Source organism: Chiloscyllium punctatum, chromosome 1 (genome assembly GCF_047496795.1).
Source record: "Chiloscyllium punctatum isolate Juve2018m chromosome 1, sChiPun1.3, whole genome shotgun sequence".
In the NCBI taxonomy this organism is placed as follows: Eukaryota; Metazoa; Chordata; class Chondrichthyes; order Orectolobiformes; family Hemiscylliidae; genus Chiloscyllium; species Chiloscyllium punctatum.
In genome coordinates this window covers 2687585-2975942 of record NC_092739.1, presented here as the reverse complement: position 1 = coordinate 2975942, position 288358 = coordinate 2687585, and the positions used below count along the sequence as shown (strand labels likewise).

The window sequence follows — 288358 nt, the reverse complement described above, 5'->3', positions numbered from 1 at the left end:
CTCTAGATTATGAACCAATGATGTGACCACCATACACTGTCTTCCCATCTTTCAGATTCTGTGCAGAGAACAAGTTAAACATCCCAAGTGCAATTACTTTGCAATGGACTCGTGTTAAGAAGGGACTTGAAATAGCTGTATCCGGAATTAACAAAGGTACAAATGTTGGTTTATTTAGGAGTTGCACTGAGGCTGAGGAGGAGACTTGATGTCACAGTGGTTGTACTGGAAAGCATTGGTGAATGGGGAAGATATGGAGATATGAACTGTGCAGGAGGAAATGAATCAAAGAGGGTGAGAACCGTCTGTTTCATCCTCGCATATTGGTGAGCAACTTGTCCCGAGTAATTTGCTAGTTATAATTTCTAAGGAATGGATGCTTTGACTGGAAATGAAAACATTGACTTGCACCTTCCCAAAATCTACATCACATGATCATCAATTCAGTTCAGACCGTTTCACTAGACATCTCGAGTGACTTACCAATAACACCAACTATAGCAAGGATAGGATAGTAACCAGCTTGAATAACCAGCAGTACATCTTCAATCCGGGATGCTAATGATATCCAAGGCTGGGAAAGCCAATAAAGATCCCAAAATAAACTCCCGCCCATTGTTGGAACATTCCAGTCTAATGCTACCAGTTTCTGATCTCTCCTCACCCTCACTTCCAGGTGTCCGTCACGTTCAGAGTCCTTCAGAGTTCCCTACGCGCCCTCAAGGATGCCCTCACAAGAACGGGGTACGATGCTCAACTCATCGACCGCCAGTTCCGAGGTGCCACAGCAAGGAACCATAATGACCTCCTCAGGAGACAGACACATGCTGCAACTGACAGGTTACCCTTTGTGGTTCAGTACTTCCCAGGGCCTGAAAAGTTACACCATGTTCTTCGTGACCTGCACCACATTATCAATGAGGATGAGCAGGGCACCAAGGTCATCCCCACACCTCCACTACTTGCCTTTAAACAACCGCCAAACCTCAAACAGTTCATTGTTCGTAGCAAAATGCCCGGCTCTCAGGACAACTCCATACAACCCTGTCACGGTGAATGCTGCAACACGTGTCAGATTGTGGACATAGGTACCACTATTACGCGTGGGAAAACCTCCCACCTTGTACATGGCAAGTATTCATGTGACTCAGCCAACGCTTTCTATTATATACGTTAGAGGCAAGGATGCCCGGAGGCATGGTACATTGGGGAAACCGAACAAAGGCTACAACAACGGATGAATGGGCACCGCACAACGATCAACAGACAGGAGGGTTCCCTCCCAGTTGGGGAACACTTCAGTGGTCCAGGACATTCAGCCTCGGACTTTCGGGTGACCATCCTCCAAGGTGGACTTCGGGACAGGCAGCAGAGGAAAGTGGCCGAGCAGAGGCTGATAGCTAAGTTCGGTACCCATAGGGAGGGCCTCAACCGGGACCTTGGGTTCATGTCACATTACAGGTGATCACGATTGCACTACACACACACACAGATATTCCTACACGCACACACACTCTCACATACACATGGACACAGGTACACACAGACACGCACACAGACACCCACAAACACCCTTATAAACACACACACTCCCACACTCACACATGCACCCCATCACAGACTTGAGACAATCTGCACTCACTACACACACACACATACACACACTTTCTCACACTCACAACCCCCACCCCAGACAGACACACACACATAGACAGACAAAGACCCACATGTACATATATATTTTGTGGGGTGAATTTGTACTTGCAGAGTTACATTGTACTTAGCTCAAAACTGCATGAATTTATGTAAAACTCTGTTATCTCACTTTTTAGATTAGAATCAGTCTAAACATCAGATCATAGACAGAGAACACAGGGGGCTAACATCTTCAACATACTGTCTAGCTATCACCATTGTTAACAGCTAACCCGAGAATGCAACTTCTCAAAAAAGAAGTGAAACTATCACTGTATTCTAACAGATGACAGGCTTAACAGACAAACAATTTTTCAATGTATAATTTCAGTCACATCACACTAAATTTTTGCTGTAAATTCTGTGTTACGATCGAGCTGACAAAGCTACTGTGCTTCCAATTAAACCTGTTGGACTATAACTTGGCGTTGTGTGATTTTTAACTTTGTACACCGCAGTCAAACACTGGCATCTCCAAATCATGACAATTCAGATAGTTATTCCAGAATCAGAGAGGACAGGTGTGGGTCATGATGTTGATGTTATCGATGCTAAGGAACTGTTGTGAAGTATCTTTAACTGGACTTCATTTTCATTGTGATTATGACATTGGGGAAAAGAGAGAAGATAGAGAGGATTCGGGGACATGACTGTTCAGTCTGGGCGGAGGGACAGTGATGTTCCCCACTCACTAGTGTTGGAACGTTACTCTCTTTATAACTCATACGAAGAGCAGATTAAAGTGTATACCTACAATGAGGAATTAGCAGAGACGATATTAATGAAATGCATTTATGCAAATCAAAATACAGTGAAATAAATGATTTTCTGTACAAACCAAAATATGCAAACTACAAAGAGATAAGGTTGTTAAAATGCACTCCTGATATGGAGCTATATAAATTGAAATGTGGATTACAAAACTATGCAAGTGGTGTGTGATATTTATCAATCATTAGTTGATCCACAGCTGAGATCCTGATTTCCCCTCTGTCAGTGTAATAGAAAATTAACAAACTTAACATTTTCTGTGAAACCTGAAAGAGAATGCTCTGCTAATTCTAAAACTTTTCTGAACGTTGCAAACACTTTGCTGAATTCTGCAGTCGTGGAGACAGCTTGTCTTTGCTGAACTTTGTATACATTCAACCTGGCCTGGCGAGCAGGCGAATTCAGCAGAAAAGCTAAGGAAAACAGAAAGAGAGTTATGTCCACAGCAAGGGAGTGAGAAAACAAGAACTCAAATGTTTCCCAGCCCTTGTCCTTGAGCGTATGATAAGAAGAGTACAAAAGGAATACGTTAATTATATTCAGGGCCCTTACACAAGGCGTGTTTGTCAAGTGTAATGATTCCCTGCAGTGGTTAAAAATAAAGCTTTTTCTTTGCTCTTGCTAGCATCTGAGTCCAGTCAGTTTAATTTCCACGACAGTCAGTAATCCACCTGACAGAGATTCTCTGGACCAGTCTCTCACACAGTGGGGGTTATCATTTCCTGCTGGTCTTGGCATAGTCTATTTTTAAAAATCCACCTTCTCCATGTACTAATCTATTGGCCGAATGGATTTTGTTTAGCTGTCAGTAACCTAGCTCTGTGACATTATTGGAAATGATTGATCTGGGATGACAGCCAGTGTCAGCACACTGCTTACTGTGTATGACACCCAGACAAAGGGTTTGCAGTCCAGAGGAATTTCGAAATGAAACTTCTGAATTCTGTCTGTCCATATCTATCCACCTTCATGCTGTCTTCTGATCTATTTAACCTCACCCTCATATAACTCCTCTTCATCCCTCTCTCAGTTAGTCGCTCCCCTTTCTATTCTCTCTTACTTTATCTCTCTTCACTTTCTTTCTCTCTGTTTATTTCTCTCTCATATAATCTATCTCCACATATTCTCTCTATCTCCAGTTGTGCCGTTGGAGATCTTATGACCCCACGATGGGCTGACTGACCTCCATTTGTGCTATAATAATTCTGCGGTTCTCTGACCTACAATAAATACTTTCGGTGCCTAGACAGACACGCTGGTCCGGTGACAGGTACAGTGCACAATCACCCATTTTCTCTTCCTGTTCTCTGATGTGCAGTTGCCTTGAAATGTCCGTTCAAACAAAACAGACTGAATGAAATTCGAGCAGTGGGGATGACTTTCATCGCCGTGTATTTCAATCAGGATTTACTGAAGGATGAGGTTCCACAATAACATAACAATTATAGAAAAACAGGACAACACAATGAATAGCAGTCGAGTACAACATGTGATTCCAAGTAAGCTTCACCGTATTACCGCGAGATTATCAATCCAGAAAATCAGCTCCTGTTCTGTGGACTGAGGTTCGAATCCCGCCACTGTAGAGGGTGGCAATTCAATTCAATAATTTTAAAATATTCCTGCAATTAAGATTCCGCCTATGAGAATGATATCATTGCCGATTGTCATAAAAATCCATCTGGTTCACTCACATTCTTCAATGAAGGAATCTTCCATTTCTCATCTGGTTGGGCCGACCGTTGACTCCAGACCCAAAGCAATGTGATTGACTCTCAATCGCCCTCTGAAGTGGTTTAGCGAGTCAGTCAGATGTGCTACAAAATCTCAAAGAAATGAAACCAGATGTATTGACCTGGATACCGAAAAAGTGAACGTTCGAAACATCATTGTCGAACCTGTAAAGTCCTCCTTACTAACAATGAGGGCTCGTACCAAAATTGGGACAATTGTTTTACAGACCAGTCAAGCAACAGCTTGACATAGGCATACTCACTGAATTTTACCTTACGGATATAACCCAGACAGCACCATCACCGTCCCTGGATATGTCCTGTCCCAAAGGCAGGACCGATCCGGCACAGGAGGCAGCTCAGTGCGATAGAGTCGGGCGGTCGATGCTCTGGGAGCCCCTGTGACCTATAACCTCATATCTCCCACTCAACAATTGCCATCAAGCAATAGGATCAACCCTGGTTCAAAAGAGAGTGCAGGAGGGCAAGCCAGGAGCAGACCCAGGCATACATAAAGATAAAATGTTAATCTGCTGAAGCTTCCAAACAGAACTATTTGCATGCCCAATAGCATAAAATGCAAGGGACAGGCAGAGCTAAGCGATCCCAGAACAGACACATCAGATCTAAGCTCTGCAGTCCTGCGAAACTGATCGTGGATGGTGGTGGACGACTAAACAACTCACCGGAGTAGGAGGCTCCACAAATATCCCCAACCTCAATGATGGAGGAGCTCAGTACATTAGTGCAAAAGATAAGGCTGAAGATTTCACAGAATTCTTCACTCAGAAGTTTCGAGTAGATGATCCACTTCAGTCTCCTCCCTTGGTCCCCATCATTACAGATAGCAGTCTTCAGCAAATTCGATTGACTGATATCAAGAAACGGTTGAAGGCACTAGATACTGCAAAGGCATCACCTTCATCACCACACAAGACAACACCTTCAGTGACTCTCCGGATAAATCCTAGATCCAAGCATCTTCAGCTCCTTTATCAATGACCTTCCCTCCATCATAATGTCAGACCTGGGGATATTCGACAATGACTGCACAATGTTCAGCACCATTCACAAATGTTCAGATATGGAAGCAGTCCATGCCAAAATGCAACAAGATCTGTCCCTCTCCATCTTGGGCTGACAATTGGCAAGTAACATGTGCACTACACAGATACCAGACAATGACCATCACCAATAAGAAACAATATAACAACTTAGTATTTGCAGCATTATCATCACTCAGTTCCCCACTATCAATATCCTGGGGGTTATAATTGATTAGAAACTCAACTCGACTCACCATATAAATGTAAGAGCAGATCAGAGGTTAGGAATACTGCGTGAGTAACTTACCTCCTGACTTCCTAAAGCCTGTCAATCATCTAAAAGGCACAAGTCAGGAATGAGATGGATTTCTCCCACTTGCCTGAATGAGTGCTGGCCCAACAAGACTAAAGAAGCTTGAAACCATCCAGAACAAAATAGTCCATTTGAGTGGCATCACATTCACACGCATTCACTCCATCCACCACCGTCGCTCAGTAGCAGAAGTGTGTATTATCTACAAGACACAATGCAGAAATTCTCCAAAGATCCTCAGACAGCATTTTCCAATCCCACGAACACGTACATCTAGAATGACAAGGCCAGCATACTTATAGGAATGGCACCACCTATAAATTCCCTTCCAAACCAATCAACATCCTGATGTGGAAATATATCGCCGTTCCTTCACTGTTACTGGTAAAAACCCTGGAATTCCCTCCTTAATAGCATTGTGGGTCAACACACAGCAAGTGGACTGCAGCGGTTCAAGAAGGCAGCTCAGCACCACTTTCTCAGGGAGGCAACGAGGGATGGACAAGAAATGGTGGGCCCATCCAGCGATGCCCACATCCAAAAAAAAAGATTAAAAAAAATAGTTCCAAATTGAGCTTCTCTATGGGACAGGTTATCTGATTTGAACATGAACAGGAAAGCAGTGTTTCTGATACAGAACATTGTAGACATTTCTGTTAATCGAAGGGTGTTCAGTGTTCGATAACTTATTGTCGCTGTGTGCTGTGATAAGTTGCATCTGTTTTGTTAAATTCAACAATACTGGTGTAACAGGATCACTCCTTCGAAATGGTAATCAATTGAGAGACAGTGTATTCCCGCCAGATGAGACTCACATATAGCTGTTTATATTCAACGCTTAATGGAATACTGGCCGACACTGAATCCTCCCATTGTTCATATCACAGAGATTACCATTGAACAGAACGTGAAGTCAAATCAACATACAAATACAAGGGTTACAAGAGCTGCTCAGAGACAAACAATTCTGCACTGAAAAAATAGACCACATGACCATAACAGCATGAGATATTGCTATAGATTGCGCCCATTCAGCCCATTCCTTCGCTGTGAAACTGTGTCATTTTATCATAGTCTCTATGACTAGTGGACTTATCTTCTACACACTGACTGATTACTGCGAAGATTGATACAATCAGTTTCTATCAGATGCCTCGACTCCCATTCTTCTAAATTCCATCGAGTACACACACTGCCGCTTATGACAAGCCACCATCCCCAGGATGGATCACCTCCAACACCAGTTGATCTTTTCCCCAGAGATATTGCCCAAAATAGCTCCCAACATTCCAAATGCCGTCTGAACATTGCCCATTACATTCTCAGCGGTATGACTCCTCTCTTTAATTCTAGATCCCTTGAAATGAATGCGAACATTGCATTTGCTTTCCTAACTGCCAATTGAACCTGCACAGTAACCATAACAGAGGACGAGTGTTTCAAAATCCTTTTGTGCTTCAGGTTTAATGGATCCTATTAGAACATAGTGTCTGCCTCTAGTCCGCCTACCAAAGTGCATAATTTCACACGTGCCCATGTTATATTCCATCAGCAACATGTTTGCCCACAGTCCTAAACTGTCCAAGCTTTTCTGCAGTCTCCCTACTTCATTAATATTGCCTGCCCATCCAACCAACACTGTAACATCTCGAAACTTAGCAGAAATGCCCTCAGGTCTTTTGTTCAGGTGGTTCATGTAAATGGCACTTGTTGACTCCCTAAGGATTGTGAGAAAGTGAGGACAGCAGATGCTGGAGATCAGAGCTGAAAAATGTGTTGCTGGAAAAGCGCAGCAGATCAGGCAGCATCCAAGGAGCAGGAGAATCGATGTTTCGAGCATGATCCCTTCTTCAGGAATGAGGAAAGTGTGCCCAGAAGGCTAAGATAAAAAGTAGGGAGGAGGGACTTGGGGGAGGGGCGTTGGAAATGCGATAGTTGGAAGGAGGTTAAGGTGAGTGTGATAGGCCGGAGAGGGGGTGGGGGCGGAGAGGTCAGGAAGAAGATTGCAGGTTAGGAAGGTGGTGCTGAGTTCGAGGTTTAGGACTGAGACAAGGTGGGGGGAGGGGAAATGAGGAAGCTGGAGAAATCTGAATTCATCCCTTGTGGTTAAAGGATTCTGAGGCGGAAGATGAGGCGCTCTTCCTCCAGCCGTCGTGTTGCCATGGTCTTGCGATGGAGGAGGCCAAGAACCTGCATGTCCTTGGCGGAGTGGGTGGGGGAGTTGAAGTGTTGAGCCACGGGGTGGTTGGGTTGGTTGGTGCGGGTGTCCCAGAGGTGTGTTCTGAAATGTTCCACATGTAGGCAGCCTATCTCCCCAATATAGAGGAGGCCACATCGGGTGCAGTGGATGCAGTAAATAATGTGTGTGGAGGTGCAGGTGAATTTGTGACAAATATGGAAGGATCCTTTGGGGCCTTGGAGGGAACTAAGGGGGGAGGTGTGGGCGCAAGGTTTACATTTCTTGCAGTTGCAGGGGAAGGTGCCGGGAGTGGAGGTTGGGTTGGTGGGGGGTGTGGACCTGATAAGGGAATCACAGAGAGAGTGGTCTTTTCAGAACACTGATAGGGGAGGAGAGGGGAATATATCCTTGATGGTGGGGTCTGTTTGGAGGTGGCCGAAATGACGACGGATGATACGATGTATCTGGAGGTTGGTGGGGTGGTAGGTGAGGACCAATGGGGTTCTGTTGTGTTGGCAATTGGAGGAGTGGGGTTCAAGGGCGGAGGAGCGGGATGTGGAGGAGATGCGGTGAAGAGCATCGTCGACCATGTCTGAGGGGAAATTGCGGTCTTTGCAGATGGAGGCCATCTGGGTTGTTCACTATCGGAACTGGTCCTCCTGGGAGCAGATGCGGTGGAGGCGAAGGAATTGGGAATATGGGATGACGTTTTTACAGGGGGCAGGGTGGGAGGAGGTGTAGTCTAGGTAGCTGTGGGAGTCGGTCGGTTTATATTAAATGTCCGTGTTGATTCGGTCACCCGAGATAGAAATTAAGAGCTCTAGGAAGGAGAGGGAGGAGTCTGAGAATTTACCTGGACTGCCTCAGACTTCTCCCTCCCCTTCCACCTATCGTATTTCCAACGCCCCTCCCCCAAGTCCCTCCTCCCTACCTTTTATCTTAGCCTGCTTACCACACTTTTCTCATTCCTGAAGAAGACCCCATGCCCGAAACGCCAATTCTCCTGCTCTTTGGATGCTGCCTGACCTGCTGCACTTTTCCAGCAACACATTTTTCAGCTCTGTGTTTTCTCACGTACAAGGATGATAGTGGTTTTCTTGAAGCAGGCTGGGATTTCGGCTTCAGGACAGAGAGGTTGAAGTTGTTTGTAAATACCTCTGTCAGTTGGTTCTCACAGGATCTGAGTGCTCAGCCAGGAACACTCTCCAGGCCTGTCGCTTTCATTGACTTGACCTGCAGGAAGACTGATCATGTCTGCCACGGTGACATCAGGCACAGGTACATCTGAGGCTCATTTCCGAAACGTCAATTCTCCTGCTCCTTGGATGCTGCCTGACCTGCTGCGCTTTTCCAGCAACACATTTTTCAGCTCTGATCTCCAGCATCTGCAGTCCTCACTTTCTCCTAGTGAGAAAATACCTGCAACATTCCTTAATGACTCCCCCACAGTGGCTCTGACCTCAATAAACATGAAGTGCTTTGAGACGCTGGTTATGGCCCACATCACCTCCAGTCTCCCAGCCTGGCCTGCTGTCCTATAATGTGCCGACTGATGTAACGGGTCCACAACGGATGCCATATACCTGCCCTGCCCTCATCCATGGAACATCTGGACAACAAGGATGCATACACCAGACTCCTGGTCATTGACTACAGCTCCACCTTCAACATCATTATCCCCTCCAGACTTATCTCAAAACTCCGTGACCTTGATCATGGCTCCACCCTCTGCAACTGGATACCCTGGTTTCTGACACACAGACCACAATCCGTGAAGATAGGTATCTGTACATTCTCCACAATAAAACTCAACATTGGAACTACTGGAGGATGTGTTCTCAGCCCCTTTTGTACTCTCCGTGCACCCACAGCAGTGTTCTCATCCCCTACTGTACTTCCTGTATATCCACAGCTGTGTCCTCCGCCCCCTACTGTACTCCTTGTACACACATGGCTGTGCCCTCAGCCTCCTACTGTACTCCTGTACTCCCATGGTTGTGTCCTCGGCCCCCTACTGTATTCCCTGTACACACGCGGCTGTGTTGTCAAATTCCAAACTACGCCAGCTACAAGTTCGCTGATGACATCACCAAATCAGGAGGGATATCAAACAACGATGAGTCAGAATACAGAAAGGCGATTGAGGGCTGAGTGGCATGTTGTAATGATAATAGCCTCTCTCTCAAATTTGGCAATAGTAAGGAACTGATCATTGAGTTCAGAAAGAAAGGAGAGGAACACACCGTCATCAACATCAATGGTTGAGGCAGTACAGAGCATCAACTCCCTCGGAGTGATGATAACTGACAACCTTCCCTCGTCTTCTTGCATAGGTGTGACAGTCAAGACGGTTCAATAACACCTCTTCTTCCTCAGGAGGCTCAGGAAATTCAGCATGTACTGCTTCGACAGGTATACCATTGAGAGCATACTGTCTGGGTGCATCACGGCTTCATACAGCAACGCTCTGCCCAGGACCCGCAAGAAACTACAGAAGGTTGGGTGCACAGCCAATCTCCCAACCATCGCCTCTACTTACATGGCTCGTTGCCGCAGAAAGGCTGCCAAAATCTAGAACAAAGAACATAGAAGCCCACGATGTTGTGCCGACCATTGATCCTCATGTATGGACCCTCAAATTTCTGTGACCATATGCATGTCCAGCAGTCTCTTAAATGTCCCCAATGACCTTGCTTCCACAACTGCTGCTGGCAACGCATTCCGTGCTCTCACAACTCTCTGTGTAAAGAACCCGCCTCTGACATCCCCTCTATAGTTTCCTCCTACCAGCTTAAAACTATGACCCCTCGTGTTAGTCATTTCTGCCCTGGGAAATAGTCTCTGGCTATCGACTCTATCCAAGCCTCTCATTATCTTGTATAATCAGTCGGGTCCCATCTCCTCCTCCTTTTCTGCAATGAAAAAAGTCCAAGCTCAGTCAACCTCTTTTCATAAGATAAGCCCTCCAGTCCAGGCAGCATCTTGGTAAACCTCCTCTGAACCCTCTCCAAAACACTAACATCTTTCCTATAATAGGGTGACTAGAACTGGACGCAGTATTCCAAGTGCGGTCTAACCAAAGTTTTATAGAGCTGCAACAAGATCTCAGGACTCTTAAACTCAATCTCCACGTTAATGAAAGCCAAAACACCATATGCTTTCTCAACAACCCTGTCCACTTGGGTGGCCATTTTAAGGGATCTATGTACCTGCACACCAAGATCCCTCTGTTCCTCCACACTGTCAAGAATCCTATCCTTAATCTTGTACTCAGTTTTCAAATTCGACCTTCCAAAATGCATCACCTCGCATTTATCCAGGTTGAATTCCATTTGTCACCTCTCAGGCCATCTCTGCATCCTGTCAATGTCCCACTGCAGCCTGCAACAGCCCTCTATACTGACACCTCCAACCTTTGTGTCATCTGCAAATTTGCTGACCCATCCTTCAATCCCCTCATCTAAGCCATGAAGAAAAATTACAAACAGTAGAGACCCAAGTAGAAAGCCCTGTGGAATACCAATCACCACTGACTTCCAGGCAGAATATTTTCCTTCTACTACCACTCACTGTCTTCTGTTCGCTACCTAATTCTGTATCCAGACAGCTAAGTTCCCCTTTATCCCATTCCTCCGGACCTTCTGAATGAGCCTACCATGGGGAACCTTATCAAATGCCTTGCTGAAGTCGATATACACCACATCCACACCTCGACCCTCATCAACGTTTCTAGTCACATGCTCAAAGAACTCGATAAGTTTTTTGAGGCATGACATGCCCCTCACAAAACCGTGTTGACTGCATTTAATCAAGCCATGCTCTTCCAGATGGTCATAAATCCTATCCCTCAGAATCCTTTCTAACACCTTGCAGATGACAGATGTGAGACTTACAGGTTCATAAATGCTGGGGATTTCCCTATTTCCTATCTTGAAGAGAAGAATTACATTTGCCTCTTTCCAGTCTTCAGGTACGACTCCAGTGGAGAGCGAGGATGCAAAGATCTTCGCAAGTGGTGAATCAATTGCATTTCTCGTTTCCCAAAGCAGCCGAGGACGAATCTGGTCCAGGCCTGGCGACTTTTCAATCTTAATCTTTGACAAAATTTTGAGCACATCAGCTTCCTCTATCTCTATCCAATCCAGCATGCACACCTGCTCTTCAAAGGTTTCATTCACTACAAAGTTCATTTCTTTCGTAAAGACAGAAGCAAAAAACACATTTCGGGCTTCCCCTACCTCCTCAGACTTCACACAGAAGTTCCTTATGCTATCCCTGATCGGTGCTGCTCTTTCTTTGACCATTCTCTTATTCCTCACATAAGTGTAAAATGCCTTTGTGTTCTCCCTAATCAGTTCTGCCAAGCCTTTCTCGTGCCCCCTCCTGGCTCTCCTCAGACCATTTTTGAGCTCCTTCCTCGCCTGCCTGTAATCCTCTAGAGCTGAGCTTGACCCTAGCTTCCTCCACCTTAGGTAAGCTACCTTCTTCCTTTTGACGAGAAGCTCCACCGCTATCGCAGATTACTGAGGGAAGGGAAACAGGAAATAGCTGGGGCATTAATAGATATCTTTGTAGCATCCTTGAACACAAATTAAGTCCCAGAGGAATGGAAAGTTGTTGCTTAAGAAGGGTAGCATGAATAATCCAGTTAATTATAGACCAGTGAGCCTGTCATCAGGGGTAGGGGAGCTGATAGAGAAGATACTGAGGGATAGGGTCTTTTCTCATTTGGATGAAAATGGTCTTATCAGTGATAGACAAGATGGTTATGTGCAGGGAAGGTCATGACTTACCAATTTAATAGAATTCTTTGAGGAAGTGACAAAGTTGATTGATAAGGGAAGGACTGTAGATGTCATATACATGGACTTCAGGAAGGCATTTCGTAAGTTTTTCCATGGTCGGGTTATGGAGAAAGTGAAGTCACATGGTGTCCAGGGTGTGCTAGCTACATGGATAAAGAACTGGCTGGGCAACAGGGGACAGAGCGTAGTAGAGGAAGGCAGATTCTCAAAATGGAGAACTGTGACCAGTTGTGCGCCATTTAAGATGTTTCCAGAAAGATACATGATTGTGCAGGGTGCAAAGGGATACAGACCCTCAGAAAATTGGCGACTGATTTAGATAGTGGATCTGGATCAGCGCAGGATTTGACCGACAAATGGCCTGTTGAACTGCAATGTTCTTAGTTCTAACAATACCAAAGACCCATCACATGCCTGTAAAGATCTCCCACAACCTGTTCCATCAGGCTAAAAGATACAGAAGCTTGAAAATACAGATCAGCTGGTTCAGTAACGGCTTCTTCCTAGCTGTTATTAGACTGATGAATGGACTCTAATCTCAGATAATGCTGATCTTGTTCAGGTTGATCTCACCTAGCGCATGCTCTGTGCAGCTTAACCGATATGCCTCTCAGACATGTTTTACAGCCATCGTTCTGTACATCCTTGCTTACTTTGATCTGCCTGGACATCTTGGTACAGGTCAAAATAAGTCCTCACCTCCACCCTCGCAGCTCCCTCCAGTGGACACTCCCAGGTCTCTCTGGTCCTCACCCCCAGTTTCTCCCATACCCCCCAGCTCCCTGTGACCCCATCCCCAGCTCCCCGTTTCCTTTGTCTCTCACTGTGTCACTCACACTGTCTGTTTCCCTCTGTTTTCCTTTTCCCTGCCTTCTGTTTCTTTCCCTCAACCTACTATCTTCCCTGCTCCCTGTCCATGTGACTGTTTGTTTCCTTGTTTTGTTTCCTTTCTCTCTTTGACTGACTGTCCATCTGTTTCTCTCGCTGTGTTCTCTTTCTCCTTCCCTTCGTATCTGTCTATTTCTCCCTCGTTGTGATGGTGATGGCTTCTCTATTCGTTTGAAGCGGGTGATAGCTCATTGGTTCGATGCTGGCAATGCAATAAACTCAACTGGGTTTTGGTATCAAAGACATAATTTAAAATTATCGGTTAAACTTCAATTGTTCACAAAACAACAACCAGAACATGTGTATCCATTTAACAGCCATTATTATATCTGCCTATTTTGGAACAACCCACCTCCCAATGTTCCTTACACTGGCAACTGGAAACATTCTATTCGGGTGCATAATGGTCTGACATGGTAACTGCTCTGCCCAGGACCATAAAAAAAAACTACAGACGGTTGTGTGCACAGCCCAGACCATCACGGAAGACCATCTTCCGTCATTTATACTTGTCATTGTCGCAGAAAGGCTGGCAACATCAAAGATCTCTCCCAAAACAATAATGATCTCCTACAACCTCTTCCAACAGGGAGGAGACACAAAGGTTTGAAAACATGGACGATGTATGCTCAGGGACACTTCCTTCCCTACCATTATTAGACTGACAAATTGATATCTCTCTCTTTTCAAATAATATTAATCTTGCTAATGTCGATTTTGCTTTGCTCACCTCCTGTGAAGCTGTAACCATGTTTGCCTCACTGTGTGTAAGTACCCCACGATCACTGTTTTCTCGTTTACTATCATGTGCCTGCACTCCTCGCAAATCAAACCTTTCCATTGTACATTTGATTAAAATTAACCAAATCAAATCAGATCAATCACGTGGACTGCAGTGGCTCAAGTTCTTCTCAAGGGCAAATGGGAAAATGAACTAATGCTGGCCCAGTCAGAGATACCCATATCCTGTTAACAAATATAAGAAGATGACCACACTCAGGGAATACTGACAGGGGGAATCAAATCGCTTAAAACATAACCTTAGACAAATACAGACTTCCCTCACTATCTGAAAGAAACCATTCGCAAGCTGATATGGTGTAAAGTGCAGTTGCACCAATTTATATGGGGAAAAAAATCGCCTTTCTTCGTAAAAGTGAAAATCCTCTTTAGATTTCTTTTGGTTAGCGAAACAAGGCCTAATGTAGGTCATTTGGGAAGGGAAGTGGCGAAAAGCGAACTTTTGAAAAGCGGGAAATACCTATATGTACATGTGCATCATATTCAGGAAGATGGGAATGGCAAAATATAAATGAGGTGAATCTCATATTTTATTTCCAGCCGAGCTAATCATCATTCTCTTTGTTTCCTCTTTTTCTTCTATATCCCTCTTTCTCTATTGATTCCTCCTTCCCTTCAAAGCACACATCCCTGTCAACGGTATTAAACACACACTTTTCCAAGTGCTTTCAGTTCAGGAAAGTTCCCCAGCACTTTCTGTTCGTTTCTTTGCATTGCCTTGTATCATTTCAGATTTTCAGCGTCATCCATTATTTGATTTCACCTTCAATTTTGTTCTTTCGTGGGATGTTGGCATCTCTGTCAGGGGCAGCATTTGGTGACCATCACTAATTGCCCTGATTCTAAGGCCATTCCACAAGCCAATATAAAGTTAAACACATTGTTATGGATCTGAAGTCTCACTTCACCCAGACCAGGTAATAACATTAGATTACCTTACCGATCAGTGAAACAGGAACGTTTTCAGACAAAATGTTGCTTTTATGGTTGTTTTTGTGAAATTCACTTTTATTCCAATTCTTATCAGTTTTATTGAAGTCCTGTCATCAGCTGTGATGGAATTGAAACAAATCACTTGAAACAATATCTTTCGTTTAATTAGCATTGCTTCTGAATTACATCCAGCGACATTCCTACGTTCATATATTGCCTTAATCATGAAGTAACGTCCAAGACAAGAACAATTTTATGATTGAAATGATTGTAATCGGAAAAGTGGTCAGAAGAGAGCTTGAAACATTAAGTCTGAATTTTACCAACGTGCAGCCAATGGTTTGTTCAGCAACAGCACTGACGCAGAGATGAAGATTGGGGATATGAGGAGCTGGGAGTGGACAGGTTTGGTGACAGAGAGAACAGAAGACATAAATCAGTTCAGGGCAAAAAGGGATCCCGAGGTTGTGCACAATTTTGTTCTCAGATGTTTGTGAGGGAGTGGTCTGCAATTCATAGATAATGAATGGAGACTGCAATTGAAACTGAAGACAAGAGTTTCTTTCTCTGACAAATATAGATAACAGAAATTGCAACGAAGTTCAAACTTGTTTGTGAGATTAATGAATGGACAGAGGTAGAGAATACCGACAAGAGGTTAGTAATAGGTTAGTAGCACACCCTCCACCCCGCCCAGAATAATAATCAGCACTGCTGATATCCGATATGGTAGAAATTCCCAACAGGGGGAAATTAGATTAGATTAGATTACTTACAGTGTGGAAACAGGCCCTTCAGCCCAACAAGTCCAGACCGCCCTGCTGAAGCGCAACCCACCCATACCCCTACATTTACATCTACCCCTTACCTAACACTACGGGCAATTTAGCATGGCCAATTCACCTGACCTGCACGTCTTTGGACTTTGGGAGGAAACCGGAGCACCCGGAGGAAACCCACGCAGACACGGGGAGAATGTGCAAACTCCACACAGAGAGTCGCCTGAGGCGGGAATTGAACCCGGGTCTCTGGCGCTGTGAGGCAGCAGTGCTAACCGCTGTGCCACCGTGCCGGCCAAAGATTCAAGGAAAACCTCCTCTCCATTGTTGTAATGTTCCAGTCCGCTATTCTCAGATTCAGATCTGTCCTCTCTGTGTCTACACAGCTGTTGATCTCTGTTACTGTTGAAATTGATGCATCTGCTACTACACTGGGATAGCACAGTGAATGAAGCCCCTCACCAATAGGAGAGGGAAACCCTCCAGTGACACAGTTACATTGCATGGAGACTGACATTAATCATAGTCACTGAGCAACCAGTCCCAGCTTTCAATACAGCACATTCAGTTCACAATATAACTGGACTGGACTACATGTTGACATTGCTTGCTATTGGTCAAATCTCCCATCACCAATTGCTCTAGTGAAGTCAGTTGTGAGGGAGAATGTCTTTTGTCTTTTGTCCGTTTACTATGCTGTTACCATCTCTCCCCAAATCCCTCCATCCACCAAAAGAAACACAATCAGGATGTTGTTACTGTGCTGATCTCTCCTCCACGGGAACAACCGTCAGCCAACACACTGTCACTGGGCACAGTCGCCCTGAACATAGACAGGAAGTGTGGACTTCTCTGAATGTTCCTCTCACTGCTCTAATAAGGCAACTAGGGAATATGCTTCAGTAATTTATTTATGCAAATTGACAAACTTCTAAATGCAGTTTTATTTGCTGTAAAACTGTACTTTTTTGCGCATTTTGGCCTCAGTCCAAACCAAAAGTGATAATTACAATGAACTTATTCATTAAGACTTATGAATTAATGAGTCAGGTTCGAATGAACATGCCATTCGCTGGGAGATAGGACAGAATGGGATAGTGGCTGTGGAGACTGCTTGGGGGTGGGGGGGGGGGGGGGGTGGGAGGGGCGGGGGTACAATGATATTCCCCTGTCATTATCCCTCTTTCTGACCGACAGAATTAAATCTAATGCATAACAAGGAAACAGCAACATTTGAGAGATGCAATGCTGAATGACAATATGAACTGAACAGGATCATTTTAAATGTGATAAAGTGAACTATATTTAATGTACACACCACTTAATCATTGGGAATACAGTTTGATTAGGATCACTGGACCAGAAACATTAACTTTGATTTCTCTTCACAGATACTGCCAGACCTGCTCAGCTTGCCCTCTAAGTTCTGCTTTTTTTTGTTTGAGCTTGATCATATGTTCAAATATGGCAGGATACTTAAAATTAAAATCACACACTAATAACAAAATGTGGAGGGCTATGGGGACAGTGCAGGAGACTAACAGTAGAGATATAGTCGTTCCAAACTGGAAGAGACAATGGGCTGAGTTTCCCCCACTTTTGCTGTAAATAATTCTGTGATATGTAATCAAAGCCTTTGGGAGGGGGTAGACAAGCTAGTTCAACGAAGGACACAGAGTGCTCCACCATCAATAATTTATTCCTGTTATCTCATGAAATTTCAGCTAAAAATGCCTCTAAAATGTCTTTTCAAACAAAGTGGAGTTCCTGAGATTTACAGGATATTCAGAAAAGTATTTTTTTTTCTTTGAATCTTAAAGAAGAAACAGATTTCGGCCGTAACACAGGTGTCACAGACACACCAACTATGACAGGAACAGGAAAGGACTACATTGTCCACATATAACCAAATTCAGCATGTAGCCCTGTCAAAAAACATGAAATATAGTGATACAGCAACATGAAAAACAAATAAAAAATGGTGAAGAAGTGCCACAGCTGAGGAAGTATCTGCAGAGATAAACAAAGTTAACATATCGAATATGATGTAACCCTGTTCTGAAAAAGTCATATTGGAATCAAAGGTTAATTCTGCGTATCACTGCTCAGAGGGTGCCAGACCTGCTGAGCTACCCTCTATTGGTTTTTTTCTTTTCTTTCTGAACCGTGACAAATTGACTGATCTGAATGATATAAGCAAAGCTGCTATCTGAGTTGAATCTCGAGTAAGTTGTAACCAAAAGAGAAAATGCTGGAAAATCTCAGCAGGTCTGGCAGCATCTGTAACGAGAGAAAAGAGCTGACGTTTCAAGTCTAACTGCCTCTGTGGTGGGCAGTGAATAACGAGCGGACTAGGGTGTCGCGGAGGAAATGGTCAGAAGGCGGAAAAGGGAGAGGAGACAAATATGTCTCTGGTGGTGGCATCTCGCTGGAGGAGAGAGGGTGAGAGTAGAAGTGCAGAAGGTGAGTCAGAACTGGTTGAGGGCCCTGTCGAGAACAGTGCTGGGGAATTCTCGGTTGAGGAAGAAGGTGGACATTTCAGAGGCCACAGTTTTGAACTTGACATCATCAGAAGCAATGCGGTGGAGACGGAGGATCTGGGGGAATGGAACGGAGCATTTGCAGGAAACAGCGTGTGAGGGTGTATGCCCAAAGAAATGGATACTGAGGAGAAGACGGTGGAAGAGGAGTTCAACATTAAGTCGTTCCCGAAATTCATTAAAGGGGGCGCAGAGGGATAACGCTGAGAACTTTGCAGAGTACAGAACATTCAGCATTACAGCGTGGCAGTTTAGGAGGAATGGTGAATACACGACAGGAGGTGGGCTTGGGGGAGGGGATGGGCTCAGAGCGCAGGGCATGGGTGGGGTGACAGGTTCCAGAGGCTCATAGGCATCTCTAAGTTATTCCACCTTGTCATCCTCGTATAGCTGGCGAGCACGGCGAATAAGCTGGAGAATGATGTAAAATTGGGGAATGGTGCAGCCTTGAGTCAATTTGATGAGATGCTATTGGACAGAGAAAATATTGATCTCAGTGGCACTGACATCGCACGATCAGTCCACAGAAAGTAACTGATTGAAAATTAGCGTTATCTTATTGTAATGCTCTGATTTCATTGGGGTGAAAGTCAACCAACAAGATCTTACTTTTCTGAGACTTTAGACCAAACCGTGAAAACAAATGATGTTATTAATAAGACAAATCCATCCATGATTTTGGAAGGCAGTAGCAAAGGCAGAGTTTATTTGTCATTCCTAATAGGTCTAGGGAAGGTGTCATTGTTCATTGAGGAAATTACCAGCACAGAATTTCCTCTGATTCCCGTTAACCACAGTTTTCTGAGGGTGAATGATGCTACATGAGTCAAATATTACTTTGATGCGAGGCAAGTTACTCTGATCTCACCTCTAATGACATTGGAAAATCAGTTAAAATGGTAACGAGCAAAATAATAGTACACGGCTTATTTGAACAATGTGGTCACTGTTCTCACAATGTTTAAGGAAAAACTGTTGGATGGTCGTCTGATTCTGAGGAGAGGTTTGTCCTATTTGTGATGAGGCTGCTTGGTTAAGCGTGTGACCCAGAGACAGAAATAAAGTTCCACTCTCTATAGGGAACAGAACCACCATGTTCACAGTGCATTGGATGGTGACAGACACACACTATTGTCTGTTCCTATTGGACATTGATCATCTCAATCTCATCATTCACTGATGAACAATAGCAGCACAGAAGCCAGCAGTTCCCATCACCCCTGTTGGAAAGCAAAAACGGAAAGGATTTGCCAGTGGAAGTGGGAACAACTAGGGAACTGGTGTAACTTACAGTGGGAGTGGGAGAAGAAAGATGTGAAGAGATATCATCAATGGAAGAGTATGTAGCTGCAGATGGGGCAGTGCAAGGGAAGTAGGAGTGTAAGAAAAGAGTAAGAAGGCCGAGGAAGAATGGCTAATGAAGTTTTAGTGACTGGGAAAAACTTGCTTTAGCAAATGTGAGGTTGGGTGAAAAATATCACTGTTCAGGAAAATTGGGATCTGGTTCCATTGAAAATTAAGATTTGATGTACTTCATTTTCTATACTTGATTCTTGTTCAGATTGCACATTCACTCTGTATTTTTGTATCTCCATCAATTGCGGATTACATGTTTTTTCCCCCTAGTATGGTATCTCATTTTTGAATTTTTTAACAATATGTATTTGCTTCCAATTCAAGGTAGACATGAGAACATGATTTGATCTCCTGCAGTTTGCCCATAACATGGAATTTAATTGAATAGTTATCCTCATCACATTCACTGATTCAAGCAATGAGTCAGTATCCACCCTGCAGATGAAAAACTTCTTCAGCTCTGACTATTGATAAAAGAACAGTGCCACACAAATGGCTAATGTTCCAGTGCAAGGTGCCAAACCCTAATTCATCTAATGAATAAGACATGCTGAGGGGCAGAGCGTAAAAGGTGAATTCAACTTTGTGTCGAAAATGCTATTCGCAGCTCCCTCATAATAGGTGTTAACTACATCACTTTGTAAATTCCCCAAAATAAGAATAGCAAGAGACTGGAATTCTTATTTCCTCTTCTGCGAATAACATCTCGACAACAGGAAGGAAATCAAGGTTTGTTTGTGATATTCATAAATTATGATGAGAATGTGGAAGATGGAAAACAAATGTTGGGGATAACACAAAGATTAGCTGGGTGGTTCACAGTGAAGAGGAAATGGTTAGGCTACAGGATGATATAAACAGATTAATCTTTATCCAGATTAATGACTGATGAAGTTTAACACTGATAAATGTGAGATGATGCACATCTGAATTAACAAGACAAATGAGTACTCAAACTGTGAAGTGTGAGGGCTAAATTTGCTCTTTGTTTCATTGCAGCAGGGGAAGGTTGAGGAGGAAACCTGGTACAGGTGTACAAGAGCATAAGGGAAATGGAGAGGATGAACAGACAGCAGCTGTTTCCCTTACTCGAAAGGTTAAAAACAAAGGGATACATGCTTAAAGTGAAAGGCAGGGGATTGAGAGAGGATTTGTGAGTCTATTTTGAACTGAGAGGGTGGCACAGACAGAGAATATAAAATTTCTACAGTGTGGAAATAGGCTCTTTGGCCCAACAAATCCACATTGACCCTCCAAAGAATAGCCCACACAAACACTTTCCTCCTATATTTACCCCTGATCGACACATCCCTGAACACAAAGGGCAATTATGCACGGCCAATTCATGTAACCTGCACATCTTTGGATTGTGGGAGGAAACCGGAGTACCTCGCGGAAACCACGCAGACACGGGGAGAATGTACAAAATCCATACATGCAGTCACCCAAGGCTGGAATCAATCCTGGGTCCCCGCGCTCTAAGGCAGGAGTTCTAACCACTGAGCCACCGTTCTGCCCCTGGTGACATGTGGCTGGAGTGTATTCCCTCGGCGGGTGATTGACAGATAATCTCACAAATTTTTCAAAAAGCCTTTGGATATACACTTGGTGGTGCAGGCTCGCATTTTCATTCAATGATTCTATGTGGTGGCAGCCATGAACACAGATATATTCTGAAGCAATAGCTAATGGCAATTCCTGGTTTGTTCCATTGACTGTACTCAGCGAGTGAGCCTCCAGTGAAGTGCTGGTGTTATCTGCCACTTTCTCTTTAAGGGTTTGGTTTCCTTGTGTTGGTCATGTAAATTCCTGTGTCGATGATGTCATTTCCGGACCTTTTCGTTTATTGATGGAGTTCCGATTGGAATGCCATGTTTCTCGGAATTCTTGTGCTTGTCTCCGTTTGGCCTATCCTAGAATGAACTTCATGACATGTCTGGCCTTGTTCTACCTGCCTATCTCCTTTTCCACCTGTTCACTCTACCCTCTTCTCCCTGACCTATCACCTTCATCCCCTCCCCCACTCACCCATTGTACTCTATGCTACTTTCTCCCCACCCCCACCCTCCTCTAGCTTATCTCTCCACGCTTCAGGCTCTCTGCCTTTATTCCTGATGATGGGCTTTTGCCCGAAACGTCGATTTCGCTGCTCCTCGGATGCTGCCTGAACTGCTGTGCTCTTCCAGCACCACTCATCCAGAATCTGGTTTCCAGCATCTGCAGTCATTGTTTTTACCTCATCTTATTGTTGCCCAATTCATGAACTATAGCAAATATCCGATTATTGTTTGCGGTCAGTAAACTCAACATCTTTCAGTGAGCTACACTGAAACTTGTTTCCAATTCATCTGAAATAATTTACAGTGTTATTGGACCTCACAGCTGCCTGTGATACAGAGAGACTCAGTGGCCTGTTCCAAAATTTGTGCATCGAGCTTCTAACCTGCTTCAGGGCAGTCAGGCAAGCATTACTTCAAAACAAATAAGTTGGAACCTTCCTTGGGCAGGTGGATAACCCGCCAACAGACTGTCACTGGTCTCAGTGTAGGTACAAATATTGCCCAGGTTAAATACTAATGGCTGACCAGCAACCAGGTTTTGAAATTCATTTTCAGTCAGAGCCTGGCCCAGAGAGCAGACGTGTTGACATTGAGAGCCAGAATCACACCATACGAGTTACCTATGGTGATGAAACCTGACCTGCCTCCCAGACTCCATATACCTGCACCCCAGACCAGGCATGGGTGAAGACGTAAACAAGTTGACAATCTATTGCAGTGCCTTGGTCTCTAAAGCCATATCTACTAAATGTCACCTTCACATTCTCCAGTATCAAAATAAAATTGTACATCTCTATGAATGGTCAGTGTTACTACATGGTTCACACAGTAGAACTGATATGAAGTAACCAGCAGCAAATGGCAATCCAAAATCACATTAATAACTGAACTTGGTGGATACTGTCTGGTCTAAGTAACCACACATATTATACTGGCTTTCAGGTGCCTGTAACAATGCACACCACAACTGGAGGCTTTGGCCTTACACCCCTCCAAAGCTTCCTGATCTCATGCATATCACTCCCTCACGCATTCAATAATTTAAGGGGAATCCACAAGCTGGCTGAAACTGGAAACATAGAATAGTGCAGCACTGTACAGGCCTTTTGGCCCTTGACGTTCTGTTCACATTTTTATCCAACACTAAGATCATACTAACCTACATACCTTTCATTATACTATCATTCATGTGCCTATCCAATTAAATATCCCTAATATAGCTGATTTTACTACAACTGTTGGCTGTTCATTGCACAGACCCACCATTCTCTGTGTAAAGAACCTACTTCTGACATCTCCCCTAAACCTTCCTCCAATTACCTTAAAATCATAACCCCTCGAGGTAGCCATTTCCACCCTGGGAGAGAGTCTCTGGCTATCCACTCTATCTATGCCTCTCATCATCTTGTACACCACTGTCAAGTCACGTTCCATTCTTCTTCGTTCCAATGAGGAAAACACCACAGCTCCCTCAAATTTTCTTTGCAAGACATGTCCTCCAGTCCAGGCAGCATCTTGATAAATTTCCTCAGCACTCTCATCAAAGCTTCCACATCTTTCCTACAATGAGGCAACCAGAACTGATCACAATATTCTACGTGTGGTCTCACCAGGGCTCCATATAGTTGATGCATAACCTTCCAGCTCTTAAACTGAATCCCTCGGCTAATGAACACATCAAACACCTTCTTAACCACCTTATGAACCTGTGTAGAAACATTGTGGGAGCTACGCCATGGCCCATTTGATCCCCCGTTCCTCCACAATGTAAGAATCCTGCCTCTAACCCTGTATTCTGCATTCAACTTCAACCTTCCAAAATGAATCGCATCCCACTTTTCCATATTGAACACCATATGCCACTAAGCGGTTGAGTCCTGCATCCTGTCAATGTCCTGTTGCAAACTACAACAGCCCTCTACACTATCCACGATTCCACCAACCTGTGTTACAGCATGAAACTTACTAACCTACCCTTCCACTTCATCATCCAAGTCATTTATTAAAATCACAAACAGCAGAGGTCCCAGAACCGATCCTTACATAACACCACTGCTCACCTAATTCCACACTGAATACTTCCCATTTACCACCACCCTCTGTCTTCTATGGGCTAACCAATTCTGTATCCAGACAGATAGGTCTCCCTGTATACCATGCCTCCTTACTTTCTCAATGAAACTACCACGGGGAAGCTTATCAAACACCTTGTTAAAATCCATGCACTCCGCATTCACTGCTCTACCTTCTTCAGTGCGTTTAATCCCCATCCTCAAAGAATCCAATAAGAGTTGTGAGTTATGACCTGTCCCTCACAAAGTCATGCTGACTGTTTCTAATCAAACTCTGATCTTTCAGAATCGTCTCCAATACTTTGCCCAACACTGATGTAAGACTGACTGGTCTGTCATTCTCAGGACAATCCCTGTTCCCTTGCCTGGACAAGGGACTAACATTTGCCACACTCCAATCAACCGACGCGACTCAAATGGAGAGTGAAGACGCAAAGACCATTGCCAAAAGCACAGCAATCTCTTTCCTCTCTTCCTGTAGTAACTTAGGGTGTTTCCCGTCTGGCCGAGGGATTTATCTATCCCTATGTTTGTACTTCAATCAGTCTGTATTTCACCTCAACTTGTTTACTCCCTGTCCAACCAACTGATTGACTGCTTTCCATTTCAGGGCTCTGTACAGTGCTGCCTTCCTGAGCAAGTATGGTTCCCAATATCCTGTGTATTATGGAATGGCAAACATAGGAAGGCACAAATGCCTTTCTCATGAAGGGGAGATGCCAAGACTTTGACTCTGCTGCTCCTCAGATGATGCCTGAATAGTTGTACATTGCCAGCGCCACACTTTTCGACTCTGATCACCAGGATCTGCAATCCTCACGTTCTCCATTACTAAGGGCTGTCCCCTCTACACACTGAGCAGGCAATTAATCAGCGGAAACCGTTGTAGTTAGAGCTGATTAGTTCAGTGCTGAAAAGCTGCATTTGATGAACACATTTATTAAAAACGAAATTACAATTCAACAAATATTCATTCAGTCCGAGAGTTACAGTTTTGGTTCATGAATTAGGCAGCTTGATAACCAACAGCGAATGACTGAAGAACTCCGAGATACAGAGTATTCCAGGTAATATATTCCAGGTTGGATGTGCTTTACCTTAATGCTGGGAATATTATCAGACAGACAGATATGACAAGGAAACAAGATGCTATGTGGAAGTGTGTCATATTTACCATTACAGAGATGTGTTTGAGGGAGGTCATGGCTGACAACTCAATATTCTGTGGTACCAGAACTATAGTCAGGGCAGGAGAGAGGGTAAAAGAGGAGGTGCTGTTGCCTTATAAATTATGGATTTAGTTACTGGCTTAAGAAGGGACGATATCTTGAAAGGATCATCTAATGAGGTTTGGTGGTTAAAGCCCAGTGTCAAAACCATAACAGAAACACTGGGATATATTGTAGACCCCCAGATAAAGGAAAGTACGGAGCAGGTATATAACCAAGTTATTGAGGTGTGTAAAAACAATAATAGGTTCATTATATTCAGGCATTTCAATTCCAAACATTCATTATGGTAGTGATAACTTCTTAAGAGTGAGCAAGTGCTTTGAAATTTATTCCAGAGAACTTGTTATATCAACATAGAGCAGATACAACAATGGGCAATGCAGCACTGGGCCTCACGTGGGGAACGAAGCCAGTCAGGTATTCCAGGCAGAAGTGGGAGAGCATTGTCGGACCAGTGACTGTGATATCACACATTTTGACTTTGCTAAGGAAAATACCCCAAAATGTTTGAATCATAAAAGTTTTTTGGATTGGGTAGACAGATTTTATGAAAAAAATGACAGAATCTGGCCAAAGTGCAGTTGCTTCTGGGTGAAACTGTAGCAGAACAAGTTGGGGCGGGGGTTGGGGGATCATTTGATTAAAATTGAATTGGTGACAGTGTCGGCCCAGCATGTTACAGCGAAGTTAAAATTTAGGAAAACAAGCCCAGAAAACCTCAGATGTCGACACAAATCCCGAACAGGATGAAAAAGGAAAGAGAAGCTTAAAGCAGGTTCCAAGTGAGCAGGTCAATGAATGCCCTAAAAGAATACAGAAAGTGGAGGGCTAAACTTAAAAAGTCAGCGGAAGAGCAGGAGGAGGGGTGATAAAACATTAGAGGGTAAGATTAGCAAGACTCTAAAGTCATATTTTTTGGTGTATTAAGGGGAAGACGCTAACGTGGGAAAGAATGGGAGTGTTAGGGACTAAGGAGACAGCCTGTCCACAGAGACAGAGAATATGTTAAATACATCCTCTGAATCGGTCTTGAGTTTGGAGAAGCTGTTTCTGGATTCAGGGAGAGTGACCGTTTGACCCTTGAGCAAATTGACACAGGAGCTGAGGAAGAATTGGAAGTTTATGCAAGATAGAGTGGGCAAATCACCAGATTAAAGACCACCAAGTCTCATATCAGTGAGTGGGAAACAATTGTAGAAAATTCAGAGGGCTGTTGAGGCTGGATCTTTAAATACCTTCAAGGCTGAGACAGACAGATTTTTATACAAGTGTTACGGGGAAATTGCAGAAAAGTGGAATCGTGATTAACAAAATAAAAATAACCTATTCGAAGGAAACGCAGACTGATTTAGAGGACAGACATATTGTTGTCCCTATGTCTAATGGTCTTCTTTTCCAATAGCCCTGTATTCACAAGAACATCACCTCTCTTGAGGGATTCAAGGAATTCATAAACGCAATACTAATAGACAGAAAGTATGAGAGGATTGCGACAGCACGGATTGCCTGTTGGGGTGAGGATTTGCATTGACACAGTCACCACTACCAGAAGGAAGTACTTAGCAAGACACCCTCCAAGGCCAAGCAGAGACCTGCACTGGGGACCTGGTAGTCAGTGGCCAGGTGTCAAGGAGTGCTGAAGGCCTAAACACTACATCACTGTCGTGTCTCCTTCCTTTGCTGACCAAAACTATATGTGGAGAGGTAGAGAGACATGCCATTGTAGCAGAGTAAGCAATAAGGCTTTGACATGAGAGGCTTCAGACAGCTCCAGCTCAGAAATATGTACAGGGAAACTGAAATAAAGTCCTTTTAACTTTATTGTTATAGCCGTCGAGATGGCAGTTAGGGCAGTTGCACGTTCCTCTTGTGGGATGTGGGAGCTCACGGAGATTTTCACCGTCCCTGATGACTATACGTGTGGACTGTGCACCAGCTTCAGCTCCTGGGAGACCATGTTAGGGAACTGGAGCTGGGCGGTACAGTGGCTCAGTGGTTAGCACTGCTGCCTCACAGCACAAGGGACCAGGGTTCAAATCCTGGCTCGGGCAACTGTCTGTGTGGAGTTTGCGCATTCTGCCCGTGTTTGCATGGGCTTCTTCTGGATGATGCGGTTTCTTCCCACAGTTCGAAGACGTGCAGGTTAGGTGAATTGGTCGTGCTAATTTGCCTGTAGTGTAAAGGTGTGGGTCTGGGTGGGCTGCTCTTTGGAGGATCGGTGCGGACTTGTTGGGCTAAAGATAATTTAGGATGCAGTGAGGGTCATCCAAGATACTGAGGACTTCATAGATAAGTGCTTTCGTGTGGTGGCCACACCCAAGACACACCCCTAGTTATGTTTCTTTAATGACTGTAATATTCCAGTCTAACGTTCATCGCCCTGAGTTTACCTGTCAGTCCTGTTGTATTTAAATAAACACAATTTAATCCAACAGGCGTTCCTTGCTTCCTGCCATATTCCAGGTAGAGAGTAGCTGTGCGACCACCAGGAATGGCAAAGGGAGTAGGCAGAGAGTGCAGAAATAGCCTGTGGCCATTCCTCTCCATAACATGTAGACCATATTGGATTGTTGGGGGAGATGTCTGTTCAGGGGAAAGCAGCAGTAGCCAGGTTGGTGGTACTACCACTGGATCTGGGGCACAGCGGGAAAGGGTAAAGGTAAACAGGACGTTAAAGATAGGAGGGTCGATTGTTAGAGGGACAGATCGGAGATTCTGTGGCCACAAACCGGAATCCAGGATGGTGGGTTACCTCCCGCTACTAGGGTCCAGGATGTCTCTAAGTGGCTGCTGAACATTCTCAAGGGGTTGGGTGAGCATCCAGAAATCATTATGCACATTGGCACAAATGATACCCGTTGAAATAGGACCAAGGTTCTGGAGTGAGATTACCTTGACAGTGGTAATCTCCTTAGACAGTGATTACCGTCCGAGACATGCACTGGAAAGGACACCAATATCTTGGCGGCTAGTTTGCTAGTGTTACAAGGGTGGGTTTAAACTCGATTGGCAGGTGGTGTTATCCTCAAGAGCAGGGAGGCAAGTGCGATGCTGGAAGGAGATAAAGTAATCAGAAATAGTAAATTTAGGCTGGAAAATGACAGAGAGAAATGCCTTTTGAATTAAAGGCCATCTAATTCAATGCAAGAAGGCCTACCGGTAAGGCCGATGAACTCAGGACGTAGTTAGGTAGGTGGGACTGGTATATTATAGCCATTACACAAACATGGCTAAGTGATGGATAGGACTGACAGCTTAATGTGCCAGGGTACAGGTACTTTAGGTGAGACAGAGATGTTGGAAGGAGGGGAGGGGAATTGCATTTCTGATTAAGGGGAGTACCACAGCAGTAATCTGAGATAAAATAACTGATGAATTACCCAGTGAGGCTTTGTGGATGGAGTTAAGAAATAGGAAGGGGTTGGTAGGTGATTGGGGATGTGCTATAGGCCCCCAAATAGTCAACAGGAATAAGAGTAATAAATATGCAGGGAGAGAGGGGAAACCTGCAAGAGCAATGGGGTTATCATAATAGGGGCTTTTAGTTTTTCTAATACAGACTGGAACGGCCAGAGCGTTAAGAGATTTGATGAGATAGAATCTGATAAAAGCTTCAGGAAAGTTTCCTCAAGCAGTGTACAGAGAGTTCTACTCGGGAAGGGGAAAAACACAAAATTTTCTTAGGAAATAGGGCAGGACAGGTGACTGAGTTAACAGTGGGGGAGCACTTTGTGACCAGTTACCGTAGTTCTATTAATTTTCAAATAGTTATGGAGAGGGACAAAACTGGTCCACAGGTTCATGTTTGAACTTGGGGCATGGCTCAGGTCCAGGCCGCTGGGATCAAGGGAATTCCTGGAGGTATATTAGAGATACAGGAGTTCTGAAAAAGGAAAGCAGTAGGGTGAAACGGGGACAAGAAAGAGCCATGGCTGAGAAGATTAGGATGAATCCAAAAAGTAACTTTAAATATATTAAAAGAAAAATCAAAAACTGGATAGAAAATACGACCCCTCGAAGACCAATGTGCACAAGTCTGTGTGGAACTATAAATGATGGGTGAAGTCCTCAATATTTCTACTCTATGTTTACCGTGGAAAAAGACATGTTGACTTGAGAACTTGAGGAAGTTAGTGGTGATATCTTAGACCCAATCTATATCATAGTTGAGGAGATATTGGATGTACTAGAATGTTTGAAAGTGGATAAATCTCACGGTCCTTACCCGATATATCAAAGAACACCTCAAGGGGCTTCAGAAGAATTTGCGGGGACCCTGGCTTATAATGTTTATCATCAGTAACCACAGGTAATGTCTCGGAAGGCTGGAGAATAGCAAATGTTGTGCCCTTATTCAAGAAGAACTGAACAAAAAAAGCCTTGGAACTATAGACCAGTAGGTTTAACATCCGTGGTCAGTAAGTTACTTGAGTAGGTTCTGAGGGATAAGATGTACATGGATTTAGAAAGACAGGCTTTGATTAGGAACAGTAAGTGTGGCTTTGTGCAAGGAAGTGTGTGCCTGACAATTCTCTTAAAGTAAGTGGATGATGTGACCAGGAAGATTGATTTGTGCGGGGCAGTAGATTTCAAAACATGTGGTGTTGGATAAGCACAGCAGGTCATGCATATTCGAGGGGCAGGAGAATCTATGTTTCAGACATAAACCCTTAATCAGGAACATCCAAAGCATCGATTCTCCTGTTCTTCTGATGCTGCCTGACCTGCCGTGATTTCCAGTGCCACACTTTTCGACACTGATCTCCAGCCGTGCTCAATTTTTCCATTGTCAGTAGATTCAGTCGATATGGATTTCAGTTACAGCAGAACAGAATGAGGCTTTTTAGCCCCTGGAGCCTGATATACAATTACAGGAGGAGGCCAATAAACCCTCGGATCTATAAAACTGTAACCAGATCATGCAGCACCAGTATCCAGTTACACTGCGACAGGATCAATCGATTCAGCTACTTGAATCAGTAACACAGGAAATGGAAGAGGCCACAAAGTGACTGGACTATCAGGTATATTGGAATAAAACCAGGCCACATAGCCCCTCAGACCTGCCCTTCCATTCAGTAAGTCAGGGCTGATTTGCACTCGGCCGCAATTTCTCTTTCATGCCCAATTTTTTGTAGCTGTTGACTCTCTGACGTGTCAAAACCCATTGACACCCATTCGCAACCCCCAAACATTTCAGTGATGTAGCCTCCCCTAACTGTCTGGCCCCGACCATCACTATTCCCTGAGAGAAGGAAACACTCCCTACACATATACCTTGGCCTATTGACATGGATAGAAGATATGAACACAGCGTAAAGTGACTGGCCCTGATATCACGGCAGTATTTGATTAAGATGTCAAGGAGACTGAACAAAATTGAACTTGATGAGAATCAGTTGTAAACTCCCCACTGGTTGAATCATTCAGAGCACAATGGGGCTGGTGGACATCAATCCTCCCAGTCCCTGGATATCTCTGTGGGTAATCCTCAGGGTAGTTTCTTCGGCACAAACATCTTCAGCTGCTTCATCAATGTCTTTCCCTCTTTCATGCAATCAGAGTTGGGGATATTCTTTGAAGATTATACAATGTTCAGAACAATGGGTCACCTCCTAAGGTACTAAAGTATCAAATCTGGGCAAAATTCAAGCTTGTGCTGATAATGTATAGGTAACATTAATCAAAAGCACTGCTGGACACTAAACATTTTCACGGTTAAAAGAAAGAGGAACCCCTTCAGCAACCCTAGCTAGTTTCACCGTAATATAAGAAAACCATTCAGCCCATGAGATCCATTGGATAACAAGAGGCGCAATGCGTTCACTTACTCCTGCCTGTTACACAAGAAGACAATTTAAAATAAAAGCAGGTTTTGGAATCCAAAAGACACACACGCAAGAAGCTGGAAGAACAGAATAAGCAAGGCAGCATCAAGACTTTGAGAAGTGAACGCCTTGGATATATCCCCTCGTCAGGACTGTGGATGGGAGTAAGGGGGTATATAGATAAAGTGTGGGTGAGGGAGGAGGAGGCAGAGTGGCGAAGTGTGGATAAGTGGACACAGATAAAGGTATCAGCGAGTTGTTGATGGAAGGGCTGAATCCAGTTAGTGGCTGGACAAAGGTTGCTCAGAGGAATGGAATGGAGGGGAGGGCTTGGGAAGGGAGTCGGGGGACTGGAAGGGAGGTAATTTGAAATTGAAGAATTCAATGTTGAATCTCTGGGGTGCAGGCTGCACAGGTAACAGATGAGATCTTGTTCCTCCAAATTATGGTTTGGTTCATTGTGGCAATGGAGGAGGCCAAGGATGGCTATGTCGGAAAGGCATTAGGAAAGAGAATTGAAATAGGAAGTGACTGGGAGGTCTTCCATTCCACCTAATGACCCTACCTTTCAGCTCCCAACCTGATTCATCCCTCCCATCGCCCAACCATTTTGCACAAACTACTTGTGTACACATAGCTGTAACTGACCATCCCCCTGATCTCCCCACCCCAACCACTCCCTTCCCTCTTTATCTGCAGCTCCCCCTACCCCCCACCCCAGTTCTGAAGAACGGTTATAACTGAAATGTTGACTTTCCCACCTCATGATGCTGCCTGGTTTGCTGTATTCTCCAGCCTTCTCTTTGTCTCCTATAACTCAGGAAGATAGAGTCTGGTCAACACAACGTGCTGGTAGGCAGGAACCACGGGTTGCCCACTGAAGTCCTTGAACCTCTGCCCTCAGGCCAGGAGGAAGACATTCAGTTCCTCCAGACACTGACACATGAACAGAAGAGGCCATTCAGCCCCTCCAAACTGTTAGACTGAAATAGGAGGATGTCATTGTTGCTGCAACACGACAAACCAATGAGGAAGAGACTGCACAGACAGACTGCTCCATGTTGTTCCTCCTGGCTCCAATGCTAATGGTGCACACGTGCTATTGTTAACGTGGTTTGCTGATCATGAGGAGGGAAAGTGAATGGTTTGTGCCAAGTTCCAAGGAGGCATCTTCCATCTCCGAGATGTTATGAACTAGGTTAGACACTTTTAAGCAGGCAACCCAGAGCATACCTTTGCAATTTGTTTCGGTACAATGTACAGTGTACAATGAAAATTACCGGAGGTAATTTAGCTAGGTTGACTACTGGATTTGGAACAGACAAAAACTTTGTTCATAAAATTACACGATGAAACACAAAGAACAGAATAAAAAATCACGACAGAATTCAACCGATTCAGCTAGACTTAATTATGCTATTCCGAATACACACAACTGTCCCAATAAGCAAACTCCCAATAATAAAAAAAACAGTATAAATGGAACACAAACTTCCAGGTTGAAGTCGAGGGTCAGAAAAGAGAGAGTTTTCACATAGCTCCCAGGTGAACTTCCCAGTTCAAGACTCAACTGAAAACTGGTCAGCTCAGCGAGTTCAGCTAAAATAGCTCCCCACTCTCCGTTCATTATACTGGTCACTTATAAAGCATGGCCACTTTGGGCTGAAGACTCATCTGTTTCCATATAAATAAAAGACCTCTGAACATACTTTTCATCTCTGTACCAAACCAGACTGATCGGAGCTTGGAGAAAGTGAAGAAGGGATAATGCCCGAAATGTCGATTCTCCTGATCCTTGGATGCTGCCTGACCTGCTGCGCTTTTCCAGTAACACATTTTTCAGCTCTAATCGGAGCTTGGCCCCGTTTTATTGTTCCTCTTTAAAAAAAAACAAGGACAGAGTCTCCTTGAGCCAAGGAACAGCTTTTAGACAAAAAGGGACTTGCTTTGTGCCACATCTCTTGCTACTTAAAAAAAAACATCAGTGCTAAAAGGTGGCTGCATTTTTAACCCTTCAAACCCAGTTAGTAGTCTCAAAACTGACAGCTATACTGTACTAATTGTAAACATTCAAACATGCACAAACCCATACAAAACTAGGCTGCTGTATACCCACCACCGAACACCTCCGTATCTCATTCTAGTCTCAGTAACTCATGAACTTTCACGTTTTCGCGATCTGCCACAAGCACAATTGTCTGATTGAATGGCTGCAACAACAAGTCCATCTAAACAGTCTGGCATTTTTGTCTTTAATTTTTTTCCACAAATGTCAATGTGTTGTGATCAGTTTATACGATTGTCTCTGATGCATTGCTGGTAATATAAACACAGTTATGGTATAATGCCAACACCAAGTTTAAAGTCTCTTTCTCCACTGTTGAACATTTCTGTTGATGAACATTCGACTTCCCAGAAAAACACCCGATAGGTCTTTCTATTCCCTCATCACCCTCCTACAGGAACACTGGACCAATACCGACATCACTGGCATTGATAGCCACCTTGAAAGACTTCGTGTAATCTAGTGTAGCTAATATTGGGGCAGTATCTAACACAGGTTTTAGGCTGGAAAATGTCCTTTGACAGTCCTCTGTCCACTGAGAGATCTTGCCCTTGACAATTCGGTGAGTGGAGCAGCCACACTGCTTAAAGTTTGGCACAAACTTTCAGTAAAATCCATTCAAGCCCAGAACTGTAGTATTACATATTTCTTTTTGTCGACGGTGTGGAACGTTCCCCAACTACTTTCGTTTTTGTATCTCATGGGGCCATTGGTCCATGTCCAATAACATGACCCAGGAATGTGGCTTGGCTTTCTCAAATTCACTTTTAGCTAGGTTTACCAGCAAGCCTGCCTTCTGAAGTCAATCAAACAAGTCTGATAAATGCTGTAAATGTTCCTTTCATGAGTGACTAAAAACTACCATGTGACCAATGTACACCACATAGTTGGGTAATCCGACAATGACCTCATTATCAGTCTCTGAAATGTGGCTGGATCGTTTTACATATCAAATGCCACAACTTTGAACTGATACAATCCATTTAGTGCTATGAAAGCCGAAATTGTCTTTGCTCTCTCTGACAGAGGTCCTTGCCAGTAGCCTCTGAGCAAGTCCAACTTAGAAATGTAAGTAGCTTCTCCCACTTTTTCGACAAAGTTCTCCAAACATGGAATTGGATATGCATCAGTCTTTGTAACGAAGTTGAGTTTGTGATAGTCCACACATGTCCACTGGGTAATATCTGTATTTGACTATACATGAGCTCCAAGCACAGTAACTCATTTCGATTATGCCATCTTGGAGCATGTGCTCTATTTCCTTCTGAACCTGTGCCAACTTTAGAGGATAATGCCTTTAAGGATGTTATTTAATCAGAACAGCATCTCCTGTGTCTACATCATGCACAATTATGTTCGTACTTCCCAGTTTATTTCCGTATATCTCTCCAAGATACTGTAACAACTCTTTCAGGTCACAATGCTTTTCTTGTGGAAGGTAACTCAATAATTTATCCCAATTTTTGACAACTTTCTCATTGTTCAATTTGATATTAGGAATGTCCAATTCAGAATCCTCTAAACATGGGTCTTCCTTCTGTGCTGTAATCATTAATACCTTCTCCTCTTGCTTTTCTTCCCTATCAAAATGCCTGTTGAACATATTCACATGACACACTCTGTGAGATTTCTTCCTGTCTGGAGTCTGTACCAAGTAGTTTACCTCATTCAATTTCTTCCCAATTTGATATGGTACACTAAAACGTGCTTCTAAAGACTCAGCTGTGACTGGAAGTAATACCAATACCTTATTCCCAATTGAAAAATTGCCAATTTGTGATTTCTGATCCACTTTCTGTTTCATTGTATGCTACGATACTTTTAAATGCTGTCTACACAACTCCCCAGCTCTATTTAATCGTTCCCTAAAATTTGACACATTGTCCAAATGAGTAGTCTCTGAATTCTGCCTTATAATTTCTCCTTAACCAATGTTAACAGTCTTTTTACTTCATGCTCAAAAATTAATTCAAATAGTCTGAATTTGGTCGATTCATTCTGTGCGTCTCTGATCACAAATAGTTCAAAAGTAATTTCCTTATCGCAATCATCTGGATTATCCTGACCATAAACCCTCAACATGGTCTTCACTGTTTGATGCCATCTCGCTCATGTTCACTGTGATTCCGAATACTATGTAGCAGATTTGAATTGCTTTATTCCCAAGTTATCGATCACCTGCTTGAATAGTTCGGATGTGAGGTTTGATCTATCTGGAGCTCTTGGTAGTCCGTACCTACGTAAAAAATAAGTATTTTTTTTCTACAACTCCTTTAGCTGTGATGCTGCATAATGGGTCTGCCTCTGGAAATCTAGTTGACACATCCATTATTGTTAAGAAATACTTATTCCCACTTAGTCTTTGCGATAGGGGACCTACACAATCTATCATGACTCTTGTGAAAGGTTCCTCAAATGCTGGAATAGATATTAAAGTTGCAGGTTTTATTACTGCGTATGTGACATATTTGAAACATTTGGCAATATTCACTACATCTTTGTGAAGTCCAGGCCAGTGAAAATATCTTTGTATTTCAGCCTGTAATGTCCTCACCCCGAAATGATCTCCAAGTTGTAGCTCACGTGCCACTCGCAGCACTCCCTTTCTATACCCAACAGACAAAACAATTTGATGAATTTCTGTGCACGTCTGATCTGCTTCAATGTGTGCTGATCTCCATATCTGCATTAAAACATCATTTGTTAAGTAATAACACACAGGAATGCATTCATTCTCTTTCTTGCTAAATATCTTTTGATATAACTTCTGTAACTCCACATCTTTCTGCTGTAATTCAATCAGCTTAGCAGAGCTAAAAATACGTTCATATTTTCCTACTCACTCCGTCTGTTTTCCACTTATCTGGTCAAAAAGAAACTTTTGGATAACTCTACATCAGCTTCGTTATCTGTGCCTTTATCCTGCTTAAACCTGTCCTTCTGTGATCTTCTGGTGATGCAATCAAGGGAAATTCCTGGAGACATATTTTCCAGGTCTTCAGTTGCCTGCATCTCCACTGATTTTTCAACTAGAGTAGGCAGCATGCCTAGCAGTGAAGCAGCTATATTATTTGCAAGGACAAATTTTATTCCTAGAGCTGAAAGCTAGGGGTCTAGTACACCTACCGCACATGCTCCAATCTTCTCTGGACACTCTAGCCTCACTTTACATAACTGAGCACTTTTTTCCTCACTATGATTCCTGTTACTAGCACATTTTCTGGAAATAGTCTCTCAAGAGTGCATAAAGCCTCACCCCTCAGCATTACAGACTGAAAAGATCCTGTATCAATTAATATTGAAACCTTCTTACCAATTAATCCTGGCCTATGTGAATAAACTTTACCCTTTCATGTAAGTTTTGTTTGCAGATTTGGCACGTCCACTGATCATCTTGGACACTCTGAGGCAGTTGCCTACTTTCCCTTATGCTTTTTGTTACGAGTCCAACAAAACTTCCAGGCTTGTTTGGTTATCCTACATCTGGTTTTCTCCCAGCCCATCAACACTGTGATTTTGTGTGGCCCTCTTTTTTGCAATGAAAACACGACAGGTTTTTAACTTCTTTCTCCCCCCTCAATGTTTTCTTTATTACTGTGGTAAATTATCCTTATGATCTCCACTGTGATCTACCTTTCCCTTTGCACGTGAGGATATCTGTTTGCTCCAATTTCTGTCCCTCAGAGACCAGAACTGGTTCTGGAGGCCAAACCAAGTTTATGGACCAGTTCATAATCAGCAGCCATTTCAATAGCTAACCTTGCTGCTTACACTCTCTGCTCTTCCACCTGAGTTTGCACTACTTCAGGCAGTTTGAATTCCTCCAAGTGTTAACCTCTTTAAGGGCATCATAGCTTTGCTTGAATTTTAAAGCTCTTATCCAACTATCGAAATTAGTCTGTTTGATCCTTACAAACTCAGTGTAGGTTTCACCAGGATCCCTCATTAAATTCCTGAAATGTTGCCGATGTAGACAAAATGTTTTTTCAACCTCCTTATACTCCCCAGATACCTCCTCTGATAGGGATGTGAATACCTCACCAGTCCTACCTACAAGTTTCGTTTGGATCAACAAAATCCACATAGTCTCTGGCCACTGCATTTGTTTAGCCAACTTTTCAAATGAGATGAAAAGGGCATCACATTCTTTTCATCAAATTGAGACGATGCTTGAACATATTCAAACAAATTCTCACTAGGCTTCTGGCTACCAGGGGCTTTCCCATCCTCACTCTCTTCCTTACTAAGCCCACCCTCAGCCGTTATCTCCAGCCTTTTACACTGACTTTTCTTTTTAATTGTCAGGTTTTGTTCTTCAAAAGTTCTCTCTTTCTCTCTCCCCTATTGCTCTCTCTTTTGCCATTCTTTATTTTTACTCTCTGTTCTGCTGCTTTCTTTTTTCCTTCTCTTCTGCATTTTATCGAAAGTCAAATGTTTCATTTTGGGAATTAGCTTGATTGGGTTGAGAAAACTTAGAATAATAATGGCTATTTCAATTGCCAAACGTTTTCTGGGTGTGCATGCAGTGACTTTGGAAATTTTACGAAAAATGAATAAGACCAAGTTGCCAGAATTAGCAGAGAAGCTGGAATTGGAACTGACTGCTTCTGTGAGGAAAGGAGAGATAATTACAGCGGTATCTCATCAATTAAACTTGCTGGAGAAACCATCAGAATGAGAGATGGCAAGAATTCAGTTGCAAATGAAACATCTTGAGCTAACGGCGAGAGGTAAGGAAAGGGCAGCCAAATTCCTTCACACTCTCCTCACGACACCATCACCGCAGGGATTAGTCTGGTGAGACTCCATTACACCGTCTCTCTGTACCAAGGAGATCATTGATTATAAATGAAAGAAAATACTGTCTGAAGTATACTCCACAACTGCAGGACGGTGTCTTCACTCTTATTCTTTAATCATTTTGTAATGAACGATACTACTCAGTTGTTGTGCTGATTACTTGCTGAGTCATAGAGTTATAGAGATGCACAGCATGGAAACAGATCCTTCGGTCGGACCTGTCCGTGCCGACCAGATATCCCAATCCAATGTAGTCCCACCTGCCAGTACCCGACTGCTCTGTATGATTTCTGTCAGTGCCTCATGATCAAGGACATCCAGCTTCTTTACACCAAGAGCACTTCCCATCATCTCGCCTTCTCATAAATACAAACTGAGAAGGATAGCATTTTTTGCCAATCATTTATTTGCCTTATGAAGCAAAGTCACACCAACAACAATATCACTGCTGCCATTTGAGTTGATTGGAGATTCTGAGGAGGTGATGATCTAGCTGTATTATCTCCGAATATTAATCCAGTGAATCAGGTAATGACCCAGACACCAAATCCGAATCCCACAACGCAAATGTTGGAAATTGAATTCAATAAAATATCAGGAATTAAGAATCAAATGAAACAATGAAACCATTGTCGATTGTCCTACCTTGCACCCTCATGCCCTTCAGGAAAGGAAATCTACCATCTTCAGCTGGTCGGGCTTACATGTAACTCCACAGTAATGTGGTTAACTCTCAGTTGCAGTTTGAAATAGCCAAGCCAGCCACTCAGTTATATCAGTCACTTCAAAGCCTCAAAGAAATGAAACGCATGGATCTCAGCACTGACTACTTACAGCCCACAGACTGCAGTGGGTCAGGAAGGCAGCTCACCAACACCTTCTCAAGGACAATGGGGAAAGGGAATTAAATACTGGGCCAGCATCCCATTACTGAATAAAGGAAGATGATCACACTCAGGGAAGAGAGAACAACAGACATAAATAACTTTAAGCAGGGACTTTGACATATACCTTACATGGTCATGATTATCAATAATATGGGAACAGGAAAAACATAAGTAATGTTTAATTTCAGTTTTTATTTCCATCACAGCTGACCATCAACAATCCCTTTGTTTGTTTCTTTCTCTCTATCTCTCTTTTTCCATCTATTCAACTCAATCTTTCTCCCCTTCATAACAGATGTCGGTGTCACCAACATCAATCACACTATTTCCCAACTGTGTTCAGTTCTGATGTATGAATCGAATTGCCAATTCTATTTTTCTCTCGACCCGAGGGGGCTGCCAAATCTGCTCAGTTTGTCTGGCACTTTCTCGTTCTTTATTGTTTCTGATCTGTTGCATCATTCTTTGCTTTATATAACCTTTAATTTTGTTATTATTTGGAATGTCTGCATCGCTGACAGGGGCAGCATTTGTTGACCTAACCAAGTGTCATTTACTGCGAGGTCATTCTTTCAGGCGTACAGAACCAAGCACATTGCTGTGGGTCTCACATCAAACTTAAGCCAGACCAGAGAGTAACTGAAGATCTATTTACCAAACGACATCAGTGAAATAGATAAACATATAGACAAAATTCTGGAGATGTAATGGTTGTTATTAGTAAAACTTGCTTTTTTCCCAATTCCTGTCTTGTGTATTTACTTTCTGACATCATCTGCGGTAGGATGTGGAACAGTGTCTTTCTGCGTAAGAACCTGTGCATCTGAATTACATTTCTTCCGACATTACTGCTCTGAAAGAGTGTTCCTGTCATTAAGTTATTTTAGAGACAAGAACAAAGATGTGATCGAAATATTTGCAACTGAAAGAGTGCTTAGAAGAGAGGTGAAACCATAACGTCTGAATTTTACCGAAGCACAGATAATGGATAATTAAGCGTCAGCATTGAAGCCAGGATGGTGACTGGGCATATAATCGAGCTGGTCAGAATACCGAGACATAAATGAATTCAGGGATGAAAGGTACTTTGGTATTGTGAACAGTCTTGTTCTCAGACGTTTGTGAGGGCGGTTCTGAAATTTGTGGGTAATTAATGGAATTTGCATTTGAAACTCAAGACAATAGTTTTCGTCTTTGTCAAATATAGATAACAGAAATAGCAAAGAAGTTCGCCATGGTTGAAGAGATTAATAAATGGATAGAGATGAAGAAACTTACCAGGAACACCAACAATAGCGAGGATAGGATAGTAACCCGCCTGGATAATCAGCAGTGCACCATATATCCAAAATGATAATGTTGACCGAGACCAGGAAAAAAAGAAAAGACCCTCAGATAAACTCCTGTCCTTTGTTGCAGCTTTCCAGTCTAATGTTCTCAGATTCTGATCCATTTCTGGATCATTCCAGACTATTGTCAGATGTTTCAATCTCCTTTTTGTGTCTCTGCAGCTGTGTCCCTTTGAGCGTTGGAGTTGATGCATCTGCTGCTACAATGGCATAAACCATTGCAAGAGGCCCCTTACTAATAGGAGACGGAAAACATCCAGTGACACAACCAGGATCCATGGAGACTGGCATCAATCACAGTCACTGAACAAACAGCTCCATTTAACCCCTTTCAGTATGGTTCCTTCAGTTCATAAAAACTACTGGATTGGATTGAATATTGGCACCGCTAGTTATTGATCACATCTCCCATCACCCATTGCTCTCGTGAATTTAGTAGTGAGGGAGAATGATGCATGTTTTCTTATCGCAGGCTAGATGATTCTGCTGCGTTGTCCGTTTGTAATACTGTTACCAGCTGATCCGCCCACCACCACCACCCTCAAAAACCACAATCTACATGCTGTTACCGTGCAGATTTCTCCTCGACTAGAACAGGCACGAGCAATATATTTACAGTTGATATATTTACACTCCAATACATAGGAAATGTGAATTTGCCTGGGTATTCCTTTAATTGATCTAATAAGGCAATTTTGTATCTTCAACACTCAATGTGCTTCAGCATTATTTTTAATATAAACTCACAAACACCTTAACATACTTTATTAAGCACAAAGTTCTTCACTTTCTCCTCATGGTAGCATCATGCCAGGGTTTAGTCTGGTGAAACCCCTTTGGACTGAATCGCTGACAAGATCATTATTTATAAAGCTGATTCAACCTGTACACAATACCCCTAACAGTCTCTCAACAAAACACTATCATTTGGAAAGATACATTTACTCTGGTACTTTAATTATTTTGCATGAAGAGCCACATATAATTTACTACCTGCTGTGTAAAAATTCTGTTTGTGACTTATGACCAAACACATCCAGGTCTGTTTCAACAACAGCACTTCCCAACCTCTCACTATTTAATGAACATAAATGTGAATGATGATATTTGTTGTTCATATCTGAAATATTTTATATCTTGCGAAGAGCTATTGCACAAACACTAATCCTTCACTCCTGATAATTATACTACTCTCTTCATTCTCTCGATTATCCAACTTTTAATACATTCGGTGTATTCCACCCCTACCTACCCATGGACTCCCCACTCATCTGTATTCAACCATGTCAAACGTCTGCGGAAAATTCAAATACTTCATTCCCACTGGTTCTCAATTGTCGATGTCACAACAGACAATCTCCACAATATCCAGCAGGTTTATCAAAGATCAAGATCATTTCCCCTTCCTGACTCTAGATTGACTCTACCAAATCATGTCATTATTTTCCAAGTGTCTAGTTGTCACATTCCTCACAAAAGGTTCCAATGTTTTTCTCACAGCTTATATCAAGCTAACCACTGTTTAGTTTGCTGTTTGCTCTCTCCGTCCTGTTTTAAATATTTAGGTTTACAAAGCTGCTTTCCAATCTGGAGGATCCTTTCCAGAATCTAACCAGCTTTGAAGAATAATCAGTAATTCTTTCACTCGCTCTACTGCCACCTCCTCAATACTCTGGGATATAGCTCATCGGATGCAGCAATATACCAACCTTAAATTCAATGAGATTTTGAAAGACATACCTTTTATTAATTCTAATTTCCTGCTGTTCCTCATTTTCACCAGTCACTCTGTTCCCTTATATTTTTGGAAGTTTCTTTCTGTATCTTCCTCAGGGAGATGGACACAATATATTACTCTCAGCGGACAGATGGGTCCTGTCAGCCAGTGAATATATCGGAGGACTGCACTCCGGTGATGATGGATATGTTATTCACCCCTGTCTTGAAAGTTCCAGAATTAATCCAGTTTAATTTATGGTGAGCATTAACACAGTCCTGTCACTGGTGTGAGGCTACACAGTATATTGAAGGAGGGGACACAGTTCCGTGACCACCTCAATTTTGAAACAAACTGGTTTCATACTTGACACCTGGTCCAGCTTAGACAAATGTCCCGGGAAATCCCAGTGAAGATAATGTACTGTCCTACACCTCCCTATTTATAGAGCTTTCCTTCCGTGGAGCCTCATCTCCATTTGTTTACCATGGACCCAGACACTCTGTAAATGCAGTGTATAGAGTGGGGTCACCAGACCCAGCAGCTGACAATACAAACCCGAGATAAGCATTCATAGTAACTCCACTGATTTTCCAATGACAGGAACAAGTCAATTCCCCACATGGAACGTGCACGCGCTCAGTGTTGAAAACTATTTCCACTCCTGAGTTTATCTTCGTGGCTGAGAAAGCCTTTGCATCTCTGCACACTCCCACACTAAGAGGTTCTCTCTCCAAAGAAACAGTTGACAATGTAGCATTAACTTCCTCTATATCTCAGCAACTATAAGGGCAGCACCAGTATTGCTAATGGATTCGATCATCACACTCAGAGAAGAGAGATAAGGGAACTTAATTCACTTTAAACAGGGACATAACTAAATGGACACGATATTCAGGAATATGGGAAATGGGGAAATGTGAGAACAACTTGCCTTTTTTTTCCTTTCAGTTCGTCATCAGCAATCTCTTTGCTCACTTTTCATTTCTTTTCCTCTCTTTTTCTGGCCATTTTACCATCCATTCAATTTAAACCCAGCTCCCACCTCTCTCTCCAACTGAACCATCCATGATACCTGTATAAATAATATTATTTCCCAGTTTGCTTTCAGTTATTAAGCAGGGTCAAAACATTACCTGCATTTCTCCTGACAGAGGCTGCCATACCTGTGAGATTCTCTCACACTTTCAGACTCTGGAGAATTTTATTTTCGATCTCTAGAACCCACCATTCTTTGATTTATTTCACCTTTATTGTTGTTTCACGGGATGCCCGCATCACGGGCAAGGGCAGCATTTGTTGTCCATCACTAATTGTCCTTGACCACGCGGCCATTTGTCAAGACAAAATGGAGCCAACAATGTTGCTGTGAGTCTGAAGTTACACTGAGCTCAGATTGGGTAATAATGTTAAGTTTCTTTAACAAAGACTGTCAGTAAAGTAATAAAAATAAATCTTAACGGCTTCTGGTTTCCATGAGTGAAATTAGGTTTTATTCCAATTTTTGTCATTCGAATTTAAGCTCTGACATCGGCTGTGGTAGGATGTTAAACACTGCCTTTGAGTCACAGCCCGTACCTCTGAATTACCCATCTAGTTACATGATCACTCTGATACAGAGTCCTTATTGCCTAGTCCGTATTCCCTCGTTCCTGCCAGAGAGAGATGGCGGAGAAATCAGTTTAACTACCAACGATAAAAAGGATTTTGGGGAAAAAAGCGAAAGGGAGATTGAGAGACAATTTCATGTAAGATCACAGGTTTCAGAATGCTGAAATGAAGGCATTTCAACAGCATCCTACAACATGAGCCAGTATTCCCAGGATGATAGGTGAAGGGGATATTGACGTCAATAAAGATGAGGGAGAGTTTTAGATGAACATTTGTTCTGTAACTTTGTAACTGGGTGTGGGGTCAGCAGAGTCTTCGACTCATTGGGCTGAATCTAACAATAGTTTGTCTCAGTGACATTTTTATTGAGTGTGACAAAGGGATTATCTGTATGAGACTGAACTAGATTCATGGCGCTATCTTATTGAACTTACCACATTAACTACCCACTCAATCTCATAGTGTTCCTCGCATTCAATGCCACCCCAATTCTCCAACCCAGCATGGCTGGAGGGACTCACCATCGCACTGATGCCCCTGGCTATTCTACGATCACTGACACTGGTGCCATCTTTCAATGGCCAATGGGCACACTGTTGTACTTCCTCAGTTTGAAACCACCCTGCACAGTTGACCCCGAGCATGGCAGGTAAGAGGAGCTAACACCACGGTTTTCCATCAGAGGCACAGAGGTCTTAGTGGATGGGCTAGTATGGGGGGGTCCATTCTCTTCCCAGAGGAGGCCTCACCACCAGCTCCACCGAGCATGGTCTGAGCTCACCACCCAGCTCAGTGCAGTATCTGCGGTCTCTCTCTCTCTCTCTCTCTCTCTCTCTCTCTCTCTCTCTCTCTCTCACACACACACACGCACACATTGAATATGAAATTTTCCAGATAGTGTTCCAAAGAATACCCATTTTCAGGTATCGGAACTTTCAGTCATTCAACCCCCTGGGTTCCTGTAAAAATATAAACTTATTTTATATCCAATCACAGTTAGTAATTCTGGCTATTTCACTTTGTCTCACTTTATTGTATTCTGCCAAACACTGCTTCTCTATACTTGTCGCGTTATGAAATACAATTTTGAACAGAGAACATTTTATCCACAGCTATAATCTTGACTGTTATCTGAATTGTACCTTTTTCCTTGTTATGAAAGTTTCTCTTGCCCTTTGTCTGTGCCTGTTTCTGTCTGTAACAGTTACACTGTCTCCCACTCAGTTGGCTGGATGGCTGGTTTGTGATGCAGAGGGAGGCCAGCAGCGCAGGTTAAGTTCCCCACACTGACAAGGGTACCATGAAGGGGACGCTCTCTCAACAATGGGCAATCGAGCATGGCAAATCCACTCTAAGCTGCACATCTTTGTACTCTGGGAGGAAACTGGAGCATTGGGAGGGAACCCACACAGATGCGTGGGGAATGTTCAAACTCACCTGAGGTTGGAATTGAAACTAGCTCCTTGGTGATGTGCAGCCACAGTGATAACCACATATCCATCATACACCTCAGTTAGCTCTGTTAATTACTTGTAGCTGACTAAAGAAATCCAACTGGCTTGTTCTGATAACTGAACTTGACCCTTATTAGACCTTTATCATCGGCCATATCGCCAAGCTGGTTACATTTAAAATTTGTTGTGAGCAGTGGAGGAGTGCGACTAGAAAAGGAAACAGTGACACCCTCCAACCTCAGTCAGAACCGGACTGAGGAGAAATTCACAAAGTGGGAATTCATTCAAGTGGGAATTCTCTCGCCCAGAAGATTGGGAGGGCTGAATCTTCATATTATATCGAGGCTGGCTTTGTCTGATTTTCCATAGACAGGTGAATCAGGAATCATTGTGAAATCAGAGAAAAGTGCAGCTGGGACACAATGAGATGAACCATGACCTTATTGACTGGTGGAATAGTGTCAAAGTGCCGAATGGCCCAGTCGTGTCCGTTCCATTCAGCCCTTCGGTCCTGCTGGGCAGGAGCAGATTGAGACCACTCTGATGGTTTGGTGTGGTTTGGCAAATGTATAGGAAAATCCAGGCTGGGTCAGGCATTGACCCCCCTCCCCCAATCCCTCTTTTCAGGCTTCTCCTCTCTGTAACTTCTGCTCCTGATGTAGGTCATGTTACAGGCTCAGATTCGCATTGAATACAGCCCCCATGCCCCACACAAAGTCAACTCAGACAAACCCTCTGCTGTCTCTGAATGCAACATTTTACATCATGACTTCCAGGAAAATGATCAAGTATTTTCCAAAAACATAAATAAGAACGTAAGAAATAGGAACCTGCGCTGTCATTCAATAAGAACATGGCTGATCTACCCACGGCTCAAATTCACTTTCCTGCTAACCCCTTGCATCCCTCAACTCGCTGAAATGTCACAAACCAATCCACCCGTCTGTAAATATAATCAGTGACGCAACCTCCATAACTCTCGGGGTTAGGAAATTCCAGCCATTCACTGCATTCTGAAAGAAGACATTTCTTTACATCTCAATTTGAAATCGATGTTCCTTATTCTGTATCGACATATCTCACTTCGAGACTCTGCTCTGGTGTGGAACCACATTCTCAACACCGACCTTGTCAAGCCCGCTCTGTATCTTGTCCGTTTCAGTAATGACACTCTCATTCATTTAAACCACAATGAATAATCACCTCAGCATTTTTGATGTATTCAATAATTCAATCCTTTCATCCCATGAACCAGTCTAATGAACCAACATTTCTGCATCAACATGCTGACGTAATGTTTCAGATAAATGAACAGCCCAATCCGTTGTACTGCTCGTTTTTTGGGAGTCCTCTCCATTTAATAACAGCCTGCCTTTTGGTTGTCAGTGTCATCCTCAAATTCGAATGTATATTGCACTCAGCTCCCGCCGTCAGGAGCTGAGTGCAGCTGTTGTAAGCAGCTCTTGCCGTCGGACTGATATTTGTGGTACTCCAGTAGATACATTTTTTTCATAAAGATCGATGAATCATGCCTCTCCGATTTGTAAGTGTTTACCAAGTGCCATCCCATGGTAATCTATCCCATGCCACCCGTCAGACTATGAGCTTCTGTCTTGTATAAGAACCTTTACTTTGTGATACCTTGTGGAAAATCTCCGGAAAGCCTCATGTCTTCCAGTCCCCCTTTATCAAGGCCACTTGTTACATTCTCATGGATTTCCAGAAAAGCTTTGCTTGATTTAACAGGCAAAATGTAGTTCTCCTTTAACAAGACCATGCTGACTCTGTGTGAAGCTTTTCTAAATGTTCTGCATTTCCTTCCTTAATAACAGACTCTTACAGATTCCCAGCAATAATGGTGAGGCTAAGTGTTTCCTGCTTTCAGTCTCGCTCGTTTCTTGAAGACAGGCGCCACATTGGAGGGTCTCCAGTTTCACTGGATCACTCCTTTAATCCAGAGAGCTATGGAGTATTTCACACAGAGCCACCAGCCACTCTGTGACCACTTCTTTTAAAACCAGCTATGAATTGCTGATGACCTGTTTACCTTTGGACTAATCTGTTTGAGAATTGTCTTGTTCCTTCTGTTAGAGACAGCTCAATATTTTCCCTGCTGTTACCATTTTGCTTATATCATTGAAATATTTACAGCTCCTTCACCTGTGAGGAACTATGTAAAATACAGGTGTAAATTATCTGTCTGTTCCCTGTATCCAGTTCCCCAGGCACACCCTCCAAATATCCTCAATATACTTTCCTGGCTTCCTTTTTATCAACGATCTCACACACAAACACACACACACACACACACACACACCTCCTTAACACTTCTTACATACATGGAAAAGCTTGTGCTGCTTGTTTTTATATTTCTTGCCAATTTACTTATATCACATCTTTTCTTCCCTTTTCTTCGCTTTCTATATTCATACAGCCTTATCACATACAAACACAATCTTTGGTCCAACTTGTCCATGCCGGCCAGGTTTTCCAAACTAAATTATTCCCATCTTCTTGCATTTGGCCCATATGCCTCTAAACGGTCCCCATTCACATGTTCGTCCAAATGTTTTTTAAATGTTGGAGGTGTACTTGCATCTGCCAGTCTTCCTCTGGCAGTTCATTCCATAAACACGTCACCCTCTGTGCAAATAACAGTTCCTTCTTCGTCCCTTTTAAATCTTCCCTCTTCCACCATAAACCTCTGGCTCTATGAGTTACTTTACCTATCCTGTGGAAAAGACCTCGGCTTTTCACCATGCCCAAGCCTCCCCTGATTTTGTAAATTACTATAATGTCACCCCTCAACCTCTCTTCTCCATCTGATACTAACTTCAAGAACAAGCATTTAAAGATCAGCACGGTAAATTTGAAACAATGTTAAAAGTGACAGGTAAACAAAGCTCAGCCCAAACTTCATACTGTTATTTGTTTTCTTCTTTATGTTACAATACTAAGGCAGCATGAAAATCTTACTAGTGCCTATAAGCCGTCAAGCACCTGAATTCCTTTGCCTGACGGCAGTGATCTCGACAGTGAAAATGTATCTCTGGACAGATCTATATAATACCACATGTTCAACATTCTCCCTCCTGGCCTCCGTATGACCTTATGTGATTGTGTCTTCTTTATCTTGCACTCAATAGAGAGAACCCCTTTCCCCCATTCACATCTTAATTTAATCTCATTTTATACCATCTTCTCTTTTCACCACTGCTAAAAGCCTGTTTATCTGTTGTCACACCCTCTTTTCCCTGTCACCTACCCCCCACCTCTGGCAAGGAACTAAAATGCCCAGTTTCCAATCCTTTTCAGTTCTGAAGAAGGATCACACTGGACTTGAAATGCTAACTCTGTTTCTCTGTCTCTGCAGATGCTGCCAGACCTGCTACGTTTCTCCAGAAATGAATAGGCACAGCACAAATTTTAAATTAAACAAATAACTATGAATACTAGAAATAAAAATGCACAAATTGCTGTAGGAAGTGGGAGCTTTGTTGAAGGGTCGCTGGACACGAAAGATGAACTCAGCTTTCGCCTCACAAGATGCAGCCAGACCTCCTTAGTTTCTACAGCAGTTTCTGTTTTTGAACATTTTCCAAAGACATGTGTTGAATCTGCTCCAACACCCTGTCCAGCAGAGAGCGCTGTACATTGGGAAGTGAACAAAAACGCAAAGTGCACAAGTTCATTGTCTCTTAAACGACATAAGGCTGGCATCACTGACACGACTGAGGTCTTAATCATGATCAGGGAGAAAAACAGAGGAAAAAACATTCACTTCAAACATAGAAGATGTTATGATGGGAAAGAAAATGATTCCGATTAAAATGTTAAAATAACATAACAAATTGGAGGCATGACATCAGGGAGAGACCCTCAGCAGAATGAGAATATGAAACTGGATGTGTTTGCACATCAGAAACCAGGTTAGGTTACTGAGTATAGGGCTGATGGACGAATGGGTATGGGTGTGAACTGGGGGAAAGTCAGTAAAATTGAGTTGTGCAAATATCACTGGATTACTGATCCAGACCAGGATAATTCTCTGGCAGCTGGTGGAAGTTGAAAACAATATACAAAATATCGAGGCATAAAATCTGGTGCCAGTAATATTGACCTTGAATCTAATGCCCATTGTTAACATCTGTCCCTTCCCCAATGTACTTTCAGCAAGTGAATCTCCCATGCTTCCTGGTCTGGTCTACAAGTGTCTCCAGACACACAGACATGTGCGAAACTCTATTCTGGTCTCTGAAACGGCCAAGCAACACACTCAATTTTATCAAATTGCTCAGAGTTCTTAAAGGATAAAACCAGACAGAACAACCGGCAACGATCTTTGGAAAAGGGAACAGGAAACACAATCCTTTCAACAAGACATATGCTGCCCTGCTAATGTTTAAGAGCTTGTGAAAACAATGACAGGGCTTTCCCACAGACTGCACAGAAACATCAGGAAGGGAGCAGGGCATTAGACACGTCTAGCTTCCCTGTTCTCGCACGTGGAGACAAGTTTACTTTTATAACCCTGGTTAATACATTCTTCAGAAACTCATCAATTCCTGTCTTATGCTGCTCAATGATTGACCATCCAACCCATACAATCACAGAAGCACTGGCTCTGTACTGTCAGAAATACAGCACGATCTATATTAGTCCCACTTTCCTATATGAGGCCCATAGCCATGTATGTTATGGCACTTCAAGAGCACGACCATGTATTTATTAATGGTTGTGAGGTTATCTGTGCCAACTGCCCTCTCAGGAAGTGCATTCCTGACCCCAACAGCCTCTGGATGAAAACCAATCCTCAAATCCTCACTAAACATCAAGCCCTTCACTTTAAAATGATACTCCCTTCTTCTTCGCTCTTTGACTGACAGGAGCAGCTGCTGTCTATCCATCCTGTCCATGGTCCTGATAATCTTATCCTTCTGAAGCACGTCCCTCTCAACCTTCTCTGCTTCAAAGTAAACAACCCGAGCTGATCTACTCCATCCAAGGGAACATCCTGGTGAATCTCCACTGCACCCTCTCCAGTGCAATCACATACTTCATGTAATGTGACTCCCAGAACTGTACATAGTATTCCATTTGGCCTAACCAAAGTTACACATAGCTCTTATAATCTGTGCCTCCATGAGGACAGTCTATGTTTATGGTCGCTATGATTTGTCAACTTGTGCATGAAGCTGTTTAATCACATTCACGGGTATTAGATTGGATTACTTACAATGTGGAAACAGGCCCTTCATGCCAACAAGTCCACACCGATCCACCGAAGTGTAACCCACCCATACCCCTACATTCACCCCTTTACCTAGCACTACGGGCAATTTAGCGTGGCCAATTCACCTGATCTGCACATCTTTGGACTGTGGGAGGAAACCAGCGCACCCGGAGGAAATCTCCTCAGACACGGGCGGAATGTGCAGGCTCCACACAATCAGTCGACTGAGTCGGGAATTGAACCTGGGTCTCTGACGCTGTGAGGTAGCAGTGCTAACCACTGTGCCACCGTGCCACCCATTATGTGGAGTAGCACCCTCTGAGCTTCCTAGTGTGCTGCTATTCTTTGAGTCCTCCCCTGTCTGGTTTCTTCTTCCAAAGTACATCATCTCATATTTATCAGGGCTACATTCCATCAGCCATTGATTCACCCATTTCATTATTCCATCTGTATCTTCCTGTAATATAAGGCCTTCCTCCTCACTGCCAACCAACCAGCCAAACTTTGTGTCAAACGCAAACTGATTTATCACACTCACACCAATCCCTTCCATAATCATAGCTGCATCATTTATGAACATGATAAATAATAAGGTTAAAAATCATAAAATATCTGTTTATAATCCAACAGTTTTATTCGGACGCACTAGCTTTCGCAGCGCTGCTTCTTCATCACGTGATTATGCTCTTCGAAAGATCGTGCCTTCAACTAAACTGTTGGAATATAATCTAGTGTTTGTAACTTTTTTAACTTTGCCCAAGCCAGTCCAACACTGGCATCTCCGAATCACAAATAATTTGGGACACAGCACTGATCCCTGTGGTACACGATTAGATACTGGTCTCCAGTCAAACAAACAGACTTCTACCATCAGACCTTCTGTCTCCTGCCACTAAGTTGATTTGGATGAAACTTGGCAAGTCACTTAAGAGTCCTACCTGTTCGCTGGTTATTCTGTTCCACTTGACGTACCTGTAGAATATCTGGGGATTCTCCTTAATCTTGCCCTGCCAGCAGGTTTCCATGTCCCTGTGTTAGTCAGTCCCCTTCGAGTGAAGAATTGCCTTCTTATTGCAGTCTGAAATGGTCCATCATTTACCTGCCATTATTTGCCTTAAATGTAGAGTAGACAGCCAGAGAAAAATCCTGTTTATTTCCACCTTGTCATATGTTTAGTAACTTTTCTAAATTTCACTATGATCACCTCTCATTGTTTGAAACCTAAAGAACACAGGCCGAGTTTCCACATCAGGTAATCTCACCATCTGAGGGATTAATCTGGAGACTGTCCATTGCACATCCTCCATGGTCAGTATATTCTTTCTCAGAGTGGGTCACCAACACTGGACTCAATACTTTATGTACAGTTTCATTAACAAGCTGTGAAACTGCTTCAACATGACCTTCCGACTATGTTCTGATTCATTTAAATGAAGGCGAACCTGACTTTAACTTTCCACTTTTATATATTTCTCCAATTACCATTTACATTACTTTATTTATGAATTCACTGCATGAGTTCTGATGAAAAATGCCTTCTGAAAATCGAAATATGCCATTTCTGTGTTGCAATCAACAAGTTCAAATCATTCTGAAATTTGTCAAATATGAACACTCTGTCAGACTCTGTCAGTGCATTCTGATTCTCTCCAATGTTGCTGTTAATTTAGGAATCTCCAATATCTGACCCTATATAATAAGTTCCATCAGTTTCCCTACAGATGCCAAGTTAATCGGTCTGCAGTTCTCCACACTATCTCTTCTTCCCTTTGCAGTTACTTGAATCCCTCCCATCCATCTACAATGCTCGGAACACATTTACTAACTTCCAGCCTCTGCAGAATGTACAGGGAAAAAAACAGTCATCGACAGCACCATTAATGCGTCTATTGCTGATTTATTTCAAATATTTTGATACGAAGTACAACTGGCTCATCAGACTTAGCAATGCTCAATCCAGCTACAATACTACTATGCTAGCCTTCAACTATTATCTTGTTACTGATATGAATTGAGTTTTTGTCTTTAGTTCCACAAGTTCCATGTGATCACTTAGTATTTCTCAGCGATTTTCCTCCGTGATGACAGATGCAAAGTAACTGGCTGCTTTCTTCGTCATTTCCCTGTTCTCCACAATAACCTCTCCTCTCCTGATTACAAAATTCCACATTTGGTCTTGCTTTTATTTTGTTTTCTTTGCAATACAGATTGTAGATTTATGTAGTCTTTGTGTTCTTCTTTCACAGAATCGTTAAAAGCCCACAGCATGGAAAAGGCCCTTGGGCCCAACAAGTCCATCCTGCCCCTCCGAAGAGTAACCACCCAGACCCATTCCCGTCTGATTCTACATTTTGCGACGGATGCAGCAAATCTACACATCGCTGAACACTTTGGGCAAATAAGCATGGCCAATTCACCTAACTTGTAAATCTTTGGACTGTGGGAGGAAACCGGAGTACCCGGAGGAAACCCACGCAGACACGGGGAGAATATGCAAACTCCACACAAACAAATTTCTGAGAATTTTCCGGTTTCCACCATGTCTGAAATTCTTCTGAAATCACTTCCTACGATTAATATAATCTTTAATTTATCACGTTAGCATTCATTAAGTCACTTGCCCTTTCCTTGGTGATTCTATCTTAAAGAAATGGACATTTTATTTCACACATTGCAGTATTTCTGCAGAGCTTCTGGTCTTGACCAGGTGTATCCAAGAACAGAGCAAAAGACGAGAGAAGATATTGCAAGGATCCTGGCTGATCCTTTTGCATCATCGCGGGCCACGGTGGAGGTCCTGGAAGACTAGAGGGTAGAGAATGCTGTGCCCTTGTTCAAGGAGGGCTGCGAAGAAGAACCTGTGAACTGTAGACCAGTTAGCTTAACAACTGTAACAACTTGAGAAGGTTCTGAGATAACATATACATGCATTTGAAACGACACGGATTCATAAGGAGCAGTCAGCACTGCTTTGTACATAAGATATCATGACTCACAATTCTTCAGCGTTCTTTTGAGCAAGTGACCTGGAATGTTGATGAGGTTAGGGTGGTAGACATAGTCTATCTAGATTTCAGAAAGGCCTTTGATAAGGTTCCACATGATAGGCTGCTCTGAATGGTTCGATAGCATGGAATCCAGGGGACTCTGGCAAATTGAATACACAATTGTCTTGATGGTAGAAAGCAGAGGCTAGTACTGGAAGGATGCTTGTTGGACTTGAAGCCTGTGACTAGTGGAGTGTCTCAGGGGTTGGTGCTGGGCCTATTACTGTTTGTTATCTATATCAATGATTTGGATGAGAATGTGCAAAGCATGATTAGTAATTAGGCTGGTGACAATAAAATAGGCAGGACTGTGAACAGTGAGGTTATCAGAAATTGCAGCAGGACCTTTATCAGCTGGGGAAGTGGGCCGAGAAATGGCAAATGGAGATTAATATGTGGGATGTTGCTTCTTGAAAAGTCAAATCCAGGTTGGAATTTCGTGGTGAATGTTAGACCCTCAAGAATTGTAGTGGAACAGGGGTACCTTGGTGCTCAGATCCGTGGTTCTCTGAAAGTAGTTGCACGTAGACAGGGCAGTGAAAAAGGCTTTTGGCACACTGGTCTTCATCAGTCAGGGCATTGAGTATGGACGTTCGGGAGTTATATTGCAGTTGGACAGGACGCTGGTGAGACATGCACTTGGAGTATTGTGTTCGGTTTTGTTCACTTGCCATAGGAAAGATGTGATTAAACTGGAAAGAGGACAGAAGAAATTTACAAGGATGTTACCAGTACTCAATGGTCTGAGTTGTAGGGAGAGTTTAGAGAGGCATTTTCCTTTAAGTGGAAGAAACTGAGGGGAAATCGTATAGAAATGTATAAGATCATGAGATGCGTCAATAAGGTGAATGCACTCATTCTTTTTCCCAGTTTTGAGAATCAAAGACTAGAGGACATCAAGTTAGAGGTGAAAGAATAAAAATGATCCTGAGCGCCAAGTTTTTTGCGCAGAGGTTAGTAGACATATGGAATTAGCAGACAGCAGTTTGATTGAGGCACGTACATTAACAACATTCAAAAGGCTTTTAGACAAATACGCAGATAGGAAAGATTTAGAAGAATAAGGGACAAAGGCAGGAAATGGAATTAGCATAGATGGACATTTTGGTCGGCACGGACCACTTTGGTCCAAGGGCCTGTATCCATGCTGCAGGACTCCATGATTCTAATATTCTAACAACCATTTCGTGTCTACCACTCTGTGTTCAAACATTCGAGATTGTATGCAGGCGCCGTGTAAAATGCAGTATATTAACCTCTCTAGTCCTCAGAGCAAGGTTATTGAGTCCTTCTGACCACACAACACCAAATCCAAAATAACCTGCTCTCTTGTTTGAATCACAACATACTCTTCAAACAACCTGTTATACGCTTATGGAATTTACTTTTCACAACATTGGCAGTCACTTAGTTAACGCAGTTTAGATGCAATTTGAGATCATGCAATAATACAATATTTGCATCTCTAATTTACAGAGCATATAATGCACAGAATTTGCCCGAGAGCAAATAATACACTAATACACCAATGCTTGCTTCTCCTTCCTATTTGTAAGATCCACCCAAACTGATTCTGTGGAATCTGAGGGACAGGGTCTGTGGCGTTATTAGTGATAGACGTGAACAAGCCATTCTGGGAGCATCACCTCGACGCTGACATGATCTGAAGAAATGACCAGCATCACAGGACAAGCATCAATATCATCCCCACTCTGCCAGGTTAACTTTCACCGTACTCTCACTGAGCCCTCACACTCACTACCTGTCATAGCACCTACCCCCTAACAAGGCTCATATCTTATCTCCAAATAAAGCTCAGGCACTACCACTCTCACGATTGAATTCAGCACCTACCATCCCCCTCCCCCCCCCCCCCCCGCCCCTCCGACCACGCGTACTCTCTCCCTCCACTATACTCCCAACACTAATCACACTGCATGGATACAACACTGTGGACTGACTCCCTCCGGACACCTCACTATTCCCCCTCCCCTCCACCTACACCAGCATTAACAGCAGGGACACACACTCCCACCACCACTCGGTCCCCCCCCTTTCTCCCATTCCCACAGAAACGGACTGTAATAGGAGAGAAAGGGCCAAGCCAGATGTTGGAGCACCCGATATCTGATCCGCCTCCACACCCCCCCCCCCAGCCATGTGGGGAGGACACTGGTATGAGCCTGAGAGGACCGGGAGGTGTGTGTGGAGATTCCGTGACATCCATGTCCCTCCAACTGAGTAAAAAAACAATGTTCAGTGAAGGGCAATTCGCACTTTAACCATTCAGTCTGTTCTCACAATTTTCTCCCTCCCAAAACAACAAACAACTCATTGCAGAGCGATACAGACACAAAAATATTCAGAGACATATGTAAACACGTTAATATACTGACACTCACAGTACATGCACGGAGATAGAACCACACACAAGTAGAGGCATATGGAGACATAGACAATCGCACACAAATAGACACAAGCACAAATAAAACGCACAGGCAAATAGACAGATGAACCGATGTCAGCACATAAATACACAAACACACAGACACATGAACAAACACACACAAGTGCACATACAGACGAACAGAGACACAGATACTAGTGCTTATAGGACAGAGATAGATAGGTTTTTGATGAATAAGCATGTCAAGAGTTACGGAGAGTAGTCAGGAGAATGATGTTGAGAAATCTCTAATCTCTCTGGCATTCAGAGTCGATGGGCCGAATGTCCTAATTCTGCATTTTTAATGCTCGTGTGGTGTCATGCTATCAGTTATCCTCTTCCTGAGACAGGAGCAGGGAATGAGTTTAATACATATTTGATTGAAAAGGGTCAGTGGTCCTATTGGACAGGTTTAGAGGGCTGAATGGTTTATATCTATGCCTAATTATTCTGTCGTTGTGTTTCAAAAAAGTTGGCGATTTCATGTTAGGTTAACACAGTTTAAAATAACAGGTTCCACACTGAAATAAGGTCGTTCCTTTCACTTTAGTGTTGTATTATCTGGAGGGTCCTCATCCTCAGGGAGCAGTGAAGACTCGTTTTTTGAAGATATTCAAGGCTGAGCTCGACTGATCTTTGCTGGACAGGAGAGTCAGTATTTTTTGGGAACAGACAGGAGCCGGATGGTCAGTCACAATCGGATCAGTCATGAACATTCTGACTGGTGGCGCTGAATGGACAACTGCTGCCCCTACCCCATGTGTTGTTCCTCAATCCACCCTCGAGGCTGTCACAGAGATATACTCCTGCCCCTACCCCATATGTTGTTCGCTCCATCCACCCCTCGAAGCTGTGACAAAGATAGGGGGCCATCTCATTTAGCCAGTCATTATCGTTACCATGAGACTGGAGGAGTATATTCTGCCTATTTAATAAGTTACAGAGGAAAATAGAACGATTCATTTTAGCTCATTGAGTACATTTTACTGCACAGGACGCCATGTAAACATCTCCGCTGTTACACAGGAAGCTGTTGCTAACAGGAAATAGAGAGTAGCGATAAATGCTTATTTTCACATTACAAAGCTGTAACTGGTGGAGTGCCTCAGAGATCACTATGGGATCATCAACAATCAGTACCTGGACCAAAGATCTGGAGGAAGGGTCTGAATATATCAAAGCCCAATTAGCTTAAACACCAAGCTGGTCATCTAGTGTGTCATCAAATGGAGGTCGTGTGTGATCAATGTGATATAGGCAAAGGGAGATTAGTGAGCAAACCTTCACCAGATATAGCATAATGTGAGTTGTCTATTTTGGATGGAAGGATAAAACAATGGTAAACAATTTAAGTGGAGAGAGATTGCAGAACTCTGTGATACAGACGGTATTCATGATCCTGGTACACGAATCATATGTAATTAGTCTGCACTTGCTGTAAGTGATTTGGAAGCTAAGTGGAATGATTGTGTTTCTGGCAAAAGGTACCAGGTTTAATCAGGAATGTTTTACTGCATCTGAACCGGTAAAAGTGAGGAGTGCAGATGCTGGAGATTAGAGTCGAACAGTGTGAGGCTGAAAAAGCACAGCCAATCAGGCAGCGTCCGAGGAGCAGGAGAATTGGTGTCACGGGTATAAGTCTTTCATCAGGAATATGCCCGAAACATCGAGTCTCCTGTTCGTTGGGAGTGCCTGACCTGTTGTGGTTTTCCAGCATCACATTTTTCACGTCTACATCTGTACAGGGCGTTGCTAAGACCACATCTGGCACATTATGTGCAGTTTTGATCCCTTAACCTAAAAAAAGCTCTTGAAGCTTATGAACAATGTTTTGTTCACACTTTTCTGGAATGAAGGCCTTTTGTTTTGAAACACGATCAATTTTGGTCTTAGATGAGAAATCCTTTAGAAGCATACACAATTTTGAGAAAAATCAGCGGGATGCACATTTTCTCTTCTCAGGGAGACAAAAACTATGGAATAAATTTTAAGAATAAAATGCATTGATTTTAGCACAGATATTATGAAAACATCAGCCGATTTTTAAAAATTAAGCATATACATACCAACAAATCATCAAATTATAAAGCAGGAATTTTCTCTTTTGCTAACGAAAGGCACTGTGTATAACAACAGCAATGATGCATTTGCATATCGTCCATTATGATCCATTCCAGAAATCGTTCACGATGAGCGCACACGGCCCAGTTTGGTGTTCAGTTGATATGATTGCATGTTTCAACACAGAGAGGGAGAACAATGTTCCCTGCCTGAGAAGCAGCAGCCGATTGATCCCTCTATCTTTTTTTGTTCCAACTGGCAACAGTCCACCTCTACCTGATGAGTCATGGAATATTCCTGATGAGAGGTTCATTGGAATCTCTCTCCCATCTGAAGCAAAGGGAATTCAGCTAAATCCAACTATTCTGGGGAGAAATCACATCACAAGTAGCTTGTCTGAGCAGAATGGGCGGCACGGCAGCTCATTGGTTAGCACCGCTACCTCCCAGCACTAGGGTCCTAGGTTTGATTCCAGCCTCGGGCGACTGTCTGTGTGGAGGTTGCGTATTCTCGCTGTGTCTGTGTGGATTTCCTCCAGGTGCTCCGGTTTATTCCCACTGGTCCAAAAGTGTGCAGGCCATGTGAATTGGCCGTGCTAAATTGCCCATAGTGTTCAGTGCGTTAGTCAGAGGGAAATGGGACTGGATCAGTTAATCTTGGGAGGGTCGGTGTGGGCCTGTTTCCACACTGTAGGGAATCTAAACTAATGACTTCAGAGGACCGAATAACATTTGGGACAGTCTATCATCTATCCATTTGTTATGAGTTCAACTATTATGAAACTCTAGAAAGCTTTCATTTTTCTGTTTGTCTTAAGATCTGTGTGTGTGTTTCACATTATTCTAGAAGATGAGCCAGGCTGACATTTATGTCATTAGCCATATCACTAAACTTTGAAATTTGTTGTAAAAAGTGGAGCAGTGTGACAGCAAAATGAAACACTGACCCTGCATATTGATTGGACCACGAATGACTATTTCTAAAAGGGCTGTTCAAGTGGGAGTTCCCTTCCCCAGAAGTTTGTGGTGCCTGGATGTTTACATTTATTCAAAGTTGTGTCTGTTAAATACTTGATAGACAAGTGAATGGAGGAAAATGGTGCACGTGCAGAAGAAGTCCTGCTGAGACCACAATCAGATCAGCTACGATCTTAGTGCGTGGCAGAGCAAAGACAAAGTGCCTAATGGCCCACTCCTACTCCTCAGTCCGATGTTACTATATTCCATTCAGCCCCTCACAGCTCCTGCACAGGAGTAGACAGAGGCCAATTGCTCGAAATACCTGGTCCACAGTAATACTGGATCTCCTTCTGTCCCTCACAATTGTCACACAAAGTTTGGTGTGGGTTGAAAAATGTTAATTCAAAACCCAGGCTGGGCTCAAAAGACACCTCTGGTCTATTAATAGAGTGTCTCCTCTCTGCAACTTGTGCTTCATTTGTTGGTCATGGTGCAGATCCAGATTCACTGTGATTACAGTCCCCATACCTCACCCTGAGATGACTCATAAAATACTTTGCTCTCTGTAACTGTAACATCGAATAATGGAATGTTCAGGAAAATTACAACCATTAACTTCCTAATTACAGAATTGGAGAGCATAAGGAACAGGATCGGATGGTAATTCGGATGGTCAGGCCTGCCATGCCATTGTATAAGATTATGGATGATCCAATGTTGTTATCAACTCTGCTTTATTTCCCAATTTTTCACATCCTTCAATTCCATGGCAGGTCAAAACCCCACCTACCTCATCTGTAAATACTTTCAGTGATATAGCTCCCCGAACTCTCTTTATCAGATAATTTATGACATTCACTATCCTCTGTGAGAAGGTTACACGCCCCAAACATACACAACAACCTATTTGTATATTCAAAAGAGTGAACACAGCAGCTCATGTAATAGTGACAGACCCTGATATCATAGCAGGAGTTGACTCAGGATGGGATCAAGAAACGTTGACTAAATTAAATTTAATAGGAATCAGCCACAATCTCTCCACTGGGGGTCAGCCATCGCACAGAGGAAGATGCTCATAGTTGTGGACATCAATCCTTTCAGTCCTGGGACATCCCTACACGAGATCCTCAGGGTAGCTTCCTCGACACAATCATCTTCAGCTGCGTCATAAATGTCCTTCCCCATCATTACATCAGAAATGGGGATGATCACTGAAGATCACACAATGTTCAGAATATTTTCCCCCCTCAGCTCCTGAAGCAGTCTGTGTCCATGTGCAGCAAGGCCCGGACAGCATTCCAGTTTGTGCTGTTAAAGTGTTGGTAAAATTTATGTAATAGTAGGGCCAGACATTGCACATTTCCATAGTTAAAAGAGGAGCTCATTCAGCATCTCAAGCTGGTTACACATGAATATGAGCTAGCATTCAGCCCATCAAATCTACTGAACAGGAAGAGTGGCAATACATTCAATATTTCTGCCTGTTACATAGGAAGAGGAGGGGTCTGGTCAGCACATCGAACTGTTAAACAGGAACAGGTGGAGCCAAAACAGTCTCTCGAAACTCTTCCATGGGACCAGGAAGAGGCCATTCAGCTTCGCAAAGGCTTATAGAGGAACAGGAGGATGTCACTGATGCTCCAACATGACAAATCACAGGAGTAGATCTTGATGTTTATCGTGGCTCCATTGTCTGTGGAACAATTGCTACTTTAACATGGTTTGCTGGCAGTGAGGAGGCAAGCGAGATGTTTTCTGTCAAGTCTCAAGGAGACATCTTCCATCTCTGAAAAGGCAGACCCATGTTCTCCGTGGGGATCAGAAGCTGGTGGGAATAGTTAACTGTTTTAGATTGAAGGTATTGTGGCTGATGTTGGGATTATGAATAACATGACATTCAGTGCAGGATCATTAAACAAATGCACTGCATTAATATGTGGAGTTCTTATTCAAAGTCTGGATTTTCTGCTCTCTCATTGATATGGGGAGTAGGGAGTGGGTGGTGGTTGGGGGGAATGTTTTCAGAGGTAACTAAAAGTATCTAGAATTTAATAAAGTTGCTAATAAAGTTAGTAAAAAAAAAAGAGGCTGTGGGATCTATCACCGTATTAATGTCTGTTTAGAACATCATGTGTGATTGTCCATCCCCCTGAACTTCCAACGCAATCCCATCTTATTCTCTCACAGTGCGACAGATTAATCTTCACTCACTCCTCATGGTACCATCATCCCAGGGATTAGTTTGGTGGAACTCCTTTGAACTCTCTCTGTGGTAAGGAGATCATTCCTTATAAAGGAGAGAAAATCTGTGGACAATGCCCCAAATACTGCCTCAACAAATCTCTCAGGGATGATCACATTAATTACTTTCCCTCACTTCGCCGTCTCCATTTCTTTCTCATGGTGTAAAAAGCATCATTCTCTATATATTGCCACTGATGCGAAATTTACATCTTCCTTACATCTGTATGTCAGTGTCAATAAACCCAGCATCAGAGGTGCCGATCGAGATGGACATCACTCTCGCGGACAGACTCAATGAGATGGAATACACCTAAAATAAGGAATAGTCGCCTACCTGATGGAAGTGAGCAGTAGCAATATGGGAAACAGGAAGTAGAAGGGAGTTATCTTTCATTTTCTTCTTTTTCACGAGGCATGTGAAGCCCTGGTCAGACCAGCATGTTATCCCTATCTTGAACTGAGTGGCTGGTTCAGCTGTTCCATTGGACAGTAAACAGCCAACCACATTGCTGTGGGTTTGCAGTTACACGGAGACCTGACCAAGGAAGGATAACCCATTGCCTTCTCAAAAGGACATGTCACAAGCAGATGGGCTTCTGTTTATAACAGATAATGATGGTTTCTTTTAAATTCCATCAACTTGCTTCATGAGACATCAACAGATCATTATTCTGTGCTTCTACATGAAGAGTCAATGACTTGAGCACCACGCACTATCTTCCTGTCTGACAGATTCTGTGGAGAGAACAAGTTAAACATCTCAAGTACAATCCTTTTCACATGGACATGTGGTTAGAAGGGACTTGAAACAGATGAATCCAGATTTCATAGTGGCACAAATAAAGAAGTTTATTCAGAAGTTGTACTGAGGCTGACGATTAGACCGGGATATCATAACGGTGGTACTGGGCAGGATTGGTGAGTGGGCAGGATATGGAAATGTAGATCTGTGCAGGGCTGGAAGGATTATGGAGTTTGAGAACAGTCTGATTCCTTCTCGCATATCAGTGAGCAATTTATAAATAGTAATTTGCTTTGTAGAATTTATCAGGAAAGGAATTTTTGATTGGAAGTGAAGACACTGATTTCCCCTTTTCCAAAATTTACCTAACATGAGCAGAAACACAGTTCAGCCCGGTTTTATAGACAAAGAGAATGACTTACGAGGAACACCAACGATACCATTACCTCTGATTCTATCTTCTCCCTCTCAAATTGCAGAATAAATTCAATCATATTGTGATTACTGCTTCCTTCGTGTTCCTTCACTTTAAGTTCACTTAAATAGTCTGCCTCATTGCACAACACTAAACCCAGTATTGCCTATTCCTGAACGGGCTCCACTACAAGCTGCTCCAAAAAGCCCTACCGAAGATACTCCACAAATTATTTTTCTTGAAAACCACTACCACCCTGATTTTCCCAGTTCCCCCCCCCCCCCCCCCAGTGTATTAAAAATCTCACATGACTACTGTACTTTGCCTTTTCTATGCATCTTTTCTATCTCCTGGTGCATATTGTGCCACGTTTTGGAATCCTGAACATAACTCCATCTATATGTCTTTATTCAACCTTTCGGGATACACTATTCGACCCACACTGATTTTGTGCCATCTGAACCTACTTTATGTCATTCAGTCAGAACATTATACAGTCAGAGAGATGTACAGCATGGAAACAGATCCTTCAGTCCAACTCGTCCATGCCGACCAGGTTACCCAACCTAATCTAGTCCCATTTGCCAGCACTTAGCATATATCTTTCGTACCCCTCCGATTTACATACCCATCCAGATGCCTTTTAAAGATTGGAATGGGACCAGTGTCCATCACTTCCTCCCACAGTTGTTTCCATACACACACCAGCCTGTGCATGAAAAAACTCATCCACAGATTCAATCAATAAACACATCGACCTGGACCCAATACACCGGCCATTGCAACGGACAGCTGGAACTGACAACTGGAAGCTGCAGATTCAAATCACTATAAATGCCGGAGGAAAGATCACAGAAGAGCTTCACAGGAGGATGAGGATGTCACCCAGACAGGGGACGAAACGTCTGCAACACAAATTCTCAGCTCGGCGAACAGAACCACAACAACGAACACACGAGCTACAAATCTTCTCACAAACTTTGAATATTCTCTGTAACCAGGATTGAGAGTCCTGAAGGTTGTGCTGCCTACCTGGTGCTTGCTTTTGGGATATGTCGTCTGAGGTGCAGACGAACTTGGAGTGGGAGCAGAATCAGTCAGTGGCTAGGGTTCGTGTAGGTACCAGTGGCTGGGCAAGCAAATGACAATGAGAAGAGGACGGTAAATACAGAACTGAACTGTTATATCGGAATGCAAGGAAGAAATAATATAAATAAGCTTGTGACATATACACAAATTAGCATATATGACATGGAGGGCATCACAGTGACATCACTGAAAGAGGATCAGGAGTGGGAGCTAAATATTCAAGGGTATTCATCCTGTCAAAATGATAGGAATATGGGAGAGAGACAGATTTGTCTCATTCGTAAGAAATAGAATTGAATCAATGAGAAGAAATGAAATAATCTCAGATGGTGTAGAATCTGTGTCGGTAGAACTGGGGAATCAAAAAGCTGAAAAAATGCTGTTGCAGTTATATACAGGCCGCCAAACAGTAGTCAGGAGCTGGGGTGCAAGATAAACAGGAGATAGAAAGATCTGTAGGAAAGGCAACGTTACAGTGATCATGTGGGATTTCATTATGCAGGTGGACTGGGAATTCAGTTTGATAGTGGTTTGTAGGAAAAGGCATTTGTGGAATGTCTATGAGATGGCCTTTTGTAGCAGCTTGAACAGGCAGACTAGATGAGGGGAGCTTTGGATAAAAGAAATCATCGGAGGCAGTGATCATAATATGATTGAACTTACTCTGCAATTTCCGGTGGAGAAGTTAGAATCAGAGGTAATGGTATTACAGCTGAATAAAGGCAATTAAAGAGGCATGAGAGAGGAGCTGGTAGAATTAACTGGGATACAGGCCCAGAAGGAAAGACCGTGGACAAGCAATGACAGGAGATTTTTGGAGTAATTCAGGATGCACCAGAGATTTATCTTGAGGAAAAAGGGGCATGATAGAGAGAGGATGAGGCAACCATAGCTGACTAGGGAAGTCAGGGACAGCATAGAAGCAAATGAGAACGCATATAATGTGGCGAGTGGCTGTTTGGGAAACCAGAGGATTGGAAAGCTTACAAAGACAAAACGGAGAGCAAACAAAATAAAATAAGGAGGAAGATTATTAATTATGGGGGTAAGCTAGCCACTAACATGAAGGAAGTCTGTACGAGCTTCTTTCAATATAATAGTACAAAAGAGAGGCAAAAGTAGACATTGAACTGCTGGAAAATGATACTGGAGAGGTAGTAGTGGTGAACAAGAATAGGCTGAGGAACTGAAAAATTTGGTCACGGTGGAAGATACGAGTAATACCTTAACATTCAAGATAATGAGGGGCCAGAGCTGAGTATGCTGGCCACCACCATGGAGAGCGTGCTAGAAAAAACTGAATGACCAGTAGATGGTTAATTATCCTGGACCGGATGGACTACATCCCAGAGATATCAGGAAGATAGCTGCAGAAGGTGTGGGGGGACAGTGGTGATCTTTCAGGAATCACTAGATTAAGGAACGATCCCAGAGCACTGGACACCCTCTATCGTGACACCCCATTGTAACAAGGGAGTAGGAAAAAGACAAAAAATATCCACAATTAATGGCTTATCTTCGATCTTGGGTATGATCCTGGAATCCATTGTGAAGGATGAGATTTCTGAATACTTGGAAGTGTTTGGTAAAATGGGACAAAATCTCTTCATCAAGGGAAGGTCATGACTGACAAATCTGTTGGAATTATTTGAAGAGGAAATGAGCAGGCTTGACCAAGCACAGCCAATGGATGTTATCCACCTGGATTTCAAGAAGGCCTTTGACAAGGTGTCACAAAGGAGATGACTGAGTGTGATAAGGGCCCGTGGTGTTAGAGGTAAGGTAGCAGCATGAAATACGTACGTGCCAAATAACATAAACAGCAAGGGACAGACAGAACTGAGCTATCCCACAATGAATGCATCAAATGTAAACAATGCAGTCCTCCTAATCCGATCGTGGATGGTGTTGAATGATTAAACAACTCACTGGAGTCTCCACAAATATTCCCATCCTCAATGATGGAACAGCCCAGCACATCAGTGCAAAAGGTAAGGCTGAAGCTTTCTCAGAAATCTTCAGTCAGAAGTTTCGAGTGAATTGTCCATTTCGGCCGTCTCCCGTGGTCCCCATCATTACAGATAGCAGTCTTCAGCAAATTCGATTGACTGATGTCAAGAAACGATTGAAGGTACTGGATACTGCAAAGGCTATAACCCCTGATAAGCTGCCGGCAATAGTCCTGAAGACTTGTACTCCAGAACTTCCTGCTTCCTTAGGCAAGCTGTTCCAGTACGGTTACAAACCGACAATGGGAAAAAAAACTGTTCAAGTATGTTCTGTACATAAAACGCAGGACAAATTCAACCCAACCCAATCCCGCCTCATCAGTCTACTCTCCATCATCAGTAAAGTAATGGAAGGTGTCATCAATCGTGTTATCAAGCAGCACCTGCTCAGCAATTGCCTGCTCAGTGACGCCCCTTTTGGGTTTTGCCAGAGATACTCAGCTCATGACCTAGTCACAGCCTTGGTTCAAACATAGAAAAAGGAACCTAATTCCAGCCCTTTACATTAAGGCTGCATTCTTTCAAATGTGGCATCAAGGAACCCCAGCAAAAAGGGTATCACGGGCCAACACTTGTTATTGGATTCATAACTGACAGATAGGAAAACGGTCATTGTTGTTGAAGGTCAGTCATCTTAGTTCCAGAACATCTCTGCAGTAGTCCCTCAGGATAATGTTGATGCAGGTTTGCTCCATGAACTGGAATGTTCATTTACAGACGTTCCATCACCATACTAGGTAACATCTTCAGTGGCCCTCCGGATGAAACCTAGGTCCAAACATCTTCAGTGGCTTCATCAATGACCTTCTTTCCATCATATGGTTAGAATGTGGATATTCGATGATGACTGCACAATGTTTAGCACCATTCACAAATGCTCAGATACTGAAGCAGTCCGTGCCTAAATGCAACAAGATCTGGACAATCTCCAGACATGAGCTGACAAGTGGCAAGTAACATTCACATCACACAAATGTCAGACAATGACCGTCACCAGTAAGAAACAATTTAAACACTTGGTATTCAGCAGCATATTTGTCACTACATTCCCCACTCCACACCCTATATCAATACACTTGGGGTTATCATTGACCAGAACTTCAACTGGACTCGCCACATAAATATAAGAGCTGATCAGAGGCTAGGAATACTGCGTGAGTAACTCACCTCCTGTCTTCCCAAAGCATTTTCACCATCTAAAAGGCACAAGTCAGGAGTGAGATGGAATTCTCCCACTTGCCTGAATGAGTGCAGCCACAACGACATGAAAGAAGCTTGACACCATCCAGGACAAAGCAGCCCATTTGATTGGCACCACAGCCACAAGCATTCACCGCCTCCACAACCAACGCTTAGTAGCAGCAGTGTGTACTATCTACAAGATGCACTGCAGAAATTCTTCAAAGATCCTCAGACAGTACCTTCCAATCCTACGAGCACTTCCATCTAGAATGACAAGAGCAGCAGGCTTTTGCGAACACCACCACATATAAAACTCCCCTCCAAACCAGTCAACATCCTGAGTTGGAAACATATCACAATTCTTTCACTGTTGCTGGGTCAAAACCCTGGAACTCCCTCCCTCATAGCATTGTGGGTCAATGCACAGCAGGTGGACAGCAGCGGTACAAGAAGGCAGCTCAGCACCACCTTCTCAAAGGGGCAACGAGGGACGGACAAGAAATGGTGGGCCCATCCAGCGATTCTCATATCCGAAAAAAATGTAAAAAGTTCCAAGTTCAGCATCTTGATGGGACAAGTAGTCTGATTTGAACATGAACAGGAAAGCAGTGTTTCTGATACTGAACATTTTAGTCCATTCTGTTATTAGAAAGGTGTTCAGTGTTCCATGACGTATTGTTGCTGAGCGCTGTGATAAATTGCACCTGTTTTGTTAAATTCAACAACATTAGCGTAACAGGATCGATCCTTCAAAAATACCAAACTGAAAATGACAATCATCATAGAGACTCACCGATAGCAGCTTATATTCAACATATTACTGCGCTACTGACTGGCACTGAATTCTCCCACCATCCATATTACAGGGGTTACCATTGACCAGAAGGTGAAGTCAAATCAACGTACATATACAAGGGTTACAAGAGCAGGTCTGAGACTTTCAACTCTGCACTGAATAATCGACTGTATGACCATAAGGGCATGAGATATAGCAATAGATTTAGGCTATTCAGCTCTTCACTCTGAAACTGTGCCATTTTGTCGTAGTCTCTAAGACGAATGGAAATGTCTTCTATACTCTAACTGTATCAATCTTTGCAGTAGTCGGTCAGCTTCAATCAGATGCGCCCCCCCTCCCCCATTTCTTCTAAATTCCATTGAGTACAGACACAGAGTCCTGAACTGCCGCTCATATGACAAGCCATCATTCCCAGGATAAATCATGTCCAACACCCGTAGATCCTTCCCCAGAACAGCTCCCAATAATCCAAATGCTGTCTGACCATAGTCCATTACATTCTCAGGGGTATGTCTCCGCTTTTCTATTCTCACTCTCTTGAAATGAATGTTAACATTGCATTTGCTTTCCTAACTGCCAATTGAACCTGCACATTAACCGTAAGAGAGGGCGAGGACTCAACTCCTTTTGTGCTTCAGATTTCATGAAGCCTTTTAGAACATAGTATCTGCCTGTATTCCGCCTACTGAAGTGCATAATCTCACATGTTCCCATATGGTGTTCCATCAGCCATGTGTTTTCCCAGTGTCCTAAACTGTCCAAGTCTTTCTGCAGCCTCCCCACTTCCTCAATATCACCTGCCCATCCAATCATCATTGTATCATCTGAAAACCTCGCAAAACTTCCGTCAGGTCAGATGGTTCACGTAAATGGCACTTTCTGACTACCTAAGGACTGTCCACCATTGAAAAGGCACAACACTCAAGATGCTTGACTCCATTTAGGTTTAAGCAGTGGCTTGACTGGAATTACACCTGCAAAGTCTTCACTCCTTGTACTACTGGCACTGACACCCTGCACACCATTTTATTATGAATTTACCCCATTATGGTGATGCAGAACTAGATGGCGCATGATCTCAGTCTATTAATGGCAATCTGTCTCAATGCTGACTGTGTGGTGCTCACACCAACGAATATCATTTTGTGTTGAAGATGACAGAGGGAGGTGTGGGGAGGAGATGTTGATCATAAATGACTGTGTGACTGTCACTGAGGGCTGACACATGCCGCGAAAGCCCCAGATGTACCTGTGTCTGTTGTCACCGCTGCAGGCAAGGTCAGTCTTTCAGTGAGTCAAATCAAAGAAACTGATGGGCTTGGAGAGTGTTCCTGGCTGAGCATTCAGATCCTGTTTGTACCAACTAGCAGAGGTATTCACATACAACTTCAGCCTCTCCCTCAAGAAGCCGAAGTCCCAACCTGATTCAAGAAACCATCATCAACCTCGTGAGTGAGAAAGCACATGTAACGTGCCCTTATAGACGATGAAGTGCTTTGAGAGGCTGGTTATGGCCTACACCAAATCCAGTCTCCCAGCCTGACCTGCTGCCCTATAATGTGCCAACTGATGTAACGGGTGCACAACAGATTCCATATCTGAGCCTGCACGCATCCCTGAAACATCTGGACCACAAGGACACTTACACCAGACTCCTGCTCATTGACTAAAGCTCCACCTTCAAAATCATTATCCCTTACAGACTAATCCCAAAATTCCACGACCTTGGTCTTGGTTCAATCCTCTGCAACTGGCTCCTAAGGCTTTTGACCCACAATCGTGAAGATCCGTAAAATCACCTCCTCCACAATAACAATCAACACTAAAGCTGCTGAAGGATGTGTTCTCAACACTCGACAATACTCCCTGTACACCCATGGCTGTGCCCTCAGCACCTTATTGTACGCCCTGTACACCCACGGCTGTGCCCTTAACTCCCCACTGTCCTCCATGCAAACCCACGTCTGTGCCCTCAGCCCCTTACGGTACTGCAGCTACACCCACGGCTGTGATCGCAGCCGCCTACTGTACTCCCTGTCCACACACAGCTGTGTCCCTCAGCCCCCTACTGTTCTCCCTGTACACCCACGGCTGTTTCCTCAGCCCCCTAATGGCCTCCCTATACACCCACGGCTGTGCCCTCAGCCCCCTACTTACTCCCTGTACACCCACGGCTGAGTTTCCAAATTCCAAACAATGCCAGCTACAAGTTCGCTGATGACATCACTACAGCAGTACAGATATTAAACAACAATGCGTCTGAATGTAGAAAGGCACTAGAGAGCTTGGTGGTTGATAATGACCTCTCTCTCTAATCCGGTAAACGTAAAGGACTGATCACTGACTTTATGAAGAAAGGAGGGGAACACACCCCATCTACATCAACCGTTTGAGGGAGTGCAGAGCATCAAGTCCCTCGGAGTGATGATAACTGACAATCTGTCCTGAACTTCTCACATAGGTCCGACGGTCGGGAAGGTTCAACAATGCCTCTCCTTCCTCAGGTGATAGAGGAAAATCAGCATGCACTACTTCTACAGATGCACCATTGAGAGCGTATTGTCCCGGTGCATAACAGCCTGGTATGGCAACTGCTCTACTCAGGTCCGTGAGAAACGACAGAAGGTTGGGTGCACAGCTCTGACCAACACGGACTCTAACATCCCAACCATTGATTCCATTTACATGGCTCGTTGCCGCAGAAAGGCTGCCAACATCTACCCCAGATTACTGAGGGAAGCGAGACAGGAAATAGCTGAGGCATTAACAGATATCCTTGAACACGACTGATGTCCCGGAAGATTGGACAATTGTTAATCCCCTTGTTTAAGAAAGGTAGTAGCGATAATCCAGTCAATTATAGGCCAGTGAGACTGATGTGAGCGGTAGGGAACCTGCTAGAGAAGATACTGGGGGATAGGATCTGCTCTCATTTGGAAGAAAATAGTCTTATCAGTGATAGGCAACAAGTTTTTGTGCAGGGAAGGTCATGTCTTACCAACTCAGTAGAATTCTTTGAGGAAATGACAAAGTTGACTGATGAGGGAGAGAAAGTGAGGACTGCAGATGCTGGAGATCAGAGCTGAAAATGTGCTGCTGGAAAAGCGCAGCAGGTCAGGCAGCATCCAAGGAACAGGAGAATCGATGTTTCGGGCATAAGCCCTGAAGAAGCCCTTCCTGAAGAAGGGCTAATGCCCGAAACGTCGATTCTCCTGTTCTTTGGATGCTGCCTGACCTGCTGCGCTTTTCCAGCAACACATTTTTTGCTCTGATGAGGGAGAGACTGTAGGTGTCAAGTACATGGACTTCAGGAAGGCGTTTGGTATGTTTTCCCCAAGGTCAGGTTATGGAGAAAGTGTAGTCACATGGTGCGCTAGCTATGTGGATAAAGAATTGGCTGGTCAACAGGAGGCAGAGAATAGTAGGGGAAGGGAGTTTCGCAAAATGGTGAACTATGACCAATGGTTCCATTTGAGATGTTTATGGAAAGATACATGAATGGGAAGAGAGCAAATGGATACAGATCCTTAGAAAATAGGCGACAGGTTTAGATAGAGGATTTGGATCGGCGCAGGCTTGGACCATCGAATGGTCTGTTTCTGTGCTGGAATGTTTTGTTCTAAAATTATCAAAGACCAATCACACCCCAGTAATGGTCTCCCACAACCCCTTCCATCAGGCTAAAAGATCTGGAACCTTGAAAACACTGAGCAGCTGGTTCATTAAAAGTTTCTTCCTGACTGTTATTAGACTGATGAATGTACTCTCTAATCTCAGATAATCCTGATCTTGTTCATGTTGACCTCGCCTCGTGCATGCGCTGTGCAGCGTAACCTATATGCCTCTCAGACATGTTTTACAGCCATCGTTCTGCACATCCTTGCTTACTATGATCTGCCTGTACACCTTGTTACAGGTCAGAGTAAATGCTCATCTTCCTCCCCCCAGCTCACTCCGAACTCTCTCTGGTCCTCACCCCCAGCACCTCCCATTCCCATCCTCAGCTCACTCTGACCCTATCCTCAGCTCCCTGTGTGCTTTGTCTCTCACTATTTCTCTCACACTATCTGTTTCCCTGTCTTTTCCTTTTCTCTGTCTTTTGTTTCTTTCCCTGAACTTACTATCTCCCCTTCTCCCTGTCCATGTGACTGTTTGTTTCTTGTTTTGTTCCCTTTCTCTGTTTTACTGACTATCATTCTGTTTCCCTCGCTGTGTTCTCTCTCTCCTTATATGTGTCTGTCTATTTCTCCCTCGTTGTGATGGTGATGGCGTCTCTATTCTTTTGAAGCATGTGATGGCTCTTTGGTTGGATGTTGGCAATAAAATAAACTCATTGTATTTTGGTATCTTAAACATAATTTAAATTTATTGGTTAAATTTCAATTGTTGTCAAAACAGCAACCAGAACTTGGATCTCCATTTAACAACCAATTGTTACATCTCAATATTTTGGAAGGGCCTTCTCCCACGCTCTGCATACTGGCAACTGAAAGCATTCTATTCATGTGCATAATAGTGTGACGGTAACAGCTCTTCCCAGGACCAGAAGAAACTACAGACGGTTGTGTGCACAGCCCAGACTATCATGGAGGACAATCTTCCATCCATTTATACTTCTCATTGTCAGCGAAAGGCTGGCAACATCAAATATCTCTCCAAAACCGGTAGTGGTCTCCTGCAACCTCTTCCAAAAGGGAGGAGATACAGAGGCTTAAAAACATGGACTAGTATGCTCAGGAACACCTTCTTCCCCACCCTAATTACACTGGCGAATTGAAATCTCGAACTTTTCAAATAATATTAATCTTGCGAAAGTCGCTCTTGCTTTGAGTACCTCCTGTGCAACTGTCACCTTGTGTGCCTCACTCTGTCTAAGTGCCATTGAGGCTCAAGGTCTTCTCAAGGGCAATCAAATAAGTGAATTAATGCTGGCCCAGCCAGCGATACCTATATCCCATTAATAAATATAAGAAGTTGACGACACTCATGGAAGACAGACAGTTGGGATCAAATCACTTTAAACATCATCTTAGATATACATAGTTTCCCTGAGTGTCTGAAAGTAGAGTGTTCCTACAAAACCTTTCATAAGCTGATATGGAGTAAAGTGAAATAGCATTAATTTATGTGGGAAAATAAATCATCTTTCTTGGTATAAGTGAAAATCCTCTTCGGATTTCTTTTGGTTCGCGAAAACAGGACGGAATGGAGGTTTTTCGTAAAGGGAAATGGCAAAAAGCGAATATTTGAAAAGCGGGGTATACATGTACCAGCATGGGCAAGATATTCAGGAAGATGGGAAAAGTCAAAAATAAATGAGGTGAATTTCACATTTTATTTCCATCCCAGCTGATCGTCATTCCTGTTGTTTGCTCTTTTTCTTCTGTCTCTCTTTCTCTATCGATTTAGCTCACTCCTCCCTTTCACAGCAGACTTCCCTGTCCCCAGCATTATTCACACTATTTTCCAACTGTTTTCAGGTCAGGAAAGCTCCCAGCACTTTCTGTTCTTTGCTTTGTATTATTTATGCAATTTCAGATATCCAGCATCTTCTTTTATTTGGTTTAATCTTCAAATTTGTTATTCCATGGGAAGTCGGCATCTCTGCCAGGGCAGCATTTGTTAATCATCACTAATTGTCCTGATTGTGAGGCCATTCCACAAGCCAATATAAAATCAAGCACATTGATATGGGTCTGAAGTCACACTTAACCCAGACCGGGTAGTAACATTAAATTTCTTTAAAGTCATCAGTGAAACAGCAAGATTTTCAGACAAAATCTGGGTTTTATGGTTGTTTTTCCAATTCTTATCATTTTTATTGAAGTTCTGCCATCAGCTGTGGTAAGACTTGAAACAAATCGCTTGAAACAATGTCTTTCATTTAATAAGCTTTGCTCCTGAATTACATCCAGCGACATTCCTACTCTGATACATTGTCCTAATCATGAAATAACGTCCGAGACAAGAACAATTTTGTGATTGAAATACATGTAACTGGAAACGTGGCCAGAAGAGAGCTTGAAATATAAAGTCTGAATTTTACCAACGTGCAGACAACCAAAGCAGCAGATCAGGAACTGAGCAGAAGGTCGAGGTGAATAGGACATCAGGCAGGGCCGGTCCAATGACCATGCTGAGAGAAAGAATCAAATCAGTCCACAATGTGAGTTGGGAGTTGGAATAAATTATCGAGATTAGGCGCAAGTTTTTCAGGGATTAATAAATAAAGATGGAGAGTGTGGGGGATGTGAGGGAGTGAGGTGTGTGAGAGCAGAGAGACAGTGCACAAGAAAATGATAAAGTGGAAAGAGGGTGAGTTGGGGAATTCTGTGAGAAACAACTGGCAGAAAAAAAAGAGGAAAACTTGCTGTTTGTCAAAGTGAATACCTGGGAAATAATTTATTATGCTTCAGCGAAGCAACATCCTTATTGCTAGAGGTGTTTATTATAATGGAGGAAAAGCTGTGTTCAAATTATGGCTGTAACTATAATAATGGTGGCAAACAGCTAGAATAGTGTCAGTGCTGTTGTTGGCCAATGCTTGCACAGAGCATGTGAATTACCCTGGATGTTCCCAGAGATGGCTGGGCTGACTTTGGTTGAGTAAGTGCTGAAGCTGCATGAGATGCTGCTGCTTTGTAATACAGAAATTTACTGAGTACCATCAAAGGAACAAAGCAGCAAATGCCATTGCTTATTGTTTCAGAATATACCAGAGTGTTCATGGCTGCCACTGCAAAGAATCATGCAATGAACAACAGGCTCATCACGCCTGCGCCAGCAAGTGCACATCCAAAGGCTTTTTAAACGTTTGTGAGGTTACCTGCCTCAACCACCTTCCTAGACAACGCATTCCAGATTCAGGTTACCCTCTCGGTTCGAAACACATTCCACAAATTCTCTCTCAAACCCCTCCCTTTCTCTTTAAAAGTGTGTCCATTATTTTTTGATCCTTTGACTCAGGAAAACAGCTGTTGTCTGTTCATCCTCTCCATACCCCTTATGCTCTTGAACACCTGTACCAGATTTCCTCCTCAACCTTTCCTGCTGCAAAGAAAAAACAAGCAAATTTAGCGCTCCTCTTTCATACTCACTTTTGAGTGCTTATTTGTCTTGTTACCTCTGACTTGCATCTTCCCAATTTATCGGTGTTAAATTTCATCAGGCCATTGATCTGGCTATCTGAATAATTTGTTTATATCCTCCTGTAGCCTAACTCTTCCCTCCTGACTGTGACCCACCCAGCCCATCTTTGTGTCATCCACAACATTGCTCATCATTTCACTGTTCCCCACCTCCACATTCTCACAATCGTCATTTCTGAATATCACAAACAAGCCGTGATTTCCTTTCTGTTCTCCAGATGTTATTCAAAGGATTATTTGACAATTCCAGTTTCTTGCTTTCCCCATTTTGGTGAATTTATGACTGAAGTAATTCACACATTTTATGAGGGAGCCACAAATAGCATTTTCGACACAGAGTTGAATTCACTTTTTACACTCCGCCCCTCTGCATGTTTTATTTATAAATTAGGATAAACTGGATTTGGAATCTTGCGCTGGAACATCAGCATTTTGCGTGGCACTGTTCTTTGTAACATTCCCTGCAATTTGTGGAATGTGTTTCGAACCGAGAGGGTAACCTGAATCTGGAATGCGTTGTCTAGGAAGGTGGTTGAGGCAGGTAACCTCACAAACGTTTAAAAAGCCTTTGGATGTGCACTTGCTGGCGCAGGCGTGATGAGCCTGTTGTTCATTGCATGATTCTTTGCAGTGGCAGCCATGAACACTCTGGTATATTCTGAAACAATAAGCAATGGCATTTGCTGCTTTGTTCCTTTGATGGTACTCAGTAAATTTCTGTATTACAAAGCAGCAGCATCTCATGCAGCTTCAGCACTTACTCAACCAAAGTCAGCCCAGCCATCTCTGGGAACATCCAGGGTAATTCACATGCTCTGTGCAAGCATTGGCCAACAACAGCACTGACACTATTCTAGCTGTTTGCCACCATTATTATAGTTACAGCCATAATTTGATAATTCCCTGCAATAGCCAGAGCTGACGAAATGTTTCATCTGCAGGATGGACGTGGACTCATGCATTGTTTGTTTAATTCAACGGGTGTGATGGGGATAAATATTCAATTAAATTCTATATTATGGGCAAACTGCAGAAAGTCAAGCCATATTCTCATATCCATCTTGAATTGGAAGCAAATACATACTGGAAAGTAATCAAAAATATTGGAAAACCACAGTAGGGGAGAAAAAAACATGTCGTCTGCACTTGATGGAGATTTAGAAATATATAGTACAACCTGAACAAGGACCAAGCGACAGAAGAGAGAGTACAAGAAATCCTTTCTTAATTTTGAATGAATTCCAGGTCCCGATTTTCTTGAATAGTGATGGTTTCTCATCCAATCTCACCATTCAGTCTTTTCTGCATTTAAACCAACATTTTCAGGCACTGGACCTGAAACGTTAACTCTGATTTCTCTGCACAGATGCTGCCAGACCTACTGAGCAGTTGCAGTAACTTCTGTTTTGTTTCAACATTTTCATCGCAAGTTCTCACAACACAATACGTCATCGATAGTTAGAGCCCTGTCAAACAGAGGAACTTTGTAATCTCTCATTTAATGTCCATAACAAATTTCTCAAGATTCAACTGAGATAACAACTTTGTTGTTATCATTCAGACCAGACACTTTGTCACAGTTCAGAAAGAAGAAAGAAATCAAAAGAGCTGGAGCGAAACTCAGTAATCTGGCAACATCTGAGCAGAGATGCAAAAAAATTGACTTTTGATTCTAATATGAGTTTTCAGGACAGTGTCACATCATATGACATCTGTTAATTCTGTTGCTCTCTGCAAATACTTCCTCATCTTTTTCGTTTCTCTAGCAATTTCTGTTTATATTTCATGTTTCCATTATCTCTATATTTCATGTTTCTTGACAGGTCTACACGTTGAACTTGGTAATATTTGGACAATGTGGTCATTTATCGTTCTCTTACAGTTGGTATTCCTGTGACACCTGAATTACAACCGAAATCTGCTTCTTCTTTAAGATAGAAAGTAAAAACAATTCTGAACATCCTATAAATCTCAGGAGATCTTTTAAAAAATATATTTTAGAGGCAGCTGAACTTCATGAAATAATAGGGATAAACTATTGATGATGGAACATTCTGTGTCCTTCATTGAACAAGCTTGTCTTCCCACTCTACAAATGCTTTCAATGCATAACATAGAATTATTACAACAAAGGTGGTGAAAGCTTAGCCCATTGTCTCTTCTAGTTTGGAATGAGCGATATCTCTAATATTATTCTCCTGTATTGTCCCATAGCCCTGCACAGTTTGTTATTAGTATCTGTTTTTAATTGTAAGCATCCTGCAAGATATGAACAATATGATCAACCTCAAACAAAAACAGACGTTGGAGGGAAAGCTCAGCAGGTCTGGCAGTAGCTATGAAGAGAAATCAATGTTAATGCTTCAGGTGCGGTGACCCTACTCAATCTGTATTCCCACTGATAAAATGGTGTGTATATAAAATATAAAATATCCTTGTTGTGAACTATATTTAATTCTATCTGACGTTAAGAGGGATGATGACATGTGGAATATCATCGTACTCCCCATGCAGTCTCCCCAGCCACTGCCCCCATTCCGCCCTATCTCCCAGCCAAACCTGACTCATTAATTCGAAAGTCTTAATGAATAAGTTCACTTTTGGTTTGGGACTGAGGAGAAGAAGTGTAAAAATTACTGCTTTCTAGCAAATAAAGCTGCATTAAAATGTTTGTCCATTTGTATAAATTAATTACTCAAGCATATTATGAACGGAAGGTCCAACGTTTCTTTATTAGTCCAGGGAGAGGAACATTCAGAGAAGTCCACACTTCCTGTCTATGTGCAGAGCAACTGCACCCAGTGACAGTGTGTTGGCTGGCGTTTCTTCCCGTGGAGGAGAGATCAGCACAGTAACAACGTCCTGATTGTGTTTTTCTTCGTGGAGGGGTGAAAATTCGAGGTAAGATGGTTACAGCATTGCAAACGTACAGCCGAGCAGAATCATCTAGCCTGCGAAAAGAAAACATCCATCATTCTCCCTCACAACTGACTTCACTAGAGCAATTAGTGATAGGAGATGTGACCAATAGCCAGCGATGTCAGCATCCAGTCCAGTCCAGTTATATTGCGAACTGAATGTGCTGTATTGAAAGCTGGAACTGTTTGCTCAGTGACTGTGATTGATGTCAGTCTTCATGCATTGTAACTGTGTCACTGGAGGGTTTCCCTCTCCTATTGGTGAGGGGCTTCACTCAGTGCGCTATCCCAGTGTAGGAGCAAATGTATCAGCTCCAACAGTAACAAAGATCAGCAGCTGTACAGTCGTGGAGAGGACAGATCTGAATCTGAGAATAATGGACTGGATAATTAAACCAATGGAGAGGAGGCTTTCCTTGGGACTTTTCAAAATTTTTCTCTGTTGGCAATTTCTACCATATCGGATATTAGCGGTACTGATCATTATTTTGGGCGGGGTGGAGGGTGTGTTACTAACCTATTCTCGCTATGGTTGGTGTTTTCTACCTCTGTCCATTCATTAATCCCATAAACAATTTTGAACTTCATTGCAATTGCTGTTACCTATATTTGTCAAAGAATGAAACTATTATCTTCAATTCAAATTGCAGTCTCCATTCATCTGAAATGCAGACCACTTCCTTACAAACATCTGAGAACAAAACTGTGGACAACCTCAAGATCCCTTTTGGCCCTGAATTGATTTATGTCTTGTGTTCTCTCTGTCACGAACTCTGTCCACGACCAGCTCATAATATCCCCAGTCTCCATCTCTGCGTAAGTGCTGTGGTTGAACGTTAACAACGTGTTAAGCTATACTGCCTTCCTCCTCCATCCCTCTTTTCCACATGGCATGGGGAGTAATCCAGAGATTATAGAGGATTGTTTTCTCACTCTGTCTCTGCCTCTCTCTCCGTCTCTCTCTCTTGCTCTCTCTCTCTCTCTCTCTCTCTCGCACCCACCCCCCCAAAAAAACACACACACACATTCAGAAGACAGACAGACACCAAATTACTTTGCAGAAGAATACAAATAACCTTAAAATAATGGGAATGATAACTGGAATGAAGGATTTAGTTAAAGGGAGGATGAGAGAAATTGCGCTTTTTCTGGATGTCAGTTTGCTCGCTGAGCTGGAGAGTTCATTTTCAGATGGTTCATCACTGTACCAGGGAACATTATCAGTGAGCCTCTGGTGAAGTGCTGGTGTTATTGTCCCACTTGCTATTTATGTGTTAAGGTTTCCTTGAGTCAGTGATATAAGTTCCAGTATTGGTGATTTTATGTCTGGTTCTTTTTCTCAGAGAGTGTTCGATGGAATCAAAATCGATCTGTTTGTTGACAGAGTTCTGGTTGGAATGCTCTACTTCTAGGAATTCTCATGCGTGTCTCTGTTTGATTTGTCCGAGATGGACCCAGTCTAAATGGTGTACTTCCTCATCTTTATGTAAGGATACTAGTGATAGTGGGTCATGTATTTTTTTCTGGATAGCTGATGTTCATGTATCCAGGTGGCTAGTTTTCTGCCTGTTTTTCCGATGTAGTGCTTGTTACAGTTCTTGCAAGGCTTATTCTTCCTGGAGGAGAACAGACAAATATGTGAACTTATTGCGGTGCACAAAAGTATGAAGAAAGTTGTAGAGTAAAACAGGAATTCTCTGTTTCCGTTAGTTGGCATTACAGCATCACGGAGTTCTAATTCCAAGATTGTTAACAAAAGAACCAGGTCTGAGATAAGGAAAAACTTCTTTATTGAGAGAGTTGTTAGGATTTGGAATGGACTGCCTGGGAGAGTTGTGGATGAAGATCAAAAAGAGATCTGGATATGTATTTGGAAATATGAATTTAACAGGCTGCAGAGATAAGGCTAGCAAATGGGAGGGGCTTTGGAGACATTCCTGGAGCTGATGCACACACTCTATCATGTGTCTGATGTGAATAAAAGTCAGTATACGATTATTTCCCATTGTAAATGCTCGCGCATATCTGATTATTTAGTGCAGCATAAGCATTTAAGATGCAAGTATTGCAAGACCATCTTCATTATATCGTCTAATTATTGCTCAGAACATGAATATTTTTAATGTTGAATTCCAATTACAAAAACAAATCTGTCATTGCTTTGGCACAAGTCTCTTTGAAAAGGTCTGACTTTTCACTCACACGAAAATATGTTTATTGTTTTTGTTCACTGTCTGCATTTCAAATTAAATAACATTTTTTCTAAAAGTTAGACATTTTCAAATTATTGTTCACTAAAATTTGATAACACAAATCCTTTTTTAATTGAATATTCACAGTGCATGTTGAATTATAGCCATTTCTAATTCGCTGGCAAATAGTTGAAGCTTGTACGTTTCAGTGAGAAATTAAACCGATTGATTATATATAAATATATAAGAACGCTAATTCTATTTGATTATTCAATCATTTGCTCACCCTGAACATGTAATCATTCAGAAGCCAACCGCTTTCAAAATGTTGGAGTGACAATGCATTATTTTGAATCTTGACATTGTGTGTGTAATTCTGATCACCAAAAGAATTACATCCATGTTGTTTGTTCGATACAAAATAAAATGTACATTATTTATTTCTGTGTTAGAAAATCTTAACAGTAGTTTATATTTTTGATCCATAAATTTGGAATCAACCTAATTCTTTTCAGAGATTATAGTTCAGTTGAATAATCATAGTTGATGTCTTATTTTTGCCTAATTCACTCAACTTAGCAAACATCTGATTAATACATGGGTCACCCAACAGATTGTATCTGAAGAAAAGAGCAGCAAATGACAAGTCAAGAATCACGTTAATAACTGAACTTGGCGGAGCCTGCCTGATGTAGGACACCACACATACTGGCATTCAGGTGAATGGAACAATGAACAACATAACTGGAAGTTTTGGGCTAACGCCCTTCCCCAGCTTCCTGATCTTACACATATCACTCCCTCACGCATTCAACAATTGATAAGAATCCACAGGCTGGGTGAAACGTAAAACACAGAACAGTACAGCACATTGCAGACACTTCGACCCTTGACGTCCTGCCAATCTTTTATCCTACTCGAAGATCAGACTAACTGACGTACCCAGACATGCTGGTCTGGTGACAGGTACAGTGCACAGTCAGCCATTCTTACTTCCTGTTCTTTTCTGATGTGCAGCTGCCTTGAAATGTCTGTTCAAACCAAACAGATTGAATGAAATTCAAGCAGTCGAGACGACGTTCATGACTGTGTATTTCAATCAGGATTTAATGATGGATGAAATTCCAGAATAACATTATCAATGAATGAAAAACAGGGCAACACAAGAAATAGCAGTTGAGTGCAACATGTGGTTCCAAATAGGCGTCATGGTGTTACCGATAGATTATCAATCTAGACAATAAGCTCCTGTTCTTTGGACCCAGGTTCGAATCCCGCCACTGCAGATGGTGGAAATTCCATTCAATAATTTTAAAATATCCCTGGATTTATGAATCTACCTATGAAAATAAAATCATTGCCGATTTTTAGAAAAGTCCATCTGGATCATTAATATCCTTCAATGAAGGAATCTTCTATCCTCACCTGGTCTGGCTGACATGCAAATCCAGACCCAAAGCAACGTCATTGACTCCCAATCGCTCCCTGAAATGGTCCAGTGAGTCATTCACTTGTACCAATGGTTACAAAGTTTCAAAGAAATGAAACCGACTGGACCACCTGGCATCAAACTGTGCACTGGAATGGTCAACATTAGAAACATCACTATAGAACCTCCAAAATCTTCCTTACTATCATCTAAGGGGTAGTGCCAAAACTGGGACAACTGCCTTACAGGTTATTCAAGCAACAGCCTGACATAGCCATACTCATGGAATCATACCTTACAAAAATAACCCAGCCACCACCATCACCATCCCTGGATATGTCCTGCCCCAAAGGCAGGACCGATCCAACAGAGGGGGCAGCTCAGTGAGATATAGTCGGTAGGTAGTTGCTCTGGGAGTCTCCAGAATTGACTCCAGACCTAATGAAATCCCATGGCTTCAGATTAAACATGGACAAAGAATTCTCTTACTGATTACCACGTAACGTCATTCCTCATCTGAATCAGTGCTCCTCTATGTTAAACAACACTTGGAGAAAGCACTGACTGAGGCAAGGGCACAAAGCGTATTCTGGCTGGGAGATTTCAAAGTCGACCACCAAGAATGGATTGGCAGCAGTACTATTGATCACGCTAGTCGGGTCCTAAAGGACATAGCTACTAGATTGGGTCTGCAGCAGGTGGTGAGGGAAACAACAGGAGGGGAAAAAATCATACATTACCTCATCCTTACCAATCTATCAACTGCAAGACATATCTGTCCATGACAGTATCGGTAAAAGTCTCGTGGTCAGGTTCAGAATAAATTCTATTGTGTTGTGTGGTACTATCACCATGCTAAATGGCACAGATTTCGAAGAGATCTTGCAACATAACACTAGCATCCATAAGACACTGTGGATCATTAATAGCAGCAGCACTGTACTCCAGCACAAACTGTAATGTCATGACCCATCATATCCCCCCACTCAACCATTACCATCAAGGCAGAGGATCAACTCTGGTTCAATGGAGAGTGCAGGAGGGCATGCCACGAGCAGAACCAGGAATATACAAAGATAAAATGTTAATCTGCTGAAGCTTCCAAACAGAAATACTTGCGTGCCAAATAACGTGAACAGCAAGGGACAGACAGAACTGAGCTATCCCACAATGAATGCATCAGATTTAAGCTCTGCAGTCCTCCTAATCCGATCATGGATGGTGGTGGATGATCAAGCAACTCACTGGAGTAGGAGTCTCCACAAATATCCCCATCCTCAACGATGGAAGATCCCAGAACATCAGTGCAAAAGTTAAGGATGAAGCTTTCGCAGCAATCTTCAGTCAGAAGTTTTGAGTGGATGATCCATTTCGGCCTCCGCCCGTGGTCCCCATCATTACAGACAGTAGTCTTCAGCAAATTCGATTCACTGATATCAAGATATGGTTAAAGGTACTGAATACTGCAAAGGCTATAACCCTGATAACATGCCGACAATAGTCCTGAAGACTTGTACTCCAGAACTTCCCGCTTCCCTAGACAAGCTGTTCCAGTACGGTTACAAACAGACAATGGGGAAAACTGCTCAAGTATGTTCTGTACATAAAACGCAGGACAAGTTCAACCCGACCCAGTAAAGTGATGGAAGGTGTCATCAACAGTGTTATCAAGCAGCACCTGCTCAGGGACGCCCATTTTGTGTTCCACCAGGGTCACTCAGCTCCTGACCTCATCACAGCCTTGGTTCAAACATAGAAAAAGGAACTGAATTCCAGCCCTTGATATCAAGGCTGCATTCTGCCAAATGTGACATCAAGGACCCCAAGCAAAAACGGTATCGCAGGCCAACACTGCATTATTGGAGTCAGACCTGACAGATAGGAAGATGGTCATTGTTGTTGGAGGTCAGTCATCTCAGCTCCAGAACATCTCTGCAGTAGTCCCTTAGGATAATGTTCTAGGTCCAAACATCTTCAGCAGCTTCAGCAATGACCTTCCTTATATCATAAGGTCGGGAGTGGGGATTATCCAGGCTTGGGCTGACAAGTTGCAAGTAACATTCGTGCCACACAAATCCAGACAATGACCATCATGAATAAGAAACAACATAACCACTTGTTTTTCAGCAGCACTATCCCCACTAAATTTCCCCACTATCAAAATCCTGGGGGGTATTATTGATCATAAACTCAACTGGACTCGTCACAGATAAGAGCAGATCAGAGGCTAGGAATACTGCATGATTAACTCACCTTCTGACTTCCCAAAGCCTGTCCAACATTTCCAAGGCACAAGTCAGGAATGAGATGTAATAATCCTCACTTGCCTGACTGAGTGCAGCCCCAACAGCACTAAAGAAGCTTGACACCATCCAGGATAAAGCAGCTCATTTGATTTGCAGCACATCCACAAGTATTCACTCCCTTCACCACGGTCACTCAGGAACAGCAGTGCGTACTATCTACTAGACACATCGCAGAAATTCCACAAATATCCTCAGAGAGCTCCTTCCAATTTCACGAACACTTCCATGTAGACTGACAAGGGCAGTAGACTTTTGGGAACACCACCAACTTCAAATTCCCCTCCAAACCAGTCAACATCCAGATTTGGAAATATATTGCAGTTCCTTCCCTGTTGCTGGTTCAAAACACTAGAATTCCCTCCTTAATCACTAGTGGGTCAACGCACAGCATGTAGATTGCACCAGTTCGAGAAGGTAGCTCACCACCACCTTCTCAAGGGCAACTCGGGACGGGCAAGAAATGCTGGGCCCGTCCAGTGTTGTCCACATCCAAAAAATATTTTTTTAAATAAATATTTCCAAGTTGAGCATCTCGATGGAACAGATTATCTGATTTGAACACGAACAGGAAAACCATGTTTCTAACAGTGAATATTTTAGACTTTTTCTGTTATTGGAAAGGTGTTCCGTATTCGATGACATATTGTTGCTGAGTGCAGTGATAAATTGCACCTTTTTAGTTAAAATCAACAATACTGGTGTAACAGGCTCAATCCTTCAAAATGACCAGATTACAAATGACAATCATAATAGAGACAATGTACTCCCGCCAGGTGAGACTCACAGATAGTAGCTTACATTCAACAGATTAATGGACTACTGGCTACACTGAATCCTCCCACCGTCTATATCACAGGGGTTACCACTGACCAGAACGTGAAGTCAAATCAATTTATAGTTACAAGAGCAGATCAGAGACTTACAATTCTGCACTGTGCTGGTTTAGCAGTCTCTCTGTCTAGTGGAAATATGTTCTACACACTGACTGTATCAATCTTTGCAGTAATCGATCAGTTTCAATCAGATGATCCCCCACCCCGCCATTCTTCTGAGTTCCATCGAGTACACATACTGCCGCTCATATGACAAGCCGTCATCCCTGAGCAGCTCATAATATACCAAATGCCGTCTGACCATTGCCCATTACATTCTCAACAGTACGTGTCCTCTCTTGTATTCTTGTTCTCTTGAAATGAACGTGAACATTGCATTTGCTTTCGTAACTGCCAACTGAACCTGCACATTAACCATAAGGGAGGACGAGTGATTCAAAATCCTTTTGTGCTTCAGATTTAATGGATCCTATTAGAACATAGTGTCTGCCTCTATTCCGCCTATCAAAGTGCATAATCTCACACGATTCCATAGTGTGTTCCATCAGCTACATGTTTTCCCACAGTCTTAAACTGTCCAAGTCTTTCTGCAGCCTCCCCACTTCCTCAATATCATCTTCCCAGCAAACCATCACTGCATCATCTTCAAACTTAGCAAAACTGCCCTCAGCTCCTTTGTCCAATTTGTCCAGATATAATACATTTCCTGGCTCCCCAAGGACTGTCCTCCATCTACAAGGCACAACACTCAAGGTGCTTGACTCCATTCATGTTGAAGCAATGGCTTGAGTGGAATTACACCTGCAAAGTCTTCACTCCCTGCTCCACTGACTCTCAGTAGAAGCACACCCTGCCCCTTTTTGTAGTGAGTTTACTTCATTATTGTGCACAATCCCAGTCTATTGATGTCATTCTGTCTGGACAAACTGTGTGTTGATGATGATGGAGGGAGGTGGGGGAAGGAATGTCTATGATGAATGACTGTGTGACTGCCAGGCTGAAAACTGCCCCGACAGCCTCGGATATATCTGTGCCCGCTGTCACTACTGCAGACATAATCAGTCTTCCTGAGATTCAAGGCAAGGGAAGCAACAGACCTGGACGATGTTCCCGCCTGTGTACTCAGAGCCTATGAGGACCAACTGGTAGAGGTATTCATATACAACTACAGCTTCTCCCTCTTACAAGCTGAAATCCCAACCTGCTTCGAGAAGACCACCATCATCCTCGTAAGTGAGAAAGCACATGTAACGTGCCTTAATGACTACTGCCCAGTGGCTCTGACCTCAATAAACATGGAGTGATTTGAAAGGCTGGTTATGGTCCACATCAGCTCCAGTCTCCCAGCCTGACCTGATCCCTTATAATTTGCCTACTGATGTAACAGGTCCAGAACGGATGCCATACCCCGATCCCTGCACTCATCCCTGGGACATCGAGACAACAAGGACACTTACACAAGACTCCTGCTCACTGACTACAGCTTCACCTTAAACATCATTATCCCCTCCAGACTAATCTCAAAATTCCGTGACCTTAGTCGCGGTTCCACCCTCTGCAACTTGATCCCCCGGTTTCAGACCCACAGATCGCAATCTGTGAAGATAGGCATCTGCACCTTGATCACAATCACACTCAACACTGGATACCCCCATGATGCGTCCTCAGCCCCCTACTGTACTCCCTGTCCACACACGGCTGTGTCCTCAGCCCCCTACTGTACTCCCTGTCCACACACGGCTGTGTTGCCAAATTCTAAACAACGCCAGCTGCAAGTTCGCTGATCACATGCCCATGTAAATACAGGTATCCCTTGCTTTTCAAAAGTTCGCTTTTCCCCGCTTCCCTTTCCAAATGACCTACATTAGGACTTGTTTTCGCTAATCAAAAGAAATCCAAAGAGGATTTTCACTTTTACAAAGATTGCCGAAATTTTTCCCATACAAATGAATGCTTCTTCACTTTACGCCATATCGGCTTATGAAAGGAACACTGTACTTAAAATCGCAGAGCAGTTACCATGTCACACGAATAGAATGCTTTCAGTTGCCAGTATACAGAATAACAGTAAGAGATACAGCTCATTCTAAGCTGGAAGAGACAATGGGTTGAGTTTCCGCAACCTTTGCTGTAATAATTCTGTGATATGTATTGAAAGCATATGGGGGGGCGGGAGTGGCGGACACAAGTTGTTCAACAAAGGACACAGACTGTTCCATCAACAAAAATCGATTCTTATTATGTCATGAAGTTCAGTTGTAATGAAAAGTGTTTTAAAACAAAGTGGTTTGCTGAGATTTACATGATATTCAGAAACATGTTCTTTTTTTCTCTTTGAATCTTATAGAAGAAACAGATTTCGGCCTTAATACACGTGTCACAGACACACCAACTGTAATAGGACCACAGTGTCCAAATATAACCAAGGTCAGCAAATGGACCTGTCAAGAAACATGAGATAGAATGATATGCAAACATGAGATACAAACTGAAAATGGTGGAAAAACGAAATAAAAACATGAAGAAGCATCTGCAGAGAGAAACAGAGTTAACATATTGATTATGATGTGAAATTTCTGAAAAGTCAAAGGTTAATTCTATGCATCTCTGCTCAAATTCTGCCAGATTTGTTGAGTTTTGCTCCAGCTCTTTCGATTTCTTTTTCTTTCTGAACTGTGACAAATTGTCTGATCTGAACGTTAACAGCAAAGCCCCTGTCTCACTTGGATCTCGAGTAATTTGTTATGGACATTAAATGAGAAATTACAAAGTTCCTATGTTTGACAAGGCTCTAAATATTGATGACGTATTGGATTGTGAGAACTTGTCATGAAAATGTTGAAACAAAAACAGAAGTTGCTTCTAAAACTCAGTAGGTCAGGCAGCATCTGTGAAGAGAAATCACAGTTAACGTTTCGGGTTCAGTGACCCTTCCTCAGAACTGATGGTAGCTAGGAAAATGTTGGTTGATATGCAGAAGGGGCTGGACAGCTGTTAATGGAGATTGTTAGTGGCTAAACATAGAGGGTGTGTAATGGAAGGCGATGTGAGAACTAGGCCTGGTGTATTATTGGTCGGGGGCGAGGGCATTGGGGAGTTCAGGGCCGGAAATGATTGAACTTGATTTTGAGTCTGAAGGGCTGTAGGGTCCTCACACAGTAAATGAGGCGTTGTTCTTCCAGTTTGCATAGATTTTTCCTGGAACACTGCAGCAAGCCTGACACAGAGATATTGGCCAGGGAACAGGATGCGGTATTAAACTGGCAGGCAACTGGAAGCTCAGGGTCATTTGTATAGATACACTTTGGATGTTCAGAGAAGCGGTCACCCAGGCTACCCGTTAGTTTCCCCAATGTAGAGAAGACCACATTGTGAGAAGCGAATCGAGTAGACTAATTGTGGGAAATGTCGGTAAGGTGCTGCTTCATCGGTACGGTGTGGTTGGGTCCTTGGATAGTGAGAAAGGAGGACAGAAGTGCGAACATGTTACACTTTCGGCAGGGGCAAGTGAAGTGGGCCTGTGGTGGGGGTGAGGGTCGGGTAATGGGAGTGAATAAAGAGTGAACCAGGGTGTCCTGGTCCCTCCAGGAAGGTGGACAATTTTGAGGAGGAAAATATGTATCTGGTGATGGCACCTTGCTGGTGTTGGGGGAAATGGCGGCTGATGATCCACTTCATGTGAATGCTGGTGGGATGGTAGGCCAGGACAAGAGGAATTGTCACGCTGTTGCAGGAGGGTAGAGAGACGGTGAAAATAGAAATGCAAGAGGTGGGTCAGACCTGGTTGAGGGCCCTCTCGAGAACAGTGCTGGGAAATTCTCAGTTGAGGAAGAAGGTGGACATTTTGGAAATTGACATCATCAGAAGCAATGCGGTGGAGACAGAAAAATTGGGGGAATGGAATGGAGTATTAGCAAGAAACAGGTTGTGAGGGTGTATACTCCAGGTAGCAGTGGCAGTCGGTTGGTTAATACTAGATATTAGTGGCCAGTCGATCCCCAGAAATGGAAACAGAGATGCCGAGGAAAGGAAGTGATGAGTCTGAGAAAGACTAGGTGAAAGTGAGGGAGGAATGTAAATTGGAGGTGAAATCGATGTTTTTTTTCAAATTCAGGACAAGAAAGAGAAGCAGAATCGATGATATAATCTATGCATTGGAGAAGAGTTGTGGATGGGTCTGGAATAGAAGTGGAACAGGGAATTGTCTATGTACCCCTTGAAGAAACAGGTATGACTGGAGCCCACGTGTGTATCCATCCACTCCCTCTGTGTGGCAGGAGTAGGCTGAAGCAATGGGTCTGCCAGGGCAGTTCTGTTTGTGGATTTTCAGGAGGAGATCGAAGTGAGCTCTGCTATCAGAGGACCATCAGCTTGGGGACCGTTAGGTGGGGGCAAGTAGGGGGCAAGTAGGGTGTGAATGACCAGATGAAATGTGGTCAATTATCATAGTTGATACAATGGCCTGATGTGCCATGGTCGGGTCATGGTCCAGCAGGTGATATGAGGAGATAACTGAGAGCTGGCCCTCAGTCTTTGAAATGTAGAGGTCAGTCCACCAGACTACAGCAGCATTACCCTTACCAGCACAGGCTGAATAACAAAGTCAGGGTTGGAGCAAAGCACACGGCGTACAGCCTGTTCAGAGGGTGATTTGTTGGATTGGGTGAGGGGATGCAGATAACTTAAGACAATCAATGTCACATCGAACATTCTCAATGAACAGATTGAGTTCAAGCAAACAGCAGAGGGAGAGGTCCAGGTGGAGGAAGAGTATTGGAGCTAGGCGAAGAGTCTGTGGAACAGGGAACAGAATCTTTGCCCAAAGAAATGGGCACCGAGGAGAAGATGGTGGGAGAAGAGTTCAACGTCATGCCGTACCCGAAATTCATTAAAGTCGGGGCACAGCGGGATAACGCTGAGACCATTGTTAAGTACAGAACATTCAACATCAGAGTGTAGAAGGGTAGGAGGGAGGGTGAAGGTACGACAGGAGGTGCATTTGGGGGAGGGGATGCAGTCAGAGTGTAGGGCACGGCTGGGGAGGCAGGTTCCAAGGGGTCATAGACATCTCTGTGTTATTGCATCTTGTGTGCCTCATATATCTGATGAGCATGGCCAATGAGCAGAGAAAGAAATAGAATTGGGGAGTGGTGCAGCCTTGAGCCAATGAGATGTGATGCTGTTGCACAGATAAAATGTTGATATCACTGGCACTGCAATCACATGATCAGTCCTCAGGAAGTAACTGAATGAAAATGAACGTAATCTTATTGTAATGCCCTGATTTCATTGGAGTGACACTCAATCAGCAAAGTCTTACTTTTCTGAGATTTTAGACAAAACTGTGAAAACATAATAAATGTTGATGTTATCAACAGGACAAAGTCATCCATGCTTTTGGCAGTATTAGCAAGGGCAGAGTTTATTTGTCATTCTCAAAAGCTCTGGGGAAGGTGTCATCGTTCAATGAGGAAATTACCAGGACAGAATTTCCTCCGATTCCCATTGACCCCTGTTTACTCAGGGTCCGTGATGCCACATGAATCAAATACTATGATGCGAGGGAAGTTACTCTGATCTCACCTCAAAAGAGGTAAACCGTTAAAATAATAAAAAGCAAAAGTGTAAAACACGGCTTGTTTGAACAATGTGCTCACTGTACTCACAATGTTTAAGGGAAAACTGATGCATGGACTTCTGATTTTGAGGAAAGGTTCATCCTATTTGTGATGAGGCTGCTTGGTTGTGCACTGTGACACAGAGACAGAAAGATACTTCACTCTGGACCATGGGGAACAAAACCATCCTGTTCACGGTGCATCAGACAGTGACAGACACACACTACTGTCTGATCCGATTGGACATTGATCATCCCAATCTCAACATTCACTGATGATCAATAGCAGAACAGGGGCTCCCATCATCCCAGTTGGAAAGCAAAAAGGGAATGCGATGGTCAGATGAAGTGGGAGTAATTGGGGAATTGGTGTAACTTACGGTGGGAGTGACAGAAGGAGGGTGTAAAGGGAAATCATCAGTGGAAGAGCATGTAGCAGCAGAAGGGGTAGTGCAAGGGAAGTAGGAGTGTGAGGAAAGAGTAGGACGAAGGAGGAAGAATGACGGATGAAGTTTTAGTGACAGGGAAAATCTTGTTTTTGGGGAAGCGGGATTGGGTGCGAAAACATCACTGTTCAGGAAAATCGAGATCAGGTTTCAATTCAAAATTAAGAAAAGATTTCATGTTCTTTCTTTTCGATCACTTGATTCTTGTTAAGATGATACATGTACTCTATCTTTCTGTATCAAGTGCAGAGGATTTTTTTTTCTTGTCTTGTATGGTGTTTCAACATTTTTGATTTTTCTTTACAGTATGTATTTGCTTCCAATTCAAGGTAGACATGAGAATATGATTTGATCTCCTTCAGTTTGTCCATAACATAGAATTTAATTGAGTATTTATCCTCATCACACTAGCTGATTTAAACAAACAATGAATTAGTCTGTGTCCATCCTGCAGATGAAAAATGTCTCCAGCTCTGGCTATTGCAGTGCCTCCAAAAGGTTAATGTTCCAGCGCAAGATGTCAAACCCTAGTTCATCCTAAATTATTTACAAGCTTTATGAATAAAACATGGAAACTGTAAAAGGTGAATTCAACTCTGGATCAGAAATGTTATTTATGGATTCCTCATAAAAGATGTCAACCAAATCACTCTGTAAATTGATCAAAATAAGAAAAAACAGAGACTGGAATTCTCAAATCTTCCTCTGAATAACATCTGGGAAACAGGAAGGAAATCACCGTTTGTTTGTGATATTCATAGATGACAATGGTGAGCATGTGGAAAATGGGGGGGTGGAGGGTGGGTGCAGTGGAATGCTGACCAATGCTCTAGATGACACAAAGCTGAGCTGAGTGGCTCACAATCAGGAGAATATAAATAGATTATTCAGATAGCCAGATCAATGGCCGATGAAATTTAACACTAATAAATGTGGGGTGATGCACGTCAGAAGTAATAAGACAAGTGAGTACTCAAACTATGAATGGGGAGGGCTAAATTTGCTCGTTTGTTCTTTGGAGCAGGGAAGGTTGAGGAGGGAACCTGCTACAGGTATACTGGAGTATAGGGGTATGGAGAGGCTGAACAAACAGAAGCTGTTTCCCTTCATCAAAGGGTCAAAAACAAAGGAACGCATTTTCAAAATGAAAGGCAGGGATTTGAGAGAGGATTTGTGGAATGTGTTTCGCACTGAGAGGGTGGTATGAATCTGGAATGCATTGTCTAGGAGGGTCGTTGAGGGAGGTAACCTCACAAACGTTTAAAAAGCCTTTGGATGTGCACTTGCTGGTGCAGACATAACAGACCTTTACTTCGTTTCATGATTCTATGCGTTGGCAGCCATGAATGCTCTGATATATTCTGAAGCAATAAGCAATGGCAGTTGCTGGTTTGTTCCTTTGACTGAACTCAGTAAGTGTTGAGATTACAAACCAGAATCATCTCATGGAGTTTCAGCCCTTTCTCCACCTACAGCATCCAAGCCATCTCTGGGAAAATCCAGAGTAATTCACATGCTCAGTGCAAGCATTGTCTAACAACAGCACGAGCATTTTTCCAGCTGTTTACCACCATTATTATAGCTACAGCAGTGTCATGGACACAGATTTTCCTTCAATAGGGTGCTATTTCTCTGAAGCATAATAAATTACTTTCCAGATATTCACTTTGACAAACAGCAAGGTTTCCTGTGTTTTGCTGCCAGTTATTTATCACAGAATTCCCCACCCCACTCCACCCCTTCAAAATTTACCCTTTAATATTTTCTTGTGCACTGTCTTCCTGATCTCCCACACCTCAATCCCTCACATCCCCCACACTCTCCATCCTAATTTATTAATCGCTGATAAACCTGAGCCTCATCTCTATCATTTATTCCAACTTCCATCTCACAATGTGAACTGATATGATTCCTTCCCTCAGCATGGTCATTAGACTGACCATGCCTGATGTGCTATTCATCTCAACCTTCTACTCAGTTTCTGACCTGCTGCTTTGGTTACCAAACTCCTGGTTTATTAATTTAAATCCATTCGACTTGCACTAGCAATACTTCACAAAAGGATGTTGCTGCTCCTCCAGTTAAGATGCAATCTGTCTTTTTTGTACAGGTCCCACATGTCCTGGAAGAAATCCCAATAATCCAAAAATCTGAAACCAGCAACCCTGAAGTAGATTTTTCACAACATGTTAAGCTATACCGCCGTCCTAATCCTTGCCTCTTTTCCATCTGGCACGGGGAGTAATTCAGAGATTACAGAGGATTGTTCTGTCTCTCTCTCTCATTCTCACACACACACACACATTCACATACACAATCAGACAGACACCACATTGCTTTGCAGAAGAATACCAATGACCTTATAAATAGTCAGAATGTTAACTGGAATGAAGGATTTAGTTAAAGAAAGGATGAGAGAAATTGTATTTCTTCTGGATGTCAGTTTGCTCGATGAGTTGGAGACTTCATTTTCAGATGGTTCATCACTATCCTAGTGAACATTATCAGTGAGCCTCCGGTGAAATGCTAGTTTTATGTCCCACTTGCTATTTATGTGTTTAGGTTTCCTTGAGTCAGTGATGTAATTTCCAGTATTGGTGATTTCATGCCTGGTCCGTTTCCTCAGAGAGTGCTAGATGGAATCAAAACCGATGTGTTTGTTGATAGAGTTCCGGTTGGATTGCTATGCTTCTAGAAATTCTCGTGCGTGTCTCTGTTTGGCTTGTCCGAGATGGATGTGCAGACCCAGTCCAAATGATATATCTCCTCATCCGTATGTAAGGATCTAGTGAGAGTGGGTCATGTCTTTTTTCTGGCTAGTTGTTGTTCATGCATCCAGGTGGCTAGTTTTCTGCCTGTTTTTCCGATGTAGTGTTTGTTACAGTACTTGCAAGGCTTATTCTTCCTGGAGCAGAACAGACAAAGAAGTGAACTTATTGCAGTGCTCAAAAGTATAAAGAAAGATGCAGAGTAAAACAGGAAAACTCTGTTTCCGTTAGTTGGCATTACAGCATCAAGGAGTTCTAATTTCAAAATGGTCAGCAAAAGAGCTGGGACTGAGATACATAAATACTTCTTTATTGAGAGAGTTGTTCGGATTTGGATTAGACTGCCTGGGAGAGTTGTAGATGACAATTCAATAAAGAATTGGACATACATATTCGGAAATTATGAATTTAATGGGCTACAGAGAAAAGGCTGGCAAATGGAAGGTGCTTGGGAAACATTACTGCAGCTGGTGCACACACAGTGGCCAATGGCCTCCTCCTGTACTTTAAAGGCTTGTACTCTATCATGTGTCTGATGCAAATAAAAATCAATCGGATTATTTCCCGTTTTCAGTGCTCACAAATATCTGATTATTTGGTGCAGGATAAACATTTAAAATGCAAATATTGCAAGGTCAGTCTCACTATGTAGTCTATTTATTACTCAGAACATGAATATTTTAAATGTTATGTTCTGATAACGAAAACAAATATATCATTGCTTTGGCACAAATCTCTTTGAAAAGCTCTGACTTTTCCCTCACATCATAATGTGTCCTTTTTTTCACTGTCCACATTTCATATTAAGTATCATTCTTCTTAAAAGTCGGCAGTTTTCAAATTATTCTTCGCTAAAATGTGAGAACATAAATCATTCACGGTGCATGTTGAATTATTGCCATTTCTCAATTGCTGGCTATTAGCTGAAGCTCGAACATTTCACTGAGAAATGTAACTGATTGATTATATATAAATGTATAAGAGGGCTAATTCTATTTGATTGTTCAATCGTTTTCTCACTCCGAACATGTAATCATTCAGAAGCCGACCATTTTCAAAATGTTGGAGTGGCAATGCATTGTTTTGAATCCTGACATTGAATATATAATTCTGATCACAACAGTTAGGTACCACGTTCTTTATTCGACATAAAATAATATGTGCATTCTTTATTTTTGTGTTACAAAAAATTGATAGGAGTTTATACTTTAGTCCCATAAATATAGAATCGACCTAATTGTTTTCAGAGATGATAGTTCAGTTGAATAATCATACTTCATATCTCATTTTTGCCCAATTCATGAAACATAGCTAACAGCTGATTATTGTTCGGGTCAGTAAACTCAACACCTTGCAATGAGCTACGCTAAAAATGGCTTCCAAAAGATTTGGAATCAGCTACAGTGTTACTGGAATTCACAGTTGCCTGTGATGCTGAGTGACACACTGACCTGCTCCTAAATCTGTGCAAAGAGTTTCTAACCTGGGTCAGGGCAGTCAGTCAAACACTTCTTCACAACAAATAATTTGGAATCCACCCTGGGAAAGGTGGGAGCTCGCGAACAGACTAATCCTTGTCTCAGTGTAGCTACAAATAATGTCCAAATTAGATTGCAATGGCTGACCAGCCATCTTCAGTCAGACCCTGCCCAGTGGGCAGATGTGTCGACATGCAGTGCCAGAATCATACTGATGGTGCTGACACCTGGCCTGCCTCCCAGACTCCATACATCTGCACCCTGGACCGGATGCTGGGAAAAGACGTTAAAAAGTTGACAGTCTGATGCACTATCTTGAGTCTCACAAAGAAACCTCTGAAACCATACCCAATAAATGTCATCTTCATTATCACCAGTATCAAAATGAAATTTTACATCTCTGTGGATGACCAGAGATTAATACATGGTTCACCAAACAGAATGTATCTGAAGAAAACAGCAGCAAACGGCAGGCCAAGAAGCACGTTAATAACTGAACTTGGCGGATTCTGTTTGGTGTGTGGTGACATGCACATATTGTATTAGCACTCAGGTGACTGTAACAATGCACAACGTAAATGTAAGTTTTGACCTAACACCTCGTCAAAGCTTCCTGATCTCACACACATCACTCCCTCACACACTCAAGAATTGATGAGAATCTACAAGCTTGGTGAAATAGGAATCATAGTACAGGCCCTTCAGCCCTTGTCGTCCTGCCGACATTTTATCCTGTTCTCAGATCAGACTAACCTACATACCTTTCATTATACGATCATTCATGTGCCTATCCACACACCCACACTCTCTGTGTAAAGAACCTACCTCGGACATCTCCCATAAATATTCCTCCAATTATCTTAAAATCGTGCCCCCTCATCATAGCCATTTCCGTCCTGGGTGAAAGTTTCAGGCTATCCACTCTATCTATGCCTCTAATCACCTTGTCCACCTCTATCAAGTCAAGTTCCATTCTTTTTCGTTCCAATGAGGAAAAAAACCAAGTTCCCTGAATTTTCTTTGCAAGACCTGCCCTCCAGTCCAAGCAGCATCCTGATAAATCTCCTTAGTACACTCACCAATGCTTCCACATCTTTCATATAATGAGGCGACCAGTACGGAACACAACATTCTAAGTGTGATCTCACCAGGGTTCCACAGAGTTGCAGCATAACCTCACAACTTAAACTCAACCCCCTGTTAATGAAAACATCATCCGGCTTCTTAAGAACCTTATCAACCTAGGTGGGAGCTATGACATGGATCATCAGATCCCACTGTTACTCCACAATGTATGAATCCTACATTTAACCGTGTATTATGCATTCAAATTTGACCTTCCAAACTGAATCACTTCACAATTTTCCAGGTTGAACTCCAACTGTTCCTTATCAGCCCAGTTTAGCATCCTGTCAATGTCCTGTGCAAACTGCAATAGCCCTCCACACTACCCACAATTCCACCATGCTTTGATAAATTGAAAAACTTACTAATCCACCTACCCTCTTCCTCACCGATGTCATTTATAAATATCACAAACAGCAGAGGTCCCAGAACCGATCCCAATGGAACACCAATGGTCACCGAGCACCAGACAGAATGCTTGCCATTTACCACCGCCCTCTGTCTTATATGGGCCAGTCAATTCTGCGTCCAGACAGTCTGGTTTCCCTGTATCTGATGCGTCCTTACATTCTGAATGAATCTACCGTGGGGAAATTTACCAAACGCCTGGTTAAAAACCATGTACTCCACATCCACTACTTTCGCTTCTTCAATGTGTTTGATCCCATACTCAAAGAATTCAGTATGGTCTGTGAGGCATGACCTGCCCTTCAAAAAGCCATGCTGATTATTTCTAACCAAACTATGATTTGCAAGTAATCATAGTAATCAAGAGGGCGGCACGGTGGCACAGTGGTTAGCACTGCTTCCTCACAGCGCCAGAGACCCGGGTTCAATTCCCACCTCAGGCGACTGACTGTGTGAAGTTTGCACGTTCTCCCCGTGTCTGTGTCCACAGTCCAAAGATGTGCAGGTTAGGTGAATTGGCCATGCTAAATTGCCCGTAGTGTTAGGTAAGGGGTAGATGTAGGGGTAGGGGTATGGGTGGGTTGCGCTTCGGCGGGGCGGTGTGGACTGGTTGGGCCGAAGGGCCTATTTCCACACTGTAAGTAATCTAATAAATTCTGTCTCTCAGAATCCTCTCCAAAACTTTGCCCAATGCTGATGTAAACTGACTGGTCTGTAATTCTCAAGATTATCCCTACTCCCTGAAGAAGGGAGTAACATTTGCCTCCCTCCAATCATCTGGCACGACACCCCTGGAGAGTGAGGACGCAAAGATCATCTCCAAAGGTACAGTAATCTCTTCGCTCTCTTCCTGTAGTAAGCCAGGGTAGATCCCGTCTCACCTAGGAGATTTTTCTATCCCTGTGTTTGTATTTCAATCAGTCTGTACTTCACCGCACCATGTCTACTCACTGTCCAACTATCTGAGTGACTGATTTCCATTTCAGGGCTCTATACAGTGCTGCTTTCCTGAACACATATGGTTCCCTATAACCTGTTAATCATGGAATGGAAAACATGGGAAGGCACCAATGCCTTCCTGATGAAAGGCTGATGCCCAAAGCTGTGACTCTCCTTCTCTTGAAATGTCGCCTGATATGTTGTGCTTTTCCAGCGCCACAGTTTTCGACTCTGATCACCAGCATCTCCAGGTCCCACTTTCTCCATTACAAAGGGCTGTCCCCTCTGCACACTCAGCAGGCAATTAATCAGCAGAAACTCGCTGTATTTAGAGCTGACCATTCAGTTCTGGAAAGTTGCATTTGATGAATACATTTACTGAAAACGAAATTACTATTCAACAAATATCCATTTAGTCCCAGCGTTACAGTTTTGGTTCATGATTTAGGCAGCTTGATAATGAGCAGTCAATGACTGAAGAACTCCGAGGTACAGACTATTCCAGGTAATATTTTCTAGGGTGGATGTGCTTTCCCTTAATGTTGGGAATATTATCGAACAGACAGATGTGATAAGGGAACGCGGTGACACGTGGAATTGTGACATTTTTGCCATTACAGAGATGTGCTTGAGGGAGGTCAGGGCTGACAACTCAATATTCTGCGGTGCAAGAACTGTAGGCAGCACAGCAGAGGGGTAAAGGAGGAGGTGGTGATGCATTATTAGTCATTATAGAGTCAGTTGCTGCAGTAATAAGGGAATTAAATCGGAAAGAGAAGCTTAAAGCAGGTACAAATTGAGCAGGTCAATGGAGGCAACTACCATATGCGTAAGGCTAAACTTAAAACGGAAGTAGAAGCGTAAATATGAGGCTTGATAAAACATTAGCGGGTAGTATGAGCGGGTTGAGAGAGATAGGGAGTAGTATATGACTTGGGAGGGGCTTGGAGATATAGGGAGGGGTGTAGGGTTTGGAGTAGATTAGAGGGATAGGGAGGTGTGCAGGGTTTCAGAGATTTATGGAGTAGTATAGGGTTTGAAGGAGGTTGGAGAGATAGAGAAGGGTTACGGATTGGAGGGGGTGAGACAGATAGGGAAATGTGTAGGTTTGGAGGGGTTAGAGAGATAGGGAGGCGTGCTGGGTTTGAGAGAGATACGGAATAGCATAGGGTTTGGAACAGGTTAGTGATGTAGGGAAGGGTGTAGGGATTTGAGGGGATTAGATAGATAGGGAAAGGGTTTGGTGGGGTTGAGTAAGTCGGGAGAAGTATAGGGTTTGGAGGGTTCAGAAAGATAGGGAGGGGAGCAGGGTTTAGAATGGGTTAAGGAGATAGAGGGTGGTGCAGGGTCTAGAGTAGGTTGAAGAGATAGGGAAGAGAGTAGTGTTTGGAGGGGTTTAGAGAGCTAGGGAGGGGTGCAGTATTTGGAAAGGGTTAAGGAGATAGGGAGGGGTGTTGGGTTTGGAGGAAGTTAGAGAGATATAAAAGGGGTACAGTGCATGGAGGGTGTTATAGAGTTAGCAAAGGCAGTAGGGGCTGGAGGAAGTTATATAGATGGGATGGGTGGAAGGTTTGGAGGGTGTTATAGAGATAGAGAGGAATGCAGGGTTTGGGGAAGGAGAGAGAGATAGCGAAGGGGGTAGGTTTGGAGGAGATTTGAAGCTCATTGTGGCAGATCAAACACTGACACAGAAACCTCCTGCTGACCCCCCTCTCTCAGCCTCACGGTGTCAGATTAAACACTGACACGGAAACCTCCTGCTGACTCCCCTCCCTCAGCCTCACGGGGTCAGATCAAACACTGACACGGAAACCTCCTGCTGACTCCCCTCCCTGAGCTGGTGGATCAGTGTCCCTCTACATTGAATAACACTTGGAGGAAGCACAGAAACTGACAGAGCTGACGGATGTATACTGGGTGGGCCATTTCAAAACCACCGCCAAGAGGAGCTCAGCAGCAGCGTTGCTGATCGAGGTGGTCGCGTTCAAAAGGACACAACTGCTTCACTGCGTCTGCACCGTGTCAGGGGGAACGACTGATAGGGAGAAACATCCTTGACCTCACCATCACCAACCTACCGGCTGCAGACACATTGTTCAATGACCGTATTGGGAACGGTGACTACCGCACACAGTATTTATGGAGACATTTTCCACTTTTACATCGTGAAGACCCCTGTGTATATGTGACACCATCACTGTGCTCAACAGGGCAGATTTCCAATAGATTTTGGAATTTTGCACTGGCCTGTGTGAGGTGGTTCGGGTCATTACCAATAGCAGCAGAATTGTACTCCAGTATAACTGTCACTATCACTGCCTGGTGTACACTCCACTTTATCCTGACCATCAAGCCAGGGATACGGCCTTGTTAAATGGAGAATACATGAGGGCCTGCCTATAGTAGCACTAAATACACCTCAGAATGAGATGAAGTTACTAAATTGGGCCACTTACTCACCACATGGTATAAATGGCAAATGATACACAGATCTATCCAATAAATCAGACCTAATCTTTGCAATCCGTGTGAGTGGTGGTGGACAATCACACAACTCACTGGAGGAAAAGAATCCACAAATACCACCTTCCTCAAAGATTGAAGAGCCCAGCACAATAATAGAAAAGCTAAGGCTGAAACTTGTGCAACAATGTTCAGACATAAATATCGATGGGATGATCTATTTTAGTCTCCTCCAGATGGCAGTCTTCAGCTAATCCGATTCACTTTGTGTGGTATTGACATTCAGCTGAAAGGATTGGAGAATGCAAAGGCTGTGGGCCTTGATAACATTCCATTCAGGCTATTCCTGCTGGGATACAGCACTGGGACCTACCTGACAATGTGGGAAACTATCGGGTGTGTTCTGTAGACACACAGACAAAACATCAGACAATCAATGACTGCCCCATTGCTCTGATCCATGTCATTAATAAAGGGATGGCAGATGTCATCTAAAGTGGGCTCAAGCAGCACTTCCTCACTACTAACCTGCTCGCTCAAGCTCAGTTTGGGCTCTCATCCCTTGGGCTAATTTAAGCCTTGGTTTAATGATGTACATAAAGAGAACAGAGCTAAATTCAAGAGGTGAGGTGACAGTTACTGCAGTTTTTACATGATCATAACTGCATTTGACCAAATGTCATATCCAGGATTAACGACAAACATGGAGCAAATAGAAATTGTCTGCACTGGCAGAAGTTACACCTGGTACAAAGGAAGGTGGCTGGGGTTGGTGGAGAGCAGCCATCTCAGCTTCACCGCAGTTCCCCAGGGGCGGGGTTTCTGGGTAAGCGTGTAGATCAGAAATGTAAAGGTAGGGCACCATACTCCTACACGATGATAGAGGCAACTAGCAGTAGCTTAACTGGACAGTCATCATACCTCAAGTAAGGGAGAGATTGAGTAGGACAGTCCTTTAGTCACCCCAGGAATTGAACCCACGCTGTTGGAATCAATCTGCATCATAAACCAGCCAACCAACTGATTGAGCCAACCAAATCCTCACGCAGCTCTGTGTGGTTGATATTGAAATATTATTCCATTCAGATATCTTGTTAGATACCTCTGGAGCAGGTGGAACTAGAAGCAAGCTTCCTAACTCAGAGAGAGGGACAGCATCAGTGAGCTATAAGAGTGCTCTCTGCCCTAGGCCCTATAATTTCGAGCTGCTTCATAAATGACTGTAAAATCACAAGTGAGGATGTTTGCCAATGATTGGACAGTATTCAACACCATTCGTGATTTACTCAGATACTGAAGCAGTCCTTGTCCAAATGTAATAGGACCTGGAAATATGCAGGCGTGTGCTTAACAGTGACATTACCATTGCTAAGACACATGTTGAATGTGTGTGTGATTAAATACTTCCATTTGCCTGTGTGAGTGCAACTTCACCCCTCATCCACTGATGCTCAGTAGCAGCAATACCTGCCATCTACAGGGTGTTCTGCAGAAATTTACCAAGGCTGCTTACAACGTACCTCTGAACACCTGACCATCGAGAAGGACTAGGGAAGCAGATACACGGGACCCCCACCATGTTCGCATTCTGTTCCAAGCCATCTACCATCCTGACTGGGAAGTATATTGCCGTTCCTTCAGTGTCACTGGTTCAAGTTCACTATCTATCAATAAATGCCGTCCAAATCACATTTCATGAATAAATTAACATAAAAGTATAGTCTGGACCTGTTCAATGCTGGACACGGTTTTGGGTTTTGTGAGCTCAGGCTGCTTGGTCCAAGCAGTACATTGCTTGTTGTGAATAGCTGAAGGGATATGATGTTTGAAACAATCTGTCAGTCTCTCAGAGGCATGGCCTACATACCAAGCACCACAAACACTGGCATTCTCATTCCACATTACTGAGCTCTGAGAGAAATAGAAGCAACTGAAAACGTACTCTTATCTGACTGGAACATGTTTAAACACACAGTGACATTGTTGTCACGAAAATGATTATGATGAATATTAACAGGGAGAAATTGAGGACTGCAGATCCTGGAGATCAGAGTCAAAAAGTGTGGTTGTGAAAAAAAAACTGGGACGTTCAGGCAGCATCTGAGGAGCAGGAGAATTGACTATTTGTTAACAATATTTATAAAAGGGAAAGTAATTGTGTATTTTTAAAGTCCTTGTACTTAATAATAATTTGGTCTTGGGTGTGGCAATGAGACTCATCATTTCAATGCTGCTTACTGTGAGTTTTCATCATATTGTTATTATAACAGTGTACTGAATATATGGGTGAATTTTGTGCTTATAGAACAATCTAAAAGTTGGTATTATGAAAGGATATCGGATCTTCAGTAAAGAGACTTTACATAATGGCTGTTAATGGTTAGAACAATGCTGCAACCATTTACACAGAGATTTCCAGCTCAAGTCACACACAAGGACATTGGGCTGGCATCACGCTGGCCATCAATGGAGCTGCAAAATTCTGTTTGGATACTGACATTGTGGGGCTAACATGCACTAGATATGGTTAATGAGGGATTCAATGTAAGATGCCATGTGCTGCAGGAGCCCATCACCTTTATAACACCTTCATTCAGGATCAGGTCCAAGGTTCAGAATTACAGAGTTTAGGTGGAACACAAGAAGAGATATACTTGCAAGACATGGCTGTTTACAGGTCGTTGTTATAAATATTAAACTGCATCTGGGCCAGCGCCATGTGCTAGTCCATTGACCAGTCTGCCCCACACACATCTCCCCGTTGTTCAGGTATGTCTGTAACCAGTCTATTGTGAGGGATTGTGTGAGTAACTGCCCAGCTCCAGTTTGGGAGTTCTCTGGACATATTTTGGAGATGGCCCGTATTTTGGAGGTCGTGGTGAGGGCCAGTAACACTGTGTCTGAATTCAGGCTTTTCCTCAAAGTCATTTTCAACAGCTTTGCTGCCTGCGAGATGGTGTGTTCACTGATCTGAACATGAATCGGCTGTTTACTGCAGTCACTGAATTGTGTAATAGTTAGCTGTGCGCTCTGGTATTTCAATTATTGTTCACTTCAATTGTTTTCAACTGAAAAACAATGATCTTTGGTTTATTTTAAAATATGTAAGAAATAAAGTGATATTAGCTCTTCATTAAAGAAAATGTGAACATGACCTGGTATCTATTTCCCTTGGACTAATCAAGCAACAGTCAGATATTGTCTGTCAAGCAGGATTCTGTGAACAGGACTATGTCCCAGGCAACATCACCACCCTCTCTGGTAGGTTCTGTCCCACTTACAGGACACAGCCAGGCAGAGGGGGACAGCTCCTTGGTATATAGCCAATGCATGGTGGCATGGTGGCTCAGTGGTTAGCACTGCTGCCTTATAGCACCAGGGTCTCAGGTTCGATTCCAGCCGTGGGCAACTACCGGTTGGGCGTTTGCACATTCTCCCTGCGCTTGCGTGGGTTTCCTCCCACTGTCTAAAGTTTGCAGTTCGAGTGAATTGGCCATGGTAAACTGCCCATAGTGTTCATGCTTTAGTCAGGAGTGTGTGTTGCTCGTCGGTGTGGACTGGTTGGGCCGAAGGGACAGTTCCCATTCTGTAGGGAATCCAATCTAATGATAGTGCTCAGCATTGATGCTGGATCCTGTAGCTGCTGGATTGCTCTGTGGGAGGTAATGGTGGAATCAATAAAAGCAAAACATATAATTGACCACATCGTCACTGATCTGTCTGTTGCAGATACACCTCTCCATTTCATATATCAGTAAGAATGGTCACTCCACAATGGGGAGCAAGGGCTACCTTCACATTTTGCAGACCCTCCTCACTATGATATGTAGCCCCTTGAGTACTGAATGGGACAGACTGTAAACAGATTGGATAATTAATGATGATGCAGCCTTGAGGTGCAGAGGGCCATCGGCAGCAGCAGAATCATACTCTGTACAGCTCAAGCAGTCTGCAACTTCACAGCCAGACATAACTCCCACCGTACAGAAATCATCACGGCCCGACATACCTCCCACTGTACAGTAACCGTCACAGTCTGACATACCTCCGACTGTACAGTAACCATCACAGCCTGGACATACCCCCCCACCGCACATTAACCATCACGACCCGACTTTCCTCCACTGTACAGTAACCATAACGGCCTAACATACCTCCTACTGTACAGTAACCATCACAGCCCAACATACCTCCCCTATTGCGAGGGGCATGGTAGCTCAGTTTTTAGGACTGCTACCTTACAGTGCCAAGGTCCTGGGTTCAATTCTGGCCTTGGGTGACTAACTGTGTGGAGTTTGCACATTCACCCCGTGTCTGCATTGATTTCCTCCCACAGTCCAAAGATGTGCAGGCCAGGGGAATTGGCCATACTAAATTGTTAAGTGTTTTAGTCAGAAGGAAATGGGTGTGAGTGGCTTACTCTTCGGAGGGTTGACGTGGACTGGTTAGGCCGAAGGGCCTGTTTCCACACTGTAAGGAATCTAATCTACTCTCCAAGTTTCATGTGAGGAAAATGATGGAATAATCACTTGTCTGAATGAGTGCAGCTCTAATCGTACTCTAATCTGGATTTACTAGCAACAGGTAATACAGTTGTGTGGGGAATATCCTGTCTCGCAAACTTGATTGACTATTTTGAGGAAGTGACAAAATTGATTGATGAGAGCATGGGCCTGGATGTTGGCCGTTTGGACCTTAGCAAGGCCTTTGATATGGTTCCTTATGCAGGCTCATATAGAAGATGAAGTGAAAGGAGATCAGCAGTCAGTTAGTAAGATGGATAGAGAACTGCTTGGTCATTGAAGACAGAGTAGCGGTGGAACAGTGTTTTTGTGACTGGAGATCTGTAAATAGATTGGCACAGTTGCAGATTGTGAGGATGATTTCCAGAGAATACAGCAGGATGCAGGTCAGCTGCAGACTTGGACAGAGAAAACACAGATGTAACTTTATCTGGACAATTGCGACATGATGCGTTTTAGAAGGTCTAGTGCAGCAGAGAAGAATAGAGTGGATGGAAAAACTACTGATTGCATCAACATCCAAAGGGATCTTGGTGTACAGCTCCACAGTTCCCTGAAAGTGGTAACACGGGTGGAGAGGGTGATCAAAAAGATTGATGGCAAACTTGCAGACAGGCATTGAAGTATGCAGTATGAACATTAGCAGGTCATATTGCAGCTGTAGAGAAACATAGTTCGAGGTACATTTAAAGTATTGGGTACAGTACTGTTGGTCACATGAAGTTGAAGTGTTGGTGAGGGTATGGAAAAGTTTTATCAGGATGTTGTCTGGTTTGGAGGGAATGAAGTCAGAAGGAGAAATTGAACACACATGGCTAGTTTCCACCAAGGCATCATTGGCTATGGGGTTATCTGATAGATATTTACAAAATTATCAGAGGCATAGATAGAAGGACAGTTAGAGGCTTTTTCCACCAGAGTAGGAATATCAATTACTCCGGACCGTAGGTTTTAGGTAAAAGGGAGAAAGTTCAGGAGATGTGATAGGTAAGGTTTTTTTTTGCTGTTCCAGACAGAATGTGAAAGCGCCTAGAATGCACTGATAGAGGGGAAGAAGCCAATATAGCACGGTTTAAGAGGGATCTTGGCACAAGTATGAGTAAGTAGGGAACAGAATGACATAGAGGGTATTGGAGCAAAAACTTTTGTTTTAACTTTGGAAGGGCATCGTGTGTCATTGCGGGCTTGCTGGGCTGAAGGGCCTGTTCCTGTACTGGGCTGTTCTTTAAGACAGGATTTGAGCGCGGAAGAGGCGAGATGCTGACTGAATGATTACTAATGATCAACAACCACATTATTGTGGATCCCTCCCCCCCACTCATCAACTTGCAGCTTCATATCCTCCCCCACTGTGGGGAAACTCAATATGGAGAATTTGACATGAATGTCAGAGCTGGTACCTGGTGACTCCATCTCGTGGCTCTCTTCTGCAGACTTCTAGCCTGGACACCAACGAATTGGGGGACGCCGCATGAACTGAAGCTGCATGCACTCCACACCCACCAATGCTGGCATCTGTCACATGCCAGCCTCACCATGCCATCCCAGCACATCTCCGACCCACTGACAGTACGCTTCTGTCCTTCAATGCTGCAGCTCAGGGTGCACTGACAACTCGCATTGCAATGTTGCTGCAAGGACAGTGCTCAGGGACACACACCCAGCTCATGGGCTGCTCATTCCGTGTTTGTACACACTCACTTTGAACTGACTTGAATGCTCACAGAATTATTGCCTTGTCTAACTCGGCCCTCAACAGTGTTTCCCCTCAGCGAGAGCGACCAGGCTCACCCGCCTGCTGTATTATCTTGGTGTTTAGCACAGACACAAACTCAGAAATCTGAATATCATTGTCAACAGTCAGTCACGGTGCCCAGCACAGTGAGTCAACGGGAGTCTCAGATCCCAGTGCGGGAGTTTGGACACTGCCAGTCAGCGACTCGTGGTTGTTAGGGTCAGGATCCTTCCCCTGTGAGGGAGTGAGGAGCTGAATGTTGGGTTGTCTCATACCCCTCTTGGCTCTTTGTGTCCTATTGTGGGATAGTTCCTTCTGGAAGGAGAGAATTATCAAGAGATATTAGGGAGCTGGAAGTGGTTTGTACAGCTGTTAGTGCTGGGACAGCTGAGAGAAAGGTGGGGAGGTGTCCTGAGTGAGTGAGTGGGCAGCACAGACACCAGGCAGAGCTGACGAGCGGGACAGCGAAGAGGTCAGATAGAAATGGAGGCAAGGTGCTGCATTCAGTGAGAGTAGGAGAACATGGGTCTTGGTGGGAGGTGGGTGCAGTAACAGAGAGAGAGAGAGACACACACACACACACAGACAGGGGGGCAAGGTCACAAACTACAGATGGGGTGGCACTTACCCTGGTCACTGACGTCCTTCCTACACTGTTGGGCACTCACCCAGAAGGCTGGCATCTCACTGGCCCACGGATCAATCTCAGACAAGCTAGCAGGTCTGGTGCCATGGCTTCCCCCGTCAGACATAGAGTCATAGAGATGTACAGCATGGAAACAGATGCTTCGGTCCAACCCGTCCAAGCCGACCAGATATCCCAGCCCAATCCAGTCCCACCTGCCAGCACCTGGCCAATATCCCTCCAAACCCATCCTATTCATATACCCATCCAAATGCCTCTTAAATGTTGCAATTGTACCAGCCTCCACCACATCCTCTTGCAGCTCATTCCATACAAGCACCACCCTCTGCGTGAAAAAGTTGCCCCTTAGGTCTCTTTAATATCTTTCCCCTCTCACCCTAAACCTATGCCCTCTAGTTCTGGACTCCCCGACCCCAGGGAAAAGATTTTGTGTATTTATCCTGGAGGAAGATAATGTCCCTGTCTGCACCATGCCATCCACCAGAACCTCAGCGGTTCAGCCAGAAAGTGGGGCCGTCAGTTTACTACCTTTCCCAATCTACCCATCTCCCCCCCACCCCCCCAACCCCCTCCACAACCCCGCCGTCATGTCCAGGGCAGTTTCGGACTGACAATCCAAGAGTGTAATGACTTTTTTAAAATGGCATCTGTAGCAGTGAATCCGGTGCATTCTGTGATATCTGGGCAGTGGGCAGTTTTTATACCGATAACAAAGCGGAAAATAATCATTGGGCTAGTATCAGATGTAAGAAGGGACATAGAGGCAGGGAAGGTAGTTAAGGAGGCAGATTCAGGATGTTGTTATTATGAGAACATTCACTTAGACTTACATAGAACAATACAGCACAGACCAGGCCCTTCAGCCCACAATGTTATGCCGAACATTTGTCCTAGCTTAAGCACCCATCCATGTACCTATCCAATTGCCACTTAAAGGTCACCAATGATTCTGACTCTGCCACTCCCACAGGCAGCGCATTCCATGCCCCCACCACTCTCTGGTTAAAAAACCTACCCCTGACATTCCCCCTGTACCTTCAACCTTTCACCTTAAATTTATGTCCCCTTGTAACACTCTGTTGTACCCGGGGAAAATGTCTCTGACTATCTACTCTAAATATTCCACTGATCATCTTACACATCTCTATCAAGTCACCCCTCATCCTTCGCCGTTCCAATGAGAAAAAGGCCTAGCACTCTCAACCTATCCTCGTACGACCTATTCTCCATTCCAGGCAACATCCTGGTAAATCTCCTCTGCACCCTCTCCAAAGCTTCCACATCTTTCCTAAAGTGAGGCGACCAGAACTGCACACAGTACTCCAAATGTTGCCTTACCAAGGTCCTGTTAAGCTGCAACATCACCTCACGACTCTTGAATTCAATCCCTCTGCCAATGAACGCTAATACACTATAGACCTTCTTACAAGCTCTATCCACTTGTGGAGACAAACCCTCCATGAAACTGACAGAAATGAGTTTGGCCAAGTCAAAAGATTCAGGCCCTTGTCTGGTGCAGATTTTGTGGTGCAAACTATTGTAAGTTATAGACTTAAAGAGAGAGAGGACCTATAAAGGAGATTCACATCCTTAAAAGAAGCTCGGGAGAAAAATCCTCTGCCATGTTTTCTCATTGTCCATCATTTTCGGTTCCTCACTGAATAGCGGCAAAGTGTCAGAGACCTGCTGATATTGTAGCTTAGTTTAGTATGAAGCAAGGGGGTGACTGAATACTTACAGATCGGAATTCTGCGAGGCAGGAAGAATGGTCCCTTAGAAAATCCCAGAGGAATCCAGGACTGTCAGCCTGAATTTCTGCAGGGAAAACTGTGTGTAATAAATCTGGCTGTTTGGTTTTCATGCAGAGACTTGTACAGTTGACGTGACTTGCTCGATTTGATGAGCAAACACATAGCAGATGGAAGCTAGGAGGTCCAGTTGAATGTACCAGCAAACTGGAGAAGTGCAAGTCAAGTCATTTAGGGACAGCAATCAATAGAAAGAATACACAATAAATGAGCATACTGTCAGTGTGGGCAGATCCTAGTAGAAATAACTCCTTATTTCTCACTTTTGTTTTGCTTTAATAAAGGGTCAGTTAGACTCGAAATACCAGCCCTTTCTCTCCTTACAGATGCTGCCAGACCTGCAGAGATTTTCCAGCATTTTCTCTTTTGGTTTCAGATTCCATCATCCGTAGTAATTTGTTTTTACCCTGAAGGTAGCCGGGCTGGTCAATAATCTAGATAAGGCAGCAAATGGCACCATTTCCTCTCTCAGATCAAGTGCAGAATGTAACAGCAGGAAACGTATACTAGAACTGTATAAATAATTAGTTCAGTCACAGCCTGTGTGCTGCCTGTAGTTCTGGTCACTATATCACATGGAAGGATGGAATTAGAATGGTGACTGTACAGGAAGAATGTGAGGATTGCAGATGCTGGAAATTAGAGTCAAAGAGTGTGATGTAGGAAAAGCACAGCAGGTCAGATAGCAGAGTGCCGGGAGAATTGACATTTCGAGTATGTTTCACTCTTGGAAATGGTACAGAAGAGATTTGTTATCCTGGAAAAGTGATAATGCAGTTATGAGGAAAGGTTGAAGTGGAGGATGCTGAGAGGAGATTTGATTAACCTGCAAATGTTGTCAAGGGCCTGGATAGAGAGGTAGAGACTGTCTTATTCTTCTTGCAGAGCTGAGTTACCAGCAGCAAATATTTAATGTAATTGGTTGAAATATTAGAGAAGTGGTGAGGAAAGTTGTTATTTCACCCAGAGTAAGGAAGGGATCTGGGAGTCATGCATGGATGCGGAGTCGAGGCTGAAACTCTGGAAAATTTTTAAAATGTGCCTAGATCTGAACCTGAAGTCATACAGTCTCTGTGGAATCATAACAATGATTGTTTTTTAAAGGATGATGCTGGGCGGTACCTTCTTTTTAGTCAGTGCAGACAATTTCGAGAGTAATCTTCTCTGTGCTGTAGAAATTTCTGATATTTAGACAATATCTAGAGAATCAATACAAAGGGATTGGGGAGAGGACAGAGAGGAGTAGTGTATAAATTGATTAGCATCACAAAAATACCGAAATACAGCCTTTATATACAACGCTGCTTCACTGTGGTGGCCTTTTTATCCTTCTTGTATAAATGCTGAAAGCCTTTGATTATTCGGTTCTCAGTCTTGGTTACATTGCTGCCATATCTGTCTTGATTCATTCTATTTGTTCGACTGTTTCATTGGCCTTGTTGAAAAAGCAGAAATGAATTTGGGGATGACAGCAAGTGCCAGAAATCATGATGAATGTAAATTTGGGAAAAGTTTACAGAGAAAGAAAGGTGTGTGAAGACAGTGAGATATTACAGAGATATGGATTGTTCTAGGGGCTGAAGGACAATACAAGGACAAAGATAGTTTTAGGTTTTGGTTGAAGTGAAAAGTGAGCTGGATCAGCCAGATCAATATTTTGTCTACCGTAAACTTGCAAAAAGAAACTCTCCACAAAACCTGATGACAATGATTTCCGTGTCTGTCTGTGTCAGAAAAAGAATACAACGGATGTGGGAGATGGTGGGAGGGCTGAGTAGTGTTGTGAGGAGTGGTTAAGGCACACAATGCCTACAGATAGAGTCCACACTGTGACAGGTGAACTGATCTGTCCTACCATAGAGATTCGGGTCAATGATGCAGACTGAATTCACACCAGATGAAACAAGATTTGTTCTCATAAAATAATTTTCAATTGTAACATTTCAGGAAGTGAGAATTTAATCTTATCTGAGGCTCTGTTGAGTTGACCCTGGTCAAGTATTCCTACCTGGGAATTACTGTTTTTAAACAGTCACTTCTGTTGTAGCAATGTCAGTTCAGAGTCACATGCACATATGGATACAGAATAGTTAAGTACATTCAGAACTGAACAAGCCCAGCGCATTAGATATTTATAGATACTCGCATCCATTCTGGAAATGAGTCCCACAAACAGATCAGGGAAATCCAATGCTTCTTGACTTGCCTGAATATTGTCAGCTGCTCTCACCTATCCTAGAACTGATCTCCCAAATACGATTTGGAAGATTACAGACTCTGCCCAGTTTTGTACGGTCAGCTTCTCACACCTATTCTAGTATGGGGTCCCACAGTTAGAACAGGCAGATCCCATACTCAATTATAGGCCCATACATTTGAGGTTTAATAGCATGTTTTCCTCTTCAAACTATAGCTAAATAGGCAAACCACAGATTATTTTCTCTGTGCCAACAAGTATCAGTCTCTGCAACATCCCTCATGTTCTGTCACCCTTCCCATCTCTGTAAATCCTCTACTTTCTACAAACAGTCATACATTTATGACATCCTCCAAACAAACACAAAATCTACCCCCACTCCCGAAAAGCCATTCCTCCTCCTGGAGAAGGTCACAGACATACAGGCCAATCAAGGTTGTGAATGAGATTAGAGATAATAAGGACGTTATAGGTGAAGGGGTTTGAGATAGAGAGCTTGCAGAAGACAAAAGAAAACCTTGTATTGGCACTGCAGGAGATCAGTAAAATGAGGTTCTCTGAAAAGAATGGGACTTTTCTTGGAAGATTTCATAGCGAGTATTGTTGTAGCGGGAGGAGTTTCAGAGACAGTGATAGTTGAAGGGGATAATGAAGATTCAAGTTACATAGGGGGTTCTTTTGATCTGGTGGCGATTACAGAAATAAAGAGAGCTGGAGGTGTTTCCACAGGTAGGGTGGGATTTAGAATGTGGAGGCTGCAGAGATTGGGAGCTGTGTAGGGACAGAAGGTGGTTACAGAATCGGCAGAGCTGTAGGGACACGAGGATTTTGCACAGAAGGTCACACATTGGTGCACGTTAGACAACAGGGAAAATTGTAGGGACTTGAGGAAGTTTAAGAGATGGGCAGATTTGTAAAAGATGGAGAAAGATGCACTGAATAATGAACAGTGTAATGGCTGGAGGATGTTATGGAGATCATGTTATTTGTCAGGGCGGGACGGAGTTAGTGACATTGATATACTGATGATTGCGTGAGCTGGAGGAGATTGTAAAGATTGGGATCTTTCTATGTGTTGGAGTAATTACAGACAAAGGAGAGCTGTCAGGCCTTGAGATTTGTTACAGAGAGAGAGTATTTAGAGGAGATTGCAGAGAAAGAAGGTTTATAAAATGGCCTGTATGAGTTACAGAGATAAGGAGGGGTGCTTTGACTGATGGATGTTTCAGAGGTAAGAATGGATCGCACCGGTCAGTGAGGTTATGGAGACACAGTAATATTAGAGTTGGAGAACTCTTGAGACCGCTTCAAACCACTCAGACGTCTTAAGGCACAGAAGTGTGTCATTTGACCCAAGATGTTTGCACCAGCTCTTCATCTGAGCTCGTTACAGAGTATTGATCTCCTACTTTCCCCCATACCGTTACACATTTCTTTTAGTCGCAGTAATCATCCAATCCCCTCTTGAACATGTCCATTGAACATCCATTTACAACACATCCAAGTGTATCCTGACTACTTCAGTCAGATTTCTCCTGTTGTACATAATGTGAAATCTGTGCCCTCTCGTTTTTCCCTCCTTTTGGGAATGGGCACAGTTTTATCCAATGTAATCTATTCAATCTGCCTATGAGTTTGGAAAACTGCATCCAATCTCTTCTTAGCCACCTTCACTTCAGTGAGAACAGTTGCAACATTTTCAGTCTGACTTCATAACTGATCTTACTTATTCCTGGAAATACTCTTTTAGATCAGTTCTTCATCCTTTCCGATGTGTTCATATCAGTCCTTTCATGTGACACCCAGGAATGTATGCAATACTCCAGTTGAGGTCGAATGTGTTTGATGCAAATTCAACATCACCTCCTTATTCTTGCACTATCAATATTTATTCAGACAGGAACACTGTAGGCTTTGCCTATGTTTAATATTCTACAAACTTCATTGATCTTTGCACATCCTCTGCTCCTGCATTCCTGCCTATTTTATATTGTCTTTTAAAGTTCTTGTTGGAAATTTGCATTGTCTCATATTTCAATATGCCAAACTTCATCAATCACCTCTCTCATCTTTCGAAGAAGTTGGCAATGTAAGTTTAGAGCTCTATAATGTTTTCCTCACAGTTTACAATTTCTTTAAGTGCTGCGTCAACTGTAAACTTTGAATGGGTCCCTGCACACCAGATGTACATAGTTCATACATATCAAAATGAATGAGGTACCCAAAACTGAATCCTGCGGAACTTCACTGAAAACCTTTCTCTAGTCTGAATTAAAAATCCAGTGACCATTCCTCTCGATTTCCTACCCATCAGTCAATTTTGTTTCCAAGTTGATACAGTCCCTTTTATTCCATGAATGAATGGATGAATGAATGATTTAATGTCACACATATTGAGGGAAAAAACCATGAAACACGTTTGTTGCCTGTGCCACAAAGGTATTAGTCATCAATTTTGTACTTTTCTAGTGACAGAGTTTCCTCCTCTGTCACCATGGCCTGGGTGGGTTCGGCCACTTTGGTAAAGACAGAGATGAAGTATTCAGCTCATACTCAGCCATTCCCCTTCTTCTCAGTATAAATCCTCAAAGTTTGTGAGAAGATTTGTAATCCTCTCTCAAGTGTGGAATAGGCCTTACTTCACCTTTTCACACTCTCCCTTAGAGGTGTGACAACTTTATGTTGGCTCTCCGTTCCCTTATAAATCCCTCCGCTCTACCATCTCTACCCTAAACCTTCAGCATTTCTCCTGGTTCACAATATTGTTCTCTATCTGGCAGCTATTCAATTGTTCTTCTTCACCTTAACCTTTTGCTCCATTGTCATCGATGGAGCATTGGGTTTGTTTACCCTGCCTTTCCAGTGTGAGGAATTATTCCGCGAACTGACCCAAGCCATTGATGGAGCCCATTGTTCAATTTTTATTTTTCTGACCAACTTGGTGTTCCGGCCATACTTTCCCAGATTCATTCTTACCACAGTGAAGGCAGCTCCCAGTCGATTAATTTTTCTCAAACTTAGTCAATGCACAGCATTCTCTGCCATCATCCTAAGCGTTACAATAAAATGATCATCATAGCAGAAAATATTCCCACCTGATACTGGATCCACTTTCCACACCACCTTTCCAAGGTTCAACAGAACATGGTTCCTTTGAGATGGGCACATACTCCTGCAGTAAGCTCTCCTCCATGCAATCCGTCACTGCCCAGACACGGTCAGTATCCCAGCCTGTATCTGGATAATGCAAGTTTCTCAACACTATCACGTTGCCAGTTCTGTATCCTTTTCACTAGTTGGCAGCCCACAGACAGTCCCTCACAGCGTAACCTTATAGGTTTTTTAACTAAAGCTCCAGCCAAATTCATTCTGAACTTGAAGGTATCAACTTAATCTCAGACTCATTAACTAACACTATCCTGAACCAATACTTCTACACTTCATCCTTTGCTTTCCTTTATATCATTTTTGAATACGTTATACTTTGGGCTCCACACATCAGGAAGGATGCATTGGACCTGGAGCAGGTCCAGAGGAAGTTCACAAGAAAAATCCAAGGAATGAAAGGCTTAACAGATGAGGAATGTTTGAGGACTCTGGGACTATACGTGATGGAGTTTAGAAGGACAAGGGGAGATCTGATTGAAACGTACAGAATACTGAATGGCTTGGACAGAGTGGACGTTGGGAAGATGTTTCTATTGACAGAAGAGATGAGTAACCAAGGGCACAGCCTTCGAGTAAAGGGAAAACCTTTTAGATCAGAGATAAGGGGAAACTTCTTCAGCCCGAGAGTGGGGAATCTGTGGAAGTCATTCCCACAGAAGGCTATGGATGAAAGGTCATTGAGTAGATTTAAAACACAGATAGAAAAGTTCTTGATTGCCATGAGATCAAAGGGGGAAAGAAGGAAAATGGGCTTGAAAAACCGATCAGTCAAATGTGAATGGTGGAGCAGACTTGATGGACACAGTGACATTCTTGATACCACGATCCTGGAATTACATGGACAGTCACAGAAACACTGACACCTTCTTCAATTTCCTGACTGCTCTGTGAATATTGCCCCTCCTTCCTTCTCCCTCCCCTCCTGTACAGTCAGGCTGCTTGTGGTGCCACAGACATGGCTCTGACTGCATTCCTCTGAGCGGCCCACATCTTCATCAGCTTCCAAACTGGGAAAATGAACGAGGAGGGAGCCTCACCTCCCCTCCCCACCAGGGTAATCCTGTATTCCCTGACCGTATCTCTTAACTGATCACCCATTCCCTTCCTTCTTACAGGCCGTTATGACAGCAGTGTGATCCCCTCCCTTTAAGTGTTATCCACCTAACTCTCAGCGTCATAGATGTCTCACAGAGTCTCCAGTCATTAACTGAGCTGCAGGACCCAGTGTTCATCTCGAATAGCAGCAGGGGCTATGACTTCCCAATGTAACAGAAAACATCTCCCATTTGACCAACCTGCACTACCAGAACATAAGCTGAAACGTGTTTAGTCTTACTCAATGAATTACGTTGGATAAAGTTAACATCAGAGGTATATGTTTCACATGCATTCCCTTATCCGTCTGTAGCTGACTGAGATTCTTTATTTTACTGATTCAGACTTTCACTAATTACTGATATTTCAGCCTTCAGCCCTAATTCCATGAAAGAAAATGTCATTTTGCAGCAAGTTACAGCAAGTAACGGTTTATTATCAGCAAATGAACTTTCATTTTCTTCTGTGAAGACCTCACAGGTCACCGTCTCTGTGCCTCCCAGGGACATGTAATCCACCAGCTCCCACTCCACTCTGCCCCCTCAGAGTGTCATCGTCTCTGTGACTCCCAGTATGACTAGGCCTCGATCCTCAGTGCTGATTTATTTCCTCACACTTTGGTGCCTCTAACTCCCAGGTATGAGTAAGCCTCAAGCTCCTGCTCAAAATTTCTCCATCACACGGTCACTCCCTCTGTGACTCAGGGCTGATTTTCAGCCTCCTGCTCTGCTGTTTCTCCAACTCCAAGTCGCAGTCGGCCTCAATCCTCACTGCTGATTTATATTCTCCCGCTCTGTGCTGCTCTCTCTCAGGTCCTCTCCCTTTGTGACTCCCAGGTAATTGTATTCCTCAAGCCTGAGCTGAGATTTATAATATCCCATTCCGCACTGCTCCCTCACAGGATGGCCGTTGTGCCTGGAAAACAGTGAAAAAGAGGAGGATGAGAAGGGTCAGAGAGTGTTACAGTAATTGAGCGAGCTGTAGGGGATGGAACAGGCGATCTGGAGAAGTTGACAGACGTGCAATGCCTAAAGCAGGTTACCTGAAGATACAGGGAGATTTGCAGGAACTGAATAAGGCAAAAGAAATAGAGTTTGTGGTTCGTTTTTGACGGAGCTTTGTCGAGTCTAAAGGGCTTTTTTTGTGAAGTGCTTAGAGAGATAGAAAGACTTCAACGAATGCAAATTGACAGCCAGGAATCGTTGTAAGGTACTGGACACTGCTGGATGTTACAGAGTTAGAAGACTTATAATAACTGGGGGGATATAGATCATTGGTGGTATTCAAGGACCCTCCGGATATGAGGAGGTGCAGAGAATGGGAGCATTCCGAAATGGTGGGATTGTAGGGGCTGGATGAGGTGAGGTGGATAAGGAGGGTGAAAAGTGTGGATTAAACACATCGAGCCACTGTAATTCATAGAGATTTAAGGAGGGGAACCTGTGTTGTAATATGTAACAGTGATATAGAGGGATACAGATACTGAGAGTTTACAAATTTAAAAAGGAAGAGTTGAAATCTGGTCAGAAGTTTAAACAGGAATAAAAACAATTTGCAAGATCAACAGCGCAGGCGGGAATGGAGGAGGTGAGATATTGTGAGGAACTATAAGAGTTGTACGTAGAGGAGTATGTCACCCATAAAGGGAGAGCTGCATTGTCTGTACGCAGTTACAGTGACACATGTGGGATATGTTACAGACATGAGGAGTGTTGGAGCGCCTGCTGGAGGGGACACAGATAACAACAGTTCCAACGGCTGGAGCAGTCACTCAAGAAGGCAGCTCACCACCATCTTCTCAGGGACAACTCCAAATCAATAAGAAAATGCTGACTCAGCCAACAATGCACATGTCCATGAATGAATGAAGGAAGGAATTTGTAGAAAAATCAACAATCAGCACTGAGGTCACTCAGGAAGGCGCTTTCAGCAGCCCTTCACAAACCCAGAACCACTATTCCCTGGAAGGAGAGGAGCTGCAGGTGCACGGGAACACCAGAATTTACAAGGTGCCCTCCCCAAGTCACGTTCCATCCTCCCAGCAATGAGTCTGTCCCTACACCCAAAGGACTGCAATGCGTCAGGAACACAGTTGACCACCACCTTCTCCAGGGAATTACTGTTGGGAAGGTTATGATGGCCGAGCAAGTGATGACCACAGTACATCATTGAATTTTAAAAAAGGGAAACTCACAGACTGTTCATGTTCTCTTTGCTTCCTCCATACAACCCACATTCCCAGCTAATTTTGTGTCACAAACAAATGTGGAACATTAGATTTTGTCCGACCATCAAATCCATTTGAATTTAGTTGTATGTCAAGCACTAATCCATTTTCTTCCACTTAATTTTCTGTCTATTAAAGAATTCCCAATCTATGCCAGAACATTCCCTCCAATCCCACATGTGCCAATTTTGCTTATCTACCTCTTCAGTGGAACCTTGTTAAAAGGTTTCTGAAAATCCCAATAAACCATTCCTCCCTTTTATCTACTCTGCTGTATACAGCCAGACAGGAAAACAAAGCCAGCAGTGTTTATGAAATGACATCTCGCTTTCAGAACAACATACTGGCACTGTCAGAAGACAGAGAGTGAAGATAAAGGAGTCAGCCAGTGACAAGTGGAGTTCCACAGGGGTAAGCATTGGGACCACACTGAACATGCTGGACATTAACAGTCTGGACAAAAGATGTGAGGGGGTACAGGAAACAGATTTCCCAGAAAGATCCCAGAGATGAAATGCTTGTCACATGAGGAGCATTTGGAGATTCTGGGTCTACACTCGATGAAGTTTAGGCAGCGGTGGCAGAATCTGATTCAAACATACAGAATACTGAGGGACCTGGATAGAGTGGACGTGGGGAAGATGGTTCCATGATTCGGAGAGACTCGGGCCCAAAGAGAGAGCTTCAGAGAGAAGTGGGACGCCCCTTTCGAATGGAGATGTGGACAATTTATTCAGCCAGAGGGCGATAATCTGGGGAGCTCACTGCGTACGGGGTGGGGGGGGGGGATTATGGATCAGAAGGAATTCAGTGTATTAACTCAGAGATAGATAGGTCCTTGTCAGGGGTGTTGTGCTGGAAAAGAACAGCAGGTCAGGCAGCACCCGAGGAGCAGGAGAATCGACATTTCTGACAAAAGCCCATCGTCAGGAAAGGATTGATGAAGGGATTTTGCCCGAAACGTTGATTCTCCTTCTCCTTGGATGCTGCCTGATCTGCTGTCCTTTTCCAGCACCACACTCTGAACTCTAACCTCCAGCATCTGCAGCCCTCACTTTCGCCTGATAGATAGGTTCTTAATGAGTAAGGGGATGAAGAGTTACAGGGACTAAGTAAGAGAAACAATTCCACCAACATCGAATAGAGGAATAGACTCGATGGTCCAAGTGGCCTCCTTCTATATCTGATCACAGAAACCCGACAGTGTGGACAACGTTCCATGGCCACCTCTCCTAACCTGCACATCTTTGGACTGTGGGAGGAAACAGGGATACCTGGAGGAAATTCACACAGACACAGGGAGATCTCCAAACTGCCAATCGCCCGAGGCTGGAATCGAAGCCTGATTCCTGTTGCTGTGAGGCAGCAGTCTAACCACTGAGCCACCGCGCTGCCTCTGTGCCATTGGGATGGGCTTACGGGCCATGCTTATTCATCTGCTTTCGAATTGTGCAGTTATCATTTTCCATACATTCCAACACTTTCCTGATTCTTACCGTAACCTCTTGGTTTCAGATAAACTGCAGAAAGCTACATCACAAAGTAACTTGGGAATTCTTGTGTATAAATCTCAGGACGGTGGTATACAGGATCAGCAGGTCATAGAAAGGGCAAATGGAACGTTGGGGTTGACTGCAAAGTGAATGGAGAAGAACAATAGGGAAGGCTTGTAATAACTATAGAGGGTTCCAGTCAGCTCACAATGAAAATACTGTGAACAGGTTTGCTCCCTGATCTAGAGGGAAATGTTCTTGCATTGGAGGCAGTCCAGAGAAGGTTTGATAGACTGTCCCTCAAAATGGAGGAATGTTGATGAGAAAAGGTGGAGAAGGCTGAAATTGAACTCATGAGAATTTAGAAAATGAGGCACATTTACTGATACATCGAAGATTCTTTGGTCTTCTTACAGGATCTGTACTGAGACATTGTTTCCCTGAGCAAGGATCTGTAACCGGAGATAAAGGTGAATGTAGGCAATCGGGAAGCTTACAGAGAAAAGCAGGGTTGTAGAGACTGGAGGATGTTACAGAGTTGGGGTGGTTTGAGGTCACTGTTGGTGGTTAGAGATCAGACAGATTGTTGGGATGAAAAATGTCACAGAGAGGTACAGGGTTATCAGTCCTGAAGGAGTTAGAGAGGGTGGTATTTGGCGTTGTAGGGAGGGTTGTTGGGCCTCGGCAATACACTGATAAGGATATTCATTGGCTGTGCAGGCGTTTACTGCGTTAGGAAGGTTCGAAGGGGCTGGATCAGTTCAGAGCCAGAAAAATAGTAAGGATTGGAGGAGCCACAGATACTAAGGGTTGTAAAGCTGCAGGAGTTCAGAGAGTTGGTGAGAGCTGTGAAAACAGGTTTGCAGCATTCCCATCCATTACACACAGATGTGGAATGCTGTTATGGAGGAGGTTACAGAAATCTAGAGGATTGTAGATGTTGGAAGATAGTACAAAGACAGTTGCCAAGCTGTAGTATTTGAGGAGGTTACAGGGACAGGATGCATTGAGGAATTGGAAGCGGCTTCAGGTATAAAACATGCTGCAAGAGATCAATAACCTTCTATCGATCAGGGAGATTGGAAGGTCTGGAGAAAAAGAACGAGAATTGCAGGGATCGTAGAATCTCGCAGAGATGGGAAGTAACATATGAGCGAGAAGACTTATAACATGAGATGAGCTGTAGGTCATGGAATAGGGAAGACACAGGGAGATCTGAAGGGACTACAGGTGATCAAAAGGACGGTGACACTTCTCTGTGCAGGCTGGGGGTAGTTTACGCAGACAGGGAGTATTTTATGGAATGTTGCTATTTACAGAGACTGAGAGATTTGTATAGAATTGAGGCACTAACAGGGGTACGGAAGGCTGCAGTGAATGATATCAGATGATGAGGTTCGGGAGGTTACATCAGTGGGAAGGCTGGAGAGTGTGGCAGAGCTTACAGACACAGGAACAGCAATAAGGCCTGGAGACACTTACACAGATAGAGAGCATTGCACAAACTGGAGGAGGTTCCTGCTGTAGGGAGGGTTGTAGGGGAGGGTGATGTTTATACAGACGGGGGAGTAAGAACTGGAGAAAGTGATGGAGATGAGCAGATGGATGGAGATATTGGAGGACAGGGTGGGTTATATATATCACAAAGAGTTACAGATACAGGGAGATTTTTGGGACAGAAAAAGGGAATGCAAAGGGAGAGTTGCCAAGTCAGATAAAGAGAAAGTGTTTGAGGTGCTGGAGGGAGAGGAGGAGCAAACAGAGATGTGGATTGTTGCTGTACCTGGAGAAGTACCCTGAGTACAGAGAGACTTTCAGGGCCTGGAGCAGGTTATTGAGATAATGGCCTCCACAGTCTGTGAGGATTGGACTACGCCTGACAGTTAGGGAGTGTTATAAATACTGTAGCAGTCACACGGTAGGCCTGATAGATGGGGAGTGTTATAGCTGCCGGAGCAGTTACAGAGCAGGTCTGACATATAGGGAGAGATATAGCTGCTGGAGTACTTACAGAGTAGGCTTGCTAGATGGGGAGTAATATCACTGGTGCAGTTACAAAGTTGGGGAGACAGGGAGTGATATCGCTATTGAAGCGGTTACAGAGTAGCCTTGGCAGATAGGGAGTGATAGAGCTGCTGGAGCAGTTGCAGAGTGAGCCTGACAGATGGCTAGTGATATAGCGGCCAGAGCAGTTACATAGTAGACCTGACAGATGGCGAGTGACATAGCTGCTGGAGAAGATACAGAGTAGGGTTGACAGATGGGGAGTGATAAAGCTGCAGGAGCAGCTACAGAGTAGCCCTGAGAGATGGGGAATGATATAATTACTGGAGCAGTTACAGAGTTGGCCTGACAGATGGGGAGTGATATAGCTGCTGGAGCAGGTGACAGATGTAAGGAGGGCTCTGGAGGCTGGTGTACATTGCAGAGACATGGAGGACTGATGAATGTCAGAAGTTCATACGGACAGGGAGGTCTGTAGGTGCATGAGAAGGTAACAGAGACAGTGAAGGTTTCAGTGTTTGAAGTGGATTCAGTGTGCGGGCTAATGTCACAGAGGCAGGCAACGCCATATTGATTGGAGGAATACACAAACGGAGGGATGCTATAGGATATGATGTTCCAGAGATAGGGAGTGGTCCAGCGGCTAACGGAAGTTACAAAGATAGGTGTGGTTATCGGGCTGCAGGAGAAATCAGATTTGGAGGGTTGGAGAGGCTCAAAGAGATTGGACAGTTGGGGAGTATTCCATGGTCTGAGAAAGTTCCAGTGATTGATGATAGTGTAGTTTAGGAGAAAGTGAGGATTGCAGATGCTGGAGATCAGAGCTGAAAATGTGCTGCTGGAAAAGCGCAGCCGGTCAGGCAGCATCCAAGGAACAGGAGAATCGACATTTCGGGCAGGAGCCCTTCTTAAGGAATAATGTAGTTTACACAGTTAGTGGGGATAGTGGGGACTGACAGTGATACAGAGCCAGAGAGTGCTACACAGAAATTAGGAAATCAGAATCAAGAGTGTGTTGCTGCCTGACACACTGTGTGCTTTTCCAGCATCTGAGGATCAGGAACATTTTGGCTGGAGCCCTTCATCAGGAATGAGTAGTAGGGAAAGGATGGTGCACTGAGATATGGAGGAACTGGAAGAAGTTACTGCGATAGTGAGGTTTGTGGTGATGGTTTGTGCGATTGGATGAAGTAAGTCATATAGAGGGGTGTAGACACTGGATGGTTCTTCAGTCTGAAGGAGGTTACAGAAAGTGAGAGCTGTAGGGACTGGGCTTGGATACAGCCACAAAGAGGATGTTTCATGTACATGGATGTAGCTTTAGTGACCACATGTGGTTACAGATATAGGAAGGCTGGTAGTGACGGCAGGGGGTATAGTGATGGAGCAGTGTCATGACGAGAGAAGGTCACAGCGATAGAGGAGATTGCAGACATTGGGAGGGTTATTCTGGCTTCAGGACACTGTACACAGGGAGGGCTGCCGGGATAGGAGCAGGTTACACAGGCAGGAAAGACTGCAGGGACTGGAGGAGTTTATAGAGATAGGGAGGTCTATAAGGATGATGGATGAATTAGAGGTCCTGTGGTGGTGTAGGATGGGAGGCAGGAATGTTATAGTGATTGAAGATTACAGTGATATCATGTGCTCTAGGAGCTGGAGGAGGTTCAAATGGTCGAGGCTGGAGGATGTTACAGAGACAGGGTGGGCTGGAGGTATTGTGCAAGATGACAGAAAGAGAGATTATTGTAATGATGGGAGGAGGAGATTCCTGAGATTTGGCATGTCATCCAGCCTGGAGCATTTTACAGTCACCGGGAGATAGTCAGCATTGAAGTATGTTTTAAATTTGCAGAGGGATTGTAGGGAGGGGGTGAGGTTACAGAGATAGGAACTGTTCTCAGAGTTAGAAGCATTCAAGGCACTAGCTCAGATGAGTTTTACTGAAGGGTCTGTTTCCTTGACATATGACTCTATGGTGTGACAATAGAAAATGTTGGAGTGTAAAGGAGAACATAAAGATCCCAGGCTTCAATAGCACCTTCTCGTGGTCGGCCTGCTTTCCCCTCCATTGTCCTGATGCTCAGTATGACAGCATAGGCCTGGATTGATAACTGTGACACTCCCGATGCTATCTCAGACAGTCTCAGTGCAGCAGAGCTAAAAGTAATCCTCTCATAAAGGGTGGGGACTGAGCCTGGGAGCTTCATGCTCTGTGTTCACCCTTCAGCACTGTATCTACGTCATGTCTTGAGGGCTGATGTTTTGAGCTATTTAAATGCTCTCTGCTCTGTTCCCTGTGAATGATCTTATCTCACTGCAGGATTTATTGAGGACTCCAGATCACCCTTACCTTTGTCTCTCTGGCCGACCAACCATCTTCAATGTGGTGATTGATGAGACACCCAGCAGTTGGGAAGTCTATTAAGTCAGGAACTTCCTGAGTACCTAGAGAAGACAGAGAAATAAAGAGAATGGGAAATTAGACTGATGCAGTGAGGGTTACACAGGGAGAATGGTACCGAGTGCCACAGAGATCTGGAAAATCCCAGTATCCATCCCTGGCCTGTGCTGCTGCGTCTCTCTGGAATGGGGAATTCTGTTGGCTCAGGATCTGGAGTAGCTGCAAGAGTGAGAGACATTGACAGAGGCAGCAACAGTGAGGGATACCAAATGGAGAGATACTGAGTGATATCACCAGAGTGCAAGAATGATTTCAGGATCAAGCAATGGGCATGATGAAAGGTTTTTGGTTCATAGTGCAGTAGGATCAGTGCTCAGTGATGGTTGAGCTACGAGTGGGAGAGGTGATGGCCTCGTGCTATTCTCACCAGACTGTTCATCCAGAATTTAATGCCAGTATCAGCTATAACCATCTAACTGCTTAATATCCTTTAAAGAAGGACGTCAGCTGTTATCGACAGCAGGTCTGACCGACATGTGACTCCAGACGCAGAGCAAGGAGGTTGACTCTCAACTGCCCCCTGAAATGATCCAGCAAGCCACCCAGCTCAAGGGCAGCTCGGGGTGGGAAATACACGCTGGCCAGCCATAGAGAGTAACATCCCCCATGTGAATTAAAAAAAAACAACGCTGCTGGGAGCAATGTCCTGGCTAATCATGTCGGTAGGTTTATGGACAGGGCTTTAAACTGACATGAAGGATGCAGGGACAGGGTTCAGGTGGAAGGAACTTTCCAAATCCAAATAGAAAAGGGGTGAAGCATCGCAACAGCATGGAATGTAGCTGAAGCCAACCAGAAAGGAACAGGATAGGGCAGAGTTTAACTAAAACTGTACATCAGTGAATTAGGCTGTGACAGGAAATTCGTGGAAAAAGTCAATAACAATGTTCTTTCTTTGGAATGGACAAAGTATATTCAATAAGGTGGATGGACTTGTGACACACAGATAAATAAGATTTGGTCACCAAAATATTTGGAGAAACAAAAGGTGGAACCTAAATATTCAATTCCACACATCCTTGAGGGGTCTCAGGCAGAATGGGAGTGCAGGATGGGTAACCCTGACAGTAATGGGTAACAAAGGGATTACAGAGAAAGCATTTGGTCTTAGATTATGCAGCTAAATCGGCCTGAATGGAAATTCTGGGCAACACGTGTCAAAAACACAAGCAGGAGAATGTTTTTTTAGGATGCCTAGCAGCATTTCATTGCTCAACACTGTTACAAGTTCGAATGAATTCCTGTGTAATGCAAAGGCACTGTGATAATTTTGGGAAACTTCAATCTCTGGAATGTTTTTGTCAGTGTTTCTTTGAATAACATATTGTGCAAACGGCCAGGGAGGTGACTATCTCAGATCGTCCGTTGGGTGATGACGCTGAGTGAAGGAGCATTATTACAATGAGATATCCTCTGGGAAATTGTAGTGTAGTGGAAGTCAGCAAGATGATGGATTTTTAAAGTGACCATAAAGCACACCCTACAACCACAACCAAAACCATTTATGTGTGTTTGAGAGGGGAACTGACCAAGGTAAACAGGGGAAACAGTGAAATGTGTGGCTGTAAATGGACAGTGAAAAACACTTACAGTCATAGAGATGTACAGCACAGAAACAGAGCCTTCGGTCCAATTCATCCACGCCACCCACATATCCTAACATAATCTCGTCTTATTTGCCAGCACTTGGCCCAAATCTCTCTCAATTCTTCCTCTTCGCACACCCATCCAGATGCCTTCCAAATGTAGTAATTGCACCAACCTCCACCACTTCCTCTAGCAGTTCATTCCATACACACATCACCCTCTGCCTGTAAAAGTTGTCCCTTAGGTTCTTTTCATATTTTTCCCTTCTCACCATGAACAGGTTGCCCGGTTCTGGACTCCACTATCTCAGGGAAATGACCGTGGCTGTTAAACCTATCCATACCTCTCTTATAAACCTCCATATGGTCTCCCCTCAGGCTCAAATATCTCCAAATATTTTAACCTCTCCCTGTAGCTCAAATCCTCCAATCCTGGCAACATCCCTGTAAATCTTTTCTGAAACGTTTCAATTTACACAACATCCTTCCGATCAGGAGGAGACAGGAACTGCATGCAATATTCCACAAGTGGCTCATCCAATGTCCAGTACAGCCAGAACATGACCTCCCAACTCCTCCACTTAATGCTCTGATCAGTAAACGCAACCATACCAAACACCTTCTTCATTATCCTATCTACCTGCGAATCCACTTACAAGGAGCTATGAACCTGCATTCCAAAGTTTCTTTGTTGAGCAACACTCACCAGGAACATACCATTAAGTACATAAATCCTGCTGAGATTTGCTTTCCCAAAATGCCGCACCTCACATTTATCTAAATTAAACTCCATCTGCCACACCTCAGCCCATTGGCCCATTTGATCCGGATCCCGTTGTAATCTGAGGTAACATTCTTCGCTATCCACAACACCTCCAAATTTGATGTCTTCTGCAAACTTACACTTTCCACCGCCTATATTCACATCCAGATCATTTATATAAATGACAAAAATAGTGGATCCAGCACCGATCCTTGTGGCACTCCACTAGTCACAGGCCTCCAGTCTGAAAAACAACCATCCACCACCACCCTCTGTTTTCTACATTTGAGCCAGTTCTGTATCCAAATGGATGGTTTTCCATGTATTCCATGAAATTTAACCTTGCTCACCAATCTCCCATGTGGAAACTTTTCAAACACCTTATTGAACTTATATTGCTCACATCGACAGCTGTGCCCTCATCAATCCTTTTTGTTACTTCTTCAAACACTGCAATCAATTTCTTGGGACATGATTTCCCACCCACAAAGCAATGCTGACTATCCCAAATTAGAAACTCCCTTTTCAAATACATGCAAATTCTGTCCCTCATGATTCCCTCCTTCAACGTGCCCACCACTGACATCAGGCGAACCGGTCTGTAGTTCCTTGGCTTTTCCTTACCATCTTGCTTAAACAGTGGCACCACGTTAGCCAACCTCCAGTTTTCTGGCACCTCATCTGTGACTATCAATTATACAAATATTTTAGCACGGGGCACAGCAATCACTTCTCTAGCTTCTGACAGAGGCCTAGGGTACACCTGATCAGGTCCTGGTAAGGCCCTAGGGAGTGTTGCTGAACCAAGAACCTTGGAATGCAGGTTCATAGCTCCTTGAAAGTGGAGCCACAGGTAGATAGGATAGTGAAGAATGCGTTTGGTATGCTTTCCTTTATTGGTCAGAGTACTGAGTGCAGGAGATGGGAGGTCATGTTGCGGCTGTACTGGACATTGGTTAGGGAACTTTTGGAATATTGCATTTAATTCTGGTCTCCTTCCTATCAGAAAGATGTTGCGAAACTTGAAAGAGTTCAGAAAAGATTTACAAGGATGTTGCCAGGGTTGGAGGATTTGAGCTATAGGGAGAGACTGGAAAGGCTGGGGCTGTTTTCTCTGGAGAGTCGGAGGCTGAGGGGTGGCCTTATATAGGTTTACAAAATTATGAGGGGCATGGACAGGTTAGACAAAGTTTTTTCCCTGGGGTGGGGGAATCAAGAACGAGAGAGCGTAGGTTTAGGGTGAGAGGGGAAAGATATAAAAGAGACCTAAGGGGCAACGTTTTCACACAGAGCGTGGTATGTGTATGGAATGAACTGCCAGAGGAAGTAGTGGAGGTTGGTACAGTGAAACATTTAAGAGGCATTTGGATGTATATATGGATAGGAAGGGTTTGGATGAATATGGGCCAGGTGCTGGCAGGTGGGACTAGATTCGGTTGGGATATCTGGTCGGCATAGACGGGTTGGACTAAATGATCTTTTTCCATGCTGTACATCTCTATGATTCTAAGATTGATAAGGTCCTGCGGATTTATTCACCCTTCTGCGTTTCAAGACATCCAGCACCTCGTCCTCTGTAATATGGACATTTTGCAAGTTGACACCATCTATTTCCCTACATAGAACATAGAACATTATAGCGCAGTACAGGCCCATCGGCCCTGTCATACTAATCTGAAGCCCATCCCACCTGCACTATTCCATGTACGTCCATATGCCTGTCCAATGACGACTTAAATGCACATAAACTTGGTGAAACTACAATCTTTGCAGGCAATGCATTCCATACCCTTACTACTCTGAGTAAAGAAACTGCCTCTGACATCTGTCTTTTACCTATCTCTCCTCACTTTAAAGTTGTGTCCCCTTGTGTTTGCCGTTCCCATACTTGGAACAAGGCTTTCCCTGTCCACCCTATCTAACCCTCTGATTATCTAGTATGTCTCTATTGAGTCACCTCTCAACCTTCTTCTGTCTAATGAGAACAGTGTCAAGGCCCTCAGATTTTCCTCGTAAGACATTCCTTCCATTCCAGGCAACATCCTATTAAATCTCCTCTGCACACTTTCCAAAGCTTCCACATCTTTCTTATAGTGCGGTGACCAGAACTGTACAAAAAACTCCAAGTGTGGTCATACCAGAGCTTTGTACAGCTGTAGCATAACTTCCTGGTTCCAGAACTTAATCCCTCTATTAATAAAGGCCAAAACACTGTATGCCTTCTTAACAACCCTGTCAATCTGGGTGGCAACTCTCAGGGATCTGTGTACATGGACATCGAGATCTTTCTGCTCAGCTGCACTACCAAGAATCTTACCATTAGCTCAGTACTTTGAATTCCGATTACTCCGTCCAAAGTGTATCACCTCACACTTGTCCACATTAAACTCCATTTGCCAACTCTCAGCCCAGCTCTGCATCCTATCTATGTCTCTCTGCAACCTACTACATCCTTCATCACAATCCATAATTCTGCCGACCTTATTGTCATCCGCAAACTTACTAACCCTCCCTTCTAAACCCTCATCCAGGTAATTTATAAAAATGATGACGAGCAGTGGACCCAACACCGACCCTTGCGCTACGCCGCTAGTAACTGAACACCAAGATGAACATGCCCCATCAACTACAACCCTCTGTTTTCTTTCAGCTAACCAATAACTGCTATGTGTCCCACAATCCCATGCCTCCACATTTTGTATAATAGTCTACTGTGGGGAACCTTATCGAACGCCTTGCTGAAATCCATTTCCACCACATCAACCGGTTCACTCTCATCTACCTGTTTGGTCACTTTGTTAAAAAAGTCAATAAGATTCGTTAGGCATGACCTACCCTTCACTGTCCCTGATCAGATTATTCTTCTCTAGATGGTTATAAATCCTATCTCTTATAACATCTGCCAACACTTTACCAAGAACTGAAGTGAGGCTCACAGGTCTGTAATTACCAGGGTTGTCTCTACTACCCTTTTGGAACAAGGGAACCACATTTGCTATCCTCCAGTCCTCAAGCACTATTCCTGTAGATAATGATGATTTGAAGATCAATGCCAAAGGCTCGGCAATCTCTTCCCTTGCTTCCCAGATGATCTTAGGATAGATCCCATCCGGCCCAGGGAACTTGTCTATTTTCACACTCTGCAGTATTTCTAATACCTCTTCCTTGTGAACCTCAATCTCTTCAAGTCTAGATACAAGTATCTCTGTATCTTTCTCGCCAACATTTTAATTTTCTGTAGTGAACAATGTCGAAAAATATTTATTTAGTGTTTCCCCTAGCTCCTCTGACTCCACACACAACTTTCCACTATTATCCTTGATTGGCCCTAATTTAACTCTCATCATTCTTTTATTCCTGACACACCTGTGGAAAGCCTTATGGTTAACCATGATCCTATCCACCAACAACTTCTCATGTCGCCTCCTGGCTCATCTGAGCTCTCTTTTTAGGTCTTTCCTGACTTCCTTGGAACCCTCAAGAGCCCTGAATTTTCACATTTTGTCCTAATATAAGCCTTCTTTTTAGTCTTGACCAGGTATTCCACTTCCTTAGTAAACCACGGCTCACGTGTTCTATATCTTCCTCCCTGCCAGACAGGTACATACTTATCTAGGACACACAGGAGCTTTTCCTTGAATAAGCTCCACATTTTTAATGTGCTCATCCCCTGCAGTTTCCTTCCCCATTCTACGCTTCCGAAATCTTTCATAATTGCATCGTAATTTCCCTTCCCCCAGCTGTAACTCATTCTTGGTGGAGTACACCTATCCTTTCCATCACAAAAGTAAACCTGACAGAATTGTGATCGCTATCTGCATTGTGCTCATCTACTTCCAAATCAAACACCTGACCAGGATCGTTACCCAGTACTAAATCTAAAGTGGCTTTGCTCCTTGTAGACCTGTCTACATACTGTGTCAGGAAGCCCTCCTGCACACACTGGACAAAAACTGACCCATCTATCGTACTCGTACTATCGTGATCCCAGTCAATATTTGGATAGATGTAGTCCCCCATGACAACTACACTGCCTCTCTTACTCCTATCGAGAATCATCTTTGCTATCCTTTCCTCTACAGCTCTAGGACTATTCGGAGGCTTATAGAAAACTCCCAGCATGGTGACTTCTCCTTTCCTGTGTCTACCCTCAGCCCATACTACCTCAATTAACGAGTCCACAAACATCCTTTCTACAACTGCAATATTGTCCCTGATCAACAATGCCACACCTCCCCCATCTTTTACCATCTTCTCTGTTCTTACTGAAAGATCTGAATCCCGGAACCTGCAACAGCCATTCCTGTCCCTGCTCTATACATTTCTTTGTAATGGCCACAACATCGAAGTCCCTGGTACCAACCCATGCTACCAGTTCACCCACTTTATTTCGGATGCTCCTCACGTTGAAGTACATACACTTCAATCCAAGTTTTCGCTTGCCAGTGTCAGATACTTGATTTTGGAACTCCCGACTCTCATCCTCTTCTGTACCTGTCCTACAATTTTGGTTCCCATCCCCCTGCTGTATGAGTTTAAATCCACCTTAATAGCTTTAGTGAATCCCTCCCCTCCACCACCACCCGCCCCAGATGTTGGTACCCCTCTGGTTTAGATGATGACCATTCTGCTTGTATAGGTCCCATCCCAGAAATAGCTCCAATTATCCAAAAACCCGAAACCCTGCCTCCTGCACCATCCCTGTAGCCACATTCGATATCTTTCATGTCCTCCTCACAGTAAACACTGATGTAAAATACTTGTTTAGTATCTCCCCCATCTCCTGCAGCTCCACGTGCAGGCTGCCTTGCTGATCTTCAAGTGGCCCTATTCTCTCCCTAATTACCATTTTGTCCTTTATCTTATTATAAAAACCAGTTGGATTCTCCTTACCAATATTTGTCCAAGCTATCGCGTGCCCTCTTTTCTCCCTCACGATTTTTGCTTTAGTACACTCCTACTGCCTTTATACTATTCTCAGGATTCACACTCTCTCCTGAAATATGTTTCCTTCTTTTTCTTCACTGAAACCTCAATTTCTCTCTTCATCCAGTATTCTGTACATCTATCGGCCTTTACTTTCACTGTATACCGTCTGTGGACTTCCGTTTTCATTTTTAAAGGCTTCCCAATTTCCAGTGATAAAGGTTTCATTCTCTCAAAATGGAAACTCCCCAATTCCTGCATCGTGTGAAACTGCCGCTTGAAAATAATGACAAAATAAAGAACTTTCCAAAGGAAGGGTTCGATGAGGTGAGCTCTGCTCAGTAACGTAGATTTGGAGGTTACCACATGCATGAAGAGTGTTTTCTACCACAGCAGCACCAGGTCAATGTCAGGCACACAGACAGAATGGGCAAATAGATTCATATCTGAACACTCATCTCCCAGCCTGGGAACCTGAAGCTGTGCACAGCCATTCTGAGAGTTATGCAGATATCAGGAGTATTGCTGTGGCAAATAGAGGTTTCAGTAATTTTGAGGGAAGATACTAATAAAGGAGGTTAGAGAGGTAAGGAGGATTGTTGGGACTTGAAGAGTCCCAGTTTATGAGTGTTGGAGGGACTGGAACAAGTTACCAAGATAGGGAGGTTTTAAGATTGAAGGATTCCGCAGAAAGCCTTTACAGGGAGAAAGACAGGATTCGTGACAGTGTGGAGGAACAGAAGAATCTTGGGGTCCACGTCCATTGATCCCTCAAAGCTGCTACTCAAGTTAATATCCTTGTTCAGAAGGCATGTGGTTTGTTGGCTTTCATTAGCAGGGGGATTGAGTTTAAGAGCTACGAGGTTATGCTGCAGCTTTATCAAGCCCTGGTTGGGCAAAACTTGGTATGTTGTATTCAATTCTGATTGCCTCATTATCAGAAAGATGTGGAAGCTTTAGAGAGAGTGCAGAGGAGATTTATCAGGATGCTGTCTGGACTGGAGGGCAGGCCTTATGAAGAAAGTCTGAGGGAGTTAGGGCTTTTCTCATTGGAATGAAAAAGGATGACATGTGACTTGATCGAGGTGAACCAGATGATTTGAGACTTAGATAGACACGATAACCAGATACCTTTCCCATTGCAAAAATGGAAATAACGAGGTGGCATAAATTGATGGTGATTGGAGGAAGGTTTATAGGCGATGTCAGAGGTGGGTTCTTTACACATCGTGTAGCAGGTGCATGGAATGCACTTCCAACAGTAGTAGCAGAGTCCAATACATTAGGGACATGTAAGCAATTCTTAGATAGGCAAATTGGTGATAGTAAAATGTAGGGTCTGTAGGATAAAAGGTCAGCACAACATTAAGGCCGAAGGGTCTAGGCTGTGCTGTCCTGTTCTACATTCTAAATAGGGAGGGTTACAATGGCACAAAGAGGTTTCCGAAAGCTGGAGAGATGGGATCTGAATGAAGGGGCACAAATAGGAAGATGTGCTCGGATTGTCAGGAGGTAACAGAGACAGCAATGGTCTGATCTGGAGCAGACGTCCCAGACTGGGAGGGGTGTGGGCACTGGAGGTAGCTTCACAGGGAGGGAGGACCATAGAGCCACAGGAGGTTACAGAGCTATAGGGCCTGCAGATGTTCATGGAGATGGGGAGATTGGGAAGGATGAAGCAGTTTACAGGCACAAGGACGTTGGTAGGATGGGGTGTTTTACACAGACCGGAGTGTTTTCGGTGAATGGAGCAGTTTATGGAAATCTGGACGGTTTTATAGATTAGAAGAACACACAGATATATGGAGGGCAGTTGTGACTGAAGATGTTTATAGTTATAGAAAGGCTAAGGTTCTGCAGGTTATTTAGATATAGAGGGTGTGGAGTCGGACATTTTTTACCAGGAGGTAAAGACAGCCATTTTGGTTGGAGACAGTTTCACTGATAAGGGAGCATTAGTTTGGTGGGGAGGTTGATGTTTACACAGATAGGGGTGTAAGAGCTGGAGAAGGTTCTGGAGATGAGTAGATGGATGGAGAGATTGGGGGAGCTTGCACTAACAGGGTGGGAGATAGCCACGGGAGGATGTTACACAGATAGTGGGTCTTTTAGGAACTGGATCAGAAGAGTAACAGGCATTGGAGTGAGTTCTACAGATCCTGACTGCAGCAGGGACCTGAGAGGATTGAAGGATAGATACTACTACTCTATTATTTCTACAGATCCCCACAGATTGATCGTGTCTTTCGGACTGGAAGAAGATATGGATAGATTAAACCCAATGTATGCCGTTTTCTTGGGCATGAACAGAGCCTCAATAGCACTCAGCAGACAGGGAGCACTAAACCTGCCAGATTTTCCCTTCACCCTAACAGAGACATATTGGCCCTGGATTCTTGAGGTTACACTTTTAAAACCCTGCCGTTTGTCAGTCATTACTTTTCCTTCAAAAAGACTCACCCAATTGATGGTCATCATAGTGTGTAGGAGCCGGTGTTGGACTGGGGTGGACAATGTTAAAAATCACACAACACCAGTTTACAGTCCAACAGGTTTATTTGGAGGCACTAGGTTTCAGAGCGCTGCTTCTTCATCATGTGGTTGTGCAGCACAATCATAAGACACAGAATTTATAGCAACAGGATAGCAGCGTCATGGAATGTAATATCAAACACATTTAGTTTCTGTCTTTCATCTTTTAGGATGATCACCTGCACTCCGAAAGTTGGTGCTTTGAAATTAATCTGTTGGACTATAACCTCCTGTTCTGTGATTTTTAATTCACCTCTGCTCGATCCTGCCTAATGGCCCCAAACCTGGCCCTGCTCCAGTTTCATCTGTGGACCTGTCTGACCTTTTGCCATAACTATGTTAAAACGAAGACAGTTGTGGTCACTGGACCCAAAGTGCTCTTTAACTAAATATTCAGTCACTTGTCCGACCAAGTTTTCTGAGGGGAGGTCCAGTGTTGCACCCGTCTGTGTAGAGTTAGGCCTTGTTAGAGCTACATCTTGATGTAGGAAACTTTCTTGGACACATTTGACAAATTGCACTCTGCACAGGCCTTTTACTCTGTGAGTGGCCCAGTCCATCCAGGGGAAGTTAACATCTCCAACCAATACTACTCTATTATTTCTATAGGTAACTGCAGTCTCTCTACACATCTGCTCCTCTAGTATCCGCTGGCTCTTTGGGAATCTAGAACACTGTCCCAACATAGTGACCATCCCCTTTTTGTTTTTAACTTCTAAACATATGGCCTCATTTGATGACCCCTTAAGAGTATCCTTTCTAAACACTGTTGTCATCCCCTCCCTTATCAAAAGTGCTACTCCCCCTCCTCACTCACTTGTCTTTCTGTCACGCCTGTAGCTTCTGTATCCTGAAACACTGAGCTGCCAGTTCTGCCCTTCTCTCAGCCATGTTTCTGTTATGGCTGTAATATCCTAGACCCCAGAGCTAATCCATGCTCTGAGATCGTCTGACTTACCAGTCAGGCCTCGTGTGTTGAAATAAATGCGCGTTAAACCAGTAGTCTTTTCCCTACCTTGACTGTGCCCCTGGATATCCTGAATAGGAAATATGTTCTCGATGGCTGATGCATTTTTCCTATGACTGGTCGATGGGCCCTCTCTTACTCAGAGTCCGTGCCAAACTAGTTTAAACCCTCCCCGGGTAACACTAACAAATCTCCCCCAGGAATACTGTCCTACTTGTACAGGTCACCTCTAGCCCAGAAGAGATCTCAATGATCCAAACATTACTTCCTCCCCCAGTTCCTCAGCCACACATCTATCTGGCCTACCTTTCTATTTCAGTCCTCAACTGGGCAGGTGGCACTGGGAATAATCTGAAGACCACTTCCGTTGCAGTCCTGCTTTTTAACTTCTTACCTAACTCCTGACATTCATTTCATAGGACCCCATCCCATTGTCTACCACTATCATGTGGACTGATGTGATCTCTGGCTACTCACCCTCCCCTTCAGAATGTTCAGTAACCGCTCAGAGACATCCTTGACCCTAGCACCCGGAAAGCAGCACACCATCCTGGGATCTCTTCTGCAGCCAAAGAAACTCCAGTCTGTCCCCCTCACAGCGGAGTCTCCTATCAGTATCACTATCATTAGAGAGGATCTGGCAAACATAGACTGAGAGGACTACTTGCAGTTGGGTCTATATTTGGAAAGTGCGAGTATGTTAAAGTGATGCAGTGAGAATTCAGGGCCTGTGTGTTGAAGGAATAGCAAAGGCAGAAAGTCCAGCGAATACTGATCAAGTGATATCTTGAGTTTGATAAAGAAAATACAGTGCAATAAAAACAGGTGAAGCCATTCACAAGTATAGGGAGTGCAAGGGAGTCCTTAGAAATGAGGGACAAACAATGGCCATAAAATATCCTTGTCAAATACTATTAAGGAAAAGTCACAAGGTACTTTGTCAGTATAGTTAGAATAAAAGGGTAACTGAGGAAAGAGTGAGGCCTGTTAAAAACCAAAGGGATAATCTGTGCATGGAGCCAGAGGAAGTAGGTGAGGTCTTCAATGAATACTTCCCATCTGTATTCACACAGGAGAAAGGCATTGTAGCTGGGGATTTCAATTGGAATGGTGAAGTCCTCGAACATGTTAAGATCAATAAGGAGGAGGTATTAAATATTTTCACAGGCATAAAGGTGGAGAAATCCCCAGTGCCCACTGAAATATATCCCCGGCTACTATGGGAAGTAAGGGAGGAGATTGCTGGGGCTCTGGCGGATATATTTAATACTTTGCTGACCACAGGTGAAGTGCCGTATGACTGGAGGATCGCTAATGTGGTTCCTTTGTTCAAGAAGGGCAGCATGGATAGGCCAGGTAATTACAGAGCAGATAGTCTGACAGCAGGGGGGGATGGAAATTATTGAAACAATTCTGAGTTTAAATCAACACTTGCAAAGTAAGGATCATCTCGGCTCAATCATCAGGGATTTGATACAGGAAGATACTGTCTGAGAAATTCAGTGGACTTTTTTGAAATGGTGTCTATTAAGGAGGGCAGTGCAGATGATGTGGTTTACATGGAGTTGAAGACAAGGTCCTTTGACAAGATCCCAGATGGTAGGCTGGTCCAAAAGTAAAGAGCCATTGGGTTCCAAGGCAAGTTGACAAATTGGATACACAATTGGTGGATAGACTTCTTCGTGTTTGAAATTCTTTCACCAGTGGGTTTACCACAGGGATCTGTGCAGGAACCACTGCTGGTTATTCTGTGCGTTAGCAACTCTGATGTGAAACAGAAGGTATTATTAGTCGGTTTGCAGATGACATGAAAGGTGAGGGTGTTGTTCACAGTGAGGGGGATGGTCTCAATCTACAGTCCGATGCCGATCAGATGATATTCTGAGCAGGATTTAGGAGTGATCGAAGTGAGGTAATACTCTGTGGGAGAAATGATAAGCGAAGGACAGACATAATGAATGGTAGGTCCTTGTAAAGTACTGAGAAGCACAGGGAACTTGGTGGATAAGTCCAAAGATCCCTGAAGGTGTCAGCACAGGGTGGGGAATGGACCTGTGAGTGGGATGGTGACAGACATCCTGGTGGGGCAAATTGCTGGAGCGGCTTGGGAGGATATAAACTAATCTAGCAGGGTGTTGGACCTTAAACTGTCATAAAGCCAGATAGAAGTTTGACGTTGGTACACAAGTCCAAGTGAGCAATTTCAACAGACAAGACAGGCAAGAACATAGCAGGGAATAGGTAAAAAAAACTAATGGTTAAACTAAAAACGATGAACTCGGGGGATGGATGGGAATATGGGGCTGGGAGATTATAGTTATTACAGAAATACCATTGAGGGAGGGACAGGATTGTCAGCTCAATGTTTCAAGGTACAGAGAGCAGAGGAAGTATCGAAGGGGAGGCAAGAGAAGGTAAGACGCGTGGGTATGGGTTTTGATTACATGAAACATCACAGCAATACTTAGAGAGGATATACATGTGGGATCGCCCACTGTTTTGGTGGAAATCTGAAATAAGATTTTGTGAAACGGACTGATAAGCTAGAAGAGATATCTGTTAGGAAGGAAGATGTGTTGGACATTTTGAACAACTTGAGGATAGACAAGTCCCCCGGGCCTGACGGGATATATCCTAGGATTATGTGGGAAGCAAGAGAGGAAATTGCAGTACCGTTGGCAATGATCTTCTCGTCTTCACTGGCAACGGGGGTGGTACCAGGGGACTGGAGAGTAGCGAATGTTGTGCCCCTGTTCAAAAAAGGGAATAGGGATAACCCCGGGAATTACAGGCCAGTTAGTCTTACTTCTGTGGTAGGCAAAGTAATGGAAAGGGTACTGAGGGATAGGATTTACGAGTATCTGGAACGGCACTGCTTGATTAGGGACAGCCAGCACGGATTTGTGAAGGGTAGGTCTTGCCTTACAAGTCTTATTGAATTCTTCGAGGAGGTGACCAAGCATGTGGATGAGGGTAGAGCAGTGGATGTAGTGTACATGGATTTTAGTAAGGCATTTGATAAGGTTCCCCATGGTAGGCTTATGCGGAAAGTCAGGAGGCATGGGATAGAGGGAAATTTGGCCAATTGGATAGAAAACTGGCTAACCGGTCGAAGTCAGAGAGTGGTGGTAGATGGTAAATATTCAGCATGGAGTCCAGTTACAAGTGGAGTTCCGCAGGGATCAGTTCTGGGTCCTCTGCTGTTTGTAATTTTTATTAATGACTTAGATGAGGGAGTCGAAGGGTGGGTCAGTAAATTTGCAGATGGTACAAAGATAGGTGGAGTTGTGGACAGTGAGGAGGGCTGTTGTCGGCTGCAGAGGGACTTAGATATGATGCAGAGCTGGGCTGAGGAGTGGCAGATGGAGTTCAACCCTGCCAAGTGTGAAGTTGTCCATTTTGGAAGAACAAATAAGAATGCGGAATACAGGGTTAATGGTAGGGTTCTTGGTCAGGTGGAGGAACAGAGGGATCTTGGGGTCTATGTACATAGATCTTTGAAGGTTGCCACTCAGGTGGATAGAGTTTGTAAGAAGGCCTATGGAGTATTATCGTTCATTAGCAGAGGGATTGAATTCAAGAGTCGTGAGGTGATGTTGCAGCTGTACAGGACTTTGGTTAGGCCACATTTGGAGTACTGTGTGCAGTTCTGGTCGCCTCACTTTAGGAAAGATGTGGAAGCTTTGGAGAGGGTGCAGAGAAGATTTACCAGGATGTTGCCTGGAATGGAGAGTAGGTCATACGAGGATAGGTTGAGAGTTCTCGGCCTTTTCTCGTTGGAACGGCGAAGGATGAGGGGTGACTTGATAGAGGTTTATAAGATGATCAGAGGAATAGATAGAGTAGACAGTCAGAAACTTTTTCCCCGGGTACAACAGAGTGTTACAAGGGGACATAAATTTAAGGTGAAGGGTGGAAGGTATAGGGGAGATGTCAGGGGTGGGTTCTTCACCCAGAGAGTGGTGGGGGCATGGAATGCGCTGCCCGTGGGAGTGGTAGAGTCAGATTCATTGGCGACCTTTAAGCGGCATTTGGATAGGTACATGGATGGGTGCTTAATCTAGGATAGAAGTTCGGCACAACATCGTGGGCCGAAGGGCCTGTTCTGTGCTGTATTGTTCTATGTTCTATGTTCTAAGAATGAATCATCACTTTGTTACGAGTGTACTGACCCTGGATAGCCAGTGGCAGACTGAGGAACAAATATGTCGAGAGATCTCAAATTTCAATGATAATAATAAGGCTGTAATGTAGGGGGGTTTAAACTTTCTAAACCTAGATTGGCACTGCCACTATTCAACGTTAGGGAGGGAGTAATTTGGTAATTGTGTTCCAGAAAACGCCCAAACAGTATGTAAGTGGCCCAACTCAAGAAAGATGCAAAATCTAACCTCCCCTTGGGAAACAAGGTAGGGAAAGGAACTGAGATGTTAGTGGGAAATCATTTTGCCAAAGCGACTACAATTCTATGAGTTTGAAAATAACGATGGAAAAGGACAAGGTTGGTCCACAAGTTCAAATTATAAAATGGGCCAGACCAATCTTAATAGTATTAGCCAGGAACTTTCAAAAGGTGATTGGGGAGTGTCTTTGCAGAGAAAGGGAAGTCTGGCAAGTGAGAATATTTTAGAAATGAGATAAATTGAGTGTTCAGTGCCAGCATATTCCTGTTAGTGAGTAGGTCAATGCAGTCAGCATTTAGAAACACTAGTTGACTGTTCAGGATCCGGTCAAGAAAAGGGGGCACATGTCAGGCATAGCAACGTGGATCAAGGGAATCCCTGAGGAGCATAGGGGCTGTAGGAATATACTTTGGGTACATATCAGGAATGCAGAAAGGATACATGAAATAGACTCGTCAGAGAAGGATAAGGGGAATCCAAAAGTGATTGTAAAAATATATTAAGAGTAAACGATTATGTCGGGACAAAATAGGGCCCACTAAAGATCAATGAGGCCATCGATGTGTGGAACTGCAGAGTACAGCTAAGACCCGAAACAAATTTTTCTCTCCAGAACTTACTGTGGACTCAGGGAACAAGAGTAATACGTTAGACCACAATTGGAGTACTCTGCAATTCCAGTCTCCCTGCTATAGGAAGGATGTTGTGAGACTTGAATGGGCTCAGAAAAGATTAACAAGATATTGCCCGGGTTGTTGCTGAATAAGCTGTGGTAATTGTCGCTGGAGCATCGGAGACTGAGGGGTGACCTTAAAGAGATTTATCTCAACATGATGGGCATGGATAGTGGAAACATTCAAGGTCTTTCCCCAGGGGTTGGGGAGTCCAAATCTAGAGGACATAGGTTTAAGGTTAGAGGGGCCAGGTTTAAAAAGGGCCCGAAGGGACAGCTTTTTCATCCACATGGTGATGCATGTATGGAATGAGCTGAGAGAGAAAGTAACAGAGACTGATACAATTACAACATTTAAAAGGTATATGGATGGGTATATGACTAGTAAGGGTGTAGCAGTATATAGGCCAAATGCTGGAAAAGGGAGTAGATTTACTTAGATCTTCTGGTCAGCGTGGACGAATTGGAGACCAAAGGATCTGTTTCTATGCTGTACATCTCTATGACTTGAAAAGACTGGATGTTATATAAGAGGTAGTGCTGTAGGTTTTAAAACACAAAGGTACGGAATGCCCTAGGACCTGATTAAGTGTATCATAGGACATTGTGGAATGCGAGGGAAGAAACTGTGGAGCCCCAAATAAAGGTATTTGTACCATTGACAGCCATGTGTGATTGGCTGGAAGGCTGGAGGTTGGAATCATGGACAGTGAAGGAGATGTTTTGAGATTACAAAGGGATCTTGATGATAGGGTGAATGGGCTGAAAAACTGTAGATGTTATTCAATCTGAATAAATTCGAGGTAAAGCAGTTGGTAAAACAAAAAAGTGTAGAGCTTATACAATTAATGTTAGGACCTTGGTTAGTGTTTTAGAGCAGAGGGACCTCCGGGTTCAGGTCCATAATTCTGGACGTTTGCATCAGAGGATGGATAAGACAGTGCTTGGCATGCCTGACTATTGCTCAGTCCATTGAGTGAGAGTTTTGGCAGGTCATGTGGAGATTCTAAGAACATTGGTGAGGCCACGTCTACAATACTTTTTCCAGTTCTGTCGCCCAGTTATGGGGAGGATATTATTAAGTTTCAGTAGTTCAGAAGAGATTTAAAGGATGTTGTTGGATATGGAAGACTTGAGTTCTGAAAAATGTCTGGATATGCTGAGTCCTTTTTCACTGGAGCTGGAAATTGAGAGGTGACCTTATAGTCCAGAGATTTCACTTGGGGGGATAATGTTCGAGAACATATTAAGATCAATACGGAGGTGAAATTAAATGTTTTCACAGGCATAAAAGATGGAAAACTCCTCAGTGCCCAATGAAATGCACCCCAGGCTGGGCTATGGGAGGTAAGGGAGGAGATTGCTGGGGCCCTGGTGGGTATATTTAATACTTTGCTGGCCACAGGTGAAGTGCCGAATGACTGGAGGATCGCTAATGTGGTTCCTTTATTCAGGAAGGGCAGCAGGGATAAGCCAGGTAATTACAGAGCAGATAGTCTGACAGCAGGGGGAGGGAAATTGGGAACAATTCTGAGGGACAGGATGAATCAATAACTGGGAAGGCAGGGATCGATTAGTGATAGTCAGCACGGATTTGGAAGAGGAAGTTAATGTCTGATGAAATCAGCTGAGATTTCTTTGAAATTACGATTGAAGAGATTGATGAGGGCAGTGCAGATGTTGTGGTTTACATGGAATTCATTAAGGCCTTTGACAAGGTCCCACATGGAAGGCTGGTCCAAAAGGGAAGAGCCCATGGGATCCAAGGCAAGTTGGCAAATTAGATCCAAAATTGTTGGAGGGTTGGTTTTCTGATTGAAAGCCTTTGCCCATCGGGTGTATCACAGTGATCTGTGCAGGAATCATTGCTGTTCCTTATGGGCATTAGTCACTTGGATGTGAAAGCAGAAGGTAACATTAGTAGGTTTGTAGATGACGTGAAAGGTGAGGGTGTTGTCCACAGTGAGGGGGATGGTCTTAGGCTGCAGTCTGAAGGTTGAGGCTGGGACAGAATTTCAAGAGAGTCATTTAAATCGACAAGTCAGGCAAGAGCACAGCAGGCAATGAAGGATTACGCATCAATTAAGCTGCATTTACATTGATGTAAAAGATCTAATAGGTTATACAGATGAACACACGGCATGGATGGAAGCATGGGACAGGGATATCACAGGAATTATGGAAATACAGCTGAGGGAGGGGCAGGACAGGCAACTCAATGTTCCAGGGACAGATGCTACAGGAAAGATAGAAGGGGAGGCAAGAGAGGAGGGGGATTGGTGTGTTTTGATCAGTGAAAACATCACTGCAGCACTGAGAGAGGATATTACTGGAGATCGTCCAGTGAAGCTGTGTTAGTGGAACTGAGAAATTACACTGGATGACCAGTTTGATATGACGGTACTACAGTCAGTGGGAAATTGAGCAGCAAATATGTTGGGGATCTCAGATATCTGTAATAATGATAGGGCTGTAATGGTCGTGGATTTTAACTTTCTAAACCGAGACTGGTATTGACAGAATGTTCACAGCTTGGATAGAAGAAAATTGTTCAGTGTGTTCAAGAAAACTGTCTCAGTCAGTCTGTAACTGGTCCGACTGGAGAAAGGGATGAAACCTGACCTCCCTAAGAGAAAGGGACTGAAGTGTTTGTGGGGGAGCACTTTGGCAAAGTCACCACAATTTTATTAGTTTAGAAATAGCGATGGAAAAGGACAGGCCTGGTCCACAAGTTAAAGATCAAAACTGGCCTTGTCCCAGTCCAGAAGGTATTAGGCAAGACTGTTCAAAAGTTGATTCGTGGAGGCTATTTGAAAGTAAAGAGACGTCGGGCAAGTGGAATTCTTTCAAAAGCGAGATAAATTAAGATTTCAGGGGCAGCATATTCCTGTTTGTATGAAGGACAATGGGAAACACTGGATGACTTGGGATATTGAGGTTCTGGTCCAGACAAAAGGGGGCACATGTCCTATATAGCCAGCTGAATTAAGTCAATTGTGGGTGTAGTAATACTCTTCAGAGGGAAACCATGAGGGCGTAAAGGGGAACTGACAGAGCTTTGGCAGATAAGGTTCAGGAAAATCCAAAGAGATTCTACAAGTATATTAACAACAGAAGAAAAACTCGAGACAAAATGTGACCCCTGAAAGATCAATGAAGCCATCTGTGCGTGAAACAACAGGAAATGGGTGAGATCCAAAACAAAAATTTAAAGTCAGAACTTACTGTGGAAAATACACTGGGGAAGCAGGGAAATAAACAGTGATGTATTCAAAAGAGTCCACATTGGAGAACAGGAGGTGCTGAAGGTTTTAAAACGCATTAAAATTAGACAACTCCCTGGGAACTAATCAAGTACATCTCAGGACATTGGGGCAAGTTAGGGAAGAAACTTACAAAGATATTTCTATCGCTGACAGCCACAGGTGGTGAGCCGGGAGCCTGGAGGGTGGCTAATGTTGTGCCAGTATTTATGAAAGGCTGCGAGGGAAAGCCAGGGACATCAACACCAATTAGTTTGATGTCAGTGGTGCCAATGTTGTTGGAAGCGATTCCGCGGGACAGGAGTCACATGCATTTGGAAAGGCAATGATTGATTAGGGATAGTCAGCATAGTTTTGTGCGTACAAAGGGGTGTCTCTCAAACTTGATAGAGTTTGTTGAAGAGGTGACCAAGGAGATGGATGAAGACAGAGCAGTAGACGTTGTCTATCCTGACTTCAGCAAGGCCTTAGACAGGGTTTAGCCTGATGCACTGGTTAGTAAGATTAGATCACATGGGATCAGGGAGAGCAAGACAAACAAACACAAAATGGGCTTGACAGTAGGAGACAGAGGGTAGTGGGAGAGGGTTGTTGTGCAGACTGGGGGCCTCTGACCAGCGGTGTGTCATAAGGATCGGTGCAGGGTCCACACATGTGTATTATTGACATAAACGAGAATATATGAATTAGTGTTAGCATGTTTGTGGATAGTAAAATAGGTGTTATAGTGGGCAATGAATATAGTTATCAAAGGTGATCTTAACCAACTGAGCCATGGGTCAAGAAATGAAAGGTGCAGTTGATATCAGGTGTTGGATTTTGTTAAGACAAACCAGGGAGGACTAACACAGTTAATGGCAGTGCTCTGTTCAGTGTTGTCTAACGGAGAGAGACCAAGGGGTGCAGTTACATTGTTCCTGGGATGTGGCTTCACATGTGGAGAAACAAAGAGGCTGGAGAAGCTGGAAAGCAAAACAGGGCGATGAGATAGCTTTGGAAGATAAAGTTAAGGAGAATCCAAAGAGATTCTACAGCACACCAGTACAAAAAAGCAACTCGAGAGACAATATAGCCCCTCAAAGATCAAGAAGGCCATCCGTGCCTGGAACCACAGGAGATGAGTGTGACCTGAAATGATTATTTCATGTCAGAACATACAGTGGACAAAGACCAGGAAAAAAAGGGAGAGAAACAATGATGTCTTGAAAAGAGTCTCCATTACAGAAGAGGTGGTTCTGGAGATCTTAGAACACAAAGGTAGAGAACGCCTGAGGTCCTGAACAAGTGTATGCCACAACATTGTGGCAAAGTCACAGCGGGGACCATGGCAGAGATATTTGTATCATTATCCTTCGTATTTCCCTTGGGCGGAGGTGGTTGAGGGTTGACCTTATAAAGGTTTATAAAACCACGAGGGGTATATTTAATGTGAATAGTAAAGGTTTCTATCCCAGGGTAGGGAAATCCATTACTAGCGGGCAGAAATATGAGGTGAGAGAAGAAATACTTAAAAGTGACCAGAGGAGAACATTTCCACATAGAGAATGGTGCATGTGTGGAATAAGCGTCTGGGGAAGGGGTAGAGAAAAGTAAAGTTACAACATGGAAAAGACATTTGGGCAGTAATATATGGAGAAGAGAAGGTTTGAAGGGATATGGAGCAAACACATGCAAATGCGACTTGTTCATGAACAGTAGTCAGCATGGACTAGTTGCATGGAAGGATAATAAATGCAGTACATTTCAAATATGGGGAGGGACAATAGGGAAGGTGGATGTTACAGGGACAGGCACTGTTGTAGGAGTTACAAATTATTGAAGACACTGGTCCACGAGACATGGAATATGTACAGTGTTGGAGGAGGAACACAGAACAGAAAGATCCCAGGCAGCTTTCCCACCCACTCATGGGAAGCCTGCTTTCCCCTCTGTTGTCCTGGTGCTCACTAAGACATCACAGGCCTGGATTGATAACTGTGACACTCCTGATACTATCTCAGAACAACAAAACTTACAGTAGACGTGGCGATTGAGCCTGGGGTGTGTCTGTACACTGCTCCCCCTCCAGCATGGTTAGCTGATGTTTGGAGCCCTCTCGCTTCTCTCTGCACGGTGAGTGATCTTACCTCAGTGCAGGGTTTACTGAAGGCTCCAGATCTCCCTGCCCTTTGTCTCTCTGCCTGACCAACCATCTTCAACGTGCTGATGGATGGGACACCCAGCAGCTGGGAAATCTATTGAGTCAGGAACTTCCTGAGTACCTACAGGAGACAGAGAAATAGACAGAATGGGAAATTAGACTGATGCAGTGAGGGTTACACATGGAGAATAGTACTGTGTCCCATGGAGATCTGGAAAATCCCAGTCTCCATCCCTGGCCTTTGCAGAATTCTGCTGGCTCAGAAAATGGAGTAGTTGTAAGAGTGAGAGACACTGACAGAGGCAGCAATTAGACCCACACAGTGAGGGATGCCACATGGAGAGAGACTGAGTGATATCACCAGACGCAGGAAGGTATCAGGAACAAACAATCATGAAGGAAAACAGGTTTAGCGTCATGATACACTGGTATCAGTGTTCAGGGATAAATAGCCTGTGAGCAGACAAAGTAATGGCCTGTTGATATTGTTGCTAGAGCATGTATCCCAAACCTCAGCTAATGTTCAGGAGAGGCAGGTTTGAACCACATCATCTGAAATGGTGGAATTTGAATAAAATTATTTTAAAAATAGTAATTGACCATCTATAAATACCATTCCTGATATACAACAAATCCAAACACTTATCATTCAGAGAAGGACATCTGCCCACCCTCACGTGGTCTGCACGACATCCCCACAGCAAAGTGTTTGCCTCCCAATTACCCTCTGAAATGGCCGAGCAAGTTACTCAGCTCAAGGGCAGCTAGGGCTGGGCAAGAAAGGCTGGTCAGCCAGAGACACCCACATCCCATACCTGATTTTTTTAAAAATCCATTAGGATGGGGTCCCACTGGAACTGAGCTGGGACCAGTGTCCTGGCCAATCATGTCGGTAGGTTTATGGACAGCTAAACCTAGAGGGTTCAGGTGAAAGGAGCTTTCCAAATCCAAATAGAAAAGATGACGCATGAGAACAGCGTGGGGATGTGGCCGAAGACAAGCAGAAAGGAACAGGAAGGGACAAATTTTAACTAAAACTGTATATCAGTGAATTGATTTGTGACAGGAAATTGTGGGAAAGATTAAATTATCTTTTTTTTTGAAAGGACGAAGTCTCTGCAGAAAGGTAGACTGATTTGTGACAAAGAGATTTAGACACCAGGGAGACATGGTTACAGGACGAACAACAGTTGGAACATAAATATTCAATGGTTCACAAACTTGCGGATACTCAGGCAAAATGGGTAACTCTAACAATAATGGATAACAAAGGTATTACAGAGGAAGCATTTGGCATCAGATCATGAAGTAGAATCAGTCTGAATGTAAATTCTGGCTACTACTTGCCAAGGACACAAACGGCAGAACAGTTTTTGGCGACTTAACAACATTTCATTGCTCATCATTTGCATTAAAGAGGAACTCATTGGAATTCTTAATAAAGGCATTGTGATAATTTAGTGAAACTTGAATATTAATATAATCTTGGCAATCATACTGGCAAGAGTGATATTCGAAGAAGAGATTGTGGAATTTTTTTTCAGTGTTCCTTTGAATAACACATTATGCAACTGGCTAGGGACGTCACTATCTCAGTGCGACTGTTGTGTCATGAAACTTAGTGAGTAATGTCACCTGGGGAGATCCTCTGGGAAATTGTGTAAGGTGCAGTTTAAAAAAATACAAAGTTTTAAAGTGAATCACAGAAAGGACAAGCTACATCTGGAAACAAAAACAGCCAATTACATGAGTTTGAGAGAACTGACCAAGGTAAACAGGCTAAACAGACTGAAACATGTGTCTGTAAATGAACAGTGGAAAACATTTGAAGGAACAGTGTAAAACACTCAACAAAAGGTCATTCCATTCAAATAGAAAATCCTCAGCAAGAAATTCCCACCCATCCCTCACTCAGGACAAAATGGATCATATCAGATTATGAGGCTTAGACGATTACCACAAAGTACTTAAAATCCTGAAATGAGAGAGAGTTTAAGCAGTAAGTTTTAAAGGGATTGGAAAGGGTCTGCTAGCAGGGAGGAGGGCAATGGAAAGGGGAATCATTGTCAGGGTTTAATGACACAATAGGAACAGGGAGAAGTGAAGATGCTGGAGGTGGTGAGAGAGTGGTCCGGGCCTGAACAGTGTGACAAAACCAGCTGCAGCTGGAGGGGTTTGCAGAGGTAGGGAGGGACGTATGTATTTTTATTTATTCATTCATGGGATGAGGGTGATTGGACCAGCATTCTTTGCTCCACTGCTAATTACCCAGAGGGTAGCTCAGAGTCAGTCATATTGCTGTGGGTCTGGAGTCACATGTCAGCCAGACCAGGTTAGAATGTCAGATGTCCTTCCCTAAAAGAAGCTAAGTGAACCAGATGAGTTCTTCCTACAGATCAACAATGCTTTTATGGAGGCCGCATCAATGTCCTGTACAGCCACAACATGACATCCCAACTCCTACTCTCAATGCTTTACCCTATGAAGGTAACCATCCCAAACACCTGCTTCACCAGCCTGTCTACCAGTATTGCCAATCTCAAAGAACTATGTACCTGCATCCCTGGGTCTCTGACTGATAACACTACCCAGGGACCGAACATTAACTGTACAAGTCCCACCCTGGTTTGTTTCACCAAAATGGAACACTTCACATTTATGTAATTAAACTCCATCTGCTATTCTTCAGCCCACTATCCCAGCAGTACTGTCCATCCTATTGTATCATAGATAACCTTCTTTACTGTCCACTTTCCCACCAATGTCAGTGTCACCCAAAAAAAGTTTACTTACCTGGAAACAAATACTCCCATCCAAACCATTTATCCAAATGACAAACACCAGTGGACCCACTCCACCGCTGGTCACATGCCTCCAGTCAGAAAAACAACATGTCTCCCATCATCCTCTGTCACCTACCATCAAGCCCAATTTTGTATCCAGTTGACTAGCTCCTCCTGAATGTCATAACCGTTTACATTGATTTGAGCTTATTACCCAGTTTACCACATGGAAAGTAGAACACAGAACAGTACAGCACAAGATCCTTCGGCCACTTTGTCACGCCAATCTTTTATGCGACTGTAATATCAAACTAACCTACATATTCTTCATTTTACTGCCATCCATGTGCCTATCCAGAAGTATATTAAATGTTCCAAATGCATCTAATTTTACTGCCACTGCTGGCAGTGCATTGCACTCACCCACCACTCTAAATGTAACAAACCTACCTCTGAAATCTCCCCTTAACCACTGCCTAATCACCTTAACATTAGACTCCCTTGTAATAGCTAGTTATGTCAAGGTAAAAAATGTCTCTCAATATTCACTCTCTCTGTGCCTCTCATCATCTTGTTTACCTCTACCAAGTCATCCCTCACCCTTCTTCACTCCAATGAGAAAAACCTTAGCTCCCTCAACCTTTCTTCATAGGACATGCCCTCCAGTACAGGCAGCATCCTGGTAAATCTCCTCTTTACTCTCTCTAAAGCTTCCACATCCTTCCTGTAATGAGGGGACCAGAACTGAACACAATATTCCAAGAGTGGTCAAACCAGAGGTCTATAGAGCTGCAGCATAACCTCACGGCTTTAAAACTCAATCCCCAAACTAATGAAATCCAACACAATATATTCCTTCTTAACAAGGCTCTCAGCTTGGGTGGCAACTTTGAGGGATCTAGGGACTTGGAACCCAAGATCCCTCGTTTCCTCCACACTGCCAAGGATCCTGCCTTTAACGCTGCATTCTGCATTCAAATTCAACCTTCCAAAATGAATGACTTCACACTTTTCCAGATTGAACTCCATCTGCCACTTCTCAACCCGGCTCTACATCCTGTCAATGCCCCGTTGCAACCTACAACAGCCCTCCACAGTATCAACCACTCCACCAACCCTCGTTTCATTGGCAAACTTTCTAACCCACTCTTCCACTCACACATTCAAGTAATTCCTAAACTCACAAAGCGATGAGGTCCTGTAACCTTTCCCTGCAGAAAACCACGAGTCACTGAGCTCCAGGATGAATGCTTTCCATCTATCATCACCCTGTCTTCTGTGGGCCAGTAATCCTGTATCCAGACAAACAGGTTCCCCAGTATCCCATGCCTCCGTACTTTCTGAATGAGCCATAAAAGTGTTTGTCAAATTCTCAATAGATTCAATAAGATTTGTGAGGCATGACCTGCCCCTTACAAAACCATACTATCTCTCATCAAACTATGGTTTTCTACGGAGTCATAGATCCGCTCTCTCAGAGTCCTCTCCAATAATCTGCACACCACGGACAGAAGACTGACAGGTCTGTAATTCCCAGGATCATCCCTATTCCCTTTCCTGAGCAAGGGAATAACATTTGCCAACCTCGAATCATCTGGTACGACTCCAGTAGACAGTGAAGATGCAAAGGTCATCGCTAAGTGTGCAGCAATCTCTTCCCTCGCTTCCTCTAGTAACGTTGGGTTCATCCAGTCTGGTTCAGCGACTTATCTATCCTTGTCTTTTACAAAATTCTCAGCACATCCTCCTTCTTAACATCCACCTGTTAACATATATCAGCCTGTTTCACGCTGTCCTCACAAATAACAAGGTCCCTCTCAGCAGTGAATGCTCAGGCACAGTATTCATTAAGGACGTCCCCTACCTCCTGTGACTCCAGGCACAAGTTCCCTCCACTATCCCTACCCTCACTCTTGCCATCCTCATCTTCCTTCCATAATTGGAGAATGCCTTATGGTTTTTCTTAATCCTTCCCAACAAAGCTTTTTCATGCCCCCTTCTAGTTGTCCTAAGTCCATTCCTCAGTTCCTTTCTGGTATCTCCAGGGATTCGCTACAGTGTGGAAAAAGGCCATTTGGCCGAACACCTCCATATCAACCCTCCAAACAGTATAGCACCCAGAATCATCCCACCAACCTAATTCTCTCCATTTGCCCTGACTAATGCGCCAAACCTACACATCCGTGAACTCTATGGGTAATGTAGCATGGCTGAGTCACATAACATGTACATCCTTGGGCTGTGGGGGGAAAATAGAGCACGTGGAGGAAACCCACAGAGACACAGGGAGAATGTGCAAACTGCACACAGACTGTCGCGTGAGGTTGGAATCGAAATGGAGTCCGTGGTGCTATGAGATCGCAATTCTAACCACTGAGCCATCGTGCTGTTCCACGTTACCCTCTGGAAACCTGTCTGATTCTTGTGTCCTCAACCTTAAGTAAGTGTCGTTCTTCCTCCTGGCTAGGTGTACTACATCCCTTTGAACCTTGTTAAATGCTTCGCTAAAGTCCACGTGGACAATATTCACTGCTCTGCTTTCATCTATCTCTTGGCCACCTTCTCGAAGAGTCAATCCAGTTTGTGAAACATGGTTTCCCACTCACAAAGCCATGCTGATTATCTCTAATCAGCCCTTGCCTTTGTAAATATAAGGAGCTCCTTTCTTTCAGAATCTCCTCCAACAACTTCTCCATCACTGGGCTCACGGGGCTGTCATTTCCTGACTTTTCGCTGCAGCCCTTAAGTGATGGAACAGCATTAGCCGCCCTCCAGTCTTCCAACACCTCACTGAGTCTGTTGATAATATAAATATCTCTGGAAGGGACACTGCAATCTCTTCCCTAGCTTTCCACAATATTCTAGGATTGACCTAATGAGCTACTGAGGAGTGATCTACCTTTATTTGTTTTAAGATTCCAGCATTTTCTCTACTTTGCAGAGGATTCTTTCCAAGACTTCACTCTTTATTTTCCCAAGTTCCCGAGCTTCCATGTCTTTCACCACAGTAAATTCTGACAAGTTTATTTTGTCCAATACGTCACCCATCTCCTCTGGTTCCACACATAGGTGACCTTATTAATATTTAAGAGGCCCTATTCTCTACAAAGATACTGTTTAGCTTATTGAAACTTGCATAATAGGCTTCTGATAATTCAAATACACCATATCCCCTGTACCACGACACCCCTCCTGTCCCCTTACAATTCTGCCATTTATGTTCACACCAACAAATTAAATCCAATAGGCTCAAAAACAAATTCTCTTCTGTACAATGTATTTCCATCTGCCCAGTTATTGTATGTTGACAGATCATTTCTAACAATTTCAGTATACTTCTGATTTACTGTCAGGCTAACAATATTTGGTTTCAGACTGACAGCAGAAAGGGATGAGGGAGTTCTTGTTTATCAATCTGAAAAAGGTAGATTACAGGGTCAGCAGGTAATAGAGAAGGCAAATCAAATGCTGACATTTATTATACAGGGAATGGAGTCTAAAAACATGGAGGTTTAGCTAAAATTGTGCAAGGTACAAATCAGACCACACCTCGAATATTATGAACAGTGAGTGATTAGATTACTTACAGTGTGGAAACAGGCCCTTCGGCCCAACAACTCCACACCGCCCCGCCGAAGCGCAACCCACCCATACCCCTACATCCTTACCTACCACTACGGGCAATTTAGCACAGCAAATTTACCTAACTTGCACATCTTTGGACTGTGGGAGGACACCGGAGCACCCGGAGGAAACCCACGAAGACACGGGGAGAACGTGCAAACTCCACACAGTCAGTCGCCTGAGGTGGGACTTTCACCCAGGTCTCTGCCGCTGTGAGGCAGCAGTGCTAACCACTGTGCCACCGTGCCGCCCTTAAAGGAACGGTGAAAAACAACACAAATAAAAAAGGTAATAAAATAGAGTTAAAATAGAGATATCAGAGCAAATGGTTAACTCGAGTATGCGCGTTCGGAAAAGTAAATGTTTTTTTATGTTGAAAAGCTTTGCAACGAAAGGAAATGCTTCAGACTATCGTGCGATCGATAAGAAGCAGAAAAAGGACAGCCGCCGTGGTTGTGAGCACAGGCAATGTAGGCATCTGCTTTCGCCGGGCCACGCGTGTTGGTCGGTTAGCTCAGCTGGTTAAAGCGTGGTGCTAATAACGCCAAGGTCGCGGGTTCGATCCCCACACTGACCACATGCAGCGCTTGTGTGGTTGCTGTGTCACCAAACGACGTGCCCACAAAGCCGGAAACGCCATCCGTTCAATAAAACATTTGACTGGGCGAGACGCACGACTTGATCCCCGTACCCGTGATGGCTGGTGGGTGTTGTCTGCAGCAAAACCACCCGTCTCAATTGTTTTCACCAACAAATGCAAAACATGAAATATGGCACAGTCTCGGAGGAGAACCAGAGTTCAGGCTTCAATTCAAATCAAACATTCGTTCATGTTATTTTCCTGGATCTCTGTTAATACTCGTCACGCGACTTCCAGAGGCAATTCGTTCGCTTGCTCACCTCTCATGCATCGACACTGGAGTTATCATATCACCAGCATATCACAGAGCCATTAATAAAAGCAAATTACTGCGGATGCTGGAATCTGAACCCAAAAGACAAAATGCTGGAAAATCTCAGCAGGTCTGGCACCATCTGCAAGGAGAGAAAAGAGCTGACGTTTCGAGTCGAACTGATTCAAGATAAAGTTAAAAACAAAGGGGGAGTATTATGGAGCTATTTCCACCACGCTGAGAGAAGGTGAGTCAAGGCTCCAGATGCAAAGGTGATAATGACAGTGCATGGAGAGATTAAAGGGAGATTAAGAGACGTGAATGACCCAGGCTGAAGCCAGCGCTATGTGACAAAATATGTGAGGGATGGGTGAAGCAGAGACAAAATGGAAAACAGGGGAGAAGGGTAGCAAAGCGGGAAGAGGAGAGGGAAAATGTATTGAGAGAGTGGGGAGCGAGAGAAAGAGAGAAAATCCAAGAAATAAGAGGTACAGAACAGTGAAAAAAACACAAATATAATAGATAAATAAAACAATTGAAATAAAATTACCTGAAGTTGTTTGAATTCAACAACTTCAGACAATTTTACTTCATTTTTTAAATTTACCTTTTTTATCATGTCACCTGCACTATCATAGAGCCATTAGATATGGACAGCACTGAAAACACAGTCTTCGGTCGAACTCGTCCATTCCGAACAGATATCCTCAACTGATCCAGCCGCGATTGCATGCACTTGACCCATTTCTCTCTAAACCCTTCCTATTCAAGTACACGTCCAGATTCCTTAACAGTATTGGAATTATACCATCCATCACCAGCTGGTCTGGTAAGTTATTCCAGAAACGCACCACCCTCTGCGTGCAGCCGTTGCCCCTCACTGCCTTTCGAATTCTCACCCTCCCACACCAGATTTATACCCTCTAGTTCTGAACTGCCCCACCTGAGCGAAAGGAACTTGTCTATTTACCCGATTCATCCCCCTCATGATTGAAAAACCTCCGTAAGATCAGCTCCCAGCCTCTGACGCGCCAGGCGAAATAGTGAGCGAGTGTTCAGCCTGTAAACGTTTGCACCTTTTCCATTTTCAAATGTAGGGTGTAGCATGCTGTCTGAAGCAATCATTTTAGCAGCTCACCTGTCGCTGACAAACTCTGCAGGAAGGCCTGATAACTTGCTGTCAAACGAAGATTGCATAAGCAACATGAGTCATTGAGCAAAACGTGCAATTGACTTCTGAGCTGTTGCTGACACCAAAGCAACTGCGTCGTTCGGGAGCAGAAAGAACCTGATAGAGAGTCGAGGAATAGGGAGAGAGAAGAGTTAAATGCGTGGCTACAGGGATGGTGCAGGAGGGAGGGATTTCGGTACTTGGATAACTGGGGTTCTTTCTGTGGAAGGTGGGACCTCTATAGACAGGATGGTGTGCACCTGAACCTGAGGGGCACCAGTATCCTTGGGGGGAGGTTTGCTAGTGCTCTTGGGGGGGGTTTAAACTAACTCTGCAGGGGCATGGGAACCCAGACTGGAGCTTTAGGGTGCAGGACCTGGAGTGTAGGGAGGGTAGGAATATGGCATCAATCTTAAAGGATGGTGCCTGTAAACAGAAGAGTGGCTTGAAGTGTGTATACTTTAATGCCAGAAGTATACGAAATAAGGTAGGTGAACTTGCAGCGTGGGTTGGTACCTGGGACTTCGATGTTGTGGCTATTACGGAGACATGGCTAGATCAGGGACAGGATTGGTTGTTGCAGGTTCCAGGGTTTAAATGTTTTAGTAGGGTCAGAGGTGGGGGTAAAAGAGGGGGGTGTGTGGCTTTGCTTGTCAAAGATAGTATTACAGCGGTGGAAAGGAAGATGGATGAAGATTTGCCATCTGAGGTAGTTTGGGTTGAGGTTAGGAATAGGAGAGGTGAGGTCACCCTGTTAGCAGTCTTTTACAGGCCTCCTAATAGTCCTAGAATCGTTGAAGAAAGGATTGCGAAGATGATTCAGGAGAAGAGTGATAGTAATAGGGTGATTGTTATGGGAGACTTTAACTTTCCTGATATTGATTGGGAAAGCTATAGCTCAAGTTCGTTAGATGGGTCAGTGTTTGTGCAATGTGTGCAGGAGAGTTTCCTGACACAATATGTAGATAAGCCAACAAGAGGTGAGGCCATACTGGATTTGGTTCTGGGTAACGAACCAGGCCAGGTATTAGAACTAGAGGTAGGTGAGCACTTTGGGGACAGTGACCACAATTCGGTGATTTTTAGTCTAGTGATGGAGAGGGATAAGTGTGTACTACAGGGCAAGAGTTATAGCTGGGGGCAGGGAAATTATGATGCGATGAGGCATGACTTAGGATGTGTGGATTGGAAAAGTAGATTCCAAGGCAAGAGCGTAATTGATATGTGGAACTTGTTCAAGGAGCAACTACTGAGTGTCCTTGATAAGTACGTACCTATCAGGCAGGGAGGAAAGGGTCGTGTGAGGGAGCCGTGGTTTAATAAGGAGTTGGAATCCCTTGTTAAATGGAAGAGGGCGGCCTTTGTAAAGATGAGGCGTGAAGGTTCAATAGGGGCGATTGAGAGTTATAAGGTAGCCCGGAAGGACCTGAAGAGAGAGCTAAGAGCAGCAAGGAGGGGACATGAAAGGTCCTTAGTTGGTAGGATTAGGGAAAACCCTAAGGCTTTCTATAGGTATGTTAGGAATAAAAGAATGACTAGGGAAGGAATAGGTCCAATCAAGGATAGTAATGGGAAGTTGCGTGTGGAGGCTGAAGAGATTGGGGAGGCGCTGAATGAATACTTTTCGTCAGTATTCACTCAGGAACGGGACATTGTTGTCGATATGAATACTGCGGCACGAATAAGTAGAATGGATGGCTTTGAGATATGTAGAGATGAGGTGTTGGAAATTCTGGCAAGGGTGAAAATAGATAAGTCCCCTGGGCCTGATTGCATTTATGCTAGGATTCTCTGGGAAGCAAGGGAGGAGATTGCAGAGCCATTGGCCTTGATTTTTGTGTCCTCTTTGTCTACAGGAGTAGTGCCAGAGGACTGGAGGCTAGCAAACGTGGTTCCCTTGTTCAAGAAGGGGAGTAGGGATAATCCTAGTAACTATAGGCCAGTGAGTCTCACTTCTGTTGTGGGCAAAGTCTTAGAGAGAATTGTAAGGGATAGGATTTATACACATCTGGATAAGAATGATGTGATCAAGGATAGTCAGCATGGTTTTGTGAAGGCCAGGTCGTGCCTCACAAACCTTATTGAATTCTTTGAGAAGGTGACGAAGGAGGTAGATGAGGGGAAAGCGGTAGATGTGGTATATATGGATTTTAGTAAGGCGTTTGATAAGGTCCCCCATGGTAGGCTACTGCAGAAAATACAGAGATATGGCATTGAGGGTGAGTTGGAGGTTTGGATTAGGAATTGGCTCTCTGGAAGAAGACAGAGGGTAGTAGTTGATGGCAAAGGTTCATCTTGGAGTGCCGTCACTAGTGGTGTTCCGCAAGGATCTGTCTTGGGACCATTGCTGTTTGTCATTTTTATAAATGACCTGGAGGAAGGGTTAGAAGGTTGGGTGAGCAAGTTTGTGGATGATACGAAAGTCGGAGGAGTTGTAGACAGTGAGGAGGGATATGGCAGGTTACAGCGGGATATAGAGAAGCTGCAGAGCTGGGCAGAAAGGTGGCAAATGGAGTTCAATGTAGCTAAGTGTGAAGTGATTCACTTTGGTAAGAGTAATAAAAAGATGGATTACTGGGCTAATGGTAGACTGCTTGGTAGTGTGGAAGAGCAGAGGGATCTTGGTGTCCATGTACACAGATCTCTGAAAGTTGCCACCCAGGTAAATAGTGCAGTGAAGAAGGCATATGGCGTACTGGCTTTTATTGGTAGAGGAATTGAGTTCCGGAGTCCTGAGGTCATGCTGCAGTTGTATAAGACTCTGGTGCGGCCGCATCTGGAATATTGTGTGCAGTTTTGGTCGCCATACTATAGGAAGGATGTGGAGGCACTGGAACGGGTGCAGAGGAAGTTTACCAGGATGTTGCCTGGTATGGTAGGAAGATCGTATGAGGAAAGGCTGAGGCACTTGGGGCTGTTTTCATTGGAGAAAAGAAGGTTTAGGGGTGATTTGATAGAGGTGTACAAGATGATTAGGGGGTTAGATAGGGTTGACAGTGAGAACCTTTTTCCACGTATGGAGTCAGCTATGACAAGAGGGCATAGCTTTAAATTAAGGGGGGGTAGATATAGGACTGATGTTAGGGGTAGGTTCCTCACTCAGCGAGTCGTAAGATCATGGAATGCCCTGCCAGTAGCAGTAGTGGACTCTCCCTCTTTATGGGTATTGAAGCGGGCATTGGATAGGTATATGGAGGATAGTGGGTTAGTGTAGGTTAGGTGGGCTTTGATCGGCGCAACATCGAGGGCCGAGGGGCCTGTACTACGCTGTATTGTTCTATGTTTAACCTCACTGATAGATTACAATTCCAATGCATTTGGCATAAGGTTCGTAGCAGTTAATCAGCAGCACATAACCCTGACTCCAAAGGTCTGTGAGTATCCAGAAGAACAGTGAGCGATCCTTGAAGGTACGGTTCTCCAGACGAAATTTGTCAACGTGAGAAGCTGCAGCTGAGCTGGTGGCGTTGCGATTGAAATTGCATGCGTCCGGACATTGTGCTTAATTTTAGATATCAGAGCAAATGGTTAACTCGAGTATGCGCGTTCGGAAAAGTAAATGTTTTTTTATGTTGAAAAGCTTTGCAACGAAAGGAAATACTTCAGACTATCGTGCGATCGATGAGAAGCAGAAAATGCAGAGCAGCCGTGGTTGTGGGCACCGGCAATATAGGCATTTGCTTTCGCCAAGCCGCCAGCGTTGGTCGGTTAGCTCAGCTGGTTAGAGCGTGGTGCTAATAACGCCAAGGTCGTGGGTTCGATCCCCACACTGACCACACGCAGCGCTTGTGTGGTTGCTGTGTTTCCAAGCGACGTGCTCCACAAAGCCGGAAGCGCCACCTGCGCAATAAAACATTTGACAGGGATAGACGCACGACTTGATCGCCGTACAAGTGATGACTGGTGGATGTTGTCGGCAGCAAAACAACCAGTCTCAGTTGTTTTCGCCAACAAATGCAAAACATGAAATATGTGCAGGAAAAAGGCAGACCTGGCACAGTCTCGGAGGGGAACCAGAGTTCATGCTTCCATTCAATCAAAGATTCGTTCGTGTTATTTTCCTGGATCTCTGTTAATACTCGTCACACGACTTCCAGAGGCAATTCGTTCGCTTGCTCACCTCTCACGCATCGACACTGGAGTTATCATATCACCAGCAATATCACAGAGCCATTAATAAAAGCAAATTACTGAGGATGCTGGAATCTGAAACCAAAAGAGAAAATGCTGGAAAATCTCAGCAGGTCTGGCACCATCTGCAAGGAGAGAAAAGAGCTGACGTTTCGAGTCTAACTGATTAAAGATAAAGATAAAAACAAAGGGGGAGTATTATGGAGCTATTTCCACCACGCTGAGAGAAGGTGAGTCAAGGCTCCAGATGCAAAGGTGATAATGACAGTGCATGGAGAGATTAAAGGGAGATTAAGAGGCGTGAATGACCCAGGCTCAAGCCAGCGCTACGTGACAAAATATGTGAGGGATGGGTGAAGCAGAGACAAAATGGAAAACAGGGGAGAAGGGTAGCAAAGCGGGAAGAGGAGAGCAAAAAGGTATTGAGAGAGTGGGGAGCGAGAGAAAGAGAGACAGTCAAGAAATAAGAGGTACAGAACAGTGAAAAAAAAACACAACTAAAAAAGATAAATAAAATAATTGAAATAAAATTACCTGAAGTTGTTTGAATTCAACAACTTCAGACAATTCTACTTCTTTTTTTTATTCATCTTTTTTATCATTTCACCTGCACTATCATAGAGCCATTAGATGTGGACAGCACTGAACCAGAATTGGTCAGTGACCTCGAAGTGAAGGAGCCATTGGGAAGTAGTGACCATAATACAATAAGCTTCAATCTGCAATTTGAGAGGGAGTGGGTACAATCTGAAGTGACAATATTTCAGTTGAATAAAGGGAAATATGGAGCTATGAGGGAGCAACTGGCCAAAGTTCAATGGTTTAATACCTTAACAGGGAAGACCGTGGAGGAACAATGGCAGATATTTTTGTGTATAATGCAGAAGATGCAGGATCAGTTCATTCCTAAAAGGAAGAAAGATCCCAGGAGGAGACATGGGCGGCCGTGGCTGACAAGGGAAGTAAAGAAACATATAAGGTTAAAAGAGAAAAAGTATAACTTAGCGAAGATAAGCGGGAAAACTGAGGACTGGGAAGCTTTTAAAGAACAACAGAGGATTAGTAAGAAGGAAATACGCAGAGAAAAAATGAGGTACGAAGGTAAACTGGCCAAGAATATAAAGGAGGATAGTAAAAGCTTTTTTAGGTATGTCCAAGGCAAAAAAATGGTTAGGACAAAAATTGGGCCCTTGAAGACAGAAGCAGGGGAATATATTACTGGGAACGAAGAAATGGCAGAGGAATTAAATGGGTACTTCAGATCTGTGTTCACTGGGGAAGACACAAGCAATCTCCCTGAGGTAACAGTGGCTGAAGGACCTGAACTTAAGGGAATTTCTATTTGCCAGGATTTGGTGTTGGAGAGACTGTTAGGTCTGAAGGTTGATAAGTCTCCGGGACCTGATGGCCTGCATCCCAGGGTACTGAAGGAGGTGGCTCGGGAAATCGTGGATGCGCTGGTGATTATTTTCCAGAGTTCAATAGAATCGGGGTTGGTTCCTGAGGATTGGAGGGCGGCTAATGTTGTGCCACTTTTTAAGAAGGGTGGGCGGGAGAAAGCAGGAAATTATAGACCAGTTAGTCTGACCTCAGTGGTGGGAAAGATGCTGGAGTCTATTATAAAGGATGAAATTACGGCACATCTGGATAATAGTAACAGGATAGGACAGAGTCAGCATGGATTTATGAAGGGGAAATCATGCTTGACTAATCTTCTTGAATTTTTTGAGGATGTAACTCGGAAGATGGACGAGGGAGATCCAGTGGATGTAGTGTACCTGGACTTTCAGAAAGCTTTTGATAAAGTCCCACACAAGAGGTTAGTGAGTAAAATTAGGGCGCACGGGATTGGGGGCAAAGTACTAGATTGGATAGAGAATTGGTTGGCTAACAGGAAACAAAGGGTAGTGATTAACGGCTCCATTTCGAAATGGCAGGCAGTGACCAGTGGGGTACCGCAGGGATCCGTGCTGGGACCGAAGCTTTTTACAATATATGTAAATGATATAGAAGATGGTATCAGCAATAACATTAGCAAATTTGCTGATGACACAAAGCTAGGTGGTAGGGTGAAATGTGATGAGGATGTTAGGGGATTACAGGGTGACCTGGACAAGTTAGGTGAGTGGGCAGATGCATGGCAGATGCAGTTTAATGTGGATAAATGTCTGGTTATCCACTTTGGTGGCAAGAACAGGAAGGCAGATTACTACCTCAATGGTATCAAATTAGGTAAAGGGGCTGTTCAGAGAGATCTGGGTGTTCTTGTCCACCAGTCAATGAAGGCAAGCATGCAGGTACAGCAGGTCGTGAAGAAGGCTAATAGCATGCTGGCCTTCATAACAAGAGGGATTGAGTATAGAAGCAAAGAGGTGCTTCTGCAGCTGTACAGGGCCCTGGTGAGACCACACCTGGAGTACTGTGTACAGTTCTGGTCTCCAAATTTGAGGAAAGACATTCTGGCTATTGAGGGAGTGCAGCGTAGGTTCACGAGGTCAATTCCTGGAATGGCAGGATTGCCTTACACGGAAAGACTGAAGCGACTGGGCTTGTATACCCTTGAGTTTAGAAGACTGAGAGGGGATCTGATTGAAACGTATAGGCTTATGAAAGGACTGGACACTCTGGCAGGAGGGAACATATTTCCGTTGATGGGGGAGTGCCGAACCAGAGGACACAACTTAAAAATACGGGGTAGACCATTTAGGACAGAGATGAGGAGAAACTACTTCACACAGAGAGTGGTGGCTGTGTGGAATGCTCTGCCACAGAGGGCAGTGGAGGCCCAGTCTCTGGATTCTTTTAAGAAAGAATTGGATAGAGCTCTTAAAGATAGTGGAGTCAAGGGGTATGGAGATAAGGCTGGAACAGGATACTAATTAGGAATGATAAGCCATGATCATATTGAATGGCGGTGCAGGCTCGAAGGGCAGAATGGCCTACTCCTGCATCTATTGTCTATTGTCTATTGTCTATTGTCTAAAACACAGTCTTCGGTCGCACTCGTCCATTCCGAACAGATATCCTCAACTCATCCAGCCGCGATTGCATGCACTTGACCCATTTCTCTCTCAACCCTTCCTATTCAAGTACACGCCCAGATTCCTTAACAGTATTGGAATTATACCATCCATCACCAGCTGGTCTGGTAAGTTATTCCAGAAACGCACCACCCTCTGCGTGCAGCCGTTGCCCCTCACTGCCTTTCGAATTCTCACCCTCCCACACCAGATTTATACCCTCTAGTTCTGAACTGCCCCACCTGAGCGAAAGGAACTTGTCTATTTACCCGATTCATCCCCCTCATGATTGAAAAACCTCCGTAAGATCAGCTCCCAGCCTCTGACGCGCCAGGCGAAATAGTGAGCGAGTGTTCAGCCTGTAAACGTTTGCACCTTTTCCATTTTCAAATGTAGGGTGTAGCATGCTGTCTGAAGCAATCGTTTTAGCAGCTGACCTGTCGCTGACAAACTCTGCAGGAAGGCCTGATAACTTGCTGTCAAACGAAGATTGCATAAGCAACATGAGTCATTGAGCAAAACGTGCAATTGACTTCTGAGCTGTTGCTGACACCAAAGCAACTGCGTCGTTCGGGAGCAGAAAGAACCTCACTGATAGATTACAATTCCAATGCATTTGGCATAAGGTTCGTAGCAGTTAATCAGCAGCACATAACCCTGACTCCAAAGGTCTGTGAGTATCCAGAAGAACAGTGAGCGATCCTTGAAGGTACGGTTCTCCAGACGAAATTTGTCAACGTGAGAAGCTGCAGCTGAGCTGGTGGCGTTGCGATTGAAATTGCATGCGTCCGGACATTGTGCTTAATTTTAGATATCAGAGCAAATGGTTAACTCGAGTATGCGCGTTCGGAAAAGTAAATGTTTTTTTATGTTGAAAAGCTTTGCAACGAAAGGAAATACTTCAGACTATCGTGCGATCGATGAGAAGCAGAAAATGCAGAGCAGCCGTGGTTGTGGGCACCGGCAATATAGGCATTTGCTTTCGCCAAGCCGCCAGCGTTGGTCGGTTAGCTCAGCTGGTTAGAGCGTGGTGCTAATAACGCCAAGGTCGTGGGTTCGATCCCCACACTGACCACACGCAGCGCTTGTGTGGTTGCTGTGTTTCCAAGCGACGTGCTCCACCAAGCCGGAAGCGCCACCTGCGCAATAAAACATTTGACAGGGATAGACGCACGACTTGATCGCCGTACAAGTGATGAGTGGTGGATGTTGTCGGCAGCAAAACAACCAGTCTCAGTTGTTTTCGCCAACAAATGCAAAACATGAAATATGTGCAGGAAAAAGGCAGACCTGGCACAGTCTCGGAGGGGAGCCAGAGTTCATGCTTCCATTCAATCAAAGATTCGTTCGTGTTATTTTCCTGGATCTCTGTTAATACTCGTCACACGACTTCCAGAGGCAATTCGTTCGCTTGCTCACCTCTCATGCATCGACACTGGAGTTATCATATCACCAGCAATATCACAGAGCCATTAATAAAAGCAAATTACTGAGGATGCTGGAATCTGAAACCAAAAGAGAAAATGCTGGAAAATCTCAGCAGGTCTGGCACCATCTGCAAGGAGAGAAAAGAGCTGACGTTTCGAGTCTAACTGATTAAAGATAAAGATAAAAACAAAGGGGGAGTATTATGGAGCTATTTCCACCACGCTGAGAGAAGGTGAGTCAAGGCTCCAGATGCAAAGGTGATAATGACAGTGCATGGAGAGATTAAAGGGAGATTAAGAGGCGTGAATGACCCAGGCTCAAGCCAGCGCTATGTGACAAAATATGTGAGGGATGGGTGAAGCAGAGACAAAATGGAAAACAGGGGAGAAGGGTAGCAAAGCGGGAAGAGGAGAGGAAAAAGGTATTGAGAGAGTGGGGAGCGAGAGAAAGAGAGACAGTCAAGAAATAAGAGGTACAGAACAGTGAAAAAAAAACACAACTAAAAAAGATAAATAAAATAATTGAAATAAAATTACCTGAAGTTGTTTGAATTCAACAACTTCAGACAATTCTACTTCTTTTTTTTATTCATCTTTTTTATCATTTCACCTGCACTATCATAGAGCCATTAGATGTGGACAGCACTGAAAACACAGTCTTCGGTCGCACTCGTCCATTCCGAACAGATATCCTCAACTGATCCAGCCGCGATTGCATGCACTTGACCCATTTCTCTCTCAACCCTTCCTATTCAAGTACACGCCCAGATTCCTTAACAGTATTGGAATTATACCATCCATCACCAGCTGGTCTGGTAAGTTATTCCAGAAACGCACCACCCTCTGCGTGCAGCCGTTGCCCCTCACTGCCTTTCGAATTCTCACCCTCCCACACCAGATTTATACCCTCTAGTTCTGAACTGCCCCACCTGAGCGAAAGGAACTTGTCTATTTACCCGATTCATCCCCCTCATGATTGAAAAACCTCCGTAAGATCAGCTCCCAGCCTCTGACGCGCCAGGCGAAATAGTGAGCGAGTGTTCAGCCTGTAAACGTTTGCACCTTTTCCATTTTCAAATGTAGGGTGTAGCATGCTGTCTGAAGCAATCGTTTTAGCAGCTGACCTGTCGCTGACAAACTCTGCAGGAAGGCCTGATAACTTGCTGTCAAACGAAGATTGCATAAGCAACATGAGTCATTGAGCAAAACGTGCAATTGACTTCTGAGCTGTTGCTGACACCAAAGCAACTGCGTCGTTCGGGAGCAGAAAGAACCTCACTGATAGATTACAATTCCAATGCATTTGGCATAAGGTTCGTAGCAGTTTATCAGCAGCACATAACCCTGACTCCAAAGGTCTGTGAGTATCCAGAAGAACAGTGAGCGATCCTTGAAGGTACGGTTCTCCAGACGAAATTTGTCAACGTGAGAAGCTGCAGCTGAGCTGGTGGCGTTGCGATTGAAATTGCATGCGTCCGGACATTGTGCTTAATTTTAGATATCAGAGCAAATGGTTAACTCGAGTATGCGCGTTCGGAAAAGTAAATGTTTTTTTATGTTGAAAAGCTTTGCAACGAAAGGAAATACTTCAGACTATCATGCGATCGATGAGAAGCAGAAAATGCAGAGCAGCCGTGGTTGTGGGCACCGGCAATATAGGCATTTGCTTTCGCCAAGCCGCCAGCGTTGGTCGGTTAGCTCAGCTGGTTAGAGCGTGGTGCTAATAACGCCAAGGTCGTGGGTTCGATCCCCACACTGACCACACTGTTGCTGTGTTTCCAAGCGACGTGCTCCACCAAGCCGGAAGCGCCACCTGCGCAATAAAACATTTGACAGGGATAGACGCACGACTTGATCGCCGTACAAGTGATGAGTGGTGGATGTTGTCGGCAGCAAAACAACCAGTCTCAGTTGTTTTCGCCAACAAATGCAAAACATGAAATATGTGCAGGAAAAAGGCAGACCTGGCACAGTCTCGGAGGGGAGCCAGAGTTCATGCTTCCATTCAATCAAAGATTCGTTCGTGTTATTTTCCTGGATCTCTGTTAATACTCGTCACACGACTTCCAGAGGCAATTCGTTCGCTTGCTCACCTCTCATGCATCGACACTGGAGTTATCATATCACCAGCAATATCACAGAGCCATTAATAAAAGCAAATTACTGAGGATGCTGGAATCTGAAACCAAAAGAGAAAATGCTGGAAAATCTCAGCAGGTCTGGCACCATCTGCAAGGAGAGAAAAGAGCTGACGTTTCGAGTCTAACTGATTAAAGATAAAGATAAAAACAAAGGGGGAGTATTATGGAGCTATTTCCACCACGCTGAGAGAAGGTGAGTCAAGGCTCCAGATGCAAAGGTGATAATGACAGTGCATGGAGAGATTAAAGGGAGATTAAGAGGCGTGAATGACCCAGGCTCAAGCCAGCGCTATGTGACAAAATATGTGAGGGATGGGTGAAGCAGAGACAAAATGGAAAACAGGGGAGAAGGGTAGCAAAGCGGGAAGAGGAGAGGAAAAAGGTATTGAGAGAGTGGGGAGCGAGAGAAAGAGAGACAGTCAAGAAATAAGAGGTACAGAACAGTGAAAAAAAAACACAACTAAAAAAGATAAATAAAATAATTGAAATAAAATTACCTGAAGTTGTTTGAATTCAACAACTTCAGACAATTCTACTTCTTTTTTTTATTCATCTTTTTTATCATTTCACCTGCACTATCATAGAGCCATTAGATGTGGACAGCACTGAAAACACAGTCTTCGGTCGCACTCGTCCATTCCGAACAGATATCCTCAACTGATCCAGCCGCGATTGCATGCACTTGACCCATTTCTCTCTCAACCCTTCCTATTCAAGTACACGCCCAGATTCCTTAACAGTATTGGAATTATACCATCCATCACCAGCTGGTCTGGTAAGTTATTCCAGAAACGCACCACCCTCTGCGTGCAGCCGTTGCCCCTCACTGCCTTTCGAATTCTCACCCTCCCACACCAGATTTATACCCTCTAGTTCTGAACTGCCCCACCTGAGCGAAAGGAACTTGTCTATTTACCCGATTCATCCCCCTCATGATTGAAAAACCTCCGTAAGATCAGCTCCCAGCCTCTGACGCGCCAGGCGAAATAGTGAGCGAGTGTTCAGCCTGTAAACGTTTGCACCTTTTCCATTTTCAAATGTAGGGTGTAGCATGCTGTCTGAAGCAATCGTTTTAGCAGCTGACCTGTCGCTGACAAACTCTGCAGGAAGGCCTGATAACTTGCTGTCAAACGAAGATTGCATAAGCAACATGAGTCATTGAGCAAAACGTGCAATTGACTTCTGAGCTGTTGCTGACACCAAAGCAACTGCGTCGTTCGGGAGCAGAAAGAACCTCACTGATAGATTACAATTCCAATGCATTTGGCATAAGGTTCGTAGCAGTTTATCAGCAGCACATAACCCTGACTCCAAAGGTCTGTGAGTATCCAGAAGAACAGTGAGCGATCCTTGAAGGTACGGTTCTCCAGACGAAATTTGTCAACGTGAGAAGCTGCAGCTGAGCTGGTGGCGTTGCGATTGAAATTGCATGCGTCCGGACATTGTGCTTAATTTTAGATATCAGAGCAAATGGTTAACTCGAGTATGCGCGTTCGGAAAAGTAAATGTTTTTTTATGTTGAAAAGCTTTGCAACGAAAGGAAATACTTCAGACTATCATGCGATCGATGAGAAGCAGAAAATGCAGAGCAGCCGTGGTTGTGGGCACCGGCAATATAGGCATTTGCTTTCGCCAAGCCGCCAGCGTTGGTCGGTTAGCTCAGCTGGTTAGAGCGTGGTGCTAATAACGCCAAGGTCGTGGGTTCGATCCCCACACTGACCACACTGTTGCTGTGTTTCCAAGCGACGTGCTCCACCAAGCCGGAAGCGCCACCTGCGCAATAAAACATTTGACAGGGATAGACGCACGACTTGATCGCCGTACAAGTGATGACTGGTGGATGTTGTCGGCAGCAAAACAACCAGTCTCAGTTGTTTTCGCCAACAAATGCAAAACATGAAATATGTGCAGGAAAAAGGCAGACCTGGCACAGTCTCGGAGGGGAACCAGAGTTCATGCTTCCATTCAATCAAAGATTCGTTCGTGTTATTTTCCTGGATCTCTGTTAATACTCGTCACACGACTTCCAGAGGCAATTCGTTCGCTTGCTCACCTCTCATGCATCGACACTGGAGTTATCATATCACCAGCAATATCACAGAGCCATTAATAAAAGCAAATTACTGAGGATGCTGGAATCTGAAACCAAAAGAGAAAATGCTGGAAAATCTCAGCAGGTCTGGCACCATCTGCAAGGAGAGAAAAGAGCTGACGTTTCGAGTCTAACTGATTAAAGATAAAGATAAAAACAAAGGGGGAGTATTATGGAGCTATTTCCACCACGCTGAGAGAAGGTGAGTCAAGGCTCCAGATGCAAAGGTGATAATGACAGTGCATGGAGAGATTAAAGGGAGATTAAGAGGCGTGAATGACCCAGGCTCAAGCCAGCGCTATGTGACAAAATATGTGAGGGATGGGTGAAGCAGAGACAAAATGGAAAACAGGGGAGAAGGGTAGCAAAGCGGGAAGAGGAGAGGAAAAAGGTATTGAGAGAGTGGGGAGCGAGAGAAAGAGAGACAGTCAAGAAATAAGAGGTACAGAACAGTGAAAAAAAAACACAACTAAAAAAGATAAATAAAATAATTGAAATAAAATTACCTGAAGTTGTTTGAATTCAACAACTTCAGACAATTCTACTTCTTTTTTTTATTCATCTTTTTTATCATTTCACCTGCACTATCATAGAGCCATTAGATGTGGACAGCACTGAAAACACAGTCTTCGGTCGCACTCGTCCATTCCGAACAGATATCCTCAACTGATCCAGCCGCGATTGCATGCACTTGACCCATTTCTCTCTCAACCCTTCCTATTCAAGTACACGCCCAGATTCCTTAACAGTATTGGAATTATACCATCCATCACCAGCTGGTCTGGTAAGTTATTCCAGAAACGCACCACCCTCTGCGTGCAGCCGTTGCCCCTCACTGCCTTTCGAATTCTCACCCTCCCACACCAGATTTATACCCTCTAGTTCTGAACTGCCCCACCTGAGCGAAAGGAACTTGTCTATTTACCCGATTCATCCCCCTCATGATTGAAAAACCTCCGTAAGATCAGCTCCCAGCCTCTGACGCGCCAGGCGAAATAGTGAGCGAGTGTTCAGCCTGTAAACGTTTGCACCTTTTCCATTTTCAAATGTAGGGTGTAGCATGCTGTCTGAAGCAATCGTTTTAGCAGCTGACCTGTCGCTGACAAACTCTGCAGGAAGGCCTGATAACTTGCTGTCAAACGAAGATTGCATAAGCAACATGAGTCATTGAGCAAAACGTGCAATTGACTTCTGAGCTGTTGCTGACACCAAAGCAACTGCGTCGTTCGGGAGCAGAAAGAACCTCACTGATAGATTACAATTCCAATGCATTTGGCATAAGGTTCGTAGCAGTTTATCAGCAGCACATAACCCTGACTCCAAAGGTCTGTGAGTATCCAGAAGAACAGTGAGCGATCCTTGAAGGTACGGTTCTCCAGACGAAATTTGTCAACGTGAGAAGCTGCAGCTGAGCTGGTGGCGTTGCGATTGAAATTGCATGCGTCCGGACATTGTGCTTAATTTTAGATATCAGAGCAAATGGTTAACTCGAGTATGCGCGTTCGGAAAAGTAAATGTTTTTTTATGTTGAAAAGCTTTGCAACGAAAGGAAATACTTCAGACTATCATGCGATCGATGAGAAGCAGAAAATGCAGAGCAGCCGTGGTTGTGGGCACCGGCAATATAGGCATTTGCTTTCGCCAAGCCGCCAGCGTTGGTCGGTTAGCTCAGCTGGTTAGAGCGTGGTGCTAATAACGCCAAGGTCGTGGGTTCGATCCCCACACTGACCACACTGTTGCTGTGTTTCCAAGCGACGTGCTCCACCAAGCCGGAAGCGCCACCTGCGCAATAAAACATTTGACAGGGATAGACGCACGACTTGATCGCCGTACAAGTGATGACTGGTGGATGTTGTCGGCAGCAAAACAACCAGTCTCAGTTGTTTTCGCCAACAAATGCAAAACATGAAATATGTGCAGGAAAAAGGCAGACCTGGCACAGTCTCGGAGGGGAACCAGAGTTCATGCTTCCATTCAATCAAAGATTCGTTCGTGTTATTTTCCTGGATCTCTGTTAATACTCGTCACACGACTTCCAGAGGCAATTCGTTCGCTTGCTCACCTCTCATGCATCGACACTGGAGTTATCATATCACCAGCAATATCACAGAGCCATTAATAAAAGCAAATTACTGAGGATGCTGGAATCTGAAACCAAAAGAGAAAATGCTGGAAAATCTCAGCAGGTCTGGCACCATCTGCAAGGAGAGAAAAGAGCTGACGTTTCGAGTCTAACTGATTAAAGATAAAGATAAAAACAAAGGGGGAGTATTATGGAGCTATTTCCACCACGCTGAGAGAAGGTGAGTCAAGGCTCCAGATGCAAAGGTGATAATGACAGTGCATGGAGAGATTAAAGGGAGATTAAGAGGCGTGAATGACCCAGGCTCAAGCCAGCGCTATGTGACAAAATATGTGAGGGATGGGTGAAGCAGAGACAAAATGGAAAACAGGGGAGAAGGGTAGCAAAGCGGGAAGAGGAGAGCAAAAAGGTATTGAGAGAGTGGGGAGCGAGAGAAAGAGAGACAGTCAAGAAATAAGAGGTACAGAACAGTGAAAAAAAAACACAACTAAAAAAGATAAATAAAATAATTGAAATAAAATTACCTGAAGTTGTTTGAATTCAACAACTTCAGACAATTCTACTTCTTTTTTTTATTCATCTTTTTTATCATTTCACCTGCACTATCATAGAGCCATTAGATGTGGACAGCACTGAAAACACAGTCTTCGGTCGCACTCGTCCATTCCGAACAGATATCCTCAACTGATCCAGCCGCGATTGCATGCACTTGACCCATTTCTCTCTCAACCCTTCCTATTCAAGTACACGCCCAGATTCCTTAACAGTATTGGAATTATACCATCCATCACCAGCTGGTCTGGTAAGTTATTCCAGAAACGCACCACCCTCTGCGTGCAGCCGTTGCCCCTCACTGCCTTTCGAATTCTCACCCTCCCACACCAGATTTATACCCTCTAGTTCTGAAATGCCCCACCTGAGCGAAAGGAACTTGTCTATTTACCCGATTCATCCCCCTCATGATTGAAAAACCTCCGTAAGATCAGCTCCCAGCCTCTGACGCGCCAGGCGAAATAGTGAGCGAGTGTTCAGCCTGTAAACGTTTGCACCTTTTCCATTTTCAAATGTAGGGTGTAGCATGCTGTCTGAAGCAATCGTTTTAGCAGCTGACCTGTCGCTGACAAACTCTGCAGGAAGGCCTGATAACTTGCTGTCAAACGAAGATTGCATAAGCAACATGAGTCATTGAGCAAAACGTGCAATTGACTTCTGAGCTGTTGCTGACACCAAAGCAACTGCGTCGTTCGGGAGCAGAAAGAACCTCACTGATAGATTACAATTCCAATGCATTTGGCATAAGGTTCGTAGCAGTTTATCAGCAGCACATAACCCTGACTCCAAAGGTCTGTGAGTATCCAGAAGAACAGTGAGCGATCCTTGAAGGTACGGTTCTCCAGACGAAATTTGTCAACGTGAGAAGCTGCAGCTGAGCTGGTGGCGTTGCGATTGAAATTGCATGCGTCCGGACATTGTGCTTAATTTTAGATATCAGAGCAAATGGTTAACTCGAGTATGCGCGTTCGGAAAAGTAAATGTTTTTTTATGTTGAAAAGCTTTGCAACGAAAGGAAATACTTCAGACTATCATGCGATCGATGAGAAGCAGAAAATGCAGAGCAGCCGTGGTTGTGGGCACCGGCAATATAGGCATTTGCTTTCGCCAAGCCGCCAGCGTTGGTCGGTTAGCTCAGCTGGTTAGAGCGTGGTGCTAATAACGCCAAGGTCGTGGGTTCGATCCCCACACTGACCACACTGTTGCTGTGTTTCCAAGCGACGTGCTCCACCAAGCCGGAAGCGCCACCTGCGCAATAAAACATTTGACAGGGATAGACGCACGACTTGATCGCCGTACAAGTGATGACTGGTGGAAGTTGTCGGCAGCAAAACAACCAGTCTCAGTTGTTTTCGCCAACAAATGCAAAACATGAAATATGTGCAGGAAAAAGGCAGACCTGGCACAGTCTCGGAGGGGAACCAGAGTTCATGCTTCCATTCAATCAAAGATTCGTTCGTGTTATTTTCCTGGATCTCTGTTAATACTCGTCACACGACTTCCAGAGGCAATTCGTTCGCTTGCTCACCTCTCATGCATCGACACTGGAGTTATCATATCACCAGCAATATCACAGAGCCATTAATAAAAGCAAATTACTGAGGATGCTGGAATCTGAAACCAAAAGAGAAAATGCTGGAAAATCTCAGCAGGTCTGGCACCATCTGCAAGGAGAGAAAAGAGCTGACGTTTCGAGTCTAACTGATTAAAGATAAAGATAAAAACAAAGGGGGAGTATTATGGAGCTATTTCCACCACGCTGAGAGAAGGTGAGTCAAGGCTCCAGATGCAAAGGTGATAATGACAGTGCATGGAGAGATTAAAGGGAGATTAAGAGGCGTGAATGACCCAGGCTCAAGCCAGCGCTATGTGACAAAATATGTGAGGGATGGGTGAAGCAGAGACAAAATGGAAAACAGGGGAGAAGGGTAGCAAAGCGGGAAGAGGAGAGCAAAAAGGTATTGAGAGAGTGGGGAGCGAGAGAAAGAGAGACAGTCAAGAAATAAGAGGTACAGAACAGTGAAAAAAAAACACAACTAAAAAAGATAAATAAAATAATTGAAATAAAATTACCTGAAGTTGTTTGAATTCAACAACTTCAGACAATTCTACTTCTTTTTTTTATTCATCTTTTTTATCATTTCACCTGCACTATCATAGAGCCATTAGATGTGGACAGCACTGAAAACACAGTCTTCGGTCGCACTCGTCCATTCCGAACAGATATCCTCAACTGATCCAGCCGCGATTGCATGCACTTGACCCATTTCTCTCTCAACCCTTCCTATTCAAGTACACGCCCAGATTCCTTAACAGTATTGGAATTATACCATCCATCACCAGCTGGTCTGGTAAGTTATTCCAGAAACGCACCACCCTCTGCGTGCAGCCGTTGCCCCTCACTGCCTTTCGAATTCTCACCCTCCCACACCAGATTTATACCCTCTAGTTCTGAAATGCCCCACCTGAGCGAAAGGAACTTGTCTATTTACCCGATTCATCCCCCTCATGATTGAAAAACCTCCGTAAGATCAGCTCCCAGCCTCTGACGCGCCAGGCGAAATAGTGAGCGAGTGTTCAGCCTGTAAACGTTTGCACCTTTTCCATTTTCAAATGTAGGGTGTAGCATGCTGTCTGAAGCAATCGTTTTAGCAGCTGACCTGTCGCTGACAAACTCTGCAGGAAGGCCTGATAACTTGCTGTCAAACGAAGATTGCATAAGCAACATGAGTCATTGAGCAAAACGTGCAATTGACTTCTGAGCTGTTGCTGACACCAAAGCAACTGCGTCGTTCGGGAGCAGAAAGAACCTCACTGATAGATTACAATTCCAATGCATTTGGCATAAGGTTCGTAGCAGTTTATCAGCAGCACATAACCCTGACTCCAAAGGTCTGTGAGTATCCAGAAGAACAGTGAGCGATCCTTGAAGGTACGGTTCTCCAGACGAAATTTGTCAACGTGAGAAGCTGCAGCTGAGCTGGTGGCGTTGCGATTGAAATTGCATGCGTCCGGACATTGTGCTTAATTTTAGATATCAGAGCAAATGGTTAACTCGAGTATGCGCGTTCGGAAAAGTAAATGTTTTTTTATGTTGAAAAGCTTTGCAACGAAAGGAAATACTTCAGACTATCATGCGATCGATGAGAAGCAGAAAATGCAGAGCAGCCGTGGTTGTGGGCACCGGCAATATAGGCATTTGCTTTCGCCAAGCCGCCAGCGTTGGTCGGTTAGCTCAGCTGGTTAGAGCGTGGTGCTAATAACGCCAAGGTCGTGGGTTCGATCCCCACACTGACCACACTGTTGCTGTGTTTCCAAGCGACGTGCTCCACCAAGCCGGAAGCGCCACCTGCGCAATAAAACATTTGACAGGGATAGACGCACGCCTTGATCGCCGTACAAGTGATGACTGGTGGATGTTGTCGGCAGCAAAACAACCAGTCTCAGTTGTTTTCGCCAACAAATGCAAAACATGAAATATGTGCAGGAAAAAGGCAGACCTGGCACAGTCTCGGAGGGGAACCAGAGTTCATGCTTCAATTCAATCAAAGATTCGTTCGTGTTATTTTCCTGGATCTCTGTTAATACTCGTCACACGACTTCCAGAGGCAATTCGTTCGCTTGCTCACCTCTCATGCATCGACACTGGAGTTATCATATCACCAGCAATATCACAGAGCCATTAATAAAGGCAAATTACTGAGGATGCTGGAATCTGAAACCAAAAGAGAAAATGCTGGAAAATCTCAGCAGGTCTGGCACCATCTGCAAGGAGAGAAAAGAGCTGACGTTTCGAGTCTAACTGATTAAAGATAAAGATAAAAACAAAGGGGGAGTATTATGGAGCTATTTCCACCACGCTGAGAGAAGGTGAGTCAAGGCTCCAGATGCAAAGGTGATAATGACAGTGCATGGAGAGATTAAAGGGAGATTAAGAGGCGTGAATGACCCAGGCTCAAGCCAGCGCTATGTGACAAAATATGTGAGGGATGGGTGAAGCAGAGACAAAATGGAAAACAGGGGAGAAGGGTAGCAAAGCGGGAAGAGGAGAGCAAAAAGGTATTGAGAGAGTGGGGAGCGAGAGAAAGAGAGACAGTCAAGAAATAAGAGGTACAGAACAGTGAAAAAAAAAACACAACTAAAAAAGATAAATAAAATAATTGAAATAAAATTACCTGAAGTTGTTTGAATTCAACAACTTCAGACAATTCTACTTCTTTTTTTTATTCATCTTTTTTATCATTTCACCTGCACTATCATAGAGCCATTAGATGTGGACAGCACTGAAAACACAGTCTTCGGTCGCACTCGTCCATTCCGAACAGATATCCTCAACTGATCCAGCCGCGATTGCATGCACTTGACCCATTTCTCTCTCAACCCTTCCTATTCAAGTACACGCCCAGATTCCTTAACAGTATTGGAATTATACCATCCATCACCAGCTGGTCTGGTAAGTTATTCCAGAAACGCACCACCCTCTGCGTGCAGCCGTTGCCCCTCACTGCCTTTCGAATTCTCACCCTCCCACACCAGATTTATACCCTCTAGTTCTGAAATGCCCCACCTGAGCGAAAGGAACTTGTCTATTTACCCGATTCATCCCCCTCATGATTGAAAAACCTCCGTAAGATCAGCTCCCAGCCTCTGACGCGCCAGGCGAAATAGTGAGCGAGTGTTCAGCCTGTAAACGTTTGCACCTTTTCCATTTTCAAATGTAGGGTGTAGCATGCTGTCTGAAGCAATCGTTTTAGCAGCTGACCTGTCGCTGACAAACTCTGCAGGAAGGCCTGATAACTTGCTGTCAAACGAAGATTGCATAAGCAACATGAGTCATTGAGCAAAACGTGCAATTGACTTCTGAGCTGTTGCTGACACCAAAGCAACTGCGTCGTTCGGGAGCAGAAAGAACCTCACTGATAGATTACAATTCCAATGCATTTGGCATAAGGTTCGTAGCAGTTAATCAGCAGCACATAACCCTGACTCCAAAGGTCTGTGAGTATCCAGAAGAACAGTGAGCGATCCTTGAAGGTACGGTTCTCCAGACGAAATTTGTCAACGTGAGAAGCTGCAGCTGAGCTGGTGGCGTTGCGATTGAAATTGCATGCGTCCGGACATTGTGCTTAATTTTAGATATCAGAGCAAATGGTTAACTCGAGTATGCGCGTTCGGAAAAGTAAATGTTTTTTTATGTTGAAAAGCTTTGCAACGAAAGGAAATACTTCAGACTATCGTGCGATCGATGAGAAGCAGAAAATGCAGAGCAGCCGTGGTTGTGGGCACCGGCAATATAGGCATTTGCTTTCGCCAAGCCGCCAGCGTTGGTCGGTTAGCTCAGCTGGTTAGAGCGTGGTGCTAATAACGCCAAGGTCGTGGGTTCGATCCCCACACTGACCACACGCAGCGCTTGTGTGGTTGCTGTGTTTCCAAGCGACGTGCTCCACCAAGCCGGAAGCGCCACCTGCGCAATAAAACATTTGACAGGGATAGACGCACGACTTGATCGCCGTACAAGTGATGACTGGTGGATGTTGTCGGCAGCAAAACAACCAGTCTCAGTTGTTTTCGCCAACAAATGCAAAACATGAAATATGTGCAGGAAAAAGGCAGACCTGGCACAGTCTCGGAGGGGAACCAGAGTTCATGCTTCAATTCAATCAAAGATTCGTTCGTGTTATTTTCCTGGATCTCTGTTAATACTCGTCACACGACTTCCAGAGGCAATTCGTTCGCTTGCTCACCTCTCATGCATCGACACTGGAGTTATCATATCACCAGCAATATCACAGAGCCATTAATAAAAGCAAATTACTGCGGATGCTGGAATCTGAAACCAAAAGAGAAAATGCTGGAAAATCTCAGCAGGTCTGGCACCATCTGCAAGGAGAGAAAAGAGCTGACGTTTCGAGTCTAACTGATTAAAGATAAAGATAAAAACAAAGGGGGAGTATTATGGAGCTATTTCCACCACGCTGAGAGAAGGTGAGTCAAGGCTCCAGATGCAAAGGTGATAATGACAGTGCATGGAGAGATTAAAGGGAGATTAAGAGGCGTGAATGACCCAGGCTCAAGCCAGCGCTATGTGACAAAATATGTGAGGGATGGGTGAAGCAGAGACAAAATGGAAAACAGGGGAGAAGGGTAGCAAAGCGGGAAGAGGAGAGCAAAAAGGTATTGAGAGAGTGGGGAGCGAGAGAAAGAGAGACAGTCAAGAAATAAGAGGTACAGAACAGTGAAAAAAAAACACAACTAAAAAAGATAAATAAAATAATTGAAATAAAATTACCTGAAGTTGTTTGAATTCAACAACTTCAGACAATTCTACTTCTTTTTTTTATTCATCTTTTTTATCATTTCACCTGCACTATCATAGAGCCATTAGATGTGGACAGCACTGAAAACACAGTCTTCGGTCGCACTCGTCCATTCCGAACAGATATCCTCAACTGATCCAGCCGCGATTGCATGCACTTGACCCATTTCTCTCTCAACCCTTCCTATTCAAGTACACGCCCAGATTCCTTAACAGTATTGGAATTATACCATCCATCACCAGCTGGTCTGGTAAGTTATTCCAGAAACGCACCACCCTCTGCGTGCAGCCGTTGCCCCTCACTGCCTTTCGAATTCTCACCCTCCCACACCAGATTTATACCCTCTAGTTCTGAAATGCCCCACCTGAGCGAAAGGAACTTGTCTATTTACCCGATTCATCCCCCTCATGATTGAAAAACCTCCGTAAGATCAGCTCCCAGCCTCTGACGCGCCAGGCGAAATAGTGAGCGAGTGTTCAGCCTGTAAACGTTTGCACCTTTTCCATTTTCAAATGTAGGGTGTAGCATGCTGTCTGAAGCAATCGTTTTAGCAGCTGACCTGTCGCTGACAAACTCTGCAGGAAGGCCTGATAACTTGCTGTCAAACGAAGATTGCATAAGCAACATGAGTCATTGAGCAAAACGTGCAATTGACTTCTGAGCTGTTGCTGACACCAAAGCAACTGCGTCGTTCGGGAGCAGAAAGAACCTCACTGATAGATTACAATTCCAATGCATTTGGCATAAGGTTCGTAGCAGTTAATCAGCAGCACATAACCCTGACTCCAAAGGTCTGTGAGTATCCAGAAGAACAGTGAGCGATCCTTGAAGGTACGGTTCTCCAGACGAAATTTGTCAACGTGAGAAGCTGCAGCTGAGCTGGTGGCGTTGCGATTGAAATTGCATGCGTCCGGACATTGTGCTTAATTTTAGATATCAGAGCAAATGGTTAACTCGAGTATGCGCGTTCGGAAAAGTAAATGTTTTTTTATGTTGAAAAGCTTTGCAACGAAAGGAAATACTTCAGACTATCGTGCGATCGATGAGAAGCAGAAAATGCAGAGCAGCCGTGGTTGTGGGCACCGGCAATATAGGCATTTGCTTTCGCCAAGCCGCCAGCGTTGGTCGGTGAGCTCAGCTGGTTAGAGCGTGGTGCTAATAACGCCAAGGTCGTGGGTTCGATCCCCACACTGACCACACTGTTGCTGTGTTTCCAAGCGACGTGCTCCACAAAGCCGGAAGCGCCACCTGCGCAATAAAACATTTGACAGGGATAGACGCACGACTTGATCGCCGTACAAGTGATGACTGGTGGATGTTGTCGGCAGCAAAACAACCAGTCTCAGTTGTTTTCGCCAACAAATGCAAAACATGAAATATGTGCAGGAAAAAGGCAGACCTGGCACAGTCTCGGAGGGGAACCAGAGTTCATGCTTCCATTCAATCAAAGATTCGTTCGTGTTATTTTCCTGGATCTCTGTTAATACTCGTCACACGACTTCCAGAGGCAATTCGTTCGCTTGCTCACCTCTCATGCATCGACACTGGAGTTATCATATCACCAGCAATATCACAGAGCCATTAATAAAAGCAAATTACTGAGGATGCTGGAATCTGAAACCAAAAGAGAAAATGCTGGAAAATCTCAGCAGGTCTGGCACCATCTGCAAGGAGAGAAAAGAGCTGACGTTTCGAGTCTAACTGATTAAAGATAAAGATAAAAACAAAGGGGGAGTATTATGGAGCTATTTCCACCACGCTGAGAGAAGGTGAGTCAAGGCTCCAGATGCAAAGGTGATAATGACAGTGCATGGAGAGATTAAAGGGAGATTAAGAGGCGTGAATGACCCAGGCTCAAGCCAGCGCTATGTGACAAAATATGTGAGGGATGGGTGAAGCAGAGACAAAATGGAAAACAGGGGAGAAGGGTAGCAAAGCGGGAAGAGGAGAGCAAAAAGGTATTGAGAGAGTGGGGAGCGAGAGAAAGAGAGACAGTCAAGAAATAAGAGGTACAGAACAGTGAAAAAAAAAACACAACTAAAAAAGATAAATAAAATAATTGAAATAAAATTACCTGAATTTGTTTGAATTCAACAACTTCAGACAATTCTACTTCTTTTTTTTATTCATCTTTTTTATCATTTCACCTGCACTATCATAGAGCCATTAGATGTGGACAGCACTGAAAACACAGTCTTCGGTCGCACTCGTCCATTCCGAACAGATATCCTCAACTGATCCAGCCGCGATTGCATGCACTTGACCCATTTCTCTCTCAACCCTTCCTATTCAAGTACACGCCCAGATTCCTTAACAGTATTGGAATTATACCATCCATCACCAGCTGGTCTGGTAAGTTATTCCAGAAACGCACCACCCTCTGCGTGCAGCCGTTGCCCCTCACTGCCTTTCGAATTCTCACCCTCCCACACCAGATTTATACCCTCTAGTTCTGAAATGCCCCACCTGAGCGAAAGGAACTTGTCTATTTACCCGATTCATCCCCCTCATGATTGAAAAACCTCCGTAAGATCAGCTCCCAGCCTCTGACGCGCCAGGCGAAATAGTGAGCGAGTGTTCAGCCTGTAAACGTTTGCACCTTTTCCATTTTCAAATGTAGGGTGTAGCATGCTGTCTGAAGCAATCGTTTTAGCAGCTGACCTGTCGCTGACAAACTCTGCAGGAAGGCCTGATAACTTGCTGTCAAACGAAGATTGCATAAGCAACATGAGTCATTGAGCAAAACGTGCAATTGACTTCTGAGCTGTTGCTGACACCAAAGCAACTGCGTCGTTCGGGAGCAGAAAGAACCTCACTGATAGATTACAATTCCAATGCATTTGGCATAAGGTTCGTAGCAGTTAATCAGCAGCACATAACCCTGACTCCAAAGGTCTGTGAGTATCCAGAAGAACAGTGAGCGATCCTTGAAGGTACGGTTCTCCAGACGAAATTTGTCAACGTGAGAAGCTGCAGCTGAGCTGGTGGCGTTGCGATTGAAATTGCATGCGTCCGGACATTGTGCTTAATTTTAGATATCAGAGCAAATGGTTAACTCGAGTATGCGCGTTCGGAAAAGTAAATGTTTTTTTATGTTGAAAAGCTTTGCAACGAAAGGAAATACTTCAGACTATCGTGCGATCGATGAGAAGCAGAAAATGCAGAGCAGCCGTGGTTGTGGGCACCGGCAATATAGGCATTTGCTTTCGCCAAGCCGCCAGCGTTGGTCGGTTAGCTCAGCTGGTTAGAGCGTGGTGCTAATAACGCCAAGGTCGTGGGTTCGATCCCCACACTGACCACACGCAGCGCTTGTGTGGTTGCTGTGTTTCCAAGCGACGTGCTCCACCAAGCCGGAAGCGCCACCTGCGCAATAAAACATTTGACAGGGATAGACGCACGACTTGATCGCCGTACAAGTGATGACTGGTGGATGTTGTCGGCAGCAAAACAACCAGTCTCAGTTGTTTTCGCCAACAAATGCAAAACATGAAATATGTGCAGGAAAAAGGCAGACCTGGCACAGTCTCGGAGGGGAACCAGAGTTCATGCTTCAATTCAATCAAAGATTCGTTCGTGTTATTTTCCTGGATCTCTGTTAATACTCGTCACACGACTTCCAGAGGCAATTCGTTCGCTTGCTCACCTCTCATGCATCGACACTGGAGTTATCATATCACCAGCAATATCACAGAGCCATTAATAAAAGCAAATTACTGCGGATGCTGGAATCTGAAACCAAAAGAGAAAATGCTGGAAAATCTCAGCAGGTCTGGCACCATCTGCAAGGAGAGAAAAGAGCTGACGTTTCGAGTCTAACTGATTAAAGATAAAGATAAAAACAAAGGGGGAGTATTATGGAGCTATTTCCACCACGCTGAGAGAAGGTGAGTCAAGGCTCCAGATGCAAAGGTGATAATGACAGTGCATGGAGAGATTAAAGGGAGATTAAGAGGCGTGAATGACCCAGGCTCAAGCCAGCGCTATGTGACAAAATATGTGAGGGATGGGTGAAGCAGAGACAAAATGGAAAACAGGGGAGAAGGGTAGCAAAGCGGGAAGAGGAGAGCAAAAAGGTATTGAGAGAGTGGGGAGCGAGAGAAAGAGAGACAGTCAAGAAATAAGAGGTACAGAACAGTGAAAAAAAAACACAACTAAAAAAGATAAATAAAATAATTGAAATAAAATTACCTGAAGTTGTTTGAATTCAACAACTTCAGACAATTCTACTTCTTTTTTTTATTCATCTTTTTTATCATTTCACCTGCACTATCATAGAGCCATTAGATGTGGACAGCACTGAAAACACAGTCTTCGGTCGCACTCGTCCATTCCGAACAGATATCCTCAACTGATCCAGCCGCGATTGCATGCACTTGACCCATTTCTCTCTCAACCCTTCCTATTCAAGTACACGCCCAGATTCCTTAACAGTATTGGAATTATACCATCCATCACCAGCTGGTCTGGTAAGTTATTCCAGAAACGCACCACCCTCTGCGTGCAGCCGTTGCCCCTCACTGCCTTTCGAATTCTCACCCTCCCACACCAGATTTATACCCTCTAGTTCTGAAATGCCCCACCTGAGCGAAAGGAACTTGTCTATTTACCCGATTCATCCCCCTCATGATTGAAAAACCTCCGTAAGATCAGCTCCCAGCCTCTGACGCGCCAGGCGAAATAGTGAGCGAGTGTTCAGCCTGTAAACGTTTGCACCTTTTCCATTTTCAAATGTAGGGTGTAGCATGCTGTCTGAAGCAATCGTTTTAGCAGCTGACCTGTCGCTGACAAACTCTGCAGGAAGGCCTGATAACTTGCTGTCAAACGAAGATTGCATAAGCAACATGAGTCATTGAGCAAAACGTGCAATTGACTTCTGAGCTGTTGCTGACACCAAAGCAACTGCGTCGTTCGGGAGCAGAAAGAACCTCACTGATAGATTACAATTCCAATGCATTTGGCATAAGGTTCGTAGCAGTTAATCAGCAGCACATAACCCTGACTCCAAAGGTCTGTGAGTATCCAGAAGAACAGTGAGCGATCCTTGAAGGTACGGTTCTCCAGACGAAATTTGTCAACGTGAGAAGCTGCAGCTGAGCTGGTGGCGTTGCGATTGAAATTGCATGCGTCCGGACATTGTGCTTAATTTTAGATATCAGAGCAAATGGTTAACTCGAGTATGCGCGTTCGGAAAAGTAAATGTTTTTTTATGTTGAAAAGCTTTGCAACGAAAGGAAATACTTCAGACTATCGTGCGATCGATGAGAAGCAGAAAATGCAGAGCAGCCGTGGTTGTGGGCACCGGCAATATAGGCATTTGCTTTCGCCAAGCCGCCAGCGTTGGTCGGTGAGCTCAGCTGGTTAGAGCGTGGTGCTAATAACGCCAAGGTCGTGGGTTCGATCCCCACACTGACCACACTGTTGCTGTGTTTCCAAGCGACGTGCTCCACAAAGCCGGAAGCGCCACCTGCGCAATAAAACATTTGACAGGGATAGACGCACGACTTGATCGCCGTACAAGTGATGACTGGTGGATGTTGTCGGCAGCAAAACAACCAGTCTCAGTTGTTTTCGCCAACAAATGCAAAACATGAAATATGTGCAGGAAAAAGGCAGACCTGGCACAGTCTCGGAGGGGAACCAGAGTTCATGCTTCCATTCAATCAAAGATTCGTTCGTGTTATTTTCCTGGATCTCTGTTAATACTCGTCACACGACTTCCAGAGGCAATTCGTTCGCTTGCTCACCTCTCATGCATCGACACTGGAGTTATCATATCACCAGCAATATCACAGAGCCATTAATAAAAGCAAATTACTGAGGATGCTGGAATCTGAAACCAAAAGAGAAAATGCTGGAAAATCTCAGCAGGTCTGGCACCATCTGCAAGGAGAGAAAAGAGCTGACGTTTCGAGTCTAACTGATTAAAGATAAAGATAAAAACAAAGGGGAGTATTATGGAGCTATTTCCACCACGCTGAGAGAAGGTGAGTCAAGGCTCCAGATGCAAAGGTGATAATGACAGTGCATGGAGAGATTAAAGGGAGATTAAGAGGCGTGAATGACCCAGGCTCAAGCCAGCGCTATGTGACAAAATATGTGAGGGATGGGTGAAGCAGAGACAAAATGGAAAACAGGGGAGAAGGGTAGCAAAGCGGGAAGAGGAGAGCAAAAAGGTATTGAGAGAGTGGGGAGCGAGAGAAAGAGAGACAGTCAAGAAATAAGAGGTACAGAACAGTGAAAAAAAAAACACAACTAAAAAAGATAAATAAAATAATTGAAATAAAATTACCTGAATTTGTTTGAATTCAACAACTTCAGACAATTCTACTTCTTTTTTTTATTCATCTTTTTTATCATTTCACCTGCACTATCATAGAGCCATTAGATGTGGACAGCACTGAAAACACAGTCTTCGGTCGCACTCGTCCATTCCGAACAGATATCCTCAACTGATCCAGCCGCGATTGCATGCACTTGACCCATTTCTCTCTCAACCCTTCCTATTCAAGTACACGCCCAGATTCCTTAACAGTATTGGAATTATACCATCCATCACCAGCTGGTCTGGTAAGTTATTCCAGAAACGCACCACCCTCTGCGTGCAGCCGTTGCCCCTCACTGCCTTTCGAATTCTCACCCTCCCACACCAGATTTATACCCTCTAGTTCTGAAATGCCCCACCTGAGCGAAAGGAACTTGTCTATTTACCCGATTCATCCCCCTCATGATTGAAAAACCTCCGTAAGATCAGCTCCCAGCCTCTGACGCGCCAGGCGAAATAGTGAGCGAGTGTTCAGCCTGTAAACGTTTGCACCTTTTCCATTTTCAAATGTAGGGTGTAGCATGCTGTCTGAAGCAATCGTTTTAGCAGCTGACCTGTCGCTGACAAACTCTGCAGGAAGGCCTGATAACTTGCTGTCAAACGAAGATTGCATAAGCAACATGAGTCATTGAGCAAAACGTGCAATTGACTTCTGAGCTGTTGCTGACACCAAAGCAACTGCGTCGTTCGGGAGCAGAAAGAACCTCACTGATAGATTACAATTCCAATGCATTTGGCATAAGGTTCGTAGCAGTTAATCAGCAGCACATAACCCTGACTCCAAAGGTCTGTGAGTATCCAGAAGAACAGTGAGCGATCCTTGAAGGTACGGTTCTCCAGACGAAATTTGTCAACGTGAGAAGCTGCAGCTGAGCTGGTGGCGTTGCGATTGAAATTGCATGCGTCCGGACATTGTGCTTAATTTTAGATATCAGAGCAAATGGTTAACTCGAGTATGCGCGTTCGGAAAAGTAAATGTTTTTTTATGTTGAAAAGCTTTGCAACGAAAGGAAATACTTCAGACTATCGTGCGATCGATGAGAAGCAGAAAATGCAGAGCAGCCGTGGTTGTGGGCACCGGCAATATAGGCATTTGCTTTCGCCAAGCCGCCAGCGTTGGTCGGTTAGCTCAGCTGGTTAGAGCGTGGTGCTAATAACGCCAAGGTCGTGGGTTCGATCCCCACACTGACCACACGCAGCGCTTGTGTGGTTGCTGTGTTTCCAAGCGACGTGCTCCACCAAGCCGGAAGCGCCACCTGCGCAATAAAACATTTGACCGGGATAGACGCACGACTTGATCGCCGTACAAGTGATGACTGGTGGATGTTGTCGGCAGCAAAACAACCAGTCTCAGTTGTTTTCGCCAACAAATCCAAAACATGAAATATGTGCAGGAAAAAGGCAGACCTGGCACAGTCTCGGAGGGGAACCAGAGTTCATGCTTCCATTCAATCAAAGATTCGTTCGTGTTATTTTCCTGGATCTCTGTTAATACTCGTCACACGACTTCCAGAGGCAATTCGTTCGCTTGCTCACCTCTCATGCATCGACACTGGAGTTATCATATCACCAGCAATATCACAGAGCCATTAATAAAAGCAAATTACTGCGGATGCTGGAATCTGAAACCAAAAGAGAAAATGCTGGAAAATCTCAGCAGGTCTGGCACCATCTGCAAGGAGAGAAAAGAGCTGACGTTTCGAGTCTAACTGATTAAAGATAAAGATAAAAACAAAGGGGGAGTATTATGGAGCTATTTCCACCACGCTGAGAGAAGGTGAGTCAAGGCTCCAGATGCAAAGGTGATAATGACAGTGCATGGAGAGATTAAAGGGAGATTAAGAGGCGTGAATGACCCAGGCTCAAGCCAGCGCTATGTGACAAAATATGTGAGGGATGGGTGAAGCAGAGACAAAATGGAAAACAGGGGAGAAGGGTAGCAAAGCGGGAAGAGGAGAGCAAAAAGGTATTGAGAGAGTGGGGAGCGAGAGAAAGAGAGACAGTCAAGAAATAAGAGGTACAGAACAGTGAAAAAAAAACACAACTAAAAAAGATAAATAAAATAATTGAAATAAAATTACCTGAAGTTGTTTGAATTCAACAACTTCAGACAATTCTACTTCTTTTTTTTATTCATCGTTTTTATCATTTCACCTGCACTATCATAGAGCCATTAGATGTGGACAGCACTGAAAACACAGTCTTCGGTCGCACTCGTCCATTCCGAACAGATATCCTCAACTGATCCAGCCGCGATTGCATGCACTTGACCCATTTCTCTCTCAACCCTTCCTATTCAAGTACACGCCCAGATTCCTTAACAGTATTGGAATTATACCATCCATCACCAGCTGGTCTGGTAAGTTATTCCAGAAACGCACCACCCTCTGCGTGCAGCCGTTGCCCCTCACTGCCTTTCGAATTCTCACCCTCCCACACCAGATTTATACCCTCTAGTTCTGAAATGCCCCACCTGAGCGAAAGGAACTTGTCTATTTACCCGATTCATCCCCCTCATGATTGAAAAACCTCCGTAAGATCAGCTCCCAGCCTCTGACGCGCCAGGCGAAATAGTGAGCGAGTGTTCAGCCTGTAAACGTTTGCACCTTTTCCATTTTCAAATGTAGGGTGTAGCATGCTGTCTGAAGCAATCGTTTTAGCAGCTGACCTGTCGCTGACAAACTCTGCAGGAAGGCCTGATAACTTGCTGTCAAACGAAGATTGCATAAGCAACATGAGTCATTGAGCAAAACGTGCAATTGACTTCTGAGCTGTTGCTGACACCAAAGCAACTGCGTCGTTCGGGAGCAGAAAGAACCTCACTGATAGATTACAATTCCAATGCATTTGGCATAAGGTTCGTAGCAGTTAATCAGCAGCACATAACCCTGACTCCAAAGGTCTGTGAGTATCCAGAAGAACAGTGAGCGATCCTTGAAGGTACGGTTCTCCAGACGAAATTTGTCAACGTGAGAAGCTGCAGCTGAGCTGGTGGCGTTGCGATTGAAATTGCATGCGTCCGGACATTGTGCTTAATTTTAGATATCAGAGCAAATGGTTAACTCGAGTATGCGCGTTCGGAAAAGTAAATGTTTTTTTATGTTGAAAAGCTTTGCAACGAAAGGAAATACTTCAGACTATCGTGCGATCGATGAGAAGCAGAAAATGCAGAGCAGCCGTGGTTGTGGGCACCGGCAATATAGGCATTTGCTTTCGCCAAGCCGCCAGCGTTGGTCGGTTAGCTCAGCTGGTTAGAGCGTGGTGCTAATAACGCCAAGGTCGTGGGTTCGATCCCCACACTGACCACACTGTTGCTGTGTTTCCAAGCGACGTGCTCCACAAAGCCGGAAGCGCCACCTGCGCAATAAAACATTTGACAGGGATAGACACACGACTTGATCGCCGTACAACTGGTGGATGTTGTCGGCAGCAAAACAACCAGTCTCAGTTGTTTTCGCCAACAAATGCAAAACATGAAATATGTGCAGGAAAAAGGCAGACCTGGCACAGTATCGGAGGGGAACCAGAGTTCATGCTTCCATTCAATCAAAGATTCGTTCGTGTTATTTTCCTGGATCTCTGTTAATACTCGTCACACGACTTCCAGAGGCAATTCGTTCGCTTGCTCACCTCTCATGCATCGACACTGGAGTTATCATATCACCAGCAATATCACAGAGCCATTAATAAAAGCAAATTACTGAGGATGCTGGAATCTGAAACCAAAAGAGAAAATGCTGGAAAATCTCAGCAGGTCTGGCACCATCTGCAAGGAGAGAAAAGAGCTGACGTTTCGAGTCTAACTGATTAAAGATAAAGATAAAAACAAAGGGGGAGTATTATGGAGCTATTTCCACCACGCTGAGAGAAGGTGAGTCAAGGCTCCAGATGCAAAGGTGATAATGACAGTGCATGGAGAGATTAAAGGGAGATTAAGAGGCGTGAATGACCCAGGCTCAAGCCAGCGCTATGTGACAAAATATGTGAGGGATGGGTGAAGCAGAGACAAAATGGAAAACAGGGGAGAAGGGTAGCAAAGCGGGAAGAGGAGAGGAAAAAGGTATTGAGAGAGTGGGGAGCGAGAGAAAGAGAGACAGTCAAGAAATAAGAGGTACAGAACAGTGAAAAAAAAAACACAACTAAAAAAGATAAATAAAATAATTGAAATAAAATTACCTGAAGTTGTTTGAATTCAACAACTTCAGACAATTCTACTTCTTTTTTTTATTCATCTTTTTTATCATTTCACCTGCACTATCATAGAGCCATTAGATGTGGACAGCACTGAAAACACAGTCTTCGGTCGCACTCGTCCATTCCGAACAGATATCCTCAACTGATCCAGCCGCGATTGCATGCACTTGACCCATTTCTCTCTCAACCCTTCCTATTCAAGTACACGCCCAGATTCCTTAACAGTATTGGAATTATACCATCCATCACCAGCTGGTCTGGTAAGTTATTCCAGAAACGCACCACCCTCTGCGTGCAGCCGTTGCCCCTCACTGCCTTTCGAATTCTCACCCTCCCACACCAGATTTATACCCTCTAGTTCTGAAATGCCCCACCTGAGCGAAAGGAACTTGTCTATTTACCCGATTCATCCCCCTCATGATTGAAAAACCTCCGTAAGATCAGCTCCCAGCCTCTGACGCGCCAGGCGAAATAGTGAGCGAGTGTTCAGCCTGTAAACGTTTGCACCTTTTCCATTTTCAAATGTAGGGTGTAGCATGCTGTCTGAAGCAATCGTTTTAGCAGCTGACCTGTCGCTGACCAACTCTGCAGGAAGGCCTGATAACTTGCTGTCAAACGAAGATTGCATAAGCAACATGAGTCATTGAGCAAAACGTGCAATTGACTTCTGAGCTGTTGCTGACACCAAAGCAACTGCGTCGTTCGGGAGCAGAAAGAACCTCACTGATAGATTACAATTCCAATGCATTTGGCATAAGGTTCGTAGCAGTTAATCAGCAGCACATAACCCTGACTCCAAAGGTCTGTGAGTATCCAGAAGAACAGTGAGCGATCCTTGAAGGTACGGTTCTCCAGACGAAATTTGTCAACGTGAGAAGCTGCAGCTGAGCTGGTGGCGTTGCGATTGAAATTGCATGCGTCCGGACATTGTGCTTAATTTTAGATATCAGAGCAAATGGTTAACTCGAGTATGCGCGTTCGGAAAAGTAAATGTTTTTTTATGTTGAAAAGCTTTGCAACGAAAGGAAATACTTCAGACCATCGTGCGATCGATGAGAAGCAGAAAATGCAGAGCAGCCGTGGTTGTGGGCACCGGCAATATAGGCATTTGCTTTCGCCAAGCCGCCAGCGTTCGTCGGTTAGCACAGCTGGTTAGAGCGTGGTGCTAAAAGCGCCAAGGTCGTGGGTTCGATCCCCACACTGACCACACGCAGCGCTTGTGTGGTTGCTGTGTTTCCAAGCGACGTGCTCCACAAAGCCGGAAGCGCCACCTGCGCAATAAAACATTTGACCGGGATAGACGCACGACTTGATCGCCGTACAAGTGATGACTGGTGGATGTTGTCGGCAGCAAAACAACCAGTCTCAGTTGTTTTCGCCAACAAACGCAAAACATGAAATATGTGCAGGAAAAAGGCAGACCTGGCACAGTCTCGGAGGGGAACCAGAGTTCATGCTTCCATTCAATCAAAGATTCGTTCGTGTTATTTTCCTGGATCTCTGTTAATACTCGTCACACGACTTCCAGAGGCAATTCGTTCGCTTGCTCACCTCTCATGCATCGACACTGGAGTTATCATATCACCAGCAATATCACAGAGCCATTAATAAAAGCAAATTACTGAGGATGCTGGAATCTGAAACCAAAAGAGAAAATGCTGGAAAATCTCAGCAGGTCTGGCACCATCTGCAAGGAGAGAAAAGAGCTGACGTTTCGAGTCTAACTGATTAAAGATAAAGATAAAAACAAAGGGGGAGTATTATGGAGCTATTTCCACCACGCTGAGAGAAGGTGAGTCAAGGCTCCAGATGCAAAGGTGATAATGACAGTGCATGGAGAGATTAAAGGGAGATTAAGAGGCGTGAATGACCCAGGCTCAAGCCAGCGCTATGTGACAAAATATGTGAGGGATGGGTGAAGCAGAGACAAAATGGAAAACAGGGGAGAAGGGTAGCAAAGCGGGCAGAGGAGAGCAAAAAGGTATTGAGAGAGTGGGGAGCGAGAGAAAGAGAGACAGTCAAGAAATAAGAGGTACAGAACAGTGAAAAAAAAAACACAACTAAAAAAGATAAATAAAATAATTGAAATAAAATTACCTGAATTTGTTTGAATTCAACAACTTCAGACAATTCTACTTCTTTTTTTTATTCATCTTTTTTATCATTTCACCTGCACTATCATAGAGCCATTAGATGTGGACAGCACTGAAAACACAGTCTTCGGTCGCACTCGTCCATTCCGAACAGATATCCTCAACTGATCCAGCCGCGATTGCATGCACTTGACCCATTTCTCTCTCAACCCTTCCTATTCAAGTACACGCCCAGATTCCTTAACAGTATTGGAATTATACCATCCATCACCAGCTGGTCTGGTAAGTTATTCCAGAAACGCACCACCCTCTGCGTGCAGCCGTTGCCCCTCACTGCCTTTCGAATTCTCACCCTCCCACACCAGATTTATACCCTCTAGTTCTGAAATGCCCCACCTGAGCGAAAGGAACTTGTCTATTTACCCGATTCATCCCCCTCATGATTGAAAAACCTCCGTAAGATCAGCTCCCAGCCTCTGACGCGCCAGGCGAAATAGTGAGCGAGTGTTCAGCCTGTAAACGTTTGCACCTTTTCCATTTTCAAATGTAGGGTGTAGCATGCTGTCTGAAGCAATCGTTTTAGCAGCTGACCTGTCGCTGACAAACTCTGCAGGAAGGCCTGATAACTTGCTGTCAAACGAAGATTGCATAAGCAACATGAGTCATTGAGCAAAACGTGCAATTGACTTCTGAGCTGTTGCTGACACCAAAGCAACTGCGTCGTTCGGGAGCAGAAAGAACCTCACTGATAGATTACAATTCCAATGCATTTGGCATAAGGTTCGTAGCAGTTAATCAGCAGCACATAACCCTGACTCCAAAGGTCTGTGAGTATCCAGAAGAACAGTGAGCGATCCTTGAAGGTACGGTTCTCCAGACGAAATTTGTCAACGTGAGAAGCTGCAGCTGAGCTGGTGGCGTTGCGATTGAAATTGCATGCGTCCGGACATTGTGCTTAATTTTAGATATCAGAGCAAATGGTTAACTCGAGTATGCGCGTTCGGAAAAGTAAATGTTTTTTTATGTTGAAAAGCTTTGCAACGAAAGGAAATACTTCAGACTATCATGCGATCGATGAGAAGCAGAAAATGCAGAGCAGCCGTGGTTGTGGGCACCGGCAATATAGGCATTTGCTTTCGCCAAGCCGCCAGCGTTGGTCGGTTAGCTCAGCTGGTTAGAGCGTGGTGCTAATAACGCCAAGGTCGTGGGTTCGATCCCCACACTGACCACACTGAAGCTGTGTTTCCTGCGACGTGCTCCACAAAGCCGGAAGCGCCACCTGCGCAATAAAACATTTGACAGGGATAGACGCACGACTTGATCGCCGTACAAGTGATGACTGGTGGATGTTGTCGGCAGCAAAACAACCAGTCTCAGTTGTTTTCGCCAACAAATGCAAAACATGAAATATGTGCAGGAAAAAGGCAGACCTGGCACAGTCTCGGAGGGGAACCAGAGTTCATGCTTCCATTCAATCAAAGATTCGTTCGTGTTATTTTCCTGGATCTCTGTTAATACTCGTCACACGACTTCCAGAGGCAATTCGTTCGCTTGCTCACCTCTCATGCATCGACACTGGAGTTATCATATCACCAGCAATATCACAGAGCCATTAATAAAAGCAAATTACTGAGGATGCTGGAATCTGAAACCAAAAGAGAAAATGCTGGAAAATCTCAGCAGGTCTGGCACCATCTGCAAGGAGAGAAAAGAGCTGACGTTTCGAGTCTAACTGATTAAAGATAAAGATAAAAACAAAGGGGGAGTATTATGGAGCTATTTCCACCACGCTGAGAGAAGGTGAGTCAAGGCTCCAGATGCAAAGGTGATAATGACAGTGCATGGAGAGATTAAAGGGAGATTAAGAGGCGTGAATGACCCAGGCTCAAGCCAGCGCTATGTGACAAAATATGTGAGGGATGGGTGAAGCAGAGACAAAATGGAAAACAGGGGAGAAGGGTAGCAAAGCGGGAAGAGGAGAGCAAAAAGCTATTGAGAGAGTGGGGAGCGAGAGAAAGAGAGACAGTCAAGAAATAAGAGGTACAGAACAGTGAAAAAAAAAACACAACTAAAAAAGATAAATAAAATAATTGAAATAAAATTACCTGAATTTGTTTGAATTCAACAACTTCAGACAATTCTACTTCTTTTTTTTATTCATCTTTTTTATCATTTCACCTGCACTATCATAGAGCCATTAGATGTGGACAGCACTGAAAACACAGTCTTCGGTCGCACTCGTCCATTCCGAACAGATATCCTCAACTCATCCAGCCGCGATTGCATGCACTTGACCCATTTCTCTCTCAACCCTTCCTATTCAAGTACACGCCCAGATTCCTTAACAGTATTGGAATTATACCATCCATCACCAGCTGGTCTGGTAAGTTATTCCAGAAACGCACCACCCTCTGCGTGCAGCCGTTGCCCCTCACTGCCTTTCGAATTCTCACCCTCCCACACCAGATTTATACCCTCTAGTTCTGAAATGCCCCACCTGAGCGAAAGGAACTTGTCTATTTACCCGATTCATCCCCCTCATGATTGAAAAACCTCCGTAAGATCAGCTCCCAGCCTCTGACGCGCCAGGCGAAATAGTGAGCGAGTGTTCAGCCTGTAAACGTTTGCACCTTTTCCATTTTCAAATGTAGGGTGTAGCATGCTGTCTGAAGCAATCGTTTTAGCAGCTGACCTGTCGCTGACCAACTCTGCAGGAAGGCCTGATAACTTGCTGTCAAACAAAGATTGCATAAGCAACATGAGTCATTGAGCAAAACGTGCAATTGACTTCTGAGCTGTTGCTGACACCAAAGCAACTGCGTCGTTCGGGAGCAGAAAGAACCTCACTGATAGATTACAATTCCAATGCATTTGGCATAAGGTTCGTAGCAGTTAATCAGCAGCACATAACCCTGACTCCAAAGGTCTGTGAGTATCCAGAAGAACAGTGAGCGATCCTTGAAGGTACGGTTCTCCAGACGAAATTTGTCAACGTGAGAAGCTGCAGCTGAGCTGGTGGCGTTGCGATTGAAATTGCATGCGTCCGGACATTGTGCTTAATTTTAGATATCAGAGCAAATGGTTAACTCGAGTATGCGCGTTCGGAAAAGTAAATGTTTTTTTATGTTGAAAAGCTTTGCAACGAAAGGAAATACTTCAGACTATCGTGCGATCGATGAGAAGCAGAAAATGCAGAGCAGCCGTGGTTGTGGGCACCGGCAATATAGGCATTTGCTTTCGCCAAGCCGCCAGCGTTGGTCGGTTAGCTCAGCTGGTTAGAGCGTGGTGCTAATAACGCCAAGGTCGTGGGTTCGATCCCCACACTGACCACACGCAGCGCTTGTGTGGTTGCTGTGTTTCCAAGCGACGTGCTCCACCAAGCCGGAAGCGCCACCTGCGCAATAAAACATTTGACAGGGATAGACGCACGACTTGATCGCCGTACAAGTGATGACTGGTGGATGTTGTCGGCAGCAAAACAACCAGTCTCTGTTGTTTTCGCCAACAAATGCAAAACATGAAATATGTGCAGGAAAAAGGCAGACCTGGCACAGTCTCGGAGGGGAACCAGAGTTCATGCTTCAATTCAATCAAAGATTCGTTCGTGTTATTTTCCTGGATCTCTGTTAATACTCGTCACACGACTTCCAGAGGCAATTCGTTCGCTTGCTCACCTCTCATGCATCGACACTGGAGTTATCATATCACCAGCAATATCACAGAGCCATTAATAAAAGCAAATTACTGCGGATGCTGGAATCTGAAACCAAAAGAGAAAATGCTGGAAAATCTCAGCAGGTCTGGCACCATCTGCAAGGAGAGAAAAGAGCTGACGTTTCGAGTCTAACTGATTAAAGATAAAGATAAAAACAAAGGGGGAGTATTATGGAGCTATTTCCACCACGCTGAGAGAAGGTGAGTCAAGGCTCCAGATGCAAAGGTGATAATGACAGTGCATGGAGAGATTAAAGGGAGATTAAGAGGCGTGAATGACCCAGGCTCAAGCCAGCGCTATGTGACAAAATATGTGAGGGATGGGTGAAGCAGAGACAAAATGGAAAACAGGGGAGAAGGGTAGCAAAGCGGGAAGAGGAGAGCAAAAAGGTATTGAGAGAGTGGGGAGCGAGAGAAAGAGAGACAGTCAAGAAATAAGAGGTACAGAACAGTGAAAAAAAAACACAACTAAAAAAGATAAATAAAATAATTGAAATAAAATTACCTGAAGTTGTTTGAATTCAACAACTTCAGACAATTCTACTTCTTTTTTTTATTCATCGTTTTTATCATTTCACCTGCACTATCATACAGCCATTAGATGTGGACAGCACTGAAAACACAGTCTTCGGTCGCACTCGTCCATTCCGAACAGATATCCTCAACTGATCCAGCCGCGATTGCATGCACTTGACCCATTTCTCTCTCAACCCTTCCTATTCAAGTACACGCCCAGATTCCTTAACAGTATTGGAATTATACCATCCATCACCAGCTGGTCTGGTAAGTTATTCCAGAAACGCACCACCCTCTGCGTGCAGCCGTTGCCCCTCACTGCCTTTCGAATTCTCACCCTCCCACACCAGATTTATACCCTCTAGTTCTGAAATGCCCCACCTGAGCGAAAGGAACTTGTCTATTTACCCGATTCATCCCCCTCATGATTGAAAAACCTCCGTAAGATCAGCTCCCAGCCTCTGACGCGCCAGGCGAAATAGTGAGCGAGTGTTCAGCCTGTAAACGTTTGCACCTTTTCCATTTTCAAATGTAGGGTGTAGCATGCTGTCTGAAGCAATCGTTTTAGCAGCTGACCTGTCGCTGACAAACTCTGCAGGAAGGCCTGATAACTTGCTGTCAAACGAAGATTGCATAAGCAACATGAGTCATTGAGCAAAACGTGCAATTGACTTCTGAGCTGTTGCTGACACCAAAGCAACTGCGTCGTTCGGGAGCAGAAAGAACCTCACTGATAGATTACAATTCCAATGCATTTGGCATAAGGTTCGTAGCAGTTAATCAGCAGCACATAACCCTGACTCCAAAGGTCTGTGAGTATCCAGAAGAACAGTGAGCGATCCTTGAAGGTACGGTTCTCCAGACGAAATTTGTCAACGTGAGAAGCTGCAGCTGAGCTGGTGGCGTTGCGATTGAAATTGCATGCGTCCGGACATTGTGCTTAATTTTAGATATCAGAGCAAATGGTTAACTCGAGTATGCGCGTTCGGAAAAGTAAATGTTTTTTTATGTTGAAAAGCTTTGCAACGAAAGGAAATACTTCAGACTATCGTGCGATCGATGAGAAGCAGAAAATGCAGAGCAGCCGTGGTTGTGGGCACCGGCAATATAGGCATTTGCTTTCGCCAAGCCGCCAGCGTTCGTCGGTTAGCACAGCTGGTTAGAGCGTGGTGCTAATAGCGCCAAGGTCGTGGGTTCGATCCCCACACTGACCACACGCAGCGCTTGTGTGGTTGCTGTGTTTCCAAGCGACGTGCTCCACAAAGCCGGAAGCGCCACCTGCGCAATAAAACATTTGACCGGGATAGACGCACGACTTGATCGCCGTACAAGTGATGACTGGTGGATGTTGTCGGCAGCAAAACAACCAGTCTCAGTTGTTTTCGCCAACAAACGCAAAACATGAAATATGTGCAGGAAAAAGGCAGACCTGGCACAGTCTCGGAGGGGAACCAGAGTTCATGCTTCCATTCAATCAAAGATTCGTTCGTGTTATTTTCCTGGATCTCTGTTAATACTCGTCACACGACTTCCAGAGGCAATTCGTTCGCTTGCTCACCTCTCATGCATCGACACTGGAGTTATCATATCACCAGCAATATCACAGAGCCATTAATAAAAGCAAATTACTGAGGATGCTGGAATCTGAAACCAAAAGAGAAAATGCTGGAAAATCTCAGCAGGTCTGGCACCATCTGCAAGGAGAGAAAAGAGCTGACGTTTCGAGTCTAACTGATTAAAGATAAAGATAAAAACAAAGGGGGAGTATTATGGAGCTATTTCCACCACGCTGAGAGAAGGTGAGTCAAGGCTCCAGATGCAAAGGTGATAATGACAGTGCATGGAGAGATTAAAGGGAGATTAAGAGGCGTGAATGACCCAGGCTCAAGCCAGCGCTATGTGACAAAATATGTGAGGGATGGGTGAAGCAGAGACAAAATGGAAAACAGGGGAGAAGGGTAGCAAAGCGGGAAGAGGAGAGCAAAAAGGTATTGAGAGAGTGGGGAGCGAGAGAAAGAGAGACAGTCAAGAAATAAGAGGTACAGAACAGTGAAAAAAAAAACACAACTAAAAAAGATAAATAAAATAATTGAAATAAAATTACCTGAATTTGTTTGAATTCAACAACTTCAGACAATTCTACTTCTTTTTTTTATTCATCTTTTTTATCATTTCACCTGCACTATCATAGAGCCATTAGATGTGGACAGCACTGAAAACACAGTCTTCGGTCGCACTCGTCCATTCCGAACAGATATCCTCAACTGATCCAGCCGCGATTGCATGCACTTGACCCATTTCTCTCTCAACCCTTCCTATTCAAGTACACGCCCAGATTCCTTAACAGTATTGGAATTATACCATCCATCACCAGCTGGTCTGGTAAGTTATTCCAGAAACGCACCACCCTCTGCGTGCAGCCGTTGCCCCTCACTGCCTTTCGAATTCTCACCCTCCCACACCAGATTTATACCCTCTAGTTCTGAAATGCCCCACCTGAGCGAAAGGAACTTGTCTATTTACCCGATTCATCCCCCTCATGATTGAAAAACCTCCGTAAGATCAGCTCCCAGCCTCTGACGCGCCAGGCGAAATAGTGAGCGAGTGTTCAGCCTGTAAACGTTTGCACCTTTTCCATTTTCAAATGTAGGGTGTAGCATGCTGTCTGAAGCAATCGTTTTAGCAGCTGACCTGTCGCTGACAAACTCTGCAGGAAGGCCTGATAACTTGCTGTCAAACGAAGATTGCATAAGCAACATGAGTCATTGAGCAAAACGTGCAATTGACTTCTGAGCTGTTGCTGACACCAAAGCAACTGCGTCGTTCGGGAGCAGAAAGAACCTCACTGATAGATTACAATTCCAATGCATTTGGCATAAGGTTCGTAGCAGTTAATCAGCAGCACATAACCCTGACTCCAAAGGTCTGTGAGTATCCAGAAGAACAGTGAGCGATCCTTGAAGGTACGGTTCTCCAGACGAAATTTGTCAACGTGAGAAGCTGCAGCTGAGCTGGTGGCGTTGCGATTGAAATTGCATGCGTCCGGACATTGTGCTTAATTTTAGATATCAGAGCAAATGGTTAACTCGAGTATGCGCGTTCGGAAAAGTAAATGTTTTTTTATGTTGAAAAGCTTTGCAACGAAAGGAAATACTTCAGACTATCATGCGATCGATGAGAAGCAGAAAATGCAGAGCAGCCGTGGTTGTGGGCACCGGCAATATAGGCATTTGCTTTCGCCAAGCCGCCAGCGTTGGTCGGTTAGCTCAGCTGGTTAGAGCGTGGTGCTAATAACGCCAAGGTCGTGGGTTCGATCCCCACACTGACCACACTGTTGCTGTGTTTCCTGCGACGTGCTCCACAAAGCCGGAAGCGCCACCTGCGCAATAAAACATTTGACCGGGATAGACGCACGACTTGATCGCCGTACAAGTGATGACTGGTGGATGTTGTCGGCAGCAAAACAACCAGTCTCAGTTGTTTTCGCCAACAAATGCAAAACATGAAATATGTGCAGGAAAAAGGCAGACCTGGCACAGTCTCGGAGGGGAACCAGAGTTCATGCTTCCATTCAATCAAAGATTCGTTCGTGTTATTTTCCTGGATCTCTGTTAATACTCGTCACACGACTTCCAGAGGCAATTCGTTCGCTTGCTCACCTCTCATGCATCGACACTGGAGTTATCATATCACCAGCAATATCACAGAGCCATTAATAAAAGCAAATTACTGAGGATGCTGGAATCTGAAACCAAAAGAGAAAATGCTGGAAAATCTCAGCAGGTCTGGCACCATCTGCAAGGAGAGAAAAGAGCTGACGTTTCGAGTCTAACTGATTAAAGATAAAGATAAAAACAAAGGGGGAGTATTATGGAGCTATTTCCACCACGCTGAGAGAAGGTGAGTCAAGGCTCCAGATGCAAAGGTGATAATGACAGTGCATGGAGAGATTAAAGGGAGATTAAGAGGCGTGAATGACCCAGGCTCAAGCCAGCGCTATGTGACAAAATATGTGAGGGATGGGTGAAGCAGAGACAAAATGGAAAACAGGGGAGAAGGGTAGCAAAGCGGGAAGAGGAGAGCAAAAAGGTATTGAGAGAGTGGGGAGCGAGAGAAAGAGAGACAGTCAAGAAATAAGAGGTACAGAACAGTGAAAAAAAAAACACAACTAAAAAAGATAAATAAAATAATTGAAATAAAATTACCAGAAGTTGTTTGAATTCAACAACTTCAGACAATTCTACTTCTTTTTTTTATTCATCTTTTTTATCATTTCACCTGCACTATCATAGAGCCATTAGATGTGGACAGCACTGAAAACACAGTCTTCGGTCGCACTCGTCCATTCCGAACAGATATCCTCAACTGATCCAGCCGCGATTGCATGCACTTGACCCATTTCTCTCTCAACCCTTCCTATTCAAGTACACGCCCAGATTCCTTAACAGTATTGGAATTATACCATCCATCACCAGCTGGTCTGGTAAGTTATTCCAGAAACGCACCACCCTCTGCGTGCAGCCGTTGCCCCTCACTGCCTTTCGAATTCTCACCCTCCCACACCAGATTTATACCCTCTAGTTCTGAAATGCCCCACCTGAGCGAAAGGAACTTGTCTATTTACCCGATTCATCCCCCTCATGATTGAAAAACCTCCGTAAGATCAGCTCCCAGCCTCTGACGCGCCAGGCGAAATAGTGAGCGAGTGTTCAGCCTGTAAACGTTTGCACCTTTTCCATTTTCAAATGTAGGGTGTAGCATGCTGTCTGAAGCAATCGTTTTAGCAGCTGACCTGTCGCTGACAAACTCTGCAGGAAGGCCTGATAACTTGCTGTCAAACGAAGATTGCATAAGCAACATGAGTCATTGAGCAAAACGTGCAATTGACTTCTGAGCTGTTGCTGACACCAAAGCAACTGCGTCGTTCGGGAGCAGAAAGAACCTCACTGATAGATTACAATTCCAATGCATTTGGCATAAGGTTCGTAGCAGTTAATCAGCAGCACATAACCCTGACTCCAAAGGTCTGTGAGTATCCAGAAGAACAGTGAGCGATCCTTGAAGGTACGGTTCTCCAGACGAAATTTGTCAACGTGAGAAGCTGCAGCTGAGCTGGTGGCGTTGCGATTGAAATTGCATGCGTCCGGACATTGTGCTTAATTTTAGATATCAGAGCAAATGGTTAACTCGAGTATGCGCGTTCGGAAAAGTAAATGTTTTTTTATGTTGAAAAGCTTTGCAACGAAAGGAAATACTTCAGACTATCGTGCGATCGATGAGAAGCAGAAAATGCAGAGCAGCCGTGGTTGTGGGCACCGGCAATATAGGCATTTGCTTTCGCCAAGCCGCCAGCGTTGGTCGGTTAGCTCAGCTGGTTAGAGCGTGGTGCTAATAACGCCAAGGTCGTGGGTTCGATCCCCACACTGACCACACGCAGCGCTTGTGTGGTTGCTGTGTTTCCAAGCGACGTGCTCCACAAAGCCGGAAGCGCCACCTGCGCAATAAAACATTTGACCGCGATAGACGCACGACTTGATCGCCGTACAGGTGATGACTGGTGGATGTTGTCGGCAGCAAAACAACCAGTCTCAGTTGTTTTCGCCAACAAATGCAAAACATGAAATATGTGCAGGAAAAAGGCAGACCTGGCACAGTCTCGGAGGGGAACCAGAGTTCATGCTTCCATTCAATCAAAGATTCGTTCGTGTTATTTTCCTGGATCTCTGTTAATACTCGTCACACGACTTCCAGAGGCAATTCGTTCGCTTGCTCACCTCTCATGCATCGACACTGGAGTTATCATATCACCAGCAATATCACAGAGCCATTAATAAAAGCAAATTACTGAGGTTGCTGGAATCTGAAACCAAAAGAGAAAATGCTGGAAAATCTCTGCAGGTCTGGCACCATCTGCAAGGAGAGAAAAGAGCTGACGTTTCGAGTCTAACTGATTAAAGATAAAGATAAAAACAAAGGGGGAGTATTATGGAGCTATTTCCACCACGCTGAGAGAAGGTGAGTCAAGGCTCCAGATGCAAAGGTGATAATGACAGTGCATGGAGAGATTAAAGGGAGATTAAGAGGCGTGAATGACCCAGGCTCAAGCCAGCGCTATGTGACAAAATATGTGAGGGATGGGTGAAGCAGAGACAAAATGGAAAACAGGGGAGAAGGGTAGCAAAGCGGGAAGAGGAGAGGAAAAAGGTATTGAGAGAGTGGGGAGCGAGAGAAAGAGAGACAGTCAAGAAATAAGAGGTACAGAACAGTGAAAAAAAAAACACAACTAAAAAAGATAAATAAAATAATTGAAATAAAATTACCTGAAGTTGTTTGAATTCAACAACTTCAGACAATTCTACTTCTTTTTTTTATTCATCTTTTTTATCATTTCACCTGCACTATCATAGAGCCATTAGATGTGGACAGCACTGAAAACACAGTCTTCGGTCGCACTCGTCCATTCCGAACAGATATCCTCAACTCATCCAGCCGCGATTGCATGCACTTGACCCATTTCTCTCTCAACCCTTCCTATTCAAGTACACGCCCAGATTCCTTAACAGTATTGGAATTATACCATCCATCACCAGCTGGTCTGGTAAGTTATTCCAGAAACGCACCACCCTCTGCGTGCAGCCGTTGCCCCTCACTGCCTTTCGAATTCTCACCCTCCCACACCAGATTTATACCCTCTAGTTCTGAAATGCCCCACCTGAGCGAAAGGAACTTGTCTATTTACCCGATTCATCCCCCTCATGATTGAAAAACCTCCGTAAGATCAGCTCCCAGCCTCTGACGCGCCAGGCGAAATAGTGAGCGAGTGTTCAGCCTGTAAACGTTTGCACCTTTTCCATTTTCAAATGTAGGGTGTAGCATGCTGTCTGAAGCAATCGTTTTAGCAGCTGACCTGTCGCTGACAAACTCTGCAGGAAGGCCTGATAACTTGCTGTCAAACGAAGATTGCATAAGCAACATGAGTCATTGAGCAAAACGTGCAATTGACTTCTGAGCTGTTGCTGACACCAAAGCAACTGCGTCGTTCGGGAGCAGAAAGAACCTCACTGATAGATTACAATTCCAATGCATTTGGCATAAGGTTCGTAGCAGTTAATCAGCAGCACATAACCCTGACTCCAAAGGTCTGTGAGTATCCAGAAGAACAGTGAGCGATCCTTGAAGGTACGGTTCTCCAGACGAAATTTGTCAACGTGAGAAGCTGCAGCTGAGCTGGTGGCGTTGCGATTGAAATTGCATGCGTCCGGACATTGTGCTTAATTTTAGATATCAGAGCAAATGGTTAACTCGAGTATGCGCGTTCGGAAAAGTAAATGTTTTTTTATGTTGAAAAGCTTTGCAACGAAAGGAAATACTTCAGACTATCGTGCGATCGATGAGAAGCAGAAAATGCAGAGCAGCCGTGGTTGTGGGCACCGGCAATATAGGCATTTGCTTTCGCCATGTCGCCAGCGTTGGTCGGTTAGCTCTGTTGGTTAGAGCGTGGTGCTAATAACGCCCAGGTCGTGGGTTCGATCCCCACACTGACCACACGCAGCGCTTGTGTGGTTGCTGTGTTTCCAAGCGACGTGCTCCACAAAGCCGGAAGCGCCACCTGCGCAATAAAACATTTGACAGGGATAGACGCACGACTTGATCGCCGTGCAAGTGATGACTGGTGGATGTTGTCGGCAGCAAAACAACCAGTCTCAGTTGCTTTCGCCAACAAATGCAAAACATGAAATATGTGCAGGAAAAAGGCAGACCTGGCACAGTCTCGGAGGGGAACCAGAGTTCATGCTTCCATTCAATCAAAGATTCGTTCGTGTTATTTTCCTGGATCTCTGTTAATACTCGTCACACGACTTCCAGAGGCAATTCGTTCGCTTGCTCACCTCTCATGCATCGACACTGGAGTTATCATATCACCAGCAATATCACAGAGCCATTAATAAAAGCAAATTACTGAGGATGCTGGAATCTGAAACCAAAAGAGAAAATGCTGGAAAATCTCAGCAGGTCTGGCACCATCTGCAAGGAGAGAAAAGAGCTGACGTTTCGAGTCTAACTGATTAAAGATAAAGATAAAAACAAAGGGGGAGTCTTATGGAGCTATTTCCACCACGCTGAGAGAAGGTGAGTCAAGGCTCCAGATGCAAAGGTGATAATGACAGTGCATGGAGAGATTAAAGGGAGATTAAGAGGCGTGAATGACCCAGGCTCAAGCCAGCGCTATGTGACAAAATATGTGAGGGATGGGTGAAGCAGAGACAAAATGGAAAACAGGGGAGAAGGGTAGCAAAGCGGGAAGAGGAGAGGAAAAAGGTATTGAGAGAGTGGGGAGCGAGAGAAAGAGAGACAGTCAAGAAATAAGAGGTACAGAACAGTGAAAAAAAAAACACAACTAAAAAAGATAAATAAAATAATTGAAATAAAATTACCTGAAGTTGTTTGAATTCAACAACTTCAGACAATTCTACTTCTTTTTTTTATTCATCTTTTTTATCATTTCACCTGCACTATCATAGAGCCATTAGATGTGGACAGCACTGAAAACACAGTCTTCGGTCGCACTCGTCCATTCCGAACAGATATCCTCAACTCATCCAGCCGCGATTGCATGCACTTGACCCATTTCTCTCTCAACCCTTCCTATTCAAGTACACGCCCAGATTCCTTAACAGTATTGGAATTATACCATCCATCACCAGCTGGTCTGGTAAGTTATTCCAGAAACGCACCACCCTCTGCGTGCAGCCGTTGCCCCTCACTGCCTTTCGAATTCTCACCCTCCCACACCAGATTTATACCCTCTAGTTCTGAAATGCCCCACCTGAGCGAAAGGAACTTGTCTATTTACCCGATTCATCCCCCTCATGATTGAAAAACCTCCGTAAGATCAGCTCCCAGCCTCTGACGCGCCAGGCGAAATAGTGAGCGAGTGTTCAGCCTGTAAACGTTTGCACCTTTTCCATTTTCAAATGTAGGGTGTAGCATGCTGTCTGAAGCAATCGTTTTAGCAGCTGACCTGTCGCTGACAAACTCTGCAGGAAGGCCTGATAACTTGCTGTCAAACGAAGATTGCATAAGCAACATGAGTCATTGAGCAAAACGTGCAATTGACTTCTGAGCTGTTGCTGACACCAAAGCAACTGCGTCGTTCGGGAGCAGAAAGAACCTCACTGATAGATTACAATTCCAATGCATTTGGCATAAGGTTCGTAGCAGTTAATCAGCAGCACATAACCCTGACTCCAAAGGTCTGTGAGTATCCAGAAGAACAGTGAGCGATCCTTGAAGGTACGGTTCTCCAGACGAAATTTGTCAACGTGAGAAGCTGCAGCTGAGCTGGTGGCGTTGCGATTGAAATTGCATGCGTCCGGACATTGTGCTTAATTTTAGATATCAGAGCAAATGGTTAACTCGAGTATGCGCGTTCGGAAAAGTAAATGTTTTTTTATGTTGAAAAGCTTTGCAACGAAAGGAAATACTTCAGACTATCGTGCGATCGATGAGAAGCAGAAAATGCAGAGCAGCCGTGGTTGTGGGCACCGGCAATATAGGCATTTGCTTTCGCCAAGCCGCCAGCGTTGGTCGGTTAGCTCAGCTGGTTAGAGCGTGGTGCTAATAACGCCAAGGTCGTGGGTTCGATCCCCACACTGACCACACGCAGCGCTTGTGTGGTTGTTGTGTTTCCAAGCGACGTGCTCCACAAAGCCGGAAGCGCCACCTGCGCAATAAAACATTTGACAGGGATAGACGCACGACTTGATCGCCGTACAAGTGATGACTGGTGGATGTTGTCGGCAGCAAAACAACCAGTCTCAGTTGTTTTCGCCAACAAATGCAAAACATGAAATATGTGCAGGAAAAAGGCAGACCTGGCACAGTCTCGGAGGGGAACCAGAGTTCATGCTTCCATTCAATCAAAGATTCGTTCGTGTTATTTTCCTGGATCTCTGTTAATACTCGTCACACGACTTCCAGAGGCAATTCGTTCGCTTGCTCACCTCTCATGCATCGACACTGGAGTTATCATATCACCAGCAATATCACAGAGCCATTAATAAAAGCAAATTACTGAGGATGCTGGAATCTGAAACCAAAAGAGAAAATGCTGGAAAATCTCAGCAGGTCTGGCACCATCTGCAAGGAGAGAAAAGAGCTGACGTTTCGAGTCTAACTGATTAAAGATAAAGATAAAAACAAAGGGGGAGTATTATGGAGCTATTTCCACCACGCTGAGAGAAGGTGAGTCAAGGCTCCAGATGCAAAGGTGATAATGACAGTGCATGGAGAGATTAAAGGGAGATTAAGAGGCGTGAATGACCCAGGCTCAAGCCAGCGCTATGTGACAAAATATGTGAGGGATGGGTGAAGCAGAGACAAAATGGAAAACAGGGGAGAAGGGTAGCAAAGCGGGAAGAGGAGAGCAAAAAGGTATTGAGAGAGTGGGGAGCGAGAGAAAGAGAGACAGTCAAGAAATAAGAGGTACAGAACAGTGAAAAAAAAACACAACTAAAAAAGATAAATAAAATAATTGAAATAAAATTACCTGAAGTTGTTTGAATTCAACAACTTCAGACAATTTTACTTCTTTTTTTTATTCATCTTTTTTATCATTTCACCTGCACTATCATAGAGCCAATAGATGTGGACAGCACTGAAAACACAGTCTTCGGTCGCACTCGTCCATTCCGAACAGATATCCTCAACTCATCCAGCCGCGATTGCATGCACTTGACCCATTTCTCTCTCAACCCTTCCTATTCAAGTACACGCCCAGATTCCTTAACAGTATTGGAATTATACCATCCATCACCAGCTGGTCTGGTAAGTTATTCCAGAAACGCACCACCCTCTGCGTGCAGCCGTTGCCCCTCACTGCCTTTCGAATTCTCACCCTCCCACACCAGATTTATACCCTCTAGTTCTGAAATGCCCCACCTGAGCGAAAGGAACTTGTCTATTTACCCGATTCATCCCCCTCATGATTGAAAAACCTCCGTAAGGTCAGCTCCCAGCCTCTGACGCGCCAGGCGAAATAGTGAGCGAGTGTTCAGCCTGTAAACGTTTGCACCTTTTCCATTTTCAAATGTAGGGTGTAGCATGCTGTCTGAAGCAATCGTTTTAGCAGCTGACCTGTCGCTGACAAACTCTGCAGGAAGTCCTGATAACTTGCTGTCAAACGAAGATTGCATAAGCAACATGAGTCATTGAGCAAAACGTGCAATTGACTTCTGAGCTGTTGCTGACACCAAAGCAACTGCGTCGTTCGGGAGCAGAAAGAACCTCACTGATAGATTACAATTCCAATGCATTTGGCATAAGGTTCGTAGCAGTTAATCAGCAGCACATAACCCTGACTCCAAAGGTCTGTGAGTATCCAGAAGAACAGTGAGCGATCCTTGAAGGTACGGTTCTCCAGACGAAATTTGTCAACGTGAGAAGCTGCAGCTGAGTTGGTGGCGTTGCGATTGAAATTGCATGCGTCCGGACATTGTGCTTAATTTTAGATATCAGAGCAAATGGTTAACTCGAGTATGCGCGTTCGGAAAAGTAAATGTTTTTTTATGTTGAAAAGCTTTGCAACGAAAGGAAATACTTCAGACTATCGTGCGATCGATGAGAAGCAGAAAATGCAGAGCAGCCGTGGTTGTGGGCACCGGCAATATAGGCATTCGCTTTCGCCGAGCCGCCAGCGTTGGTCGGTTAGCTCAGCTGGTTAGAGCGTGGTGCTAATAACGCCAAGGTCATGGGTTCGATCCCCACACTGACCACACGCAGCGCTTGTGTGGTTGCTGTGTTTCCAAGCGACGTGCTACACAAAGCCGGAAGCGCCACCTGCGCAATAAAACATTTGACAGGGATAGACGCACGACTTGATCGCCGTACAAGTGATGACTGGTGGATGTTGTCGGCAGCAAAACAACCAGTCTCAGTTGTTTTCGCCAACAAATGCAAAACATGAAATATGTGCAGGAAAAAGGCAGACCTGGCACAGTCTCGGAGGGGAACCAGAGTTCATGCTTCCATTCAATCAAAGATTCGTTCGTGTTATTTTCCTGGATCTCTGTTAATACTCGTCACACGACTTCCAGAGGCAATTCGTTCGCTTGCTCACCTCTCATGCATCGACACTGGAGTTATCATATCACCAGCAATATCACAGAGCCATTAATAAAAGCAAATTACTGCGGATGCTGGAATCTGAAACCAAAAGAGAAAATGCTGGAAAATCTCAGCAGGTCTGGCACCATCTGCAAGGAGAGAAAAGAGCTGACGTTTCGAGTCTAACTGATTAAAGATAAAGATAAAAACAAAGGGGGAGTATTATGGAGCTATTTCCACCACGCTGAGAGAAGGTGAGTCAAGGCTCCAGATGCAAAGGTGATAATGACAGTGCATGGAGAGATTAAAGGGAGATTAAGAGGCGTGAATGACCCAGGCTCAAGCCAGCGCTATGTGACAAAATATGTGAGGGATGGGTGAAGCAGAGACAAAATGGAAAACAGGGGAGAAGGGTAGCAAAGCGGGAAGAGGAGAGCAAAAAGGTATTGAGAGAGTGGGGAGCGAGAGAAAGAGAGACAGTCAAGAAATAAGAGGTACAGAACAGTGAAAAAAAAAACACAACTAAAAAAGATAAATAAAATAATTGAAAAAAAATTACCTGAAGTTGTTTGAATTCAACAACTTCAGACAATTCTACTTCTTTTTTTTATTCATCTTTTTTATCATTTCACCTGCACTATCATAGAGCCATTAGATGTGGACAGCACTGAAAACACAGTCTTCGGTCGCACTCGTCCATTCCGAACAGATATCCTCAACTCATCCAGCCGCGATTGCATGCACTTGACCCATTTCTCTCTCAACCCTTCCTATTCAAGTACACGCCCAGATTCCTTAACAGTATTGGAATTATACCATCCATCACCAGCTGGTCTGGTAAGTTATTCCAGAAACGCACCACCCTCTGCGTGCAGCCGTTGCCCCTCACTGCCTTTCGAATTCTCACCCTCCCACACCAGATTTATACCCTCTAGTTCTGAACTGCACCACCTGAGCGAAAGGAACTTGTCTATTTACCCGATTCATCCCCCTCATGATTGAAAAACCTCCGTAAGATCAGCTCCCAGCCTCTGACGCGCCAGGCGAAATAGTGAGCGAGTGTTCAGCCTGTAAACGTTTGCACCTTTTCCATTTTCAAATGTAGGGTGTAGCATGCTGTCTGAAGCAATCGTTTTAGCAGCTGACCTGTCGCTGACAAACTCTGCAGGAAGGCCTGATAACTTGCTGTCAAACGAAGATTGCATAAGCAACATGAGTCATTGAGCAAAACGTGCAATTGACTTCTGAGCTGTTGCTGACACCAAAGCAACTGCGTCGTTCGGGAGCAGAAAGAACCTCACTGATAGATTACAATTCCAATGCATTTGGCATAAGGTTCGTAGCAGTTAATCAGCAGCACATAACCCTGACTCCAAAGGTCTGTGAGTATCCAGAAGAACAGTGAGCGATCCTTGAAGGTACGGTTCTCCAGACGAAATTTGTCAACGTGAGAAGCTGCAGCTGAGCTGGTGGCGTTGCGATTGAGATTGCATGCGTCCGGACATTGTGCTTAATTTTAGATATCAGAGCAAATGGTTAACTCGAGTATGCGCGTTCGGAAAAGTAAATGTTTTTTTATGTTGAAAAGCTTTGCAACGAAAGGAAATACTTCAGACTATCGTGCGATCGATGAGAAGCAGAAAATGCAGAGCAGCCGTGGTTGTGGGCACCGGCAATATAGGCATTTGCTTTCGCCAAGCCGCCAGCGTTGGTCGGTTAGCTCAGCTGGTTAGAGCGTGGTGCTAATAACGCCAAGGTCGTGGGTTCGATCCCCTCACTGACCAACACTGGTTGCTGTGTTTCCAAGCGACGTGCTCCACAAAGCCGGAAGCGCCACCTGCGCAATAAAACATTTGACAGGGATAGACGCACGACTTTATCGCCGTACTGGTGGATGTTGTCGGCAGCAAAACAACCAGTCTCAGTTGTTTTCGCCAACAAATGCAGAACATGAAATATGCGCAGGAAAAACGCAGACCTGGCACAGTCTCGGAGGGGACCAGAGTTCAGGCTTCAATTCAATCAAAGATTCGTTCGTGTTATTTTCCTGGATCTCTGTTAATACTCGTCACACGACTTCCAGAGGCAATTCGTTCGCTTGCTCACCTCTCATGCATCGACACTGGAGTTATCATATCACCAGCAATATCACAGAGCCATTAATAAAAGCAAATTACTGAGAATGCTGGAATCTGAAACCAAAAGAGAAAATGCTGGAAAATCTCAGCAGGTCTGGCACCATCTGCAAGGAGAGAAAAGAGCTGACGTTTCGAGTCTAACTGATTAAAGATAAAGATAAAAACAAAGGGGAGTATTATGGAGCTATTTCCACCACGCTGAGAGAAGGTGAGTCAAGGCTCCAGATGCAAAGGTGATAATGACAGTGCATGGAGAGATTAAAGGGAGATTAAGAGGCGTGAATGACCCAGGCTCAAGCCAGCGCTATGTGACAAAATATGTGAGGGATGGGTGAAGCAGAGACAAAATGGAAAACAGGGGAGAAGGGTAGCAAAGCGGGAAGAGGAGAGGAAAAAGGTATTGAGAGAGTGGGGAGCGAGAGAAAGAGAGACAGTCAAGAAATAAGAGGTACAGAACAGTGAAAAAAAAAACACAACTAAAAAAGATAAATAAAATAATTGAAATAAAATTACCTGAAGTTGTTTGAATTCAACAACTTCAGACAATTCTACTTCTTTTTTTTATTCATCTTTTTTATCATTTCACCTGCACTATCATAGAGCCATTAGATGTGGACAGCACTGAAAACACAGTCTTCGGTCGCACTCGTCCATTCCGAACAGATATCCTCAACTCATCCAGCCGCGATTGCATGCACTTGACCCATTTCTCTCTCAACCCTTCCTATTCAAGTACACGCCCAGATTCCTTAACAGTATTGGAATTATACCATCCATCACCAGCTGGTCTGGTAAGTTATTCCAGAAACGCACCACCCTCTGCGTGCAGCCGTTGCCCCTCACTGCCTTTCGAATTCTCACCCTCCCACACCAGATTTATACCCTCTAGTTCTGAAATGCCCCACCTGAGCGAAAGGAACTTGTCTATTTACCCGATTCATCCCCCTCATGATTGAAAAACCTCCGTAAGATCAGCTCCCAGCCTCTGACGCGCCAGGCGAAATAGTGAGCGAGTGTTCAGCCTGTAAACGTTTGCACCTTTTCCATTTTCAAATGTAGGGTGTAGCATGCTGTCTGAAGCAATCGTTTTAGCAGCTGACCTGTCGCTGAAAAACTCTGCAGGAAGGCCTGATAACTTGCTGTCAAACGAAGATTGCATAAGCAACATGAGTCATTGAGCAAAACGTGCAATTGACTTCTGAGCTGTTGCTGACACCAAAGCAACTGCGTCGTTCGGGAGCAGAAAGAACCTCACTGATAGATTACAATTCCAATGCATTTGGCATAAGGTTCGTAGCAGTTAATCAGCAGCACATAACCCTGACTCCAAAGGTCTGTGAGTATCCAGAAGAACAGTGAGCGATCCTTGAAGGTACGGTTCTCCAGACGAAATTTGTCAACGTGAGAAGCTGCAGCTGAGCTGGTGGCGTTGCGATTGAAATTGCGTGCGTCCGGACATTGTGCTTAATTTTAGATATCAGAGCAAATGGTTAACTCGAGTATGCGCGTTCGGAAAAGTAAATGTTTTTTTATGTTGAAAAGCTTTGCAACGAAAGGAAATACTTCAGACTATCGTGCGATCGATGAGAAGCAGAAAATGCAGAGCAGCCGTGGTTGTGGGCACCGGCAATATAGGCATTTGCTTTCGCCAAGCCGCCAGCGTTGGTCGGTTAGCTCAGCTGGTTAGAGCGTGGTGCTAATAACGCCAAGGTCGTGGGTTCGATCCCCACACTGACCACACGCAGCGCTTGTGTGGTTGCTGTGTTTCCAAGCGACGTGCTCCACAAAGCCGGAAGCGCCACCTGCGCAATAAAACATTTGACAGGGATAGACGCACGACTTGATCGCCGTACAGGTGATGACTGGTGGATGTTGTCGGCAGCAAAACAACCAGTCTCAGTTGTTTTCGCCAACAAATGCAAAACATGAAATATGTGCAAGAAAAAGGCAGAACTGGCAGTCTCGGAAGGGAACCAGAGTTCAGGCTTCAATTCAATCAAAGATTCGTTCGTGTTATTTTCCTGGATCTCTGTTAATACTCGTCACACGACTTCCAGAGGCAATTCGTTCGCTTGCTCACCTCTCATGCATCGACACTGGAGTTATCATATCACCAGCAATATCACAGAGCCATTAATAAAAGCAAATTACTGCGGATGCTGGAATCTGAAACCAAAAGAGAAAATGCTGGAAAATCTCAGCAGGTCTGGCACCATCTGCAAGGAGAGAAAAGAGCTGACGTTTCGAGTCTAACTGATTAAAGATAAAGATAAAAACAAAGGGGGAGTATTATGGAGCTATTTCCACCACGCTGAGAGAAGGTGAGTCAAGGCTCCAGATGCAAAGGTGATAATGACAGTGCATGGAGAGATTAAAGGGAGATTAAGAGGCGTGAATGACCCAGGCTCAAGGCAGCGCTTTGTGACAAAATATGTGAGGGATGGGTGAAGCAGAGACAAAATGGAAAACAGGGGAGAAGGGTAGCAAAGCGGGAAGAGGAGAGGAAAAAGGTATTGAGAGAGTGGGGAGCGAGAGAAAGAGAGACAGTCAAGAAATAAGAGGTACAGAACAGTGAAAAAAAAACACAACTAAAAAAGATAAATAAAATAATTGAAATAAAATTACCTGAAGTTGTTTGAATTCAACAACTTCAGACAATTTTACTTCTTTTTTTTATTCATCTTTTTTATCATTTCACCTGCACTATCATAGAGCCAATAGATGTGGACAGCACTGAAAACACAGTCTTCGGTCGCACTCGTCCATTCCGAACAGATATCCTCAACTCATCCAGCCGCGATTGCATGCACTTGACCCATTTCTCTCTCAACCCTTCCGATTCAAGTACACGTCCAGATTCCTTAACAGTATTGGAATTATACCATCCATCACCAGCTGGTCTGGTAAGTTATTCCAGAAACGCACCACCCTCTGCGTGCAGCCGTTGCCCCTCTCTGCCTTTCGAATTCTCACCCTCCCACACCAGATTTATACCCTCTAGTTCTGAACTGCCCCACCTGAGCGAAAGGAACTTGTCTATTTACCCGATTCATCCCCCTCATGATTGAAAAACCTCCGTAAGATCAGCTCCCAGCCTCTGACGCGCCAGGCGAAATAGTGAGCGAGTGTTCAGCCTGTAAACGTTTGCACCTTTTCCATTTTCAAATGTAGGGTGTAGCATGCTGTCTGAAGCAATCGTTTTAGCAGCTGACCTGTCGCTGACAAACTCTGCAGGAAGGCCTGATAACTTGCTGTCAAACGAAGATTGCATAAGCAACATGAGTCATTGAGCAAAACGTGCAATTGACTTCTGAGCTGTTGCTGACACCAAAGCAACTGCGTCGTTCGGGAGCAGAAAGAACCTCACTGATAGATTACAATTCCAATGCATTTGGCATAAGGTTCGTAGCAGTTAATCAGCAGCACATAACCCTGACTCCAAAGGTCTGTGAGTATCCAGAAGAACAGTGAGCGATCCTTGAAGGTACGGTTCTCCAGACGAAATTTGTCAACGTGAGAAGCTGCAGCTGAGCTGGTGGCGTTGCGATTGAAATTGCATGCGTCCGGACATTGTGCTTAATTTTAGATATCAGAGCAAATGGTTAACTCGAGTATGCGCGTTCGGAAAAGTAAATGTTTTTTTATGTTGAAAAGCTTTGCAACGAAAGGAAATACTTCAGACTATCGTGCGATCGATGAGAAGCAGAAAATGCAGAGCAGCCGTGGTTGTGGGCACCGGCAATATAGGCATTTGCTTTCGCCAAGCCGCCAGCGTTGGTCGGTTAGCTCAGCTGGTTAGAGCGTGGTGCTAATAACGCCAAGGTCGTGGGTTCGATCCCCACACTGACCACACGCAGCGCTTGTGTGGTTGTTGTGTTTCCAAGCGACGTGCTCCACAAAGCCGGAAGCGCCACCTGCGCAATAAAACATTTGACAGGGATAGACGCACGACTTGATCGCCGTACAAGTGATGACTGGTGGATGTTGTCGGCAGCAAAACAACCAGTCTCAGTTGTTTTCGCCAACAAATGCAAAACATGAAATATGTGCAGGAAAAAGGCAGACCTGGCACAGTCTCGGAGGGGAACCAGAGTTCATGCTTCCATTCAATCAAAGATTCGTTCGTGTTATTTTCCTGGATCTCTGTTAATACTCGTCACACGACTTCCAGAGGCAATTCGTTCGCTTGCTCACCTCTCATGCATCGACACTGGAGTTATCATATCACCAGCAATATCACAGAGCCATTAATAAAAGCAAATTACTGAGGATGCTGGAATCTGAAACCAAAAGAGAAAATGCTGGAAAATCTCAGCAGGTCTGGCACCATCTGCAAGGAGAGAAAAGAGCTGACGTTTCGAGTCTAACTGATTAAAGATAAAGATAAAAACAAAGGGGGAGTATTATGGAGCTATTTCCACCACGCTGAGAGAAGGTGAGTCAAGGCTCCAGATGCAAAGGTGATAATGACAGTGCATGGAGAGATTAAAGGGAGATTAAGAGGCGTGAATGACCCAGGCTCAAGCCAGCGCTATGTGACAAAATATGTGAGGGATGGGTGAAGCAGAGACAAAATGGAAAACAGGGGAGAAGGGTAGCAAAGCGGGAAGAGGAGAGCAAAAAGGTATTGAGAGAGTGGGGAGCGAGAGAAAGAGAGACAGTCAAGAAATAAGAGGTACAGAACAGTGAAAAAAAAACACAACTAAAAAAGATAAATAAAATAATTGAAATAAAATTACCTGAAGTTGTTTGAATTCAACAACTTCAGACAATTTTACTTCTTTTTTTTATTCATCTTTTTTATCATTTCACCTGCACTATCATAGAGCCAATAGATGTGGACAGCACTGAAAACACAGTCTTCGGTCGCACTCGTCCATTCCGAACAGATATCCTCAACTCATCCAGCCGCGATTGCATGCACTTGACCCATTTCTCTCTCAACCCTTCCTATTCAAGTACACGCCCAGATTCCTTAACAGTATTGGAATTATACCATCCATCACCAGCTGGTCTGGTAAGTTATTCCAGAAACGCACCACCCTCTGCGTGCAGCCGTTGCCCCTCACTGCCTTTCGAATTCTCACCCTCCCACACCAGATTTATACCCTCTAGTTCTGAAATGCCCCACCTGAGCGAAAGGAACTTGTCTATTTACCCGATTCATCCCCCTCATGATTGAAAAACCTCCGTAAGGTCAGCTCCCAGCCTCTGACGCGCCAGGCGAAATAGTGAGCGAGTGTTCAGCCTGTAAACGTTTGCACCTTTTCCATTTTCAAATGTAGGGTGTAGCATGCTGTCTGAAGCAATCGTTTTAGCAGCTGACCTGTCGCTGACAAACTCTGCAGGAAGTCCTGATAACTTGCTGTCAAACGAAGATTGCATAAGCAACATGAGTCATTGAGCAAAACGTGCAATTGACTTCTGAGCTGTTGCTGACACCAAAGCAACTGCGTCGTTCGGGAGCAGAAAGAACCTCACTGATAGATTACAATTCCAATGCATTTGGCATAAGGTTCGTAGCAGTTAATCAGCAGCACATAACCCTGACTCCAAAGGTCTGTGAGTATCCAGAAGAACAGTGAGCGATCCTTGAAGGTACGGTTCTCCAGACGAAATTTGTCAACGTGAGAAGCTGCAGCTGAGTTGGTGGCGTTGCGATTGAAATTGCATGCGTCCGGACATTGTGCTTAATTTTAGATATCAGAGCAAATGGTTAACTCGAGTATGCGCGTTCGGAAAAGTAAATGTTTTTTTATGTTGAAAAGCTTTGCAACGAAAGGAAATACTTCAGACTATCGTGCGATCGATGAGAAGCAGAAAATGCAGAGCAGCCGTGGTTGTGGGCACCGGCAATATAGGCATTCGCTTTCGCCGAGCCGCCAGCGTTGGTCGGTTAGCTCAGCTGGTTAGAGCGTGGTGCTAATAACGCCAAGGTCATGGGTTCGATCCCCACACTGACCACACGCAGCGCTTGTGTGGTTGCTGTGTTTCCAAGCGACGTGCTACACAAAGCCGGAAGCGCCACCTGCGCAATAAAACATTTGACAGGGATAGACGCACGACTTGATCGCCGTACAAGTGATGACTGGTGGATGTTGTCGGCAGCAAAACAACCAGTCTCAGTTGTTTTCGCCAACAAATGCAAAACATGAAATATGTGCAGGAAAAAGGCAGACCTGGCACAGTCTCGGAGGGGAACCAGAGTTCATGCTTCCATTCAATCAAAGATTCGTTCGTGTTATTTTCCTGGATCTCTGTTAATACTCGTCACACGACTTCCAGAGGCAATTCGTTCGCTTGCTCACCTCTCATGCATCGACACTGGAGTTATCATATCACCAGCAATATCACAGAGCCATTAATAAAAGCAAATTACTGCGGATGCTGGAATCTGAAACCAAAAGAGAAAATGCTGGAAAATCTCAGCAGGTCTGGCACCATCTGCAAGGAGAGAAAAGAGCTGACGTTTCGAGTCTAACTGATTAAAGATAAAGATAAAAACAAAGGGGGAGTATTATGGAGCTATTTCCACCACGCTGAGAGAAGGTGAGTCAAGGCTCCAGATGCAAAGGTGATAATGACAGTGCATGGAGAGATTAAAGGGAGATTAAGAGGCGTGAATGACCCAGGCTCAAGCCAGCGCTATGTGACAAAATATGTGAGGGATGGGTGAAGCAGAGACAAAATGGAAAACAGGGGAGAAGGGTAGCAAAGCGGGAAGAGGAGAGCAAAAAGGTATTGAGAGAGTGGGGAGCGAGAGAAAGAGAGACAGTCAAGAAATAAGAGGTACAGAACAGTGAAAAAAAAAACACAACTAAAAAAGATAAATAAAATAATTGAAAAAAAATTACCTGAAGTTGTTTGAATTCAACAACTTCAGACAATTCTACTTCTTTTTTTTATTCATCTTTTTTATCATTTCACCTGCACTATCATAGAGCCATTAGATGTGGACAGCACTGAAAACACAGTCTTCGGTCGCACTCGTCCATTCCGAACAGATATCCTCAACTCATCCAGCCGCGATTGCATGCACTTGACCCATTTCTCTCTCAACCCTTCCTATTCAAGTACACGCCCAGATTCCTTAACAGTATTGGAATTATACCATCCATCACCAGCTGGTCTGGTAAGTTATTCCAGAAACGCACCACCCTCTGCGTGCAGCCGTTGCCCCTCACTGCCTTTCGAATTCTCACCCTCCCACACCAGATTTATACCCTCTAGTTCTGAACTGCACCACCTGAGCGAAAGGAACTTGTCTATTTACCCGATTCATCCCCCTCATGATTGAAAAACCTCCGTAAGATCAGCTCCCAGCCTCTGACGCGCCAGGCGAAATAGTGAGCGAGTGTTCAGCCTGTAAACGTTTGCACCTTTTCCATTTTCAAATGTAGGGTGTAGCATGCTGTCTGAAGCAATCGTTTTAGCAGCTGACCTGTCGCTGACAAACTCTGCAGGAAGGCCTGATAACTTGCTGTCAAACGAAGATTGCATAAGCAACATGAGTCATTGAGCAAAACGTGCAATTGACTTCTGAGCTGTTGCTGACACCAAAGCAACTGCGTCGTTCGGGAGCAGAAAGAACCTCACTGATAGATTACAATTCCAATGCATTTGGCATAAGGTTCGTAGCAGTTAATCAGCAGCACATAACCCTGACTCCAAAGGTCTGTGAGTATCCAGAAGAACAGTGAGCGATCCTTGAAGGTACGGTTCTCCAGACGAAATTTGTCAACGTGAGAAGCTGCAGCTGAGCTGGTGGCGTTGCGATTGAGATTGCATGCGTCCGGACATTGTGCTTAATTTTAGATATCAGAGCAAATGGTTAACTCGAGTATGCGCGTTCGGAAAAGTAAATGTTTTTTTATGTTGAAAAGCTTTGCAACGAAAGGAAATACTTCAGACTATCGTGCGATCGATGAGAAGCAGAAAATGCAGAGCAGCCGTGGTTGTGGGCACCGGCAATATAGGCATTTGCTTTCGCCAAGCCGCCAGCGTTGGTCGGTTAGCTCAGCTGGTTAGAGCGTGGTGCTAATAACGCCAAGGTCGTGGGTTCGATCCCCTCACTGACCAACACTGGTTGCTGTGTTTCCAAGCGACGTGCTCCACAAAGCCGGAAGCGCCACCTGCGCAATAAAACATTTGACAGGGATAGACGCACGACTTTATCGCCGTACTGGTGGATGTTGTCGGCAGCAAAACAACCAGTCTCAGTTGTTTTCGCCAACAAATGCAGAACATGAAATATGCGCAGGAAAAACGCAGACCTGGCACAGTCTCGGAGGGGACCAGAGTTCAGGCTTCAATTCAATCAAAGATTCGTTCGTGTTATTTTCCTGGATCTCTGTTAATACTCGTCACACGACTTCCAGAGGCAATTCGTTCGCTTGCTCACCTCTCATGCATCGACACTGGAGTTATCATATCACCAGCAATATCACAGAGCCATTAATAAAAGCAAATTACTGAGAATGCTGGAATCTGAAACCAAAAGAGAAAATGCTGGAAAATCTCAGCAGGTCTGGCACCATCTGCAAGGAGAGAAAAGAGCTGACGTTTCGAGTCTAACTGATTAAAGATAAAGATAAAAACAAAGGGGAGTATTATGGAGCTATTTCCACCACGCTGAGAGAAGGTGAGTCAAGGCTCCAGATGCAAAGGTGATAATGACAGTGCATGGAGAGATTAAAGGGAGATTAAGAGGCGTGAATGACCCAGGCTCAAGCCAGCGCTATGTGACAAAATATGTGAGGGATGGGTGAAGCAGAGACAAAATGGAAAACAGGGGAGAAGGGTAGCAAAGCGGGAAGAGGAGAGGAAAAAGGTATTGAGAGAGTGGGGAGCGAGAGAAAGAGAGACAGTCAAGAAATAAGAGGTACAGAACAGTGAAAAAAAAAACACAACTAAAAAAGATAAATAAAATAATTGAAATAAAATTACCTGAAGTTGTTTGAATTCAACAACTTCAGACAATTCTACTTCTTTTTTTTATTCATCTTTTTTATCATTTCACCTGCACTATCATAGAGCCATTAGATGTGGACAGCACTGAAAACACAGTCTTCGGTCGCACTCGTCCATTCCGAACAGATATCCTCAACTCATCCAGCCGCGATTGCATGCACTTGACCCATTTCTCTCTCAACCCTTCCTATTCAAGTACACGCCCAGATTCCTTAACAGTATTGGAATTATACCATCCATCACCAGCTGGTCTGGTAAGTTATTCCAGAAACGCACCACCCTCTGCGTGCAGCCGTTGCCCCTCACTGCCTTTCGAATTCTCACCCTCCCACACCAGATTTATACCCTCTAGTTCTGAAATGCCCCACCTGAGCGAAAGGAACTTGTCTATTTACCCGATTCATCCCCCTCATGATTGAAAAACCTCCGTAAGATCAGCTCCCAGCCTCTGACGCGCCAGGCGAAATAGTGAGCGAGTGTTCAGCCTGTAAACGTTTGCACCTTTTCCATTTTCAAATGTAGGGTGTAGCATGCTGTCTGAAGCAATCGTTTTAGCAGCTGACCTGTCGCTGAAAAACTCTGCAGGAAGGCCTGATAACTTGCTGTCAAACGAAGATTGCATAAGCAACATGAGTCATTGAGCAAAACGTGCAATTGACTTCTGAGCTGTTGCTGACACCAAAGCAACTGCGTCGTTCGGGAGCAGAAAGAACCTCACTGATAGATTACAATTCCAATGCATTTGGCATAAGGTTCGTAGCAGTTAATCAGCAGCACATAACCCTGACTCCAAAGGTCTGTGAGTATCCAGAAGAACAGTGAGCGATCCTTGAAGGTACGGTTCTCCAGACGAAATTTGTCAACGTGAGAAGCTGCAGCTGAGCTGGTGGCGTTGCGATTGAAATTGCGTGCGTCCGGACATTGTGCTTAATTTTAGATATCAGAGCAAATGGTTAACTCGAGTATGCGCGTTCGGAAAAGTAAATGTTTTTTTATGTTGAAAAGCTTTGCAACGAAAGGAAATACTTCAGACTATCGTGCGATCGATGAGAAGCAGAAAATGCAGAGCAGCCGTGGTTGTGGGCACCGGCAATATAGGCATTTGCTTTCGCCAAGCCGCCAGCGTTGGTCGGTTAGCTCAGCTGGTTAGAGCGTGGTGCTAATAACGCCAAGGTCGTGGGTTCGATCCCCACACTGACCACACGCAGCGCTTGTGTGGTTGCTGTGTTTCCAAGCGACGTGCTCCACAAAGCCGGAAGCGCCACCTGCGCAATAAAACATTTGACAGGGATAGACGCACGACTTGATCGCCGTACAGGTGATGACTGGTGGATGTTGTCGGCAGCAAAACAACCAGTCTCAGTTGTTTTCGCCAACAAATGCAAAACATGAAATATGTGCAAGAAAAAGGCAGAACTGGCAGTCTCGGAAGGGAACCAGAGTTCAGGCTTCAATTCAATCAAAGATTCGTTCGTGTTATTTTCCTGGATCTCTGTTAATACTCGTCACACGACTTCCAGAGGCAATTCGTTCGCTTGCTCACCTCTCATGCATCGACACTGGAGTTATCATATCACCAGCAATATCACAGAGCCATTAATAAAAGCAAATTACTGCGGATGCTGGAATCTGAAACCAAAAGAGAAAATGCTGGAAAATCTCAGCAGGTCTGGCACCATCTGCAAGGAGAGAAAAGAGCTGACGTTTCGAGTCTAACTGATTAAAGATAAAGATAAAAACAAAGGGGGAGTATTATGGAGCTATTTCCACCACGCTGAGAGAAGGTGAGTCAAGGCTCCAGATGCAAAGGTGATAATGACAGTGCATGGAGAGATTAAAGGGAGATTAAGAGGCGTGAATGACCCAGGCTCAAGGCAGCGCTTTGTGACAAAATATGTGAGGGATGGGTGAAGCAGAGACAAAATGGAAAACAGGGGAGAAGGGTAGCAAAGCGGGAAGAGGAGAGGAAAAAGGTATTGAGAGAGTGGGGAGCGAGAGAAAGAGAGACAGTCAAGAAATAAGAGGTACAGAACAGTGAAAAAAAAACACAACTAAAAAAGATAAATAAAATAATTGAAATAAAATTACCTGAAGTTGTTTGAATTCAACAACTTCAGACAATTTTACTTCTTTTTTTTATTCATCTTTTTTATCATTTCACCTGCACTATCATAGAGCCAATAGATGTGGACAGCACTGAAAACACAGTCTTCGGTCGCACTCGTCCATTCCGAACAGATATCCTCAACTCATCCAGCCGCGATTGCATGCACTTGACCCATTTCTCTCTCAACCCTTCCGATTCAAGTACACGTCCAGATTCCTTAACAGTATTGGAATTATACCATCCATCACCAGCTGGTCTGGTAAGTTATTCCAGAAACGCACCACCCTCTGCGTGCAGCCGTTGCCCCTCTCTGCCTTTCGAATTCTCACCCTCCCACACCAGATTTATACCCTCTAGTTCTGAACTGCCCCACCTGAGCGAAAGGAACTTGTCTATTTACCCGATTCATCCCCCTCATGATTGAAAAACCTCCGTAAGATCAGCTCCCAGCCTCTGACGCGCCAGGCGAAATAGTGAGCGAGTGTTCAGCCTGTAAACGTTTGCACCTTTTCCATTTTCAAATGTAGGGTGTAGCATGCTGTCTGAAGCAATCGTTTTAGCAGCTGACCTGTCGCTGACAAACTCTGCAGGAAGGCCTGATAACTTGCTGTCAAACGAAGATTGCATAAGCAACATGAGTCATTGAGCAAAACGTGCAATTGACTTCTGAGCTGTTGCTGACACCAAAGCAACTGCGTCGTTCGGGAGCAGAAAGAACCTCACTGATAGATTACAATTCCAATGCATTTGGCATAAGGTTCGTAGCAGTTAATCCGCAGCACATAACCCTGACTCCAAAGGTCTGTGAGTATCCAGAAGAACAGTGAGCGATCCTTGAAGGTACGGTTCTCCAGACGAAATTTGTCAACGTGAGAAGCTGCAGCTGAGCTGGTGGCGTTGCGATTGAAATTGCATGCGTCCGGACATTGTGCTTAATTTTAGATATCAGAGCAAATGGTTAACTCGAGTATGCGCGTTCGGAAAAGTAAATGTTTTTTTATGTTGAAAAGCTTTGCAACGAAAGGAAATACTTCAGACTATCGTGCGATCGATGAGAAGCAGAAAATGCAGAGCAGCCGTGGTTGTGGGCACCGGCAATATAGGCATTTGCTTTCGCCAAGCTACCAGCGTTGGTCGGTTAGCTCAGCTGGTTAGAGCGTGGTGCTAATAACGCCGCACTGACCCCATGCAGCGCTTGTGTGGTTGCTGCGCTTCCAAGCGACGTGCTCCACAAAGCCGGAAGCGCCACCTGCGCAATAAAACATTTGACAGGGATAGACGCACGACTTTATCGCCGTACTGGTGGATGTTGTCGGCAGCAAAACAACCAGTCTCAGTTGTTTTCGCCAACAAATGCAAAACATGAAATATGTGCAGGAAAAAGGCAGAACTGGCACAGTCTCGGAGGGGAACCAGAGTTCAGGCTTCAATTCAATCAAAGATTCGTTCGTGTTATTTTCCTGGATCTCTGTTAATACTCGTCACACGACTTCCAGAGGCCATTCGTTCGCTTGCTCACCTCTCATGCATCGACACTGGAGTTATCATATCACCAGCAATATCACAGAGCCATTAATAAAAGCAAATTACTGCGGATGCTGGAATCTGAAACCAAAAGAGAAAATGCTGGAAAATCTCAGCAGGTCTGGCACCATCTGCAAGGAGAGAAAAGAGCTGACGTTTCGAGTCTAACTGATTAAAGATAAAGATAAAAACAAAGGGGGAGTATTATGGAGCTATTTCCACCACGCTGAGAGAAGGTGAGTTAAGGCTCCAGATGCAAAGGTGATAATGACAGTGCATGGAGAGATTAAAGGGAGATTAAGAGGCGTGAATGACCCAGGCTCAAGCCAGCGCTATGTGACAAAATATGTGAGGGATGGGTGAAGCAGAGACAAAATGGAAAACAGGGGAGAAGGGTAGCAAAGCGGGAAGAGGAGAGGAAAAAGGTATTGAGAGAGTGGGGAGCGAGAGAAAGAGAGACAGTCAAGAAATAAGAGGTACAGAACAGTGAAAAAAAAACACAACTATAAAAGATAAATAAAATAATTGAAATAAAATTACCTGAAGTTGTTTGAATTCAACAACTTCAGACAATTTTACTTCTTTTTTTTATTCATCTTTTTTATCATTTCAACTGCACTATCATAGAGCCATTAGATGTGGACAGCACTGAAAACACAGTCTTCGGTCGCACTCGTCCATTCCGAACAGATATCCTCACTCATCCAGCCGCGATTGCATGCACTTGACCCATTTCTCTCTCAACCCTTCCGATTCAAGTACACGTCCAGATTCCTTCACAGTATTGGAATTATACCATCCATCACCAGCTGGTCTGGTAAGTTATTCCAGAAACGCACCACCCTCTGCGTTCAGCCGTTGCCCCTCACTGCCTTTCGAATTCTCACCCTCCCCCACCAGATTTATACCCTCTAGTTCTGAACTGCCCCACCTGAGCGAAAGGAACTTGTCTATTTACCCGATTCATCCCCCTCATGATTGAAAAACCTCCGTGAGATCAGCTCCCAGCCTCTGACGCGCCATGCGAAATAGTGAGCGAGTGTTCAGCCTGTAAACGTTTGCACCTTTTCCATTTTCAAATGTAGGGTGTAGCATGCTGTCTGAAGCAATCGTTTTAGCAGCTGACCTGTCGCTGACAAACTCTGCAGGAAGGTCTGATAACTTGCTGTCAAACGAAGATTGCATAAGCAACATGAGTCATTGAGCAAAACGTGCAATTGACTTCTGAGCTGTTGCTGACACCAAAGCAACTGCGTCGTTCGGGAGCAGAAAGAACCTCACTGATAGATTACAATTCCAATGCATTTGGCATAAGGTTCGTAGCAGTTAATCAGCAGCACATAACCCTGACTCCAAAGGTCTGTGAGTATCCAGAAGAACAGTGAGCGATCCTTGAAGGTACGGTTCTCCAGACGAAATTTGTCAACGTGAGAAGCTGCAGCTGAGCTGGTGGCGTTGCGATTGAAATTGCATGCGTCCGGACATTGTGCTTAATTTTAGATATCAGAGCAAATGGTTAACTCGAGTATGCGCGTTCGGAAAAGTAAATGTTTTTTTATGTTGAAAAGCTTTGCAACGAAAGGAAATACTTCAGACTATCGTGCGATCGATGAGAAGCAGAAAATGCAGAGCAGCCGTGGTTGTGGGCACCGGCAATATAGGCATTTGCTTTCGCCACGCCGCCAGCGTTGGTCGGTTAGCTCAGCTGGTTAGAGCGTGGTGCTAATAACGCCAAGGTCGTGGGTTCGATCCCCACACTGACCACACGCAGCGCTTGTGTGGTTGCTGTGTTTCCAAGCGACGTGCTCCACAAAGCCGGACGCGCCACCTGCGCAATAAAACATTTGACAGGGATAAACGCACGACTTGATCGCCGTACAGGTGATGACTGGTGGATGTTGTCGGCAGCAAAACAACCAGTCTCAGTTGTTTTCGCCAACAAATGCAAAACATGAAATATGTGCAGGAAAAAGGCAGACCTGGCACAGTCTCGGAGGGGAACCAGAGTTCAGGCTTCAATTCAATCAAAGATTCGTTCGTGTTATTTTCCTGGATCTCTGTTAATACACGTCACACGACTTCCAGAGGCAATTCGTTCGCTTGCTCACCTCTCATGCATCGACACTGGAGTTATCATATCACCAGCAATATCACAGAGCCATTAATAAAAGCAAATTACTGCGGATGCTGGAATCTGAAACCAAAAGAGAAAATGCTGGAAAATCTCAGCAGGTCTGGCACCATCTGCAAGGAGAGAAAAGAGCTGACGTTTCGAGTCTAACTGATTAAAGATAAAGATATAAACAAAGGGGGAGTATTATGGAGCTATTTCCACCACGCTGAGAGAAGGTGAGTCAAGGCTCCAGATGCAAAGGTGATAATGACAGTGCATGGAGAGATTAAAGGGAGATTAAGAGGCGTGAATGACCCAGGCTCAAGCCAGCGCTATGTGACAAAATATGTGAGGGATGGGTGAAGCAGAGACAAAATGGAAAACAGGGGAGAAGGGTAGCAAAGCGGGAAGAGGAGAGGAAAAAGGTATTGAGAGAGTGGGGAGCGAGAGAAAGAGAGACAGTCAAGAAATAAGAGGTACAGAACAGTGAAAAAAAACACAACTAAAAAAGATAAATAAAATAATTGAAATAAAATTACCTGAAGTTGTTTGAATTCAACAACTTCAGACAATTTTACTTCTTTTTTTTATTCATCTTTTTTATCATTTCACCTGCACTATCATAGAGCCAATAGATGTGGACAGCACTGAAAACACAGTCTTCGGTCGCACTCGTCCATTCCGAACAGATATCCTCACTCATCCAGCCGCGATTGCATGCACTTGACCCATTTCTCTCTCAACCCTTCCGATTCAAGTACACGTCCAGATTCCTTCACAGTATTGGAATTATACCATCCATCACCAGCTGGTCTGGTAAGTTATTCCAGAAACGCACCACCCTCTGCGTTCAGCCGTTGCCCCTCACTGCCTTTCGAATTCTCACCCTCCCCCACCAGATTTATACCCTCTAGTTCTGAACTGCCCCACCTGAGCGAAAGGAACTTGTCTATTTACCCGATTCATCCCCCTCATGATTGAAAAACCTCCGTGAGATCAGCTCCCAGCCTCTGACGCGCCATGCGAAATAGTGAGCGAGTGTTCAGCCTGTAAACGTTTGCACCTTTTCCATTTTCAAATGTAGGGTGTAGCATGCTGTCTGAAGCAATCGTTTTAGCAGCTGACCTGTCGCTGACAAACTCTGCAGGAAGGTCTGATAACTTGCTGTCAAACGAAGATTGCATAAGCAACATGAGTCATTGAGCAAAACGTGCAATTGACTTCTGAGCTGTTGCTGACACCAAAGCAACTGCGTCGTTCGGGAGCAGAAAGAACCTCACTGATAGATTACAATTCCAATGCATTTGGCATAAGGTTCGTAGCAGTTAATCAGCAGCACATAACCCTGACTCCAAAGGTCTGTGAGTATCCAGAAGAACAGTGAGCGATCCTTGAAGGTACGGTTCTCCAGACGAAATTTGTCAACGTGAGAAGCTGCAGCTGAGCTGGTGGCGTTGCGATTGAAATTGCATGCGTCCGGACATTGTGCTTAATTTTAGATATCAGAGCAAATGGTTAACTCGAGTATGCGCGTTCGGAAAAGTAAATGTTTTTTTATGTTGAAAAGCTTTGCAACGAAAGGAAATACTTCAGACTATCGTGCGATCGATGAGAAGCAGAAAATGCAGAGCAGCCGTGGTTGTGGGCACCGGCAATATAGGCATTTGCTTTCGCCCAGCCGCCAGCGTTGGTCGGTTAGCTCAGCTGGTTAGAGCGTGGTGCTAATAACGCCAAGGTCGTGGGTTCGATCCCCACACTGACCACACGCAGCGCTTGTGTGGTTGCTGTGTTTCCAAGCGACGTGCTCCACAAAGCCGGGCGCGCCACCTGCGCAATAAAACATTTGACAGGGATAAACGCACGACTTGATCGCCGTACAGGTGATGACTGGTGGATGTTGTCGGCAGCAAAACAACCAGTCTCAGTTGTTTTCGCCAACAAATGCAAAACATGAAATATGTGCAGGAAAAAGGCAGACCTGGCACAGTCTCGGAGGGGAACCAGAGTTCAGGCTTCAATTCAATCAAAGATTCGTTCGTGTTATTTTCCTGGATCTCTGTTAATACACGTCACACGACTTCCAGAGGCAATTCGTTCGCTTGCTCACCTCTCATGCATCGACACTGGAGTTATCATATCACCAGCAATATCACAGAGCCATTAATAAAAGCAAATTACTGCGGATGCTGGAATCTGAAACCAAAAGAGAAAATGCTGGAAAATCTCAGCAGGTCTGGCACCATCTGCAAGGAGAGAAAAGAGCTGACGTTTCGAGTCTAACTGATTAAAGATAAAGATATAAACAAAGGGGGAGTATTATGGAGCTATTTCCACCACGCTGAGAGAAGGTGAGTCAAGGCTCCAGATGCAAAGGTGATAATGACAGTGCATGGAGAGATTAAAGGGAGATTAAGAGGCGTGAATGACCCAGGCTCAAGCCAGCGCTATGTGACAAAATATGTGAGGGATGGGTGAAGCAGAGACAAAATGGAAAACAGGGGAGAAGGGTAGCAAAGCGGGAAGAGGAGAGGAAAAAGGTATTGAGAGAGTGGGGAGCGAGAGAAAGAGAGACAGTCAAGAAATAAGAGGTACAGAACAGTGAAAAAAAACACAACTAAAAAAGATAAATAAAATAATTGAAATAAAATTACCTGAAGTTGTTTGAATTCAACAACTTCAGACAATTTTACTTCTTTTTTTTATTCATCTTTTTTATCATTTCACCTGCACTATCATAGAGCCAATAGATGTGGACAGCACTGAAAACACAGTCTTCGGTCGCACTCGTCCATTCCGAACAGATATCCTCAACTCATCCAGCCGCGATTGCATGCACTTGACCCATTTCTCTCTCAACCCTTCCGATTCAAGTACACGTCCAGATTCCTTAACAGTATTGGAATTATACCATCCATCACCAGCTGGTCTGGTAAGTTATTCCAGAAACGCACCACCCTCTGCGTGCAGCCGTTGCCCCTCACTGCCTTTCGAATTCGCACCCTCCCACACCAGATTTATACCCTCTCGTTCTGAACTGCCCCACCTGAGCGAAAGGAACTTGTCTATTTACCCGATTCATCCCCCTCATGATTGAAAAACCTCTGTAAGCTCAGCTCCCAGCCTCTGACGCGCCAGGCGAAATAGTGAGCGAGTGTTCAGCCTGTAAACGTTTGCACCTTTTCCATTTTCAAATGTAGGGTGTAGCATGCTGTCTGAAGCAATCGTTTTAGCAGCTGACCTGTCGCTGACAAACTCTGCAGGAAGGCCTGATAACTTGCTGTCAAACGAAGATTGCATAAGCAACATGAGTCATTGAGCAAAACGTGCAATTGACTTCTGAGCTGTTGCTGACACCAAAGCAACTGCGTCGTTCGGGAGCAGAAAGAACCTCACTGATAGATTACAATTCCAATGCATTTGGCATAAGGTTCGTAGCAGTTAATCAGCAGCACATAACCCTGACTCCAAAGGTCTGTGAGTATCCAGAAGAACAGTGAGCGATCCTTGAAGGTACGGTTCTCCAGACGAAATTTGTCAACGTGAGAAGCTGCAGCTGAGCTGGTGGCGTTGCGATTGAAATTGCATGCGTCCGGACATTGTGCTTAATTTTAGATATCAGAGCAAATGGTTAACTCGAGTATGCGCGTTCGGAAAAGTAAATGTTTTTTTATGTTGAAAAGCTTTGCAACGAAAGGAAATACTTCAGACTATCGTGCGATCGATGAGAAGCAGAAAATGCAGAGCAGCCGTGGTTGTGGGCACCGGCAATATAGGCATTTGCTTTCGCCCAACTGCCAGCGTTGGTCGGTTAGCTCAGCTGGTTAGAGCGTGGTGCGAATAACGCCAAGGTCGTGGGTTCGATCCCCGCGCTGACCACATGCAGCGCTTGTGTGGTTGCTGTGTTTCCCAGCGACGTGCTCCACAACGCCGGAAGCGCCACCTGCGCAATAAAACATTTGACAGGGATAGACGCACGGCGTACAAGTGATGACTGGTGGATGTTGTCGGCAGCAAAACCACCAGTCTCAGTTGTTTTCGCCAACAAATGCAAAACATGAAGTATGTGCAGGGAAAAGGCAGACCTGGCACAGTCTCGGAGGGGAACCAGAGTTCAGGCTTCAATTCAATCAAAGATTCGTTCGTGTTATTTTCCTGGATCTCTGTTAATACTCGTCACACGACTTCCAGAGGCAATTCGTTCGCTTGCTCACCTCTCATGCATCGACACTGGAGTTATCATATCACCAGCAATATCACAGAGCCATTAATAAAAGCAAATTACTGCGGATGCTGGAATCTGAAACCAAAAGAGAAAATGCTGGAAAATCTCAGCAGGTCTGGCACCATCTGCAAGGAGAGAAAAGAGCTGACGTTTCGAGTCTAACTGATTAAAGATAAAGATAAAAACAAAGGGGGAGTATTATGGAGCTATTTCCACCACGCTGAGAGAAGGTGAGTCAAGGCTCCAGATGCAAAGGTGATAATGACAGTGCATGGAGAGATTAAAGGGAGATTAAGAGGCGTGAATGACCCAGGCTCAAGCCAGCGCTATGTGACAAAATATGTGAGGGATGGGTGAAGCAGAGACAAAATGGAAAACAGGGGAGAAGGGTAGCAAAGCGGGAAGAGGAGAGGAAAAAGGTATTGAGAGAGTGGGGAGCGAGAGAAAGAGAGACAGTCAAGAAATAAGAGGTACAGAACAGTGAAAAAAAAAACACAACTAAAAAAGATAAATAAAATAATTGAAATAAAATTACCTGAAGTTGTTTGAATTCAACAACTTCAGACAATTTTACTTCTTTTTTTTATTCATCTTTTTTATCATTTCACCTGCACTATCATAGAGCCAATAGATGTGGACAGCACTGAAAACACAGTCTTCGGTCGCACTCGTCCATTCCGAACAGATATCCTCAACTCATCCAGCCGCGATTGCATGCACTTGACCCATTTCTCTCTCAACCCTTCCGATTCAAGTACACGCCCAGATTCCTTAACAGTATTGGAATTATACCATCCATCACCAGCTGGTCTGGTAAGTTATTCCAGAAACGCACCACCCTCTGCGTGCAGCCGTTGCCCCTCACTGCCTTTCGAATTCTCACCCTCCCACACCAGATTTATACCCTCTAGTTCTGAACTGCCCCACCTGAGCGAAAGGAACTTGTCTATTTACCCGATTCATCCCCCTCATGATTGAAAAACCTCCGTAAGATCAGCTCCCAGCCTCTGACGCGCCAGGCGAAATAGTGAGCGAGTGTTCAGCCTGTAAACGTTTGCACCTTTTCCATTTTCAAATGTAGGGTGTAGCATGCTGTCTGAAGCAATCGTTTTAGCAGCTGACCTGTCGCTGACAAACTCTGCAGGAAGGCCTGATAACTTGCTGTCAAACGAAGATTGCATAAGCAACATGAGTCATTGAGCAAAACGTGCAATTGACTTCTGAGCTGTTGCTGACACCAAAGCAACTGCGTCGTTCGGGAGCAGAAAGAACCTCACTGATAGATTACAATTCCAATGCATTTGGGATAAGGTTCGTAGCAGTTAATCAGCAGCACATAACCCTGACTCGAAAGGTCTGTGAGTATCCAGAAGAACAGTGAGCGATCCTTGAAGGTACGGTTCTCCAGACGAAATTTGTCAACGTGAGAAGCTGCAGCTGAGCTGGTGGCGTTGCGATTGAAATTGCATGCGTCCGGACATTGTGCTTAATTTTAGATATCAGAGCAAATGGTTAACTCGAGTATGCGCGTTCGGAAAAGTAAATGTTTTTTTATGTTGAAAAGCTTTGCAACGAAAGGAAATACTTCAGACTATCGTGCGATCGATGAGAAGCAGAAAATGCAGAGCAGCCGTGGTTGTGGGCACCGGCAATATAGGCATTTGCTTTCGCCAAGCCGCCAGCGTTGGTCGGTTAGCTCAGCTGGTTAGAGCGTGGTGCTAATAACGCCAAGGTCGTGGGTTCGATCCCCACACTGACCACATGCCGCGCTTGTGTGGTTGCTGTGTTTCCAAGCCACGTGCTCTACAAAGCCGGAAGCGCCACCTGCGCCATAAAACATTTGACGGCGATAGACGCACGACTTGATCGCCGTACAGGTGATGACTCGTTGGTGTTGTCGGCAGCAAATTTCGCCAACAAATGCACAACATGAAATATGTGCAGGAAAAAGGCAGACCTGGCACAGTCTCGGAGGGGAACCAGAGTTCAGGCTTCAATTCAATCAAAGATTCGTTCGTGTTATTTTCCTGGATCTCTGTTAATACTCGTCACACGACTTCCAGAGGCAATTCGTTCGCTTGCTCACCTCTCATGCATCGACACTGGAGTTATCATATCACCAGCAATATCACAGAGCCACTAATAAAAGCAAATTACTGCGGATGCTGGAATCTGAAACCAAAAGAGAAAATGCTGGAAAATCTCAGCAGGTCTGGCACCATCTGCAAGGAGAGAAAAGAGCTGACTTTTCGAGTCTAACTGATTAAAGATAAAGATAAAAACAAAGGGGGAGTATTATGGAGCTATTTCCACCACGCTGAGAGAAGGTGAGTCAAGGCTCCAGATGCAAAGGTGATAATGACAGTGCATGGAGAGATTAAAGGGAGATTAAGAGGCGTGAATGACCCAGGCTCAAGCCAGCGCTATGTGACAAAATATGTGAGGGATGGGTGAAGCAGAGACAAAATGGAAAACAGGGGAGAAGGGTAGCAAAGCGGGAAGAGGAGAGGAAAAAGGTATTGAGAGAGTGGGGAGCGAGAGAAAGAGAGACAGTCAAGAAATAAGAGGTACAGAACAGTGAAAAAAAAACACAACTATAAAAGATAAATAAAATAATTGAAATAAAATTACCTGAAGTTGTTTGAATTCAACAACATCAGACAATTTTACTTCTTTTTTTTATTCATCTTTTTTATCATTTCACCTGCACTATCATAGAGCCAATAGATGTGGACAGCACTGAAAACACAGTCTTCGGTCGCACTCGTCCATTCCGAACAGATATCCTCAACTCATCCAGCCGCGATTGCATGCACTTGACCCATTTCTCTCTCAACCCTTCCGATTCAAGTACACGCCCAGATTCCTTAACAGTATTGGAATTATACCATCCATCACCAGCTGGTCTGGTAAGTTATTCCAGAAACGCACCACTCTCTGCGTGCAGCCGTTGCCCCTCACTGCCTTTCGAATTCTCACCCTCCCACACCAGATTTATACCCTCTAGTTCTGAACTGCCCCACCTGAGCGAAAGGAACTTGTCTATTTACCCGATTCATCCCCCTCATGATTGAAAAACCTCCGTAAGATCAGCTCCCAGCCTCTGACGCGCCAGGCGAAATAGTGAGCGAGTGTTCAGCCTGTAAACGTTTGCACCTTTTCCATTTTCAAATGTAGGGTGTAGCATGCTGTCTGAAGCAATCGTTTTAGCAGCTGACCTGTCGCTGACAAACTCTGCAGGAAGGCCTGATAACTTGCTGTCAAACGAAGATTGCATAAGCAACATGAGTCAATGAGCAAAACGTGCAATTGACTTCTGAGCTGTTGCTGACACCAAAGCAACTGCGTCGTTCGGGACCAGAAAGAACCTCACTGATAGATTACAATTCCAATGCATTTGGCATAAGGTTCGTAGCAGTTAATCAGCAGCACATAACCCTGACTCCAAAGGTCTGTGAGTATCCAGAAGAACAGTGAGCGATCCTTGAAGGTACGGTTCTCCAGACGAAATTTGTCAACGTGAGAAGCTGCAGCTGAGCTGGTGGCGTTGCGATTGAAATTGCATGCGTCCGGACATTGTGCTTAATTTTAGATATCAGAGCAAATGGTTAACTCGAGTATGCGCGTTCGGAAAAGTAAATGTTTTTTTATGTTGAAAAGCTTTGCAACGAAAGGAAATACTTCAGACTATCGTGCGATCGATGAGAAGCAGAAAATGCAGAGCAGCCGTGGTTGTGGGCACCGGCAATATAGGCATTTGCTTTCGCCAAGCCGCCAGCGTTGCTCGGTTAGCTCAGCTGGTTAGAGCGTGGTGCTAATAACGCCACACTGACCACATGCAGCGCTTGTGTGGTTGCTGTGTTTCCAAGCGACGTGCTCCACAAAGCCGGAAGCGCCACCTGCGCAATAAAACATTTGACAGGGATAGACGCACGACTTTATCGCCGTACTGGTGGATGTTGTCGGCAGCAAAACAACCAGTCTCTGTTGTTTTCGCCAACAAATGCAGAACATGAAATATGCGCAGGAAAAACGCAGACCTGGCACAGTCTCGGAGGGGACCAGAGTTCAGGCTTCAATTCAATCAAAGATTCGTTCGTGTTATTTTCCTGGATCTCTGTTAATACTCGTCACACGACTTCCAGAGGCAATTCGTTCGCTTGCTCACCTCTCATGCATCGACACTGGAGTTATCATATCACCAGCAATATCACAGAGCCATTAATAAAAGCAAATTACTGAGAATGCTGGAATCTGACTCCAAAAGAGAAAATGCTGGAAAATCTCAGCAGGTCTGGCACCATCTGCAAGGCGAGAAAAGAGCTGACGTTTCGAGTCTAACTATTTAAAGATAAAGATAAAAACAAAGGGGAGTATTATGGAGCTATTTCCACCACGCTGAGAGAAGGTGAGTCAAGGCTCCAGATGCAAAGGTGATAATGACAGTGCATGGAGAGATTAAAGGGAGATTAAGAGGCGTGAATGACCCAGGCTCAAGCCAGCGCTATGTGACAAAATATGTGAGGGATGGGTGAAGCAGAGACAAAATGGAAAACAGGGGAGAAGGGTAGCAAAGCGGGAAGAGGAGAGGAAAAAGGTATTGAGAGAGTGGGGAGCGAGAGAAAGAGAGACAGTCAAGAAATAAGAGGTACAGAACAGTGAAAAAAAAAACACAACTAAAAAAGATAAATAAAATAATTGAAATAAAATTACCTGAAGTTGTTTGAATTCAACAACTTCAGACAATTCTACTTCTTTTTTTTATTCATCTTTTTTATCATTTCACCTGCACTATCATAGAGCCATTAGATGTGGACAGCACTGAAAACACAGTCTTCGGTCGCACTCGTCCATTCCGAACAGATATCCTCAACTCATCCAGCCGCGATTGCATGCACTTGACCCATTTCTCTCTCAACCCTTCCTATTCAAGTACACGCCCAGATTCCTTAACAGTATTGGAATTATACCATCCATCACCAGCTGGTCTGGTAAGTTATTCCAGAAACGCACCACCCTCTGCGTGCAGCCGTTGCCCCTCACTGCCTTTCGAATTCTCACCCTCCCACACCAGATTTATACCCTCTAGTTCTGAAATGCCCCACCTGAGCGAAAGGAACTTGTCTATTTACCCGATTCATCCCCCTCATGATTGAAAAACCTCCGTAAGATCAGCTCCCAGCCTCTGACGCGCCAGGCGAAATAGTGAGCGAGTGTTCAGCCTGTAAACGTTTGCACCTTTTCCATTTTCAAATGTAGGGTGTAGCATGCTGTCTGAAGCAATCGTTTTAGCAGCTGACCTGTCGCTGACAAACTCTGCAGGAAGGCCTGATAACTTGCTGTCAAACGAAGATTGCATAAGCAACATGAGTCATTGAGCAAAACGTGCAATTGACTTCTGAGCTGTTGCTGACACCAAAGCAACTGCGTCGTTCGGGAGCAGAAAGAACCTCACTGATAGATTACAATTCCAATGCATTTGGCATAAGGTTCGTAGCAGTTAATCAGCAGCACGTAACCCTGACTCCAAAGGTCTGTGAGTATCCAGAAGAACAGTGAGCGATCCTTGAAGGTACGGTTCTCCAGACGAAATTTGTCAACGTGAGAAGCTGCAGCTGAGCTGGTGGCGTTGCGATTGAAATTGCATGCGTCCGGACATTGTGCTTAATTTTAGATATCAGAGCAAATGGTTAACTCGAGTATGCGCGTTCGGAAAAGTAAATGTTTTTTTATGTTGAAAAGCTTTGCAACGAAAGGAAATACTTCAGACTATCGTGCGATCGATGAGAAGCAGAAAATGCAGAGCAGCCGTGGTTGTGGGCACCGGCAATATAGGCATTTGCTTTCGCCAAGCCGCCAGCGTTGGTCGGTTAGCTCAGCTGGTTAGAGCGTGGTGCTAATAACGCCAAGGTCGTGGGTTCGATCCCCACACTGACCACACGCAGCGCTTGTGTGGTTGCTGTGTTTCCAAGCGACGTGCTCCACAAAGCCGGTAGCGCCACCTGCGCAATAAAACATTTGACAGGGATAGACGCACGACTTGATCGCCGTACAGGTGATGACTGGTGGATGTTGTCGGCAGCAAAACAACCAGTCTCAGTTGTTTTCGCCAACCAATGCAAAACATGAAATATGTGCAAGAAAAAGGCAGAACTGGCAGTCTCGGAAGGGAACCAGAGTTCAGGCTTCAATTCAATCAAAGATTCGTTCGTGTTATTTTCCTGGATCTCTGTTAATACTCGTCACACGACTTCCAGAGGCAATTCGTTCGCTTGCTCACCTCTCATGCATCGACACTGGAGTTATCATATCACCAGCAATATCACAGAGCCATTAATAAAAGCAAATTACTGCGGATGCTGGAATCTGAAACCAAAAGAGAAAATGCTGGAAAATCTCTGCAGGTCTGGCACCATCTGCAAGGAGAGAAAAGAGCTGACGTTTCGAGTCTAACTGATTAAAGATAAAGATAAAAACAAAGGGGGAGTATTATGGAGCTATTTCCACCACGCTGAGAGAAGGTGAGTCAAGGCTCCAGATGCAAAGGTGATAATGACAGTGCATGGAGAGATTAAAGGGAGATTAAGAGGCGTGAATGACCCAGGCTCAAGGCAGCGCTTTGTGACAAAATATGTGAGGGATGGGTGAAGCAGAGACAAAATGGAAAACAGGGGAGAAGGGTAGCAAAGCGGGAAGAGGAGAGGAAAAAGGTATTGAGAGAGTGGGGAGCGAGAGAAAGAGAGACAGTCATGAAATAAGAGGTACAGAACAGTGAAAAAAAAACACAACTAAAAAAGATAAATAAAATAATTGAAATAAAATTACCTGAAGTTGTTTGAATTCAACAACTTCAGACAATTTTACTTCTTTTTTTTATTCATCTTTTTTATCATTTCACCTGCACTATCATAGAGCCAATAGATGTGGACAGCACTGAAAACACAGTCTTCGGTCGCACTCGTCCATTCCGAACAGATATCCTCAACTCATCCAGCCGCGATTGCATGCACTTGACCCATTTCTCTCTCAACCCTTCCGATTCAAGTACACGTCCAGATTCCTTAACAGTATTGGAATTATACCATCCATCACCAGCTGGTCTGGTAAGTTATTCCAGAAACGCACCACCCTCTGCGTGCAGCCGTTGCCCCTCTCTGCCTTTCGAATTCTCACCCTCCCACACCAGATTTATACCCTCTAGTTCTGAACTGCCCCACCTGAGCGAAAGGAACTTGTCTATTTACCCGATTCATCCCCCTCATGATTGAAAAACCTCCGTAAGATCAGCTCCCAGCCTCTGACGCGCCAGGCGAAATAGTGAGCGAGTGTTCAGCCTGTAAACGTTTGCACCTTTTCCATTTTCAAATGTAGGGTGTAGCATGCTGTCTGAAGCAATCGTTTTAGCAGCTGACCTGTCGCTGACAAACTCTGCAGGAAGGCCTGATAACTTGCTGTCAAACGAAGATTGCATAAGCAACATGAGTCATTGAGCAAAACGTGCAATTGACTTCTGAGCTGTTGCTGACACCAAAGCAACTGCGTCGTTCGGGAGCAGAAAGAACCTCACTGATAGATTACAATTCCAATGCATTTGGCATAAGGTTCGTAGCAGTTAATCAGCAGCACATAACCCTGACTCCAAAGGTCTGTGAGTATCCAGAAGAACAGTGAGCGATCCTTGAAGGTACGGTTCTCCAGACGAAATTTGTCAACGTGAGAAGCTGCAGCTGAGCTGGTGGCGTTGCGATTGAAATTGCATGCGTCCGGACATTGTGCTTAATTTTAGATATCAGAGCAAATGGTTAACTCGAGTATGCGCGTTCGGAAAAGTAAATGTTTTTTTATGTTGAAAAGCTTTGCAACGAAAGGAAATACTTCAGACTATCGTGCGATCGATGAGAAGCAGAAAATGCAGAGCAGCCGTGGTTGTGGGCACCGGCAATATAGGCATTTGCTTTCGCCTAGCCGCCAGCGTTGGTCGGTTAGCTCAGCTGGTTAGAGCGTGGTGCTAATAACGCCAAGGTCGTGGGTTCGATCCCCACACTGACCACACGCAGCGCTTGTGTGGTTGCTGTGTTTCCAAGCGAAGTGCTCCACAAAGCCGGAAGCGCCACCTGCGCAATAAAACATTTGACAGGGATAAACGCACGACTTGATCGCCGTACAGGTGATGACTGGTGGATGTTGTCGGCAGCAAGACAACCAGTCTCAGTTGTTTTCGCCAACAAATGCGAAATATGTGCAGGAAAAAGGCAGACCTGGCACAGTCTCGGAGGGGAACCAGAGTTCAGGCTTCAATTCAATCAAAGATTCGTTCGTGTTATTTTCCTGGATCTCTGTTAATACTCGTCACACGACTTCCAGAGGCAATTCGTTCGCTTGCTCACCTCTCATGCATCGACACTGGAGTTATCATATCACCAGCAATATCACAGAGCCATTAATAAAAGCAAATTACTGCGGATGCTGGAATCTGAAACCAAAAGAGAAAATGCTGGAAAATCTCTGCAGGTCTGGCACCATCTGCAAGGAGAGAAAAGAGCTGACGTTTCGAGTCTAACTGATTAAAGATAAAGATAAAAACAAAGGGGGAGTATTATGGAGCTATTTCCACCACGCTGAGAGAAGGTGAGTCAAGGCTCCAGATGCAAAGGTGATAATGACAGTGCATGGAGAGATTAAAGGGAGATTAAGAGGCGTGAATGACCCAGGCTCAAGCCAGCGCTATGTGACAAAATATGTGAGGGATGGGTGAAGCAGAGACAAAATGGAAAACAGGGGAGAAGGGTAGCAAAGCGGGAAGAGGAGAGCAAAAAGGTATTGAGAGAGTGGGGAGCGAGAGAAAGAGAGACAGTCAAGAAATAAGAGGTACAGAACAGTGAAATAAAAAACACAACTATAAAAGATAAATAAAATAATTGAAATAAAATTACCTGAAGTTGTTTGAATTCAACAACTTCAGACAATTTTACTTCTTTTTTTAATTCATCTTTTTTACCATTTCACCTGCACTATCATAGAGCCAATAGATGTGGACAGCACTGAAAACACAGTCTTCGGTCGCACTCGTCCATTCCGAACAGATATCCTCAACTCATCCAGCCGCGATTGCATGCACTTGACCCATTTCTCTCTCAACCCTTCCGATTCAAGTACACGCCCAGATTCCTTAACAGTATTGGAATTATACCATCCATCACCAGCTGGTCTGGTAAGTTATTCCAGAAACGCACCACCCTCTGCGTGCAGCCGTTGCCCCTCTCTGCCTTTCGAATTCTCACCCTCCCACACCAGATTTATACCCTCTAGTTCTGAACTGCCCCACCTGAGCGAAAGGAACTTGTCTATTTACCCGATTCATCCCCCTCATGATTGAAAAACCTCCGTAAGATCAGCTCCCAGCCTCTGACACGCCAGGCGAAATAGTGAGCGAGTGTTCAGCCTGTAAACGTTTGCACCTTTTCCATTTTCAAATGTCGGGTGTAGCATGCTGTCTGAAGCAATCGTTTTAGCAGCTGACCTGTCGCTGACAAACTCTGCAGGAAGGCCTGATAACTTGCTGTCAAACGAAGATTGCATAAGCAACATGAGTCATTGAGCAAAACGTGCAATTGACTTCTGAGCTGTTGCTGACACCAAAGCAACTGCGTCGTTCGGCAGCAGAAAGAACCTCACTGATAGATTACAATTCCAATGCATTTGGCATAAGGTTCGTAGCAGTTAATCAGCAGCACATAACCCTGACTCCAAAGGTCTGTGAGTATCCAGAAGAACAGTGAGCGATCCTTGAAGGTACGGTTCTCCAGACGAAATTTGTCAACGTGAGAAGCTGCAGCTGAGCTGGTGGCGTTGCGATTGAAATTGCATGCGTCCGGACATTGTGCTTAATTTTAGATATCAGAGCAAATGGTTAACTCGAGTATGCGCGTTCGGAAAAGTAAATGTTTTTTTATGTTGAAAAGCTTTGCAACGAAAGGAAATACTTCAGACTATCGTGCGATCGATGAGAAGCAGAAAATGCAGAGCAGCCGTGGTTGTGGGCACCGGCAATATAGGCATTTGCTTTCGCCTAGCCGCCAGCGTTGGTCGGTTAGCTCAGCTGGTTAGAGCGTGGTGCTAATAACGCCAAGGTCGTGGGTTCGATCCCCACAGTGACCACACGCAGCGCTTGTGTGGTTGCTGTGTTTCCAAGCGAAGTGCTCCACAAAGCCGGAAGCGCCACCTGCGCAATAAAACATTTGACAGGGATAAACGCACGACTTGATCGCCGTACAGGTGATGACTGGTGGATGTTGTCGGCAGCACGACAACCAGTCTCAGTTGTTTTCGCCAACAAATGCGAAATATGTGCAGGAAAAAGGCAGACCTGGCACAGTCTCGGAGGGGAACCAGAGTTCAGGCTTCAATTCAATCAAAGATTCGTTCGTGTTATTTTCCTGGATCTCTGTTAATACTCGTCACACGACTTCCAGAGGCAATTCGTTCGCTTGCTCACCTCTCATGCATCGACACTGGAGTTATCATATCACCAGCAATATCACAGAGCCATTAATAAAAGCAAATTACTGCGGATGCTGGAATCTGAAACCAAAAGAGAAAATGCTGGAAAATCTCAGCAGGTCTGGCACCATCTGCAAGGAGAGAAAAGAGCTGACGTTTCGAGTCTAACTGATTAAAGATAAAGATAAAAACAAAGGGGGAGTATTATGGAGCTATTTCCACCACGCTGAGAGAAGGTGAGTCAAGGCTCCAGATGCAAAGGTGATAATGACAGTGCATGGAGAGATTAAAGGGAGATTAAGAGGCGTGAATGACCCAGGCTCAAGCCAGCGCTATGTGACAAAATATGTGAGGGATGGGTGAAGCAGAGACAAAATGGAAAACAGGGGAGAAGGGTAGCAAAGCGGGAAGAGGAGAGCAAAAAGGTATTGAGAGAGTGGGGAGCGAGAGAAAGAGAGACAGTCAAGAAATAAGAGGTACAGAACAGTGAAAAAAAAAACACAACTATAAAAGATAAATAAAATAATTGAAATAAAATTACCTGAAGTTGTTTGAATTCAACAACTTCAGACAATTTTACTTCTTTTTTTAATTCATCTTTTTTACCATTTCACCTGCACTATCATAGAGCCAATAGATGTGGACAGCACTGAAAACACAGTCTTCGGTCGCACTCGTCCATTCCGAACAGATATCCTCAACTCATCCAGCCGCGATTGCATGCACTTGACCCATTTCTCTCTCAACCCTTCCGATTCAAGTACACGCCCAGATTCCTTAACAGTATTGGAATTATACCATCCATCACCAGCTGGTCTGGTAAGTTATTCCAGAAACGCACCACCCTCTGCGTGCAGCCGTTGCCCCTCTCTGCCTTTCGAATTCTCACCCTCCCACACCAGATTTATACCCTCTAGTTCTGAACTGCCCCACCTGAGCGAAAGGAACTTGTCTATTTACCCGATTCATCCCCCTCATGATTGAAAAACCTCCGTAAGATCAGCTCCCAGCCTCTGACACGCCAGGCGAAATAGTGAGCGAGTGTTCAGCCTGTAAACGTTTGCACCTTTTCCATTTTCAAATGTCGGGTGTAGCATGCTGTCTGAAGCAATCGTTTTAGCAGCTGACCTGTCGCTGACAAACTCTGCAGGAAGGCCTGATAACTTGCTGTCAAACGAAGATTGCATAAGCAACATGAGTCATTGAGCAAAACGTGCAATTGACTTCTGAGCTGTTGCTGACACCAAAGCAACTGCGTCGTTCGGGAGCAGAAAGAACCTCACTGATAGATTACAATTCCAATGCATTTGGCATAAGGTTCGTAGCAGTTAATCAGCAGCACATAACCCTGACTCCAAAGGTCTGTGAGTATCCAGAAGAACAGTGAGCGATCCTTGAAGGTACGGTTCTCCAGACGAAATTTGTCAACGTGAGAAGCTGCAGCTGAGCTGGTGGCGTTGCGATTGAAATTGCATGCGTCCGGACATTGTGCTTAATTTTAGATATCAGAGCAAATGGTTAACTCGAGTATGCGCGTTCGGAAAAGTAAATGTTTTTTTATGTTGAAAAGCTTTGCAACGAAAGGAAATACTTCAGACTATCGTGCGATCGATGAGAAGCAGAAAATGCAGAGCAGCCGTGGTTGTGGGCACCGGCAATATAGGCATTTGCTTTCGCCAAGCCGCCAGCGTTGCTCGGTTAGCTCAGCTGGTTAGAGCGTGGTGCGAATAACGCCAAGGTCGTGGGTTCGATCCCCGCGCTGACCACACGCAGCGCTTGTGTGGTTGCTGTGTTTCCCAGCGACGTGCTCCACAACGCCGGAAGCGCCACCTGCGCAATAAAACATTTGACAGGGATAGACGCACGGCGTACAAGTGATGACTGGTGGATGTTGTCGGCAGCAAAACCACCAGTCTCAGTTGTTTTCGCCAACAAATGCAAAACATGAAATATGTGCAGGAAAAAGGCAGACCTGGCACAGTCTCGGAGGGGAACCAGAGTTCAGGCTTCAATTCAATCAAAGATTCGTTCGTGTTATTTTCCTGGATCTCTGTTAATACTCGTCACACGACTTCCAGAGGCAATTCGTTCGCTTGCTCACCTCTCATGCATCGACACTGGAGTTATCATATCACCAGCAATATCACAGAGCCATTAATAAAAGCAAATTACTGCGGATGCTGGAATCTGAAACCAAAAGAGAAAATGCTGGAAAATCTCAGCAGGTCTGGCACCATCTGCAAGGAGAGAAAAGAGCTGACGCTTCGAGTCTAACTGATTAAAGATAAAGATAAAAACAAAGGGGGAGTATTATGGAGCTATTTCCACCACGCTGAGAGAAGGTGAGTCCAGGCTCCAGATGCAAAGGTGATAATGACAGTGCATGGAGAGATTAAAGGGAGATTAAGAGGCGTGAATGACCCAGGCTCAAGCCAGCGCTATGTGACAAAATATGTGAGGGATGGGTGAAGCAGAGACAAAATGGAAAACAGGGGAGAAGGGTAGCAAAGCGGGAAGAGGAGAGGAAAAAGGTATTGAGAGAGTGGGGAGCGAGAGAAAGAGAGACAGTCAAGAAATAAGAGGTACAGAACAGTGAAAAAAAACACAACTAAAAAAGATAAATAAAATAATTGAAATAAAATTACCTGAAGTTGTTTGAATTCAACAACTTCAGACAATTTTACTTCTTTTTTTTATTCATCTTTTTTATCATTTCACCTGCACTATCATAGAGCCAATAGATGTGGACAGCACTGAAAACACAGTCTTCGGTCGCACTCGTCCATTCCGAACAGATATCCTCAACTCATCCAGCCGCGATTGCATGCACTTGACCCATTTCTCTCTCAACCCTTCCGATTCAAGTACACGCCCAGATTCCTTAACAGTATTGGAATTATACCATCCATCACCAGCTGGTCTGGTAAGTTATTCCAGAAACGCACCACCCTCTGCGTGCAGCCGTTGCCCCTCACTGCCTTTCGAATTCTCACCCTCCCACACCAGATTTATACCCTCTAGTTCTGAACTGCCCCACCTGAGCGAAAGGAACTTGTCTATTTACCCGATTCATCCCCCTCATGATTGAAAAACCTCCGTAAGATCAGCTCCCAGCCTCTGACGCGCCAGGCGAAATCGTGAGCGAGTGTTCAGCCGGTAAACGTTTGCACCTTTTCCATTTTCAAATGTAGGGTGTAGCATGCTGTCTGAAGCAATCGTTTTAGCAGCTGACCTGTCGCTGACAAACTCTGCAGGAAGGCCTGATAACTTGCTGTCAAACGAAGATTGCATAAGCAACATGAGTCATTGAGCAAAACGTGCAATTGACTTCTGAGCTGTTGCTGACACCAAAGCAACTGCGTCGTTCGGGAGCAGAAAGAACCTCACTGATAGATTACAATTCCAATGCATTTGGCATAAGGTTCGTAGCAGTTAATCAGCAGCACATAACCCTGACTCCAAAGGTCTGTGAGTATCCAGAAGAACAGTGAGCGATCCTTGAAGGTACGGTTCTCCAGACGAAATTTGTCAACGTGAGAAGCTGCAGCTGAGCTGGTGGCGTTGCGATTGAAATTGCATGCGTCCGGACATTGTGCTTAATTTTAGATATCAGAGCAAATGGTTAACTCGAGTATGCGCGTTCGGAAAAGTAAATGTTTTTTTATGTTGAAAAGCTTTGCAACGAAAGGAAATACTTCAGACTATCGTGCGATCGATGAGAAGCAGAAAATGCAGAGCAGCCGTGGTTGTGGGCACCGGCAATATAGGCATTTGCTTTCGCCCCGCCTCGAGCGTTGGTCGGTTAGCTCAGCTGGTTAGAGCGTGGTGTTAATAACGCCATGGTCGTGGGTTCGATTCCCACACTGACCACATGCAGCGCTTGTGTGGTTGCTGTGTTTCCAAGCGACGTGCTCCACAAAGCCGGAAGCGCCACCTGCGCAATAACGCATTTAACAAGGATAGACGCACGACTTGATCGCCGTACAGGTGATGACTGGTGGATGTTGTCGGCAGCAAAACAACCAGTCTCAGTTGTTTTCGCCAACAAATGCAAAACATGAAATATGTGCAGGAAAAAGGCAAACCTGGCACAGTCTCGGAGGGGAACCAGAGTTCAGGCTTCAATTCAATCAAAGATTCGTTCGTGTTATTTTCCTGGATCTCTGTTAATACTCGTCACACGACTTCCAGAGGCAATTCGTTCGCTTGCTCACCTCTCATGCATCGACACTGGAGTTATCATATCACCAGCAATATCACAGAGCCATTAATAAAAGCAAATTACTGCGGATGCTGGAATCTGAAACCAAAAGAGAAAATGCTGGAAAATCTCTGCAGGTCTGGCACCATCTGCAAGGAGAGAAAAGAGCTGACGTTTCGAGTCTAACTGATTAAAGATAAAGATAAAAACAAAGGGGGAGTATTATGGAGCTATTTCCACCACGCTGAGAGAAGGTGAGTCAAGGCTCCAGATGCAAAGGTGATAATGACAGTGCATGGAGAGATTAAAGGGAGATTAAGAGGCGTGAATGACCCAGGCTCAAGCCAGCGCTATGTGACAAAATATGTGAGGGATGGGTGAAGCAGAGACAAAATGGAAAACAGGGGAGAAGGGTAGCAAAGCGGGAAGAGGTGAGGAAAAAGGTATTGAGAGAGTGGGGAGCGAGAGAAAGAGAGACAGTCAAGAAATAAGAGGTACAGAACAGTGAAAAAAAAAACACAACTAAAAAAGATAAATAAAATAATTGAAATAAAATTACCTGAAGTTGTTTGAATTCAACAACTTCAGACAATTTTACTTCTTCTTTTTATTCATCTTTTTTATCATTTCACCTGCACTATCATAGAGCCAATAGATGTGGACAGCACTGAAAACACAGTCTTCGGTCGCACTCGTCCATTCCGAACAGATATCCTCAACTCATCCAGCCGCGATTGCATGCACTTGACCCATTTCTCTCTCAACCCTTCCGATTCAAGTACACGCCCAGATTCCTTAACAGTATTGGAATTATACCATCCATCACCAGCTGGTCTGGTAAGTTATTCCAGAAACGCACCACCCTCTGCGTGCAGCCGTTGCCCCTCACTGCCTTTCGAATTCTCACCCTCCCACACCAGATTTATACCCTCTAGTTCTGAACTGCCCCACCTGAGCGAAAGGAACTTGTCTATTTACCCGATTCATCCCCCTCATGATTGAAAAACCTCCGTAAGATCAGCTCCCAGCCTCTGACGCGCCAGGCGAAATCGTGAGCGAGTGTTCAGCCTGTAAACGTTTGCACCTTTTCCATTTTCAAATGTAGGGTGTAGCATGCTGTCTGAAGCAATCGTTTTAGCAGCTGACCTGTCGCTGACAAACTCTGCAGGAAGGCCTGATAACTTGCTGTCAAACGAAGATTGCATAAGCAACATGAGTCATTGAGCAAAACGTGCAATTGACTTCTGAGCTGTTGCTGACACCAAAGCAACTGCGTCGTTCGGGAGCAGAAAGAACCTCACTGATAGATTACAATTCCAATGCATTTGGCATAAGGTTCGTAGCAGTTAATCAGCAGCACATAACCCTGACTCCAAAGGTCTGTGAGTATCCAGAAGAACAGTGAGCGATCCTTGAAGGTACGGTTCTCCAGACGAAATTTGTCAACGTGAGAAGCTGCAGCTGAGCTGGTGGCGTTGCGATTGAAATTGCATGCGTCCGGACATTGTGCTTAATTTTAGATATCAGAGCAAATGGTTAACTCGAGTATGCGCGTTCGGAAAAGTAAATGTTTTTTTATGTTGAAAAGCTTTGCAACGAAAGGAAATACTTCAGACTATCGTGCGATCGATGAGAAGCAGAAAATGCAGAGCAGCCGTGGTTGTGGGCACCGGCAATATAGGCATTTGCTTTCGCCAAGCCGCTAGCGTTGGTCGGTTAGCTCAGCTGGTTTGAGCGTGGTGCTAATAACGCCAAGGTCGTGGGTTCGATCCCCACACTGACCTCATGCAGCGCTTGTGTGGTTGCTGTGTTTCCAAGCGACGTGCTCCACAAAGCCGGAAGCGCCACCTGCGCAATAACGCATTTGACAAGGATAGACGCACGACTTGATCGCCGTACAGGTGATGACTGGTGGATGTTGTCGGCAGCAAAACAACCAGTCTCAGTTCTTTTCGCCAACAAATGCAAAACATGAAATATGTGCAGGAAAAAGGCAGACCTGGCACAGTCTCGGAGGGGAACCAGAGTTCAGGCTTCAATTCAATCAAAGATTCGTTCGTGTTATTTTCCTGGATCTCTGTTAATACTCGTCACACGACTTCCAGAGGCAATTCGTTCGCTTGCTCACCTCTCATGCATCGACACTGGAGTTATCATATCACCAGCAATATCACAGAGCCATTAATAAAAGCAAATTACTGCGGATGCTGGAATCTGAAACCAAAAGAGAAAATGCTGGAAAATCTCTGCAGGTCTGGCACCATCTGCAAGGAGAGAAAAGAGCTGACGTTTCGAGTCTAACTGATTAAAGATAAAGATAAAAACAAAGGGGGAGTATTATGGAGCTATTTCCACCACGCTGAGAGAAGGTGAGTCAAGGCTCCAGATGCAAAGGTGATAATGACAGTGCATGGAGAGATTAAAGGGAGATTAAGAGGCGTGAATGACCCAGGCTCAAGCCAGCGCTATGTGACAAAATATGTGAGGGATGGGTGAAGCAGAGACAAAATGGAAAACAGGGGAGAAGGGTAGCAAAGCGGGAAGAGGTGAGGAAAAAGGTATTGAGAGAGTGGGGAGCGAGAGAAAGAGAGACAGTCAAGAAATAAGAGGTACAGAACAGTGAAAAAAAAAACACAACTAAAAAAGATAAATAAAATAATTGAAATAAAATTACCTGAAGTTGTTTGAATTCAACAACTTCAGACAATTTTACTTCTTCTTTTTATTCATCTTTTTTATCATTTCACCTGCACTATCGTGGAGCCAATAGATGTGGACAGCACTGAAAACACAGTCTTCGGTCGCACTCGTCCATTCCGAACAGATATCCTCAACTCATCCAGCCGCGATTGCATGCACTTGACCCATTTCTCTCTCAACCCTTCCGATTCAAGTACACGCCCAGATTCCTTAACAGTATTGGAATTATACCATCCATCACCAGCTGGTCTGGTAAGTTATTCCAGAAACGCACCACCCTCTGCGTGCAGCCGTTGCCCCTCACTGCCTTTCGAATTCTCACCCTCCCACACCAGATTTATACCCTCTAGTTCTGAACTGCCCCACCTGAGCGAAAGGAACTTGTCTATTTACCCGATTCATCCCCCTCATGATTGAAAAACCTCCGTAAGATCAGCTCCCAGCCTCTGACGCGCCAGGCGAAATCGTGAGCGAGTGTTCAGCCTGTAAACGTTTTCACCTTTTCCATTTTCAAATGTAGGGTGTAGCATGCTGTCTGAAGCAATCGTTTTAGCAGCTGACCTGTCGCTGACAAACTCTGCAGGAAGGCCTGATAACTTGCTGTCAAACGAAGATTGCATAAGCAACATGAGTCATTGAGCAAAACGTGCAATTGACTTCTGAGCTGTTGCTGACACCAAAGCAACTGCGTCGTTCGGCAGCAGAAAGAACCTCACTGATAGATTACAATTCCAATGCATTTGGCATAAGGTTCGTAGCAGTTAATCAGCAGCACATAACCCTGACTCCAAAGGTCTGTGAGTATCCAGAAGAACAGTGAGCGATCCTTGAAGGTACGGTTCTCCAGACGAAATTTGTCAACGTGAGAAGCTGCAGCTGAGCTGGTGGCGTTGCGATTGAAATTGCATGCGTCCGGACATTGTGCTTAATTTTAGATATCAGAGCAAATGGTTAACTCGAGTATGCGCGTTCGGAAAAGTAAATGTTTTTTTATGTTGAAAAGCTTTGCAACGAAAGGAAATACTTCAGACTATCGTGCGATCGATGAGAAGCAGAAAATGCAGAGCAGCCGTGGTTGTGGGCACCGGCAATATAGGCATTTGCTTTCGCCAAGCCGCTAGCGTTGGTCGGTTAGCTCAGCTGGTTTGAGCGTGGTGCTAATAACGCCAAGGTCGTGGGTTCGATCCCCGCACTGACCTCATGCAGCGCTTGTGTGGTTGCTGTGTTTCCAAGCGACGTGCTCCACAAAGCCGGAAGCGCCACCTGCGCAATAACGCATTTGACAAGGATAGACGCACGACTTGATCGCCGTACAGGTGATGACTGGTGGATGTTGTCGGCAGCAAAACAACCAGTCTCAGTTCTTTTCGCCAACAAATGCAAAACATGATATATGTGCAGGAAAAAGGCAGACCTGGCACAGTCTCGGAGGGGAACCAGAGTTCAGGCTTCAATTCAATCAAAGATTCGTTCGTGTTATTTTCCTGGATCTCTGTTAATACTCGTCACACGACTTCCAGAGGCAATTCGTTCGCTTGCTCACCTCTCATGCATCGACACTGGAGTTATCATATCACCAGCAATATCACAGAGCCATTAATAAAAGCAAATTACTGCGGATGCTGGAATCTGAAACCAAAAGAGAAAATGCTGGAAAATCTCTGCAGGTCTGGCACCATCTGCAAGGAGAGAAAAGAGCTGACGTTTCGAGTCTAACTGATTAAAGATAAAGATAAAAACAAAGGGGGAGTATTATGGAGCTATTTCCACCACGCTGAGAGAAGGTGAGTCAAGGCTCCAGATGCAAAGGTGATAATGACAGTGCATGGAGAGATTAAAGGGAGATTAAGAGGCGTGAATGACCCAGGCTCAAGCCAGCGCTATGTGACAAAATATGTGAGGGATGGGTGAAGCAGAGACAAAATGGAAAACAGGGGAGAAGGGTAGCAAAGCGGGAAGAGGTGAGGAAAAAGGTATTGAGAGAGTGGGGAGCGAGAGAAAGAGAGACAGTCAAGAAATAAGAGGTACAGAACAGTGAAAAAAAAAACACAACTAAAAAAGATAAATAAAATAATTGAAATAAAATTACCTGAAGTTGTTTGAATTCAACAACTTCAGACAATTTTACTTCTTCTTTTTATTCATCTTTTTTATCATTTCACCTGCACTATCGTGGAGCCAATAGATGTGGACAGCACTGAAAACACAGTCTTCGGTCGCACTCGTCCATTCCGAACAGATATCCTCAACTCATCCAGCCGCGATTGCATGCACTTGACCCATTTCTCTCTCAACCCTTCCGATTCAAGTACACGCCCAGATTCCTTAACAGTATTGGAATTATACCATCCATCACCAGCTGGTCTGGTAAGTTATTCCAGAAACGCACCACCCTCTGCGTGCAGCCGTTGCCCCTCACTGCCTTTCGAATTCTCACCCTCCCACACCAGATTTATACCCTCTAGTTCTGAACTGCCCCACCTGAGCGAAAGGAACTTGTCTATTTACCCGATTCATCCCCCTCATGATTGAAAAACCTCCGTAAGATCAGCTCCCAGCCTCTGACGCGCCAGGCGAAATCGTGAGCGAGTGTTCAGCCTGTAAACGTTTTCACCTTTTCCATTTTCAAATGTAGGGTGTAGCATGCTGTCTGAAGCAATCGTTTTAGCAGCTGACCTGTCGCTGACAAACTCTGCAGGAAGGCCTGATAACTTGCTGTCAAACGAAGATTGCATAAGCAACATGAGTCATTGAGCAAAACGTGCAATTGACTTCTGAGCTGTTGCTGACACCAAAGCAACTGCGTCGTTCGGCAGCAGAAAGAACCTCACTGATAGATTACAATTCCAATGCATTTGGCATAAGGTTCGTAGCAGTTAATCAGCAGCACATAACCCTGACTCCAAAGGTCTGTGAGTATCCAGAAGAACAGTGAGCGATCCTTGAAGGTACGGTTCTCCAGACGAAATTTGTCAACGTGAGAAGCTGCAGCTGAGCTGGTGGCGTTGCGATTGAAATTGCATGCGTCCGGACATTGTGCTTAATTTTAGATATCAGAGCAAATGGTTAACTCGAGTATGCGCGTTCGGAAAAGTAAATGTTTTTTTATGTTGAAAAGCTTTGCAACGAAAGGAAATACTTCAGACTATCGTGCGATCGATGAGAAGCAGAAAATGCAGAGCAGCCGTGGTTGTGGGCACCGGCAATATAGGCATTTGCTTTCGCCAAGCCGCTAGCGTTGGTCGGTTAGCTCAGCTGGTTTGAGCGTGGTGCTAATAACGCCAAGGTCGTGGGTTCGATCCCCGCACTGACCTCATGCAGCGCTTGTGTGGTTGCTGTGTTTCCAAGCGACGTGCTCCACAAAGCCGGAAGCGCCACCTGCGCAATAACGCATTTGACAAGGATAGACGCACGACTTGATCGCCGTACAGGTGATGACTGGTGGATGTTGTCGGCAGCAAAACAACCAGTCTCAGTTCTTTTCGCCAACAAATGCAAAACATGAAATATGTGCAGGAAAAAGGCAAACCTGGCACAGTCTCGGAGGGGAACCAGAGTTCAGGCTTCAATTCAATCAAAGATTCGTTCGTGTTATTTTCCTGGATCTCTGTTAATACTCGTCACACGACTTCCAGAGGCAATTCGTTCGCTTGCTCACCTCTCATGCATCGACACTGGAGTTATCATATCACCAGCAATATCACAGAGCCATTAATAAAAGCAAATTACTGCGGATGCTGGAATCTGAAACCAAAAGAGAAAATGCTGGAAAATCTCAGCAGGTCTGGCACCATCTGCAAGGAGAGAAAAGAGCTGACGTTTCGAGTCTAACTGATTAAAGATAAAGATAAAAACAAAGGGGGAGTATTATGGAGCTATTTCCACCACGCTGAGAGAAGGTGAGTCAAGGCTCCAGATGCAAAGGTGATAATGACAGTGCATGGAGAGATTAAAGGGAGATTAAGAGGCGTGAATGACCCAGGCTCAAGCCAGCGCTATGTGACAAAATATGTGAGGGATGGGTGAAGCAGAGACAAAATGGAAAACAGGGGAGAAGGGTAGCAAAGCGGGAAGAGGTGAGGAAAAAGGTATTGAGAGAGTGGGGAGCGAGAGAAAGAGAGACAGTCAAGAAATAAGAGGTACAGAACAGTGAAAAAAAAAACACAACTAAAAAAGATAAATAAAATAATTGAAATAAAATTACCTGAAGTTGTTTGAATTCAACAACTTCAGACAATTTTACTTCTTCTTTTTATTCATCTTTTTTATCATTTCACCTGCACTATCATAGAGCCAATAGATGTGGACAGCACTGAAAACACAGTCTTCGGTCGCACTCGTCCATTCCGAACAGATATCCTCAACTCATCCAGCCGCGATTGCATGCACTTGACCCATTTCTCTCTCAACCCTTCCGATTCAAGTACACGCCCAGATTCCTTAACAGTATTGGAATTATACCATCCATCACCAGCTGGTCTGGTAAGTTATTCCAGAAACGCACCACCCTCTGCGTGCAGCCGTTGCCCCTCACTGCCTTTCGAATTCTCACCCTCCCACACCAGATTTATACCCTCTAGTTCTGAACTGCCCCACCTGAGCGAAAGGAACTTGTCTATTTACCCGATTCATCCCCCTCATGATTGAAAAACCTCCGTAAGATCAGCTCCCAGCCTCTGACGCGCCAGGCGAAATCGTGAGCGAGTGTTCAGCCTGTAAACGTTTGCACCTTTTCCATTTTCAAATGTAGGGTGTAGCATGCTGTCTGAAGCAATCGTTTTAGCAGCTGACCTGTCGCTGACAAACTCTGCAGGAAGGCCTGATAACTTGCTGTCAAACGAAGATTGCATAAGCAACATGAGTCATTGAGCAAAACGTGCAATTGACTTCTGAGCTGTTGCTGACACCAAAGCAACTGCGTCGTTCGGGAGCAGAAAGAACCTCACTGATAGATTACAATTCCAATGCATTTGGCATAAGGTTCGTAGCAGTTAATCAGCAGCACATAACCCTGACTCCAAAGGTCTGTGAGTATCCAGAAGAACAGTGAGCGATCCTTGAAGGTACGGTTCTCCAGACGAAATTTGTCAACGTGAGAAGCTGCAGCTGAGCTGGTGGCGTTGCGATTGAAATTGCATGCGTCCGGACATTGTGCTTAATTTTAGATATCAGAGCAAATGGTTAACTCGAGTATGCGCGTTCGGAAAAGTAAATGTTTTTTTATGTTGAAAAGCTTTGCAACGAAAGGAAATACTTCAGACTATCGTGCGATCGATGAGAAGCAGAAAATGCAGAGCAGCCGTGGTTGTGGGCACCGGCAATATAGGCATTTGCTTTCGCCAAGCCGCTAGCGTTGGTCGGTTAGCTCAGCTGGTTTGAGCGTGGTGCTAATAACGCCAAGGTCGTGGGTTCGATCCCCACACTGACCTCATGCAGCGCTTGTGTGGTTGCTGTGTTTCCAAGCGACGTGCTCCACAAAGCCGGAAGCGCCACCTGCGCAATAACGCATTTGACAAGGATAGACGCACGACTTGATCGCCGTACAGGTGATGACTGGTGGATGTTGTCGGCAGCAAAACAACCAGTCTCAGTTCTTTTCGCCAACAAATGCAAAACATGAAATATGTGCAGGAAAAAGGCAGACCTGGCACAGTCTCGGAGGGGAACCAGAGTTCAGGCTTCAATTCAATCAAAGATTCGTTCGTGTTATTTTCCTGGATCTCTGTTAATACTCGTCACACGACTTCCAGAGGCAATTCGTTCGCTTGCTCACCTCTCATGCATCGACACTGGAGTTATCATATCACCAGCAATATCACAGAGCCATTAATAAAAGCAAATTACTGCGGATGCTGGAATCTGAAACCAAAAGAGAAAATGCTGGAAAATCTCTGCAGGTCTGGCACCATCTGCAAGGAGAGAAAAGAGCTGACGTTTCGAGTCTAACTGATTAAAGATAAAGATAAAAACAAAGGGGGAGTATTATGGAGCTATTTCCACCACGCTGAGAGAAGGTGAGTCAAGGCTCCAGATGCAAAGGTGATAATGACAGTGCATGGAGAGATTAAAGGGAGATTAAGAGGCGTGAATGACCCAGGCTCAAGCCAGCGCTATGTGACAAAATATGTGAGGGATGGGTGAAGCAGAGACAAAATGGAAAACAGGGGAGAAGGGTAGCAAAGCGGGAAGAGGTGAGGAAAAAGGTATTGAGAGAGTGGGGAGCGAGAGAAAGAGAGACAGTCAAGAAATAAGAGGTACAGAACAGTGAAAAAAAAAACACAACTAAAAAAGATAAATAAAATAATTGAAATAAAATTACCTGAAGTTGTTTGAATTCAACAACTTCAGACAATTTTACTTCTTCTTTTTATTCATCTTTTTTATCATTTCACCTGCACTATCGTGGAGCCAATAGATGTGGACAGCACTGAAAACACAGTCTTCGGTCGCACTCGTCCATTCCGAACAGATATCCTCAACTCATCCAGCCGCGATTGCATGCACTTGACCCATTTCTCTCTCAACCCTTCCGATTCAAGTACACGCCCAGATTCCTTAACAGTATTGGAATTATACCATCCATCACCAGCTGGTCTGGTAAGTTATTCCAGAAACGCACCACCCTCTGCGTGCAGCCGTTGCCCCTCACTGCCTTTCGAATTCTCACCCTCCCACACCAGATTTATACCCTCTAGTTCTGAACTGCCCCACCTGAGCGAAAGGAACTTGTCTATTTACCCGATTCATCCCCCTCATGATTGAAAAACCTCCGTAAGATCAGCTCCCAGCCTCTGACGCGCCAGGCGAAATCGTGAGCGAGTGTTCAGCCTGTAAACGTTTTCACCTTTTCCATTTTCAAATGTAGGGTGTAGCATGCTGTCTGAAGCAATCGTTTTAGCAGCTGACCTGTCGCTGACAAACTCTGCAGGAAGGCCTGATAACTTGCTGTCAAACGAAGATTGCATAAGCAACATGAGTCATTGAGCAAAACGTGCAATTGACTTCTGAGCTGTTGCTGACACCAAAGCAACTGCGTCGTTCGGCAGCAGAAAGAACCTCACTGATAGATTACAATTCCAATGCATTTGGCATAAGGTTCGTAGCAGTTAATCAGCAGCACGTAACCCTGACTCCAAAGGTCTGTGAGTATCCAGAAGAACAGTGAGCGATCCTTGAAGGTACGGTTCTCCAGACGAAATTTGTCAACGTGAGAAGCTGCAGCTGAGCTGGTGGCTTTGCGATTGAAATTGCATGCGTCCGGACATTGTGCTTAATTTTAGATATCAGAGCAAATGGTTAACTCGAGTATGCGCGTTCGGAAAAGTAAATGTTTTTTTATGTTGAAAAGCTTTGCAACGAAAGGAAATACTTCAGACTATCGTGCGATCGATGAGAAGCAGAAAATGCAGAGCAGCCGTGGTTGTGGGCACCGGCAATATAGGCATTTGCTTTCGCCCAGCCGCCAACGTTGGTCGGTTAGCTCAGCTGGTTAGAGCGTGGTGCTAATAACGCCAAGGTCGTGGGTGCCATCCCCACACTGACCACATGCAGCGCTTGTGTGGTTGCTGTGTTTCCAAGCGACGTGCTCCACAAAGCCGGAAGCGCCACCTGCGCAATTAAAGCATTTGACAGGGATAGACGCACGACTTGATCGCCGTACAGGTGATGACTGGTGGATGTTGTCGGCAGCAAAACAACCAGTCTCAGTTGTTTTCGCCAACAAATGCAAAACATGAAATATGTGCAGGAAAAAGGCAGACCTGGCACAGTCTCGGAGGGGAACCAGAGTTCAGGCTTCAATTCAATCAAAGATTCGTTCGTGTTATTTTCCTGGATCTCTGTTAATACTCGTCACACGACTTCCAGAGGCAATTCGTTCGCTTGCTCACCTCTCATGCATCGACACTGGAGTTATCATATCACCAGCAATATCACAGAGCCATTAATAAAAGCAAATTACTGCGGATGCTGGAATCTGAAACCAAAAGAGAAAATGCTGGAAAATCTCTGCAGGTCTGGCACCATCTGCAAGGAGAGAAAAGAGCTGACGTTTCGAGTCTAACTGATTAAAGATAAAGATAAAAACAAAGGGGGAGTATTATGGAGCTATTTCCACCACGCTGAGAGAAGGTGAGTCAAGGCTCCAGATGCAAAGGTGATAATGACAGTGCATGGAGAGATTAAAGGGAGATTAAGAGGCGTGAATGACCCAGGCTCAAGCCAGCGCTATGTGACAAAATATGTGAGGGATGGGTGAAGCAGAGACAAAATGGAAAACAGGGGAGAAGGGTAGCAAAGCGGGAAGAGGAGAGCAAAAAGGTATTGAGAGAGTGGGGAGCGAGGGAAAGAGAGACAGTCAAGAAATACGAGGTACAGAACAGTGAAAAAAAAACACAACTAAAAAAGATAAATAAAATAATTGAAATAAAATTACCTGAAGTTGTTTGAATTCAACAACTTCAGACAATTTTACTTCTTTTTTTTATTCATCTTTTTTATCATTTCACCTGCACTATCGTGGAGCCAATAGATGTGGACAGCACTGAAAACACAGTCTTCGGTCGCACTCGTCCATTCCGAACAGATATCCTCAACTCATCCAGCCGCGATTGCATGCACTTGACCCATTTCTCTCTCAACCCTTCCGATTCAAGTACACGCCCAGATTCCTTAACAGTATTGGAATTATACCATCCATCACCAGCTGGTCTGGTAAGTTATTCCAGAAACGCACCACCCTCTGCGTGCAGCCGTTGCCCCTCACTGCCTTTCGAATTCTCACCCTCCCACACCAGATTTATACCCTCTAGTTCTGAACTGCCCCACCTGAGCGAAAGGAACTTGTCTATTTACCCGATTCATCCCCCTCATGATTGAAAAACCTCCGTAAGATCAGCTCCCAGCCTCTGACGCGCCAGGCGAAATAGTGAGCGAGTGTTCAGCCTGTAAACGTTTGCACCTTTTCCATTTTCAAATGTAGGGTGTAGCATGCTGTCTGAAGCAATCGTTTTAGCAGCTGACCTGTCGCTGACAAACTCTGCAAGAAGGCCTGATAACTTGCTGTCAAACGAAGATTGCATAAGCAACATGAGTCATTGAGCAAAACGTGCAATTGACTTCTGAGCTGTTGCTGACACCAAAGCAACTGCGTCGTTCGGGAGCAGAAAGAACCTCACTGATAGATTACAATTCCAATGCATTTGGCATAAGGTTCGTAGCAGTTAATCAGCAGCACATAACCCTGACTCCAAAGGTCTGTGAGTATCCAGAAGAACAGTGAGCGATCCTTGAAGGTACGGTTCTCCAGACGAAATTTGTCAACGTGAGAAGCTGCAGCTGAGCTGGTGGCGTTGCGATTGAAATTGCATGCGTCCGGACATTGTGCTTAATTTTAGATATCAGAGCAAATGGTTAACTCGAGTATGCGCGTTCGGAAAAGTAAATGTTTTTTTTATGTTGAAAAGCTTTGCAACGAAAGGAAATACTTCAGACTATCGTGCGATCGATGAGAAGCAGAAAATGCAGAGCAGCCGTGGTTGTGGGCACCGGCAATATAGGCATTTGCTTTCGCCAAGCCGCCGGCGTTGGTCGGTTAGCTCAGCTGGTTAGAGCGTGGTGCTAATAACGCCAAGGTCGTGGGTTCGATCCCCACACTGACCACATGCAGCGCTTGTGTGGTTGCTGTGTTTCCAAGCGACGTGCTCCACAAAGCCGGAAGCGCCACCTGCGCAATAAAACATTTGACAGGGATAGACGCACGACTTGATCGCCGTACAGGTGATGACTGGTGGATGTTGTCGGCAGCAAAACAACCAGTCTCAGTTGTTTTCGCCAACAAATGCAAAACATGAAATATGTGCAGGAAAAAGGCAAACCTGGCACAGTCTCGGAGGGGAACCAGAGTTCAGGCTTCAATTCAATCAAAGATTCGTTCGTGTTATTTTCCTGGATCTCTGTTAATACTCGTCACACGACTTCCAGAGGCAATTCGTTCGTTTGCTCACCTCTCATGCATCGACACTGGAGTTATCATATCACCAGCAATATCACAGAGCCATTAATAAAAGCAAATTACTGCGGATGCTGGAATCTGAAACCAAAAGAGAAAATGCTGGAAAATCTCAGCAGGTCTGGCACCATCTGCAAGGAGAGAAAAGAGCTGACGTTTCGAGTCTAACTGATTAAAGATAAAGATAAAAACAAAGGGGGAGTATTATGGAGCTATTTCCACCACGCTGAGAGAAGGTGAGTCAAGGCTCCAGATGCAAAGGTGATAATGACAGTGCATGGAGAGATTAAAGGGAGATTAAGAGGCGTGAATGACCCAGGCTCAAGCCAGCGCTATGTGACAAAATATGTGAGGGATGGGTGAAGCAGAGACAAAATGGAAAACAGGGGAGAAGGGTAGCAAAGCGGGAAGAGGAGAGGAAAAATGTATTGAGAGAGTGGGGAGCGAGAGAAAGAGAGACAGTCAAGAAATAAGAGGTACAGAACAGTGAAAAAAAACACAACTAAAAAAGATAAATAAAATAATTGAAATAAAATTACCTGAAGTTGTTTGAATTCAACAACTTCAGACAATTTTACTTCTTTTTTTTATTCATCTTTTTTATCATTTCACCTGCACTATCATAGAGCCAATAGATGTGGACAGCACTGAAAACACAGTCTTCGGTCGCACTCGTCCATTCCGAACAGATATCCTCAACTCATTCAGCCGCGATTGCATGCACTTGACCCATTTCTCTCTCAACCCTTCCGATTCAAGTACACGCCCAGATTCCTTAACAGTATTGGAATTATACAATCCATCACCAGCTGGTCTGGTAAGTTATTCCAGAAACGCACCACCCTCTGCGTGCAGCCGTTGCCCCTCACTGCCTTTCGAATTCTCACCCTCCCACACCAGATTTATACCCTCTAGTTCTGAACTGCCCCACCTGAGCGAAAGGAACTTGTCTATTTACCCGATTCATCCCCCTCATGATTGAAAAACCTCCGTAAGATCAGCTCCCAGCCTCTGACGCGCCAGGCGAAATAGTGAGCGAGTGTTCAGCCTGTAAACGTTTGCACCTTTTCCATTTTCAAATGTAGGGTGTAGCATGCTGTCTGAAGCAATCGTTTTAGCAGCTGACCTGTCGCTGACAAACTCTGCAGGAAGGCCTGATAACTTGCTGTCAAACGAAGATTGCATAAGCAACATGAGTCATTGAGCAAAACGTGCAATTGACTTCTGAGCTGTTGCTGACACCAAAGCAACTGCGTCGTTCGGGAGCAGAAAGAACCTCACTGATAGATTACAATTCCAATGCATTTGGCATAAGGTTCGTAGCAGTTAATCAGCAGCACATAACCCTGACTCCAAAGGTCTGTGAGTATCCAGAAGAACAGTGAGCGATCCTTGAAGGTACGGTTCTCCAGACGAAATTTGTCAACGTGAGAAGCTGCAGCTGAGCTGGTGGCGTTGCGATTGAAATTGCATGCGTCCGGACATTGTGCTTAATTTTAGATATCAGAGCAAATGGTTAACTCGAGTATGCGCGTTCGGAAAAGTAAATGTTTTTTTATGTTGAAAAGCTTTGCAACGAAAGGAAATACTTCAGACTATCGTGCGATCGATGAGAAGCAGAAAATGCAGAGCAGCCGTGGTTGTGGGCACCGGCAATATAGGCATTTGCTTTCACCCAGCCGCCAGCGTTGGTCGGTTAGCTCAGCTGGTTAGAGCGTGGTGCTAATAACGCCAAGGTCGTGAGTTCGATCCCCACACTGACCACATGCAGCGCTTGTGTGGTTGCTGTGTTTCCAAGCGACGTGCTCCACAAAGCCGGAAGCGCCACCTGTGCATTTAAGCGTTTGACAGGGATAGACGCACGACTTGATCGCCGTACAGGTGATGACTGGTGGATGTTGTCGGCAGCAAAACAACCAGTCTCAGTTGTTTTCGCCAACAAATGCAAAACATGAAATATGTGCAGGAAAAAGGCAGACCTGGCACAGTCTCGGAGGGGAACCAGAGTTCAGGCTTCAATTCAATCAAAGATTCGTTCGTGTTATTTTCCTGGATCTCTGTTAATACTCGTCACACGACTTCCAGAGGCAATTCGTTCGCTTGCTCACCTCTCATGCATCGACACTGGAGTTATCATATCACCAGCAATATCACAGAGCCATTAATAAAAGCAAATTACTGCGGATGCTGGAATCTGAAACCAAAAGAGAAAATGCTGGAAAATCTCTGCAGGTCTGGCACCATCTGCAAGGAGAGAAAAGAGCTGACGTTTCGAGTCTAACTGATTAAAGATAAAGATAAAAACAAAGGGGGAGTATTATGGAGCTATTTCCACCACGCTGAGAGAAGGTGAGTCAAGGCTCCAGATGCAAAGGTGATAATGACAGTGCATGGAGAGATTAAAGGGAGATTAAGAGGCGTGAATGACCCAGGCTCAAGCCAGCGCTATGTGACAAAATATGTGAGGGATGGGTGAAGCAGAGACAAAATGGAAAACAGGGGAGAAGGGTAGCAAAGCGGGAAGAGGAGAGGAAAAAGGTATTGAGAGAGTGGGGAGCGAGAGAAAGAGAGACAGTCAAGAAATAAGAGGTACAGAACAGTGAAAAAAAAACACAACTAAAAAAGATAAATAAAATAATTGAAATAAAATTACCTGAAGTTGTTTGAATTCAACAACTTCAGACAATTTTACTTCTTTTTTTTATTCATCTTTTTTATCATTTCACCTGCACTATCATAGAGCCAATAGATGTGGACAGCACTGAAAACACAGTCTTCGGTCGCACTCGTCCATTCCGAACAGATATCCTCAACTCATTCAGCCGCGATTGCATGCACTTGACCCATTTCTCTCTCAACCCTTCCGATTCAAGTACACGCCCAGATTCCTTAACAGTATTGGAATTATACAATCCATCACCAGCTGGTCTGGTAAGTTATTCCAGAAACGCACCACCCTCTGCGTGCAGCCGTTGCCCCTCACTGCCTTTCGAATTCTCACCCTCCCACACCAGATTTATACCCTCTAGTTCTGAACTGCCCCACCTGAGCGAAAGGAACTTGTCTATTTACCCGATTCATCCCCCTCATGATTGAAAAACCTCCGTAAGATCAGCTCCCAGCCTCTGACGCGCCAGGCGAAATAGTGAGCGAGTGTTCAGCCTGTAAACGTTTGCACCTTTTCCATTTTCAAATGTAGGGTGTAGCATGCTGTCTGAAGCAATCGTTTTAGCAGCTGACCTGTCGCTGACAAACTCTGCAGGAAGGCCTGATAACTTGCTGTCAAACGAAGATTGCATAAGCAACATGAGTCATTGAGCAAAACGTGCAATTGACTTCTGAGCTGTTGCTGACACCAAAGCAACTGCGTCGTTCGGGAGCAGAAAGAACCTCACTGATAGATTACAATTCCAATGCATTTGGCATAAGGTTCGTAGCAGTTAATCAGCAGCACATAACCCTGACTCCAAAGGTCTGTGAGTATCCAGAAGAACAGTGAGCGATCCTTGAAGGTACGGTTCTCCAGACGAAATTTGTCAACGTGAGAAGCTGCAGCTGAGCTGGTGGCGTTGCGATTGAAATTGCATGCGTCCGGACATTGTGCTTAATTTTAGATATCAGAGCAAATGGTTAACTCGAGTATGCGCGTTCGGAAAAATAAATGTTTTTTTATGTTGAAAAGCTTTGCAACGAAAGGAAATACTTCAGACTATCGTGCGATCGATGAGAAGCAGAAAATGCAGAGCAGCCGTGGTTGTGGGCACCGGCAATATAGGCATTTGCTTTCGCCCAGCCGCCAGCGTTGGTCGGTTAGCTCAGCTGGTTAGAGCGTGGTGCTAATAACGCCAAGGTCGTGGGTTCGATCCCCACACTGACCACATGCAGCGCTTGTGTGGTTGCTGTGTTTCCAAGCGACGTGCTCCACAAAGCCGGAAGCGCCACCTGCGCATTTAAGCGTTTGACAGGGATAGACGCACGACTTGATCGCCGTACAGGTGATGACTGGTGGATGTTGTCGGCAGCAAAACAACCAGTCTCAGTTGTTTTCGCCAACAAATGCAAAACATGAAATATGTGCAGGAAAAAGGCAGACCTGGCACAGTCTCGGAGGGGAACCAGAGTTCAGGCTTCAATTCAATCAAAGATTCGTTCGTGTTATTTTCCTGGATCTCTGTTAATACTCGTCACACGACTTCCAGAGGCAATTCGTTCGCTTGCTCACCTCTCATGCATCGACACTGGAGTTATCATATCACCAGCAATATCACAGAGCCATTAATAAAAGCAAATTACTGCGGATGCTGGAATCTGAAACCAAAAGAGAAAATGCTGGAAAATCTCTGCAGGTCTGGCACCATCTGCAAGGAGAGAAAAGAGCTGACGTTTCGAGTCTAACTGATTAAAGATAAAGATAAAAACAAAGGGGGAGTATTATGGAGCTATTTCCACCACGCTGAGAGAAGGTGAGTCAAGGCTCCAGATGCAAAGGTGATAATGACAGTGCATGGAGAGATTAAAGGGAGATTAAGAGGCGTGAATGACCCAGGCTCAAGCCAGCGCTATGTGACAAAATATGTGAGGGATGGGTGAAGCAGAGACAAAATGGAAAACAGGGGAGAAGGGTAGCAAAGCGGGAAGAGGAGAGGAAAAAGGTATTGAGAGAGTGGGGAGCGAGAGAAAGAGAGACAGTCAAGAAATAAGAGGTACAGAACAGTGAAAAAAAAACACAACTAAAAAAGATAAATAAAATAATTGAAATAAAATTACCTGAAGTTGTTTGAATTCAACAACTTCAGACAATTTTACTTCTTTTTTTTATTCATCTTTTTTATCATTTCACCTGCACTATCATAGAGCCAATAGATGTGGACAGCACTGAAAACACAGTCTTCGGTCGCACTCGTCCATTCCGAACAGATATCCTCAACTCATTCAGCCGCGATTGCATGCACTTGACCCATTTCTCTCTCAACCCTTCCGATTCAAGTACACGCCCAGATTCCTTAACAGTATTGGAATTATACAATCCATCACCAGCTGGTCTGGTAAGTTATTCCAGAAACGCACCACCCTCTGCGTGCAGCCGTTGCCCCTCACTGCCTTTCGAATTCTCACCCTCCCACACCAGATTTATACCCTCTAGTTCTGAACTGCCCCACCTGAGCGAAAGGAACTTGTCTATTTACCCGATTCATCCCCCTCATGATTGAAAAACCTCCGTAAGATCAGCTCCCAGCCTCTGACGCGCCAGGCGAAATAGTGAGCGAGTGTTCAGCCTGTAAACGTTTGCACCTTTTCCATTTTCAAATGTAGGGTGTAGCATGCTGTCTGAAGCAATCGTTTTAGCAGCTGACCTGTCGCTGACAAACTCTGCAGGAAGGCCTGATAACTTGCTGTCAAACGAAGATTGCATAAGCAACATGAGTCATTGAGCAAAACGTGCAATTGACTTCTGAGCTGTTGCTGACACCAAAGCAACTGCGTCGTTCGGGAGCAGAAAGAACCTCACTGATAGATTACAATTCCAATGCATTTGGCATAAGGTTCGTAGCAGTTAATCAGCAGCACATAACCCTGACTCCAAAGGTCTGTGAGTATCCAGAAGAACAGTGAGCGATCCTTGAAGGTACGGTTCTCCAGACGAAATTTGTCAACGTGAGAAGCTGCAGCTGAGCTGGTGGCGTTGCGATTGAAATTGCATGCGTCCGGACATTGTGCTTAATTTTAGATATCAGAGCAAATGGTTAACTCGAGTATGCGCGTTCGGAAAAGTAAATGTTTTTTTATGTTGAAAAGCTTTGCAACGAAAGGAAATACTTCAGACTATCGTGCGATCGATGAGAAGCAGAAAATGCAGAGCAGCCGTGGTTGTGGGCACCGGCAATATAGGCATTTGCTTTCGCCCAGCCGCCAGCGTTGGTCGGTTAGCTCAGCTGGTTAGAGCGTGGTGCTAATAACGCCAAGGTCGTGGGTTCGATCCCCACACTGACCACATGCAGCGCTTGTGTGGTTGCTGTGTTTCCAAGCGACGTGCTCCACAAAGCCGGAAGCGCCACCTGCGCATTAAAGCGTTTGACAGGGATAGACGCACGACTTGATCGCCGTACAGGTGATGACTGGTGGATGTTGTCGGCAGCAAAACAACCAGTCTCAGTTGTTTTCGCCAACAAATGCAAAACATGAAATATGTGCAGGAAAAAGGCAGACCTGGCACAGTCTCGGAGGGGAACCAGAGTTCAGGCTTCAATTCAATCAAAGATTCGTTCGTGTTATTTTCCTGGATCTCTGTTAATACTCGTCACACGACTTCCAGAGGCAATTCGTTCGCTTGCTCACCTCTCATGCATCGACACTGGAGTTATCATATCACCAGCAATATCACAGAGCCATTAATAAAAGCAAATTACTGCGGATGCTGGAATCTGAAACCAAAAGAGAAAATGCTGGAAAATCTCAGCAGGTCTGGCACCATCTGCAAGGAGAGAAAAGAGCTGACGCTTCGAGTCTAACTGATTAAAGATAAAGATAAAAACAAAGGGGGAGTATTATGGAGCTATTTCCACCACGCTGAGAGAAGGTGAGTCCAGGCTCCAGATGCAAAGGTGATAATGACAGTGCATGGAGAGATTAAAGGGAGATTAAGAGGCGTGAATGACCCAGGCTCAAGCCAGCGCTATGTGACAAAATATGTGAGGGATGGGTGAAGCAGAGACAAAATGGAAAACAGGGGAGAAGGGTAGCAAAGCGGGAAGAGGAGAGGAAAAAGGTATTGAGAGAGTGGGGAGCGAGAGAAAGAGAGACAGTCAAGAAATAAGAGGTACAGAACAGTGAAAAAAAACACAACTAAAAAAGATAAATAAAATAATTGAAATAAAATTACCTGAAGTTGTTTGAATTCAACAACTTCAGACAATTTTACTTCTTTTTTTTATTCATCTTTTTTATCATTTCACCTGCACTATCATAGAGCCAATAGATGTGGACAGCACTGAAAACACAGTCTTCGGTCGCACTCGTCCATTCCGAACAGATATCCTCAACTCATCCAGCCGCGATTGCATGCACTTGACCCATTTCTCTCTCAACCCTTCCGATTCAAGTACACGCCCAGATTCCTTAACAGTATTGGAATTATACCATCCATCACCAGCTGGTCTGGTAAGTTATTCCAGAAACGCACCACCCTCTGCGTGCAGCCGTTGCCCCTCACTGCCTTTCGAATTCTCACCCTCCCACACCAGATTTATACCCTCTAGTTCTGAACTGCCCCACCTGAGCGAAAGGAACTTGTCTATTTACCCGATTCATCCCCCTCATGATTGAAAAACCTCCGTAAGATCAGCTCCCAGCCTCTGACGCGCCAGGCGAAATCGTGAGCGAGTGTTCAGCCTGTAAACGTTTGCACCTTTTCCATTTTCAAATGTAGGGTGTAGCATGCTGTCTGAAGCAATCGTTTTAGCAGCTGACCTGTCGCTGACAAACTCTGCAGGAAGGCCTGATAACTTGCTGTCAAACGAAGATTGCATAAGCAACATGAGTCATTGAGCAAAACGTGCAATTGACTTCTGAGCTGTTGCTGACACCAAAGCAACTGCGTCGTTCGGGAGCAGAAAGAACCTCACTGATAGATTACAATTCCAATGCATTTGGCATAAGGTTCGTAGCAGTTAATCAGCAGCACATAACCCTGACTCCAAAGGTCTGTGAGTATCCAGAAGAACAGTGAGCGATCCTTGAAGGTACGGTTCTCCAGACGAAATTTGTCAACGTGAGAAGCTGCAGCTGAGCTGGTGGCGTTGCGATTGAAATTGCATGCGTCCGGACATTGTGCTTAATTTTAGATATCAGAGCAAATGGTTAACTCGAGCATGCGCGTTCGGAAAAGTAAATGTTTTTTTTATGTTGAAAAGCTTTGCAACGAAAGGAAATACTTCAGACTATCGTGCGATCGATGAGAAGCAGAAAATGCAGAGCAGCCGTGGTTGTGGGCACCGGCAATATAGGCATTTGCTTTCGCCAAGCCGCCGGCGTTGGTCGGTTAGCTCAGCTGGTTAGAGCGTGGTGCTAATAACGCCCAGGTCGTGGGTTCGATCCCCACACTGACCACATGCAGCGCTTGTGTGGTTGCTGTGTTTCCAAGCGACGTGCTCCACAAAGCCGGAAGCGCCACCTGCGCAATAAAACATTTGACAGGGAGAGACGCACGACTTGATCGCCGTACAGGTGATGACTGGTGGATGTTGTCGGCAGCAAAACAACCAGTCTCAGTTGTTTTCGCCAACAAATGCAAAACATGAAATATGTGCAGGAAAAAGGCAAACCTGGCACAGTCTCGGAGGGGAACCAGAGTTCAGGCTTCAATTCAATCAAAGATTCGTTCGTGTTATTTTCCTGGATCTCTGTTAATACTCGTCACACGACTTCCAGAGGCAATTCGTTCGCTTGCTCACCTCTCATGCATCGACACTGGAGTTATCATATCACCAGCAATATCACAGAGCCATTAATAAAAGCAAATTACTGCGGATGCTGGAATCTGAAACCAAAAGAGAAAATGCTGGAAAATCTCTGCAGGTCTGGCACCATCTGCAAGGAGAGAAAAGAGCTGACGTTTCGAGTCTAACTGATTAAAGATAAAGATAAAAAGAAAGGGGGAGTATTATGGAGCTATTTCCACCACGCTGAGAGAAGGTGAGTCAAGGCTCCAGATGCAAAGGTGATAATGACAGTGCATGGAGAGATTACAGGGAGATTAAGAGGCGTGAATGACCCAGGCTCAAGCCAGCGCTATGTGACAAAATATGTGAGGGATGGGTGAAGCAGAGACAAAATGGAAAACAGGGGAGAAGGGTAGCAAAGCGGGAAGAGGAGAGGAAAAAGGTATTGAGAGAGTGGGGAGCGAGAGAAAGAGAGACAGTCAAGAAATAAGAGGTACAGAACAGTGAAAAAAAAAACACAACTAAAAAAGATAAATAAAATAATTGAAATAAAATTACCTGAAGTTGTTTGAATTCAACAACTTCAGACAATTTTACTTCTTTTTTTTATTCATCTTTTTTATCATTTCACCTGCACTATCATAGAGCCAATAGATGTGGACTGCACTGAAAACACAGTCTTCGGTCGCACTCGTCCATTCCGAACAGATATCCTCAACTCATCCAGCCGCGATTGCATGCACTTGACCCATTTCTCTCTCAACCCTTCCGATTCAAGTACACGTTCAGATTTCTTAACAGTATTGGAATTATACCATCCATCACCAGCTGGTCTGGTAAGTTATTCCAGAAACGCACCACCCTCTGCGTGCAGCCGTTGCCCCTCACTGCCTTTCGAATTCTCACCCTCCCACACCAGATTTATACCCTCTAGTTCTGAACTGCCCCACCTGAGCGAAAGGAACTTGTCTATTTACCCGATTCATCCCCCTCATGATTGAAAAACCTCCGTAAGATCAGCTCCCAGCCTCTGACGCGCCAGGCGAAATAGTGAGCGAGTGTTCAGCCTGTAAACGTTTGCACCTTTTCCATTTTCAAATGTAGGGTGTAGCATGCTGTCTGAAGCAATCGTTTTAGCAGCTGACCTGTCGCTGACAAACTCTGCAGGAAGGCCTGATAACTTGCTGTCAAACGAAGATTGCATAAGCAACATGAGTCATTGAGCAAAACGTGCAATTGACTTCTGAGCTGTTGCTGACACCAAAGCAACTGCGTCGTTCGGGAGCAGAAAGAACCTCACTGATAGATTACAATTCCAATGCATTTGGCATAAGGTTCGTAGCAGTTAATCAGCAGCACATAACCCTGACTCCAAAGGTCTGTGAGTATCCAGAAGAACAGTGAGCGATCCTTGAAGGTACGGTTCTCCAGACGAAATTTGTCAACGTGAGAAGCTGCAGCTGAGCTGGTGGCGTTGCGATTGAAATTGCATGCGTCCGGACATTGTGCTTAATTTTAGATATCAGAGCAAATGGTTAACTCGAGTATGCGCGTTCGGAAAAGTAAATGTTTTTTTATGTTGAAAAGCTTTGCAACGAAAGGAAATACTTCAGACTATCGTGCGATCGATGAGAAGCAGAAAATGCAGAGCAGCCGTGGTTGTGGGCACCGGCAATATAGGCATTTGCTTTCGCCCCGCCTCGAGCGTTGGTCGGTTAGCTCAGCTGGTTAGAGCGTGGTGCTAATAACGCCATGGTCGTGGGTTCGATTCCCACACTGACCACATGCAGCGCTTGTGTGGTTGTTGTGTTTCCAAGCGACGTGCTCCACAAAGCCGGAAGCGCCACCTGCGCAATAACGCATTTGGCAAGGATAGACGCACGACTTGATCGCCGTACAGGTGATGACTGGTGGATGTTGTCGGCAGCAAAACAACCAGTCTCAGTTGTTTTCGCCAACAAATGCAAAACATGAAATATGTGCAGGAAAAAGGCAAACCTGGCACAGTCTCGGAGGGGAACCAGAGTTCAGGCTTCAATTCAATCAAAGATTCGTTCGTGTTATTTTCCTGGATCTCTGTTAATACTCGTCACACGACTTCCAGAGGCAATTCGTTCGCTTGCTCACCTCTCATGCATCGACACTGGAGTTATCATATCACCAGCAATATCACAGAGCCATTAATAAAAGCAAATTACTGCGGATGCTGGAATCTGAAACCAAAAGAGAAAATGCTGGAAAATCTCTGCAGGTCTGGCACCATCTGCAAGGAGAGAAAAGAGCTGACGTTTCGAGTCTAACTGATTAAAGATAAAGATAAAAACAAAGGGGGAGTATTATGGAGCTATTTCCACCACGCTGAGAGAAGGTGAGTCAAGGCTCCAGATGCAAAGGTGATAATGACAGTGCATGGAGAGATTAAAGGGAGATTAAGAGGCGTGAATGACCCAGGCTCAAGCCAGCGCTATGTGACAAAATATGTGAGGGATGGGTGAAGCAGAGACAAAATGGAAAACAGGGGAGAAGGGTAGCAAAGCGGGAAGAGGAGAGGAAAAATGTATTGAGAGAGTGGGGAGCGAGAGAAAGAGAGACAGTCAAGAAATAAGAGGTACAGAACAGTGAAAAAAAACACAACTAAAAAAGATAAATAAAATAATTGAAATAAAATTACCTGAAGTTGTTTGAATTCAACAACTTCAGACAATTTTACTTCTTTTTTTTATTCATCTTTTTTATCATTTCACCTGCACTATCATAGAGCCAATAGATGTGGACAGCACTGAAAACACAGTCTTCGGTCGCACTCGTCCATTCCGAACAGATATCCTCAACTCATTCAGCCGCGATTGCATGCACTTGACCCATTTCTCTCTCAACCCTTCCGATTCAAGTACACGCCCAGATTCCTTAACAGTATTGGAATTATACAATCCATCACCAGCTGGTCTGGTAAGTTATTCCAGAAACGCACCACCCTCTGCGTGCAGCCGTTGCCCCTCACTGCCTTTCGAATTCTCACCCTCCCACACCAGATTTATACCCTCTAGTTCTGAACTGCCCCACCTGAGCGAAAGGAACTTGTCTATTTACCCGATTCATCCCCCTCATGATTGAAAAACCTCCGTAAGATCAGCTCCCAGCCTCTGACGCGCCAGGCGAAATAGTGAGCGAGTGTTCAGCCTGTAAACGTTTGCACCTTTTCCATTTTCAAATGTAGGGTGTAGCATGCTGTCTGAAGCAATCGTTTTAGCAGCTGACCTGTCGCTGACAAACTCTGCAGGAAGGCCTGATAACTTGCTGTCAAACGAAGATTGCATAAGCAACATGAGTCATTGAGCAAAACGTGCAATTGACTTCTGAGCTGTTGCTGACACCAAAGCAACTGCGTCGTTCGGGAGCAGAAAGAACCTCACTGATAGATTACAATTCCAATGCATTTGGCATAAGGTTCGTAGCAGTTAATCAGCAGCACATAACCCTGACTCCAAAGGTCTGTGAGTATCCAGAAGAACAGTGAGCGATCCTTGAAGGTACGGTTCTCCAGACGAAATTTGTCAACGTGAGAAGCTGCAGCTGAGCTGGTGGCGTTGCGATTGAAATTGCATGCGTCCGGACATTGTGCTTAATTTTAGATATCAGAGCAAATGGTTAACTCGAGTATGCGCGTTCGGAAAAGTAAATGTTTTTTTATGTTGAAAAGCTTTGCAACGAAAGGAAATACTTCAGACTATCGTGCGATCGATGAGAAGCAGAAAATGCAGAGCAGCCGTGGTTGTGGGCACCGGCAATATAGGCATTTGCTTTCGCCCAGCCGCCAGCGTTGGTCGGTTAGCTCAGCTGGTTAGAGCGTGGTGCTAATAACGCCAAGGTCGTGGGTTCGATCCCCACACTGACCACATGCAGCGCTTGTGTGGTTGCTGTGTTTCCAAGCGACGTGCTCCACAAAGCCGGAAGCGCCACCTGCGCATTTAAGCGTTTGACAGGGATAGACGCACGACTTGATCGCCGTACAGGTGATGACTGGTGGATGTTGTCGGCAGCAAAACAACCAGTCTCAGTTGTTTTCGCCAACAAATGCAAAACATGAAATATGTGCAGGAAAAAGGCAGACCTGGCACAGTCTCGGAGGGGAACCAGAGTTCAGGCTTCAATTCAATCAAAGATTCGTTCGTGTTATTTTCCTGGATCTCTGTTAATACTCGTCACACGACTTCCAGAGGCAATTCGTTCGCTTGCTCACCTCTCATGCATCGACACTGGAGTTATCATATCACCAGCAATATCACAGAGCCATTAATAAAAGCAAATTACTGCGGATGCTGGAATCTGAAACCAAAAGAGAAAATGCTGGAAAATCTCTGCAGGTCTGGCACCATCTGCAAGGAGAGAAAAGAGCTGACGTTTCGAGTCTAACTGATTAAAGATAAAGATAAAAACAAAGGGGGAGTATTATGGAGCTATTTCCACCACGCTGAGAGAAGGTGAGTCAAGGCTCCAGATGCAAAGGTGATAATGACAGTGCATGGAGAGATTAAAGGGAGATTAAGAGGCGTGAATGACCCAGGCTCAAGCCAGCGCTATGTGACAAAATATGTGAGGGATGGGTGAAGCAGAGACAAAATGGAAAACAGGGGAGAAGGGTAGCAAAGCGGGAAGAGGAGAGGAAAAAGGTATTGAGAGAGTGGGGAGCGAGAGAAAGAGAGACAGTCAAGAAATAAGAGGTACAGAACAGTGAAAAAAAAACACAACTAAAAAAGATAAATAAAATAATTGAAATAAAATTACCTGAAGTTGTTTGAATTCAACAACTTCAGACAATTTTACTTCTTTTTTTTATTCATCTTTTTTATCATTTCACCTGCACTATCATAGAGCCAATAGATGTGGACAGCACTGAAAACACAGTCTTCGGTCGCACTCGTCCATTCCGAACAGATATCCTCAACTCATTCAGCCGCGATTGCATGCACTTGACCCATTTCTCTCTCAACCCTTCCGATTCAAGTACACGCCCAGATTCCTTAACAGTATTGGAATTATACAATCCATCACCAGCTGGTCTGGTAAGTTATTCCAGAAACGCACCACCCTCTGCGTGCAGCCGTTGCCCCTCACTGCCTTTCGAATTCTCACCCTCCCACACCAGATTTATACCCTCTAGTTCTGAACTGCCCCACCTGAGCGAAAGGAACTTGTCTATTTACCCGATTCATCCCCCTCATGATTGAAAAACCTCCGTAAGATCAGCTCCCAGCCTCTGACGCGCCAGGCGAAATAGTGAGCGAGTGTTCAGCCTGTAAACGTTTGCACCTTTTCCATTTTCAAATGTAGGGTGTAGCATGCTGTCTGAAGCAATCGTTTTAGCAGCTGACCTGTCGCTGACAAACTCTGCAGGAAGGCCTGATAACTTGCTGTCAAACGAAGATTGCATAAGCAACATGAGTCATTGAGCAAAACGTGCAATTGACTTCTGAGCTGTTGCTGACACCAAAGCAACTGCGTCGTTCGGGAGCAGAAAGAACCTCACTGATAGATTACAATTCCAATGCATTTGGCATAAGGTTCGTAGCAGTTAATCAGCAGCACATAACCCTGACTCCAAAGGTCTGTGAGTATCCAGAAGAACAGTGAGCGATCCTTGAAGGTACGGTTCTCCAGACGAAATTTGTCAACGTGAGAAGCTGCAGCTGAGCTGGTGGCGTTGCGATTGAAATTGCATGCGTCCGGACATTGTGCTTAATTTTAGATATCAGAGCAAATGGTTAACTCGAGTATGCGCGTTCGGAAAAGTAAATGTTTTTTTATGTTGAAAAGCTTTGCAACGAAAGGAAATACTTCAGACTATCGTGCGATCGATGAGAAGCAGAAAATGCAGAGCAGCCGTGGTTGTGGGCACCGGCAATATAGGCATTTGCTTTCGCCCAGCCGCCAGCGTTGGTCGGTTAGCTCAGCTGGTTAGAGCGTGGTGCTAATAACGCCAAGGTCGTGGGTTCGATCCCCACACTGACCACATGCAGCGCTTGTGTGGTTGCTGTGTTTCCAAGCGACGTGCTCCACAAAGCCGGAAGCGCCACCTGCGCATTTAAGCGTTTGACAGGGATAGACGCACGACTTGATCGCCGTACAGGTGATGACTGGTGGATGTTGTCGGCAGCAAAACAACCAGTCTCAGTTGTTTTCGCCAACAAATGCAAAACATGAAATATGTGCAGGAAAAAGGCAGACCTGGCACAGTCTCGGAGGGGAACCAGAGTTCAGGGTTCAATTCAATCAAAGATTCGTTCGTGTTATTTTCCTGGATCTCTGTTAATACTCGTCACACGACTTCCAGAGGCAATTCGTTCGCTTGCTCACCTCTCATGCATCGACACTGGAGTTATCATATCACCAGCATATCACAGAGCCATTAATAAAAGCAAATTACTGCGGATGCTGGAATCTGAAACCAAAAGAGAAAATGCTGGAAAATCTCAGCAGGTCTGGCACCATCTGCAAGGAGAGAAAAGAGCTGACGTTTCGAGTCTAACTGATTAAAGATAAAGATAAAAACAAAGGGGGAGTATTATGGAGCTATTTCCACCACGCTGAGAGAAGGTGAGTCAAGGCTCCAGATGCAAAGGTGATAATGACAGTGCATGGAGAGATTAAAGGGAGATTAAGAGGCGTGAATGACCCAGGCTCAAGCCAGCGCTATGTGACAAAATATGTGAGGGATGGGTGAAGCAGAGACAAAATGGAAAACAGAGGAGAAGGGTAGCAAAGCGGGAAGAGGAGAGGAAAAAGGTATTGAGAGAGTGGGGAGCGAGAGAAAGAGAGACAGTCAAGAAATAAGAGGTACAGAACAGTGAAAAAAAAAACACAACTAAAAAAGATAAATAAAATAATTGAAATAAAATTACCTGAAGTTGTTTGAATTCAACAACTTCAGACAATTTTACTTCTTTTTTTTATTCATCTTTTTTATCATTTCACCTGCACTATCATAGAGCCAATAGATGTGGACAGCACTGAAAACACAGTCTTCGGTCGCACTCGTCCATTCCGAACAGATATCCTCAACTCATCCAGCCGCGATTGCATGCACTTGACCCATTTCTCTCTCAACCCTTCCGATTCAAGTACACGTCCAGATTCCTTAACAGTATTGGAATTATACCATCCATCACCAGCTGGTCTGGTAAGTTATTCCAGAAACGCACCACCCTCTGCGTGCAGCCGTTGCCCCTCACTGCCTTTCGAATTCTCACCCTCCCACACCAGATTTATACCCTCTAGTTCTGAACTGCCCCACCTGAGCGAAAGGAACTTGTCTATTTACCCGATTCATCCCCCTCATGATTGAAAAACCTCCGTAAGATCAGCTCCCAGCCTCTGACGCGCCAGGCGAAATAGTGAGCGAGTGTTCAGCCTGTAAACGTTTGCACCTTTTCCATTTTCAAATGTAGGGTGTAGCATGCTGTCTGAAGCAATCGTTTTAGCAGCTGACCTGTCGCTGACAAACTCTGCAGGAAGGCCTGATAACTTGCTGTCAAACGAAGATTGCATGAGCAACATGAGTCATTGAGCAAAACGTGCAATTGACTTCTGAGCTGTTGCTGACACCAAAGCAACTGCGTCGTTCGGGAGCAGAAAGAACCTCACTGATAGATTACAATTCCAATGCATTTGGCATAAGGTTCGTAGCAGTTAATCAGCAGCACGTAACCCTGACTCCAAAGGTCTGTGAGTATCCAGAAGAACAGTGAGCGATCCTTGAAGGTACGGTTCTCCAGACGAAATTTGTCAACGTGAGAAGCTGCAGCTGAGCTGGTGGCTTTGCGATTGAAATTGCATGCGTCCGGACATTGTGCTTAATTTTAGATATCAGAGCAAATGGTTAACTCGAGTATGCGCGTTCGGAAAAGTAAATGTTTTTTTATGTTGAAAAGCTTTGCAACGAAAGGAAATACTTCAGACTATCGTGCGATCGATGAGAAGCAGAAAATGCAGAGCAGCCGTGGTTGTGGGCACCGGCAATATAGGCATTTGCTTTCGCCAAGCCGCCAGCGTTGGTCGGTTAGCTCAGCTGGTTAGAGCGTGGTGCTAATAACGCCAAGGTCGTGGGTTCGATCCCCACACTGACCATATGCAGCGCTTGTGTGGTTGCTGTGTTTCCAAGCGACGTGCTTCACAAAGCCGGAAGCGCCACCTGCGCAATAAAACGTTTGACAGGGATAGACGCACGACTTGATCGCCGTACAGGTGATGACTGGTGGATGTTGTCGGCAGCAAAACAACCACTCTCAGTTCTTTTCGCCAACAAATGCAAAACATGAAATATGTGCAGGAAAAAGGCAAACCTGGCACAGTCTCGGAGGGGAACCAGAGTTCAGGGTTCAATTCAATCAAAGATTCGTTCGTGTTATTTTCCTGGATCTCTGTTAATACTCGTCACACGACTTCCAGAGGCAATTCGTTCGCTTGCTCACCTCTCATGCATCGACACTGGAGTTATCATATCACCAGCAATATCACAGAGCCATTAATAAAAGCAAATTACTGCGGATGCTGGAATCTGAAACCAAAAGAGAAAATGCTGGAAAATCTCAGCAGGTCTGGCACCATCTGCAAGGAGAGAAAAGAGCTGACGTTTCGAGTCTAACTGATTAAAGATAAAGATAAAAACAAAGGGGGAGTATTATGGAGCTATTTCCACCACGCTGAGAGAAGGTGAGTCAAGGCTCCAGATGCAAAGGTGATAATGACAGTGCATGGAGAGATTAAAGGGAGATTAAGAGGCGTGAATGACCCAGGCTCAAGCCAGCGCTATGTGACAAAATATGTGAGGGATGGGTGAAGCAGAGACAAAATGGAAAACAGGGGAGAAGGGTAGCAAAGCGGGAAGAGGTGAGGAAAAAGGTATTGAGAGAGTGGGGAGCGAGAGAAAGAGAGACAGTCAAGAAATAAGAGGTACAGAACAGTGAAAAAAAAAACACAACTAAAAAAGATAAATAAAATAATTGAAATAAAATTACCTGAAGTTGTTTGAATTCAACAACTTCAGACAATTTTACTTCTTTTTTTTATTCATCTTTTTTATCATTTCACCTGCACTATCATAGAGCCAATAGATGTGGACAGCACTGAAAACACAGTCTTCGGTCGCACTCGTCCATTCCGAACAGATATCCTCAACTCATCCAGCCGCGATTGCATGCACTTGACCCATTTCTCTCTCAACCCTTCCGATTCAAGTACACGCCCAGATTCCTTAACAGTATTGGAATTATACAATCCATCACCAGCTGGTCTGGTAAGTTATTCCAGAAACGCACCACCCTCTGCGTGCAGCCGTTGCCCCTCACTGCCTTTCGAATTCTCACCCTCCCACACCAGATTTATACCCTCTAGTTCTGAACTGCCCCACCTGAGCGAAAGGAACTTGTCTATTTACCCGATTCATCCCCCTCATGATTGAAAAACCTCCGTAAGATCAGCTCCCAGCCTCTGACGCGCCAGGCGAAATAGTGAGCGAGTGTTCAGCCTGTAAACGTTTGCACCTTCTCCATTTTCAAATGTAGGGTGTAGCATGCTGTCTGAAGCAATCGTTTTAGCAGCTGACCTGTCGCTGACAAACTCTGCAGGAAGGCCTGATAACTTGCTGTCAAACGAAGATTGCATAAGCAACATGAGTCATTGAGCAAAACGTGCAATTGACTTCTGAGCTGTTGCTGACACCAAAGCAACTGCGTCGTTCGGGAGCAGAAAGAACCTCACTGATAGATTACAATTCCAATGCATTTGGCATAAGGTTCGTAGCAGTTAATCAGCAGCACATAACCCTGACTCCAAAGGTCTGTGAGTATCCAGAAGAACAGTGAGCGATCCTTGAAGGTACGGTTCTCCAGACGAAATTTGTCAACGTGAGAAGCTGCAGCTGAGCTGGTGGCGTTGCGATTGAAATTGCATGCGTCCGGACATTGTGCTTAATTTTAGATATCAGAGCAAATGGTTAACTCGAGTATGCGCGTTCGGAAAAGTAAATGTTTTTTTTATGTTGAAAAGCTTTGCAACGAAAGGAAATACTTCAGACTATCGTGCGATCGATGAGAAGCAGAAAATGCAGAGCAGCCGTGGTTGTGGGCACCGGCAATATAGGCATTTGCTTTCGCCAAGCCGCCGGCGTTGGTCGGTTAGCTCAGCTGGTTAGAGCGTGGTGCTAATTACGCCAAGGTCGTGGGTTCGATCCCCACACTGACCACATGCAGCGCTTGTGTGGTTGCTGTGTTTCCAAGCGACGTGCTCCACAAAGCCGGAAGCGCCACCTGCGCAATAAAACATTTGACAGGGATAGACGCACGACTTGATCGCCGTATAGGTGATGACTGGTGGATGTTGTCGGCAGCAAAACAACCAGTCTCAGTTGTTTTCGCCAACAAATGCAAAACATGAAATATGTGCAGGAAAAAGGCAGACCTGGCACAGTCTCGGAGGGGAACCAGAGTTCAGGCTTCAATTCAATCAAAGATTCGTTCGTGTTATTTTCCTGGATCTCTGTTAATACTCGTCACACGACTTCCAAAGGCAATTCGTTCGCTTGCTCACCTCTCATGCATCGACACTGGAGTTATCATATCACCAGCAATATCACAGAGCCATTAATAAAAGCAAATTACTGCGGATGCTGGAATCTGAAACCAAAAGAGAAAATGCTGGAAAATCTCTGCAGGTCTGGCACCATCTGCAAGGAGAGAAAAGAGCTGACGTTTCGAGTCTAACTGATTAAAGATAAAGATAAAAACAAAGGGGGAGTATTATGGAGCTATTTCCACCACGCTGAGAGAAGGTGAGTCAAGGCTCCAGATGCAAAGGTGATAATGACAGTGCATGGAGAGATTAAAGGGAGATTAAGAGGCGTGAATGACCCAGGCTCAAGCCAGCGCTATGTGACAAAATATGTGAGGGATGGGTGAAGCATAGACAAAATGGAAAACAGGGGAGAAGCGTAGCAAAGCGGGAAGAGGAGAGGAAAAAGGTATTGAGAGAGTGGGGAGCGAGAGAAAGAGAGACAGTCAAGAAATAAGAGGTACAGAACAGTGAAAAAAAAAACACAACTAAAAAAGATAAATAAAATAATTGAAATAAAATTACCTGAAGTTGTTTGAATTCAACAACTTCAGACAATTTTACTTCTTTTTTTTATTCATCTTTTTTATCATTTCACCTGCACTATCATAGAGCCAATAGATGTGGACAGCACTGAAAACACAGTCTTCGGTCGCACTCGTCCATTCCGAACAGATATCCTCAACTCATCCAGCCGCGATTGCATGCACTTGACCCATTTCTCTCTCAACCCTTCCGATTCAAGTACACGTCCAGATTCCTTAACAGTATTGGAATTATACCATCCATCACCAGCTGGTCTGGTAAGTTATTCCAGAAACGCACCACCCTCTGCGTGCAGCCGTTGCCCCTCACTGCCTTTCGAATTCTCACCCTCCCACACCAGATTTATACCCTCTAGTTCTGAACTGCCCCACCTGAGCGAAAGGAACTTGTCTATTTACCCGATTCATCCCCCTCATGATTGAAAAACCTCCGTAAGATCAGCTCCCAGCCTCTGACGCGCCAGGCGAAATAGTGAGCGAGTGTTCAGCCTGTAAACGTTTGCACCTTTTCCATTTTCAAATGTAGGGTGTAGCATGCTGTCTGAAGCAATCGTTTTAGCAGCTGACCTGTCGCTGACAAACTCTGCAGGAAGGCCTGATAACTTGCTGTCAAACGAAGATTGCATAAGCAACATGAGTCATTGAGCAAAACGTGCAATTGACTTCTGAGCTGTTGCTGACACCAAAGCAACTGCGTCGTTCGGGAGCAGAAAGAACCTCACTGATAGATTACAATTCCAATGCATTTGGCATAAGGTTCGTAGCAGTTAATCAGCAGCACGTAACCCTGACTCCAAAGGTCTGTGAGTATCCAGAAGAACAGTGAGCGATCCTTGAAGGTACGGTTCTCCAGACGAAATTTGTCAACGTGAGAAGCTGCAGCTGAGCTGGTGGCGTTGCGATTGAAATTGCATGCGTCCGGACATTGTGCTTAATTTTAGATATCAGAGCAAATGGTTAACTCGAGTATGCGCGTTCGGAAAAGTAAATGTTTTTTTATGTTGAAAAGCTTTGCAACGAAAGGAAATACTTCAGACTATCGTGCGATCGATGAGAAGCAGAAAATGCAGAGCAGCCGTGGTTGTGGGCACCGGCAATATAGGCATTTGCTTTCGCCCAGCCGCCAGCGTTGGTCGGTTAGCTCAGCTGGTTAGAGCGTGGTGCGAATAACGCCAAGGTCGTGGGTTCGATCCCCACACTGACCACATGCAGCGCTTGTGTGGTTGCTGTGTTTCCAAGCGACGTGCTCCACAAAGCCGGAGGCGCCACCTGCGCATTAAAGCGTTTGACAGGGATAGACGCACGACTTGATCGCCGTACAGGTGATGACTGGTGGATGTTGTCGGCAGCAAAACAGCCAGTCTCAGTTGTTTTCGCCAACAAATGCAAAACATGAAATATGTGCAGGAAAAAGGCAGACCTGGCACAGTCTCGGAGGGGAACCAGAGTTCAGGCTTCAATTCAATCAAAGATTCGTTCGTGTTATTTTCCTGGATCTCTGTTAATACTCGTCACACGACTTCCAGAGGCAATTCGTTCGCTTGCTCACCTCTCATGCATCGACACTGGAGTTATCATATCACCAGCAATATCACAGAGCCATTAATAAAAGCAAATTACTGCGGATGCTGGAATCTGAAACCAAAAGAGAAAATGCTGGAAAATCTCTGCAGGTCTGGCACCATCTGCAAGGAGAGAAAAGAGCTGACGTTTCGAGTCTAACTGATTAAAGATAAAGATAAAAACAAAGGGGGAGTATTATGGAGCTATTTCCACCACGCTGAGAGAAGGTGAGTCAAGGCTCCAGATGCAAAGGTGATAATGACAGTGCATGGAGAGATTAAAGGGAGATTAAGAGGCGTGAATGACCCAGGCTCAAGCCAGCGCTATGTGACAAAATATGTGAGGGATGGGTGAAGCAGAGACAAAATGGAAAACAGGGGAGAAGGGTAGCAAAGAGGGAAGAGGAGAGGAAAAAGGTATTGAGAGAGTGGGGAGCGAGAGAAAGAGAGACAGTCAAGATATAAGAGGTACAGAACAGTGAAAAAAAAACACAACTAAAAAAGATAAATAAAATAATTGAAATAAAATTACCTGAAGTTGTTTGAATTCAACAACTTCAGACAATTTTACTTCTTTTTTTTATTCATCTTTTTTATCATTTCACCTGCACTATCATAGAGCCAATAGATGTGGACAGCACTGAAAACACAGTCTTCGGTCGCACTCGTCCATTCCGAACAGATATCCTCAACTCATCCAGCCGCGATTGCATGCACTTGACCCATTTCTCTCTCAACCCTTCCGATTCAAGTACACGCCCAGATTCCTTAACAGTATTGGAATTATACCATCCATCACCAGCTGGTCTGGTAAGTTATTCCAGAAACGCACCACCCTCTGCGTGCAGCCGTTGCCCCTCACTGCCTTTCGAATTCTCACCCTCCCACACCAGATTTATACCCTCTAGTTCTGAACTGCCCCACCTGAGCGAAAGGAACTTGTCTATTTACCCGATTCATCCCCCTCATGATTGAAAAACCTCCGTAAGATCAGCTCCCAGCCTCTGACGCGCCAGGCGAAATAGTGAGCGAGTGTTCAGCCTGTAAACGTTTGCACCTTTTCCATTTTCAAATGTAGGGTGTAGCATGCTGTCTGAAGCAATCGTTTTAGCAGCTGACCTGTCGCTGACAAACTCTGCAGGAAGGCCTGATAACTTGCTGTCAAACGAAGATTGCATAAGCAACATGAGTCATTGAGCAAAACGTGCAATTGACTTCTGAGCTGTTGCTGACACCAAAGCAACTGCGTCGTTCGGGAGCAGAAAGAACCTCACTGATAGATTACAATTCCAATGCATTTGGCATAAGGTTCGTAGCAGTTAATCAGCAGCACATAACCCTGACTCCAAAGGTCTGTGAGTATCCAGAAGAACAGTGAGCGATCCTTGAAGGTACGGCTCTCCAGACGAAATTTGTCAACGTGAGAAGCTGCAGCTGAGCTGGTGGCGTTGCGATTGAAATTGCATGCGTCCGGACATTGTGCTTAATTTTAGATATCAGAGCAAATGGTTAACTCGAGTATGCGCGTTCGGAAAAGTAAATGTTTTTTTATGTTGAAAAGCTTTGCAACGAAAGGAAATACTTCAGACTATCGTGCGATCGATGAGAAGCAGAAAATGCAGAGCAGCCGTGGTTGTGGGCACCGGCAATATAGGCATTTGCTTTCGCCCAGCCGCCAGCGTTGGTCGGTTAGCTCAGCTGGTTAGAGCGTGGTGCTAATAACGCCAAGGTCGTGGGTTCGATCCCCACACTGACCACATGCAGCGCTTGTGTGGTTGCTGTGTTTCCAAGCGACGTGCTCCACAAAGCCGGAAGCGCCACCTGCGCATTAAAGCGTTTGACAGGGATAGACGCACGACTTGATCGCCGTACAGGTGATGACTGGTGGATGTTGTCGGCAGCAAAACAACCAGTCTCAGTTGTTTTCGCCAACAAATGCAAAACATGAAATATGTGCAGGAAAAAGGCAGACCTGGCACAGTCTCGGAGGGGAACCAGAGTTCAGGCTTCAATTCAATCAAAGATTCGTTCGTGTTATTTTCCTGGATCTCTGTTAATACTCGTCACACGACTTCCAGAGGCAATTCGTTCGCTTGCTCACCTCTCATGCATCGACACTGGAGTTATCATATCACCAGCAATATCACAGAGCCATTAATAAAAGCAAATTACTGCGGATGCTGGAATCTGAAACCAAAAGAGAAAATGCTGGAAAATCTCTGCAGGTCTGGCACCATCTGCAAGGAGAGAAAAGAGCTGACGTTTCGAGTCTAACTGATTAAAGATAAAGATAAAAACAAAGGGGGAGTATTATGGAGCTATTTCCACCACGCTGAGAGAAGGTGAGTCAAGGCTCCAGATGCAAAGGTGATAATGACAGTGCATGGAGAGATTAAAGGGAGATTAAGAGGCGTGAATGACCCAGGCTCAAGCCAGCGCTATGTGACAAAATATGTGAGGGATGGGTGAAGCAGAGACAAAATGGAAAACAGGGGAGAAGGGTAGCAAAGCGGGAAGAGGAGAGGAAAAAGGTATTGAGAGAGTGGGGAGCGAGAGAAAGAGAGACAGTCAAGAAATAAGAGGTGCAGAACAGTGAAAAAAAACACAACTAAAAAAGATAAATAAAATAATTGAAATAAAATTACCTGAAGTTGTTTGAATTCAACAACTTCAGACAATTTTACTTCTTTTTTTAATTCATCTTTTTTATCATTTCACCTGCACTATCATAGAGCCAATAGATGTGGACAGCACTGAAAACACAGTCTTCGGTCGCACTCGTCCATTCCGAACAGATATCCTCAACTCATCCAGCCGCGATTGCATGCACTTGACCCATTTCTCTCTCAACCCCTCCGATTCAAGTACACGCCCAGATTCCTTAACAGTATTGGAATTATACCATCCATCACCAGCTGGTCTGGTAAGTTATTCCAGAAACGCACCACCCTCTGCGTGCAGCCGTTGCCCCTCACTGCCTTTCGAATTCTCACCCTCCCACACCAGATTTATACCCTCTAGTTCTGAACTGCCCCACCTGAGCGAAAGGAACTTGTCTATTTACCCGATTCATCCCCCTCATGATTGAAAAACCTCCGTAAGATCAGCTCCCAGCCTCTGACGCGCCAGGCGAAATAGTGAGCGAGTGTTCAGCCTGTAAACGTTTGCACCTTTTCCATTTTCAAATGTAGGGTGTAGCATGCTGTCTGAAGCAATCGTTTTAGCAGCTGACCTGTCGCTGACAAACTCTGCAGGAAGGCCTGATAACTTGCTGTCAAACGAAGATTGCATAAGGAACATGAGTCATTGAGCAAAACGTGCAATTGACTTCTGAGCTGTTGCTGACACCAAAGCAACTGCGTCGTTCGGGAGCAGAAAGAACCTCACTGATAGATTACAATTCCAATGCATTTGGCATAAGGTTCGTAGCAGTTAATCAGCAGCACATAACCCTGACTCCAAAGGTCTGTGAGTATCCAGAAGAACAGTGAGCGACCCTTGAAGGTACGGTTCTCCAGACGAAATTTGTCAACGTGAGAAGCTGCAGCTGAGCTGGTGGCGTTGCGATTGAAATTGCATGCGGTCGGACATTGTGCTTAATTTTAGATATCAGAGCAAATGGTTAACTCGAGTATGCGCGTTCGGAAAAGTAAATGTTTTTTTATGTTGAAAAGCTTTGCAACGAAAGGAAATACTTCAGACTATCGTGCGATCGATGAGAAGCAGAAAATGCAGAGCAGCCGTGGTTGTGGGCACCGGCAATATAGGCATTTGCTTTCGCCCAGCCGCCAGCGTTGGTCGGTTAGCTCAGCTGGTTAGAGCGTGGTGCTAATAACGCCAAGGTCGTGGGTTCGATCCCCACACTGACCACATGCAGCGCTTGTGTGGTTGCTGTGCTTCCAAGCGACGTGCTCCACAAAGCCGGAAGCGCCACCTGCGCAATAAAGCGTTTGACAGGGATAGATGCACGACTTGATCGCCGTACAGGTGATGACTGGTGACTGTTGTCGGCAGCAAAACAACCAGTCTCAGTTGTTTTCGCCAACAAATGCAAAACATGAAATATGTGCAGGAAAAAGGCAGACCTGGCACAGTCTCGGAGGGGAACCAGAGTTCAGGCTTCAATTCAATCAAAGATTCGTTCGTGTTATTTTCCTGGATCTCTGTTAATACTCGTCACACGACTTCCAGAGGCAATTCGTTCGCTTGCTCACCTCTCATGCATCGACACTGGAGTTATCATATCACCAGCAATATCACAGAGCCATTAATAAAAGCAAATTACTGCGGATGCTGGAATCTGAAACCAAAAGAGAAAATGCTGGAAAATCTCTGCAGGTCTGGCACCATCTGCAAGGAGAGAAAAGAGCTGACGTTTCGAGTCTAACTGATTAAAGATAAAGATAAAAACAAAGGGGGGGGGGGTATTATGGAGCTATTTCCACCACGCTGAGAGAAGGTGAGTCAAGGCTCCAGATGCAAAGGTGATAATGACAGTGCATGACGTGCCCCACAAAGCCAGAAGCTTGTTGAAAAGCTTTGCAACGAAAGGAAATACTTCAGACTACCGTGCGATCGATTTGAAGCAGGAAATGCACAGCCGCATTTGCTTTCATCGCACCAGCTGCGCTCATCAGTCAGCTCAGCTCTAACCAGCACGCAAACACTGCACATGGTCAGTGTGGGGACTGAACCCACATTATTGGCGTTATTCGCACCACGCTCTAACCAGCTGAGCTCACCGACCAACGTATGCCGCGTTGCGAAAGGAAATGCCCATATTGCCAGTGTTCAAAATCACGGTATCAGGGTTTCCTGCCCCGGGGAGCCACCAGGAACGCTTAATAAACTTGAAGGTGGGACCCTGTGGGGAAGAGGTAGGCTTCCTAGTAGATACTGGGGCAGCATTGTCGTCGCTGAATTTTAAACCAAAGATAGTCGGAATGTCAACACGGTCAATTACTGTTTCCAGGGGTTCAAGGGGAAAAATTTACTGTTCCAGTATTTGAACCTGTGATGATAGAAGGTCCGAAGGATACAGTTTCAGGGGAACAGTTGTATATCCCTGATATAGGAAGTAACTTACCAGGGAGAGATTTAATTACCCTCTTAGGACAGGAGATTTGAATTCAGGAAAAAAGAATTAGTTGTACAAATGGTAATGTTGACAGAAGATGTGGAGAGAGAGAGGTAGACCCTATTATATGGGCTAGAGAAGGCAATCGTGGTAAAATACAGATCCGTCCCTTAGAAATAAGTTTAAAAAGGAAAGGGGATGTTGTTTCTGATCGACCATATCCCATGTCCATAGAAGGTAAACGAGGACTGCAGCCAGGAATTGAGGAGCTAGAGATGGACTGTTGGAGCTAAGTATGTCTCCTTATAATATCCTCATTCTACCAGTGCGTCAATCCGATCGAAGTTCTCGATTGGTGCAGGAGTTGAGAATATTGAATTGTACGTTATTAAGTACGATCCCTCTTGACCACAAATGGTTTAGTGTGATAGATTTAAAGGATGCCTTTTAGGAGGAAAGTCGGAATTTTTTGCCTTTGCATGGAAAGATCCCAAAAAAAAGACGGAAACACCAATACCAGTGGACCGTGCTCCCCCAGGGGTTTATGCAATCCCCAAATTTATTTGGACAGATGTTAGAACAAATATTGGAGAAATGTAGCAGCAGCAAGGGAACTATCCTGTTGCAGTATGTAGCCGACCTCTTAGTAACAGGAAAGAGAAGAGAAAGAGTAGTAGAAGCCACAAAAAAAAAATTGAATTTCCTGGGTCAGCAGGGACCGCGGGTATCTAAAAACAAATTACAATATGTGGACCGAGAAGTGAAATACTTGGGACATTTAGTTCGTGAGGGAAGCGAAAGGGAAGCCTGGAACGGTTAAAGGGAATAGTGGGGATTCTGCTGCCAGGAATAAACGGGAATATCATAATTTTGGGGGTTTAACGGGATATTGCAGATTATGGATTGATTCTTATGCTCAAAAGACGAATAAATTATATCTCAAACCATTAGAGGAGGAACCAAAATGTCTGAGTTGGGAAGAAGAGGAAAAAGAACTATTTAAGAATTCAAAAGAGATCTGATCCATGCCCCCGGGTCAGCCTTACCTTCTCTAGATAAACCTTTCCAGCTCTTTGCTACCGTAGATAAGAGAGTGGCTTTGGGAGTATTAACCCAGAGGTGGGGAGGAATGAAACAGCCAGTAGCATATCTTTCAAAGCTGTTGGATCCAGTATCCCGGGGGTGGCCTGAGTGTATGCAGGCTGTGGCTGCCACAGCACTGTTGATGGAGGAAAGCAGGAAGCTTACACTTGGGGGAGCCCTAATAGTAAGCACTCCACACCAACTGAGAACAATCCTAAACCAAAAAGCTGGGTGATGGTTGACAGACTCGCAGGTTCTTAAATATGAGGCATTATTAGTAGAAAAGGATGATCTAGTGTTGGTCACGGACAATTGTTTAAATCCAGCTGCCTTTCTTTGGAAAGGGGAAGGAGAATCTCCTTAGAATCCAGAGCACGACTGCCTTGACATTATAGAATACCAAACTAAGGTCTGCATGGACCTGAGAGATGTTCCGCTTCGTGCAGGAGCCTGACTGTTTATAGACAGATCATCCCGGGTGACTGAAGAGAAAAGACATAATCGGTATGCAGTTGTAGACGGGATGGAAGGTGGTGTGGTAGAGGCAGGAAGGTTGCCAAATGGGTGGTCAGCTCAGACCTGCGAACTCTATGCATTGGAAAGTGTCCTTAGGGCGTTAGAAAATAAAGAGGGAGCAGCATACAGTGACTCTAAATATGTATTTGGTGTTGGCACTTTTGGAAAGATATGGCAGGAAAGAGGACTGATCAATAGCCGGGGGAAGGAATTTGCACACGAGGTGTTGATTAAACGGGTCTTGGAATCCCTATTACTCCCCTGAGAAATAGCGGTAGTGCATGTAAATGGTCATCAGAAAGGAAATGAACCAGAAGTTAGGGGGAATAGATTAGGCGATAAAGTGGCTAAGGAAGCATGCATGGACACACAAGGAGTGCTAATTCATTCCCTAATATCTCCTGTTCCTGATCCCCGGAAGCTGTTATATTTACTGAAAGAATTGAAAAGGAATTGACAGATTTTGGGGCTGAAAAAAAACAGCAGATGGGCATTGGATTTTACCTGATGGAAGGGAAATGTTAAACAAAATGATGATGCGAGAAATTATGTCTGTCCTACATCAAGTCAGCCATTGGGCAGTACAAGCAACGTATCTTTTAGTTCTTAGGGAATATGGATGTAAAGGAATATATACAATTGCTAAACACATATGTGAGGGATGTATCATATGCAGAAAGGTAAATAATAAGGTCTTGAGAAAACAGACCCCGGGAGGAAGAGACCCGGGATTGAGACTCTTCCAGAGTATACAAGAAGATTATACTGAACTACCCAGAGTAGGAAGACTAAGATATATACTGGTCATAGTAGATCATCTATCTGGTTGGGTTGAGGCATACCCCCGAGCTACTGCCACTGCGAGTGTGGTGTGTAAATCAATATTGGAGCACATAATTCCCCGATATGGGCTAGTGAACCATATAGATTTCGACCAAGGAACTCATTTTACCTCTAAAGTGTTACAGGAGATAATGAAAGGGTTGGGAATTTCCTGGGAGTACCATAATCCATGGCACACACCATCATCAGGAAGGTTTGAGAGAATGAACCAAACACTCAAACGACAGCTCTCTTAATTGATAATAGAAACTAGACTCCCTTGGACCAAATGTTTACCTTTCGCTCTCTTGTGAGTCCAAAAAGCCCCAAGGAAAAATTTGGGACGATCCCCTATGAAATCATATTTGGATTACCTTATCTAGGAATGAACGGAGAATTGACAATTCCCAACACTAAAGACTTATTCTAAAGAAATATTACACTGGGCTTGTCCGCCTCTTTGTCTCTCCTCAGGAAACAGAGTTTATTGGCACAGACTCCACCCCTTGAATTCACCGTTCATCCCATCCGGCCGGGAGATTGGGTCTTAGTAAAATCATGGACAGAGACTAAATTGAGCCATATCAGGCTCTTTTGATTACCGAAACGGCAATAAGGATGGTGGAGAAAGGCTGGACTCACTACACTCGGATCAAAGGGCCAGTAGAATCTCCAGTTGGGGAAGAAGTCTGGACAGCCGAATCAACGGAAGACCCGCTGAAACTCAGGCTGAACAGACTTAGAGTAACTGATTATACAGTGGTGACACGAGTGCGGGATTATTTCTGTAGGATTATGTATTAAGTTTTATTGTACTTCAGCAGAATTTTTAGAATGCTGGGGATCTTAGAGTTATGATGCTAGCTCTCTTAGTATTGGGATTTGTCAAATATAATTTCATATGTATTATTAACGGTCCCTGCATCTGATAATCCACATGAAATAGACGCTGATGCATGCAGTTTAGTAAATTGTGGGATGTAGATAATCAGAGACAGTACCGCAGCTCAGAGATACATCTTAAGTCCTTTGGGGATGGTACTTGGTATTATGGTCTTTTAACAATACACAGGGCCACCTTCTGGTTTTCTCCCACAATCCAAAGATATGCAGGTTAGGTAAATTGGCCATGCTAAGCTGCATGTTCTGTTCAGGGATGTGTAGGTTATATGCATTAGTCAGGAGTAAATGTCCAGTAATTTGAGAGCAGAATGGTGCTGAGTGGATTATTCTTTGGAACGTCAGTGTTGACTTGTTAGGCCAAATGGCCTGTTTCCACACAGTAGGGATTGTATAAACTTAGAATTGTGTTTTGCTAAATAAAACTGACAATGTTTTAAAACTGTCGCATTTAAAACTTACCTTTAACTGTCAATTGTCAATATGTAAAATATCTCAATGTTACTGAAATCAATGTTCAAACAAAACACTGCACATAAAGTCGCACAAAGATCCTCATGACCATCTAATTACTGTTCAGAGAATAATCACAGTAAAATTTTATTGTTTCTGAGATCAATCGCACTATCACAGTAAGGATCTGGTTATCATTCCCTTCAATAAATGCAATCGTTGTCCTCTGGTATTTCAGTTCAGTCGTTATACACTATCCTGGTTGTTCAAAGCATGGTTATTCTTTATTATGAAGGGCCAAGTGTTCTAACGGCAAGAGATGTTGTTCGATCTGATTTGATGCATGTTCTCAAACAAGTTTTCACTATAAATATTGCAAAAAATGTGTTTATTTGGTATTGTTCAGCTGCTGATGCTAACATTTTCAGTTCATGTTCATTAAGCATGTTTGGAGAAAGTGAGGAAAGCTGTGGTGTTGCAAAAGTGCAGGCACATTCAAAGAGCAGGAGTATCGAAAAGATTCCTGATGAAGGGCTTATGCCCAAAACATCGATTCTGCTTCTCCTTGAATGCTGCCTGACCTGCTGTGCTTTACCGGTACAACGCTCTTGCCATTAGAAATATTTGACTAAATATTCAGAGACAATACTAAAAGTTACCTCTGTCAATTTAATTTACTGTGCTTTCTATTCACTGAACGTTTGATGTTAATCGCTCCTCTTTTTCTTCTTAAATCTGATACAAATTTCAAAATACAGAACACATTAAAATTCACATGAATTATAAATTTACATTCTCGACAAGAAAACCAATAGAAGGCGATATAGAATTCTTGAACAGCCTACACATTTGAATGAAAAAGCAATTCCTTCTAAAAAATGTTTCCACGTCTGTATCTTTTTCTCAATTCAATAAACCTGCAAGTTTATAATTGTCAGTTGATTTCTCTGAATGAGTACCTAATCAATGTCAATGCAACAGCTGAAACATTAACAACAGACTGATAACTGGGTGTTAAAGACCTAATTTGAAGCCAACAAATGTTTGATATTTCCTAGAATTCCACCAGAAAACATACTTGAATCGTAATACAAGAAGTAAGATGTGCAGACATTATTTTTAAATGAACAAACTCCAATATTTCCAAAGCATTTCAATCTTACGGTCAAAATGAACAGGTGAATAAAAAAATAAAAACAAATTTCTGACAATTCATAAACTGAACAACAATTACAAATTCACTTTGATCAAAGGACAGAGTAATATATAGATGAATCACAACATTTTGTAACAAAGTAGGTAATCAGCTGACTGACAAGTAATACGTGGTAGCATTTGTTAGTTTACTGAAGAAGATATCAACTTTATTTTCAATTTATACAACGACAGAATAATGTTTAATGTGTTTCAAATTTTTGGACTTGCCCCTTTGCAGCAATAAAAGATCAATCTCATTACTTAGACATCGTAATCTTTAATTCTGCAACATTTTCAAATATTCTCCAGGAATTTATAAGCGACAGAATTAGATACAGGTCTCCCCACTATCCGAAAGTAAAGCGTTATTATGAAACCTGACATAAACTGAAAAGGCGTTCGTCGAAGAAGCATTAATTTATATGGGAAACACCTCCCCTTTTCTTCGTAAAAGTGAAAATCCTCTTCAGATTTCTTCCAGTCAGAGAAAACAGGGACAGATGTAAGTCTTTTGTAAAAGCAAAGTGGCTAAAGCGAATTTTCCAACACATATTTCTTGGTAACCTGACACAAATAAGCATCAGATTTTGTGATTATTGATAGAATAGATAAAAGCAGATCTAATGTTGGATTGAAAAGCAGTTCAATCTGTGCTTAGGTACTCTCTAATCTCCATTCAGAGCAGCTCTTGATATATTTGTGGTGAAGGAGTGATTTGAAACCTTCCCTCGGGTGTAGTAATAGAGACACTGTCACAGCTCCACAGGCTCCTTTCGTATGCTCCCACTCAGGACGGCAGGACTACAATATTATGTTTAATATGGTTACTCAAATGAAAACTAATCAGCTGTTTATTGTAGTAAGTTGAATGGGAATTAATTAGGTAGTTTCTGTGTGTAATGGACTGGAAATTAAACAATATTTTACACAAACAATAGAATAAATGAATGATAGTCTTAAATAAAGAGAATCTCATGACAATTCTTTGAAAGACAAATTGACAAAACTGCGTGATCATTGTACTTTAATTTTAAAAATGCATCAGTCATTCAATATGAACATTAAGCCGAAGACAAGTTCCCTTCCTGTCAACAACGTACAATTTCCACAATTTCAAAATGAACAGTCATTGATAAAGGAAGGAACAAACAGATGCAAATTCTATTTTCTTCACATAAACGTGCGATGAATTTTAAGTAGGTTTAATATATGTAAAAAGGAAACTCTTATTGTGGTTCTAAATAAAATAAATGTTAACATGAAGTGAAACATAATCAAATTAATTTAACTGTGTTTTCTCAGTTAAAATACCGTTCAATATTCAAAGTAGTCGAGTGATTGTACACTGCAATATCTTTACATTAATTCAGTGCTGAGACATAATTCCACATTTATACCCCTTATAGTGAAGCAAACTTGTGCCAGGAGTCTGAGCAGGTAGGGGAGGTCTTTACTGAGTACTTTGCTTGTTCACCTTGTTCCTTGTGAGGACAACGTGAAACAGGTTGATATGGTGGAACAGGTCGATGTTAAGACAGAGAATGTGCTGAAAATATTTAAAAATCATGGGATAGATAAGTGCCCTGGGCCAGAAAGGAGATAACCTATGTTGTTATGGGAAGGGAGGCAAGTGATTACTGTGTTTTGGCAATGATCTTTGCATCCTCACTGTCCACTGGAGTCATACCAGATGATTGGAGGGTGGCAAAGTTATTCCCTTATTGAAGAAAGGCAATTGAGATGATCCTGGGAATCATCGATGAGTCAGTCTTACATCAGTTGTGGGCAAATTCTTGGAGAGAATTCTGAGAGACAGGATTTATGATTATTTGGAAAAGCATAGATTGATTAGAGATGGTCAACATGGCTTTATGAGCGGCAGGTTATGCCTCACAAGCCTTATTGAATTATTTGAGGTTGTGGCAAACACATTGTTGAGGACAGAATAGTGGATATGGTGTATAAGGATTTTAGCAAGATGTTTGATAAGGTTCTCCATGGTAGGCTCATTCAGAAAGTAATGAGACATGGGATATAGGGAAACCTGACTGGTTAGATAATAAATTGGTTGACCCATAGAGGACAGGGTGAGATTAAATGAATAGTTTTCAGCTTGGAGCACGGTGACCAATGGTGTTCTGAAGGGATCAGTTGTGGGACCTCTGCTCTTTGTGATTTTTACAAATGACTTGGATGAGGAAGTGGAAGGGTGGGTTAGGAAGTTTGCCAATGACACGAGGGTTGGTGGAGTTGTGGATAGTGTGGAGGGCTTTTGTAGGTTGCTAGAGGACATTGACAGGATGCAGAGCTGGGCTGAGAAGTGGCAGGTGGAGTTCAACCTCGGAAAATGTGAAATTATTCATTTTGGAATTTCAAATTTGAATGCATATTTTTCAGATTAAATACAGGATTCTTGACAATGTGAAGGAACAGAGGGATCGTGGGGTGCATGTGCATACATCCCTCATAGCTGACATCTAAGGTGATAGGGCTATTAAGACAGTGCATAGCGTGTTGGCTTTCATGAATGGGGAGGTTGAGTTTAAGAGCCACGAGATTATGCTGCAGCTCTGTGGATCCCTGATGAGACTATACTTGGAATATTGTGTTCTGTTCTGATCACCACATAAGAGGATGTGGAAGCTTTAGAAAAAGTGCAGATGAGATTTATCAAAATGTTGTCTGGACTGGAAGGCATGTCTTATGAATAAAGGTTGACAGAACTGGGGCTTTGGTCATTGCAGTGAAAGAGGATGATAGTTTACTTGATAGCTTTGGGTAAGTTGATGAGAGGCATAGATAGAGTGGATAATGAAAGACTTTTCCCTACAAAGTGGCATAATTTTAAGATGAATGGGGGAAGTTGTGCGGAGATGTCAGAGATAGTTTCTTTATAGATAGTGGTGAGTGTGTGGAATGCACTGCCAGTGGTGGTAGTAGATTCAGATCCATCAGGGACATCTAAGCGACTCTTGGATAGGCACATGGATGATAGTAAATGAAGGGCATGTTGGTTAGTTTGATCTTAGAGTTGGATAAAATGTCGGAACAACATCGTGGCCAAAGGGCCTGTACTGTGCTGTACTGTTCTATATTCTTTGGATTGAAATTAACAATTATTTTATATTAACAACATATAGATTTTCAAAACTCTATTACCATACTTAAGAATAATGATAAATTTCATCTTGTTATTTGACTGTGCTATCTGCAGAAATGAACGGAATTATTGCAGGGAAAAGTAATTAGGATTTTCTAAATTTATAAAGCTGGAATTACACAGATCATTCAAATGAGCAAAAGTCATATTTTTGACAGTGCGCATTGCATCAGAAATAATGGATTCTTTTGTAGGTGTGTTGATTGGAAATAAAATGGATTTTTATATTACTGTATAGGTACTAGGGAAGATTGGATTAAATTCAAATATAAACTTCACTGTAGTTGTTAGCAAGACTAAACTAAAGTATACTATAATTATTATCATGCAAATGCATTAAGTTACTGTTAGAATCCTGAATAAATGATATATTGCACCATTTTTCAAAAAGTCAATAAATTAAATTGTGAACCTCCGTACACTTGTTACCCAGGCCAATTATTATGCAATTATTGTAATGGTAATGACTTGATAACTAATGCTAAAACCTAAACAGATAAATTGGTTCAATACTTTATCAGCATGTTCCTCTGAAATTGATTGGATATTTATGAAGATCGGTAAACTGAGGGACAAAATATTGATTGATTGATTGATTTGAAGGAAAAAATGAGACAGTGTCTATTGAGCAGGATTGTTTTTGTTTAAAAATGCAGTTGATGCAAGAATAGTATATTTTCCTCCATTGGTTTTCTTGTAGATACATTTTTAAAAAATTGTCATGATTTAAGGTTGAGACACTTATGTCAGAGTCTGCAAAGGGGAGAGTGAGAGAGTAAGAAATTCTGAAAAAGCAGAAAGGAAAGGAACTGGCGAGCAGAGGAGCTCCAACTGTAGTGTCTCACCCTGCTAACATCTTATTGGGTGATTTGGAACGCAGTCTCGTCAAGCAACAAGCTGACACAGTCATACGCACAGAATCATAGCTTACAATGCCCTAGACACCATCGTCACCATCCCTGTCTGTCCTGTCCCACCGGCAGGACATGGATGTAACTGAAATACTGGAACATGCAGGGTAATGGACTAAGATCTGTAGAATATGATCAATGTGATTTATTTGACATTTCTCCAGAATATTAAACTCCAGTACAAATTGAAAAGTTACTAGCGCCATCAGACTTGAACTACAAATGTCAGAAAAAGAAATATCAGAACGTTACAGCACACTTGGCCAATCCTGGGTATGTGTTGGCTGTAATAGAACTCCCCAGGCTTTACAGCTTTTTGTACTCACCATTGAGAGCAACGATTTAAGACTGAACTCTGCCCTCTATGCTTTTATAATCTGTTTTAAACATGTTACTTTGGCAGCTGGACACCTTGTTTCCTTGTTTCTTTCCCAGCTCTAACTCCATTCCCCGTGGCCTTGAGGGACGACCATTTCTGCTGTTTAATCTCTCCTGCCTTCCCCCATGTGACAGACTGTCTTTATGTCCTTGTCTCACCCCCACCTTGCTCACAACCTGTTACATTTCTGATGGTTCCCAGACCTCTGTAACTTTCACTGCACCCCCTGGGTGAATGGCGCGAGTTTTGAATTCTCTTCCTCCTGAAATAATCAGAAATTTCTCCGGTTGCAGTGTCCCCCAGATTTTATTTTGAAAAGCAGAGCATTTGTGTCAGAGTCAAGTATTTGTGAGCCTTCATCCACAATTCCTAGCATTTGGATGTAATTTGTGACCCTCCCACAGATGTGTAACGTTACTGGATTGGGCATGCTAACATGATCGCAGTGTGCAATTTAGGTGGGTTGGGCTAGCCATGGTTAATGTGTGGTTATTGTGGTAGCGTGGGTGAGCAGGTCATTGCAGACTCGATGGGCCGAATAGAGTCTTTCTGCACCCACGGGATTCTGTGATTGTTGTCATGTTTTCCTCATGCCAGGTTCATTCAACTCAGATACATATGCTTCCTTTATGATTCTGTGGGTGCTCACTCACTCATTTCCTTCAGTTTTACATCAATTTCACACTGTATGAGAGGGTGGGAATGGATTTGTAAATATAAATACTCCAACCAAAACCCCTCACAGGTGAGGAACTGTTTCTGCTACTTTCATCACTCACAAGGAAGAGGAAAATAAAGGTTCTGTCACGGATCTTACAGGACCATAGCGGTTATACTCACCAGGAAAGGCTGACCAGCTCAAAACGCTTTTCTCAAGGAAAGAGGAGGTTCAGAGACAAGGTGTTACAAGTAGAAAGCTTTGTGTCTGTGTTTTCAGAGGTTTGTGGTTGAAATCATTGGTTTGGAAGCATGTTTCATTGCCCCAGATCATCAAAGGTGCTGTCTAAATATGCATATTTCTTTCTATCTGTCTGAGTTAACAATCAGATGGACAGGTCAATGTCTGAGTGTCTTACCAAATCCCTGATTGAATCTGTCTCCGCCCACAAACCCAGGTGCCTCACCACTGACTGGGTCACGGAGAAATTCTGCCGTTACAATGAGAACTGTCTTTACTGTCACCGCTCCTCGTACTTCCGCCTAATCCCCACTTCCCTTCAAT

The 288358-nt window shown here is 44.3% G+C and overlaps 51 non-coding genes across 51 annotated transcripts; all 51 read left to right on the top strand.

Annotated features, from left to right (window-relative positions):
• Positions 1 to 150736: 150736 nt before the first annotated feature.
• trnai-aau (transfer RNA isoleucine (anticodon AAU)) lies at positions 150737 to 150810 on the top strand. Its single transcript has one exon. It is a non-coding gene; the product is annotated as a tRNA-Ile (tRNA).
• Positions 150811 to 155999: 5189 nt separating this feature from the next.
• trnai-aau (transfer RNA isoleucine (anticodon AAU)) lies at positions 156000 to 156073 on the top strand. The gene has a single exon. It is a non-coding gene; the product is annotated as a tRNA-Ile (tRNA).
• Positions 156074 to 160449: 4376 nt separating this feature from the next.
• On the top strand, positions 160450 to 160523 carry trnai-aau (transfer RNA isoleucine (anticodon AAU)). Its single transcript has one exon. It is a non-coding gene; the product is annotated as a tRNA-Ile (tRNA).
• A 2040-nt stretch (positions 160524 to 162563) lies between these two features.
• On the top strand, positions 162564 to 162637 carry trnai-aau (transfer RNA isoleucine (anticodon AAU)). The gene has a single exon. It is a non-coding gene; the product is annotated as a tRNA-Ile (tRNA).
• Positions 162638 to 164664: 2027 nt separating this feature from the next.
• On the top strand, positions 164665 to 164738 carry trnai-aau (transfer RNA isoleucine (anticodon AAU)). The gene has a single exon. It is a non-coding gene; the product is annotated as a tRNA-Ile (tRNA).
• A 2027-nt stretch (positions 164739 to 166765) lies between these two features.
• Positions 166766 to 166839, top strand: trnai-aau (transfer RNA isoleucine (anticodon AAU)). The gene has a single exon. It is a non-coding gene; the product is annotated as a tRNA-Ile (tRNA).
• Positions 166840 to 168866: 2027 nt separating this feature from the next.
• trnai-aau (transfer RNA isoleucine (anticodon AAU)) lies at positions 168867 to 168940 on the top strand. Its single transcript has one exon. It is a non-coding gene; the product is annotated as a tRNA-Ile (tRNA).
• A 2027-nt stretch (positions 168941 to 170967) lies between these two features.
• trnai-aau (transfer RNA isoleucine (anticodon AAU)) lies at positions 170968 to 171041 on the top strand. Its single transcript has one exon. It is a non-coding gene; the product is annotated as a tRNA-Ile (tRNA).
• Positions 171042 to 173069: 2028 nt separating this feature from the next.
• On the top strand, positions 173070 to 173143 carry trnai-aau (transfer RNA isoleucine (anticodon AAU)). The gene has a single exon. It is a non-coding gene; the product is annotated as a tRNA-Ile (tRNA).
• Positions 173144 to 175183: 2040 nt separating this feature from the next.
• On the top strand, positions 175184 to 175257 carry trnai-aau (transfer RNA isoleucine (anticodon AAU)). Its single transcript has one exon. It is a non-coding gene; the product is annotated as a tRNA-Ile (tRNA).
• Positions 175258 to 177285: 2028 nt separating this feature from the next.
• On the top strand, positions 177286 to 177359 carry trnai-aau (transfer RNA isoleucine (anticodon AAU)). The gene has a single exon. It is a non-coding gene; the product is annotated as a tRNA-Ile (tRNA).
• A 2040-nt stretch (positions 177360 to 179399) lies between these two features.
• trnai-aau (transfer RNA isoleucine (anticodon AAU)) lies at positions 179400 to 179473 on the top strand. The gene has a single exon. It is a non-coding gene; the product is annotated as a tRNA-Ile (tRNA).
• Positions 179474 to 181500: 2027 nt separating this feature from the next.
• trnai-aau (transfer RNA isoleucine (anticodon AAU)) lies at positions 181501 to 181574 on the top strand. Its single transcript has one exon. It is a non-coding gene; the product is annotated as a tRNA-Ile (tRNA).
• A 2040-nt stretch (positions 181575 to 183614) lies between these two features.
• trnai-aau (transfer RNA isoleucine (anticodon AAU)) lies at positions 183615 to 183688 on the top strand. Its single transcript has one exon. It is a non-coding gene; the product is annotated as a tRNA-Ile (tRNA).
• A 2021-nt stretch (positions 183689 to 185709) lies between these two features.
• Positions 185710 to 185783, top strand: trnaf-aaa (transfer RNA phenylalanine (anticodon AAA)). The gene has a single exon. It is a non-coding gene; the product is annotated as a tRNA-Phe (tRNA).
• A 2041-nt stretch (positions 185784 to 187824) lies between these two features.
• Positions 187825 to 187898, top strand: trnai-aau (transfer RNA isoleucine (anticodon AAU)). Its single transcript has one exon. It is a non-coding gene; the product is annotated as a tRNA-Ile (tRNA).
• A 2027-nt stretch (positions 187899 to 189925) lies between these two features.
• Positions 189926 to 189999, top strand: trnai-aau (transfer RNA isoleucine (anticodon AAU)). Its single transcript has one exon. It is a non-coding gene; the product is annotated as a tRNA-Ile (tRNA).
• Positions 190000 to 194154: 4155 nt separating this feature from the next.
• On the top strand, positions 194155 to 194228 carry trnai-aau (transfer RNA isoleucine (anticodon AAU)). The gene has a single exon. It is a non-coding gene; the product is annotated as a tRNA-Ile (tRNA).
• Positions 194229 to 196255: 2027 nt separating this feature from the next.
• Positions 196256 to 196329, top strand: trnai-aau (transfer RNA isoleucine (anticodon AAU)). The gene has a single exon. It is a non-coding gene; the product is annotated as a tRNA-Ile (tRNA).
• Positions 196330 to 200485: 4156 nt separating this feature from the next.
• Positions 200486 to 200559, top strand: trnai-aau (transfer RNA isoleucine (anticodon AAU)). Its single transcript has one exon. It is a non-coding gene; the product is annotated as a tRNA-Ile (tRNA).
• A 2040-nt stretch (positions 200560 to 202599) lies between these two features.
• Positions 202600 to 202673, top strand: trnai-aau (transfer RNA isoleucine (anticodon AAU)). The gene has a single exon. It is a non-coding gene; the product is annotated as a tRNA-Ile (tRNA).
• A 2041-nt stretch (positions 202674 to 204714) lies between these two features.
• On the top strand, positions 204715 to 204788 carry trnai-aau (transfer RNA isoleucine (anticodon AAU)). The gene has a single exon. It is a non-coding gene; the product is annotated as a tRNA-Ile (tRNA).
• Positions 204789 to 206806: 2018 nt separating this feature from the next.
• On the top strand, positions 206807 to 206880 carry trnai-aau (transfer RNA isoleucine (anticodon AAU)). Its single transcript has one exon. It is a non-coding gene; the product is annotated as a tRNA-Ile (tRNA).
• A 2038-nt stretch (positions 206881 to 208918) lies between these two features.
• Positions 208919 to 208992, top strand: trnai-aau (transfer RNA isoleucine (anticodon AAU)). The gene has a single exon. It is a non-coding gene; the product is annotated as a tRNA-Ile (tRNA).
• A 2040-nt stretch (positions 208993 to 211032) lies between these two features.
• Positions 211033 to 211106, top strand: trnai-aau (transfer RNA isoleucine (anticodon AAU)). The gene has a single exon. It is a non-coding gene; the product is annotated as a tRNA-Ile (tRNA).
• Positions 211107 to 213147: 2041 nt separating this feature from the next.
• Positions 213148 to 213221, top strand: trnai-aau (transfer RNA isoleucine (anticodon AAU)). Its single transcript has one exon. It is a non-coding gene; the product is annotated as a tRNA-Ile (tRNA).
• Positions 213222 to 215239: 2018 nt separating this feature from the next.
• Positions 215240 to 215313, top strand: trnai-aau (transfer RNA isoleucine (anticodon AAU)). The gene has a single exon. It is a non-coding gene; the product is annotated as a tRNA-Ile (tRNA).
• Positions 215314 to 219433: 4120 nt separating this feature from the next.
• trnai-aau (transfer RNA isoleucine (anticodon AAU)) lies at positions 219434 to 219507 on the top strand. The gene has a single exon. It is a non-coding gene; the product is annotated as a tRNA-Ile (tRNA).
• A 2038-nt stretch (positions 219508 to 221545) lies between these two features.
• trnai-aau (transfer RNA isoleucine (anticodon AAU)) lies at positions 221546 to 221619 on the top strand. The gene has a single exon. It is a non-coding gene; the product is annotated as a tRNA-Ile (tRNA).
• A 4145-nt stretch (positions 221620 to 225764) lies between these two features.
• trnai-aau (transfer RNA isoleucine (anticodon AAU)) lies at positions 225765 to 225838 on the top strand. The gene has a single exon. It is a non-coding gene; the product is annotated as a tRNA-Ile (tRNA).
• Positions 225839 to 229942: 4104 nt separating this feature from the next.
• On the top strand, positions 229943 to 230016 carry trnai-aau (transfer RNA isoleucine (anticodon AAU)). The gene has a single exon. It is a non-coding gene; the product is annotated as a tRNA-Ile (tRNA).
• A 2038-nt stretch (positions 230017 to 232054) lies between these two features.
• Positions 232055 to 232128, top strand: trnai-aau (transfer RNA isoleucine (anticodon AAU)). The gene has a single exon. It is a non-coding gene; the product is annotated as a tRNA-Ile (tRNA).
• A 2034-nt stretch (positions 232129 to 234162) lies between these two features.
• On the top strand, positions 234163 to 234236 carry trnai-aau (transfer RNA isoleucine (anticodon AAU)). Its single transcript has one exon. It is a non-coding gene; the product is annotated as a tRNA-Ile (tRNA).
• A 4138-nt stretch (positions 234237 to 238374) lies between these two features.
• Positions 238375 to 238448, top strand: trnai-aau (transfer RNA isoleucine (anticodon AAU)). Its single transcript has one exon. It is a non-coding gene; the product is annotated as a tRNA-Ile (tRNA).
• A 2041-nt stretch (positions 238449 to 240489) lies between these two features.
• trnai-aau (transfer RNA isoleucine (anticodon AAU)) lies at positions 240490 to 240563 on the top strand. Its single transcript has one exon. It is a non-coding gene; the product is annotated as a tRNA-Ile (tRNA).
• A 2041-nt stretch (positions 240564 to 242604) lies between these two features.
• On the top strand, positions 242605 to 242678 carry trnai-aau (transfer RNA isoleucine (anticodon AAU)). The gene has a single exon. It is a non-coding gene; the product is annotated as a tRNA-Ile (tRNA).
• A 2041-nt stretch (positions 242679 to 244719) lies between these two features.
• On the top strand, positions 244720 to 244793 carry trnai-aau (transfer RNA isoleucine (anticodon AAU)). Its single transcript has one exon. It is a non-coding gene; the product is annotated as a tRNA-Ile (tRNA).
• A 2041-nt stretch (positions 244794 to 246834) lies between these two features.
• On the top strand, positions 246835 to 246908 carry trnai-aau (transfer RNA isoleucine (anticodon AAU)). Its single transcript has one exon. It is a non-coding gene; the product is annotated as a tRNA-Ile (tRNA).
• A 4157-nt stretch (positions 246909 to 251065) lies between these two features.
• trnai-aau (transfer RNA isoleucine (anticodon AAU)) lies at positions 251066 to 251139 on the top strand. Its single transcript has one exon. It is a non-coding gene; the product is annotated as a tRNA-Ile (tRNA).
• Positions 251140 to 253178: 2039 nt separating this feature from the next.
• On the top strand, positions 253179 to 253252 carry trnai-aau (transfer RNA isoleucine (anticodon AAU)). The gene has a single exon. It is a non-coding gene; the product is annotated as a tRNA-Ile (tRNA).
• Positions 253253 to 255292: 2040 nt separating this feature from the next.
• trnai-aau (transfer RNA isoleucine (anticodon AAU)) lies at positions 255293 to 255366 on the top strand. Its single transcript has one exon. It is a non-coding gene; the product is annotated as a tRNA-Ile (tRNA).
• Positions 255367 to 257406: 2040 nt separating this feature from the next.
• Positions 257407 to 257480, top strand: trnai-aau (transfer RNA isoleucine (anticodon AAU)). The gene has a single exon. It is a non-coding gene; the product is annotated as a tRNA-Ile (tRNA).
• Positions 257481 to 259520: 2040 nt separating this feature from the next.
• Positions 259521 to 259594, top strand: trnai-aau (transfer RNA isoleucine (anticodon AAU)). Its single transcript has one exon. It is a non-coding gene; the product is annotated as a tRNA-Ile (tRNA).
• A 2041-nt stretch (positions 259595 to 261635) lies between these two features.
• Positions 261636 to 261709, top strand: trnai-aau (transfer RNA isoleucine (anticodon AAU)). The gene has a single exon. It is a non-coding gene; the product is annotated as a tRNA-Ile (tRNA).
• Positions 261710 to 263748: 2039 nt separating this feature from the next.
• On the top strand, positions 263749 to 263822 carry trnai-aau (transfer RNA isoleucine (anticodon AAU)). Its single transcript has one exon. It is a non-coding gene; the product is annotated as a tRNA-Ile (tRNA).
• A 2040-nt stretch (positions 263823 to 265862) lies between these two features.
• Positions 265863 to 265936, top strand: trnai-aau (transfer RNA isoleucine (anticodon AAU)). Its single transcript has one exon. It is a non-coding gene; the product is annotated as a tRNA-Ile (tRNA).
• A 2040-nt stretch (positions 265937 to 267976) lies between these two features.
• trnai-aau (transfer RNA isoleucine (anticodon AAU)) lies at positions 267977 to 268050 on the top strand. Its single transcript has one exon. It is a non-coding gene; the product is annotated as a tRNA-Ile (tRNA).
• Positions 268051 to 270092: 2042 nt separating this feature from the next.
• trnai-aau (transfer RNA isoleucine (anticodon AAU)) lies at positions 270093 to 270166 on the top strand. The gene has a single exon. It is a non-coding gene; the product is annotated as a tRNA-Ile (tRNA).
• Positions 270167 to 272207: 2041 nt separating this feature from the next.
• trnai-aau (transfer RNA isoleucine (anticodon AAU)) lies at positions 272208 to 272281 on the top strand. Its single transcript has one exon. It is a non-coding gene; the product is annotated as a tRNA-Ile (tRNA).
• A 2040-nt stretch (positions 272282 to 274321) lies between these two features.
• trnai-aau (transfer RNA isoleucine (anticodon AAU)) lies at positions 274322 to 274395 on the top strand. Its single transcript has one exon. It is a non-coding gene; the product is annotated as a tRNA-Ile (tRNA).
• A 2039-nt stretch (positions 274396 to 276434) lies between these two features.
• On the top strand, positions 276435 to 276508 carry trnai-aau (transfer RNA isoleucine (anticodon AAU)). Its single transcript has one exon. It is a non-coding gene; the product is annotated as a tRNA-Ile (tRNA).
• Positions 276509 to 288358: the final 11850 nt, after the last annotated feature.